This window comes from Sorex fumeus, unplaced genomic scaffold, assembly GCF_029834395.1.
Source record: "Sorex fumeus unplaced genomic scaffold, SorFum_2.1 ptg000078l, whole genome shotgun sequence".
Lineage (NCBI taxonomy): Eukaryota > Metazoa > Chordata > Mammalia > Eulipotyphla > Soricidae > Sorex > Sorex fumeus.
Window position 1 is genome coordinate 11,266,782 of NW_026606135.1, and position 288,358 is coordinate 11,555,139.

The 288,358-nt window shown below is 41.5% G+C and overlaps 4 protein-coding genes across 7 annotated transcripts in view; all 4 read left to right on the plus strand.

The window, feature by feature from the left end:
• Positions 1-9,378: 9,378 nt before the first annotated feature.
• TBC1D12 (TBC1 domain family member 12) lies at positions 9,379-102,038 on the plus strand. Of its 4 annotated transcripts, none has more exons than XM_056130449.1 (13): positions 9,380-10,572; positions 36,201-36,324; positions 61,159-61,274; positions 74,912-74,994; positions 75,898-76,015; positions 78,088-78,194; positions 82,578-82,658; positions 85,819-85,907; positions 86,774-86,845; positions 95,287-95,415; positions 95,668-95,777; positions 99,156-99,414; positions 100,130-102,038. In XM_056130449.1, the coding sequence occupies exons 1-13, from the start codon at positions 9,581-9,583 to the stop codon at positions 100,196-100,198; spliced, it is 2,349 nt and encodes a 782-aa protein (XP_055986424.1). In that variant the 5' UTR covers positions 9,380-9,580; the 3' UTR covers positions 100,199-102,038. The 4 variants fall into 4 exon arrangements, with proteins under 4 accessions (XP_055986425.1, XP_055986424.1, XP_055986426.1 ...); XM_056130451.1 differs by lacking the exon at positions 9,380-10,572 and adding an exon at positions 44,312-44,363 and having other exon boundaries at positions 36,264-36,324; XM_056130452.1 differs by lacking the exons at positions 9,380-10,572; positions 36,201-36,324 and adding exons at positions 40,794-40,808; positions 44,312-44,363.
• A 3,544-nt stretch (positions 102,039-105,582) lies between these two features.
• HELLS (helicase, lymphoid specific) lies at positions 105,583-139,455 on the plus strand. The gene is made up of 22 exons (XM_056130427.1): positions 105,583-105,687; positions 106,104-106,225; positions 111,038-111,160; positions 113,339-113,395; positions 114,453-114,489; positions 114,574-114,638; positions 120,824-120,865; positions 124,207-124,428; positions 124,724-124,906; positions 125,595-125,738; positions 126,785-126,981; positions 128,730-128,826; positions 129,373-129,534; positions 130,796-130,935; positions 131,023-131,161; positions 132,342-132,425; positions 132,501-132,620; positions 134,228-134,344; positions 134,651-134,810; positions 136,901-136,997; positions 137,078-137,154; positions 138,702-139,455. Exons 1-22 carry the CDS (start codon positions 105,657-105,659, stop codon positions 138,794-138,796), a joined length of 2,511 nt encoding a protein of 836 aa, XP_055986402.1. The 5' UTR covers positions 105,583-105,656; the 3' UTR covers positions 138,797-139,455.
• A 15,600-nt stretch (positions 139,456-155,055) lies between these two features.
• On the plus strand, positions 155,056-178,176 carry LOC130038635 (cytochrome P450 2C19-like). Its single transcript, XM_056130469.1, has 9 exons — positions 155,056-155,415; positions 159,049-159,211; positions 159,369-159,518; positions 166,430-166,590; positions 170,900-171,076; positions 172,162-172,303; positions 174,488-174,675; positions 176,665-176,806; positions 177,781-178,176. The coding sequence occupies exons 1-9, from the start codon at positions 155,248-155,250 to the stop codon at positions 177,960-177,962; spliced, it is 1,473 nt and encodes a 490-aa protein (XP_055986444.1). The 5' UTR covers positions 155,056-155,247; the 3' UTR covers positions 177,963-178,176.
• A 107,800-nt stretch (positions 178,177-285,976) lies between these two features.
• Positions 285,977-288,358, plus strand: part of LOC130038614 (WASH complex subunit 1-like) — a 6,302-nt gene continuing 3,920 nt past the window's right edge. Inside the window, 5 exon segments of the mRNA XM_056130441.1 lie at positions 285,977-286,020; positions 286,963-287,074; positions 287,283-287,429; positions 287,572-287,588; positions 287,590-287,706. Of these exon segments, the coding sequence (XP_055986416.1) occupies positions 285,977-286,020; positions 286,963-287,074; positions 287,283-287,429; positions 287,572-287,588; positions 287,590-287,706 (437 nt within the window).

Consider the following 288,358-nt stretch of genomic DNA (forward strand, 5'->3'; position numbering starts at 1 on the left):
GACAGGTAGCGAGTGAAGAGCCGAGCCAGTGTATTGATGAGTACTGATGGCAGGTTCTTCAGGTGTTCAGGTCTGACCTTGTCTGGGCCGGGTGCTGTTTGTTTCTTTACCGATGAAATGGCGTGTCGGATTTCGGAAGGGAGAACTTTGGGAACGACATATCCATCCTGTGGAATTTGGTATGTCGGCAAGTGGACATGGCTATCGAAGAGATTTGAGTAGAAGTCATGGATAATCTTCTCCATTGCCATTCTGGAGGATGTGATGGATCCATCAGGACGTTGGAGGGCAGTCATCTTGGTCTTATAGTTGGCGAAGGACAGGCGGACGTTACGAATACTTTTCCCGGCTTCTGCCGCATCTACCAGTATTTCTGCTCTTCTCTCTTTGAGGTCTTCCTTGATCACATCTCTGCACTGCTTTGCGAGCTTGGACGTTAGCTTGTGGTTGCCTGAGGCATGCGCCAAACCACGCTGGCGAATTAGCTTAAGAGTTTTTGAAGATAGGCGATTTTTTGTGGCTATCTCTCTCTTGGCGTTCCTCGCACATTCATGGAGGTGCTGAACCAGTCGATCGTATTCCTCGTCAATGTTGTCATTGACTACTTCCACTACCCAGCCGTCACCACACTCCAGGATGCTTTCCGGACCCGCGCGGCCGCGCAACACATCATAAGACACTAAATACCCATCTTCCGGAATTGTTGTACCATATTTGATAGGGTTCAAATATGGTAACACCTACAAGGGGGATTAGAGGTCGCCCCAAAAGCCTCTATCCCTCTCGGAAAGACTGGCAAGCTACCAAGAGTATTCCGCCCGCACGGAAGAGCCTGGCAAGCTATCCGCTGTGTATTCGATATGCCAAAACCAGTAACTACAACTGGTCTCATTCACCTGACCCTGAAGACTTCACCAACATGGCAGCACTGAGAAGGATGAGAAAGGAGAGGCTGACAAAATCTCAAGGCCGACGTAGGCTGCCACAACGAAGGAAGACAAAAATCATCGTCTGTACTTTCAATGCACGTACGCTAGCATCAGATGCATCCATCGAGGACCTGATGGTACAAGCACGAATGATCAACTACGACATCATTGGTCTGACCGAGACAAGAAGGCACGAATCTCACCATGCCGTTTTCGACACTGGAGAAGAATTGTTCCTCGGAACATGCGATAAAAGAGGTGTTGGAGGCGTCGGTGTCCTTGTCAACACAAACTTGGCCAAGAGCATTGATTCATTCGAATGCCTAACAACCTGAATCAGACGTTTACATTTGAATAGATGTGACTCACCCTGCAGTTTCTATCTTTGTTGTCTACGCACCAACATCTCATTATGATGAAAGAGAAATCGAGAAGTTCTACATGGAGCTAGAGAAGTTCTATAAAGAAGACCACACCTTCTACAAGATCATTGTGGGTGATTTTAATGCCAAGATAGGACCGAGAAGATCAGCTGAAGAACTTAACATCGGGACCCATGGCCTAGAATGGAACGAACAGGGTGAGAGACTGTCTGAGTTCACCATGTCGACCAAGACCATTCATGGTAACTCACAGTTCCAGAAGGCAGAATCCAAACGATGGACATGGGAGTCTCCCGGTGGACGATTCCACAATGAAATAGACCACATCATATTCAATCGACGGTTTTGCCTGACTTATGTCGCTGTTGTCCCAAAATTTCGAACGGGATCGGACCACCGTGTCCTTCGTGCAAAATTCTACTTCACAGAGCGGGGAGAAAGGGCTGCAAAGTTCAAAAAGAGAACTCCCAGAATGACCACCAACTGGGAACTCTTTGGTACTATTTGCGGCAACATGGGAAGATGCCATTGTTGACAACATTGACGAGGAATACTTATACAAGTCATCCTTTTTAAAAATTTAATTTTATTTTTTAATGAATCACCGTGACGTACAGTTACAGATTTGCAAACTTTCGTGCTTAGACTTCACTCATACAATGTTCGAGTTCCCATTCCTCCACCAGTGCCCATTCTCCACCACCAATGTTCCCAATATCCCTCCCACCACTCCCATCCCATCTCCCCAACCCCACCCCGCCTCTGTGGCAGGGCATTCCCTTTTGCGCGCTCTCTCTCTCTCTCTCTCTCTCTCTCTCTCTCTCTCTCTCTCTCACTCTATCTTTCCTTTGGGGTGTTGTGGTTTGCAATAGAGGTATTAAGTGGCAATAATTTGGTCTACAGTCTACTTTCAGCATGCATCTTCCATCCCGAGCACCCTTTACTTGGGGGTCCTTTCTCTATCTGAACTGCCTTTTCACCCAACATGTGAGGCTGGCTTCCAAGCTGTGGAGCAATCCTCCTGGTATACATCTCTACTATTCTTGGGTATAAGTTTCACATTCTGTTACTTTATGTTCCACAAATGAATACAATCTTTCTATGTCTGTCCCTCTCTTTCTGTGTACAAGTTATCTTTAGCTAGACATTCATTTATGAATAATGAAAATTGTGGGCATTAAAGGAATGTAAAAAGGAATCAGAATCAGGCAGTTTCTGAATTATGTATTTCAGATAATTGTAATCTATTCAGTTGGAAATTTCCTAGGAACTAGTCACTTTAATTATGTATATTTGGGACCATAGCCAGCAGTGCTCAGGGCTTCTTTCTAGTTCTATGCTCAGGAAACAATTCTGGAGTTACTAAAGTGACCATGTATGGTGCTAAGGGTTAAATCAGATTGGGCCATGAACAAGGCAAGTACCTCAAATCCTGTACTATCTCCCTGATCCCTAGTCACATTATGTTTATTGTATGCTTGTTCTACTTCAATGAATGTTTATTAAATAGATACTGTGTAGATGGTCCTGCACTAAGTACTGTTGCTAACATGAACAAACTAGACATATTTCTCTTCACAGAGGTTGACTATGTGTGTACTTACATATATTTGCATAAAAATAACCATAGACTTTTAGTTGTGATACAGACTACAAAGAAAGAGTAATATGTTATGCATTGGAAACATAATGACTCTAAGAAATTGGAGAAAAATTCAGAGAAAACCTTCTTAAGAAGACTTTCAGGTTCTAGAGAGATAATGCAGCCACTAAAATAGGGTTCTTGCCTTGCTTTCGACTGCACTCTATAAGGTCTCCTGACCCCCACCAAATTGAACCCTGAGAACAGAGCCAAGAGTAAGCCTTGAGCACAGTTAAGTGTGATCCCAAGACCCCACACACACACCCCCCACTTTGTCATAAAAATACAATAAGTTTTCCTATTAACATTTTATCTTATTTACTTTAATCATATGATTTGTTGCATGTGTGCATAAATTTTTCTAAATTGCTTAATGATAAATTGCATATTCATGGCCCTTTACATAATCAGTGTGCAATTTCCAAGAAAAGAAATATTTTCCTATTTCAGCAGTTGTTAATCATAAATATCAATATTTCCATTGACACCTTTGTTTAATCCACTGCATGTGTAAAACTTGTGCCAACTTATATTTCATAGAATGTTTACAATTTCTTTAGTATGAAATTCAATTTAGATTCATGTGTTCTTGATAGCACAGTGGGTAGGGCGTTCGCCTTACAAGCGGCCAACATGGCCGACCCGAGTTCGATTCCTCCACCCCTCTCGGAGAGCCCGGCAAGCTACCGAGAGTATTCGATATGCCAAACATAGTAACAACAAAGTCTCCAATGGAGACATTACTGGGCCCGCTCGAGCAAATCGACGATCAACGGGAGGGCCTTTACCTTTTACCTTTTAATCTTGATTGGAGCGATAGCACAGTGGGTAGGGCGTTCGCCTTACAAGCGGCCAACATGGCCGACCCAAGTTCGATTCCTCTGCCCCTCTTGGAGAGCCCGGCAAGCTACTGAGAGTATTCGATATGCCAAACACAGTAACAACAAAGTCTCCAATGGAGACGTTACTGGGCCCACTCGAGCAAATCGACGATCAACGGGAGGGCCTTTACTTTTACCTTTACCTTAATCTTGATTGTGTTCACTTTTTTTAAATTATCTTTTATGATGTAGGCATTTTTAAATGAATTGAGTCCCCCATTTCATTTAAAATACAGAATTTCCCTAATTTTGAGTTTAATAATTTTGTGCAATTAGATTGAGATTTAAAAATCTCATGAACGATCGGTTTGAGGCTCTTCATGTTCCCAGAGCGAACAGATGCCATTGGGCTACACTAGCACGCGACAGGGACAAATGGAGATGTTACTGGCGCCTGCTCGAGCAAATCGATGACTAACAGGAAGTTAAGTGATTAAGTGATTAAGATTGAGATTAAATGTACTTAGACACATTATATCTTTCTAAGATTTTTACTGCTGGATATATTTAATCACACAAATCACAAATCATCCTGTTAATCGTCGATTTCCTCGAGCAGGGCCCAGTAACGTCTCCTTCATCCCAGCCCTGAGATTATATTCAAGGCTCTTTAGGAGAATGAGACCCATCATTGTTACTGGTATTTGGCATATTGGGTACGACACAGGGAGTTTGCCAGACTCTGCCGTGTGGGCAGGCTACATTCGGTAGCCTGCCAGTTTGTCCAAAGTAGGAATGAGATAATAAGATGTCATAATAGGATGTTGCGCGGCCGCAAATGCGGCCACGTGGTTCCGGGAGCTGGTTTTATAGTCTCTGAGTCTTGGCCATTGATGGGATTACACGGCGCCAGGGGCCAGTTGGTTGGTGTGACCCCCGCCTACTGGAATTTGGAGGATCTGGGTGGAGTATGCTCGGCCCAAATCCGAGTAGGCTTGGAGATCTCTGCCCCGGAACCTGCGTGACTTTGTCCCTCTGCCAGTACCTTCATGTGTGTGGAGAGTGGTCTCAGCATGGTGGTGGCTGGTCTTGGAGGTCTTTGGCTGCTGGAGCCCTGGTCGGGGTGGGGAGGAAAGCTCAACCCGCTCCCCTCCAAGGGGCCCCAGCGGCGAGGACAGTCAGGCGCGGGGGCAGGAGACTGCACTGTTCTTCTTCTGGGAAGAAGGATATATTTAATGTGAAACTTTTTGTTTGTTTGTTTTTGTTTCTGCGCCAAAGGGGATCTAACCCAGGTCTGACCCGTGCAAAGCAACTACCTTACATGCTGTACTATCTCACCAGCCCCATGTACAATCATATTTTCTTTTTTTCTTCTTCTTTTTTTTTTTTTTGCTTTTTGGGTCACACCCAGCGATGCACAGGGGTTACAGGGGACCATATGGGATGCTGGGAATTGAACCCGGGTCAGCCGCGTGCAAGGCAAACGCCCTACCCACTGTGCTATCTCTCGAGCCCACTATAATCATATTTTCAAAGAAGTTTGCCTTTTTAAGGAAGCCGGAAGGTTAAGAAAAATAGCTATAAGCAGTATTTTTTTAACTTTTACTCTAAATTAAAATTACTAGAGTAGTTTTGCTTGTTTTTGTTTTTGCTTTTGGTTTTTGTGGGAAGACCACACCCAGTGGTATTCAAGACTTAGGGATCCCTGGCTCTGTGTTCAGGAATCACTCCTGACTGGGCTCAGGGGACCTGAGTGCAGAGAGAGAACCGAACTTGGGTGGGCTGCATGCAGTGGAAGCATCCTAACCCTTTACTATCTTTCTGCCCCAAGTAGTTTTTTAAAATATCATGTCACCTCATAGACTGGATAAAAATATTTGCCACCTCTAACCTGATAAAGGGTTAATGTCGAAGATATATAAATCACTTGTAAAATTTAACAAGAGAAAAAAGCAATCAACCTTATCAAAATGGGGGGAGAGAAGAGAAACTTCCTCAAAGAAGACATAAAGATGGCCAATAGATATATGAAAAATGTTCTGTACCCCTTATAATTAGGGAAATGCAAATCAAAACAACAATCAGATGTAATCCCACACCAGAGAGTCTGGCACACATAAAAAATAACAACAAAAGAACAAAAACAACTAGTGTTACTGTGCATGTTGGAAGGAAGGAACCCTCATTTGCTGCTGGTGTGAATGTCCACTGGTTCAACCTCTTTGGGAAACAATATGAACACTCCTCAAAAAACTAAGAATTGGGACTGGAGCAATAGCACAGCGGGTAGGGTGTTTGCCTTGCACGCAGCCGACCCAGGTTCAATGCCCAGCATCCCATATGGTCCCCTGAGCACCGCCAGGGGTAATTCCTGAGCGCAGAGCCAGGAGTAACCCCTGTGCATTGCCGGGTGTGACCCAAAAAGCAAAAAAAAAAAAAAACCAAAAACCCAAACCTAAGAATTGGGGGCCAGAGCGATAGTACAGCGGGTAGGGCATTTGCCTTGCAAGCGGCCGGCCTGGGTTCGATCCCCGGCATCCCATATGGTCCCCCGAGCACCTCCAGGAGTAATTCCTGAGTGCAAAGCCAGAAGTAACCCCTGAACATTACCGGGTGTGACCCAGAAAGAAAAAAACAACAACTAAGAATTGAGCGGTTCATATGATCTAGAAATTCTACTTCTTGGCACCTATTCCAAGGAACCCAAATTCTATATATAAAAGACATTTGTAGCACTGTTCACAAAAGTCACAAAAATCTGGAAACATCCCAAGTGTTCAAGAAAAGTTGATAAAAAAAAGAAACCAATGGTATATATGCACAATGGAATACTATTTAGCAATGAGAAAAGATACTATCTTGCGATTTGGTGCTATGTGGATAGATCTGGAGAGTTTTGTGTCACTGAATCCAAGTTCTAATCAGAAGACCAACTGACCAAATACTTGCTCCTTGAAGACTAATATTTGAGAGACTAGGGCAGTGAGAAAAATTGATTTATTCAGGGGCTAGCAACTTAGGAAGTTGGTGAACTTGTCCTCTCAAAAATCTTACTTTTGTGGGCTGGGGTTTGGGGATTTTAAAGGGCTGTTAGAGGAAGTGGGCAAAAGCAGAAAAGGGATATCCAGTCATACAGTGTTCTGCTGACCTCAGTGGTTAAATGAAGTCACTGGGACATGCTGACCTGTTCTTTGTAAATCTGAAGATAACAACATTGTGCATTGTCAGCCCTTGGTGGTCTATGTAACCTCATCCAGAATAAGACATCTGTTATTTGTCCTTTTCTTCTCATTTGTAGTTGTCTCCTAGTTTACAACTAATCAGCGGTTTATAGGAATGTCTCAACATTAGGGGAAAGGCAGAAGCAAGAGGTGAGAAAAAGATCAAAATTCTATGGGGAACAAGATGGAGTTCCTAGTATATGCTTAACTTTGGGTGGTCTCTCACTGTGATTTGATTTGAATTTCCCTGACTCATTTTTCTAATGATGTTCAACATCATTTCACATCTATTAATAGCTCTCAGTTAACCTTTGGGAAAATGTCTTTACAAATTTTTATTTTACAATTTTAATTAATTTTTTTTGTTTTTGGGCCACACCCAGCGGTGCTCAGGGCTTACTCCTAGCTCTGCACTCAGGGATTACAACTGGTGAGCTTGGGGAATCATATGGGGTACCAGGGATGGAACCCAGGTCGACTGAGTGCCTTGCAAGTATACCTTACCCACTATACTATCTCTCTGGTCCCATCTTTATTAATTATAATTGGATTTTTGTTGTTATTGTTGAGTAGTGTGAGATTCTTTAAATATTCTGGGTATTAGACCCTATTAGAGAAATGATTTGCAAATATTTTCTCTCTTCCAATATTAACTTTTAAACTTTATTTATTTATTAAATCTCTGTGAGATACACAGTTACAAAATTGTTCATGATTGGGTTTCAGTCATACAGTGTTGCAACATCTGTCCCTTAGCTTTTCCACTTTTGTCCTGGAAGTCATTTCCCCTTCTGAAAGACTTTGGCAGTAAATGCATTGCTTACTGTACCCCTGACTTAGTCTTTTCTTTGTATCCAGATTAATACTTGTGATAGGGCAAAAAGAGATGGCACAAAAGGGACAGAATATGTGCTTCATATTTGGAAGTACAGATTTAATCCTGGCACAGTTTGCTTCCCAGGTACCAAGCTGGGATTAGCTCTTGTCCACTACTGCTAGAAGTGACCCCCCCCCCCACAAAACATAAAGGAGACCTGTTATTCTTTAAATGGATGCCTTCTGCCCATAATGTCTTTTTTTCACTAATTTGTTTTATTATTACTCACATATGGGTTATATCCATCCTTTTGTGTATAGGTATATTTATAAAACTGTTAAAAGTCTTGACAACAATGCTTCTTTGAAGCATTACTTCAGGAGCTGGAGTGACAGTACAGTGGGTAGGGTACTTCCCTGCACGTGGCCAACCCAAATCGGATCACCAGCATTGCATATGGTCCCCCCAAGCAATGACAGGACTAATTCCTGAGTGCAGAGCCAAAAAACAAAACAAAACAAAACAAAACAAAACAAAACATTACTCCCTGTCCCACTTCTGTCCTTTTGTTGGTAAACTACCTTCACCCCCATGGAACCTAAGGGCACGAGTTCTATTGCTAAACTGCATCACCTCCCCAACTAACGCATCTTTAATTCCTTATAGTACAATTTCTTTGTCCATTCTGAAATAATGAAACCTTTGAGTCTCTCTGCCCCACCTCTATCTTCATTCTTTCTTCACTGGGTGATGTCACTCATGACTCATATACTTGCGATCATTATTCAGATAACTATTTAGTCTGCCTCTTCAACATAAATCCCATCTCAAGGGACAATGCTTACCTATATTCTAGATAATCCCAATCTTTTACTTTTGCCAGCTATATCTCCCCTGTTAATCAATGACTCCCACCCTCCCTTATCTGAACACTAGTTTCTTCAAACCATATCGGTTTCATTCCCAAGGATGTTGTACTAATTGCTAGTTCCTTCCTCTTTTATCTGATCAATTATCGTGTCTGGTGCTGTCTACTTCTAAAATAGCTATTCCCACACAGTGGTCATAACTCCATTTTAATCCATCATCGCGGGTCCCGAATGATTTTAGTAGCCTCCTGTCTACCCTGATTCCACCTCCTCTCGGTCTTTGTATGCTAATGGAAAATGGAAGAGAAATGTGAATAAACACGATGCTAAACACCAAAGATCACTTCCAATAAGACGAAGTGGATGAGAGAATGTCTTTAAAAAAAAAAACAAACTGGGGCAATCGCGGAGTTGCAGATGAATATCATAAAGTCGACAGGTGACCAGTTACAAAGGGAAAGGGTTGCCTCTAACATCCTATCGTCTACTCCCACAAATTACGTCAAGTGAATTTTTTGCTACGCTAGCCACTCCAGCGCTCAGCCGAGTAGGAACTGTCATGCTCGGAGCCAACCAGCCTCCAACATCCGGAGGGCGAATCCCAGATCGGCCGCCCGGGCGTCGCGGGAGCGGGTCCCTCTAGCTCCCGTCTCTATGGTTCGAGGAATCGCCGGATCCGAGCTTGACCGGTTCGGCTTCTGCGCGTGCGCGAGCCCCGGCGCGCTCCCTCCCTCCCGCGACTGTCCGAGCCCTCGGGTGGGAGGGGTGCGTTCTGGAACGGTGAGGCGGCGGCGGCGGCGGCGGCGGCCGCGACCCTCGCTCTCGGGGCAGTTCCCGGGCCCAGCCTGCACGGGGGAGCCTTCGCCGCCTCCTTGGGCGGCAGTCACCCCGGCCGCAAATGGTGGGTCCGGAGGATGGCGGAGCCTGCCCGGGAAGAAACCCCAAGTTGCTCCCTGTGCCGGCGCCCGAGCCGGTGGGCCAGGACGGGAAGATGATCCGGGCCGCGGGAGGGTTTGGCCGAGGCGCGGGCGCCGCGGAGCCGCCGGAGCTGGAGGAGGACGACGAGGAGGAGGACGACGAGGACGACGACTCTGAGGAGGAGGAGGAGGAGGAGGAGGAGGAGACGCCGCCTCAGCAGCTCCTTCGGCGTTACCTCGCGGCGGCCGGGGGGCAGCTGGAGCCGGGGCTGTGCTCCTGTCCGCTCCCGGGCGGCCGGAAGACCCCCGGCTCGCCGCCCCCGGCAGCCGCGCGCCCCGCTGCCAGCTCGCCGGGCTCGGGCGCCGGCGAACGTCGCGACGGGGGATCGGCGGACGCCGGCGCGCCGCGGCACGGCATGACCAACGGGGACTCGGGCTTCCTGCCGGGCCGAGACTGTCGCGACCTGGAGGGGGAGGTTCGCGCGCTGCCGGGCGACCCGGAGCCGCAGCCCCGCCGCCGCCGCCTGCCGGGGCCTGGCGAGGGGAGCCAGGGGGGCGCGGGCAGCGCGGCCGGTGACTGGGCCGCGCCGCTCGAGGACCCGCTGCGGAGCTGCTGCCTGGCGTCGGCCGACGACGCGGGCAGCGCGGGCAGCGGCTCGGCGGGCAGCCCGGGCAGCAGCGAGGACTCGGAGCGGCCGGGAGCCGGCGCCGCGGACTCCGGGGAGGGCGCGCCGTCCGCCGCCGCGGCCCCGAGGACTCCAGGGGGCGGGGGCGCCGAGCCGCGGCTCGCCCCGGCCGAGGGGCGCCTGAGCTCCCGGAACACGTTCGAGGTGAGCCGCCGGCGGAGCTCCGGCGACCACCCGGTGCCCCTGGGGGCCGAGCCGCGCGCGTCGTCGCCCGCCGCCGAGCCGGGCTCGGCGGGGACCTCGTCGCGCGCTCGACGGAGCGGGGGCCTCGCGGACTTCTTCGCCAGGTACGGCGCGGGCTGCGGGGAGGGGCCCGGGGGTGGGGTGGGGGGGACGGGGTGGTCGTCGCTTGCGTTCGCGGACTTGGATTTGTCACCGGCACCGAACAGGGTCTGCATTGTGTGGTCCGCGGGAGACGGGAGCCCGGCCGGGGCCAGCGATCCTTTCTCTTCCACCGTAGCCGGAGGCCCTTACCTGCCGTCCACACCTGGTTTCTGTGTATTTAGGTCCTACCAGCCGGCTAGTGGCCGGTCTGCACTCTTCCGGGAAAGCCGGGCACCCTTCCCAGTCGCAGGTTTTCTCATTGTGCTGCAGGGATTGGGGTGAGGGTGGGGGCGGCGGCATGTGTGTAGGGGTGTGGTTGTGAAAGAGTGATCTTTTTGCAGTGCTGTCTGCCTGGAGTCAGAAAGCCCTCGAGGACTTTGGGAATTCTTTGAAATCAGAAGTGGTTGTGTGTGTTTCCTGGTGCTTAACCGTTTCAGTGACCTTTACGAAATGCAGCTAATTTGGTGTTAAGAATTCGAGAATTCGATCCCAATCTTTTAAAGCTAAAATTACTAGCAATATAGATTTAAAACAAAACAAAAAACCAAAATAGAACCCCCTCCCCCCCCCCGCTTTTGCCAGATTGACCTCTATTTATTTCAACAACTTTTGCTTTTTTTTTGGTATTCTGCCGGTTAAGGTGTCAGCCTTTGCAGACTTCAGAAGGCCTGATAGTGACAAGTAGTGAGAAATACTCAACTAAGTGCACGTTAATGAAAAAGCAATTTCTCTTGAGTCAAATTTTGACATAAAATCTCTGGTCGAATAGGAAAGTATTCCCAACTTGCAAAACTCTGCCCTGTTTGAGGAAGTTGACCAAAGTCTGGGAAAAAAAGAAAGGAAAGAAACAAATTCCATAGCTCAAATTTCAGAGGATTGTACTCTTTATTAGTATAAATAGTTGTAGGTGTATAGGTACACTTTTCTGATTGTATTTAAATAATTTCTTTTTCTTTTTTTTTCCTGCTTGTAAAAATTATTGCTAAATTGTAAACTTTGACCTGAGAATGGGAAGTTCTAGTTCTTTGTTACTCATAGGACAAAATATATGGTAGTAAGGTCTGCCTTTGTACTTACAGTTGCAAAAAAATATACTTAAAGTTTGTAGTGACAGTATTTTTTTTTTTTTTTTTTTGGTTTTTGGGTCACACCCAGCGATGCACAGAGGTTACTCCTGGCTCATGCACTCAGGATGCACTCAGGACTTAACTCCTGGCGGTGCTCAGGGGACCATATGGGATGCTGGGAATCCAACCCAGGTTGGTCACGTGCAAGGCAAATACCCTACCCCCTGGGCTATCACTCCAGCCCCGGTAGTGACAGTATTTTAAAAGCGCTCAAGGTGAATCAAACTTATCTATTTATGATCCTTTGTGGAAGGTCAGTAGAGGTCATTGTCTATATTTTGTTTGCTTTGAAGACAGGTTTCAGGCAGTCTAGACTTTGAAGAGGCTATTACTGACCCAACCAGCATTTCAACAGTGCTTGCTCAGTGGCTCAGTGGAATAGAGATGATTTGGACACACACAGATTTGGAGATGGCATACAGGCTAGTGGGGATTAAATTAGAACATAAATACATACATGCACATTGAGATTAGTAACAGCAAGTCTATTTTAAAAGATTTTCATATTAGCAGTAGGTAAACATCTTGTTCTTTAACTTGTATGCTAAAAGGATTTTAGTTAGTATGACATTCATATGGTTGAACTAATTATATTTATTAGAGTACTGATAAACTTAGGAACCCTGAAGCTAATCTCTCCAAGACTGTTTTCTTGAGATCAGAATATTCAAAAATATAGTTGTCATTGCTTCTTCATATAGCATTCTTGGGAAATGGCAGCGAGACAGGTAATTTTTATCTTAGCATTCAGCTGAAACTTCAATTATGAAGCTATTTTTTTTTCTTTTGAATTTTTGGGTCATGCCTGAACTCCCATCTTTCATGGGTTGCTCCTGGCAGTGCTAAGGGGACCATGAGGTATGGAGTATCAAACCCAGGACTCTTGCATACAAAACATGCACTCTAGCCCTCTCATCTATCTCTCCAGCTTCTAAACTACCTCTTCAGATTTTGAATATTTTAAAAGCAAAGATTATGAGGTAGTTTCTGAATCTGCCGTACTCATTTGTTGGTTTAAAGAACCCTATTTAGGGGGTATTAAATTGGAAAATTTTGTGGACTCTTTATTGTTCTCTAGGTACTATCTGTTTGAACAAATATTCCTTCCATCCGTAGGCATAATTGTTAGATATTCCCTTGTCCTACCTACCTAAGAGGTCTTTTTCTTAATTCTTGTCATAATTCTGTAGTTCCTTTTGAGGGCTCCCACTGAGAATGGTTTGTTTTAGAACGTATTCTTCTTAGAATGCATTCTTCCAGTTCATTTTGTTGTTGCTATTTAGTTCTGGTTTTTGGTCTTACCTGGCAGTGTTTGAGGGGCATTGTGATGCAGGGAATTGAACCCCCTGACCTCCTGCATGCAAAGAATGTACTCAGCCTGTTGGAATATCTCTCTGCCCACCTTGCCCCTCTACCCACTACCTTTCTTCTCAACCTTTTTTTTCTTGTTTTTGATTTTGGGTCACATCAGGCAAAGCTCAGGGATCCCTCCTGGCTCTTTGCTCAAGAAATATTCCTATTGGGCACATGGGACCACCAAACCCAGGTGAGCCATGTGCAAAGCAAGTGCCCTACCCACTATACTATTTCTCCAGCCCCTAGTTCATTTGTTGATGAGGAAAATGAAATGAAAGACCTTAGATTGATAAGAAACTAGGAATTTAAATTTCCACTCTAGGTTTATAATTAGTCATTTGTTTACTTTCGATTCTTTTCTCTCCTACTTTTTTCCACTTTCTTCCTTTACTGGATAGAAGATACTTTTATTTTTAAATTTAATTTTTAATTTTTTAATTTAATTTTTTAAATTTTATTTTTTTAATTGAATACAGTGAGATTCATAGTTACAAAGTTGCTCATGATTGGGTTTCCATCAAAACGTGTTCCAGCAAACCTGTCACTTTACCAGTGTGTGTTTCCCACTGAATAGGGACCAGAGCTACAGAACAGCAGGTAGGGCGTTTGTTTGCCTTTATGTGGCCTACCCTGGTTTGATTCCCAGCATCCTATATGATTCCTGGAGCACTGCCAATAGTGATTCCTGAGTGCAGAGGCAGGATTAACCCCTGAGCATCTCCAGGTGTGGCCCCAAAACAAACACAAATTGAACTGAATATCAGATAAACAAAAGGCAGTATTTTATGCCAGTTTATATGTTTACTACAGAGTTGTTTTCTGTTCAGACAGATCATTAACAGGAAAACTTTGTTGAACAGAGTAGAAATCATGCAGGACAGAATGGAATTTAGTCCAGCATGGAGTTCCCTTTTCTCCCAAATTAATGATTTAAATTCTGTTTCAAGCCTTATTGGGGTCTTGTTTCAGCTCTTTGAACTCTGTGTGTTTATGATAACCTGAAGTAGGAGCTTCAGAAGTAATGTACTTTCTGATTCTTGGCCGTTACCTGTCTATAACTGTGTTGAAATGCTAGAGGGATACCATTGTACCCACTGTCAACACAGTCATGAGGTGATGAAAACTTAAAAGAAAAATTTATTGTTTCCACACTTCACTATTGTTCCTTTAAGAATTTATAATTCTTGGATTAAGAGTAATGCCATGCACATGGCCAACCTTGATTTGATCAGGGTTGTTGCGAATGGTCCCTGAGCACAAGGCCAGGAGTAAGTCCTGAGTACTGCTAGGGATTTATCTCATAGTTTCCTGCTTGTTAGGCAGGTGCATTTGCCATCCAGCCACCTCTGAGCTCATATTTACTTCCTTTGTTGTTTTTTTGGGCTACAGCTGGTGGTGCTCAGAGCATACTCTTGTGTCTGTGCTCATGAATCACTCCTGGCACATCTCAGGGAACCGACCATATGTGGTGCTAAGGATCAAATCCAGGTCAACTGTATACAAAACAAGTTTCCTATCTGCTGTACTATCTTCTGCTCCTTCCCCCACCTCTTTTTGTTTGATACTGTTTTTTGGTCACACCTGGCATTGCTCAAGGATTACTCTTTCTTGGCTTTGCAGCCAGGAGTCAATCCTGGTGATGCTCAGGGCACCCTATGGGAATTGAACTCAGGTCAGCCACTTGCAAAGCAAGTTACCTCACCTGCTATACTAACTCTCCAGCCCTTCTCTGACCCTGTTCAAATATTTTTTTCAAATAATTATTTTTACTTCCTTTCTGTTCTTTGTTGTTGATGTCCAAGGGTTGCAAAGCTCATGGTTGGTTGTGCTTGCACACTTGGTTGCAGTGCTCACACACTTGGTTGCAGTGCTCACTAGGGGCCACACTTGTTACATTGGCACAGTGCTCATCTTGGGGTGCACTCATGGTTGTGGTGCTTCTGGAGATTGATTACATTCTTAACCTGGTGCCCACACACTTGTCTGTGGTCCTTGTACACTTAGATGCCATGATAATTGGGAATTATACCCTTCAGTTACAGTGCATGCGCAAGCTTATTTTCAGTGTGCCAGAGTTTGCTTGTAGCACCAGGGATTTCAAAGGGCAGTGGCTCCTGGATTGTACTCAGAATGTAGGGTGGTGTTTGTGATTGAACTTTGCAACCTCAAATCTGCAAAGCATGCAGTCTGCCAATTGAGCTATCTTGGGGTCCTTTAAAAATGCTTTTCAGGGATCGAAGTGACAGTACATCAGGTATGTTGTTTGCCTTGCACTCAGCTGACCCAGATTCTATCCCCAGTATCCCATAAGGTCCCCTGAGTACTTGTCAGGAATAGTTCCTGAGTGCAGAACCAGGAGTGACTCCTGAGCATCTCTGGGTGTGGCCCCCAAAAGAGCAAACAAAAAAAGCTTTTCATTTTAGAATAGTGCTAGCTTTACCAAAACTTGTAAAGTTGGTACAGAGCTTTTGTACTCCCCTCATCTATTTCCTCGTCAGTTAATATCATATGACTGTGGTATAGTTCCCACATCTAAGAAACATGTACCTGTTTACCTTAGAAAGATTTATGAAAAATTATTGAATCTGTGCCTCTAGCATGTGAAGCATGCACTACAGCCCATTCAAATATCTTTGTGCTAATTTCCATGAATTGCTGAAGTTTACAAATAAGACTTTTAGTGAAGTGGAGATGCATTGACTTGAGAGATAAGATACTTGACTTTTTGTCCTGTGGGATTTCTTCTATTAATACGTGACACTGCAAATTGTGTTTAGTTTTATATATATGTATGTATATATATATATACATATATATATATATGTTTGAGCCACCAAAATCAAATTTGAAGCTAGTGTTGTCATTTGTAAAATTAGTAGAATAAGGTTTCAGGTTTACTATATTATGTTATTGTATTAAGTGATTTTTCTTGCATGCTCTGTTGAACAATTCAAGTATTTGCTGGCAAAATATTACAAATTTGGACTAAGTTAAAGTGGATGCGTTAAAATACAAGGATTTTTTTACATTTAAACTGAAGTTGCCAAGGAGAGAAAATAGCCCCTTTCTCTCTAAATTCTCTCTAAATTCTAGTTTGAATTTCTTTCAGTAAAAGTGTAACTGTCCCTCAGATTAATGATGGTAATTATCAGTGATTCTTGTTCAGTTTCTCATACTTAGATGGTACATAACAGCATCTCTTAATTTTTTTTCTTTAGCAAACTGGATGTTTTTTCATTTCTTGTCTTTGGAGTAGGGGAGGGAAATGGTATTGGGGGAAGATGTGAATGGCACTGAGGTTGAGGAGAAGAGGGGGAAGAAGAGAAAAAATATCTAGTTAATCAGTAAACTAGTTTAGGATTTTAACTTCTAGATTATGAACTACTTCAAAAAGACTGCTCATGTACTACCTTGGTAAATTTACAGTCTAGTGCAGCAATAGTCTTAGATTTACTTATACTTCAGAATTATCTATATGTACATTAAGGAAAATCAGATTCTCCAGAATTCATAACTTCTGCTTATTCAGTTTCAGGGGACTTGAAACCTTCATACTTGAGGATAATAAAATGCTAGACAGTACTTGCTTATTGACTGTGCAGTTCTGGACAAGTTATTTTGTCTTTTTGGATCTTAAGTAACTCATCCTAAAATATAATGATGTTTAGCTCATGGGATTGTCATGAGGGATAAAAGAGATAATAATCTAATTGCCTTGTATTCATTTGATAGTTAGCACTGTAGCACTGGCTGGAGCGACAGCACAGCGGGTAGGGTGTTTGCTTTGCATGCGGCCGACCTGGCCGACCTGAGTTCAAGTTCGATCCCTCCACTGAGGATTCAAATGTTATTATTCAAGCTAAGTCAAGACCATTGCAATATCCCCCAACCTCATCATCAAAATTCACTGGTTTATAGAAAGGAAGATAAATGAATTAGTTGACTTTTAAGCTACATCCAGTAGTTCTCAGGAGCTTCTCTCAACTTTGTGTTCAGCGGTCATTCTTGGTGTTGTTCAGCGAACCATGCTTTGCCTATTGATTTCTCTCTTTGGCCAAACTGTACTGATTTCTCTCTCAGACCAGACTGTACTTTTGTGTACTGCATGAAGAAGTTCTTCATACTTTATGTAGGATATTTTAATTTTGTTGTTATTTATTTTTCCCATTATCCTCCCTTTTCTTGCTGTAATGGATGATGTTGCTATGACCGGAATTGTGCACACCCGACTGTGGTACTCATACATTTACGTGCAGTGCTTTGTGAGAGGGGTGTAGCACACATCTGGTTTTGGTACTTACACATTTGGTGAGTTGCTCACTAGTGCTCTTTACCCCTTTTGTGTAGTACATTTTTAAATGTGTATTTGGTGTTAAAATGAACTCTGGTTTATTCTTGATAGTGTGTTTCTAAAAATCTTGAAGTAAATCTGAAAAGGTCCCTAAGTGAGGAGTATTAAGACTTTTAAAAAATTGTATTTTTTATTGTTTTAAGTGATTTAATAAGAGCAGTAGCCATTTTTTAAAAATTACGTTCATGAAATATTTAACTTGGTTCACTCATATATTTCATATTTAGTATATTGTGGTAGAAAGCTTTGGGGCGGGGAGTAGAAACATTTGGATATTTTGAGACTGGTTAACATCTGTTAACCATCTCTAAATGTCTACAGAAAGGGAAAAATAGTCCTGGAGGCAGCTTATTTTCTCCAAGGATCTCTGTAAGCTATGCTAAGAGTTGTCCACAGGTAGTTCAGATTGATAATAGCTTGGACCCCACTACTACAGTAAAATTAATTTGGGTGGTGGAGTCTAATAGGAAATCTGGGGTCTCAGACATAGAGTGCAATGCATACATTCTACCTCTGTCACATCTCTGGACTTTTTTGTTTGGTTTATTTTGGGGGGCACGCCAGGTGGGCAGGCCTCAGGGCACCTTAAGTGATATTGGTCATTTGAACCTGGGTTAACTGCTTGGAAGGCAAATTGTCTTCCTGCTGTTACTATCCAGTCTTAAGAGAATAATTTTTAAAAAATTTTTTTGAGAAGGTGTGTCACACACACCTGGTAGTACTCAGGCCAAGGGCTGCACCTTGTGAGATGTTCTTGGTTACTCCTGGCAGTCAACCCTTCCACATCTGCATTCCGCTGTATTTAGATCCAGTCTTTACTTAGAACCACGTCCTTGGCTCTTACCACAGTAAATATTCCTCACCCATCCAACCCTGATGCTGGAGATTGACTTTCGGATTCAGAGCATCACACATGGGGGGCAAGTGCTTTAAGCACTGAATCACATCCTGGACCAACTGTATTAATCCTTAAACTTTACTGTTTAAAATTACCTGGAGGGATTTGTGAAAATGGCATATTCCTTGAGATGTCACCTTCCCTCTACTCTTTGATGCGGTAGATCTTGGGTTGTTAGGAGCTTCACATACAATATTTAACCAGGAACTCTCAAGGAATTCTGATGCAGATGCTTCTCTGAGAGTAATTATTAAAATAATTGTTGACAGTTCTCAGATCATACTTAAAGGTATAAAATACATTTATGTTGGGGTCTGAAGGAAGGTAGGTAGGTACATTGGTGATTGGTGTGGGGTTGAAATTTCGTGCATGGGAAACCATCATTAGCAGTACTGTAAATCATAGAACCTCACTCAATAAAAAATAAATACAACGAAAAGATCCCATTTTAATAATGACAACATTTTATAGTTGTCATTGCTTTGTTAATTTAATATTGGGTGATATTTAGGTATTAATGTGTTGAACAGAAAATAGTTGAGATATAAATGTAAAATTATTTTGCTAACTTTTACTAGCTTGAGGAATCATTTCTGCATAATATAACTTTTGCTTTCTTTTTGTAAGTGAGAAGGGTTTTAAATTTAGATTTTACAGTATTTAGATAGCTGTGAGTGCCTTTTCTCGACAGACCTTTAACTTACAAAACGTCACACAAGTCTCCTTATTGTGGAGTCATAACTTTTTGCCTATTCTTATTTGTAAAATACAGAAGGTGTTAATTTTCCTTCTTTCTGCTGCTAGTTACGACTTTTTGAGTGTCTTTTAGAAATCCTGCACATAGCACATGGCTTATTCCCCTCCAGAATTTGCTATTTCAGCCTTTCTTGCACTTTTTATTTCTGTGGCTAAAAGAAAAAAAAGAGTGAAAACCATGTGACTGTCTGGGTTTTCAGCAGGCCTTTTCCTGCAATTAAGAAAAGTTTACCTTTGGAAACCAAAGCTACAAGTTACACTCTTACTTACAGTTTGAGAGTAAACTTGGTAATGTGTTTAAATAACCTTTGAATCTAACTTGACAGTTTCTTTTTAACTTGACTTTTAGGTATATTTCTAGGTTAAAAAAACATTTTCATCTGCTTTTCTCTAACCCCAAAGAGATTAAAACATTTTAATATGTTTTTGGTACCGAACATGGTAGCTTTAAAATACAATTATGTGCTATGTTCTATTTCTCCCTAGTACTGTAATGTGTTACCAGCCGTCATACATACATACACTGGAAATTACTTAGAGTTTCCAAATCCGGTTTATGTTAGTTTTTTTTTTTGGTTTGTTTGTTTGTTTTTGGGTCACCTACCCCGTGATGCTCCTGGCTCTATTCCTGAGTAATACTCAGGAATTACTCAGGGGACCATGTGGGGTGCCAGGGATTGAACCTGGGTCTGCCCCATGCAAGGTATTATTATTTTAAGTGATTTAATAAGAGCAGTAGCCATTTTTAAGTGATTTAATAAAAGCAGTAGCCACTTTAGGTTGTTTGTTATCATCTCAGGCTAACCTGGGGAAGTATTTTTTTGTTGTATCAAAAACTACAAGTAAAATTTTTTTGTTAGTAAAGCAAAAATTCTCATGTCTTCTCTTGAAAAGCCAGGTATGGATTATAAAGTAAAACTAAATACTTGTTTTCATACTATTCCAGTTAGAAATAGTAAGATAGAGGAAATATCTTATCCTTAGATCTAGGATAAGTTATTGGAGAACAACTTTAGAGAACATTTGAAATTTATATAAAGAAAAATCGTTGGAAAGAATGTTACATTGAAATGAGCTTTGTGTCCTATATTTTCAGGTGTGGGCTTCAGAGCATTGCTACAGAAAGTTTCTCTTTTTTTTACCTTGGTGCCTTTGTGGTTGTTTCTGGAAACAGTTCTTTAAAGATACCTGCTATGCCTCCCTCTTTTTAAAACATTCATTATAATTAATTTTTTGTGTGTGTCATGCTGGGAATCCGACCTAAGGGACGACTTTATCGCTGAGCCACATCTAGGACTCTGCCTCTCTTAACTTCCCTAATGTCCCTATCCCTGCACGGCCACGTAACAGGCTGTATCCTGCCACTGAATGAAGCCCCAAGGAAAGTGTAGAAAAATATTTTATTTATAAACCTAAGTGGTTAGTATTTAAGAAGTAAGTAGGAAAATGTTACTTAAGAAGTAAGTAGGAAAATGTCAGTAGCGCCAGAGAAAAAATTGGGGGAAACTTATAGTAGATGATCCTTGAATGCTTGGATTTTGTTTGAATTGTAACAAGGCTGAGAATAGTATAGGTACACAACTGCATGTGCAGTTATTCTATTTTATTTTTTGGAGGGGCAGGAACTGGGCTATACTAGAGATGCAGAGGGGTTGTTTTGGCTCTGTGCTCAGCAGTAACCCCTGATGGTGCTCGGAGCCTATAGGTGGTTCTGGGGATTTGAAGCAGGGTTGCAGTTGCTACAGCCAGGATTGTCTCTTGTCACTGGAGAACTGCTGGGCTTTTGGAAACTGCAGATAGATACTCATTAGTTTTCTAGATTGTTCTTGGTGCAGGTGAGATAAATTATTAAAAATTTATGCAAAAACGGTTGGGCTAAATTATGGAGTTTGTATTACTGGGTAAGGAAATTTGATTCCATGAGGGATAGTGGTACATAGGACCTTTGATGTTTTAAAAGAAATTGGGTAGGAGGTCTGAGCCACAACCAGCTGTGCTCACGGCTTACTCCTGGCTCTGCCTGAGGATCACACCTGGTAGTACTTGGGATCTTATATGGTGCTGGGGATTGAACCTGGCTCTGCTGTGTATGGGGCAAGTGCTTTCCCTGTGCTATCTTTCCAGGCTTTGATTTTTTTTTTTAAGTAAGGACAATTGCTTAGAATTATGTTTTAGAACATTGACTCTTACAGAATTGTAACAGATAATTTAGAATCAGAGAAACTGTATACAAGTGTATCTGGCATATATTTGTAGTTTTTATGATGTCTTTATCAAAATATATCCAGAGTATATGTAAATATCATTAAATTTTTTCCCTATCAGAAGTGATAGATAACAAGTTGAGTGAAATATGATTTTTATAATAAGCTTTTCATAAATATTTAATGAAGGCAAATCACTGAATCTGACTTCTATTTTGAGAAAAAAAGATAAGAAAATAGAACGTCACATAGAACATGTTATCTGTCATGTATTCTGAAGAATAATACAGTGAGTAGGGCACTTCCCTTGGGCATAGCTGACCTGGGTTCAATCCCTGGCACCACATATGTTCTCCTGAGTTCTGCCAGGAGAAATCCCTGAGCACAGAACTAGGAGTAAGTCCTGAGCTCTATCAGGTGTGTCCCCAAAGGAGCAACAGGAACAAAACAAAACGAAGAAGAAGAAAGAAAAGAGCACATACATTTAGAAGAGAAAAATGAAGATTTTGAGAAAAATCACTAGGGAAAGGTACTGATTACACCAACATGAAAAAGTGTTTAGAAATAAATGGGGAAATGACTTTGTTAGTGCCTGCATCTTTGGTCTCCTGACATCCACAACTGTATGGAATACATTTCTGTTTATAAGCCACCAAATCTGAGGTATTTTGTTATAACAACTTGAATAAATCAAGACCACAAACTTCGAAGGTAAAAGTCATTTTTCTCATTCTGTCGCTGCCTAAACTCAAACTTCCATTTGTGAGTATAAATAAACTATCAATATGGATACAACAGTGAAATAAGAGTCAACGGTCTGATGTAGTGGTAACATAGTAAGAGTTTGCTTATTATGCAGAAGATAACAGCTAAATATGTTTTCAGAATTGTTTTGAAAGCAAAATTTCCTTTATTTGACATTCCATATTAATTTTAGAATCAGTTTGTCTATATTTGCAAATAGCAAATATATTTGTTAATTAACTTGGGGAGACTTGATATTTTTACTATGTTAAATCTTCTGTTGAACATAGTTGGTCACACCATTTATTGTTGTCTTTATTTTTTTAACTTCATTAGAGTTTTATAGTTTTCAGCAAACATATCCTGCTCATGTTTTGTTAGAACAACTATAAATGATGAGTTATTTTTAAAAAATTTAGGTTCTAATCATTGCTAGCCTATTAAAATATTATGGTTTATTTTTGTTTGCCTATATCCTTAAGCTTACTACAGTTAGTTATTCCGGGAGTTTTGTTATGAAGCCTGTGGAATTGTTAATGTAATAATATTATTTGCAAATATTAGGGAATTTTGTATTCCCTAATTTGTAAGATTGATTTTTTTTTTTATTTTGCAGCATTGGCTATGACCTTTTGTACAATCTCAAATAGAAGTGAGGCTAGTAGACATCCTGCCTTGTTTCTGATATCTAAAACAATTGGTCTTTCACATTAAGTATGGTGTTAGCTGTAGGCGTTTTTATAGGTATACTTAATTAGAACTTTCAAAAGAATTTTTTTAAAGAGTGGATTTAATGTCAAATACATCTCGTTTTCCTTTTGAATATTGAATGAGCCTTACATTCCGGGGATAAAACCCACATAGTCTTGCTTTTCTTTTAATGGACTGTCACTTTAAAAAAAAAATTTAGAAATATGTCAGTTTTATTGATAATGATTTTTAAACCATACAACTCATTCATTGTATATAATTAAGTAGTTTTAAATAGTTTTAAAATGTATTTAGGTTTTTTATTAATAATTTTTAATTACAGTTTCAGTAACATGTTCCGGTGGTATTAACATTTGTGGTTTTGATCTATAGTTAAATGTAACTCATTACTACTGAAGTGCTCAATACCTTCTACCAATGTCCTTATGTTGCTTCTTGTGTTTTATTATTATCTCTTGTGATTTTGGGTCCATACCTGGCAATGCTGTGAACTGTTGGGACTCTGTGTGCTGAGTCTCAAACCTAGGACTCTATCTGTGTGCTGCATTCTCTTTATCATCCCTCCTGACTGTATTCAGTGAGTGTTTTATTTCATGAGATTATAAACCATCACCACAATCAATTTTTTTCTATCCCAGTTGCAACCCAAAGTTGTGCTCTGTCTTGGTAGTGTTTGCTGCCCAGCTCATCGCCACTCCCTTCTTGGCAGCATTGTGCAGTCTCTGGTGCACCCCAGCCAGGTGTGTGCAAATACCATAACTAAAGATGTATGAGCACCAAGTCTAGATGTGTATGAATATGTTTGTGAGAACTGCAGTGACCGCTGACAAGCACTATAACCAAAATGTGCCTGAGCTCCACAACTAAGAGTGCAGCTCTTGATGAGTACACTTGCAAGCACTACAGCTGAAATACTATCCTAGCAAGCTGTACTGCTGAGTGTGTGCGAGCATCACAACCAGATGTGGGACTCTGCACCACAAATGTTTGTGCAATCCCTGGTCATTGTACTACAGTCCTTTGAATCATCTTCCTGCCCTCAACAACAAAGGGAAGGGAAAGAAAGGAAGAAAGGTTTTCTTCAAGAGAGAAAAAAGAAAGAAAGCTTACTTCTTAGTGACTAGAATATTTTGCTTATATTCTGTTCCCTGTAACTGATCTTGTTCTTGTTTTAGAAGTAGTTTTATATATTCTTCTTCTTCTGATGGTTTCTGTCTTTCCCTCTGAATATCTACTATATTAACTTAAGGCCACGGACATTTCCTTTATGATGTACCTATATATGGCATCATAGGTATGCCATACAAATGCAAGAATATATTCACTGTCACTGTCACTATCCTCCCATTGTTCATTGATTTGCTTGAGCGGGTCCAGTAACATTGTGAGACTTCTTGTTACTGTGTTTGACATATCGAATTTGTCACGGGTAGCTTGCCAGGCTTTGCTGTGCAGGCGAGATACTCTCGGTAGCTTGCCAGCCTCTCCGAGTGGGGTGGAGGAATTGAACTCGGGTCGGCTGGGTTGGCCGCGTGCAAGGCAAACGCCCTACCTGCTGTGCTATCGCTCCAGCCCTAGAATATATTATAATGACTTTTAAGTTTTCCCCTTAAATATATTCTGTTTTGTTCTCTCACTACAATAGCGACAACGAAAATGGTGTCTGTCAGCCACGTACTGCCTGAAACACAATAACTGTGAGAGAAATTAGACACATGGCTAGGGATATGGTATAATATAATCCTGTGGCATAATACATCCTTCACGTTCATTACACCTACTATTTTATCTCAGGCACCAAAAAAGAAAATTAAAACTCCACATAACATGTCACCTTATGGACATGAAAAACGGGAAGAAGAAACTAATAGATACCTTTGAACTGTTTAAATGAATATCAAAACACATTTGCTTATGTATAGGATGAAAGAGATTAGGGATCATTGTGAAGCCCTTCTGTCTTAATCATTCTGTGGAGGGGAGTGAACAAGTAAGTGTAACTTGTAAGTAAAGGAAGTGTGCTGGAGGAGACCTGGCTTAAAGAAAATATCTAAAAACATTTCTGTAGACAGCTATCCAAGAAAAATGTTTATAAATACATCATTTACCAAAGACTGTGCATACAATTTGGAATGGCTTTGCACCACCCTCCACTAGCCCATTTGGTAGGTTCATTGAGTTGGTGAAGAACCTGTGACCTGATTCCTCTCTCAGGTTCCTGGCCCCTTAGCAGAATTGGATGCTGCTGACTTCGATTCAGTCCCCACCACCAAAAAGCGCTCCCGGCTCTACCAGGTGTTGTCCCAGCCCCTCATATTTTCTACCCACCAGTAGCTTTCACTTCAGTTTTGAAATGATAGTTTTTGATGAAGAGTAACTGATGTTGATTTGCGATTTTAGTTTCTGACAGTTATGATATCTGAAAATAAGTTACAGGCTAGAATGAAAGTACAGTGGGTAGGGTGACTACCTGGCATGCAGCTGACCTGGGTTCAATCCCATGTGACCCCCTGATCCCCCGGAGTCAGCCCTGAGCACTGCCAGGGGTGGCCAAAGGAAAAAAGGAAAAAGAAAGGAAAATAGATTAAACAAATGCATATTAAATTCTTGTTATTTTGTAACTTTTAGGATTTATAATAACAGACGAGACCCGAAAGTAGCTGAAAAAGAAAATTCTTAAAATTAAAAAGGCCTGTGAGCTGGCAAAAAAAAAAAGGTATTAGTAATGTTATTTTCATATGTAGTCAGCTGAAAGTTTTTTTCGAGAGAAAACTGATTGAGGTTTGGAAAGAATGTAAGTAATCTTCATGCCAGATCTTTAATCCAGAATACTCAAGAGTAGCCAAAGTATTGTGTTTTAAAGAGACAGCATTGCCACTTCCTTGAATTAATAATATAGACAATTATAGCATTCCACAATCACTAGGTAATTTCTTTTTAAACTGTCTTATACTTTGCAAAACTTTTGATGTGTCTTAGCAGTCAGTTTCTACTGAGACAGCTTGAAGATCAGGTTTTGGTTTCTAATTTTTAAAAGACTTTACTCCTTTGATTGACTTTTACTTCTTATTTGGAAAATAAACCCTTTGAATGTGCAACACTCTATAAGTGATGATTAGAATTTAGGAAATATAAAAAGACAAAATTGACATATTGATGTTAACACTGGACAAAGCTCATTTTTTTTCCCCCTCTAAAGTTCTTACTTTTGGCAGTAAAAGATTCCGCATTTGGGCTGGGGTTTTAGCTCATTAGTATAGTACTTCATTTGTGTATCTGGGCACTTGGTGTTTATTCACTGGCATTAGAGGGAAAAAGTTTCAAGATTTGACAGTTTTCTGCAGTGTGAAATTCCATAGTCTGAAACACAATGGAAGTTACATAGCTTTATCTCAACTCCATAAATGTTTTTCCAGTTCTTTTATTTATTAACTGCCCTGGCCCCTCTCTTTATTTTTTGTTGCTGCAGTACACTGGAGCTTATATGTGGGGATTCACATCTGCAGAACTGAGGATTGCATTCATTTGGAAATGTTGTGAGGTGACGGTGATTAAATTTGTGGCTCCAAAACGTAGGCATTCTGCTACTGAGTCATCACTGTCCTGGGGTTTTCCGATTACGTTTTACTTTGGGGGGAGGCAGGGAACATGCTAAGAATTGAACTTGGGACTGCACAGAAGCAAGGTAAGTGCTCTACTCTGAGCCATATCCTTGGCTCCAATTTGTCAGTTTTTAAAAATTTTTTTTTAACTTGTAAGGTAGTTCACAATATTTGGTTACATTTAATATTCAAACACCAATCCCACCACCATTATATCTTCCCACCGCCATATTTGGGGTGTTTCCATCCCAAACCCCAATTCCTGTCCCAAAGCAGAACCGAAGTAATATATTTTGTATTGTCTGTTATGAAAAACCGCTGAAAATGCTACAAAAAAAGTATCCATAGAGGAAAGAGTGTGAAGATTGTTCTATGTTGGCAGGGGTCATTAAGACCTTCTATAAGATATCACTAACATGTTGTTAAAAGGTTGAGCCTTGTGAACTTTCGTGTATTTATCTGCAAATATGTATCTATCGATCCATCCATCTCTCTATTTCCCTCTATGATTGGTTGCCTACTATTTGAACCCCATCAAATGTGGTATGGTTCTCTTAAAGTGTGGGTAGAGTATGTCTTATGACGTGTCATGCGGCCGCGAATGCAGCAGTGCAGTTCAGAAATAGATTCAATTGTGCGTGAGGCTTGGCCGAGTGTGTGGGGAGCAGCCTTGAGCATGATAGTGGTTGGGTTCTGGAGGTTTTTGGCAGCCGGGACTGGGTCCCTTGGGACGGAGGGGGGGCCTCTAACCCGTCCACCTCTGGGGCACCCCGAGTGAAACAGCCCGGCACAGGGTCTGGTGGCATGGCTATGGCGAGCGCCATGTTATGCTCCCTTCTGGGAGAGAAGGACATGTGATCTTCAGTGTGTCAGTTCTTAAAAGAGTTGGAGGTTCTGCTACCTTAGAACTCACGAGCATTGAAAAGAAAGAAAAAGAAAGAAGGTGGGGGCAGATAAGAGAAAGAGAGAGAGACAAAGTCAGAGAGAGAGAGAGAGAGAGAACTTGCTAGCTTGTATATAGTCATCGCTGGTTCTATTTCTAGGATCGGGGTTGGGACTTGAGCTCATTAGTAAGAGTACTGATGGTGCTCTACTCACATGGTGCTTCAAGCACTGCCAAGAGTGAGCCTTGAACAAAGCCAGGAATAAACTCCGCATTGAGCATTGCTGTGTGTGGCTCCAAGCTTTCTTCGCACCCCACCCCCTCAAAAGATCATGAGCACAGACTCAAATGATGTAAATAAGATTTGTCTCTTTTTAATTAAAAAGCTAACTACCATATTGTCTTTCCATTATTTTTTTCCAAGGTTTAATAAAGTGTTGATTCTCTTCTTAAGATTAACCAAGAGAAGCAGCCCATTTGCAATGGTGTTTTTAATACAGTCTGCATATATTTAAAACAGTATTTATAAATTTTTGTTATGGTTGTATGCTTTTAGCTGCATTAGAGTTCTGTGTGGATGTGTAAGAGATACAGAGTATAACCTGAAAAGCCACTCCACATTTTCTCAGTTGCATAAGAAATTAATGTGGAACTTTATTTAATGACCTTTCTTTAGCAATCATGAATATCTGTGGGTTCATATTTTTTTATTGACATTTCTTATAGTAAACAAGATCTGTTAGATCTGTAAGTTAAATGTTTTTTTTTTTTTTGCGTCACACCCAGCGATGCACAGGGTTTACTCCTGGCTCACGCACTCAGGAATTATTCCTGGCCCTGCTCGGGGTACCATATGAGATGCTGGATCGAACCCGGATAGGCCGTTTGCAAGGCAGACGCGTTCCCTGCTGTGCTATTGCTTCAGACCCATTCTTTTCTGTGATTTTAGTGAGGACTTAAACATTCTAAACTTACTATGATTGTAGCATTATACTATAATTTTGGAACTAGTGCTTTTAATATTGTGGAGGTTATTTCTCTTTCTTTTTTCCTTTTATCCCTGACAGTTACAGCAACATTATTGAGAACTATTTCCTTTGAAAATCTTTCTGTTGTTTGGCTTAAGAAGTTAATATTCCTTGATTTTATTTTAGAAGTCCAAATTAACACACACATACATACATACTTCTTGGCAGACTTTTTGTGATGCAGGATAATTTCTAGGGCTTTATCAAAAGTTTCTTATATACTTAGCATTTGCCTGTGATTTATAAGTTTCTGAATAGTAGCTAGAGATCTGATATGTACAATGATTCATAGTTTAATTTTTTTTCTAGTTTTTCATGAGAGTAAATGATTCTCATCAAGTGAATAATTGGTAGTGATTATTGTAGGTAAAGGTCATAGATCAGGGGTGGGGAGCTTTTTATTCTGTCAAAGGCCATTTGGATATTTATAACACCATTCATAGGCAATCCAGTATGGGCGTATGGGCTGTGAGTGGCCATCAGAAGCATATGTGTCTGGCCTCTCACTATGTACCACATGATTCTGCTGGTCTATATAGCCTTCAGGCTTGATCTGATGTTCTCTATTCCTGGAACAGAGACTCAACCACTGCTATAGGCTCCTTATAGAATTGGACTTGGAGAATTTGTTGTTGCTCTTTTTTCTAGTTTCTCAAACTGAGGTTAGGTTATTTGAGGTTTTTTTCATGTTTCCAGATACAAGCCTGTATTACTATGAACTTCTTTAGTACTGCTTTCGCTGTGCCCCATAGTTTCTGTTTGTGATCTTCATTCTTATTTGTCTTGAGCAATTTATTTCTTCTTTGATTTCCTCGTTGATTTAATAGTTATTTAACAGTATATTGTTCAACTTTCAAATGTTGGCGCTTTCCACAAATTTTGTTTGATGGATAATTTTTATCTTTATGGCGTCAAGGTCTGAGAAGCTATTTTACATGATTTTCTGTTAACATGACCTTATTGGATACTCAATAATTATGCCCCAGTATATGTTCTACCCTGGAGAATATGTGTGCATTGGAGAAGAATATGTATTCAACTTTGGTGGTTGAGGTCCTGTACTACATGTTGTGTTAAGTACAGTTCTCCCAGTTTCTCATTTAGGTCAGCATTATTTTTTAAGATTTTTTTTTCGTGTTAATGGGGGTACCTTTGGTTCATTTTCTATGTGGAATAATAATATATTTAGGTATTGACAAGTATACCACAGTTTGTTTCCTGCTCTTCTGTCAGTGGGATTTTTTAAAATTAAAACTTGCAGATTTATTTTTTTTACTAGAAACTTCACTGTATCACTGTCATCCCCTTGTTTATCAATTTGCTCAAGCGGTTGCCAGTAACGTCTCCATTCGTCCCAGCCTGAGATTTTAGCAGCCTCTCCCTACTCGCCCTTCCTAATGGTGCCGTTTTAGAGGCTCTTTCAGGGTCATGGGCATGTTTTTGTTACTGTTTTTGACATATAAGTATGCCATGGGGAGCTTGCCAGGCCCTGCCATGCGAGTAGGATACTCTCAGTAGCTTGCTTGGAAACTTAAGTGTTATTAATAAAGGCATTTCCAAAGAGAAATTCTTTATAAAAGTAGTGTTGATGCTCATGTCACTGTGATAAATTGCGTTTTAAAAATGTATTTTTACTGAAACACTGTGATTTACAAAGTTGTTCATAATAGCTATTTCAGTATATAGTGGTACGGTATCACCGGTGTGACTTGCCCTCCACCAATGACTCCAGTTTCCTTCCCGACCCCTACCTGCCCTTGTAGGCACATAACAAATGTACTTCGTATCACTTGCTCCAACAAAACTTAAATGGCAAATAGAATGGTCAGAAAATAAATCAGTAAAAGCCAATTTATGATTGCTATTTGGTTTTAACCTATGTCACTGACACTGTCCTCCTGTTGTTCATCGATTTGCTCGAGCGGGCCCAGCAACATTGTGAGACTTGTTACTGTGTTTGGCGTATTGAATACATCACGGGTAGCTTGCCAGGCTTTGCCATGAGGGTGAGGTACTCTTGGTAGCTTGCCAGGCTCTCCTATGTAAATAAGGAAATTAAAACCACTTAGTACAGTATGATCAAATGCCTGTTCTCATTTTTGTAAGTAAGTTTTCAACTCTGGAACATGAAATATGTTGTATTAAATTTTATTTTGTGCTTGGATCATAAGTCTCACAATTTGTTGTGAGATGTTAGTGGTGCCCAATCGAGCAAATCGATGAACAATGGGAGGACAGTGCTATAGTACTTGGATCTATTATGGTAATAATCATGTCTTAACCTGACGCACGGGTAGGGTGTTTGCCTTGCATGCCACCAACATGGCCGACCCGAATTTGATTTATCTGCCCCTCTCGGAGAGCCCGGCAAGCTACCCAGAGTATCTCGCCTGCACGGCAAAGCCTGGCAAGCTCCCCGGGACGTATTCCATATCCCAAACACAGTAACACAATGGAGACGTTACTGGGCCCGCTCGAGAAAATCGATGAACAACGGGGGGACAGTGACAGTGACAGTGAACCTGACATATTGTTTTTATCCCCACACTTCATTTTAACACTGTGGTTTACAAAGTTGTTCATGGTGACTTGTTACAGACATTCAGTATTCCAACATGAAACCCATTACCACTGTCACCTCCCCACCACCACTGTTTCCAGTTTTCCCAGCCACACCTCAAGCCTGTCCCCTGTAACAGGCCCACAATAGTTTATTTTATGTTACTTATTATGAATTGGGCTGGAGCGATAGCACAGCGGGTAAGGCATTTGCCTTGCATGCAGCTGACCCGGTCATCCCAGGTTTGATTCCTCCGCCTCTCTTGGAGAGCCTGGCAAGCTATGGAGAGTATTATGGCAAAGCCTGGCAAGCTCCCTGTGACGTATTCGATATGCCAAACACAGTAACAAGTCTCACAGTGGAGACATTACTGGGCCCACTCGAGCAAATTGATGAACAATGGGAGGACAGTGCTACAGTGTTATTATCAATTAATTGCTATTGGAATGATCAAAAATATTTCCGTAGAAGAAAATTAGTGAAAATTGTTGTATCTCACCATGGAGACATTAAATCCTTGTCTGACTTAATTTGCTAAGATGCTGTTATAAGTTAAGCCTTCTATGTTAAAGTTTTTGTTAGTCAAGATGGATTGGTTTCTACGTTAATCCCATCCAATCTTTGGTGCTATTACTGGATTGACAGTGTTGTAGAGTTCGGAGATATTGTGTGGCTGCAAATATCAGCTGCATGCTCCAGGAAATCCAGAATTTTTGATTAGGCGGCATAGCTGGAGTTAAATTTTTAACTGGGTGGTGGCTTTGGGGTGGAGGTGTGACTGCTGAAGTACAGGGTGGTGGAGATGGTGGGGGGAGAGGTAGCCCATTCCAACTCTTAAGTTTTCTCCAGCTGAGAAGATCTGGAGTTTTCAGTTACAATTACCTATGTACCTAGTTTTCAGCAGGTTAATTTCTCTATGCGACTCAGTCCTGAGTAGATGGAGTTCCACCAGAGGTATGGTGGTGACTTTGGGGTATGGGAAATAGCAGCTGCCAGGGCTTTGTTTGGGTGGGTGCTATCCCCCTTCCCCCGAGAGTACCCCGAATGTCTCAGACAAGTACGGGTGTCTGAGATGTTTTTGTGGCTAGTTGATCTCTTTCGAGATTTTTTTATGAATCTCTGGAACTAGGCTGGTGGATGAGCTTACATGGCAGTGGAGGTGGTCCATGGGCGTTAATTTTTTTTTTAATTCCTTAAAGTTTCTTTTTCTTTTGAACAATATTGCCTTGAGTGTTATACACTTGTCTAATAGTACACATACCCAGATCTTTCTGAAGAATGTCAATAAGAGTGAATTGCTAGATGGTACTATGTACAAGTATTTCTCAACTGGGATCCATATGACCTTTATGTTAGCCATGTTCCAAGTGCCAAGAGAGCCATAGGTGAAAATCTTGTAAATGGTGGGCCACTACAAGAGACTATGGGGCCAACTGGTAAGAAAGAAGGGCCAATTCATAGGATAGAGGGACCAGCTTGTAAGATTGCAAGGCACATTGGCCACAGGAAGGAAAACAAGTTTAGAGGGGTCCATGGTTATAAAAATGCTGAGAAACACTGGTACATACAACCAGTTTCTGTGTTGTGAGTACATGTAATTATACCAATATAAACTCTGAGAAAGTTCCTTAGTATTACTACTTTGTCATTAAATTAGTATTACTAGATTTCTTCCTTTGTTATCTAAACTATATAAAATGTTAATGGTACCTTTAGAACTAAAGCCCTTAATTATCATTTTTGCAGTTTAAATTAAGTTTAAAAGATGTTAATTGCTTCTAGAGTTTTAGAATCTCTATTGTGAGGTTATAAAATTACTATTTCTATATTTTGTGTAAAATTTCTAAAACTTGGGGCCTGAGAAATAGTACAGTGAGCAGGATGCAGGCCTTGCATGTGGCTACCATGGGGACAATACTTCTCACCTCATGGTCACCAAGCTCTACCAGGAGTCATCTCTGAGAACAGAAGGAATAAGCCCTGAACACCACCAAATGTGGCCCCCAAATCAAACCAAACATGCTATGTTTTATATATAAGTACTTCATTATTTGGGCACGACAATGGCATTAAATTTTGTCTCTTTATATTAGTAACAGTAGGTCTCAGCACCATTTTATAATTATTATTTCTTTACTGAGATGTAGTATTATCTCTGTTTTTCCAAAGTATCATGACCACTTTTGGGTTTTTATTATTTAATATAAATTTTAGAGTAGTTTTTTCTGGTTATTCAAAATCTTATAGGGTTCATGATGAGAATTACTTGAATTCTACACACACACACACACACACACACACATTGAGGTAATTAGAAGATGCCTTTCCCTCTCCCCCTCCTTTTTTGGGCCCATACCCGGTGATGCTCAGGGCTTATTTCTGCTCTGTGCTGAGGGATCACTGCTTGGGGGGCTTGGAACGATGATGAGGTGCTGAGGATTGAATCCAGTCAGCCCTATGCAAGGCAGTTGCCCTATCCGTTGTACCATCTCTTCAGTCCCAAGATGTGTTTTTAAAAAAATGTTGCATAATTTAAAAAGTTGTTCATAATACAGTTGTTTCAGGAATTCAATGTTCCAATACCAATCCCACCACCAGTGTGAACTTCCCTCCACCAGTGTCCCCAGTTTCCCACCCACCCCTCAAGCCTGCCCCCTTAGTAGTGACAAAATAATTTATGTTGCTTGTTACAACAAAATGGAAAATGGAACTATCAAAAATTCTTCAGTAAAAGAAAGTTTGTGAAATTTGTTAAAAAACAAACAAATTTGTTTAATCTCACTGTGGCATTACTAAAGTCATTATCTGAAGACCTCCTAAGACTGTTGATACTAGTTGAGCTTTCTGTGTTAGTGTTTTCTCTCATTGAGTTAGGGGGCTTCTACGAAACTTTCCTATCAAACTTGCTCTGCTTCTACTAGACTGTCAGTAGAGTGAAATTTGGAGGTGTCCTAGGAGTTGTGAAGCTGGGATAATTTAGTGGTGGCTTGACTCTCTTTAAGATTTCCCAAGATACTTTTTTTTCTTTTCTTTGGTTTTTGGGTCACACTCGGCGATACTCAGGGGTTACTCCTGGCTCTGCTCTCAGGAATTACTCCTGGCGGTGCTTGGGGTACCATATAGGATGCTGGGAATCGAACCCGGGTCGGCTGCGTGCAAGGCAAACGCCCTACCCGCTGTGCTATTGCTCCAGCCCCCAAAATACATTTTTTCTGCTTTTTTTTTATTAGTGAAACACCATGAGGTACAGTTGTAGACTTACAAGTTGTTGTACTTGGGTTTCAGTTATACAATGATCTAGTACCCATCCCACCACCACTTCCCATTCTCCACCCCCACCAATCCCAGTATCCCTCCACCCTCCCATCCCCCATCCCATCCAAGATACTTTTTTTTTAAAAACCAAAAAAGTTCAGAAAATATTTAACAGTGTTTTCTAAAGATTGTATTTCTGATTTTTTTTTCTTTTGAATTTTGAGTCAGACGTGACAGTGCTCATGAGCTATGTCTGGCTTTGTGCTCAGAAATGACATTTGGTATACTCGGGGAAAATATCTGTGTTGCCAGGGGTCAGACCAGGGTTTTCTATATATGCATGGCAAGTTTCCTGTAGTATCTCTCTACCCAAAGAAGTTTTTTTTTTAAATGTGTGACCTTTTATTTACTTTTGGTTTTGGGGCCACACCGGCAGTAATCAGGAGTTACTCTTGGCTCTGCACTCAGAAATTATTCCTGGTTGGCTCAGGGGATCATATAGGGTACCAGGAATTGAACCCAGGTCATCTGTGTGCAAGGCAAAGACCCTACTCACTGTACTATCGTTTCTGCCCTGGAGAATGTATTTTTTTTTTTTTTTTGCTTTTTGGGTCACACCCAGCGATGCTTAGGGGTTACTCCTGGCTCATGCACTCAGGAATTGCTCCTGGCGGTGCTCGGGGGACCATATGGGATGCTGGGAATCGAACCTTTGTCGGCCATGTTGGCTGCGTGCAAGGCAAACACCTTACTCGCTGTGCTATCGCTCCAGCCCCTGGAGAATGTATTTTTAAATACAATTTCTTACCCACTTTATACAGGTTCATTTAGCTCCCCCCCCCAACTGTTGGTTTTTGTTTTCTTTTTTGGGTGCGGGGGGCTACACCTAGTGATCACTCCTGGCTCTGCACTCAGGAATAACTTCTGTTGGTGCTCAGGGAACCATATGGGATGTTGGGTTCAGACCTAGGTTGACCATGTGCAAGGTGATTGCCTTACCCATTGTATTTTTGTGATACCCGTTCTACTAATACTCCAGGCTCTGTTTGTTTTACTTTTTCGGGGTGGTGGAGGGAAAGACACTTACAAGCAGTGCTCAGGATTTATAGCAGTCTTACTGGAGATTTGCAGTGAACTATACCAGTGGTTCAGTTGTGAGAGCCTGAGGATATGCTGCTTGGGCCTGTTCTGTGGTGCCAGGGAGGCCCGGCCTACACCCACACTTACAATGTTGGGAACCTCCAGGGCCAAATCCAGGTGCTCGACATGACCGCCATGGCTATACCTGGTGATGCTGGGGGACCATGTGATATAGGAATCTAACCTACAAATGCACATTAACTGCTGGCTCCCTTCTGGCCCCTTACTACTGCTTTGCCAAATAAATGTGTAGTCAATTCTAATATATTTTGTCGCTGATTCAAAAAAAAATTTATACTTCATTTATGGTGGTCACTTTTTTCTCAATTTGATTTGCTAGCGTCTTTTGATTTGTAATATTTCTATATAAGTTAGGTCAATTTAATAGAATCTTAACGTATGTATAAGTAGATAATATTTTAGGAGCTGGATATATGACTCAGTGGTAGAGTGTGCCTAGTAGGTATGATACCCTAGGTTTGATCCCTGGTACTACAGAACAGCAACAATTTTTTTTTTTTTGGTTGGGTCACACTTGGTGGTGCTCAGTGTTTACTTTTGCCTCCATGCTCAGGGATCACTCCTGGTGGGGTTTGTGGACCTCAGAAGGGATGCTGAGGATAAGACACAGCATGTGTAAGCACTATACCACTGTACTATTGCTCAGGCCCTAATAACAATAGCAATGAAAGTGTTTTGTATATGTCTTGGGTATAAACAGAATTTACAAATTAAACAGGGACTGGATAAATGGTTAAGTGGGTAGGATGCTTACCTTGCACACGGCCAGTCCGGGTTCCACCCCTGGCATCCCATATGGTCCCCTGAATACTGCAAGGAGTAAATCCTGAGTGCATAGCTAAGAGTAACCCTTGAGCAGCACAGGGTATGGCCCCCAAAACAAAATCAGCAAAAAATTAGTTCTCTACTTACCCAAAATATATATAATTCATGTAACTTTTCTCATGTATTTCAGAAACCTCTTCCCCAAAAGGACAAAGGAACTTAAATCAGTTGTCCATAGTGCTCCTGGTTGGAAATTATTTGGTAAAGTCCCTCCCAGAGAAAATCTTCAGAGAACTTCTAAAATCATCCAGCAGGTAAGTTCTGTTAGGTTTTTATAATACTCTTTTTGATAATTAACTGTGTTCTACTTTCATTCATGTTTTCTGAATGCACATTTTTTGATTATAGATATTTATAGTAATCTTAATTTAAAAATAATGATTTTCATTTTTTTAAGGTTGTGAAAGCTCCTTGAAGTCATAGAATATTGATTCATTGATTTATTTTTTGAGTTATTGTGTAGCTAAAAAATATACAGTCAATGACTCTTCACATACTTTGATTTCTAAAGAACTTGCTAGCATTTGCCAGTAGCATGTTATTTTATGAATATAGATAGTTGTGAACTGATGAAAAAGTAAAGAACAAAAACCGATTAGATTCTGAGGAGGTTGGACTCTTGGTCACTTTTCCTGTTTTTTTGCCTAAACCTAAGAACTTTGTGAAGTAGATGGTCGTACAGCCTATCCAATAACTTAGTAAATTCTTTTATTAACCATAGCGCTGTCATATACTTGAGTTCTTAAGAACTTCAGATCTCCTTTGATAACTAATTTATTGCTCAGTAGTTGGAGAAAAGTGAAATTTGGAAACTAGGGAAATATATCAGTTTGCAGATTTTGGGAGAAGGTGATGTTCAGGGCTGACACTGAACACTGTGTTCAGGGTTCATTCTTGGCAGTTCTTAGGGGATGATTCAAAGTTTTGGGGTTCAGTCTGTGGTCAGCAGCATGCAAGGCAAGCACTTGTTAACTTCCATACTATCTCTCTTGCCCCAGTGTGCAGCATTTTTAAGTTGAGAGGTTGTAGTTAATAATAAATTTTCTTTTCTTCCCAATTTTTATTAGATCAAGTACGACTAACATAGAAATATGCACATTGAGGATTGGAGAGAAACTCAAAGGGCTAGTATGCATGCTTTGCATTTGAGAGACACAGGTTTGATCTCGGCCACTGTGTGGTTCTCTGAGCACTGCCAGGAATCACCCTAGATAATAAACTGAAGTAGCGCCTAAGCACCAGCTGATGTGGCCACCACCTCCTACCCCAATTACATGGAGCTAATTAATATATAGAAAAAAATTTTAAATCTTTGAGACTGTTTATTATAGTTAATTCTATTTATAAGTAATTACAGTATTGTCTAGTATATAGAGCTTCTGAAATTATACAGGTTGACATACGAAACTATACAATTTTGACATACAACTTAATTTCCAAGTTGTGTGTCAAAGCACCTCCTTTACTACATACAGCTCACATACAGGAAAACCTTGGTAAACTTGGTAACATTCTACATCTGTAGAATGTAGTATGAATTGTTGGCTTAAGGTATTACATAGTTTGTTTGTTTTCAGTTTCTTTTTGTTTGTTTTGGAACCATATCATCTGTGCTCAGTGCTCATGTCTCTGCACTCATGGATTGCTCCTGGCAGGACTGGGGAGACTGTTTGTGGTATCAGGGACTGAACCTGGCTTGACCAAGGCAAGCGCCCTACTTGTGGTACTGTCTCTCTGGCATCATCTTCCAGTACATAGTTTTAATATTAAATGACAATTCTTTTTTTGTGGCATCATAATTTGGTGTGTCTGGTTTTCCTGAGGTTGTCTTGGTAAGCTGTGTGCAAGTCAGTATGGAACAGGAAATGAGGATGTTGCCATTTAATCTATTTTGAAGATTTGTAAAATTGTAAATGTACAATACTTTCGTATGTCCAATTAGTAATTAATTGTGATTATTTAGGAATGAAATAAAAGTTTTAATAAGTATGTGTTTTTTTCAAGTGGCTGTTGTTTAAGACATAAATCTTTATTAACTTATGAGATATAACTCACAATTATTTTAAACAATTATTTTTGTTTGGCTTAGGGGACATCCTAAAAAATTTACTGAGACACTAAAGGCACTATTATCCAAGAAATGGAAATATTTGCTATCTCGACATCTTAAATTCTCAGTTTTGGTAAAATCTGAAAGTAACTTCTCTTGTCTAGAGTTTTTCAGAAGGCCAAGTTCGCCCTCTAGAGGCAAAACAGTGGTCTTGCTATTGAAGATTTGTATTCTTGGCTTAAGTTTTTAAAAACGCGTGTATGTAGATTTTTATATTTATATAAACTAATATTCTGCAGTATTTTGTTACTGTGGTTATAAACAAATTTCTGGTTGATAACGATCTGTGCAGTGATATGTATATGTTTTTAACTGGCTATTTTTGGAAATCTAAGGCTTCATATTCTTTTATTTGTAGATAATGTACAAAGATTTATTAAATGGTCAAGGAAAGAACAACTTTATTTCCATCTAGGAAGAGGGATTAGAGTTGAAATTGATTGCTGTCCTCTTTGGCCTCCTTTTTAGCCTTTTACAGTTGATTTCTCTTAGGTACATCTTTTAATTTTTGAAATTTCTTACCATGTGTAGATAGTGTGTATTTTGGTGTCACCTTCATGGTAATAGTTGTTTTTTGGGAGGCTTGATGAATATTGAAGTTTTTGTTCTCGACCATTTTCTGCTGTTTTTGGTTTATATTTTTGGCCACACCCAACTATGCTCAAGGATCATTCTTGGTCTTTTTTATTCTTAACACACTATTGTATTTCTCTCACCATGTGATGGCACATATTTCTGCCTCTCTCCGTGTTTCTCCATGAATCTTCTATTCTCCTTTTAACTTTTGTGTCTTTTTCCTTTGCAATTGTTGGTTTTTAAGATGGGCTTAATTTTATAATTGTACTTATCAATAAATTTACAACTTTGTGTTTTTTCCACTTTTTTACTATTTTTTAAAATTTTATTTTAGGCACTGAGGTTTACAGTAATATTAATGATAGGTAAGGTAAAGGTAAAGGCCCTCCCGTTGATCGTCGATTTGCTCGAGCGGGCCCAGTAACGTCTCCATTGGAGACTTTGTTGTTACTGTGTCTGGCATATCGAATACTCTCGGTAGCTTGCCGGGCTCTCCGAGAGGGGTGGAGGAATCGAACTCGGGTCGGCCATGTTGGCCGCTTGTAAGGCGAACGCCCTACCCGCTGTGCTATCGCTCCAGCCCTATTAATACTACCTCTTACCACGCCCTTCCTGAGAGTGTCTACTTCTTCTACCATTGTCCAGTGTCTTCCCTTCCCTTGTCCAATCTCCCCTTTTTCTTCCCCCTTGGGAGCTTCCTACTGAAGATTTCCTTCTGTTGCCTTTGAGTATACCCCTACTATGTTTCTTTATATCCAAAGTATGAGAGATATTTTGTGTATGTTCCTTTCCTCTGGCTAACTTCACTAAGCATGATACTCTCAAGGCCTATCCATCCACTGTCCACTGTCCTCCCATTATTGATCGATTTGCTTGAGCAGGCCCAGTTACATCTCCATTGTGAGACTTCTTGTTACTGTGTTTGGCATATCGAATGTAGCAGTAAATTTTGCTTTCATCTTTTCTTATAGCTGAATAATACTTCATAACACTTTAAAATATTTGTTTAATTTTTAAGTTCTGTAAAACAGTGAGTATAATACTGTATTTTATATCTTTTAGTTATATACTCTTTCAAGTATATGTTATGTGTTTGAAATCATAAAAACTGAGGATTTCCCAGTAATACCATGAAGAATGTTAGGACATATCCATTATGTTTTAAAGTAGCATTTTAAGCTATTGTGATTTCAAATTATTACAGCTGTAGAAGATAAAGGTAGCTAGCATAGTATAAAATTGTCTGGAAAAGTAAGGGAGCCTTAGAAGTGCTAGAAAAAAATTCTTTTGAAGTTTCTAAAGACCTTTCTTTTTGAATGGCAGAACAGTAAAGTTTACAAAAAGGTTATGGAAGAATAACATTTTGTAGGATAATTTTTAAAAAGAAGATATTTAGAATTTTTTCATGTGCTTAAGTATGTTCTAGTTATGTTTTGGGGGTCAGAGTTTTTTTTTTAGTGGAAACAAGTGTAATTACATAGGAAAGAGTTGGTATACATTTTCCTCTCTAAATTACTGATAGGTAACCATTATATTCTATATAAAATATAATAGTTTAGGGGTTATGTCTTAATTCATTTTATTTCACATTTTTAGATGTTAAATTTTTTGTTTTGAGTGAGAAACACATATTTTTACATGCATAATGTTAGCATTGTTTTCCTGAAATTTATTTTAATGATAAAATGCCACAGTATATGCCCGTATATGTGTATTTTGTTATTTAGCTTACGTGTTGCACTTACAGGTTTCATATGTATCTGAAGTCCATATGTAAAATATATTTTCAGATTAAAGTTTTTTTTAATTAACTCTTGCACTAAACTTTTTAAAAGATTTCATCAATTATATATAGTGCTAATGATTCAATATTGTAGTAAAGAAATAAAAACAGGATAATTGCAAAGTCAGACTGACTCAAGTTTGGCATTTTATTGGACAGTCAGCTCCCAAATCACATTAATACTCATAATATTATTTTATGAGGGTTATCACGTGTGTTCTCTTGCAGGTGTGAAATTCCTTTTGAATTGTGGCCTTTTGAACCAGTTGGTGAGCCATGTAAAAATTCCATATATTAATTATAAAAAGTTTTTCAGGATATTATAGTTCAGTTCACATAAGGTTTTTGCTTTTCCTAAGAGATCGAAGTTAGAATGCAGTTTACATAGTTTATTTTATGACATAAACTGCAACTGAGGAAAATTACAAATGTACCATGTTATATAATTATAGCATGAATGTACATCAGATTGAATGTACCCTATTTATGTCATACTGCCCCAGTCTTTTACTACAAGTAATCTTTTTTTGCTGGGCTGGAGCGATAGCACAGCAGAAGGGCGTTTGCCTTGCACGCGGCCAACCTGACGGAATTCCTCCGCCCCTCTCGGAGAGCCCGACAATACTGAGAGTATCTTGCCCACATGGCAAAGCCTGGCAAGCTACCTGTGATGTATTCAGTATGCCAAACACACAAGAAGTCTCACAATGGAGATGTTACTGGGCCCGCTTGAGCAAATCGATGAACAACGGAAGACAGTAGAATCTTTTTTGCTAGGCACTTTTTGTGGGTGGTGGGGAGTCGTGATGTTTGGGCCATACCCTGCAGTGTTCAGTGGTTACTCCTGGCAGTGTTGGGTGACAGTTCCTGTGCTGTGGGGTCAGTTGCTTGCAAGGCAAGGACCTCAAGCCCTGTCCTATCTCTCTGCCCCCAGGCACGTTTTTTGGCATTGCCTTTCTAAATTTAAAAAGTAAGATTAGGTGATATTTCAGGTTTTTCATTACTTTTGTTTTTTCTGAGTGAATTTTTTAGTTGAGAAATTTAATCACTTCAATGTAACTTTTAATAGGCAAGAAAAAAGTTTTAAGATACTAATTTCTTAATCTAAGCACATCAAATTGTCTGACTATAGTAGAGATTGGGCCAGAGTGATAGCATAGAGGGTAGGGCCTTTGCCTTGCCGACCAGGTTGATTCCTCCACCCCTCTGGGAGAGCCCGCAAGCAAGAGTATTCTACCCTCATGGCAAAGCCTGGCAAGCTACCTGTGACTTAATAGATGTGCCAAAATCGTTAACAAGTCTCACAATGGAGAGGTTACTGGTGCCTGCTCGAGGAAATCGATGCACAATGGGAGGATAGTGCTATAGTGTAGTGTAGATTATTTTCCCCAGTTAAATCTTTGCTTTATACATTTTTTACTGTTGTAAAAATACCCTGTTGTAAAATTATGGATAGGTCTTTGAAACAGTAATTAAATAATATTGAAAGTTTTAGAGCCTAAGTTTCTGATTACTGGTGTGTATAGCATTAGAGAATTTTGAAACAGTGATTAGTTTCAGTTATGCTCAAAAATCGATGCTTTTGCTATAAAATTTCACTACTACAAAAATGAGCTGCTGTAATACTTCATTGTTAATTTATGGAGGGACTGGATTATGTTCAGTGTTGACTTTTGAACAATTCTTAACATTGTTACACCTTTACATATCATCTGTTTTGGCATTACTGCTTTGATCCAGGTCCTCACACATGCTAGGCTTGTGCTCTGCCGCTGAGCTAAACCCCCAGTCCTGCATACTTTGTTATTATTATTATTTGCTTTTTGGGTCACACCTGGCGATGCACAGGGGTTACTCCTGGCTCTGCACTCAGGAGTTACTCCTGGCAGTGCTCAGGGGACCATATGGGATGCTGGGAATCGAACCCGGGTCGGCCGCGTGCAAGGCAAACGCCCTACCCGCTGTGCTATCTCTCCAGCCCAGTCCTGCATACTTTAAATTCACTTTTATTTACTATTATTACCTGGGGCTGCAGCCATAGCACAGTGGGTAGGGCGTTTGCCTTGCACGCGGCCAACACAACCGATCCGAGTTTCATTCCTCCGCCCCTCTCAGAGAGCCCGGCAAGCTACCAAGAGTATCTCGCCCGCACAGCAAAGCCTGGCAAGCTAGCCGTGATGTATTCGATATGTCAAAAACAGTAACAACAAGTCTCACAGTTTGTTGTGAGATGTTACTGGTGCCCACTCGAGCAAATTGATGAACGCAGGGAGGACAGTGCTACAATGCATTATTATTACCTGATGAGTAAAGTGAATGTCTTTCTAGCTATTTTTATGTTTTTTTTTATTTATTTATAGTTAATGATAAATTATGTCCTACTTATATGTCAATAAATAGATTTCATAGAAGTTAAGTTGTGTGATTAGAGGTTTGAGAACAGAATTCATAATAGCTCAAGATCAGTGATTTGGGGAAGGGAAAGAGAAGCGTAAGCCACAGATAGAACCTAAATTAAACAAAAGTGAAGAGAATGTAAAACTGTATTTTCTCAAATTGGACAGGGCATGATATGGGGCAGTTAATTTTCTATTATTAAATCAGACAGAGTCTTGGAAATGTGTTACAGTGTGAAAATACCTGTTATTTGATTTCATTAGTAAGTATTATTTGGGTATCAAAGTCATAATGTTCTTTTTGTGTGTCAGATTTACATATTTGATTTCAAATTAGACTAAATAAACAAAATTAGGCTGAAAACTTTGCCAAAATGAAGCTTAGTGAGGCAATTTCTGTATGCTAGAGAATGATGAGTTGTTTTATTCCAGGATTTCAGTTAAGCTCAAATTAAGTTTTATTATTTTATTCACAGATTCTGGAAAAAATTTAGAGTAAGTAAAGGCATCAAAAGCAGTCAAACCTTCTCAACTCCAAAATGTTGGTTTCCATGGCCCTTAGCTCAGATTTTGTGAAAGAACCTTTTAGTTTGGGCTTACTTAAACTTGTGGTAGAGATGTCCATACAGTGAGTTTCTCCCATTTATGCCCATAAGTGGTTCATAGCACGAAGCTTGCTTACTGATGTGGGTTTAATGTTTATCTAACCATTTAGAAGCATTCTCATTCTCCACTAAAACTCAGGTTGAGGTAGCATAAAGTAGACCAGCTATTTTGACCTTGACATTATCTTCTGGAGAGAAATTCCTACCTTTTCTTTCCCCCAGTCTTCGTATTTTGCTACTTTCAGGAGCTATTTGCCGACTCCCCTCACCTCACTTTGAATTAATAGTCTATCTTTTCTCACACTCTTCCCTCCCACGCTCTTCACTTCGGGTGGGTCTCTTCAGCTACAGAACCCAAGGTATCCAGCTGTGATAGAGTATCTTTCTGCCACCAGCTCCCTGGCTAAATTCACATTTGGCAAACTGTAAGCAGAAGTTGGAGGACAAAGTTTTTGAAGCTAACCTTGATTCTTCCCTGATATTGACTGACTTTCATTTCAGCAAAAACATAATTTACCAGCATACATTAGATTGTGCACAAATAGCAGGCAATGTTCAGGTTCTTGGTGTATAAATAATGAGTCTGTTCTATGAGTTATTCCAGTCTACCTGTGGAAGGGGTTCCCAAAGAGTGGATTACCTAGGGAAGGCTTTAAAAGTACAGATTCATTGGCCCCATGAATTGAGTTCTTAATGACTGTTTTGTGTTTTTCTATTCTTGTGTTTCTTCTAGTTGATTCCTTTTCAAATCTGCTATATCACTTTTTACAGTTTACTGTTTCCTGCTGAAATGTCAAGTTTGGCCTTTATCTCCTTAAACATAGTAAGTATAGTAGCTTCATAGTCTGTATCCAATAATTCCATTATCTGGAAATACAAGGTCTGTTTATATTGCGTATTATTTCTGCTAGTTATGTTAGCAGATGTTACTTTATTTCTGTTTGGATAACAGATAAACTAACATTTGAAACATTTGTATTTCAAGGTTCAGGTAGTCCCATCTTTCAGAGATTTAAATTTGTGTCTTTCAGGTGCATGATTACACTAGTTTATCATTTATTTTATTTTCATGCAGAGCCGGTATGCATTCTGTTTTGGCTCTTTTTCTTCTTAAGTTGTAGATACTTAGAACTTATTTTTTTGGTTTTCAGACCATATCTGGCAGGTTCTCAGGGCTTACTCCTGGATTTGCTCTTAGGGACCACATCTGGGATGCCAGGGATTGAATCCAGGTTGGCCACATGCAAGCCAAGTGCCTTACCCACTGGTACTATTGCTCCCTGTTCATAAAATTTTATATTCTTAACTTTATTTTCCTGCTATTGGTATCATTTTATGTGAGCTGGATTAGATTTACATATGCATCTTTGCATATAAATGCATGTTTGCTTTAAATAGTTTTTAGAGCAAACTGAAAAGAAAATATGAAGAGTTTTTGTATATCCCTTAGCCCAACACATATACAACATCTCCTACTATTCATATCTTCACCACAATGTAAAGGATTTGTTCTAATCAGTGAATTTGTAATAGGATTTACTTTCATATATTCTATGGGTTTGGTAAATATATAGTGACATTTCCATCATTGTTGTACAGAGTAATTTCACTATCCAGAAAATATTCTCAGTTCTGCCTCTTTATTTACCACTATTTCCTTGGCAATCAGTTACTTTTTTTCTTACTGTCACCATAGTTTTGTCTTTTCCAATATGTCATAGAATCATGTATCAGGCCTTTTCAGATCAGCTCTTTCATTGAATAATATATGTACATTTAAGTTTATGTCTTTCTATGGTAAAATAACTCAGTTCTTTTTTAATGCTGAGTAATATTCAATTCCCTACAATTCTTTCCTTTGGTAATCAGTTCTGTCTTTTGGCAGTTCTGTGCCTCTGGACTGTGTACGTCACCAGTGCTTTTCAGTTCTCCCATAGCCCCCATCTGCAGATGGGAGAGAATGACCACTGTGGGTAGAAGTTGGGTATTTCCCTTATCCAACTTGGAAGGCTAAAGAGAGCAGGAATTGGGCATTTGCCTTCTTCCAGGTAGATCTGATTCTGATAAAACCCCAAGAAGTTAGATTCTGATAAAATAGCTTCTCCTGAGGTCTGGACTTGTTAGGATGAATAGAATGCGATTAGTAGATTTCAAAATAATTCACTTTCCCTCTATCACTGCTGAAAGTAGGAGGAATGTTTGATCTTTAATATTCACTTTGAGGAGCTGATAGAGTTCCTAGAGGTAAAACTCACAGGTATGTGGTACTGGGTCCTCTTAGAGTTCAGGCATTAGACCAAATTGTGGACCTGCTATTGAGCCTCTAGCAAGTTGTTGATTATAGTTCAGGCTTTCCTTTTCTGCTCTATAAGTTGTGATTCCCTGCCTCTACCTGTCTCTTAAGTTTTGGGGCAGCACTTTGCTCTACAACCTTACTTCTTTCTTAGATCCTAAAATGACTTGATTTTTTTTTAAATTTGTTAAGTTTTGTCTTTGCTATAATGGAGTGTCAACTTTTAAGATCCTTACACGGTGGATGAGAAAGCAGACTTTTTTTTTGGCTAATATTTTGTGAAGGGTTTTTCCTTTTCTACTCATTTGAGATATCAGTTTATAATTTTCTTTTGTTGTGGTTGTAACTCTTGTTGCAAGGGTAATACCTGGCTTTGTCCATGTAGTGCCATGGATTGAACCCAATGTAGTAATTACTTCCAATTATTTTTCTTGAGGTTACTGTATCACTTTATCCTTTATTGCCTTAAGAAATTGTGTGGAATAACTTTAGATTTACAGAAGGCTTGAATTAAAAACAAAGAGTTCCTGTACACTTTCACTCAGTCTTATGTTAACATTTTGCCAAACTAAGGCACTTGACTTGGATTTTACCAGTTTTTATTTTTTCTGTGTTTTGCTTTTTGTTTTGTTTTACTAATGATCCTTTTCTGTTTCAGAAGCTAATCCAGGGTATTTGTTATCTACTGTATCCCTGTATGTATGACCTTTTGACAGTTTTTCAATTTTTTCTGATTTTTATGATCTTGACACTTTTGAGAAGTACCAATAAGGTATTTTTCTATACTATCCTTTAAAAAATGCTTCTATTTCTTCTGTTTTGAAGGAGACAGTTTCCCCTTATACTGCCAGGAGCCACTCTTTCAATACTCATCCTATATGTAGGGGAATGATGGTTTGAGTGAGTCAGCTTGGTTGTGTGCTGTTTCTTGGGCCCTTTGGTGCTCAGACTACTGGTGATGCTGGGGATTAAGCTCTGGGCCATGTACATGCAAAGCTTGCACTCTAGCCTTTTGAACTATTTCCCCAACTGTACTATTTTTTCTCCCAATTTTTTTTTATACCAAATGAATTTTTTTCCCTAGTTCTTCTATACCAGTTGAATGTTCAACAATTCAATTTTAATAACTTTTACTGAATTAGTGTCAGATTTTACAGATTTCTTCCCCTAAATGACAACAAAAAGTCTGAACTTGTACCTCTGACCCATTGAGTATAAATCAGAAGCCCCTACTACCTTCTGCTTGGTTGATAATATAGAATGAAGTCTCACAGAACTCAGGAAAAAAGCTTATCTGCTGGATTACCATTTTATCGGAAAAGGATGCAGTTCATGAGTTGCCTGGTGGACTAGATATATAGCGCAAGGTACATGGGAAAGGGGAGTGGAGATTCTTTGCCCTCTCTAATTGTTCCATCCTTCTAACACCTCCCTGTATTCACCAATCCCAGAAACGCTCCTTCAGTTATATGTTGGGTTTTTTTTTGGCTTTTTGGGTCACACCCGACGATGCACAGGAGTTACACCTGGTTCACGCACTCAGGAATTACTCTTGGCGGTGCTCGGGGGACCATATGGGATGCTGAGAATTGAACCTAGGTCGGTTGCGTGCAAGGCAAACGCCCTACCCGCTGTGCTATTGCTCCAGTTATATGTATTTTTAATGAGGGCTTTATTATGTATGCATGATTCATTAAATCACTGGTAGTTATTGACTCAACCTCTACTCCTCACCCCTTCCTCAGAGGTCAGGGAGGATGGGCTGAAAAATTCTTGATCCCTTTACGAACTATCTCTCCTCCTGAGAATATGCCAGAGCCTTCCAGCCAACAGTCATCTCTAAGCTTACAAAAATCTCCAGAGAGCTCAAGGTTTTTAGGAACAGTGTATCAGGAAATAGTACAGACCAAATACATATTTCTTATGTCATATTCTCATTTTAAAAAATCATTTCCTCAAGAGTTGCTGAGATTATATTGAGTTGCACTTGTAGCACCATGCATGCAAAGCAGGCACATTACCACTGAGTCACATCTCTTAGCCCACAATTAAGTTTTACTTTTTATTGGAGGGGCTGGCCTCTACACTTGGCTGTGCTCAGAGCTTATTTCTGGCTCTTTGCTTGGTGATCACTTCTGGTGGTGCTCAGGGGACTATTTTGGGTACAAGGGATTGAATACAGGTAGGCTGCTTGCAAGGCAAGTTCTCTATCCACGATACTATTGCTCCAGCCCTTAATTTTTACTGTTTTATATAAAACAGTCGTAAAAAAGTATTTGCTCACCGCATTCCCTTTTTAAATTATATATGTATATCATGAGAAATTTGGTGAACATAAGATACTTTGCCATTACTTTGAAGTGTAACACAAATCAAATTTTATTCAATATTACTTTAGGGCTGGAGTGATAGCACAGCGGTAGGGCGTTCGCCTTACAAGTGGCCAACATGGCCGACCTGAGTTCGATTCCTCCGCCCCTCTCGGAGAGCCCGGCAAGCTACCGAGAGTATTCGATATGCCAGACACAGTAACAACAAAGTCTCCAATGGAGACGTTACTGGGCCCGCTCGAGCAAATCGACGATCAACGGGAGGGCCTTTTTTACTTTAGTGCCATTATTAATAGGACTAGAGCGATAGTGCAGCGGGTAGGGCATTTGCCTTGCAAGTGTCCACATGGCCGACCCCGGTTTAATTCCTCTGCCCCTCTTAGAGAGCCCAGCAAGCTACCAACGGTATCTCGCCTGCACGGCAAAGCCTGGCAAGCTACCCGTGACGTATTCGATATGCCAAACACAGTAACAATTGTAACAATGGAAACGTTACTGGGCCCCGTTACTGGGCCCGCTCAAGCAAATCAATGAACTGAAGGATAGTGACAGTGACCATTATTAATAAATGTCAGTAATTGACAAAGACAAATACTAGCACTTCTACTGTGAATATAGCATTGACTTTGCAGACCCTCTAAAGACATTTCTGAAATATGACAGAGAACTTCTGCAGTAAGGCTTATGATAAAATAATATTCTACTTGAGTGCAGTGTAATGACTTGGCATTGGTATGTGGCCTTTTGCTCAACTTCAGAAGGAAGTTGTAAACATCTGGAGCTCTTTCTCAGTAGAATGCTTTCTTTTCTGCTACTCTAGCCTCTAGCTTTTTTAAAGTATAGGTCACATTTAAGAAGCATATATAGTTGCAGAGCTTTAAAAATGTTCCTTTTAAAATAAATTTCTTTGATTTATACCAGTAAAGCTTTGATTTGTACACCTGTTTATGTAACTGTAGTACCCAGTGTTGTGTGAAATAATGTCCTGGGTGAGAGAGGTTTCTAGTGAAAAAAAGTTTAAGAAGCCCTGCTCTAGCCTACAACTTCAAAATCTCCCTGGTCATTCCAAATAAACTGCCAAACTTTCTTTTTTTTTGGGCCACATCCAGAGGTGCTCAGGGGACCATGTGCTGCTAGGGATGGAACTTAGACTTCTGCATATAAAGATGAGCATCGCCCAGTGCTTGAGCTGTCTCTCTAGTCCTACCAGGCTTTCTTTGAATTCCTTCTTCCTGCAATGATGTCCAGGATTGCCTCCAAGCACAACAGTGGTGTGATTGTATATTTACCTTGTTGTTTCCCTTTTATCAAGTATTGCAGATTGTTTTGGTAAAAAAATTGTTCTGGATTACCCAGTTCAAGTGAAACTCCACCCTGTGTTTCTTTTTATTGTTCAGTGGGGGGTGGGGGTTGGGGGCATACCTGGAAGTGCTTAGGGCTTACTACTAGCTCTTGGTTCATGAATCACTTCTGGTGGGCACTGGTGACCTTATGGGATGCTGGGGATTCAACCTTGTCAGCCACATGCAAGGCAAGCCCCTATCTGCTGTCCTCTTCTCTAGACCTTTTATGATGTCTTTCTGAAGAATGTTTTTTCCGCTCACACCTTTATATAACTTTTAGGAATGTGAATCCTTAAATGTGAATTAATACTTATTTAGATTACTAATTACATGTCCACATCTCAAATTAGAATATATTGTGAAGTAATATTTTAATTTCATTTAAAATTGTTTGCATATATCTTTGATCTCTGTCTGTTTAATATCTCTATGACTGGTTTTAGGGTTTTTTTTTTTTATCCTGACGTATATGATCTTCACTTTTTTTCAGATAGTAGTGCTTTTATTTATTCTTTATTTATTTGGCCTCCCAAATAGTTCTCAGTGGCCCTGGGGATCACTTGGGCCCAATGATATGGCACTGCTTGGGGTCAGTGATGCTGGGGACTAACAGGGCCACCCTGGTGGTGTTAGGAGGTCTTGGGGTCTCAGGGTTCTCATGACCTCTGAGGTGTCTTCCTTCCAGCTAACACAGTGCTTTTAAAGTCATGTGTATTAGCTTGTTAGTAGAAAATTTGTCTCAAGCTTCACATTTCCAAGTGCATTAGTTTTTTTTTCCATTTTCTTTGTAGATAGTGAATTATAATTTCTACAACGTAGTCTCTTACTATGTTGTAATGTTTAAAATATTTTTTATGGTAGTATGAAATTGGTTGGTTGTACATCCAATAATTCTTTACTGTGTTTATATTCTTCTTCTCCTATGCAGTTACACACCAATAAAAATGCCCACTGATCATCAAATCATCTTCCAAACTAGAACCAGCCAAGATAATTTTATAATTATCTTAGTCCAAATGGTGCTTTGCTATTCAATAGAATTAAAAATGTGTTTGTAATATGAGAAAAGTTATATTTTCTCGCTCTTCTGAGTGACTCTTTTAAGGAGGAAAATTCCTTTTCCTTTTATATGTGTACAGTATTCCTTTTGCTTTGGAATGGTAAGTCATTTCCCTTCTACTTTATTATTTTTTTCTTATTGGATCACACCCTGCGATGTTCAGGGGTCACTGGTGTTGCTTGAGGGACCATATGGGATGTCTGTTTCGAACCTGGGTCAGCTGCGTGTGAGGCAAGCGCCCTCCCTGCTGTATTATCATCGCTCTGCCCAATGCTACTTTATTCTCATGGAGTTGAAAAAAAACTTTCAACTGTGTCTTGATCAAACCTAAAATTAATTACCTGATAGACTGAAAATTTTCTTAGACTATATTCTCCTATAGATATTTGTAGACCTGCCCCTAGCACTTATTTCATCTGCTCTTTTAGTTATGTCAATTAATGTAAATTTCATAGGATAGAATATTTTGAATGAAAAATGAAGAATAGGTTAAAAAATAAAAAGACTTTATTATGACATTCCATAGAAATATGTTCCATATATTAAAAGAAAAATATCTGCCTCTGTCTTATCTTTGCCTGTTATCTCCTAACTTCTCATAAAATAAGTTAAAACTGAATTTTGGGTTGGAGCATAAGTACAGCGAGAATGTGCTTGCCTTGCACATGGCCAACCTGGGTTCTATCCCCAGCACCCCAGCTGGTCCCGAAGCCTGTTAGGAGTGATCCCTGAGTGCAGAGCCAAGAGTAAGCCTTGAACACCACTGGGTATGTCCCCCCCAAAAAAACCCCAAAAAACCAAAAAATGAAAAATTAAATTTTGTCAGCAGAAAAGGAGATAAAGTGATTTATTTATTTTATTTATTTTTATTTATCAGTACTTATTTATTTTTGGGTTTTTGGGGCTCACACCTGGAGATGCTCAGGGGTTACTCGTGGCTCTGCACTCAGGGATTACTCCTGACAGGCTTGGGGGACCATATGGGGTGCTGGGGATGGAATTATTCCTGGCGGTGCTTGGGGCATCATATAGGATGCTGAGGATCAAACTCAGATCAGCTGCATTCAAGGCAAACGCCCTACCTTTTCTTCAACAACTTGAGCACTGTATATTTAAATCTACTGATCTCCACTCAAGTATTACTGAAGTCGTGATTTTGCTTCAACTGTAGGAATATACCTTGCTTGATTTTTAACTTAGCATGTTAATGCAGTTTATTTTTCAGGTCATTATGTTTGCTTGCTGATAGAGTAGTTACTAAGAACATCCGGGAGTGTTGCTTTCTCTTTCTCTTAATAGAAGAGCAGTTGAAGGATCTTTTGAAAGTTACGCTAATTATATATGGGTGTAAAACTAGCATTGCTGCAGTCATTTCTCATCAGCAAACAAGCCTTAGATGAAGCCCAAACACTGAGGAGGTGTGGCTGAGAGGGGTGGAATAGTGGAATCTCTTGACTATCTCTATAAACCACTTGGTCAAGCAGTCTGATGTTAGCTAAAAGTATGGGATATTTATCCTGTTACCTGATATATTTGCCTAAACCTGTTTGATGTTTTTTGTTTGACACATTAAAAAATCCTAATATTGACATCACCTTGTAATCAGTCTTGATGTTTAATATTCTGTTATTTCTAATGTAGTTTACAGTTTTAATTATTTATTTGTTTTTGAACCACCTCCAGCAGTGGGCCTACTCTGTGCTTGGGGATGGCTCCTGATAGTGCTTGGAGTACCATGTGCTGCAGGGAGATCAAACCCAGTTTTCCTACATGCAAAATATGTATGCATCCTGTTGAGCTATCTCTCTGGCCTGCGAAATAGCATCTTAAATTTATTCTTTAATTTAACTTATTATATAGTTAAATGTTAGAGTCTTTAGGATGTGTAAATTTATACTGTTTTCAGTTAAGGTTGGGTATCTGGGCTGGAGAGATAGTATAGGAAGTAGGGCATTTGACATACTTGTAGTTCAAGTACCCACAATACTGGTTTGAAACCCTTGTACCACATACAGTTCCACCTGAATACTGCCAGATATTACTCTTGAGCCCAGCGTCAGAAATAATTATTGAATATTGCTGGATAGGGCTGGAGCGATAGAACAGCGGGTAGGGCGTTTGCCTTGCACGCAGCCAACATGGCTGACCCAAGTTCGATTCGTCCGCCCCTCTCGGAGATCCTGGCAAGCTACCGAGAGTATCTTGCCCGCATGGCAGAGCCTGGCAAGCTACCCGTGACATATTCGATATGCTATACACAGTAACAAGTCTCACAATGGAGACGTTACTGGGACCACTCGAGAAAATCGATGAACAACGAGAGGACAGTGACAGTGATTGCTGGACAGGGCCCAACCCTTCTCCACACAGGATAGATTTATATCAATTATTTTTTTTTGTTGCCCCATAGAAATTTATTGCACTTTTAAGGATCTTTTATGGGAAATAGTAGAGTACAACTTCTTTCTCATGTAAAAAATTCTTGAGTAAAAATTCCTTAGAAAGTTTATTTCTAAACTAGCTACAAGAAATATTTTACATCTCATACTGAGTTGGCCTTTACATTAAATATGTGTACTTTTCAGTTAATTTAATTATTGATGCCATGGACTAAAAACAAGGTTTCATATAAACGAGTCACATATTCTCTACCACTAAACTATATTCCCGAACTTTATTTTCTTTTCTGGACTGTACTTGGTGCTGTAGAGGGCTTATTCCTGACCCTGCACTCATGGGTCACTCCTAGCAAGATTCGGGATCATATGTGGTTCCAAGGATTGAACCTGGTTTGGCTGTGCAAGATAAGAACCCTACCTCTATTCTATCACTACTGTCTTTATTTCATTTCTTGAGGTCTGGGAGGGAAATCCCCAGTGATACTAGGGGGCAATAGGGTACCAGAAATTGAATTTAGGGCCATATGCACATAAGGCACGTGTTCTAGTCATTAAGCTGTCTTCTGACTCTTGAATCTGATCACGATCAGGATCATCCTGTTGTTCGTCAATTTCCTCGAGCAGGCACCAGTAACGTCTCCTTCCTAGCCCTGAGATTTTAGAAGAACGATTTCAGTGCTCTTTCAGGATTAGGAGAATGAGACCCATCATTGTTACTGGTATTTGGCATATTGAGTACAACACGGGAAGTTTGCCAGACTCTGCCATGTGGGCAGGATAGTTTTGGTAGCCTGCCAGGTTCTCCAAAGGAAAAATAAGATAATAAGATAATAAAATTAAAAACAATTTTTTTGGAAATAGTTTTATGTAGGGACTGTGAGAGGAAAGAGTCTCATGAAGTCAAAGTTTATCATGCAGTTTAAGTAGATTGGCTTAGGTCCTTTTGGAATTTCCAGGCCTCTCCTTTTACTCATCTCGTCTCTTGATGCCCAGTTCAGATTGTAGCATCCCTTGCTCTCTGCTTCCCTCCAGTATACAATGACCTGTCTTGTCCCTCTGCCATGTGTGCACTTTCCTATCCAGTGTGTGTTTTCCTAGTCTGAAATCTGTAACTGGATCCCTGTCATCTGTGTTCCGCGCTGTGGTTTGCTGCTCTGTAACTTGTTGCTTGGGTACGCTAGAGCTATACCCTGGTTCCCTTTCCTCTTAGCTTTCCTAGTTGCTGGTCAAGGCCATGTGTGAGTATGGATGAAAACCTTGGCTGTCAGCTGTCTGGGCTTAGGTGATGGGGGCAAAGAGCACCCTAATTTTTTTTCTCACTTTTTCTTTCTTTCTTTCTTTCTTTCTTTCTTTCTTTCTTTCTTTCTTTCTTTTTTTTATTCGTGAAACACCATGAGGTACAGTTGTAGACTTACAAATTTTTGTGCTTGGGTTTCAGTTATACAATGATCAAGTACCCATCCCTCCACCAGTGCCCATTTCCCACCACCATGGGTCCCAGTATCCCTCCCACCCCTCAACCCCCCCATCCCTACCTGCCTCTGTGGCAGGGCATTCCCTTTTGTTCTCTCTCTCTCCTTTTGGGTGCTGTGGTTTGCAAGAGAGGCATTGAGTGGCAATCATGTTTGCTCTATACTCTACTTTCAGCATGCTTCTCCCATCCTGGGAGGATCCTCGAGCACCCTAATTTTTAATTACTGAAGACTGCTGCTGGGCCAGGGTTGTAGCTCAGTGGTAGGGCACATGCCTGCAAATGTGTGATGCCTTGTGTTTGATTCCAGGTGTGTGTTTGTGTGTGTGTGTATAGAGGGAGAGAAAGAGATAGAAATAGAAAGGGGAAGGGGGAAGGGAAAAGGGGGAAAGGAGAGGGAGAAGAGAAAAGAGAAAGAAGAGAATCGTTTTAAAGCTGTTTTACTCATGGTGAGTTCTATTTTAGATGGTGGAAAACCCGTGTGATTTAACCGAATTTCTCCAACTTTAGTTTACAGTTTTTTCATATATATATATATATATATATATATATCACTTAATCACTTAACTTCCCGTTAGTCGTCGATTTGCTCGAGCGGGCGCCAGTAACGTCTCCATTTGTCCCTGTCGCGTGCTAGTGTAGCCCAATGGCATCTGTTCGCTCCGGGAACATGAAGAGCCTCAAACCGATCGTTCATGATCTTGACGAAGAAGTCTGACCATCTGGTAGGTGGGCGGCCACGCGGTCTTTTGACATCCCGTGGAATCCAGTCGGTAACAGCTCTAGTCCAGCGGTCGTCTTTAAATCTCATTACGTGACCAGCCCATCTGATTTTCGACACCGTGGCAAATGAGACAGCGTCCCTGATTCTTGATCGTCGACAGATGTCAGAACTCCGGATTCTCTCTCTCATTTGAGTGAAACGTGATATTCCAAGCATAGCTCTTTCTATTCTTCTTTGGGAGACCTGAATAGCGTTCTCATCTTGTTTGCGTAGGGCCCAGGTCTCTGAGGAGTATGTTAATGCAGGAAGAACAGTGGAATCAAAGAGATGTGCCCGGAGCCGGAGGTTCTTCGTCCTCTTAGCTATTTCTTCGACGTTCTTGAAGGCCTTCCAAGCCACTCTCTTCCTCCTGCGCAGTTCGGGTGCCAGGTCATTTGTCATGTTGACCTCTCGACCTAGGTACACATAGCTGTAGCATTCGGAGATGGTCGTTCCATTGAAAACGAATGGGGCATCAGGAACGAGGCTGTTTCTCATAAACATTGTCTTTGTAAGATTCAGCTGTAGTCCTACCTTTCCACACTCACGGTCAAAGTCGGCCAGCATTTGTGCCGCTTGGCTGATGTTTGGTGTTATTAAAACAATGTCATCAGCAAAGCGGAGGTGGTGTGGTTGCCGACCATCTATCTTCACTCCCATTCCTTCCCATTCCAGTCGTCGTGTGATGTTCTCGAGGGTGGCACTGAAGAGTTTTGGTGAAATGGTATCACCCTGCCGCACCCCTCTCTTGACATCAACGATCACTTCTTTGTAGAATGGTGAGATCCTGGTAGTGAATCCGCAATACAGCTCACGGAGGATCCTGATGTATTGGGCTTGAATGCCCTGATTGGCTAGGGCTTCAATGACCGCTTCCGTCTCAACAGAATCAAAGGCCTTCTTTAAATCAATGAACGTTAAACAGAGCGGCATCTTGAACTCCCGAGAAACCTCAATGAGCTTGGTTACCGTGTGGATATGGTCGATGGTGCTGAATCCTTTGCGGAACCCTGCTTGCTCACATGGTTGTCCTTCATCTAGTGTTCTGCCAATCCTATTCAGGATGACTCGAGTGAACAACTTGTAGATGACAGACAACAGGCAGATCGGGCGATAGTTGCCAATGTCATGGATGTCTCCCTTCTTGAACAGTAGTACGGTCCTGCTGGTTTTCCATTGGGACGGAACCTTGCATTCAGACAGGTAGCGAGTGAAGAGCCGAGCCAGTGTATTGATGAGTACTGACGGCAGGTTCTTCAGGTGTTCAGGTCTGACCTTGTCTGGGCCGGGTGCTGTTTGTTTCTTTACCAACGAAATGGTGTGTCGGATTTCGGAAGGGAGAACGTTGGGAACGACATATCCATCCTGTGGAATTTGGTATGTCGGCAAGTGGACATGGCTATCGAAGAGATTTGAGTAGAAGTCATGGATAATCTTCTCCATTGCCATTCTGGAGGATGTGATGGATCCATCAGCACGTCGGAGGGCAGTCATCTTAGTCTTATAGTTGGTGAAGGACAGGTGGGCGTTACGAATACTTTTCCCAGCTTCTGCCACATCTACCAGTACTTCTGCTCTTCTCTCTTTGAGGTCTTCCTTGATCGCATCTCTGCACTGCTTTGTGAGCTCGGACGTTAGCTTGCGGTTGCCTGAGGAATGCGCCAAACCACGCTGGCGAATTAGCTCAAGAGTTTTCGAAGATAGGCGATTTTTTGTGGCTATCTCTCTCTTGGCGTTCCTCGCACATTCATGGAGGGGCTGAACCAGTCGATCGTATTCCTCGTCAATGTTGTCAACAATGGCATCTTCCCATGTTGCCGCAGTAGTACCAAAGAGTTCCCAGTTGGTGGTCATTCTGGGAGTTCTCTTTTTGAACTTTGCAGCCCTTTCTCCCCGCTCTGTGAAGTAGAATTTTGCACGAAGGAGACGGTGGTCCGATCCCATTCGAAATTTTGGGACAACAGCGACATCAGTCAGGCAAAACCGTCAATTGAATATGATGTGGTCTATTTCGTTGTGGAATCGTCCACTGGGAGACTCCCATGTCCATCGTTTAGATTCTGCCTTCTGGAACTGTGAGTTACCATGAATGGTCTTGGTCGACATGATGAACTCAGACAGTTTCTCACCCTGTTCGTTCCATTCTAGGCCATGAGTCCCGATGTGAAGTTCTTCAGCTGATCTTCTCGGTCCTATCTTGGCATTAAAATCACCCACAATGATCTTGTAGAAGGTGTGGTCTTCTTTATAGAACTTCTCTAGCTCCATGTAGAACTTCTCGATTTCTCTTTCATCATAATGAGATGATATCCAAATATATATATATATTTGGATCATACCTGGCGATGCACAGGGGTTACTCCTGACTCTGCACTCAGGAGTTACTCCTGGCAGTGCTCAGGGGACTCAAACCCGGTTGGCTGCGTGCAAGGCAAACGCCCTACCCGCTGTGCTATCTCTCCAGTCCCCAGTTTTTTCATATTGAGTGAGATTAATTTGCTTGTTTTCCCTTGCTTTTTCTTTCTGATCCTTTCTGCTCAGCTAATTAACACCTATGATTTTTGCCTCAGTCTCATCCTACCTTTTCAATAAAATCTGTTATTCATCATTATTATTTCATAACAAATTGCTGTTTCTTCTAAGAACAATTGTAAAATAGATGTCCTTCATTTCTAGTCCAGTTCATCAGAGGAGGATATCTTGAGTGTTCAGATTCTTTGATTTTTTTTAGTATATTTAATTATATATTACTGACTTGGTTGTCATTTCTTTTTACTTTTCAAAACATATCTCTAGATCCTTAATCTTATTTAAATTCATTTTTCTTTTGGCAAGAATAATTCAAGTGTGGTGGTATGTATTTTACGTTGTTGCATTTTAATAGGAAACTGAATCTGGTGTTTCTTTTTTGTATAAGATGGATTTGTAATTAAGATACTGTCTACTTGTCCTATTTATTTTATTTCATTTCATTTATTTATTTATTTATTTGCTTTTTGGGTCACACCCGGGAATGCACAGGAGTTACTCCTGGTTCATGCACTCAGGAATTACTCCTGGCGGTGCTCAGGGGACCATGTGGGATACTGGGAAGGCTTTGTGCAAGGCAAACGCCTACCCCTGTGCTATTGCTGCAGCCCCTCATTGGATTTTTTATTGTTTGTTATTTGGTCACACCTGATTGTGCTTGTGGGCTACTCCTAGCTCTGACTAGGGCTCATTCTCAAATATCTTTCATTCATTCTCGAATTATGTTTTATAAATCTCATTCTTCTAAAATGTCATAAATGGTTAATTGACTGTTAAGATAGTACAGGTGATAGACTTAGCAGATCAGGTCTGGTGTTACATTGCCTGTCTTTATTATCTTTGTGACTTATTTTCCTGTATTGGGAGGAAGTTGGGCTTCTTTTAATTTGTTGCTTCATGGATTAAATGTGTTAGGTGTTTCTAAAGCAGTGCAAGTTTCATTATAAATGCTAGTCACTATGAATATATTGGTTTACAGGTCTTATTCATCATCTATCCATTTGTATTTATATGCATGGAAAGTGTTATATTGGAAAATATTCATTGTGTTATCGTATTCTGTCTGGCACAGATCACACTGATCACACAGGTCACACTGTAGAAAAACAGAGTGATTTAAAAGACAAAAACCTTCATATAGCTACATTTGTTATTTTTAATAAGAAAAACTTTAGCAGAAAAGGGGATTTTGGGGATTTTGGGTAGAGAGATAGTTCAGTGAGCTGCAATGCATGCAGGAGCCGTGGGTTCAGTTCCTAGTACTGCCTGGTCCTGAGCAGTGCTACTAGCAAAACCCTAGCGCTGAGCTGGAAGTACTTTCCTTAGCTCCATCAGATAATTATCAGATGTGGTTCCCAAACAAAAAACTAACCACCACCACCACCACCACCACCAACAACAACAACACCAACAACAAAAAAAAAGAAAGAAGGAAGGAAGGAAGGAAGGAAGGAAAGAAAGAAAGAAAAGATTTGTTGCACTATTTCAAATAAAAAAAACAATCCCATCATTTTAAGGGTATATAAAATGTTCTTAGGAGAAATAGTTGCAAAAGAGAAAAATCAGTGATTTCATATTTTTGACTCAAACCTTTGTGAAACAGTGACAAGAACCATAAAGCTGCAGTTTGTATAAAATGTTTTGGCAACTCCCCCCCCCCTTACAAAGTTATCCATAGTTGGGTGTTTTACATACAATGTTCCCATTGATTCCACCACCAGTGTCAACTTTCCTCCCATGTTCCCAGCTTCCCTCTTCTCTTCCTGAACTTGCCCAGCCCCACATGCTTTAAAATTTGGGTGTTGTGATTTCAGTGTTGTTGACTCTGTGGTTTGGGTATTTAATGCTTAAATTTTTTTAACGCCACTGATATACCCAAATCCCCTTTACTCCACACCTGCCCCATTTAGGCAACATTTTCCTTTTAAACTCGTTTCTCAAATATGTTGCAACATGATCAAGTTTTTCAAGAGGATTGAAACTATCTGCTCATATTTTGCAGTTGTTTTACACAGTAAACAATCTTTATGTTGAAAAATAAAATAATGCTAGAATGATTATAGGAGAAAGTCATAGGTGGTGTCATGAAAGAAGCAATTAGTGACCACTTTAATTATATCTAATTTTCATCATTTAAATCACTGTCTTTTCTAATGCCAGTAGAATCACAGATATGCTCATAAAATTATTTTACAGTCTTTTTTTGAGTTTTATGAAAAACTTATTTTTTCCTGGAGATGATAAAATACTAGCTTTACCTTTTAGAAAGGAAGAATATGTTGATTTTGGTAATTATAACCCAGTTTGCTTATTACTAATCTTTGGTATCTTTTTAGAAAAAAAATTCAGCAAAAGTTTGGGAACATAAAACAAATATACACAAATGTAGAAAATTTAAGTGCCCATCAAGAACATACTTTATCAGGTTCACTTCATTTCTATTTGATAGGATTGTAAATTTTAAAAATAAGTAAGAAATACTGTAGTAATAGTTTTAAATGATAGTGAAATGTTTGACAATTGTTGGCTATATTTTGGGTAAGATATGTTGGGAAATTATTTAAATTTACTTATTTAAATGTATTTATTCATTAAACTCCCACTGTGCTCAGAACTAACTTCTGGCTCTGCACTCAGGGGTCACCCCTGGGAGGCTCGGATGACCATGTGGGGTGCTGAAGATCAGTCCTGGATCGCCACATGCATGGCAATGCCTTACCCACCATACTATCTCTCCAGCCCAAATTGTTTAAATTTAGATTAGGTAGACTTACAAAGTAGGTTGAAATCTAAAACTAGCATTTGTTAGAGCTTCAGTCCCCTCCCCCCACCATTTTTTTGCTTTTTTGGGTCACACCCAGCGATGCTCAGGGGTTATACCTTACTCGTGGCTCTGCACTCAGGAATTACTCCTGGCTGGGCTTGGGGGATCATACGGGATGCCAGGGATTGAACCTGGGCTGGCTGCATGCATGGCAAATATGCTACCCACTGTACTATCATTCTGGCCCTCTCAGTTTCACCTTTAAGAAAGATTTGCAAAGCTGATATTACAAGGGAATATCTAGAATTTGTTTCAACATTTCCATCAGTGACCTGGCTAAAGATTTTGAAATTAGATTAATCTGCTTATAGATTATTGAAAATTGAATTTGATCTTAGGTAGCTGATATAGAAAAGAGTTAAAATCTTCCTATGAGCGTACCTAATAATTTGTTGTATTTTTATTTTCCTTTTTCTTAATGCAATTTAGATTACCACAGGGGGAAAAGTGATTTTTTTTTTTGGTCTGCCTAATATTTTTGCTGAATTAATGTATTTGGCAACTGTTTAGCCTTTTTTCATAATATGCAAGATATTCTTACTGATGATTTAATAATACAAATTGAAATTGGAGAAAAATCTGTGCATATATTTTTACCGATTTTAGGAATATGAAGCAAGAACAGGGAGGATCTGTAAGCCACCACCTCAGTCCTCACGACGAAAGAATTTTGAATTTGAACCACTTTCTACCACTGCCCTGATTCTTGAGGATCGGCCATCGTAAGTAGTGATCATTAGGCACATAGTTTATATTTTAAATTTAAGTTTGTTTACTGTTTTTACTTAAAGGATGCAAAGAAAGTAGAAATAGAAATGGATTTTATTTTGTTTCTGTTTTTTGGTGGGGGCCACACATTGTAGTGCTCTGGAGCTAACTCCTGTTTCTGTGCTCTGGGGTCACTCCTGGCAGTGTTGCTCGGGGGACCATGTCATACCATGGTTCAAATTTGGGCCTGGAGTGTAAAAATCATATGCTTTCAGCTATCTCTTCAGCCCTAGAAAGGCTTTTTTTTTTTTAAAGTTTTTAAATCTTAGTTGTATATAACAAAGTATTACAGAGGAATATATTGTTGATATATTGCCTTACACATATTTGCCAAATCTGTGAGACAGTACATGAAATAAGATCTTGATTTTTATATTTATTTCAGTCCTCCTCTGCCTTATTTTTCATTTCTTGACATTTAATAGGTACTTGAGATATATTTGTCTTCACTTTTTGTACCATGTACCTAATTATCAACCAGTTGTTTTACTATTGAGTATAAAATGAGGTGTCCTGAGAGATAGTTGTAGTGGTTAGGTAGGGTGCTTTCCTTGCACACAGCCAATCTGGGCTTGATCCCTGGCATCCCATAAGGTCTCACAAATACTCAGGAGTGATTCCTGAATGCAGAGCCAGGAATAAGCCCTGATCACCGCTATTTGTGGCCCTGAAACAAAAACAAAACAGGAATAGAAGTACTAGATTCTTGAACCAGGAACGTGGTTCTGGTGGTAGAACATATGTTCAGCATGTTGGAAGAGTTTGATTTCTGGGACCACATAGCCCTTCTTCCACTAGCAGTGGCCCTGGGCCTCTAATCACTGCAAGATATTGTCCCTGCAACATTTTTTTAAAATTCTAGTATTCAGTTGCTAATATTCAGTACAGTGGGCAGGACACTTGTCTTGAACACTCCTAGCCCCAGCACCCCATTTGATCCCAAACACCTCCAGGAGTGGTCCCTGAGTGCAGAGCCAGGAGCAAGCCCAGAGCACAGCTGGCTGTGACCTCCCACCCTCCCTCCCCCACGAAAAAATAAAAAGATAAACATTCTTAATATCCAGCAAGGCATCTTAAATTCTTTCCCCATTTGTTTTTTCCTATCTTAGTTTCCCATAAGGTGCTCTTCTTCAAAATATTATTTCTGGGGCTCAGCAATAGTTCAGTGAGTAGGCGTTTATTTGCCTTACACACAGCTGAGTGGGGTATGATCCCTGGCGCCCCATATGGTCCCTGGAGCCCATCAGGAGTGATACCTGAGCACAAGCCAGGAGTAAATGCTGAGCAGTGCCGGGTGTGAGCATAAAAAAATATATATATTTGTGATTTTTCCCATATGAAGTACATCCCTCAAGCAGGATTTTTTGTTTTCTAATTCATTTTCCCTCTTGGGTTCTCTAGGTATCTTTCTTCCTCCTTAAAAACCTTTTTTTTTCCAGTGTAAAAATTACTGTTTATTTGTTTATTTTTCTTTTTGTCAATTTTTTTGTGGTCTTCTGTTTATTCTGCCCCTTGTTACTTGTTTTGATTGACACCAGGTGATGCTCACTCCATGCTCTGTCTTCCTAAGTCACTCCCAGAGGTTCTCAGAAGACTTGACCATGCGGGGATCGAACCTGGGCACCCCAAATATGAAGTATACACTTAGCCCATTGAACTTCTTCTCTGTTTCACTGTTCTTTATTATTCTAATAAACATTATAAAAGAATCTTAATCCAGAAAGGAAAATGTTTCACTTTTTTTAGACATTACAAGGGAAAATGGCTAGACATAGTACACTATTTAAAAACTTTTTATTCTTCATTCTAAAGAATTGTGACCTTAATACTTTTTTTTTTTTTTTAAGGATTTGGTTGAATATTCACTTTCCATCAGTTAAAAAAAATTTGGTCGAGCGGGCCCAGTAACGTCTCCATTGGAGACTTTGTTGTTACTGTGTCTGGCATATCGAATACTCTCGGTAGCTTGCCGGGCTCTCCGAGAGGGGTGGAGGAATCGAACTCGGGTCGACCATGTTGGCCGCGTGTAAGGCGAACGCCCTACCCGCTGTGCTATCGCTCCAGCCCAAGAAATTTAGTTATAAGAATATGTCTAAGTTTTATTTCAGCCTTGAAAAGGGAGAAGAATAAACCAGGCTATTTTAATGAGTGGTTTGATGAGCAAGAAAATGCCAGGTGAGAGGGCTTTAGATTCTAGACTGATAGTCATGTGTGTCTATCAGTATAAGTAAGTTCCCAGTAGGAAAATTAAGTTCCTTCTTATGTACCACATTCAAAGGGGATTAGGCTTTATCTTTTCTGTCAAGTCTTTGACTTCAACCTTAAGTAATATCTGCTAATCTTAGTATTTCTTGTAATTTGTACCAAGTTGTTCCATGGAGTTAAAACTTAGAATAATAGGGACCAATGAGATAGTACAGTGGGTAAAACACTTGCCTTGCACCCAGCTGATTGGGTTCCATCTCTTGCACTGCTTATGTTCCCAATGAGCACTGCAAGGTATGACCTCTGAGAACCATTGAGTGAAGCCCAAAAACCAAACCAAGCTAAACAAAAAAAAAAAAAAAAACTTGGAATGATATACTGGACAGAGATATTTTATAGCTTATGATATCTACAGCTGCACTCAACTCTAAAATGCTAATTTTAAATGTTTTAAAATGCTGAGATCCTCTGATTTTAAAATCTATTGACTAGTCACAAAAAATCGCCTATCTTCGAAAACTCTTGAGCTAATTCGCCAGCGTAGTTTGGTGCATGCCTCAGGCAACCGCAAGCTAACGTCCGAGCTCGCAAAGCAGTGCAGAGATGTGATCAAGGAAGACCTCAAAAAGAGAAGAGCAGAAGTACTGGTAGATGTGGCAGAAGCTGGGAAAAGTATTCGTAACGCCCGCCTGTCCTTCGCCAACTATAAGACCAAGATGACTGCCCTCCGACGTCTTGATGGATCCATCACATCCTCCAGAATGGCAATGGAGAAGATTATCCATGACTTCTACTCAAATCTCTTCGATAGCCATGTCCACTTGCCGACATACCAAATTCCACAGGATGGATATGTCGTTCCCAACGTTCTCCCTTCCGAAATCCGACACGCCATTTCGTTGGTAAAGAAACAAACAGCACCCGGCCCAGACAAGGTCAGACCTGAACACCTGAAGAACCTGCCGTCAGTACTCATCAATACACTGGCTCGGCTCTTCACTCGCTACCTGTCTGAATGCAAGGTTCCGTCCCAATGGAAAACCAGCAGGACCGTACTACTGTTCAAGAAGGGAGACATCCATGACATTGGCAACTATCGCCCGATCTGCCTGTTGTCTGTCATCTACAAGTTGTTCACTCGAGTCATCCTGAATAGGATTGGCAGAACACTAGATGAAGGACAACCATGCGAGCAAGCAGGGTTCCGCAAAGGATTCAGCACCGTCGACCATATCCACACAATAACCAAGCTCATTGAGGTTTCTCGGGAGTTCAAGATGCCGCTCTGCTTAACGTTCATTGATTTAAAGAAGGCCTTTGATTCTGTTGAGACGGAAGCGGTCATTGAAGCCCTAGCCAATCAGGGCATTCAAGCCCAATACATCAGGATCCTCCGTGAGCTGTATTGCGGATTCACTACCAGGATCTCACCATTCTACAAAGAAGTGATCGTTGATGTCAAGAGAGGGGTGCGGCAGGGTGATACCATTTCACCAAAACTCTTCAGTGCCACCCTCGAGAACATCACACGACGACTGGAATGGGAAGGAATGGGAGTGAAGATAGATGGTCGGCAACCACATCACCTCCGCTTTGCTGATGACATTGTTTTAATAACACCAAACATCAGCCAAGCGGCACAAATGCTGGCCGACTTTGACCGTGAGTGTGGAAAGGTAGGACTATAGCTGAATCTTACAAAGACAATGTTTATGAGAAACAGCCTCGTTCCTGATGCCCCATTCGTTTTCAATGGAACGACCATCTCCGAATGCTACAGCTATGTGTACCTAGGTCGAGAGGTCAACATGACAAATGACCTGGCACCCGAACTGCGCAGGAGGAAGAGAGTGGCTTGGAAGGCCTTCAAGAACGTCGAAGAAATAGCTAAGAGGACGAAGAACCTCCGGCTCCGGGCACATCTCTTTGATTCCACTGTTCTTCCTGCATTAACATACTCCTCAGAGACCTGGGCCCTACGCAAACAAGATGAGAACGCTATTCAGGTCTCCCAAAGAAGAATAGAAAGAGCTATGCTTGGAATATCACGTTTCACTCAAATGAGAGAAAGAATCCGGAGTTCTGACATCCGTCAGCGATCAAGAATCAGGGACGCTGTCTCATTTGCCAAGGTGTCGAAAATCAGATGGGCTGGTCACGTAATGAGATTTAAAGACGACCGCTGGACTAGAGCTGTTACCGACTGGATTCCACGGGATGTCAAAAGACCGCGTGGCCGCCCACCTACCAGATGGTCAGACTTCTTCGTCAAGATCATGAACGATCGGTTTGAGGCTCTTCATGTTCCTGGAGCGAACAGATGCCATTGGGCTTCACTAGCACGCGACAGGGACAAATGGAGACGTTACTGGCGCCCGCTCGAGCAAATCGACGACTAACGGGAAGCTAAGTGATAAGTGATTGACTAGGGAGCAGAGCAATAAGACAGTAGGTAGGACACTTGCCTTGTGCACAGTCAAACCCAGTTTCAATTTTAGTACCTCATATGGTCCCCTGAGTACTAATAGCAGTGATCCCTGAGCGCAGAGCCAGGAGTATGTCCTGAGCACCACTGTGTGTGACCCCAAACCAAAATAAATAAAATTTACTATCTGAAAGTAACATTAATTACAATAAAGTTTACAGCCTTTATTTCTTTGTTTTTAATTTTTATTTTATTTTATTTTATTTTTTTGCTTTTTGGGTCACACCTGGCAATGCACAGGGGTTACTCCTGGCTCTGCACTCAGGAGTTACTCCTGGCGGTGCTCAGGGGACCACATGGGATGCTGGGAATCGAACCCGGGCTGGCCGCGTGCAAGGCAAATGCCCTACCCGCTGTGCTATCTCTCCAGCCCTCTTTATGTTTTTTAAATCTGTGATATAGAGGTCCTGTTTCATAGTTACAATTCCACTCAGCTTTGAAATTCTATGATTTAATTTAAAAGTTTGTGTACCTTTTTAAGTGTAAAGAGAATTTTTTCTTCCTTTAATATTTCTTTGGTAATTGATTAATACATTTTTGTTTATGTAACTAAAACAGACTCACAAACAGAAGCTTTCCATGGTATTGAAATAAGAGAGTGCTTAATTTTTTTTTGGTTTGTTTTTCTTTTGTTCTGGCTTTAAGGCCACATCCAGCACCTGGCTTATTGCTTGTGAGGTCACTCCCAGCAATACTTGGGTGGGGTACCTTGTGGTACTGAGGATCAAACCTAGGCCTCCTGCATGCAGAGCATGCATTCAACTTTTTGTGCTATTTGTCTGCTTCCCAACTAATCATTTATCTCTCATTCTTCTGTTGCTCTATGTTTACAGGAATCCAAACCTGCAGTGTTGCAGTCATCAGGGTTATACCTGATGGTGCTATTGATTGATTGATTGATTGATTGGCTTTTTGTGTCACACCCGGTGATGCTCAGGGCTTACTCCTGACTCTGCACTCAGTAATTAGTTAGGTTTCTCAGGATACTATATGGGATGCCAGGTATTCAACCTGGGTCGGGTATGTGCAAGGCAAATGCTCTACCCACTGTACTATGGCTCCAGCCCCTGATGGTGCTCTGAGACCAATGTAATGTTGGGAATCCAGTTTAGGGCACTGCCTTGCTCAAATTAGGCTTGTGTTCTGTAACTGAGCCATATCTCTGGCCCCTTTCATTGTCAGCAATTGAACAGATGAAAATGGAGACCTCGTTTTTATTCAGGATAAAATTAGATGAAAGGGCGTGGCTGTCACCTGAATATTAAATAGCTTTTTCCACCTTATCTTCCTCAGAATACTATTCTCGCAGATTTGGGCTAGCTAACACTTATCTTTTCAGAGGCTTAGAAGTCAGGCAGACTTATCTAATCTATAGTCATCCCTGTTTTTAGCTGAAGACAGTTTCTGGTATCATCACTATGTAAGAATAAGGTAGTATTTGACAAGTTTTTCCTCAGCATGGAGCTTATGTTGGAAATTCCTTCTTCTGTAGAAATCAATGCAGTAGTCCGAGGAAGGAGTTTTCCCTTGCAAAGTAGGTTGTGAATTAGTGCTTCTTTCCCTTGTCTTTGTAATTCTCAGAAGCATCTATAGTCATCTACTATATAGGATGTTATTTTTTGGGGAGTAGGGGGGCACATCTGGTGGTCCTCAGGGCTTACTCCTGGCTCTGTGCTCAAGAATCACTTCTACAAGGACTTGGGAGCCCATCGGGGATGCAGAGATTGAACCTGCGTCAGCTAGCTTCAAGTCAAACTCCCTAACCAATGTACTATATTTCTGTCCCTGACTATTCAGGGTTTGATATTTGGGACTTACAAGCGTTTAATTACTTCAAGTCTCTGAGACCTAATTTTCAAAATCTTTCAAATATAGGAATATGAAATGTAGGAATTTCTGTAATTGTTTTGCTTTCTATTATTCATCCTCTTTGTTCCATTCAAGATCAAGTTCACCCACATTAGAGAGAGCAGTCTGCTTTACTCATTTTACTGATTCAAATGCTAATCTCAAACAGAAGCACAATCAACAGACATGGAAAAATGTTTATTCATATATCTCGACAGCCATGTTTCAGACAATTTAACATATAAATTAACTACTATACCTCACTATATGTTTTATTGTTCTTTTCTTTAGAATTTTAAAAACTCATATTTCCATGTAATATCAAATTTTTGTGGTTTTCATCCTCTTAAAAGTTTTAAAAATCATTTTAATTGCAGTGCTAGGCTTGACATTATTGTAACTCATACTTTTCATGGGCTGGAGCGATAGCACAGCGGTAGGGCGTTTGCCTTGCACGCAGCCAACATGGCTGACCCGAGTTCAATTCCTCCGCCTCTCTCGGAGAACCCGGCAAGCTACCGAGAGTATCTCGCCCGCACGGCAGAGTCTGGCAAGCTACCCGTGATGTATTCGATATGCCAAACACAGTAACAACAAAGTTTCCAATGGAGACGTTACTGGGCCCGCTGGAGCAAATCGATGAACAACGGGAGGACAGTGACAGTGACAGTGACTTTTCATGGGTACAGGATTCCAGCACCACACTCATCACCAGAAAGCCTGCTTCCCTTCACCATGTCCCAAAGGCTCCTCCCTCTCTCCCTCCCTCAACTTTACCACCAGTATAAGTTTAGTTCTATAAACAATCTTCAATGTGTTTCTTTTTTTTATCTCATACTGGGGATAGATTATTTTTCCTATTATGGAACTGGTGACACCTATACAAACACACAAATAGATGAATAGAGCTAAACTCCTGGAATTTCACAAAGTTGTAAATCAGTAATAGATTGATGAAGCTAAAAGGTTTTTTTCTTCAAAAACTATCTTTTTTACAGGTACATAAATTTAAAAATTAATACTATGAATAATTCTGTGCTAATACATTTTAAAGATTTACATGAAATAGATGAACCTATAAATGTAAATTTTAGTAAGAGTGAAGAGAGCTAAGAAAAATTTAAGGAAAGAATCTGAATAGGGCTACAGAAGTATAAAAGTGTATTTTATCCTAAGAAAGGAAATACAGACTTTATATTAGAAAATATTATAGATGCTGGTTAAATGTGTGCATTATCAAGTAAAGGATTGTAATAAAAATCTGTGGATGCAAAAAAAATCCTGTTCATGTATATAACATTAAGTATAAATTCAGTTAATTTTTTTATTGCCAATGTATTTAATCCCTTAGCAAGATAGTAAACTTTTCTAAGTCTAGTACAGGGAAGCCATAAGTGCCATGGGTAAATGTCATACTCAGAGCTAAGGAGTTTGTCTTGCCTTCTAAAAAGATTCTTTAATGCTTCTTTCACAACTGGTTTCAAGGCTACAAATTTCTAAAAATGTTGCCTCTTCCTGAAGCTCTGGATTGTTCTTTCCAATCTGAAGAAGAATCTAGGTGGATAAAATATTCTTGGTGATATTTTTGTTCTGTATCCTTCCATTTTCTTCTGAGTTGTAGAGTCTTATTTGATCTGCTGTGAATCTTAAAGGCTTTTCTTTGTACGTAAGTTCCTTTTGGATCTTGCCACCTTCAGTATTCTGTCTCCGTGCACTGTCCTCCCGTTGTTCACCGATTTGCTCAAGCAGGCACCAGTAACCAGTAAGTCTCCGTTGTGAGACTTGTTACTGTTTTTGGCATATCAAATACGCCACGGGGAGCTTGCCAGGCTCTGCAGTGCAGGCAGTATGCTCTCGGTAGCTTTGGAGTTTGCCATTTTGAGTACAATTTGTCTTGACATTTTCCTAGGTAAGTCTATTTTCTCTGGGGCCCTTCAGGCCTCTTGGATCTCTGTGCCTCAGTCCTCAACTTTGAGAAATTCTTATGTGATTTTTTTTTTAACAGCTGTTCCCTCATGAAATTTGCCTTTCTGTTTTTTCAGTTGTGAGGCTCGTATTTGTTCTCACCAGGGATTGCACAAATGTGGCATTCGAGCATGTTCTGGTTGTAGAGCTTCCGAGGAGACTCTGGTGCTCACATCACGTGTTTGCCAGGGTTCTGACTCCTAACTGCAGTGTTCGCCTATCTTTAGGGTTGGTGTTGGTTGGGGTTTGCACACTTTAATTTATTAATTTATGTTTTTGTTTTGGGGGGCCACACCCAACGGTGCTCAGGACTTATTCCTGGCTCTGCACTTATGGATCATTCCTGGTGGGGATCATGGTATACTCTGGGATGCTAAGATTGAACCTGGGTCAGCAGCATGCAAGGCAAGTACTCTACTGACTGTACTATTGCTCCAGCCCAAATTTGCACACTTTTAGTTGCAATACTTGCACATACCTGACTGCGCACTCGAGACTGCAGACATTTTTTTTTTTCCTTTTTTTTTTTTTTTTTTATAATTTATTTATTTATTGAATCACTGTGGGAAAAGTTACAGAGCTTTCGGGTTTAGGTCTCAGTCATGTAGATACCGAACACATTTCCCTTTACCAATACTCATTTTTAACCCCGAACCCCAATAGACCCCCACCTCCCACCCCTCCCAATTCTTATGAGGCAGATGAGTTCTAGTTAATACTCTATCTACTTTGACTAGATAGGTTATTTCGATAGAAGATGCACAATTATTGTTTAGAGTTTATGACCCACCCCCCCACCCCCCAATCAGACATGCTGAAACAGCGTTGTGAAATGATTTGCTTTCTACAACTTGGTTTAAGAATAAAATGATGTCGCGCGGCCGCAATAGCGGCCGCGCGGTTTTGAATTTCTGCTATTTTACTTATTGACCCTGGAAGAATTTCTATTAAAAGTTAGCTAGTTAAGAGATTGGTTTCTGTGCCCTGGAGTCGTGGCCGTGCCGGAGAGCCGCTCGTGGGGGGCAGCTGGCGACCTCGGTGGGGCGTGGGGGACGGCCCACAAAGCCCCCCCTTCCCATGAGGTCCCCGCCGCTCCCCCGAGCCCGGCTCAAACCCGCTTTCCTCAAGGCTCCCGTGCGGCCGCCATCTTTCTTTCCAGAGAGGAGCGGGTGGGCCGGTCAACGCCCTTCCCCCTCCGGGCAGGCTTGGTGGCGCAGATCAACACAAGTCCATTTGCTTTTCTGCTCCAAGCGGCTGGTTCTCTGTGCTAAGTCCTTGTGCCTCCGGGGCCGTGGCCGTGCCGGAGAGCCGCTCGTGGGGGGCAGCTGGCGACCTCGGTGGGGCGTGGGGGAGACTGCAGACATTTTTATGGGGCCTGGGTCCCAGTAAATGGAGTTGCCAGGACTTTTAGGTAGTACCGAAAATCAACACATGACCTCATGTTTTTAAGGCAGGTGCTTTTAGCCACTGAGTCATTCCCATGGCCCCTAAATAACCTTTTATATATGGATGACTTGGGTCTTGAATTTGTCTTTTGTTGTGGTGGGGATCCCAAGCATTAATCAGGAGTCCTGAAGATTCTCCATGATTTTCTGCCAAGCAGGCTGGTGATTCAATATGAGAGTCTGACAATGTGGTGCTGCTTGAGTCCTAATGTTGCCATTATTACTCAGACTTCTCTAGCAATGATTAATGGCCTTCTGGCTTTTGAAGGAGCCTCTAGAACTGCACCAGGCTATTCTTTGGAGCAGCGTATGATGTCAGGGATCAAACTAGGTCTCATGCAAGGCCTGCACTGCTGCTGTATCTGACTGGCCTTTAGTTTTTCTTACTGTGTTTCTGCTTTTGTTTTTCTTTTTTCTATTTAGATTTTTATTAGTGAAACACCATGAAGTACAGTTATAGATTTACAGATTTTTGTGCTTGGGTTTCAGTTATACAGTGATCAAATACCCATCCCTCCACCAGTGCCCATTCTCTACTACCACTAATCCCAGTATCCTTCCCACCCCACCTCCCCGGTTCCCCCCAGCCCACCCTGCCTCTGTGTCAGGGCATTCCCCCTTGTTCTCTCTCTCCTTTTGGGTGCTGTGGTTTGCAAAAGAGGCATTGAGTGGCAATCATGTTCTTGATTATATTAATAATAGCAGTTATGTCATTCTTGAGTTAAAATTTTGTTAACTGACATGTTCATTGATTTTTGTCTCATGGATTTTCTTTTTTCTTTTTTAAAGAGGAGAATTCAGGGAGGTTGGAGAAGATAGTACAGTATATAAGTTGCTTGCCTTGAACACAATGTTGGCCCATTTAAAACCTGGCACTGTGTATGCTCCTCTGAGTATCACCAGGAGTGTTCAAGAGAGTAAGTTTTGAGCATATCTCAGTGTAGCCCCCAAAATCGCCCCCCACCTCCCCCCCAAAAAAACCAAAGCCACAATAGCAACAACAACAGCAAAAAGTGAGAAAAATAAGTCTGTTACATTTTTAGTTTAAATAGTATTCGTATAGGGCTGGAGCGATAACACATCGGTAGGGCATTTGCCTTGTGCGCAGCCAGCCAGGCTGAGCCGGGTTCGATTTCTCTACCCCTCTTGGAGCGCACTGCAAGCTACCGAGAGCATCACCCGCACAGCAAAGTCTGGCAAGCTACCCGCGATGTATTCGATATATTTGATATGTATATATTTGATCTGCCAAACACAGAAGTCTCAAAATGGAGACGTTACTGGGCCTGCTCAAGCAAAATCGATGAACAACGGGAGGACAGTGTTTGTTTTGACAGGACGGTATCTGTATGTTGCTATGTATTGCATTTTTGCTTCCAGATGTACTTTTTATATAAAAGGGGTTATATTTTCACACTCCGTGAAAGTTTTCAGATTAGAAGAAACTTTCTGCTTCTTTGTGTCACTGGTAATTTTTATTGAATATTGTGAATTTTCATTGTTGGGTCTTTTTTTGTGTGTGCTTTTATATAGAGTTTTGATTTCAGTCTTGTGTGCAGTTCCCTTATTTGAAATTGGTTTGATCTTTTGACTTAATTATTGTTTGAGTGGTTCCAGAATGGCCTTAGCTTATGACTAATTTATTCTTACTAAGGACTCCAGCTTATAGTCTTTACTGGGAAATCTTTCATACATTCTTACTATTGCAGTGTGATTGTTGAGAATGTCACACCCATTCTCTTCTGGCCTCTATAGTTTCATTACACACATATACAGAACAGTATTCGGCTAGACTTGAAGGTTGCCTCTGTAGCTACTGGCTCTTTAATACTCTGATTTTATACTCTCTTGTACTTTGAAACTTTAGTTATCTCAATCTCCTCAACTCCAAATGCTTGTTTTCTCAATTTAGCAAGATTTGGTCCTCTTTTCTGAAGAGGAGCTGTGGGAACTGGGACTTTGAAAGTCCTGGGTATAAGCTCTGGTTCTTGTTAAGTTAGTCCTCTGTTTCATTTTAGAGAAGGATTACTGTCTTGTGCTATTTTTTAATCCAGTGTCAAAACACAGCTGTTTAATATATTTTGCTCATTAAAATAAAATTAAGGTGAGTGGATAATCCGTGTGGCCTGATTTCATTATGGCCTGAAGCAGAAACTTTAATCATATTTCTTCCTTGCAGACTTCACTGAGGAATGTGACTTAGGAAACGGAAGAAACTGTAATTTGAAAATTTATCATATACCTTTTCCCATCCTTGCCCAGTGAAAATTATTTTAAAAACGGATTCCAGGTGCCAGAGAGATAACATAGTGGGCTGGAGTACATGCTTTGCTTGCAGGAAGCCCTGGTTTTGTAACTGGTACCACATGCTCTCCTGAGCACTGCCAGGAATGTCCCCTGAATATTATAGAGCTTTGGATTGTCTCTGAACACTCTAAAAATAGTCTTTACTGGGAAGTCTTCCCAAAAAGCCACCAGTATTTTGAAAGCAAGACTTTTTTTTTTTTTTTGAGGAGTGGTGGGTTCCTCCCAAGTGTTGTTACTCAGAAACTCTGGGGCTACTCCTGACAATACTCATCCTGACTTGTGGTTAGGTGCAGGAATTCAAGAATGCAGTGTTGCTCAGATCCTGCAGTGTTGAATATGAGGAACAACCTGTTGGTCCTCTGGGGGCCTCCAGGCCACACAATATGATGCTTGGAGACCTCCATCTGAGCTATACCTGGCTGTGCTTGAGAACTGAACCCAGGTCTGGCACATGCAAAGCATGCTTTCTGAGTTCTATGGTATCTTCCCAGCTCCTCAAATTTGGACATTTTACTGATCTACTTGGATATGTGATAATACAGCTCTAATCAGTGGAAAAGTGGTTTATTATAAAAGTTTACTTGCACTAACTGTATATGACCCAGGAATTCTACACATACCCAAAAGAAATGGAAATGAATATTTATACTAGTTTTGCTTATAGGAGTCCTAAAGTAAGACACAAGTGCCTAATTAGGACTTTTAAGTATCAAGTGCAAAGTAGTCACAAAGAAACTTTGTGAAACAATGGGAATGTTCTGTATCTTGATTGGTTTATTAACTGCAGTTTTATTAACTGTACATTTGTCAAAATCTTTCAAACTTTGCCCTTAAAATATGTTTATTTTATTGTACGTAAATCATATGTACAAAGTCACTGGAAAAACTAGTTCAATATGAAAGTTTTGAGTGAAACCTGACATGTTTAAATAATATATAAGTATATATACATATGACAAAGATTTTTGTATAACACAAATATTAATAACCTGAATTTAGATTATTTTCTAAAACTTAAGAGTTCTAATCTTTTACTTACTTTTTTCTTTTTTTTTTCTTTTGGGACACACCCAGAGATGCTCAGGGGTTATCCCAGGCTCTGCAGTTAGGAATTACTCCTGGTGGCATAATGGGATGCCAGAGATTGAACCTGGGTCAGCTGTATCCAAGGCAAATGCCCTACTCTCTGTACTGTCACTCCAGCCTGATTCTTTTTACTTTTTAATGTATGAAATGGCCTTAGGTTAAGAATTCTTAGTAACTGGTATAACAAAAAAGTAGTTAATAAATTTAAAGCATATGTTTAAAACTGACTTACAGAAATTTTTTATCCCAGAAACCTTCCCGCCAAATCTGTGGAAGAAGCTTTACGTCATCGACAGGAATATGATGAAATGGTGGCTGAGGCTAAAAAGCGAGGTACACAATTTAATTTCAAGTTGTATTTACTGATTTAACCGGGAGTTAATTTGGTTAATCTCAGTAGGAAAGTAGGTAGTGAAATTGATCCAGTCTTTAAGATGATGCTATTTTTTTCTAATTAAATTTGTTCTTAGAAATAAAACGTCACAGTAGGATTATAATTTTCCTGCATGTTATTTTTGTTGTTGTTTTTGTTTTTTGGGCCACACCCAGTGGTATTCAGGGGTTACTTTTGGCTCTGCACTCAGGAATTATTCCTCGCGAGGCTCACCGTTTGGATTGGCAAGGATCATGTTCTTCTGAAATTGTGATTTCAGATTTTCTGTGGAGTTTTGTGTGTGAGTGGTACATTTGGATGCTTTTTCATTTCAATCTAATAATGTGAAATATATTTTAAAAGTCTTCTGGGGATGGTCAGGTAGTATAGACGGTAACTTTGATGCAGCTTTGATTCCTATCAACCCATATGATCCCCCCAACCTTTGCCAGGAGTAATCTCTGAGCACAGAGTCAGGGATAAGCCCAGAGCCAGAGGTAAACCCTTTGTATGAAAAAAAGTTAGTTGATCATGACAAATTTCAATTCATTGCTTAAATAAAAGAAGAATAATATAGTAACCGATTTAAATTATCTTTCTAGTCTTTGGACTTTTTTCCACTGTAGTAAAATAGATGTTTTTTTTTTTTAAATTCCTTTTTCCTTTTTTTTTCTTTCTTTTTTCTTGCTCACTTTCCAGCATTTTCTTTTCTCTCTCCCTTCCTTCTGCTCTTGCTCCCTTTTTCTTTCCTATCTGTTCCAGATTATTTTTTATTTAATAAGCCTTTCTTGTAGACTTAGTAAAAGGAGAAGAGGGTCTGAGCTAGCTATTTGTATTGAAATAATTATTATTGTTTAAAACAGAAATTAAAGAAGCACATAAAAGGAAAAAAATAATGAAAGAACGATTTAAACAGGAAGAAAATATTGCAAGTGCAATGGTAATTTGGATCAATGAAATACTACCCAATTGGGAAGTGATGTAAGTAAGCAAACTTCCTGAATTCTAGTCTATCTCTAAAGATCGTATGTTTTATCATTTTATTCCTTCAAGCTTGTGTTTCATGTATTGGCTAAGTTATGTAGTTAACAAATGTCTGAAAATTTTCATATTTATCACTCTATGCTCTGCTTTAATAAATCCTTCAGTCTCTGATACCTTCTTCTTTGAAACTGTTTATTTTCCCAATTTTCTTAATTTTAAGATATTATTTACTGGAGCATGAGCTATAGATAGTACTGCAGGTAGGGCATTTGCCTTGCACACGGCTGGCCCTGGGTTCAATCCCTGGCATCCCATATGGCTCCCCAAGATTTGCTAGAAGCAATTCCTGAGTGCAAAGCCAGGAGTAACCCCTAGACATTGCTGGGTATGACCCAAAACTCAAAAAAATATATATATATATATCATTGGATGTAATGGCAAGTGTTTTGCAATGGGAACATTAAATGTGTATTTTGTAAGGTGCATTTATTAAATATTAAAGTGATTTTAACATGCTTTCTTGATAATATTGTATATATGATTCTACCCGCTTGTCATGTCCAGTTAAACTTTTGACACTAATATATCACTTGCTTTACTTTGCCTTCCATGTTTTTATGTTTTTGTGTATTTATCTTTTTTCTAGAGAAAGTGTAGGAGATGTCTTCTGCAATAACTTGTTAGTAAAGGGTATACTCTAAGAATTCGTTAAATATTGGCACATATGGCAGTTTTAATATGAGTCTTTACATGAATAATTGCATTTGATTTTTACAACCTTCTTTATAGCAAAATTCAAGAGAGTTTAAGCAATTTGCCCAAGGTTACTTGATAAATGGCTCAATCAGATTTTAACTCAGATATATCTGGTTCTGGAGCCCATCTCTCAGTAGACTACACTAATTCTTAAAGACAGCCTTACCTATAGTAAAAACTGATTTTTGTTTTGGTATTGACAACAAATTTTTGTGTTCTTTATCCCATTTTTCCTAATGGTTTACATATCCCTGATTCTCTTGCATTCTCTTACCTTAAGCAACTAGAAAATTCAGTTTAAGTCAGTATTGCCCTTTAGCATACTATATATTTTTCCCATTGGGTCCCATAAAGTGAGGAACGAAAATGTTTATTATGCAAGCTTTTTTTTTGTTTTGTTTTGTAAGAAACCTTATTTACACACTGGAATTTACAAAGTTGTTCACAATTAAGTCTTTGTTTCGGTTATTTAATATTCCAACACCAGTCCCACCTCCAATGTGCCCAGATTCCCACCCACCCCCTAAGTCTGCTTCCTTAGCAGGCACAAAGTAATTTACTTTACATTGCTTGTTACAAAATGTATCTCATAGTGATGTTGCTATAGTCATAGTGTGAGGATGCACTGAGCTGTTAGGAGGGAGAGGAGCCTTCTGTGTTATTTTTACTCATTGAGCTTAGTAGGCTTCTATTCAATTTTCCCGTCAGATTTTCTCTACTACTTCTGGGTGGGCTGTTAGCTCTGTGAAGTCTGTGCTGCTGCGCGCTTCATGAACTTGAAGCTGGGATGAGCAGCTGCCAGTGTCTCTCCGGGGTCTCTGAAATCAGTTGTGAAGCTGGACAGTTTCTCTGGTAGTGGTGGAAGCCAAACATGGGTGGGTGGCGCGCTGGGCCTTTGGCAGGTAGGGAACTCTGCCCCTATCCTTGCTAATGCTCTGGAGATCTGGGCCTGGTAACTCCAATGCAGGTATCTTTTCAAGATCAAATATTATTTTAGGTTTCTTTTCTAAAAACAAAAAAGAATACATCATATTTGTAACAGTTCTCTCTCTCTCTCTCTCTCTCTCTCTCTCTCTCTCTCTCTCTCTCTCATAAATGGGTAACTCATTTGTATTGATTATCCCTCTAGGTGAAACCAAAGATTCTAATATCTATCTCTTAATATGGTGTATTGGTAGTATTTAATCTGAATTCTGTGACTATGTTTTTAAGAGTCATTTGATCACTTGGCCATAGAATTCGCCAATCATCATGCAACTAATATCTTGGTATAAAAATAATGTCCTTTTTTTAATCTCTCCCTTTAATTCTAGGCATAGTACAAGAAGAGTTCGAGAACTGTGGTGGCAGGGATTGCCCCCTAGTGTTCGTGGGAAAGTTTGGAGTCTAGCTGTAGGAAATGAACTAAATATCACTCCTGGTTTGTATTCTGTATTCAGTTACTCCCACATAAATAATCATCTGCAAAATTATAAAGCTATTAGTAGATTATTCATTTAAAATGCACTAACATTTACAATGTCATTTTAAGAGCATGCTTTATTCTCTCTAAAACCTGTTATGATTCAATAAGTATATTTCATATAACCTGTGGGTTTTCTATTAGTTTACATCCACCAATAATTTCTTTACATCTAAATATTGTAACTGTAGTCTAGATAACTTCAGAAAATTCTAGTATTCTAGAGAGCAATGGATGAATAAATAAGTACAGAGAAAAATAAAATAGACTCATTGTGGAAACATTCATCTTTCAAGTTTTTTTTTTTTAAAGATTTATTTTTCACCTTCTCTTCACATTTGTTGTTCTTTAAATTAATGGAGGCTGCATGTACTTGACTGTGGGTCTCTCACACTTGGTTGCAGTTCTTTCCAGGTGTCACACTCTCTAGTTGAGGTACTTGCATAGTACCCAATGTAGTGCATCGGAGATTTCACAACTGTGGGATGGATGTGGTGCCAGGAATTCAGCATGGCAGATAGTGGCATTCAGCATGTTAGGCAGTGCTAGGGATTGAAATTATGGCCTCATGCTTGCAAGGTTGATATTCTAGTACTGAGCTATTCACAAATCCCAAGAACTATCTTTTATTCTTTTCTAAGAAATGTGTGCATGTGTGTGTGTGTGTGCGCGCGCGCTCCTGCACGGAAAGGAAGAGGGTAAGAGAGAATAAGAATATTCAGTAGTACTCAAGGGACCAAGTATTGCCAATCTGGATCTCCCTGGCCATATGATTAGAAATTCCTTCATTTCTACCCAAAACAGTTTTTTTTAAAATTTTTATTCAAATATTTTAAAGTTTGAAAAAAATAGAAAAAAAGACTCAGGAGACTGAGAATTTCTTAAAACTTTTAAGGATAGGACCTATGTAATATAGAGTAAATTTGTGAATTAAAAAACAAAACTGGTAAAACTGGGAAAATAGAAAATGAGAAAAGTGAATAAAAGAGCTAATAAAGATTTTGTTAAGGATCTTTGCATTGGTGTTCACTGGAGATATTGGTGTGTAATTTTATTATTTTTTAACAATTAAAAAATTTGTTTAGGGGCCACAAATTCATGGTTTCACTCCTGGCTTTACACTTAGGAATTATTTCTAGTGGTGCTCGGGGGACCATATGAGATGTCAGGGATCAGGTAGATTTTCTTAGGTATTCTAAGAGACTGAGAAGGATTTGCAAGTAGACCGACCCTCTTTGAAGAGTTGGAAAAACTCACTAGTGAATTCGTGTGGGTGTGGGCTTTTATTTTTGTAGCAACTTTTTTTTTTCTTTTTGGTCACAGCCAGCAGTGCTCCGGGGTTACTCCTGGCTCTGCACTCAGGAATTACTCCTGGAGGTGCCTGGGGGACCATATAGGATGCTGGGTCGATGCTGGACCATATGGAACCTGGGTCGGCTGCAGTGCTCTAGCTCTAGCCCCTCTGTAGCAACTTTTGATTTTTGTACTAGTAATTGGTACATTCGGGTGTTCTATCTCCGAACTAATTCTTGGGAGGTTATAGGATTTTAAACATTTATCTGTTTCTTCTGTACTTTTGTGGTTTCCACTCTTAAGTTTTATTATTTCCTTCCTTATGCTTACTTTGGCTCAGTTTTTCTTTGTCTAATACATTAAGATACATAGTTAACACTTGCATAGCTCTGAACTTTTATGACATTTTTTGCTGTGTCTCATATGTTCTGGTAATTTGGGTCTTCGACTTAATTTGTTTTTAGGTTTACTCTCAGGTTTTTCAGTAGTAAAATGCTTAGTTTCCAAATATTTGCATTTTTCTTGGCTTTTTATGTTTTTTTTTTTTGTTGTTGTTGTTGTTGTTTAGGCAGAGGTCAGACCACACCCAGTAGTGTGACTACTTAGTAGCGGGGGGAATTGATCCTGGTGGTGCTCAGGGAATCATAAGATGTCATGAATTCAGGGCTACTGCATGCAAAATATTTGCCCTAACCTATGGAACTATCTCCTTGGCCCTCTGTTACATTCCTGTTGAAGCACATTTGCTTTTGGTAACCTTTACTTTCAGTGGTTTTGATAGCTTGACTATTTATTGTGCTTTTTTTTTTGTTTTTTTGTTTTTTTGTTTTTGGGGTAACACCTGGTGATGCACAGGGGTTACTTCTGGCTCATGCACTCAGGAATTACTCCTGGTGGTGCTCAGAGGACCATATGGGATACTGGGAATTGAACCTGGGTCAGCTACATGCGAGGCAAATGCCCTACCTGCTGTGCTATCGCTCTAGCCCCTATTTATTGTACTTTTTAAAAATCACATATATAACCATTAGAGAATAGTAAGAAAGAATAATCCTTCTAAAGTTAATGTAGTTCGATTGCACTGTATCAAGTTTATAAACTTGGGATTAACATTACTTAATCCTTAGTTCTAGAATTCTTAGTTTTGTTCATCTGTAAAATACAGTTAAGATTATTATCTTAAAGGAGTATATAAGTTTTTTTGATAATGTTTATAAAATTCTCATGAAAATAAAATATGCTGAGAGTATGCAGTATTGTATTCAGAAAATCAGACAGTGAAACATGCTTATCTGGATGTGTTCTCAGATCAAGTCCAAGATACATCTTTGATCAAGTCCAAGATACATCTATACGCAAGCCTGATATATCTTTAAATCTGCTTCAAGCTCTGCATTTGTAGACTCAGAATAAATGTTTGACCTGAGATGTTAAACATGGAACTGTACTGCAATAAAAGTCTGTTCTTACAGTTAAACTCTGTTAATCTTCCCTGGAGAGATGTTCATTGATGTTTTGAAATGCCTTACTACATTTTTTACTTGTAGATCTATTTTCTGGCTTTCGATTGTGATAGATTCGTTTCATAAGCCTTTCTGCCTTCAAGATTGTTTTAAAATTTGGGGAGATTAGCGAAGCTGGACCAGGTTGAGAATCCATTTGAAATAAAAAAGCGTGATCATAATTTGATACCTGATAACTGCAAACTAATTTTTAAAAATTTTAAATTATATCCACCTCTTCTACCAAGTTATTGATAGAGGTAGGCACAAATAATAGATTTTTTAAACTTTATTTCAGGGGACCTCCCAACAATGCCCAGTGACCTAAGGGCGACCCTGATTAAGACTTGGCTAACTGAACTGGGTGGTTCACTGCTACGGCCTGACAATACAGCATCTGAGGAAAGGAAATTTATTTTTCACTATATTCTGTTTGAATTAAACATGATAATGTGAAAGCAAAATTCAGACAAAAGTTATTTGAAACAAAGAATGTTCTCAGTTTTTTTTAGCAGTATATAAATGTTGGTGTTTAGATAGGAAATATTTTTGTTCTGGCTTTTGTCAATGAAACTGTTTTTGCACAATTCAAAAAGTAAAGAATCATAATTAGAGAATTAAAAAGATTTTAATGGTTATGGTTTAATGAGCTTTTTTTTTTCTTTTCTTTTTGTTTTTGGGTCACACCCAGTGATGCACAGGGGCTACTCCTGGTTTTGCACTCAGGAATTACTCCTGCTCAGGGGACCATATGGAATGCTGGGAGTCGAACCTGGGTCGGTCGCATGCAAGGCAAATGCCCTGCCCACTGTGCTGTCCCTCCAGCCCTGGGTTAATGAGCTCTTGCATGTAGAAACATGGAGTGATAGTTTCAAGAAACACTTGAACTCTTAATAAATTCAGGATAGAGGTTTCGGTTTGTAAAACCTCTGACTATATCTATGTGAAGTTAAAATAGCTTTGACTAGTTTAGGTAGCTTTACATAGCACTGTCAGGATAGAAAAAGCACTTTTCAAAAGAGAATAAAGCAAGAACTAGCATTTATTGATGGCATAAAGTATCAGGATATAAACTCTGTTGTTAAATCATCAGTAACCCCAAGAACAGGTATTATTTTCTCCACTTTACACATTAGGAAAACCATGTTTCAAAGCGCTCTTTCTTGAAGTGTTGCTAATACTTAAGCAGCAGGGCTGGACTTTGCATTGCTAATTCAAATTTGTCTGCCAAAAATGAATGTTTCTACTATTTCTCCCTTAACTGAAGTATTTCTTTCTGCCTCAAATATATATACTGTATTTATTTAGTTGACAACTCAGCAGTATTTTAATTTAGTAACTTACTGGTTGTATAAAGAATAGTTTTAGTAAAATCAAGGACCTCAATTTATCACATTTTGGATGTCTGCTTTGTAAGGGTGACCTGATCTATAATAGGATTTTCTTTTAATTTTTTTAGAGTAAAAGCTAAAATTTGTCAGTAGATTTCTTTACTATTATTTATTTATATTTTTTCTCCTTTCTTCCTCCTCTTTCCCCATCACAGAACTTTATGAAATCTTCCTCTCCAGAGCAAAAGAACGATGGAAAAGCTTCAGCGAAACAAGTTCTGAGACTGATACGGAAGGTATGATTTTTTTAAATAAAATTTTCATAATGAATTTCTCATTAGTTGAATATATGAGCAGGGCAAGCTCCCCGTGACGTATTCGATATGCCAAACACAGTAACAACAAAGTCTCCAATGGAGACGTTACTGGGCCCGCTCGAGCAAATCGACGAACAACGGGAGGGCCTTTACCTTTACCTTTAATAGTATGGTTGTTACCATGTGCAAGGAACTACAGTAATTGCTTTTATGTACATTAACTCCTTTAATGTTGATAACTTTTAAGGAGTTGCTATTGTCCTGGATCACATAAGAGGAATCTGACACTCAGAGTCATTGATTTATGAAGAGTGAAACTGTGATACAAATTTAGATTATTTGCCTCCAGAGTCCAGAATTTGATTACAACAGTAAGACTAATGGGGTTAGGTATTTTTAGGCCATCCCTTAAAATTAGATTCTCTTTACACCTCATTTGTGATCTCTCTCTCTGCTCTGTTCACTCACGAACACTTATGATTCTTATCATTCCTATGCGCTGTTAATTTTATTTACTCAGACACACCATTTTCTCTGCTACTCTCATCTTTTTTTTAAGCTAATTTTGGAGAAAACAGGAAAACATTTTTTCCTTTTATCATAGTTTATTAAATTTAGGTAAATTTATTCATCCATCTCTTGTCTTTGAATTTTGATAAGCTTTTTGTCAGTCTTAGAAAGCAAACTGTCATCTTACCCAGAATTAAAACTATAAAAAATGGACATTTCCAATAGAGAAATTTTATATACTTTATTGGGGGGTCACACCCAGTGGTGTTCAGGGTTTACTCCTGGCTCTGTGATCAGGGATCACTCCTGGCAGGGTTTTGGGTGACCACACAGAGTGCCAAGGAACCTGGGTTTTCTGTGTGCAAGGCATTCTCCCCACCCACTGTGCTGTTGCTCTGCCCTGAGAAATTGTGCTTATCTTAGTCTTTCAAAATTCTATTAAATCCCTTGCATACTCATTTTTTTCTGCCTTAGAAAAGTGAACCTAGTGTTCATTGGGAAAATGGACTAAACAGAGTTAGAAGAACTTGATTTTCTGAGGAGTTCATGTAATACCATTTTGAGGCCCTTTAGCTATGTCTCCTACTTGTGGGAACCAAAAGTACAAGGGAAATGAAGATGTGAGAAGTATTTTACTGGTAGGGTATCACCCTTTTCATCATTCTTTTAAAACTTTTATATAAAATATTGGAAGTTTAAGAATTAAAATGATAAGCATTTACTTCTGTGAGATCTTGTGACAAAACATCTCAGAAGTAAATCATTTAGGTAGTAAAAAAGTTGCATATTAGTACAATTAATTGAATTGCCTGAATATTTGTTATAATCAGTAGTATTCTCTTCAAATTTCTGATTTCTTATTTTCCAGATGGTTATAACTTGCTATTGTCATTTAACTATTTTTTTGCTATTATTTTTTCAAATATTAATTCTGCTCTATATCTCCTCATCTTATGGGAGTCCAATTACATGTATGCTTTTAGATAATTTAAGAGTGTCCTACAAGACTTATTTTTCAGATTGTTTCATTTCGTATTTCAATATTTATATTGATCTATAATAGTCAAGTTCACTAATTCCTTTCAATATCCAGCTATTAAGTCTTTCCAATTAGTCTTTCCTAACAAATATTTTACTTCGGAATTCTAAGATGACCACTGGTTCCTTTTATAGATTTTAATTCTCTGAGGAAATTCTTCACGTTTTCATCCCATAAATTTCCACCATCTATTCTTCTGATTTTTTTTTTTCAAACATCTAGCACTTAACAATCTTGTTTGATAATTCCAATACCTGGATCATTAGTAGGTCTGCTTTTGTTGACTGCTTTCCCCTTGATTATAAATCAGAATTTCCTACATCATTGCATGCCTAATATTTAAATCATTGTACATAAAAAGCTGATAAATTGAAGCGGATGTTTTATTGCAAAGGAAACATGTTTGGCAAATGTGTTATTCAATTAAGTTGGTAGTAGCTAGGTTGGGGCAAGGTTTAGAAAGACTTTAGGTGTTTATGTGGACTTTAGATATCTTGAATTTTATATAAACTTAATTTCATCTTGGGTTTTGAATTTCTTGATTGGAACACCTGTCCTATTTTGATTATAAGTTCCTTCAATGAACCACTCTCTCAGTGCCTATATGATTTAGGGTGAGTTTTGACTTGTATTCTAGCCTTGTGCATTACACTAGAGTTCAGCATGAGTCCCACTGAGGGGAAAACCCTATCTACTTTTTCTATTTTTATATTCCTATCACAATCTTATTTAGCATAGAAATCTGGTTTCTTTTCACCAAGCACAGAACTTTTGTCCATAGCAACATCAGTTCTGAGCCCTTACTCAGACTTGACAGATGTCACCCAAAAGAAATGGTCATTGGGTAACCAAGAATGGCCAGTGATATCTGTCATCTAGGATATAGAATAGGTTCTTTCCTTTCTGGGATTTAAAATTTCTAGACTTCTGTCAGTTTGCAACTCTGATGCTCTTTATTTTATTTATTTTATGAACATTAAGAGGTGCTCCAGGGACTGTGTAATTGCCGGTGATTGAGCTCTACCTGTTCTCTAATTCTTGAGCCTTCTTCCTGACTCTACCCCAGTGAATGTGTTTTTTGTTTTTTTTTTCTTTGTTTTTATTTTTAAACTATTTTTTGGGAGATTGTACACACCCAGTGGTGCTTGGATCCACTCCTGGTTGTGCTTAAGGGACCAAGCAGTGTCTGGGGATCAATTGATACCCAATGCTCTTACAAGCAAAACATTCACTCTATCCCTTTGAATTCTGTCCCCTGGCCTTCTCACGCCTTTTATAGAAATATGATATTTAATATATTTGTTTCTTCATTGAAACTGTGAAAGTGGTAATCTGCTCCTATCTTATATAAAACATTGAAGCAGAAGTCCTTCAACATGTAACACTGATAGATGTATAGATTTTTCTTCATAACATAGACCTTAAGATCCAAAAACAAACCCAAAAAAACAAGTTTCATTTCTCTTAAGATTTTTGGTTTTTTACCTTTTGACTTTATTTGAATAATTTATATGCTATGTGATCATACTATGCTTAAAAGATTGAACTTAGTATAGCAAAGTAATGATTTTATCTACCTGGTAAATGCAGGTGTGTCTGTTGCTGATCGAGAGGCCAGTCTGGAATTGATTAAATTGGACATATCTCGTACATTTCCATCTCTCTACATTTTTCAGAAGGTGAGGGTTTCTAACCAGTTTGTACCTACATTTTTTACTCTAAAGTCCAAAGGGACACTGTCAAAATAAATGGCTACTTTTTTTTTTTTTTGTGAAAGCTATAGTAATTGGGGGCTATACTAAAAGATGGATTACAGGAGAATTTTAAAGAAGTTTTTATTATTTTATTGATTAAATGCTTTTTGTTAATAGCATAGCATGTATTATATATTACCTCTAAGTGTAGTAGATAATGACTTTACGTTCTTTGTTTTATTTTTGTAAGATTACTGAATTTTAGCATTTTTATGTTATCAGCTGTTAAAATGTAAAGAACATTGTCTCAAATTAAAATTTTTTTTAGAATTACTATAGGAAGAAACTTGTGTAGAGGCTTTTATGATGTTGCTTATACGTTATAAGAGAAATTATGACATTCTATACACATTTTACATTTAACTAGTCTTTATATGTAGAATTTTTCTATTTAGATAAAATGTGAAAATTTTTTTACTGTTAAGATGAAAATTACTAAGAAATTTAATGTAGCTTTCTGAGGGTTTTTTAAAGCTGAAATTAGGTTCTATAAAATATAACAGTTGTATTTATTATTCAGAAGGCTTTAAAATTATTTCCAAACTCTTACATCCATCAAGAGAATAGTTTTTTGGGATTTTTAATTTTTTGAAGCAGATTTAAATATTTTTTATTACCACTTCAGAATATAAGTCTTAAAAATGTATCTTAAAAATACTTGAGTATTGTGACAATTACTGAATATTTTAAACTTAATATTTAGAAAAGTGTATAGCTTATTAATAGGTCACTGAGAAGTAACTTAGAGAAAATTATTTATGTAGTTTGATTTTTCATTTTTCTCTCCAAAGGGTGGTCCATATCATGATGTCTTACATAGTATCTTAGGGGCATATACATGTTACAGACCTGATGTTGGTTATGTAAGTATTTGGTTCAATCATTTTCTTTTTATATAAATATTTATCTATGTTCTTGTTTTCTTTCTTAATTCCTCCCCTCGTCCTATTCCCCTTGTTGCTATCACTGGCGCTGCACATACACCTGAATGTGGGGCTTGCAGATTTAGCTGAGGTACTTGCAAGAGTGATACAACAGGTTGAAGTGCTCATACACTGACTGCAGTGCTCACTGAAATTTGTACTCCCTTAGTTATGTTGTTTACACATGTGCTCATAAAGATAGTGTTCTTTAGTTTGGACATACACATTGCAATGTCTGGTTGTAGACTCACTAGGGGTCACTGTACACTCATGCACATGCTTGCCAGGAGTTGTACTACTTTGACTTTGATGCTCACACATCTTTTTAGTTGTGTTTTCACACTTGGTGCTTGTACATACTTGGCTGTGGTTGAAGCACTGGAAATTACAGACAGAAGAGTTGTAATGATTGCTTTCAGCGTATATGACCATAACAGACATTAAACTCATGATCATATTCTTGCAGCACATTCATTCTAAATCACTGAGTTATTCTTCTGGGCTCCTTTATCAGTATTCTTAACAAAGTAGTCTATGTTGTGTTAGCTCTCAAATATCTGTATCACTGTATCTTTTTTTCTCAGGCCTATTAGTTTAGCAGTCTTTCCATCTCTTTCAAGAAGCTTCCTAGACAGAGTGCCATCTTTCTGGAAGAGCCATGTATTATTGTAAACGTCTTCATTGCTCATGCTGTCAGCTCAGAAACTTGTAAACTTTCATTATTGCTTATGCCCCATTGTCCAGCTTCTTTCTTTCTCACCCTTTTCTTTATTTTTTTCACCCTTTTCTTGACTGTGTCTCTACGGACTAAATCTTTTATATTCAGGTAATCAAGGGAATGATAGGCAACTGTACAATTGTCCACAGTAAGGGAAAGATTTTTTCCCATTTACAGACTTTAAACCAATCAAATTTTAACCTTACCTCACAATATTAGAGATACCTGATAACTTTAGTTCCTGAGCTTTCCAGGTTTTGTGGCTGAGTTGTCTTGTAGCTCACTGACTTTCCTCTTTTAGTTTCCATATTCTTCATTATTGAGATTAACATTTCTAAAATTCTTTTTGTTTTGTTTCGTTTGGCCACATTTGGTAGTACTCGGGGCTTACTCCTTGCTCTGAGCTCAGGGATCACTCCTTGCAGGCTGGGGATCCACATTGGGATGCTGAGGATCGAACCTGGGTGAGCCATGTGCAAGGCAAATGCCCTACCTGCTGTGCTTTGGCCCCCAAATTTCTAAAATTCTATAAATGTTTTTTATCTACAACATTTATATCATTTTTCATTCTCTTTATTGTCCTAAGACAATTTTTTTTTGTTACTGCCATTTATTTGGGTTTTGGAGAGATCAGGAAAACACTGTTCATTTTGCCTTATTTAACTGGATATCATAAAGCCTTCATCTTCTCATCTTTGTCTTAAAATAGAAAGATTTGATAGAAACCTCACATTAAGTTTGCTTTCTGGTTCATCTTAGTCTGTTTTGTTACATTTTCTTCTGTACACTTGTTCTTTGGTTCAACAAATAATTATTGTGTGAATATTATATATGCTAGACATGTTTTTAGGCATTAGTAGTACCTCAATGAGCCTTAGAAAGATATCTCTTCTTCTGACACTTATAGTTTAAAAGAAGACACACAGTAAATAATAATAAGTAAATTATATGTTACATTATTAAAGTTATAAGTGAAATGGATGATTTATGTCATGGTAATGGAGGACAAGCCAAGTTTGCTGACAGGGAAGATATAGTATAAAAAAATATGAGCAAGTAATTCTTATGGAGAGAGTAAAATTTAAAGAATCTAAACTGTATTGCTCATGTATTCAATAAGTGAATCATAAAAATATTACATAACCCTTTTACATTTTGAGTTGACATCAATATTATTTTATCATATGACTAATAATAAATATTTAATCTTTTTTGGAGGAGTACTGCTATTTATTCAGCCACTGATTAGCTGATTGAATTGTGCATGAACTCCACCTTACTTTTTTTTTCACTTTTTATAATTTTGTTTAATGAATCACCGTGAGAACAGTTACAAAACTTTTGGGTCTAAGTCTCGGTCATACAATGAAACACCCATACCTTCACCAGTGCCCATTCTCCACCACCAAAAACCCTAGTATACCCCCATCCTACACCCTCCCCCTACCTGTGGGGCAGATGATTTCCACATTACTCTCTCTCTACTTTGATCACATTCAATATTTCGACATCAGACCCACCATTATTATTTGAGATTTTACCCCAACACTCAGATATGCTGAAAAGGTAACAATAGACAATTTGTGTTCTATTGCTGGTTATGAATAACATATAATGTCGCGTGGCTGCAGTAGGGCCATGTGATTTTGAAATTCCGAAATTTTAACACTTGAATTTGGAAGGATTACTGCCAAAAGCCACTGGGTTTTGAGATTTACTCCTGAGTCTCTGGGATCATGGCTGTTGAGCTGCTTGATCAGGAGCCAGAGAGGCTGTTCGTGGGCGATGACTTGTGGTCTCGTTGGGCTGGGGAGGACAGGCCTGGCTCCACCCCATCCCGTGAAGCCCAACAAGTTTCATCACTGTGGGCCCAAGCTTGACTGTCCAATGGTCTCTGGAGGATGGCGGCCACTGAGCCGCCAGGGAGAAACAGGCGGAGGGACAGCACCCTTTCCCCCCTGGGGTGGCCCAGCGACAGTAACCTACTGCAGGGTCCGGACATATTTCTGCCAAAAGCCGCTGGGTTTCGAGATTTATTTCTAAGTCTCTGGGATCAAGGCCTTTAAGCAGCTTGATCAGGAGCCAGAGAGGCCATTCATGGGCGATGACTTGGGGTCTCGTTGGGGAGGGGAGGACATAATTTTAGTACTTACTAAATACGATAGCACAGCGGTAGGTAGGGCATTTGCCTTGCGCGCAGCTAGCCCGGCCGAGCCGTGTTCAATTCCTCCGCCCCTCTCGGAGAGCCCCACAAGATACCAAGAGTATCTTGCCCACTCGGCAAAGCCTGGCAAGCTACCCATGACCCTGTGAAGTATTCAATATGCCAAACACAGTAACAAGTCTCACAATGGAGACGTTACTGGGTCGGCTCAAGCAAATCGATGAACAATGGGAAGACAGTGTTTGTTTGTTTTTTGCTTTTTGGGTCACACCCAGCAATGCACGGGGGTTACTCCTTGTTCATGCACTCAGGAATTACTCCTGGCTGTGCTCCGGGGACCATATGAGATGCTGGGAATCGAACCCAGGTCGGGCCACGTGCAAGGCAAATACCCTACTCTCTGTGGTATCACTCCAGCCCCAGTGTTTGTTTGTTTGTTTGACTAAATACTGACTCTGAAAAAAACAGTTCTAGGAGCTGGCGATGTAGCTCAACAGTAGAGCACAGGCCTTGATTGTTTAAGGGACTAGTATTTTCTACCCAAAACTGCAAACAAAAACCAAAAATCAAAACTTATGAAGTATGTCAAGAGAATTTAAAAACAATACTGTTTTATGTATGTTATTCATTTAATGAAGACTGAATAAGCTCATTAGTATTTTATACAATTTGCATATTTATTAACGCATTGACTTTATATTCTCATTGGCAAACCAGTCAGCCAAATAAGACTTACTTTATAATATTATATAAACTATTAAAATACATATTTTCTGATACTATTTGAAATAGGTTTTTTAACTGCTTTAATAAATAACATGTTTGAGTGGCGGAGGGAAGTTGACAATGGTGCAGGGATTGGTGTTGAATTATTGTATGCCTAAAACTCAACTATTACTAACTTTGTAAATCATGGTTCTTGAATAAAAAGGTTTTTAAAAATACATAAATAACATGTTTGAGCTATTGTAAATCAAAGAGACTTGTGGAGTTCATTATGTCTTGGAACATTTGATTAATGGTTCATGTTCAAGTTATATTTGAAAGAGCCAAAGTCATCATTCTATACTGCTATTTTATTCTTTTCCTCTTTTTCTTATTAGCAGAACTGGTAATTGAGTCAATTTACTGCTATATTTATTTATGTGACTCTTTTCATGGGTTCTGTATGTATTCTAGTGTGTCATGGGGACTGACCTAGGAGGTTGCTCAGTGGTTAGGGGGTGCATATTTCCCATTCTCTTGGACATAAGTTCAATTCTTGGCATCATATTGCTCCCCTTTAGCATTGGTGGGTATAGGACTGGCAAGTGTGGGCCTGGCGGCTTCTGAGTTTTGTCAGGTTGGCCCTAGTGGTTCCAGGCACTGCAGGGTCTAAGCTGCTCTGTGTCCTCATCCTTGGACCCTAATACTGAACTGCCTATTCTGCTGTCCAGATATTGCTAGGAGTGGCCTGTAAGCCCAGGGTCCCCTGAACACTCTTTGGGAGTCCCCTCAAAAGTGTTTTATTAAATTGAAAATTGTTAATACTCATCTCTGTTCTCCCACGTAATGAAATTCAGTCTTTTTTTTTTCCTTTTTTGCTTTTTGGGTCACACCTGGCGATGCACAGGGGTTACTCCTGGCTCTTCACTCAGGAGTTACTCCTGGTGGTGCTCAGGGGACCACATGGGATGCTGGGAATCGAACCTGGGTCAGGTGTGTGCAAGGCAAATGCCCTACCCTCTGTGCTATCTCTCCAGTCCCTTCAGTCAGTCATATTTTTAATTTCCATATATGACAGGAAGCAGAGGCTTTCCAGATTATTTAGAATTATTCCTTTGTTTCATGCTTAATGCTTCTGAGCATGGGCAGTTGATCATTTTAAGTTTTGTAATAGCTGAGACCAGTGATTATCATCTATTAAGAATATAATGTCAGTCTCAGGTTGATCTTGATATGGAAAGTAAATATGAAACTTGAGTATGGGATATAGGCATGTTTAAAAGAACGCATGAATATGCACAGTATTTACTCTTTGAAAGGTACATTGATTTCTAAGTTGTGCTTATTCTAGTTTAAAACTCATATAAATTGTTAGGTTATATTGATTTTTCACTATGAGGAAATGGTTATTGACTTGAATAAAACTCTTGAATCTTGAGTGTTACCTATTTGCAATGTAAAAGCTATAGTGCAAGTTTTTTCCTTTGAATAAAGAGGTAACTAGCATTTATTTTTGTTTTTACTGCATGAAAAGTGAACTAGGTCTTCACTATGATGAGGCCCTATGATAGGGCACTAAGGTAAGCAGATTATAAAACTGGAAGTGAAAAGACAAATTGAATTTCTCACTATTTCATGAGGAATCGGGCTTGAGTGATAGCACAGCGGTAGGGCATTTGCCTTGTGCACAGCCTGGCCTGGCCGAGCCAGGTTCGATTCCTCTGCCCCTCTCGGAGAGCCCGGCAAACTACTGAGAGTATCTCTCCCACATGGCAAAGCCTGGCAAGCTACCCGTGACATATTCGATGCCAAACACAGTAACAGCAAGTCTCACAATGGAGACGTTACTGGGCCCACTTGAGCAAATTGATGAACAATGGGAGGACAGTGCTACAGTACATGAGGAATCAGAAACTATAGATGAGAATTCCAGAAACTATAGATGAGAATTCTTTCATTATCTACAGTAAGAACTTGGTTAGCTATTTTAAAAAAATGTTTTTTAAATTGAATCATGAGATACATAATCACAAATTTATTCATGATTCGGTTTCAGTCATACAGTATTCCAACTTCCTTTCACCAATGTACATTGCCGCCATCTAGTATCCCCAGTTTCTCTCCCAACCTACATTTATTTTTCATCACAGCTCTTTTTCTCTATAGTGATCACACTAAAACCCTAAAATAAAGTTGCATATCTGCACAGGATAATTAAGAATGGGAAATTAGAGTAGATGATCCCCTTACATGTTCTTGCCACACCACAGAGACTTTAAGTGACAGAAAGTGGATGATTTACTCAGGCACTTTTACTAGGTAAATTTCATTTTGGCACACCTGGTGGTGCTTGAGGGCTACTCCAGCTCTCTGCCCAGGGCTGGTTCCCAGTGGTGCCTGACAAAACCACATGATGCTGGGGATAGAACCGAACCTCCTGGATGCATAAAGTTCTAAATCTTAAATTGAGTGGTCTCTATTGATTTTTAATTGTTTATGGCTTTTTTCACTTTTAACAACTTTAGACTTAGAGAAGTTGCAGTAGAGCTTATTTCCAAGATCATGTCAAGGTTATGTGCTATGTATTTGACATCATTATCTGTTTCAACAGTGACACTTCAAAAATCAACCATAATTGCTTACCAAAATGACCTTTTGGGTAGGGATGTCATTTTTCTCCCAGTATTTGTATGATCATTTTTCTTAAAATTAGATTTAGGTTTATATTTTTCATAGACATACTACATAAATGATGGGCTTGTTTCAGTGTCTCCTACTACAAATTGGTAATACAGAATATTCAGAAATATTATACTCTGAAGATACTTTAGAAATCACTTTTTTGGGGTTTGTTCCTGTTTGGGGACTTATAGCTGGCTATATTTAAGGCTTACTCCTAACAATTTTTGGAAGACATGCAGTTTCAAAGATCAAATGGGTCTGCTTCTAGCACCAAAACCCCTATACTATCTCTCTGACCTTTATTTTTTTTTAAATGAGGGTGTGAGGGCGGGGCTTGAAAGTACTCCTGGTTGTGCTGTTAGGGGTTTCTCCTAGCACTGTGTGTTGGAGTTGTTCCTGGTAGACTTAGGTGACCATTCTGTACTGGGGATTAAACCCAGGCCTCCTCTGTGCAAAGCATGTGCTTATCTTACTGACCTATCAGGTCCCTACAAAGATCCTCCTAGGATTACATTGGACCTAACCATGTAATCCAAAATAATCTCCCCACTGCTGTATCTTTTATCAAATCCAAAAAATCCCTTTTGGTGCATGTGGCAATATTCAAAGGTTCTGAAAATTATAATATTGGCAGCTTTGTGGGCAAATTATTCTGCCGTCACAGTCTCTGTCCCCATGGAATTCACACTTCTTAAAACCAAATTATAGAAAGTACTAAAAAGTTTTCTAAAAATGGATCTCAAAAGTACTCAATGGAAGCCTGAGTAGAAAGAGAATAAAGAACTAGTGAATTGTAATTTGCATCTTTAGTTATCCTGGTAAGACCAGTTTCAAGAGATTAAGTATTGAAGAGGGAATCCAGACTGAAGTATTATAAGAGTTTAAATCTAGTAGAGAAAGTAGAAATTCGTGATAATATGCAGCCCTTTTTGAAACATTTGGATGGGAAAAAGAGATAAAAGGTATTATTGTAAATATTCTTGGTGGTCTCTCAGTAAATGTTTCTACTAGAAGTAAGTTTTTGACAAACTCTTATCACAAGCAGATGCCTACATAGCAGATGCCTTATACTCATAGTCTTTGAATACTTTATAAATACTTTTTCAAAATTTTCTGATTATTTCTATTATAAATCATGTACTACAACTGGGCTCTTCCTCTATATGATTTTGCACGTATATATTTTCCATTTTGGAATGGTTTTTTCTTATTTTTTCCTTCTGCTTTTCCAGGAACCAAGTCTCATTATCTCAACTCATACGTCCTCTTCTTTCTTGGAATTTTAGCGGCACTTTTTATACTTTTTTTTTTTATACTTAGTTCCTTGCTTTCTGCATCAAAGAGATATGTTGTAACAATAAAAAGAAACAACTGATTTTTTTTGTTTGTTTGTTTTTTGGGTCACACCCGGGGATGCTCAGGGGTTACTCCTGGCTCATGCACTCAGGAATCACTCCTGGAGGTGCCTGGGGGACCATATGGGGTGCTGGGAATCGAACCTGTGTTGGCCTTGTTGGCTGCGTGCAAGGCAAACGCCCTACCCGCTGTGCTATCGCTCCAGCCCCACAACTGATTTTTTTAAAAGCTTACTGAATCATTTTGAATTACTAAGCTATTCATTTTGGGCATACAGTGTTCTGGCACCAATCCTTCACCAGTGTTCAGTTCTGTCTACCCCACTTCCTGCCTTGTGGAGTTGCTTTATCCCCCAACCCTCCTTTAGGCTCTGTGAGACAAACACCTGACTTTGAAGAAATTTTTTGCTTTTTTACTCTGAGAGACTTCAGATAGAGAAAATGCAAACTAGGTTGAACACCAAACTGGGTTTCCTTAGTAAAAAGCAATCCTTTTTCATTTTTCTAAAATTTTCCCTATTATTTTTTGCTATTTGGTATCTTTGGTCCTCCTTCCAAGGATGAACCGTGTTAACATCGCACCACTTGAAATGTAAAATTAAGGAGACTTCATAATTACCTTTGCTTGGAAATACAAAGAAATCTTGGTTAATTTTACCTTGAAATATCACTTGGTAATTTTTCAGAAACATAACTAAAATATAACTATAGAATTATTATTGTAAACTCATTACGATGAATTTTTTTCCCTTTGTAGGTACAAGGGATGTCTTTCATTGCAGCAGTACTCATTCTAAATTTAGAAGAGGCAGATGCCTTCATTGCATTTGCAAATCTCCTGAATAAGCCATGCCAGTTGGCCTTTTTTCGTGTGGATCACAGCATGGTATGGACATTTGGATTGTATCATGTTTTCCTTTGCTATTGGTCTCTGCAGTCTGATTGCCCTTTTAGAGTGGAAAGCAAAATTAGTCTAAACTAATCTGATGTAAAGTAAATTTGGGAGTGTATTATAGTTTTATGTTTGCTTGATTAAAAGACTCAGATAATGAAATAAAATTTTGTTAATTTATGATTTAATAGTTTAACTGTCTTAGTGTATACACTCTACTAATTTTGTTGTTTTTTCTGTCTTTAGATGTTGAAATACTTTGCAACATTTGAAATATTTTTTGAAGAAAACCTCTCCAAACTATTTCTTCATTTCAAATCTTACAGTCTTACACCAGATATATACCTAATAGATTGGTAAGTCATAACTTAGGTAAAATATATTAAAAGGAAGCAAAGTATAATTATGTTTTAGGACATCATAAAAGCTTGGCATTATACAAAAGGAAAACCTTCATTTCAAATAGAAAAATTTCTGCAGTGATGCATTTAAATGAATTTGGGATTGAAATCAGAATCCCTCAGTTTTTGCTTTAGGAGTTTTTGTTCTTAAGTAGGCTGGGTAGTGTACTGAACAGTGCTCAGGGGGGCCAGTGGCCATTCTTGGTGATACTGAACCATGGCTAGGGGCCGTGATACAGTGCTGCTTGAGTCCAGCTCTGCGTTCTTCCAGGTCACACCCAGAAGTCCTCAGGCTGCAATGTGGTACTGGAGGTTAAATTCCTTCCCTCCTACCCCCCCACCCCTGAACTATATCTCCCTAGTTCCTGTATTTTATTTTCTTTAAAATGTGGACTAGTAATATCTGTATCTTGAGCTGTAATGAGGGTGTCTTAATGTTTATCATCTCAATGTCTAGCGCATATTTTAGCTCTCATTTCTGAAAGATTCGCTTTTCCTTTTTTCTTCCGTGTGTGTGTGTGTGTGTGTGTGTGTGTATGTGTGTGTGTGTGTTGGAGTGTTTGGTGGTGGTGATTGGGCCACACCTAGTAGTACTCTGGATGATTTCTGCCTTGCTCAGGAGTCATTCCCTACAGTGCTCTGGGGACCACGTTGTTCTGGAATCTAACTGAGGTCAGTTGCATGAAAGGCAAGACCTTAACCCTGCACTATTTCGCCTGTTTCCCTTTGTTACTCTTAATTTATGATAGTTATGATAACTTCTTTACCAAGGACTTCCTGCATTCCCACCCCCCCAAGACTTAATCTAGTTTTCTGACAAAGGAATGATGCTTATTTGTTTTTGGTTTGGAGGCCACATATGACAGTGCCCAGGCTTATTCCTGACTCTCCTGGCAGTACTTGGAGGACTATATGAGGATCAAACCCAGGTTTACTGTGTGCAAGGAAAGTTCCCTGTCTGCTGTACTATCTCTTTGGCCCCAGGAATGATGCTTTTTTTTTTAATTTATTTTTGGTTTGGGGACACCACCTGGCAGTACTCAGAGCTTACTTCTGGCTCTGCACTCAGTTATCACTCCTGGAGGGCTTGGGGCCAGAACTATCCTATCACTCCAGCCCCAACGACACCTTAAGTGCTTATATATGAGTAATTGCTAGCTGGTTATAGATTGAGGGTATGTGAATTTTCCAGAGAGATGTTGCAGCTGAATTGTTAAGAATACATATGAATTATTTAAACCTGACATCCTGATCATTTAAAATCAGTGGGTTTCATGTAAATGATTTGAATTTCAATAAGGAAAAATAAATTATGACGGTCACAGAGCTAACAGAATGGGCAGGGGGCTTGCTTTGCACAGTTTACCAAGGTTCAATCCCTGGCACCCCATATGGGCCCTTGAGTACTCCAGGAGTAAACCCTGACTACTGTTAGGTATCGTTCAAACACCAAAAAAATTTAAAAATTAAAAAAATATGGCATTGGTCATATAGAAGATCTTTCTGGTTGTTTGGACTTTCTTCTTTAGACTTCTGACATAACATAACACAGTTATTTTAGAATTTATTTTCTTTATTTCCTCTAGGAACATTAAAGGCAAGACCACAGGGGAGAAGAAGGGTTTTGTATCATGAAACTCAGAGAATTAAAATCAAAACTAATTCTATAAAGAAGGGGCAGAAGTAAACTTCAGCTGTCAGTATTGATGAATGTAAACATTAGATAAATCAGGATCACAACTGACAGAGGTAGCAAGATGGAACTAATAATGAGAACAGTATTAGAAACTGCCAAAGTACATGGCTCATTTGGAGTGCTGAGTTAGTTTTCTCTGTATTATCCTCAGATTTCATCATCAAGCATAGTCTGTAGAAAAAGAACGTGTACTTTCTTTGCAAAGGTAACTTCAAGAGAAGTTTGCCAGCACAGTCACCTTACTTTCCTAGCCAGAATGTCACTGTATAGCTCTAGTAGGTAAAGAGTTACAGGGTCAGATATAATCAGAAAAACATTTGTCAGTCTTTTTTTTTTTAATGAAAAAAGTTGGAGTTAGGGCTTGTTTAGGGAACCTTACAGTGTCCTGGATCAAATCATGGTTGACCACATGCAAAGCAAGTACTTTTACCCCGGTACTATTTCTCTTGACCCTTTGTGATTCTTTTGGAGTATACATGTGCCGTTCACTAAACAGTAAAGTAGAAAAAAGGAGTACATGATTATGGAGAGAAAGTGTGAACCTAGACTTAAAGATTTGTATTTATGTTACCAACAAATGATGCTTAGATTCTTTATTATATTCTTTATTGAGCTTTCCATATACATCGGACACTATACAGCTTTGCATTTATTAACTTCATTTTCAAAGCTATCATAAGGGTTTGGTTATAGTTTTACCTTTCATTTACTAATAAAAGGCCACTGCAGTGATAAAGATCTTGTTTAATGTACAATTAAAATTTAATTTTTGCTCGATTTGCTCGAGCGGGCCCAGTAACGTCTCCATTGGAGACTTTGTTGTTACTGTGTTTGGCATATCGAATACTCTCGGTAGCTTGCCGGGCTCTCCGAGAGGGGCGGAGGAATCGAACTCGGGTCGGCCATGTTGGCCGCTTGTAAGGCGAATGCCCTACCGCTGTGCTAAAATTTAATGTAAATATAAAATTCAAACTCAGGTATTCAGGTTTCAGATCCTTAATTTTAGCCAGTATGTTAGTCTGCTACTGTAGTTTGTATTGGATCGTATCTCTAAGGAAGATGGTAGATTAACTTAATTTTTTTACTTAATACTTTTGTTTCCTATCAGTCAGTTTCTTTCAGGGAAGAAACCATATCTTTTTTAAAAATTTGTTTTGAGAGGGGCTGGAGCGATAGCACAGCGGGTAGGGCGTTTGCCTTGCATGCAGCCAACATAGCCGACCCAGGTTCGATTCCCAGCATCCCATATGGTCCCCTGAGCACCGCCAGGAGTGATTCCTGAGTGCATGAGCCAGGAGTAACCCCTGAGCATCGCCGGGTGTGACCCCCCCAAAAAAAATTTGTTTTGAGGCCACAGCTGGCAACACTCAGGCTTACATTACATTACTCCAGGCTTACATTCAGGAATCACTCCTAGTGGTGCATGGAAGACCATATGGATGCTGGGGATTAAACCCGGATCAGCTGTGTGTGTAAGGCAAACTACCCTACCCTTAGAACTATCACTCTGGCACCCAAAAGCCATACCTTACCTTGTCTTTTTATCTCTTGTTAAGCAGTGTTCCTTTTATATAAAAGTGCTTAATGAGTGAATACATTAATAAAAATTTTCAATACCCTTCCCCCTTGTCTTTTAGGATCTTTACACTCTATAGCAAATCACTACCATTGGATCTGGCCTGTCGTGTTTGGGATGTATTTTGCAGAGATGGGGAGGAATTTTTATTTAGGACTGGATTAGGAATCCTTCGGTTATATGAAGATATTCTCCTACAGATGGACTTTATTCATATAGCACAGTTTTTAACTAAATTGCCAGAAGATATTACATCAGAAAAGTTGTTCAACTGTATTGCAGCCATTCAGATGCAGAATAGCACCAAAAAATGGACTCAGGTATAATGACATCTTTATGCCTTTAATTTTAATTTGACTTAAAACATTTCCAAATGTTAATAACTAAATTAATTTTAATAATTAAATTTTCAAAACTTAATTCATTTTGACTTTGAAACAGCAATAGTTTCAAAGCCTATTACTTCTCTTTTACCTTTTGAAACCTTGAAGTCTAATAATTCTGAATTTAGTGAAGTATGGCCTACGATAGTCATAGATAGTTCGAGCAATTAAATAATTACTTCGGTGTTTTAAATGCAATTGTATTAATTACCTATGTTGTACTAGGATTTGCATGTATAAGCATAGCTTTTTATATGTTTACTCTTGATATGTTTACTCTTCTTCACTAAGCAAATACGTTAGCAGTGTAAGTGATACAGAAATAAAGCATTATCATTGGCTCCTTGAGTAATAGACAGTAAATAGTCTGGTATTAAATGCTTGTGGAAATGGATGTAAATATTGATCTAGAAAGTGTTCTCTTACCAAGTGGTAATGGCGTTTGTAATAAAATATTAGGCAAGTGATAAAAACTGAAATTTATCTATATGCTATAAATTTGAATTTAAATAAATAGAATTTGGGAATGGCATTTTCTAGAGTACAGTTAAAATACTAAAGATTTTCCATGCTGATAAGTGATAGATATTTAACTCTTTAATCTGCTTGTTATTCTTGAAGTATTAATTTGTACTTTATATTGACTTTCCAGGTCTTTGCATCTGTAATGAAGGATATTAAAGAAGGTGATAAGAATAATAGTCCTGCTCTGAAAAGCTAATCTTCACTTGAAATAGAAAAAAAAATACAATTTTTTTATTTCCTATGTGAAAAAGCATGGAAGAAAATGTTGGAGAAATCTAAAAGAATCAAGACATGGAAAACTGCTGAGTTTGAATTCCATGACCAAAGTAAATGAAATGAAAACCTATTGACAGTATTAAGAAAAATAGTATTTTGTGGGGAAGCCAATTTACCAAGTAAAAGGTTTAAATGGCTAGTTGATACTCCATAATTTGGAGTGAACTATTTAATGCAATAATTTTTTAAACAGCTTTGGAGACACTTAAAATTTTTATAACATCTTTTCTTTTTTTAGTTACCACAAAAGCACTTTGGATGTCAGAACAGAATAGTTAAATTACCACTTTACTTCTGAAACATTTATTTGAAATAAACACTATAATACAGATTGTATCTCCATTTCCAACCTTTTGAAGGTTTATAGAATAATAATAGTGACTTTGATGGCAAATTAAGTCACTGAAGTTGTTTATCCTCATTCACAGATTGGGAATATTTGTGTTTTTTGGGAACTGGAAATACTGGTGATTTTTTAGCATTTGCTTAGGTTTTTTTCCTACAGTATCATGTCTATTTGTTTTTGAAGGAAAATTGTTTGTTTTTCATAATGATCCCTGTCACTCAAAGAAATTTAACATTTCTGTTTCTGGTCTAAGAAATTATTCATTTAGTAATTTAAGAAAACTAACTGGCAGAAGGGAAGTTCTTTGCACTTTAGTGAACTGAAGACTTGATTTTTGGGAGTTAAACCCATAAATACAAATGAGTTTTTTTCACTGGTAAAGAGTAATATGTAATACATTCTAAGAATTCAAATAGCATGCTACTTGGCAAGACTAAAATTTTTTGTTAAAATCCTGTCATTGTCTGTCTTTAGAAAAAAAATGTTAATTCCATTTTGAAATTTGAAATTTTAGTATGTAGTCAAGTCCATGACTTGTAAAACACTGTGTATAATTTTTTAATCAATGGAAATAAAGTAAAAGATTAAAACTAATTTTTTTTCTAATGAGCCTAACTTTGATGATATAGTGGATAAAGAAAAGTATTGGTAAATTGACATTGATATTATGTTTAATTTTTGAACCTTAAATCACTTAAGTATTATGAGTGATACCTGTTTAACATGTTATTTGGTAAAGAATTAAATTTACAGTGTGCTTTTATGTTGCAGTTTGGTTTGAAACACTTAAGCACACTATATTTGTTAGTGGTATGTAGTCTTCAAACTAACAAGCCTGATATCCTTGTTAGTGTAGTGACTGCCTTCAGGAATATGGGAGCCTATGATGCCCATATATTTTTACCCACAGGTCTTTTTAGGCTAGGGACTACTGGTTCCACAAGTAACTCCTTTCAGAGGAGTTTACTCTGTGGAAACTGGTAGTATAATAAAATATTGAAGGAGTGTCCAGGGTCTTTATAGGTTTTAGAACATGTTTTTAACTCTGGCAACGTGCTCCTTGGTACTGGTGGTCCTGATTTAGAGAGAATATGATCCTTGGCAGTAATCTCATTGAGGTTATGTTATCTGCCTAAAGTTAATCTTACTTTTGTTTATCTATTTCTTGGGTTGACCTAAATTACTATACTTCTTTTTCTCAATTTTATTATTGTACAGTTTCTTTACCTTTCAAGTATAAATGTGTATATAAAATGTAAATACAGAAATTCACTAAAAACCACTATTAACAAATATTGTGTAAATAAAACTTGTAAGCAGAGCAGTTACTTGAAAAGTGTTTTCGTTACTTTGGGGATATTTGGTTTACTTACTTATATTTGGTGAAAAAAAGGAATAAACTTTATGACATGTACCAGTACTGTCAGTGTCTTGAGACTAGTTAGCTGATAGGTTGGTATCTTTTCTTGAACCTCCTCTACAGTTATGGTCAACATAAAGTACACTTTCTATTTACAATAACTTTTCAGTACTAGAGAAATAGTACAGGGTAAGGCTGTTGCCCTATATAGCCAACCCCAGTTCTATCCTCTGCATTGTTGCGGAAATTCCCACTGAAGGACAAAGGAAAGTCAAGCATTACACATTGGAAAGTGGGAGAAGACTACTTTTTTTTTTTTGCCCACGGACCCAGTCGAGTTGCGCTCCGAAGACTCCCTGAATAAAGGTGAGAGCTTAGTTTTACAGAAAAATCTGGTGGGGCTAGGGCATTTGCAGGCAGCTGGAGAGAAGCACAGATGCAGAAATTCCCTAATGTAACTTGCAAAACTGAGTCAGCACCATTTCAAGGACACTTGCAGTCTATTCTGCATCACAAGGCAAAAGGATTTTCTCAAGGTGCATCTCATATAGTTGCAGCAACATGTTTCAGGCAGTTTTTCATTTCTGACGGTTCATGATGGGACAGGGTGGGGCTGGATTCAAGGGCCTATTTTCCTCATCCTCAGGGGAAAGAGATCTGTTTTCCTCATCAGCCTCACATATGGTACCTGAAGATTCCCAGGTGTGGCCCCTCAAAACAAAACCAAAAAAACCCTTTAAATTCTTAATGTGAAATTTAGTATGGTATCTCATGTGTCAACTAATACTAAAAGAATCCAGTAACTTGCATAGTATAAAGTAATTTTATTCTAATTCTTTTTCATTGATATCTTCAGTAATGTTCCTGGTTTTGGGAACGCTGATGCTGGGAAATGTACACAGGTGGAAGGTTGGGCGTTACAACACTGTATAACTGAAACCTAATCATGAACAGCTTTGTAAAGGTTTATCTCACAGTGATTCAGTAAAAAAAAATTCTTTTTAAAGTTCTTGGTATGGGTATACTTGATTTTATAACAGGCAATATTTGAGAAAGGATGAAAACATTAAAATTTTTAACTTATTTAGAATAATTTTTTTTTTCCTTTTGGGTTTTGGGCCACACCCAGCAGTGCTCAGGGCTTACAAGTTCTGTGCTCAGGAATCACTCCTGGCAGGGTTTGGGGGAACATATGGGTTGCCAAGGATCAAACTGGGGTCAAGCGCTGCAAGGCAAGCGTCCTACCCTCTGTACTGTCTCCAGCCCCCAAACAATTGTTTTCTAACACAGGAACTTCAGAGCATTTTACCTAAAATGGTCCCATTTTTTAGAATCCACACTCTGATTTTTTTTTTTGCTTTTTGGGTCACACCCAGCGATGCACAGGGGTTCCTCCTGGTTCATGCACTCAGGAATTACTCCTGGCCGTGCTTGGGGGACCATATGGGATGCTGGGAATGGAACCCAGGTCAGCTGTGTGCAAGGCAAACGCCCTACCTGCTGTGCTATCACTCCAGCCCCTCTGATGTTTTTTATAACATCAAAAAGTTTGATATTTTTAATTTCCTATTTTTTTGGATAAGAAATTGTATTTCAGGAAGATACTGATACAAAGATACTAATATAAAAGAGGCAAAAATGTGAGGTAGCAATTGAAAAATTACACTTTAATTTGCCATGATTGGTTGACATAGACTGTCAGGGGGAAAAGTCTAAAAAAAATTAAGGTACTTGTCAGACAAAGGGTGAATTTTGTATTCAGTGCATATTTCACTTTTCAACTCAGTGTCAAAACCGGAATTCTCAAATGTAATAAAACTTTGTTTCATTATGTATTTTTAAAATAAAGGTTTTAAAACAAATTACAGGGAAACTTTAGAGAAGCGTTGTCCTTCAAAAATATCTGCTACCATAATTGTATTATCAGTGAGCTACTTGCTACCCTGAATGCAATATTCTTTGTTACTCCCTTGTCAGGCTATATAGTTACAGTTCGAAGGGCTGAGGGACTTTATTTCCTTTGTGGAGCTTATACATATCAGGAAGGAAACTGAACTTCAAAAATCACTGAATTATGGGAGAAGCATGCTGAAAGTAGACTATAGATCACACATGATTGCTACTCAATGCCTCTTTTGCAAACCACAACACCCAAAAGGAGAGAGAGAACAAAAGGGAATGCCCTGCCACAGAGGCAGGGTGGGATGGAGGGATGGGGAGTGGGAGGGATACTGGGACCTGTGGTAATGGAAAATGGGCACTGGTGGAGGGATGGGTATTTGATCACTGTATAATCAAAACCCAAGCACAAAATTTTCTACAACTATACCTAATGGTGTTTCACTAATAAAAATTTAAAAAAAAATACTGAATTGCATGGCAAGGGGAGGAGCAGTCTGGGGGTGGAGCGCTTGCCTGGACTGTGAGAGACCCTGAATTAGATTTATAGCAGGGCCAGAAGTAAAATAAAACCTGACCCCAAGGTAACTGACAAGTTTAGACAAACTACATGGCAAAGAATATTAATCTGTGGAACATTTAAATGAACAAGTCGTCCACAATTTTTAAAAATTGAGTTACCATATGTTAGTTTTTCTGATTGGGTTTCAGGTTTACAATGTTCGGATACCAATCCCTTCACCAGTGTCCACTTCCCTCCACATGACCCCGGTTTCCCTCCCCCCTCCCGCCCCGCGTCTCTATAACAGGCACTACCAGCTCCCCTTCATTTTTAGACTCTGGTTGACACGATAATTACTGATGGGGTTTCTTGCAGAACGCTTTACCACCTTCCAGAGTGACCACTTCCTTCGGTTCTAACCTAACGTTCTCTTCCCGGTCTTACACCCGCCGCCGCACACGGTTCTGCTCACTACTTTAACTGGGCATTGATTGTTCCCTTACCGTGCGTGTGTGTGTGTGTGTGTGTACCTACACACACACACACACACGTCCCGTCTGAGATCATTCTTTCTGTCCCTTTCCCTCCAACCACCTTCACTCTGCAAGGCACGTCCACGATTTTATTTAAGGTGAAATCACTTATTGCCGGCGCCCAGCGTCCATTTCCACACTCCCTTAGCCGAAAACAAAAACGCATCTTCTCCCTGTTTCCGTCTCGCTTCTCACCCTTACAAAACAAGCCCTTTGGGGCTGAGGCTAGGGGATTTTCCCACGCCGGCGCGGGGCGCGGCGGCGAGCCTGCCGTTTCCCTCCCTCAGCCAGGGGCAGCCCTTCCGGAGAGCCTTGGGCTGAGGCGAAGGGCAGCGCTTCGGCCGCGAGAGTCAGAACGTGAAAGTCGGCCTCGCCACGAAGATTATTGCGTAACCGGGGCCGCCGTTCCAACCGGTGAGGAGAGCGGCCCCTTCACAGAGGGCCGAGCACCCCCGGAACACACTCACGTGGACGGCTGTGACTCACCCTCAGACAGGTGCAACGCCGCCGCCGCAGGCAGCGCCAGCCCAGACTAAACAGCGCCAAAATCTCGCGCGGACCGGCTTGGGGGCGGGGCGCGGGGCACGAAGTATCGCGAGACGACAGGTTTTCCCGCGAAGGAAAAGAGCGCCTTTTTCCCCGTGGCCCGCGGCCTCAGCGAGAAGTTTGGGAGAGGCCGCGGCCGTGCGTTGTCTCCGACGCTGAGGGAACGGGGCCTGTTACGGAGCGCGTCTAGCCATGCCGGCCGAGCAGCCCGGGAGCAGCGGCGGTGAGCGGGGGCAGCCGGGAGGCTTTCGGCAGCGGGCGGCGGCGGCGGCGCCCGGGGCTCGGTGAGGGTGGGGGCGGCGAGACCTGGGGACGCAGCCGGGCTGTGGAGAAAAGCCGACCTCGGGCGGAGAGGGGGGCGAAGCGGGATGAGGAGGTCGTGGGGAAGCCCCGAGGTGCCCCCTCCTGACGCTGTCGACTCGGGCGAGCGGCGTTTTGGCGCGCCGCGTGCATTTGTTCGCGGGGTTGGGGGCGGGGGCGCTGCGGGCTGCTTGTCGCCGCTGAAGGACGAGGTTTCCTGAGGTGAAGTCTCCGGCGGGGCTTCCTTGGCGGTTTCGCCTCGGCCCCTTGGCGGAGCTGAGCGGCGGAGGGGGGCTCGCCACCGCCGTTTCAAAGCCGCGTCAAGGTCTCCCCTCGCAGGCTCCCCGGCCCCAGAGACGGTGGCGGCGGCCGAGAGCGGGGTGATCACGGCCGCGATGCTGCAGGAGGAAGAGCAGCTCGAGGCGGCCGGACTGGAGCGGGAGCGCAAAATGCTGGAGAAGGTAAGCAGGGGAGGGGTCGGCGGGGCCGAGGACTCTGTGGCCGAGCCCGGGCGCCGCACGCCTGGGTGCGTGAGTGTTGACGGCTCGCGTCCGGGAGAAACTGCACGTGCCGCGGAGTCGGCTTCTCAGGGGAGAATCGCCTCGGTCTAGCGCCGTGCTTGGGAGGCGGCTTTTCGGTGCCGATGCTCCTCAGCGCGCTCCCTTGCTCGCTCAGTCTCTCTGTCTCTGTCTCCCTCTCTCTTTCTCTCCCCCCACACCTCTCTCACTCTCACTCCCTCACTTCCTCTCCCTCTCCCTCTCGCTCTCACTCCCTCTCATTCCTCTCCCCAGGTTTTTAGTGCTGATGCTCCTCAGCACTTCATTCCCTCCCTCCCTCCCCTCCTCCCTCCCTCCCTTCCCTCCTCCCCTCCCTCCCTCTTGGTCTGTTTCCTCCCTCAAACTGCTTAGGTGAAAGCGGGGTACCTCTTCAGTGCTGCTCTTGCACTGCTTGTCTTTCTTGTACGGTTTTGTTGGCTACGAACCTAAAAGCAACTTGTAGCCTTTGGACAATCAGATTTGTTTGATTGCCGTAGAAAGGCTCACATCCTGCTGCATATTTTTTGCCATATGCCGGAAAAGGAGTGATGTCGCAGTGACTTAGCCGTCCCTTCCAATATAATAATGTTGATGTGGGATTTTTTTGTTACATCCAATTACTTATGAAGTAAGCGGCGAGGGCGGGGATCACACGCTGCTTAGCCCGGTTCTAGTTTTCAAACGTCTTAGAAAATGCACTTTGATACTGACTGAGCACCACGTAATTACAGAACTGTTTGGATACCAATGCACTACAAAGACATGTAATGTGTCTGTTACGGTCCCATGCTTTGTATCAAGGATATTTCGGTTAGCATTAACATCTCATGAGCATCCAGCACTGTTCTGAGTGCTGAAAACATTTGTGTATTGGACCCTTCACTCTAAGGTAGATACTGTTGCTAAATTAGTAATCAGAATTACTAATTTAATTATTAGTATGACTAATTCTTGAGATTTTATATGTTCACTTCATTTTATAGATGAAGACACTGATTAAGAGGTTGGAGGTTGACCTCGAACCACCTTGATCCTAAGTTCTCATACGACTTTGCTTTTCCCTACAGTATTATCAAATAGTTGATTCTTTTATAGTGTCTTTTTTTTTTTTGAGAAGCTGGAGGCAAGCCTACCAGTGCTCAAGGGTTACTTCTGGCTCTGCTTCAGGAATCATTCCTGACATAGCTCCAGGGACTGAATGGGTGCCAAAGATGGACCGGGGTGGCCTGGGCAAGACAGCGCTCTCTTTCTGCCTTCTATACTGTTTCTTTATTCATCATTTACAGTTCTGTTTTTGTTGACTATCCTAGAAAACTATAGTAGTAAATGTATTGAATTAAATATGGAAAAAGGTATTTTAATATGTTGCGCAACTTAAGATTCTAAAAATAAAGTCAGTTGCAACGGATGAATTCTGAGACCGTGTCTGGAGAAGAGTCGACTTCAGAGATTGTATGATGAAAGACAGTATTATAAAGCCATCATTTTGATAGTGAGTTTTTAGGTGTTTTCACTCATCTAGATTGTTGAATTGAGTAATAGAATTCTAGGAAAAATTTGTATGAAAATACATTTCCCTGAATGCCTTAGTTAAGGGAGGAAACATTTTTACATTTGAAAGCACCAAATCCTAACCACTTAGACCACCAGGGAGCACCGTTTTTCCATTTGAAAAAGTCGATCAGAATTTCTAGTACTTATGTATTTGCTGTGGAAAGTAGGAGTCAAAACTAAGATTTTGCAATCAGTCCTAAATTCTTGGGATTACTCTTGGAGGGATTATAATTAAAACTAAATTTTTAGGAGTTATTATGTCCTAGAATCTAAAATAGCAATTTTAAATCTTTTTAATCTTCCACTTGAAAAACTTAGCTCTTTTCAGTGCTATCAATACAAAGCTAAAATAAATGAAACATAGTGGTACTGTGGTCCACTGTTATTACATTACATTAGGTTTTCTATGTACAGAGTAAACGAATTTGATTTTTTTTTTTTCCTTTTTGGGTCACACCCGGCGATACTAAGGGGTTACTTCTGGCTTTGCGCTCAGGAATCACTCCTGGCAGTGCTGGGGGACCATATGGGATGCTGGAAATCAAACCCGGGTCTGCCACGTGCAAAATAAATGGCCTACCTGCTGTACTGTTGCTCCTGCCCCCCCCCCGCCTCCCCCCACGAATTTGATTTTTTTTTAATTGATAAAGATTCCTGCGATTTGAGAAGATTCTAAGAATGAGACTTTTCTATTTGAGATTTTTTTTTAAAAACAGCCTTGTCTTTAGAAGCTGAAAGCTTCACTAAACAGAAGTAAAGGTTTCTTTCCTTTTGGAAGAGTACTTATTTATTAACATTAATTAGAACTACGTAGAGAGGAAGACCAAGTTTTAAGTTTCTTAATGAGAAGCGTTTTACTTGACTTTAAATTTTAAGGTTCCTGTAAAGCTGGAGAATGATTCTGAAATTCATTTGCCTGTTATTTTCTTTTACTTCTCACCTCTATTTCCTTTTGAAAAAAGTCATTGTTAGTCAAAATTTATAAGTAGCATCACCTTTTACATAAGTAGTGGAAGGGGAAAGGTAGGAGTTGTGAGATTTCTTGGTGAATTAAAAAAAAATAAAGTTCAATAGTATTTATATGTAGATGCATTTATATAAGGTACTATCACAATATGTTACTAGTAAAAGATAGACTGCTTTAGTAGATTTGTTATGTCATATGTTTGGGTATCAGGATTATGGGTGATAAAGATTTTCTTTAAATCTAATAAATATTTTCTTTAAATCTTGGATGTCACTCAGTAGATAGTGTGCTTGCCTTGCATATATGATGCCCTGGATTTAATCCCTAGCCTGCTCCCTCCCCCCTCAGAATTCTGTAATAGATGTGTAGTACTTTTATAATTACCGATTTATTTTTCTGTATCTTACTGTCATCTTTTTTTTTGCAACAAAATTTTGAGAGAAAAACTAGAGGCTGCAGAGATTGTATAGCTTATCTTTTGTCTTGCACATGGCTTACCCAGGTTTTATCCCAAGCCCTCAATATGGTTCTGGAGCCCCACCAGTAGTGATCCCTGATTTCAAAGCCAGGAGTAAACCCAGGTGTAGACAACCAAAGGAAAAAAAGAAAAACACTAGAGATTGCATCATTTAGGAAATAAAAGTCAGTATAGAATGGTGTAAATTGTTTATTATGTTATCCACTCCTTATCTTTACCTCCCTCCCCCCTGCCCCACTCACCTCCCTCCCAAATGAAACTCCTGGATGGTAATGGTAAGTTGTATGATTTTGCCTTATAGAGAATTTAGGCAGTGCTCAGGGCTTACTGCTGGCTTTATGCTTAGGGATCACTCCTGGCAGGGCTCCAGGGACCCTATGTGGAGCTAGGATTCAAATCTAGGAGAGTTGTGAGCAAGGCAAGTGCTTCAGCCTCTGCAGTATCTCTTTAGCCCTCCATTTATTTGTTCCTTGAATTTAAGTTATGCTCTTTTGGCAAATTATAATCTAGATTTTACTGACCTTATTTATGTAAATAATGTTATTAAAGAATAACCATCCCTGTATTTTTATGTATAGTCTATGACTGTTCTTACTCAGAAAAGTAGAATTGAATCTTTGCAGTATAGATCTTTGGGTACTTAAATATTTGTATCTTTTCTTTGCCCTGAGAGTAGAGTGTATAGACGACTGAATAATTCTATTTGTTTCTTTATGTTTTCTTTCGTTTCTCTGCTATTCTTTTAATGTAATTCTATCACAGTGGATTGAGAAATCCTCCTCAACCACTAAATTTATTATAGACTCTTAAAAGTCATTCTGTAAATCGATGGCATATAAACATAAAACGGAAAGCAGAGATTTGTAATTGGAAGATGTTTAGAATGAAACATAAGCTAAGAGTATGTTAAAGAAGGCTCTTAAACACACAATGAAAGAGACACAGGCTATCAGTTTTAGCATATGAGTTATTTTTTAGTGTCAGACTCAGACCTTTGAAGCACAAGTCTTGTACTAAACCATATCCTGGCCCTAGCATATGAAATATTTTGATGGTAGTTTTGAATTCTAAAAATGGTGTTCTAGTTCCTAACCTGTGAGACAAAACTTATTAAAAACTTTAAAAGTTGAACTGGAGGATAACTTAAAAAGCTGGAGTGCATATTTTGTATGTGGGCAGGCCAGGATTTCATCCCCAGTACCATATTGGTCCACCAATTGTGCAGGAAGACTTAAGACGTGAATCAGGAGTGGTTCCCGAGCTGCCTCTAAGTGTTACTTTCCTTCCACGCTCCCATCAAACATAGTTTTAGAGGTCATTGCCACTGGCCTCCCATTGTTCATCAATTCGCTCAATTGCTCGAGCGGGCCCAGTAACATTGTGAGACTTGTTGTTACTGTGTTTGGCATATCGAATACGTCACTGGTAGCTTACCAGGCTTTGCCATGTTAGAGAGATACTCTGGGTATCTGAGAGGACCGGAATAATCGAACTCAGATCCACCAGGCTGGCTGCGTGCAAGGCAAACACCCTACCTGCTTGCTATCGTCAAGCATTAATTTTTTTTTAATAGAACCTGAATTCAAGTACTTTTAAGTGAATTTCTTGTAAAGCTTTTTCCCATTTCCGGAAATAAATTTAATGTAAACCATTTGTTTCGCTATTTTCAATACAGCTTATGGAAAACATCATTATGTTAGAAAACTTGTCAGTAATTATGGGAATCTTCTCTGGATAGGCTCGCTTATCATGGGATAGAGAGTCCACGGATATTAGATACCGCAGACTTCAACATTTGCTTGAAAAAAGCAACATTTACTCCAAATTTTTGTTGACTAAGATGGAACAGCAGCAGTTAGAGGTATGTATGTTTAACTGTTTGACTATAGCTGATACATTAATTAAAAATAAAAAGTTTTGAGGTTTAAATTCCATGCAATAAAAGTACATATTCTAAGTTTTCAGTTTGATGAGATAGAGATCAGCATAATCAAGAAGACATTTCCATTACCTCCCAAACGACTGGTCTTTTAACTCAGTTATCCCTATACCTGCTAATCTGCTTTTTGTCTGTACTATGTTTTAGTAATTGAGTATTGTGTAAATGAGGTCTAATTCACTATATATGTATTTTAATTGAATCACCACCAGATACAGTTGGTTACAAAGCTGTTCATGATCAGGTTTCAGTCATACAATGTTCTGGCAACCATCCTTCCACCAATGTACATTATCTATTAACTGATTTTTATCCTGTTTAGTGGTTTTCTTTTTAAAAAGTGTTTTTTGTTGTTGTTGTTGCTCAGTCCTGTTATTTAATAAGATATGATTGTAAAACTGACATAGAAAACTGCACATTTTAAAGTATATAATTTTTATGAGTTTGACATCCCCCTGAAGCCAACATTGAACTGCCAGCCTGGTGGGCAGACTGTTGCCATGAATGGCCCCTGGGCTCACTAAGGACCTGTAAAAAGAGTCCAAGCATTCTGACTAATTCTATTCTTTTTCTACTTTCAGACCTGGCCTGTGCACTGACTTGTGATGCCGTCTTCTCACGCATTTCTGGCTTCATTATCTCTAACCTTGGCTTAAATATTTTCTTAGTTAGGGCTGCTCTGCCCATTTAAAGTAAATTTACTGCTTTACATCATTGACCCTCACCTTCATCTTTCCCTTTATTTTGTAGTCTTGTAGTACTTAATTATCATATGATAAAATTAGTATGTCGACTAGAATATATGTAAAATTTTAAACTTGTACAATTCAAAGCAAAATTTTCTCCATTCATATTTAACAATTACTAATCAAGATTTTTTAATATTTGCTAAATTCTTTTCCTTTACTCAAGCCCTTTTTATTTTTGGTTTTGGGGCTACACCCAGCTGTATTCAGTGCTTATCCTGACTCAGCACGCAGAGATCACTTCTGTTGGGCTCAGGGGACCATATAGAGTGCTGGGAATCAAACCTCGGTCAGCCACTTTGAGGGCAAGAACCCTATCCACTAAGCTGTGGCTCCAGCTTCAGCTTCAGTTTAAGGCAATTACATTTTTAACTAATCTTGAAAATTTTTCATTACCTCTTGAAAATGGTTTGAATCCTTTGTGTCTTATCCTTTAAAGCTTTGTTAGGTTGCATATAGAACAACTTTTAATCTAGGAATAATTTGACTCCTCTTTTGAGGATTGTCCTTGATGCTCTGAATGTTGAGAGGCTTTTTCACTTTGGTTGACAGGAAATATGAGTTATTCCTGAACCCTTGTGAGTATAGAGAATTGTTCTACCCACTTTTTTCCAATGGCTGTTTCCCTTGCTTTGACCTTGACTTTGTTACACTCACACAACAAAGACTGTCAGAGCAGACTTCCTTCCAAATCTTTCAAGACTTCTTGTGCAATTTTTTTCCTTTCTGCTACTTGAGGTTTGACTATACTGTTTTGAAATCTCAATTCAAGTGACACAGCTGAGTTCTTTTGGTTATTTGCTGTATTATTTGTACTAGGAAATTGCCTTCAAACGGTTAACTGGGTGATCAGAACATTCCCTTCATTTTTTTTTTTTTATCCTCTGTCAACTTCACTATTTGCTGCATCTGATCTGAAAGTTATTAATAGATTTTGTCTGGATTTTAGTTGCTTAATGCAAGAGGGATCTCTTAAGGCTTAATTTTCAAGTTTCCCCTTGTTTTATAATTTTTAATGTGTTTCTATTTTGGTGGGGGAGTGTAGTATTCGTGAGGATTTTTTCTGTTTGGTGTTTCTTCCCTTTTTTATTCCTTTATTTTTTCGAGCCATGTCTCACAGCAGTCTAGTACTCAGGTCTACTCCTTGCTTAGCGTTTGATTGCTCTTTTGTGATACTGGAAAATGAAGTTATGGGGATTGAACCCAGGCCTCTGGCATGCAAAATATGCACACTAGCTCTTTAAGCTATCACCCTAGCCTGTTTTCTTATTTTTATGCTTTTTCCATTTTTGAACGTAAGTAATTTGAAAAGTGCATTTTTCTATGACAGTAAGAAAAAATTATTATCTTACAGGAACAGAAGAAAAAAGAGAAATTGGAGAAAAAGAAGGAATTGTTAAAAGTTACTAAGGTATAACCTGGGATAGTTTGTAAACTTTAATTTTGGGGGGAGTTTGTGCCACACCCTGGGGTGCTCAGAACTTCTGGCCTGTCTGTGCCCAGGGATTACTCCTGGTGGTGATCAGGGACCATGTGGATTACCGAGGATCAAATCTGGGTCGGCTATGTCCAGAATAAGTGCCTTACTCACTGTACTATTCCTCTTTAGGTTTTATTGATCACCTATGTAAGTTAACCTTTGTTCTGTACCCTTGTTTTTGTCTTCTTGTTTGTTTTGTTTTTGTAGGGGCTACAACCAGTATTGGTGGCTTGTGTAGCTTAATGTTAAATAATTGAACTCAGGGCTTCATGCATGCTAGGGCATGTGCTCTGCCATTTTAAGAATATCCCTGGCACTGATAACCTATCTTTATAAGACATGTTAAATGGAAACATGGAAATGTTTTCTCATCATTTTATATATGGACAGATAACAGAGAAGCTTTAAATACCGTTGTCCTAGAGGAAGTGACTCATTGTTCACTAATTCAGTGATTTATGGAACATAATTTTGTGAATCAAAATTAAGGCAATGTGAAAAAAAAATAAGGCAATGTATTCCTACTAAAATATCAGTATTTGAACTCGGTTCATTTCAGGGTCCATTTGTAAACTTATTCTGCATTTTTCCTTGAGGAATTAGGGATTTTACCTTGATCTCAAGCATGCAGGACCACTGAGTACATACCCAGCCCTGCCTACTCCAACCAGTCTCTTTGGGGATTTTCTCTTTTAGTCCTCTGGGGTTTTTTGCTTCATTTAAAAATTTACCATATTATTTGATATAATGATTTCTCATTTGTGTTTCTGCCTCTTTTCCAAATCTGAGTTTATTACTCTTTTGGAACCTCTTGTTCCCCTTGCTCCCCTCACTGTTTTTTAAAACTAGTATTTGTTTTCTACTTTTATTTGTATCTAATATTAAATTTTACAGAAAATTGAATTTGTCTCCCATATATACTGAATATCATGAGATTAAAGGTGATATATGATAATTTAAAAATAAATTCTAAATCCTTATTTTGTAGGATAAAAATTCCAATGATAGAAGTGAAGAGAATCCAGGTAAAACATTCTTGTTCTGTTTTTGAAAAATATGTGTGTACATATTGTTACCTTATTATAAAATGTGATTTTTTTTTTTTGTAGTTGTGAGAAAGAAAAGAGGAAGGGAAGAAGAGTCATACAGTATTTCAGATGTCATGTCAAAAGAGGTAAAAATAGTGGGGTTGTCACATAAGATTTTATCTTGAGTTAAAATTGAATTTAGTGGGTTTCCTGGGATGACCAAGAATGTAAACTGTGTTACAGCTAGAGCAATTCAAAGTAGTTGGCTACATGATATTTTCAGTGTGCTTGATATTTTAGAGAAAATAACAGCTTTATAGCCTGAACTTAGTGTAATTAGAAATTATTGTGCCTCTTTATTTTTTTGTACGTCTTTCTTACCTCAAAGCCTTATCTTGAGAACTTTGTTTCTTGTTGACTATGTAGGGGACAGTATCCTTTTATTTCCTTCTCATTTGCTACATCAAAATAGGAATAAAGAATTAAGGGCCGTTTTTTTAAGACATACCCTAGGCATTATTTAGCTGTTTTTATTTTATCTAAAATTCAAACTCCTTAGATCCTCAAAATATAAAGTAAAAAAAATCTCAGGGCTGGGGAAATATCTCAGAGTTCTGGAGTGTATGCTTTGCATGCTCAAGTCACGTGGATCAAATCCAAGTATTTCTGGAAACTAGCCTTGAGTACCTAGCTCAGAGTGGTCCCCGAAAACTAGATATGACTAAAAGGTAGGGAGAAAAATCACATGATACTTGTTTTTAATCTAGGCACTCTGATATTTTTCTTTCTTATTTTCTTTAAAAAAAAATCAGATCCTTGGACTAGAGAGATAGTACAGTGGCTAGGGCCTTGCATGCAGCTGACTTGGGGTCAATACTGGGTACCTGATAAAATCCCTGAACACCAGGAGTGATTCCTGAAAGCAAAACCTGGTGTGGCCCACAAATCAATAATAATAATAATAATAATGATAGAACCATCTTAATTGTGGAATGCACTTAGCCTGTTATTTAACAACAGTATCAATATGTTTTTTTGAGGTCTAGCTAGTCACCCTACCCTGCCCTGTCTGCTTCCACCAACCACCCAGGGATCGGATTTCACACAGAAAACCCACCCTACCCAGATAAATACCCCACTGGCAGACTTCCACTATCGACACTACCTCCACTACCCAGCCGCCGCCACACTCCAGGACGCTTTCCGGATAAGACACTAAATACCCATCTTCCGGAATTGTCGTACCATATTTGATAGGGTTCAAATATGGTAACACCTACAGGGGCGATTAGAGGTCGCTCCAAAAGCCTCTATCCCTCTTGGAAAGACTGGCAAGCTACCGAGAGTATTCCGCCTGCATGGAAGAGCCTAGGCAAGCTATCCGTTGTGTATTCGATATGCCAAAACCAGTAACTACAACTGGTCTCATTCACCTGACCCTGAAGGCTTCACTGACATGGCAGCACTGAGAAGGATGAGAAAGGAGAGGCCGATAAAATCTCAAGGCCAAACTAGGCTGCCACAACGAAGGAAGACAAAAATGATCATCTGTACTTTCAATGCACGTACGCTAGCATCAGATGCATCCATCGAGGACCTGATGATACAAGCGCGAATGATCAAGTACGACATCATTGGTCTCACGAGACAAGAAGGCACGAATCTCAACATGCCGTTTTCGACACTGGAGAAGAATTGTTCCTTGGAACATGCGATAAAAGAGGTGTCGGAGGCATCGGTGTCCTTGTCAACACAAACTTGGCCAAGAGCATTGATTCATTCGAATGCCTAACAACCCGAATCGGACGTTTACATTTGAATATGTGGCTCACTGCCCGCAGTTTCTATCTTCATTGTCTACGCACCAACAACTCATTATGATGAAAGAGAAATCGAGAAGTTCTACATGGAGCTGGAGAAGTTCTATAAAGAAGACCACACCTTCTACAAAATCATTGTGGGTGATTTTAATGCCGAGATGGGACCGAGAAGATCAGCTGAAGAACTTCACATCGGGACCCATGGCCTAGAATGGAACGAAGAGGGTGAGAGGCTGTCTGAGTTCATCATGTCGACCAAGACCATCCATGGTAACTCACAGTTCCAGAAGGCAGAATCTAAACGTTGGACATGGGAGTCTCCTGGTGGACGATTCCACAACGAAATAGATCACATCATATTCAATCGACGATTTTGCCTGACCGATGTTGCTGTTGTCCCAAAATTTCGAATGGGATCAGACCACCGTCTCCTTCGTGCAAAATTCTACTTCACAGAGCGGGGAGAAAGGGCTGCAAAGTTCAAAAAGAGAACTCCCAGAATGACCACCAACTGGGAACTCTTTGGCACTATTGTGGCAACATGGGAAGATGCCATTGTTGACAACATTGACGAGGAATACGATCGACTGGTTCAGCACCTCCATGAATGTGCGAGGAACGCCAAGAGAGAGATAGCCACAAAAAATCGCCTATCTTCGAAAACTCTTGAGCTAATTCGCCAGCGTGGTTTGGCGCATGCCTCAGGCAACCGCAAGCTAACGTCCGAGCTCACAAAGCAGTGCAGAGATGCGATCAAGGAAGACCTCAAAGAGAGAAGAGCAGAAGTACTGGTAGATGCGGCAGAAGCCGGGAAAAGTATTCGTAACGCCCGCCTGTCCTTCGCCAACTACAAGACCAAGATGACTGCCCTCCGACGTCCTGATGGATCCATCACATCCTCCAGAACAACAATGGAGAAGATTATCCATGACTTCTACTCAAATCTCTTCGATAGCCATGTCCACTTGCCAACATACCAAATTCCACAGCATGGGTATGTCGTTCCCAACATTCTCCCTTTGAAATCCGACACGCCATTTCGTTGGTAAAGAAACAAAGAGCACCCGGCCCAGACAAGGTCAGACCTGAACACCTGAAGAACCTGCCGTCAGTACTCATCAATACACTGGCTCGGCTCTTCACTCGCTACCTGTCTGAATGCAAGGTTCCGTCCCAATGGAAAACCAGCAGGATCGTACTACTGTTCAAGAAGGGAGACATCCATGACATTGGCAACTATCGCCCGATCTGCCTATTGTCTGTCATCTACAAGTTGAGTCATCCTAAATAGGATTGGCAGAACACTAGATGAAGGACAACCATGCGAGCAAGCCGGGTTCCGCAAAGGATTCAGCACTATCGACCATATCCACACGATAACCAAGCTCATTGAGGTATCTCGGGAGTTCAAGATGCCGCTCTGTTTAATGTTCATTGATTTAAAGAAGGCCTTTGATTCTGTTGAGACGGAAGCGGTCATTGAAGCCCTAGCCAATCAGGGCATTCAAGCCCAATACATCAGGATCCTCCGTGAGCTGTATTGCGGATTCACTACCAGGATCTCATCATTCTACAAAGAAGTGATCGTTGATGTCAAGAGAGGGGTGCGGCAGGGTGATACCATTTCACCGAAACTCTTCAGTGCCACCCTCGAGAACATCATGCGACGACTGGAATGGGAAGGAATGGGAGTGAAGATAGATGGTCGGCAACTACACCACCTCCGCTTTGCTAATGACATTGTTTTAATAACACCAAACATCAGCCAAGCGGCACAAATGCTGGCCGACTTTGACCGTGTGTGTGGAATGGTAGGACTACAGCTGAATCTTACGAAGACAATGTTTATGAGAAACAGCCTCGTTCCTTATGCCCCATTCGTTCTCAACGGAACGACCATCTCCTAATGCAACAGCTATGTGTACCTAGGTCGAGAGGTCAACATGACAAATGACCTGGCACCCGAGCTGCGCAGGAGGAAGAGAGCGGCTTGGAATGCCTTCAAGAACGTGGAAGAAATAGCTAAGGGGACGAAGAACCTCCGGCTCCGGGCACATCTCTTTGATTCCACTGTTCTTCCTGCATTAACAAATGCCTCAGAGACCTGGGCCCTATGCAAACAAGATGAGAACGCTATTCAGGTCTCCCAAAGAAGAATAGAAAGAGCTATGCTTGGAATATCACGTTTCACTCAAATGAGAGAAAGAATCCGGAGTTCTGACATCCGTCGGCGATCAAGAATCGGGGACGCTGTCTCATTTGCCAAGGTGTCGAAAATCAGATGGGCTGGTCACGTAATGAGATTTAAAGACGACCGCTGGACTAGAGCTGTTACTGACTGGATTCCACGGGATGGCAAAAGACCGCGTGGCTGCCCACCTACCAGATGGTCAGACTTCTTCATCAAGATCATGAATGATCGCTTTGAGGCTCTTCATGTTCCCAGAGCAAACAGATGGGCTACACTAGCACACGACAGGGACAAATGGAGACGTTACTGGCGCCTGCTCAAGCAAATCGACAACTAACGGGAAGTTAAGTGATTAAGTGAAGTGAAGCTAGTCATTTATCAAATATTTGTGGAGAATTTCTGGAGTATTTGCTCTGGTCAGTCTTTGTACTAGTTGGGTGAGTTAGTAAAGAAAAGTAAGCTTATCTTTTTTTTAGCTTACATCCAGTGAGAAATATATAGAAGTGAGTATTCAGTTGCATTGGAATATTGGATGCAATTGAGAGCATGTAGAGCACCTCTTAACCTGAGGCTTAAAGTTCATAAAGTTTTCATCTAAGAATTGGTATCTAAGTTAATACCTGAGGGATAAATGTTAAATCCTTTAAAGATAGGGCAAAGAGTTTTGTAATGATAAAAAAGCAAGACAAGGAAGAAGGAAGATATTGAGAAATTGTTCCAGAAGAGATAATGGAACTTTGACAGTCACCTGAAGACGAGACATCCCTGATAATTTGGCAAATTAAAAAAGACTTTATACTTGGTTCTAGTTTGTGTGTACACAGAAGAATGGCAAAGGATGAAGCTGAGGAGGTGAGCAGGATCAGGAATTTGTGAAATTTGGAAAAAAATTTTTCCTAAACTTTTTGTTGTTTGAGTCTTGAACCCAGGGTGTTATATATTGCAAAAATGTGTTTATAATGAGCTGTGTCCACAACGTCTATTTTGATCTTTTTCTTATCTGGCAGTGCTCACGGTTATTCCTGGTTCTGCACTCAGGAATTGCTCCTAGCAGTGCTCTGAGAACAATAATGGGATACTGGGGATTGAACCTGGGTCATCCATGCCCTGCTAGTGGTTTTGCCCCCCTGATTTTTTTTTTAAGGAAGAAATCACAAAATGTTTTTATTGAGTCACAGATTATTGTCCAGAATGGTTCAGAGTTCCGTGTATAAATTTCTTTCAACTTTAGAATATGTATAGCTATATTTACATGATTCATCAAGAACACATGGCAGATAATATGTTAACCTCTCACTAACATGTTCGATCATTTTTCTCTCAAATTTGAGATGTTTCTTGAATATATCATACTCCTTCACTCCATTTGTTACCTGAATATTGCTCACTGTTTAAATATGCCTGAGTTTAATTATACCCCGATCACTAAGACATCGCGTAATGCTCTCCCTAAGACTGTTATTATTTTTCTTCATTACCTTTCAAAATCAGAACTGTAAACATTCCCAACTACTTCAGACTTAATTTGGCTTGTAAACAAAAAAGCATACCTTTTTCTTATTAGTAAAATCTTACGTTAACTAGCAAAAGCATATTGCTGGCTAGAGTAGGCTTGCAGGCTGGAGTTTCCCAGCCCTTGTACTAGAGGATTACTGCCATTTATGAATTTGATATACTGATTTTCTTTTTCTTAATTGGAAAATTCATGGTGCCCAGAAGATGGCTCAGCTGAGCAAGCAATGGACTGAGTTCAAGCCCCACGTACTGAAGTCTTCATGACAGTTCTGCTGTTTATGATTCTCTCTGAAGAGAAGAGGGCTTAGGGGAAGCATGGGGTTAATTCCTGATGGCACCCTGACAATCCTGTGTCTGAGATCCCTGGCAAAGGGGGAAGAAGGAAAATTAGGAAGTAAATATTTGTTGTTTTCGGGATGGCCTTCCCCTTTTCCCCCAGCCCCCTCACGGTTTTGGGGGTCATACCCAGTTGTTCTCAGGGCTTACTGCTGGCTCTGTGCTTGGGGATCAGTCCTGGTGAGCTCAGTGAAGTCATGAGTACCATGGATCAAACCCTGGTCAGCTGTTTGCATGGAAGCGATCTACTCACTATGCTATCTCTTTAGACAATTTTTATATTGTGTCCAGTAATGTAGACATTTATGAGGCTCTACAGGTTTATTTGCCTAAGGACCACCAGCTTGAGTTGTCTAGTATCATAAACTATGTATCTTGACCCTAGAATCAGAACAGAATAATTGTTAAATGAATGGAAAAAAAAGATGAATCTTAACATTATTTTGATTTTGTATTTTCAATGTTCTAGGAAATCTTGTCTGTTGCTAAAAAAAACAAAAACGAGAATGAGGTAAGAGACTTACAATAATTAGATTTTCTTTCGTGACCGCTAGTTCTTATCTTAATAGCCAATGTACATTTTATTTGTTCTGTGAGAAAAGACTTAACTCAAACTGACCTCCATTTTGTGTAAAGAGTTTACCTTATTGAATATTCACCACACAAGATCCGTTTACCTAGGGAACAAAATCAGTTATAAAATGAAATGTTCATGGTGGGATATGAAGTAATTACCTGTCCAGGGTTAATTGGCCTTTAGAAAAAATTGATGATATAATCATAAAAAGATAGAAAATACTGTCTGGGTACAACCATAAAATACAGTTTTGTTCTTGGCTCAGTTTAGGATTGTTTTTGGGTTATAATTTATTATTTATTTTTTTTGGGGGGACCACACCTGGTGATGCTCAAGGCTTACCCCTGGCTCTCTGCTCAGGGGTCACTCCTGGCAGTGCTTAAGGGACCATATGTGGTGTTAAGGGATCAAAACTGGGTCAGCCACATGCAGGGCAAATGCTCTAGTTCTTTACTATCTCTCTCGCCCAACTGGTTGTAATTTTAATCCAACCATGCTAACTAGAAATAAAAATAAGCATTTTAAATGTTTGGTTGCCCTTTTTCTTTGTTTTGTTTGTTTTAGAGCCACACCTAGAGGTGCTCAGGGCTTACGCTAGCATTGCACTCAGGGTTTATGCAAGACTAGCAACCTACTCCCAGTGTATTCACTCCAACCTTTTTAAATAAAAAGTAGCATTTTTAAGTAAAAAGTCTCAGTCTAATCTACCATAATTTACTGTAGAAAATTTGGTCTCATATGATCAATAAATATCATGGTGTTGTATTTGTTTTTGGTGGATTTGACAGATGTATCCTCCAAATCAAGATATTACCATTTTTTTAATGTGCAAAGAGTTCTTTGTATTAGTTGCCAGTGATTTCCCATTCCTAAAGCTAAATTAATTTTTTTTATTACAAACGTGTGTAGCCTGAATTTTTAAAAACTTGTCACAGCTAATTACATGTAAATGAGGTGTAAATTTAAAACTGTCCTGCCAACTTTAATTCAGCATAACTGATAGCTGTTTATGTTGAGTTAACTGTTATGTTGAACAATATACCATTAAAAATGTTATAAATCATGTAACCTCTTATAATGGTTGTATTTCATTGCAGTTGTTTCCATTATACAACTATTATATGTATGACTAATACAATTTATGTGTAATTCTTTGGTGTGAACCATGTTTTGCTATTAGGAATGAAGTTTGTTGGGTTTTATGGTAATGCGTGTCTTAACTTTTTTAACAAAGTGCAATTTTGTGGCCAGAGAGATAGTATAGCAGGTAGGGTGCTTACCTTGCGTACCACAGTCCTGGGTCCAATCCCCAGCATCCCATATGGTCTCCTGAGCACTGCTGGATGTAGCCCAAAACCAAACAGAAGAGTACAGGTCTAAGATGCAGGAAACTATGGAACAAGTGTGTGGCCGCAGTCTTGTGCCTTAATGATAAAGAGAAGAGGGGAAAGTAGGTTTTTGCACCTCCCCCCAAGATGAACACACTATGTTACTCTTAACAGAATAAAAATTTTCCATTTCATATTATTGCCAAAACTGTATATTGTCAATCTTTGATAGGAGTTCTGAGTTTGAGGTACCTTGTGTAGTTTTATTTAGTATTCTTTAGTATTTTCATGATCTTGATAGCTAGCTGTTTAGGGGCTGGAGTGATAGACGAGCAATGAGGACATTTATTTGCTTTGCGTGTGGCTTACTAGGGTTCGATCCCCAGCATCCCATATGGTCCCCTGAGTACCCCCAGGAGTAACCTTTGAGCATCATCGGTGTGACCCTCCCCCCCCCCACACACCCCCAAATAGCTGCTAATATTTTCTCTTGTTGTGTTTCTGTTCGTATATTTTTTCTTTTTTTTTTTTTCAATTTAGAGAAATACTAGAGTAAGAATGAAAGTGCACATTGCAGACTAGTGTAGGGAGCAGAGAATATACTCTGTTTTCTTAATAGTATCTTTCAGTAATCAGACTATAATTTTGTAATAGCTCAGTTTATAATTTTTTATTATCCTTTGATTCGTACTTTTTTGTTTCCTGAGATAAGTCTTTGCCTCTCACAAGGTTGTCACGGTAATTGTCATTTCTTCTGAAAGCTTTGTGGCTAGGGATTTGAATCTTAATATTTGATTTTATCATCAGTATTAAGAATACAGTAGTAAAACTGAAGGTTTATATTTTTCAAGTTGAGTATCTAGTTGTGCTAGATTTATTACTTTCCTCTTTTAATTAGTTTACACTCATTTTTTAATGATTTGTTCTGCTTTTGCAATACAGATGACACTGCTAATCAGTAAAATCTGTCATTGATGCAGTGTCACAAAACAGATGTCTTTATTTTTATTAGTGAAAATAAAACTGTACCATGAGGTACAGTTGTAGACTTACAAACTTTCATGCATGGATTTCAGTGATCGAGGACCCCATCCCTCCACCAGTGCCCATTCTCCACCAATGATCCTAGTAGCCCTCCCACCCCCACATCTCACCACGCCTCTGTGGCAGGGCTTTCCCTTTTGTTCACTCTTTCCTTCAGGGTCTTGTAGTTTGCAATAGAGGTGCTGAGTGGCCATCGTGTTTCGTCTATAGTCTACTTTCAGCAGGCGAGATGTGAGTGAGTCTCCACCAAACATTCTTTACTTGGTGTTCCTTTCTCTATCTGAGCTGCCCCCTCCCCCAGCATGTGCTACCGGCTTCCAAGCCCTGGAGCAGACCTCCTGGTACTTATCTCAACTATTCTTGGGTGGTCAACTCCCATTCTACAAACTTAAACTTTTGAAGTGCTTTTAAATTTTTATTTATTTGAACTCTTTCCCTGCAGTAGAGTGAATTCTTAGACAGACATACTGTTTTTATGTTTCTTGAAAGGAATTAATTTTTTTCTTTCAGACATTTTAGCAGTGGGTGACAGATCCTAAGAAAAAAGTGTCCTAAATATTTTGACAGCATATCCTTGAGGTTTCTAAGACGGGTTACAGTTTATGTCATCTAAAAAAATGTTGTAGGGGCATTGGTGGACAGAAGTGGGGTAGGTGTTGAAACATTGAAACCCAATCATGACCAACTTTGTAATTTCTAAAAATTTAGAAATTAAAAAAATTCCTAAATTTAAAAAAAAAAATGTATTCTGTTCATAAGCGGTCTTTTCAGAAGTGTTTCCCCAGTGATTTTTGATTTGTGGGGTAATAAAGGTAACTGTGTCAAAGGTTTTCTTTAACATGTTTTGTTTCTCTTTGCTCTAAGACTTTGTTGTCTGACTTCTTACAAAAATTTTGTCTTTAGGATCAGAGTTCTTCTAATCTCTGTGTAGAAGATCTTCAGAAGAACAACGATTCAAATAGTATGATTAAAGATAGATTGTCTCAAACTATGAGACAGAATACTAAATTCTTTTTTGATCCAGTCCGGAAATGTAATGGACAACCAGTACCTTTTCAGCAACCAAAACACTTCACGGGAGGCGTGATGCGATGGTACCAGGTGGAAGGCATGGAATGGCTGAGGGTAATGAATTAACATTTTCAATATAAGATGAATGGCTTATTTACATGTAAGCCTTTCACATAATTCAATGTGAGATATCATAACTGTGTAAATACTAAAAATATCCACCTTAAATATTTGAAAGTAAAATAATTTTTCTAAAAGACTGCCAACACGATAATGACTTTCTGTAAATGAAATTCTACCTACCAATGTCTTGTCTCATATTTGCTGTCTATGTAAAATGATCAAATTATGCCTCATTCAAAAGATACTTATATCCTAATACAAATATAGTGCATATTATTTTTGCCAGATGCTTTGGGAAAACGGAATTAATGGCATTTTAGCAGATGAAATGGGACTTGGGAAGACAGTTCAGTGCATTGCTACAATTTCATTGATGATTCAGAGAGGAGTACCTGGACCTTTTCTTGTGTGTGGCCCATTGTCTACACTTCCTAACTGGATGGCTGAATTCCAAAGATTTACACCAGAAGTAAGATGTACTTGCATTTTTAAAAATTGTTTTGATATGTTGCCTGAATTAAATGGAAGGTCTGTTAATATATATTGGTTTTAGGTAAAAATGCTTTATTTGACTTGCCTTTCACTCTGAGTTATACCTACTTTTAACTTTATACAGTGGGTGTTATCTCAAATGTCTTACTATAAAATGTAAACTGTTCTGGATGAATTTGATTAAACTGTGACAGACTTAGGTCGATGGTTTTATTCTTAGTGTTTTTCTTCCGTAAAAGTCTTGTCTCAGTCACTGTTTACCTTATGAGAAAAATATATTCCAGACTTAGCTGTATCATCTCCCTCATTTTCATTTTAGACTTGATATGTTCTTGTGACATTTTTAAAAAATGGCATCATCTAGCAATGTTGATAGGGCCTGAGTCCACTTTGACTCTGTTTGGTTCAACAGTGGGGGACTAACATTGGTCCTGGGAAGGCGATATGTGTGAACATCAGGCACATATTCTGCCACTTAAACTATCTTTCTGACCTGTTTGTGACTTTTTAAAATTCTTCCAGTATAGATCAGGTTATTAGAATTTATTAATTTTCTCACAAGAAAGTACAATTAAGGTTAAATTAAATGACTTTTTCTTTGGGGTGCTTTTATATTTTCTAAATTGATGGTGTTTCTATTTTAAAATTTATCTTAAACCTTTCAGATTCCTACTATGTTGTATCATGGAACCCAGCAGGAACGACAAAAATTGGTAAAAAATATTCACAAACGAATAGGAACATTGCAGATTCATCCTGTGGTAATCACTTCATTTGAAATAGCCATGAGAGACCGAAATGCATTGCAGGTACAAATAGTTCTCATTGAATTCTTTATAATCTGCCTGTCATAACTTTTATAATTCATAATATTTTATCCATGCAGTAGCACTTAAATTATTCATTTAGAAACTAGTGGTTTATATTATCAGTAAAATTTAAGTGATATCTGTATTCTGTAACAAAATTTAAAAACAAAGGTGTACAGATATATTTGAAGATCTTTTGCTCTGTATACCTAGCTCATACAGAAATAATTGTCCTTGTCGATTTCATTTGCTTGTGGCTACTAGAATTTTTATTTTTCCCTCTGAAATTATTCAAGATTCCTGACTTCAGTAATTGAAAGGAATGAAATATGCTGCAATGTGAATGGATCTTTAAAAACATATTGGCATAAGAGTCACAAATGATCATATGTTGTATCAGTACATTCATATGAAATGTCCAGACTGGCAAAACTCTGAAGATAGAAAGTAAATAGTTGTCTGGGGCTACAGTCAGGAAAGGAGGGAGAAATGAATAATGATACTGATATGACATTTATTTTGATTGTGGGAAAAATTTTCTGAAATTCTGTGATGAAGATTGCTAAAATTGTCATGTTAAAAGGGTAAAAGTTATTGTATGTAAATTGTGTCTTAAGCTAAAAACTGAACAGCTACTGAATTAGAATAGTTAATATTAGATATAGGTTTTAAGGGAAATTCTAATGCTATTCAATATTTCATAGGATAAGGAATAAGTAAGGATTTTATTCTTTAAAAATCTGGTATAAATTGTCATATTTTATTTTCTAAAGAATGTGTTTGGAGACATTATAAGTATTAATAGCAGGTTGACTTTAATTTTTAATTCTGACCTGGTGAGATCTCTATTTAAAACATAAGTATTTTGTCAGTTTTAGGAAGTAAATTTACCCCATTAGTAGATCAAGGGAAAACATCATCCTTACGCAGAAATAGCATTTAATAAAATTAAATATGTCTTAATAAAGAGAATTTTTATTTTCAGAAATTTTTTGGGGGGGAGCTATACAATCATGTTAATTTTTTTTTCTCAATTTATTTTCTAGCATTGCTACTGGAAATACTTAATAGTAGATGAAGGACACAGGATTAAGAATATGAAGTGCCGTCTAATCAGGGAACTAAAACGGTTTAATGCAGACAACAAACTACTTTTGACTGGTACTCCCTTGCAAAACAATTTATCAGAGCTTTGGTCACTGCTTAACTTTTTATTACCAGATGTTTTTGATGACTTGAAAAGGTAGGTAAACCAACCAGTTTTTAGAACAATTTTCTTTATTTTTTTCTTGTTTTTCTGGCTTTTGGCCCACACTCAGCTGTGCTGTGCTCGAGACTTAAACCTGATGTTAAGGGATCACTCCTCACAGGGCTTGGGGAACCACCTACGGTGCTGAGGAGCAAACCCTATTCAATTGCATTAAAGGCAAGCCATTTTTCCTGCTACACTATCTCCCTGGCCCCAGTAAAACTAATTTAAATAGGGAAATTAGCTTTTCTTAATTTTATTTTTATAACATTTCCAAATTCTTCCCCAAGGCCAGAATTCGGTCATTTTTTTCTCTCTAGGAAACATTATCACTGTATCACTGTCCTCCCATTGTTCATCGATTTGCTCGAGCGGGCCCAGTAACGTCTCCATTGGAGACTTTGTTGTTACTGTGTTTGGCGTATCGAATACATCACGGGTAGCTTCCCAGGCTCTGCCATGCGGGCGAGATACTCTCGGTAGCTTGCTGTACTCTCCGAGAGGGGCAGAGGAATGGAACTCAGGTCAGCCATGTTGGCTGCGTGCAAGGCAAACGCCCTACTGCTGTGCTATCGCTCCAGCCCAGGAAACATTAGTAGACAGGAAGTTTTATATTCATTGTGGACCTAGTAAGGTAGAACATTGAGGATAACACTCATCTGAATTTATTTACAAATAGGCTTAGTTATCTTTTTTCCAAATTGAATGTATTAATATAGTGTTACTTAGTGTAGTCATGATTATGGTTAATTTTTTACTTTCAAGTTTTTATTACACGTTGGAAAGAAACAAAATTGTAGTAATCATTACAAAATATTTGTGTTGACATTGTATTATGGCCTTGATTTTCAAGAATCGGTTTCCTTTCTGTAGCTTAATAAAAATGTTTCACAGATTAAGCTTTTTTTTTCTTTTTGGGTGATACCCGGCGATGCACAGGTGTTATTCCTGGCTCTGCTCTGCACTCAGGAGTTACTCCTGGCGGTGCTCAGGACCATATGGAATGCTGGGAATCAAAACCGGGTCAGCCGCATGCAAGGCAAACGCCTTACCCTCTATGCTATCTCCCCGGCCCGCACAGATAAGCTTTTAATGTTATTTTGTTTTTTTATAATCTTCCTGTACTGTGGCACTGCCCTCCCGTTGTTCATCAGTTTGTTCGAGTGGGCACCAGTAACGTCTCACAACAAATTGTGAGACTTGTTGTTACTGTTTTTGGCATATCGAATATGTCACGGGTAGTTTGCCAGACTTTGCCATGCTACTCTTGGTAGCTTGCTGAGCTCTCCAAGAGAGGCAGAGTAATCGAACTCGGATCTGCCATGTGCAAGGCAAAATGCCTTACCCGCTGTGCTATCACTCCATCCCATAATCTTACTGTAAAACTAAATTTATAAATCAAGAAATTCTTTTATTTATTTATTAGTGAGACACCATGAGGTACAGTGGTAGATTTACATATTTTTGTGCTTGGGTTTCGATCATACAATGATCAAATTCCCATCCTTCCACCAGTGCCCATTTCCCACCACCATGGATCCCAGTATCCCTCCCACCCCCATCCCCCCCATCCCACCTTGCCTCTGTGGCAGGGCATTCCCTTTTGTTCTCTCTCTCCTAAATCAAGAAATCCTTAAGGTACTGTCTATACTTCATGTTACACAGGTCAATGATATGTAAAATTAAAAATATGTTTGCCTGATTTATGTGATAGGTTATTTGTAATCAATTTTCTCTTTCAGTTTTGAATCTTGGTTTGATATCACGAGTTTATCTGAAACTGCCGAAGATATTATTGCAAAAGAAAGAGAACAAAATGTACTACATATGTTGCACCAGGTTTTGACTTTTTTCATTTGCTTTATTATATAAAAAGGACCTTAGAGATAACCCATTCGATTCTTTCTAGTTGATGTTGAAGAATTATCTAGTCCTCTCTCTCTTCCACTCCCCCACCATTTTATCTTTCTTTTCCCTATTTGCAGAGGTTGCATGGCTTTTTGCAGAAATCAAGTGCTTTTTAAACTTTTTTTCTCTTTTTATTTTTTTGGTTGAGATTCTGTAGTTTACAATACCATTAACAACACTTTCTCATCAAATAATGCTAACACCTGGAAGTTTTGTCCACTCTGGCCCATTGGTATATTTTTTAAATATACTTTTTGCGTCTGATGGTTACTTACGGCTTTGGTAGTTCCCCCCAAGTGAAGAACTTTTTTATAGGTTGTTTTATTTTTTTTCCCCATTTTGTGGTACTTGGTATTGAAACCAGAATTTCACAGTACTTAACATAGGATGAAAAGAGTAAGAAGAAATGAATAAAAGTAAGTGGGAAAATGTTCCCTATAACAGAACGTTTTAATCTTTATTAATGTTTGATTTTAGATTCTAACACCTTTCTTACTGAGAAGACTAAAATCTGATGTTGCTCTTGAAGTTCCTCCTAAACGAGAAGTAGTTGTTTACGCACCTCTCTCAAAGAAACAAGAAATCTTTTATACTGCCATTGTAAACCGTACAATTGCAAACATGTTTGGATCCAGTGAGGTAGGTTGTGGATTTGTAATTACACTGTAAATTATAGTTTGCAATTCATGATTGATTTTAGTCTTCTGACTCATCTGGTTTTAGGATTGAGTCACTGAACTTTTTTTTTTTGAGTCACTGAATTTTTAAAAGCTTGTTTTCTCATTGTTGTAACTGCAGAGATGAGTGTTGTACCATTGATTATGAGATTGATGTTCTTTGGATCTCTGGTAGTGTTGAGAATCTAACTGACCTTGTGCTTTAAGGTTCTTTACCATTGATCCACAAACCTTAGGTCCATGGTAGATGCATAAGGTTAGTAGCAGAATTTTAGTAGTTTGATGGTGAGTCAAAACTTAAATGACAGGTGATACATTATTTGTATAGTTATCTGGAAGCTTACTGTAACTTTTGATTCCTATTTCCTATTATCTTTTAGTTGTGTTTTTTGTGGTTGAATTTGGAAATAGCATTTGGACAAATGTTTCAATAGTGGTTTGGTGTGGGTTTTGTGGGTTTGTTTGTTTTTGTTTCGTTTTTGTGGTTCCAGAAAATCAATCTGGAAATCAATAGTTGTGAGAGTTGTGCTCTGTCAACTAGCAATCTACCAATTCACTATAATACTCACACACTGTACTATTAGAGGTGGAAGTAGAATATAATGATCATATATCCAGCAATTAGGAGACCCTTAGATTTTTTTTTGAATTTTCAGATATTTAATTTGGTGCCTTCACCCTAACTTTTTCTTTATAAGTGCCCATGATACATTTCTTTTTTTGTGCAACTATTAGGCTCTGTTCTCTCATTTTTGTTACAATTGAAAGGAGGATCTGGTGACGAGGAGACAACTCAAAGGACTGGAATGTGGGCTCCAGTGAGGCCCTACGTTTGATCCCCAAACACCAGAGTGTAGCCCTGATGGCCCCCAGCACTGATTGTATGGAGCTTCCTTTTTATAAAAGAGATTCTTGGCATTTGTAGCTCTTGAGAAATTAAAATAATTGTGTATTACGTCATTGTAAAGAAATAGTTCCTGCAATACAGATTTGTGGAGCCCTATTTTGACTCTTCAGCTATTAAGATATGTAATAAAACATTTTTGCCCATCCTTAGATTTTTCTTTGAGATAGGAAGGCATTTTACTCAGAAGAAAATACTACCAATATTATGCTCATAAAAATACACCTCTGTGTGTGTGTGTGTGTGTGTGTGTGTGTGTGTGTGTGTTGGAATTTAAGGGTATAAATTAAGATTATTCCTTTAATTTGCTCTGTTTTAGGTAGAAAGAGTTGAGCTAAGTTCCACTGGACGACCAAAACGACGAACTAGGAAGTCAGTAGATTATAGCAAAATAGGTGATTTTCCGAGTGAATTGGAAAAATTGATAAATCAGATACAGCCAGAGGTGGAACGAGAAAGGTGTGAGTTTAAAAATAAATTTAAATATCCTTTTAATTAGTGGGATTTTTATATATTTATTTATATCGTGAATTGTGTTCATGATAGGACTGTTGTGGAAGGAAATACCCCTCTAGAATCTGAAGTTAATCTGAAGCTGCAAAATATAATGATGCTGTTACGTAAATGCTGTAATCATCCCTACTTGATTGAGTACCCTATAGACCCTGTAACACAAGAGTTTAAGGTAAATACTATATTTTAATTTCTGTAACTTTTTTTAGTTGGTAGCGCAGTGTTATTGTTTTTCATTATTCAAAATACTATGCAGTTTGTCATATGAAAATTTTATTCCATCTAGTAAGTAAAAGTTTTCTCCAGAAATTCTGAACTTTTAATATTAGAATGAATTTTATGTTCTATTTGTGACCTAATCTTTTTTATATTTATTCTTTATGTGATCAGAATCTTAAATTTAGGGGTGCAGTGGGGATTTTTTAGTAATGGTTGATTCTCATCTTTTTTCATTTTAGAGATACATATAAACTTTTCAATATTACTTTTAATTGTTAGTGAAGTAGTCATCTTATCAAATCAGTTTGGCTGCTCATTAATTCTCAACAAATAGCCCCAAAAAACAACCCAAAAAGTTGTTATTGAGTTGTGGATTTAAAGAATAGAATTGATTTCTTGGGTAGTTGGAAGGAAAATAGTATAATTTTAAAAGAAATTATTTTTGACCAAGTCCGTGTCATAATAGTGTTTAGCAGGTAGTTTTTGTTTTAGTTTTAGTCTTTGTTAATATTCAGGCCATAATATTTTTGTCCCAAAATGCCTTTTTTTTTTTTTTAAGAAGGTGCTTTCCTGTCTTCTCTAAGTCTGTCCACCAAAAGCCAATACTGTATTATTTATTCCACTTGTGACAACTGTATTATCTCTAGAGACTACCAGGTTTACTTTGGGGATGGAGGACAGAGTTGTTGCAATTAGAACCACTGCTTTACCAATTTATTGAGTAAGAAAGTGTATAATCTGTGAGATGAAAGGTAAAAACATTCTTTATCTTTAGTACTTAGTTTGATTATTAGATTCTTTGTTTTCTTTAATTTCTATTGATAATTCTGGCAGGAATAAATAAGCTTCATATGTAAAAAGCTTGAAGGGGGAAACTCTTTGGGAAAAAGATTGAGGTAGAAAGGAATAATTGGTTAAGGGTATATAGTCAGACTTTGTTTTTATAAAATGATTGGTTTTAAATTTAGGGTATGTCTTCTTAAAATCTAATCTTTAATAAAAAAGATAAGATCACTTAAGTTTTGTGGTGTCTTCATTAAAAATTGTTCACATGGTTTTTATTATAATAGAAATTGAACTATTAATAACCACCATGACTATTTTATGTTCTTTTCTTCATTCCCGCTTTTAAGATTGATGAAGAATTGGTGACTAATTCTGGAAAGTTCTTAATTTTGGATCGAATGCTGCCAGAACTAAAAAAAAGAGGCCACAAGGTGATAGTTTTAATTGTTTTTAGTTACTTAGTTATTTTTTAGCAGTATAAATACTGAGATATATTTAAATTTTAGGTGCTGCTTTTTTCACAAATGACAAGAATGTTGGATATTTTGATGGATTACTGCTACTTTAGGAATTTCAACTTTAGTAGACTTGATGGATCCATGTCTTATTCAGAGCGAGAAAAAAATGTAAGACTTATTTATACCTACTTGTTTTTTGTAATCCCTGTGTTGATTTTGGGGGGTTCAAAGTAGAGCCACAAATTTATGTAAAAGATATTAAAGACCAAAATTCCTACAATAAAATTAAAGCATAAGACTTTATTTGGTGTAAATAAATTTTAATGTATAGAAAACATGTTTTGCCAGAAACTTGTATTAAAATGTGTTGATCTATTATTATTATAAGAATATTGAGGTAGTAGAATGGTTTTCCCCGATACTTTTCTCTTTCACTGCACCCCAGTATTCTAATATGATGATTTTTTTTTCTTTTTTTGGGGGGGGTCACACCTGGCGATGCACAAGGGTCACTCCTGGCTCTGTACTCAGGAGTTACTCCTGGCGGTGCTCAGGGGACCATATGGGATGCTGGGAATCGAACCTGGGTCGGCTGCGTGCAAGGCAAACACCCTACCTGCTGTGCTATCTCTCCAGCCCCCTCTAATATGATAATTTTTAAAAATTATGTAGCAATCACCTATAAATCCACCCAGAACCAGTCATCAGGTGTTTCCTATTTCTCTTTTGTCACATACCTGTGAAATAGCATTTGTACTTTACTGTATCTAATTTAGTGTGACATTTTGTTGCTTTTCACAATAAATAACAGATTTAATTCAGTGTCCTGCTGGGAGATAGTAGTCAAGGATGCATGCTTTTTTGAGCAGGAGCCCTTAACACTTATGATCTGATCAGTGCTGAATCGTTGATATTAAACTGTCTATTAAACTGTCTAGCCTGGTTGTCAAATATAATTAGGCTGAACCTCCACTAATAAGTACATGTAAATAAAGTTTAATTCGGTGTATTGTCTTTGTGTGTTTACATGGTTTGAAGGGAATCAATCTACATTTGCTTAGTATTCATAAATGTATATGTAAGTGTGACTCTAAATTCTTTTAAGAAATTTTACCATTAGTCCAGAAAGCTCTCTTATGCTTATACTAATCAACTAATCTTTTCTGCCTACCCTAATTCTGAGCAACCATTTGATTTTTGTTTCTTGAATGTATATCGCCTCAGTTTTTCTACTTTAATATTATTATTTTTTTCTTAATCTTACTTTGTGATGAATTGTTTTGTTTTTGAACTCTGAATTTAGATTACCTTAAATAAAATTGCTGAAGTTAATATATGCAGTAGTTGATTTAAGTGTTTTATAGAACTGAATGCTTCATTTGGCCCTTCCCCTCTGTTTCTTTAGTTTTTTTCTCCTCAATCTTTTCCCATTTCTTTTCTTCTTTTGACTTTTGTTTTGTGTTTACAGGGTTCTCACGTGCTTGGTTTTTTGCTTGCTGGGTTTTCACTTATTCTCACCAGGATTTGCCCTCTTAGGGGATTGCATATCTTAAGTTGCATTGCTTATTCATATGTCAGCAACAGCTCAACATTCATATGGGCTCATGACTTTAGCAGGAACTTTTAGCCACTGAGCCATTAACTATAAGCCTATTGTTTGCTTTTTCCCTTTCTGTGGATTAATCCTGAGGAGGCATGTGCTCTACTGCTGAGCTCCATCCACAGCCTACTTTGTTTCTCAAGTTTTTGTGTTTGTATCTTTTTTTTGCTTTTAGATGCACAACTTCAACACAGATCCAGATGTTTTTATCTTCTTAGTGAGTACACGAGCTGGTGGCCTGGGCATTAATTTGACTGCAGCTGATACAGTTATCATTTATGATAGTGATTGGGTAAGTTGAAAGTATTAGCATTGTGTTGATAATATTTCTGTTCTGAAATTTTATGCTTGTATACTTGATAATTAAGTTGTACTGTTTTGAGAAGGTACTTCCAAGTAAGAATGGTTTCTTTATTTCTTGTTCTGCATGTAAATAATGGACTTTAAGCCATTCTAGAATTCTCCATTGGTTTAAGGCACTATTTAAAAGTTTTTAATTGGGTCATGCATGCTAATTTTGCCTGCATAATAAGAAAAAAAAGTTATTTTAATTACATCATTTTGAATGTGGTTTGCTTTTTTTCTTTTAAACTTTAAGAATCCCCAGTCTGATCTTCAGGCCCAGGATAGATGTCATCGAATTGGTCAGACAAAGCCTGTTGTTGTATATCGTCTTGTCACAGCAAATACTATTGATCAGAAAATTGTGGAAAGAGCAGCTGCTAAAAGAAAACTGGAAAAATTGATTATTCATAAAAGTAAATAACACTTTAATATAGTACTTTTTTTTCCTCATTTGTTTATTGAGTTGTGAATTTTGTTGCTTTTTGCAGAAAAGAAATCACTGCAGCTTGGTTAGTGCAAAATTTCAGTATGTTAGGGGAAATCTGGAACTGTACTGATATAAGTTAAATTGGTTTCCATAGGCAGAATAAATATTAATAATTACCTTGTGAAACAGAAGGGCAGAGGATCAAAGAGTTTTAAGGTGCCATAAAGTAAACCTTGTCATAGGGATTCAATATGTTAATGCCAGTTCTCGAGATCTTTCTGCCCAAAAGCTCTAAGAAAATCTTCAAAGGCTGTAGAGACAACTCAGTTGTTTGAGCACATGCTTTGAATGCTTGTTCTCTGTTCCTGCAACCTAGTCTATGCCCTGTTGTGTGTGTCGCCAAAAAAGGGAAACAGAATGTCAAGGGTATATTGAAATACACTATAAAAATCTTTACTGAGCCCACTTTTTCCAAAGTACATGAATGGTGCTTTGTAGTATTTATCATAGTGTGCAAGTAAAATATATTTCTATTTAGAAAAACGTGAGGGGTAAAAAGTAGATGAATTGTTTTCATTGTGTTTCCAAAGATTTCTTGGGGTTGTTTTACCCTTATTCAGCATAAACTTGTAATTGAATGCTGGCTGTTTCTTAAGAAAGTTCAGTCATCTGTGTTACATAAATTGTTATATGCCTAGAGAAATGAGGGCATTATGCTAATTTAGGCTTATTTCATGCTACTTGTATGTTTGATATTTTCTCTGGGGTATTTGACTTTGAGGAAAATATGGATTAGGTTTTAGACACCATTAACACAACTTTATGTAACATTCAGATTGGAATTGAATGGAAGGAAAAGGTCTCTAGTGAAATGGTTTTGGAAATTAAATTTTTTTTACCCACTTTTTGCCTTAGGAATTAGCATCATGAAATAAATTGTGTTTATTCAATATAGTTTAAATTTACCTAAGTTTATAATTTATGTCAGTGAGGATTTTTTAAATTATTTTGAGAAAATAATTTCAAAAAACAATTTGAAAGGAAAATAAAGATACAGTTTTCATGAAGTATAGTACAAGCTTAATATAGCCCCAGATTTTAAGTGTACTGGTTAATGAATTTTGAGAAATGCTAACCCAATAAAAGTTTCATTTTGGGGATTTTTTATTTTGTACTCTTTGTAGTCATTTACCATGTTTCCTTGCCCCTCACTAGAAATCAAACATTGTTTGCCCAATATTTTTTCATTTTTCTGTTGATGAATATTGGTGTTGTTTATAGATTTTTGTATGCTGCATTTCTCAATTGTTTGTGGGCATGAGCAGTTCTTCTTTTTTGTTTTGTTTCACCTTGTTTTGTTTTGGTTTTTGTGCCACAGCTAACATTGCTCAGGGCTTACTCCCTGCTCTGTGTTTAGAGATCGTTCCTGGCAGGTTCATGGGACTATATGGAGTGCAGGGGATTGAACCTGGGTTGGCCGCATGCCAGGCAAGCACCCAACCTACTATTCTCTTGCTGACTCCATGAGCATTTGTTCTTGATCTTAGGAGAAACTCAAATTGTTCTTCCAGAGCACATACCTTTTTTTTTTTTTTTTTTTTTTTTTTTGTTTTGCTTTTTGGGCCACACCCAGCGATGCTCAGGGGTTACTCCTGGCTCATGCACTCAGGAATTGCTCGTGGCGGTGCTCGGGGGACCATATGGGATGCTGGGAATCGAACCTGTGTTGGCCATGTTGTCTGCGTGCAAGGCAAACGCCCTACCCGCTGTGCTATTGCTCCAGCCCCAAGCACATAACTTTTTAGATTACTTACCACAGTAAATTTTCTGGACATAACCATTTACTTTTATCTTGATCTTAGGGGGAATGTCTGTGTACATGTAGGAAACCACTGAATGTTTTCTCCAGAGCACATAAGGGTTTTACTTTCCCACAGTAGTGTATGAGAGCTTTCTTTCCATTAATTAGTCCTATTCCATATATTCCCTATTATGATTGATTTTATAAATACTGTCGTTTGGTTTTAAAAGTAATTTTTATCTTTTTTAACTGCTTTTTTTTTAAATGTTTTCCAGATCATTTCAAAGGTGGTCAGTCTGGATTAAACCAATCTAAGAAATTCCTAGACCCTAAAGAATTAATGGAATTACTAAAATCTAGAGATTATGAAAGGTAAGATTTTTCAATTTTGAGAAACATAGAGTTCATAGTTTTGATTTATCATACAAATTTGCATGTTTTATATTCTTTAGAGAAGTCAAAGGATCACGAGAGAAGGTCATTAGTGATGAAGATTTAGAATTGTTACTGGATCGTAGTGATCTCTTAGGTAAGTAGCACATATATTTTAAAGTTTTTCACAATAATTTATTACATTCAGCCTTCCAACACCAATCCCGACACTATTACACCATTTCACCATCATTATTTCGAATTTTCCCACCACCACCCAAACCTGCCCGAAAAGCATGCATGTATTCTGAATGAGTTATTTTGTATTGCTTGTTATGTGAATAATCTGCAAAAAAGTTTCCTTAGAGGAAAGTGTGTGAAGACTGTTGTATCTAACCATCCAGCCATTAAGCCTTTGTATAAGAGATTACTAACATGTTGTTACAGGTTGAGCTTTGTTTGCTAGTATATATACTTTTTTAGTAGAGATCAGTTGCCTTCTACTTTACACCCCAGCATATGTGGTGTGCTAGTCTTGATACATCACTGGGGCAGAATATTAGATGTCATTCCAGGAGTTCTAAAATACTGGAAAGGGTGATACAGCTAGAGTTAAATTGTTTGTTGGTTGGTTGGTTTTGTTTTTGTTTTTACTTTATAGGTTACACCTGGCAATGCTCTGGGCTACTCCTGGCTCCACACTCAGGAATAATTCCTGGCAGTGCTCGGGGGACCATGTGGGATGCTGGGGATCAAACCTGGGTTGGCACATGTACTAATGCTCTCACTACTAGAGTTAAATTTTTAACTGAATGGTGACTTTGGAGTGTAGAGGCATCTCTGCAGCCTGTTGCTTTTCTTTCTCTTCCGAGAATTATTTGTGAGTGTCAGGATCATGTCAGTTAATGAGGTCATATGGCTCCACAAGCAGTTCGTGGGCATGACCACCAGTCTTCAGGAAGCACAGGGAGATGGGAGGAAGTTGCTCGTCCTGACTCCATGAGAGCCTGGAGACTTTGGTCGCAAAGCCCGCATGCTTGAGGTTTTTCAGCAGATTCATTTTCATGAATGAGGTCAGTCGCAGTTCCGTAGAGAATGGCTATGAACATGGCGGCGATTGAGTTCTGGAAGTTTTCGGCTACCAGGGCTCTGTTGGGGCAGGTGGAGGGACTCACCTGCCCCCATACAGGGTGCCCTATTTTCCTGCGTTTTATATTGCTTTTTTTGAGTTTTTTGTTTTGTTTTTGCTTTTTGGGTCACACCCAGAGATGCACAGGGGTTACTTCTGTCTTTGCACTTAGGAATTAGTCCTGCGGTGCTTGGGGGAACCAGCTGGGGTGCCTGGAATCGAACCTGGGTCACCCACTTGCAAGGCAAACACCCTACCTGTTGTACTATTGCTCCAGCCCTATTTTCCTATTTTGATAAATTCTCAAATTATGACACTTTGGTTTTGTTGCGCTGCTTTTATTGAGAACATGCTTTTACTAAGTAGTATTATGTTTTTCAAACTTTGGACTAAATGCCATAATATCTAATACACAGCTTAGAGCCACATTTTAAAATAGTTCTTAAAAATTTGGACAGAACGCTCACTTCCCATAACCTATTAGATATTGTATAAGTTTTTTGTGTGTGTTTTCATACATAAAAAATAAATACAGTCTCAGTGTCTCAATGGTCTTTTGTTTTTTTCTCTCTTAGATAAAATGAATTCATCAGACCATGTTAAAGAGAAGATGGGGATTTTCAGGATAGTAGAAAATTCTGAAGATTCCAGTTCTGAATGTCTGTTTTAAGTTGGAGCTAAAGAATATCTTGAAAAATTACTTGTTTGCATCTAGTATTTTACCTTTATTGGTGTCAAAGTCCAGATTGTCCACTATTTTGATTATATTGGTTTGCATACAAGTAACATACCATTGTATAATAAATAGATGGTAATTTTCTGAGCCTTGGTAAGAGCAAAGAAGTATTTCATATAAAGTTTAGATTTTTGACTGAATGTATACTTGACCACTGCCAGAATTATACAATCTTCCTGTGGAAGTTGAATAAACGCTTTTTATTCCCTTTTAGTAGTACACTTATGGGTTTTCTTGGTACTTCGTTTATGGAGTAAAATTTTGATGGAGCAGTTTGAGAATCTATTTTCTGTTTAAATACAAAATTATCTGATTTTTAAGGTCTATTTCTACACATAATTAACCTTATGTTCTACAGTGATCTTATTATCAACTAACTTTTTCTGAAAATTACTGATGTGTAAAATTGTAGCAAAAGTTTAGATTGTGATTCAACATTACGCTGACTTGGTTTCATTTACTAGTATTATATACAGACGTTGTGTAATGAATTCAGCTAGTCATTGAATTAATTTCTTCAGTTAGAACTTGCTCTGTCTATTTTGAGCACAAAAATTTTTTTATTTGCTTTTTTCAGTCAACCAATCCAGGTTTGCCACTCTAGTAGTTTTTCATGTTTCAGTAAATGGCGGTTGTTTTTCAGTTATTTGGGGCAGAAATCTTGGTGTCATTTTTGACTCTCTTCACTTACCCTTTCTTCAACTTTTGTATTTCATTCTATAATAAATCCTCATATGTATACATATATATAGTATGTATGTCCAAAATCCTTCCATATCTTAGTACTGTATTTCATTGCCACTCTTAGACTGGAATATACTCAGATGTTTTTGCTTTCTGCATTTACTTTTTTTTAGTCAAGCAGAATTGACTTTCAATGCAACCAGATTCTCAATGCAAAGTTGAAGGCAACTGAAATAGTCTTTCTTTAGACTTAGTGAAGGTAAAGGTAAAGGTAAAGGCCCTCCCGTTGATCGTCGATTTGCTCAAGTGGGCCCAGTATACACAGTAATTTTTTGTTGAGTCAGTCATTATTAGTTTGGGTTTGGTTTGGGGGCCACACCTGGCAATGCTCAGGACTTAAGTCCTCGTCCTGCACTAAGGTATCTCTCCTGGCAGGGTTCAGGACCGTATGGAGTGCAGGGGATTGAACCCAGGCCAGCTGTGTGAAAGGCAAGTGTCCCTGTCTGCTGTACTGTCTCTCCAGCCCCAGTCATTAAGGAAATTATGACTCTAAATACTGCCTATATAAAATTAGTTACGCAGACTTATTTTCATTCTTGTGTAAGGTGCCTGACCAGTTTGATAGTTCTCCAGTTATTTAAGTTCTCTAGAATTGTAAATCTCAGCATGCTTTGGGTTTTTGTTTTTTTAACCACAACTGGCGATGTTTTGGAGTTAGTTATTCCTGCCTCTGCACTCCTGGTAGGCTTCGGGGACCGTAGGGGATACTGGGTCTTGAACCCAGGTCAGCCATGTGCAAGGCAAGCATGCTACTTCCTGCACTGTCTCTCCAGCCCTCAACTATATTTGTTTATTCAACTATAGCTTACTTTCCATCCTCTTTACCCCTGGAGCAATTATTGAATTTGTTTCTTCTGCAGTCTTATTACTGGAGATTCTTGTTTTGGCGTCACTGCTTAGAAGATATCAGGTCTTTCTCTTGATTTAGTCCCTCATTTGGATGCAGTATGTCTTTTGGTATCTTCTGAGAAGGATTAAGGAAGTGGAAAAAAATTTTTTTTTGATACTTTATGTCTGTCCAAAAATGTTTACATTGGTGAATTGTTAGGGGTTTTAGATTACGAAAGCAAATTTTAGTGTTGTAGAGGGTGTTAATGTCATTTTGATTTAGCCCTTTGAGTTGAGAAGACAAATGTCAAATATGTCTGTCTCAGAAGAGTTATGGAATACGATATATATCTTGCTTTGTGTTTATGTTCTGTTTACCCAGTTACAAAAGCTTCAGTTTTAAAAATCTTTCAATTCTTGGGGAAGGTTTTGGGAATTTCGTCTTCTGATTTTTCGGTCTTTTATTTCAAGAACATTTTCTTTACTCTTAATTTAGTTTTAAAAAAATCACTTTTTTAAAAAAAAATCACTTTTAGTTAACACGTGGTTAGAGCCCAACTTAATAGTTTTTTTCCCCTCTTTAGAATAATTTCTTTAAAATTCTCCTTGTTTGAATTCTTTCTTTTTTTTTTCTTTTTTTATTTTTTGGGTTTTGGGACCAAGCCTGGCAATACACAGAGCTTACTTACTCCTGACTCTACTCAGAGATCACTCCTTAGAGTGCATGGGGCCCTAAGGTGTTCCATGGATCAAAACTGGGTCAGCCATGTGCAAGGCAAGCATTCTACATGCTGTTCTATCGCTCTAGACCCTACTTGATATGCTTCTAATACCTATTTCCTTTGGAATGAATTCTACTGCATTATGATTCGACTAGGCCACTTATTTGTGATTTCCTTGGTTGTCTGTTTCTATAGATCTTTTCCAGAGAGAAATAAGCCATCGTCTTGTTCTGTGGATATAGACTTAGTTTTCTTTATAGTTGCGAAAACGTAAGTAGAATAAAAGATCTTGCTCTTCAGTAAGTAGGCCTCCCCAGTTTTGAGTGGGAAGCTACAAGATAAATACATAGATATTTCCCAGACCAAGATAATCTGTGATATGTCCTTTTCATGGTGTTTTCTCCAAGAATGGAGAAGTGGTGCTCTTTTACAAGCAGATGGGACCTTGGCATTTAACTGCTTTTTCAACCAATTCTGATTTGGTTGGGGGGTGGGGGGTGGGGGTGGTGGTTGTTGTTTGTTTTTCTATCTATATCCCAAACTGAAATTTAACAGTTGTCCAGAGTGTTAAAAGACAGTTAACAATCTGAACATTTGCCTTTCAGTTTCCAAAAAGCTTTTGTTGTCATTTCCTTTTGGGGGGTTTAATGCCCCTTTTATCCTCTCAATGCTACTTTCTTTCCCTGTTCTGTGCCAGTCCATGATTCCATGTTTCATTCCATGATACTGAAGAAAATGCCCTTTGTCTTGTAGAAGGTTGTTCTTGTCAATGCTGCTTTTTTATAACCTGATTAAGTTATAATTAAAAATACTGTATTGGCTTTTACTTGCCAATTTATCATTCTTCCTTATTCTTAAACGGTTCCTGAATGTTCAGAGGCATAGTGAGACTGTTACTTGAACATTTCTAATAAAGCCTATTTTGTGCAGTGTTTTACTGTTGTCTTAGTATTTTATACTGTATGAGACACCTGAAGAGCCCTAAGTTTATATTCAAAATATTAAATGTTTCTGATGGTTTTAGATATCATACCTTTTTCCTTTATTTCTGTCTGTGTGGGGGTTGGGGCACACCTGTGATGCTCAGGGGTTGCAACTGGCTTTGCACTAAGAATTGCTTCTCACTAGTGGTCAGGGGACCATATGGGATGCCACTGCTTTGTAGTGTGCAAGTTATATGCCCTACCTACTGTGCTATCTTTCCTGCCCCTTTTTACCTTTTTTTTTTTTCAAAGAATTTGGTTTTGAGCTTTTAATTTTGTGATTCTATTTCATTAGCTAGTACATCTTTATAATTTATTTTTTGTTTCAGCATTATAGTCAGAAATTAAGCCTTTGGAATTGTAGTTAAGAGTCAGATTTACAAGATCTTTGGTATTCATTTCTTTACAGTTATTTTCATAATATAATTTACAATTGTTGACAGACTTAAAAGAAGTAACCTTTCAAAACCCCAGGGAAGCATTTCTTTTCATTACATACATTTGAAATCCATGTTAAACTTCTAAACAGGTTTGATTGAAAATTAAAAATGAGAGTCTAGAGAGTATAAAGATTACTAAAGATGCATGCAGCTGAGCCCTGTTGGATCCCTGACATCCCATGGTTCCTGATGAGTGCCAGCGTAGTCTAGAACTGCATCCTTGTGTCCTGGCACTGTATAGAACTTAGGTCCTAGCCTAGTTACATAAAATAGAATTACATTCTTGAGTCCTCATGTTGAACTACTAGCCTAGTTGGCTGAAGCCCCTTTGACCTAAGCATACCGATTGACAGGCTCACCCACTCCCAAAAATAAAAAATGATTTTCAGAGTCGATAATTGGATACATGTTTTTTCTAGTCTGAAGTACTTTTTGCTTATAGTTTCTAAGCCAAGCTTAAAATACCACATGTGGTTCCATTTTACATGACTACACAGTGCCAGACAATACACGCACCAAGCCAGACAACAAAAAACACTTGGGTCTTAACACCGTACTGATTTCCCTTTCACAGTCTGTCTCCTCTAGTCAGATGAGTGTATAAGTTGAATCCTAAATTATGTGCTAGGCTTTTTGTTCTTTCTGAATTGTATTATCTTTTAGATTATTCTACATACTATGTCTTATGTAAAATTCAGCACCTGAAGAGTATTTTTATTAAAATGTCTTTTAAGTTATTTGGAATATCCTGGTTATTTTGGTTTTTGGGACCCTTAGAGGTCTTAAGGGCCTTTTGGATCTGAATTCCTGAACTCACCTTGTAAATTTTTAATTAATGATTTCTTCAGTGGTTCATTAAATTTTCTTCCTGTTCCTCAAAAAATCCAATTATTGTTCCCTTGTTTCTCGTGAACTTAGTTCATAGTGCTCTGGTGTGCTCTTCATTTCTTTTCAGAATTTTTTCTAGATCCCTTATATCTTCTGTCACTTCATTTCTGCTCTTTTACCTGTGTGCCATTATTTCTTTTAGCTCAGTCCTTGACATGGTGTCACTATAATCATTCTCTTGGAGTTTACAGAGCTGCTTGGTACTGATAGTCTTCTGTATTATTTTCAAACTCAGTGAGCTTGGTGGGCTTTCCCATTGTGTTTGTGCTAATGCACTGGGTGGGAAGTTTTGTAGTTAGCCCCACTGGGAGTCGCTCATGGATTAGAATGGGTATTACTCTTTATTTTCTTTGCTGGGCTTTTACCAGTTACGTGAGGTGTGTTTGCAGTGAGGTGTAATAAGTAGAGCTTTCCTGGGCGATTCAGATCACAAGGAGCAGCAGATGGAGGGAGTTATGGGCTGGAAAACAATTTTACAGGTAAACAATTGCCTTAGAAAGGTCGGGATGGCCATACTTAGACACCACAGACTTAATATTTTAAAAGGTTGAAAGTGAAAGGAATGGTCTAATTTTTTTTTCCACCAAAGGCATGTCTTGGCTTTATTAAAGAGCCTGCACTGCGATCAGTATAAAAACACAAAAATCCCATTTTAAATAACAACAGCAACAAATACCAAATGTGGGAAAGGGGGCAGAGAAAAGGCACCCTTGGTGGGAACCCCCTTGTAGTGGAGCAATCACTTCTGGGGTGTGCTCAGCTTCAGCATGCTCCAGATCTTGTCCAGTAAGCCAGAGGTAAAGGCCCTTGTAGGTTTGTAACAGCCAGCAAGAATGGTCTATGATGATGGTGTCTATACATTAAAGAGCTTACATATATGCACTGTCAAAATATGGACTATCACTATTTAAAAAGGCAACTAAAATATCTGAGGAAATATAAAGACAGGGACACAGTAATAGATTGTAACACTCATTGCTGGATAGATCAGCTAGGTAAAAAAAATGAGGAAATGATGACTTTAAAGGAAGAAACAAGTTGAGAATACATTCTTAATGGGAGACTCCACAATTGACCTCATGCTGAGACACAGAACATGGCCCCATAAAATCAAGAAGTTAGGAATAGTGTCAGCTATCTTGTTGAACCACTGCACTTTGAAAGTAAATTAATTGCAAACATATGGGGAGAAATTAAGCACTGGGAAACTAAAATGATTACTATTGATTGAGCAACTGGGAAAATAAAGTGATTACTACTGAGCAACTGATGGGCCAAGGAAGAAATAAGTGTTGCTGAAAGTAAATGAGAATGAAGACATAAATTAGCAGAACATGTGGAAGATGGCAAAAACTAAGGGAAGTTCATAGCAATGCAATTGTACGTTATGAAGAAAAGAAGCAAATAACTGCACAGCTTTATTTCCCTATTTTGCTTATCTGGGAATTATAAAAAATAAGAACAGAAATCAATAATATGGAAACCACCAAAGCGATTTAGAAGATTAACAAAACCCAAAGGTGATTTTTTAAAGAATAAGCAAAGTTGACAAACCATTAGCTATACTAAGAAAAATATGTAATAAATCAGAAATGAAAGGCAAGAGATTACAATAGACACCAAACAAATTCAAAGAATCACCAGAGATTATTACATAAAACTTCCACAAAGCTAGCATATAGAAAAATTTTGGAATTCCTGTATTCTTTAATGGCTGAATCGAGGAAGCAGCAGCTGAACAAATTACTGGCAAGAAAATTAATATGACAATAAAAAGTTCCCCCAAAACAAGAGCCCAGGCTCAGATGATTTTACCAAAAGTTCTTCCATGCTCCGTCAGAAAATTCATGAAGAGAATACCCCCAGTTTCTACAGGACACATTACTCTGATACCAAAAGCAGACAAAGACATCACTGCAAGAAAATATATATTATTTATATATATATATATATATATATATATATAATAAGAGCAAAAATCCATGGCAGGTACTATTGCCCTCCCACATTGCCCTAGTGTTCCCTTCCCTAACTTTGCCCCTCACCCCAGCCCCAGTGTTAAGCAAGATTTCTACAGACCAGTTCTGGTCTTTGTTTCTGTTGCCACTGGGCATTTGATGTTCCCCTCATCAGAGAGATTATTCTGAGTTTATTCCTTCCCTCCCTCTGACTCATTCAACATGTTATTTTCAGATGCACCCATATTGCAGCAAATTGGATGAATCGATCTTTTACATTTGCATAATATTCCTTTGTGTATATGTACTACAGTTTATTCAGTCGTCTGTTCATGGAGTTCCTAATTCTTACCCCCAGTGCCTAACCCTAACCCCTAAATCCAAACCCTTTAACCATAATATCCTAACAACAAAAATAATGGTATATTAAGTTTATCTTTGAAATAAATTATGATTCAAAGTAAATACTAGTTTAATGTGGAGATTTGAACTATTTTTAAGTTGTCTTTGTCACTCATTAAGTAAAAGTAATGACCAGTTAGGAACCTCAGGAAAGTAGAGGACAGATATTTTTCAGAAATAAAATAGTTACTCTAAGAAAGTGGCTAAGAGCAATAGTACAGTGGGGAGGGCATTTGCCTTGCATGTGGATGACCTGGATTCAATCCCTGCATCCCAAACAGTCCCCCAAGCCCACATGGAGTAATTCCTGAGTGCTGAGTCAGGAGTAACACCTGAACATGCCAGGTGTGTCCAAAAGCCAACAAAACCAAAAAAAATGACTGAATTGATCCCAAGTAAGCAGGTGGTTTCTTTTAGAGTTTATATAGAATAACAATGCTGCTCATTTTCCTTGTACACTGGGGCTGAGTATTGGTTTTAATTAAAAGATTACAAAATCAAACTATCCTGACCCCTGTTTTAATCAACCGTAATATAATCATTAGAAAATATAGAAAATATGTATCTGGAAATTGATAGCTCAGGATTAATCACAAAATGAATCATAGTTGAACTGCATGTTTGCTTGAGGGAAGCATGCAGAAGATGTGCATCTGTCATCTCTTCCTTGTGCAGTTAGTTTTTGTTGGGAACACATCTGACAGTTGGGGCTACAATTGACTCAGAGCTTGAGGGTCACTACTGATATGACCATGCAGCGCCCACATACCAAACATGTACTCAGCCTCTTGAGCTCTTTTTTTGATCCCTCTTCCACATTCTGATACCATGTACTTTGTCTAAGTATTCAACATTGAGTTCAAATTTCCTGGGTGGTAATTTTGCCTTTGGCAAGGTAAATAAAGTGAAAGGAGTTACAATGGGTATGAAAATTATTAATTATCAGAATACACATAAATGATTTGTTTGGGGGTGAGGGGGTTATACCCAGTGGTGCTTAGGGATAACTCATGGTGGTCTTTAGGAGGTGAAGTGGGGTACAAGGGATCTAATATAGGTCAACTGCATTCAAGACAAATACTCTACCCACTGTACTATTGTTCAGGCCCCAGAATCCACAGAAAAGAGCAATAAAACATATCGTAATGTCTTGACAAAGCAACTTTTATTTTGTAAATGAGTGTATGAATACCAACTATTTAATTTAGAACAAATTGGATGGTATTTTGTAACTAGATCACTCACTGATATAAAAACATATGTACATATAGGTATATATTCTATCTTGGGCCATATTGGGCAGTGCTCAGGGTTTAGTCCTGTCTTCATGCTTAGGAATCAAAACTGGTGATATGCTGAGGACAACATGCAGTACCAGGGATTAAACCCAGGTTGGCTGTGTGCAAGGCTAGCTCCTTACCAACAGTACTATGTATCTGGCCACCCAATGACATTATAGTATTGTGACCACTAAATGTCATCTGTTGATCAATATAAATGTGGTGATGGTTCTAAGCCATGGGTCTTTTTAGTGAAGTCCCTACCTCCCATGTTCCACTGAATGAATACTTTTTTTTTGCTAATTTCCCTTCATTACTGTGCATAATTCATTACACTATTGATGACAGCAGATTTGAAAAAGGCGCTAGAAGCAGTTATGTCTGGAGTAACGAAAGTGAGGGAAGCCAGTTTCTCAAACTCTGTCCCTGATGTTTTGAGATTGGGTTAAGAAAATTTCATCTCTTATGGGATGGAGAGGAGAAGGATATATATATATATATATTTTTTTTAAATTAGTGAAACACCATGAGGTACAGTTGTAGACTTAACAAATTTTTGTGCTTGGGTTTCGATTATACAATGATCAAATACTCATCCCTCCACCAGTGCCCATTTTCCACCACCATGGATCCCAATATCCCTCCCACCCCCATCCTCCCCATCCCACCCTGCCTCTGTGGCAGGGCATTCCCTTTTGTTCTCTCTCTCCTTTTGGGTGTTGTGGTCTGCAAAAGAGGCATTGAATGGCAAACATGTTCAGTCCATAGTCTACTTTTGACATGCATCTCCCCTCCTGGGAGGATCCTCCAAACACCCTTTATTTGGTGCTCCCTTCTCTATCTGAGCTGCCCTTTCCCCTAGCATGCCCAGCTGGCCTCTAAGCCATGGAGTAATCCTCCTGGTACTTATCTCGGCTATTCTTGGGTATTAATCTCCTATTTCGTTACTTTATGTCCCCCAGATGAATGCAATCTTTATATGTCTATCCTTCTCTTTCTGACTCATTTCACTTAGCATGATACTTTCCATGAGAAAGATATCTTAATTTTATTCTTTTCCTGAGAATCTATAGCATCTTTATCCTTGGAATCAAGCAAAAAACATCTGTATAAAAGGAAGCTGTCATTTTGTGAATAATCACAGGGTATATAATCATAATATCTTGTTTGGGGTTTTAGGTAGTCTGGGGGGAAAATTGTTCTCATGCAACTTTTCTCTGTTTAGGTAATAATTACAGCAAGTCCTGCACTTGTTGAGTTGAAATCTTACAAAGGTAAACTTCAGTGCTAGCAAGTTTAGATAAGTCACTCAGTAACCATTAACCAATTTAGATATTTGCAAAGTCACATCATAACAAATCATAAAACCTCAGTATTATTGTACACACAGTAAATATGGTGACTCTCATGAGTTCACACAGAGGTATCAATAATTTAAATGTTATTTTTATTACTATACTTACATTGATGTTTAGTTTGGGTTTTTTTTTTGCAGGGGAATGGACAGCAACCCTCAGTATTCAGGTACTGTTTCTAGCTTGGTGCTCAGGAGGGACCCTGGCAGTGAATAGAGGAACATACATGTGTAGGGACTCCAACTGGGTTGGCTTCATTGCAAAGCAAGTGCCTTAACCTCTGGACTCTCCCTCCAGCCTGCTGTTACTGTTTTTCTAAGAAGTTAAATTTTTGTTTTGTTTTTAGTTTGTTTGGGGACCACAAGTGGCAGTGTTCAGAATTTGCTCTTAGCTCTGCACTCAGAAATTACTCCTGGCAGTGCTCAGGGGATCATATGGAATGGTCAACTGAGAGATCAAACCTCAGTTGACCATGTGTAAGGCAAGTACCTTATCTGGAGTTATATTATCTCCAATCAAAAATTTTCATTTTTTTAAAAATGCTATTTGTGAAAAAATTTTCATTTTCAAGTGTATCTTATGTTAGATATAGCAATACCTTTATTTTTCATTGTAAACAAACACTGTTCAACAAACAAACACTGTCCTCCCGTTGTTCATTGATTTGCTCGAGCGGGCCCAGTAACATCTCCAGTTTTGAGACTTGTTGTTACTGTGTTTGGCATATTGAATACATCACAGGTAACTTGTCAGGCTTTGCCGTGCAGGCGAGATACTCTCTGTAGCTTGTGGGGCTCTCTAAGAGGGGCGGAGGAATTGAACCCGACTCTGCCGGGCTGGCTGCATGCAAGGCAAATGCCCTACCGCTGTGCTATCGCTCCACAAGTTTATTGTAAAAGGCACAGAAAACACTGATTACTCTAAAAACAATAAATTTCCAATTATTAGTTTGAATACAGAGATTTGAGTCATTTTTGCATCAAAAGATTTATATCAGTGTTTCTGAATCCTACATGCACTTTGGAGCACTTAAAAAAAATCAAAATACCTTTACCCTCCCTCCCCAGCACACTGATAAAGCACAATCATGACTGGTTTTTAGAAGGATAACAGACAACAGACTGTCTTTATTACTAGTGGACCAAAGTTCACTAAGAAAAACATATAAATAGAATATAATTGATTTGCCATACCCTGCAGTGCTCAGGAGTTACTCCTGGTTCTGCACTCAGGAATCATTTCTGGTGGACTCCAGGGAACATAGGATATACCAGGGGTTGAAACAAGGTCAGCTGCATGCAAGGCAAGCACTTTACCTGCTGTTCTCTTTCCAGCCTGAATTATCTCCTCTTAACATGGCCGACCCGAGTTCGAACTCCGCCCCTCTCGGAGAGCCCGGCAAGCTACCGAGAGTATTCGATATGCCAGACACAGTAACAACAAAGTCTCCAATGGAGACGTTACTGGGCCCGCTCGAGCAAATCGACGATCAACAGGAGGGCCTTTACCTTACCTTACCTTACCTAAACATTTATTTAGGTACTATGATTAACAACTTTGTGACCTTGAACTCTGAAATGGACGGGAGCCAGGAGCAGAGATCCTCTGCCTGCTTCCCCCAGTCTCAGGTGACTTAGGGATCACACCCATAAACCACAGCCTGCCTAGACCAGATAATCTCATCAGCCATCCTCCAGAACTCACAGCTGCTCCTCCCAGACGGGAGTATAAAAGGACGCCCCCATAACCATGCCACTGGACTCTGCGCTAGGCTGTTTTCACTCGAAGCACCCCAGAATGGAATGGGTGAGAGCCCTCCCCGCCCCAAGGGACCCAGCCCCAGCAACTGACCTCCACTACCCAACTGCCACCACGCTTCAGGCCGCTTTTCGGCCGCACGACACCTTATAAAACACTTTCTACCCATTTTCCATAATCACCACACCGTATTTGATGAGGTTCAGATAGGAGGCAACAAATAATAGAGAAAAATATGTAAACATATGCCTCTTGGAGAGCCCAAAAAGCTACCAAGAGTATCCCGCCCACACGGGCAGAGCCTGGCAAGCTACCCGTGGTGTATTTGATATGCCAAAACCAGGAATGACTATAGGTCTCATTCCCCTGACCCTGAAAGAGCCTCCAATCATTGGGAAAAGTAAGAAGAGGCTGCTAAAAATCTCAGGGCTGGGAGAAATAGAGATGATGTTGGCACCCGCTCCAGTAAATCGAGGAACAATGGGATGACAGTGATACAGTGATTAACAACACTATTAATTACAAAGTTTTAGGCAGACAGTGTTCCAGTGCCACACCCACTTCCAAGGTCTTAACATCCCTCTACTTCTATCACGTACCCTTTGCCCCACTGTCTTGGTAAACTCACTTGCCCCACTGAGTTGGTAAACTCACTTCTTTTGACCAGTCTCAGGGGTTGAAGCCACCGGTCATTTGTTATTCTCTTGTCATTTTTCTTTATGTTTCATACATGAGAGAGATCATTCTGTGTTTGTCCCTACTCCTCTGACTGACTTCACTAGTGTGATTCCCTCTAGTTTCACTCCATTAACTGGCAAATTTCATGATTTCACCTTTTCTTTTTTCTTTTTTGATTTTAGGCCACACCCTGAAATGCTCAGGGATTAATGGCTCCATGGTGAGATACAATAATCTTCACTCACTTTTTTCTAAGGAAACTTTATTGGATGTTTTTTAATGCATTATTCATAACAAGCAACACAAAATGAACTATTTAGGTCCTGCTTTCAGAGCAGGCTTTGTTTGGGGGGGGGCGGTGTTGGAAAAATTCGAAATAATGGTGGTGGAAAGGTGTAATGGTGGTGGGATTGGTGTTGGAATATTGAATGTAATAAATTCACTTATCACTTAATCACTTAAGTTCCTGTTAATCGTCGATTTGCTCGAGCGGGCGCCAGTAATGTCTCCATTTGTCCCTGTCGCGTGCTAGTGTAGCCCAATGGCATCTGTTCACTCCGGGAACATGAAGGGCCTCAAACCGATCGTTCATGATCTTGACGAAGAAGTCTGACCATCTGGTAGGTGGGCGGCCACGCGGTCTTTTGACATCCCGTGGAATCCAGTCGGTAACAGCTCTAGTCCAGCGGTCGTCTTTAAATCTCATTACGTGACCAGCCCATCTGATTTTCGACACCTTGGCAAATGAGACAGCGTCCCTGATTCTTGATCGCTGACGGATGTCAGAACTCCGGATTCTTTCTCTCATTTGAGTGAAACGTGATATTCCAAGCATAGCTCTTTCTATTCTTCTTTGGGAGACCTGAATAGCGTTCTCATCTTGTTTGCGTAGGGCCCAGGTCTCTGAGGCATATGTTAATGCAGGAAGAACAGTGGAATCAAAGAGATGTGCCCGGAGCCGGAGGTTCTTCGTCCTCTTAGCTATTTCTTCGACGTTCTTGAAGGCGTTCCAAGCCGCTCTCTTCCTCCTGCGCAGCTCGGGTGCCAGGTCATTTGTCATGTTGACCTCTCGACCTAGGTACACATAGCTGTTGCATTCGGAGATGGTCGTTCCGTTGAGAGCGAATGGGGCGTCAGGAATGAGGCTGTTTCTCATAAACATTGTCTTTGTAAGATTCAGCTGTAGTCCTACCTTTCCACACTCACGGTCAAAGTCGGCCAGCATTTGTGCCGCTTGGCTGATGTTTGGTGTTATTAAAACAATGTCATCAGCAAAGCCCAAAATAAAACAAACAGGAATTATCTATTAGCATAGGAAAAGAACATGAACTCAACTTTCAGGCAATGAAGAGCTCTATAGATCTATTATACCCATCTCTTCCTTTAAGGGTCCTACTTCCTTATTGATTCTCTTTCTAATTGATCTTTCCAATGATGAGAGTGTGGTAATAAAACATCTTACTCTACTGTATTGCTGTCAATAGTTTCTTTATGCCTGCTAGTAATTGCTTATGTATTCTGATGATCCTTTGTTTAATGCATATATGTTAGAGTTTTTTCTTAGTGTATACATTCTTTGGTTGATGTGTAATGTCCATCTCCTTTTATTACCTTTTTAGATGGAAGTCTGTTTAATCTGATATGACTATCCCTACCTTATCTTAGTCTTTTCTTGTCTGTATGATAGATAGTTAGTCAGTCTCTTTTAAGAAGTAGAAAGTTGGATTATGTTTTCTGATCCATTCAGTCATTCTGTTAGGGCTGTAGCATAACCCTTCAGGCAGGGTGAGGGCATTAGGTGATGCTAAAATTGTTACTTATGGGGGTCAGGGAAATAGATCAATGGGCTGGAGTACATGATTCACATATGATAACCCTGGGTTCAAACACTGTTTAGAGAGACCCCCTCAACACAAAGCTGAGAGTAGATTCTAAGTAGCATTGGGCAAATCTCCTCCCATCAAATAAATAAATAAACGTATTCCTATTGGTACAAAATCTGGCTCAGCCTCTATAGAAAGCAGTATGGAGACTTTCCATATAAGCAAGACTAGAACTTCCATATAACCCAGTGATTCCACTTTTTTTTGCATATATGCTTCAAATACAAAAGCATTAATTTGAAAAGATATTTCACACTGAAGTCCATTTTGGATCTTATTGCTATAGCCAAGACCTGGAAGCTACCCAAATGTACAATGAAAGATGAATGGAAGAAGTTGTGGCATATATATGTAATGGAATACTATGCAACTGTAAGAAAAAATGGAATCATACACTTTGCTGCAAGGTAGATATAACTGGAGTATATTATGTATAGTAAAATAAGCCATACATTGAATCATAAATATGAGATAATTTTACTCATCTGTGATATATACACAAATAGATGGTATTAAATGACAGCAAAACTTTGACTTTGGATTACAGAACTAAGAATACCAGATAAAGTGGGGAGGGGAACAATGAGGTATATTGATATAACGAGAAAATTTGTCTATGGTCTTGGACACTTCGGTGGTAGTGAGGTGAGGTAACTATGTACATCAAAACTATAAGCATTAATATTTATAAATATGTGAAGCAACCAATACCAAATTTTAAAATGAGTTTCCCAAGGGAATTGGTGATGGGAGGAGACACTGAGGCATTGGTGAAGGGATGCTGGCATTGGTGGTTGGCACAGAGTTGGAATATTGTATGCTTGGAGCTATTATTTATATTATTTACTATAAATCACAGTCTCTAAATTTTTTTAAAGAATAAAAACACTTTACCTTTGTCCTATTATGGACATCCTATTATGACATCTTATTATCTCATTCCTACTTTGGACAAACTGGCAGGCTACTGAATGTAGCCTGCCCACACGGCAGAGTCTGGCAAACTCCCCGTGGCGTACCCAATATGCCAAATACCAGTAACAATGATGGGTCTCATTCTCCTAAAGAGCCTTGAATATAATCTCAGGGCTAGGATGAAGGAGACGTTACTGGGGCCTGCTCGAGGCAATCGACGATTAACAGGATGATTTGTGATTGATTGTGACATTTGTCCTATTAAAAGTTATACCAAATCAAATTGTACTCACTCTAGTTTAAAGGTTACATGAAGAAACTTTTCTGACCCTGATTTTAATCAAATTATGTAATTATTAACTAGATACATTTGAAACAATCTCAACTTGTCTTGAAACACTGAATCATAGTGCAAATTTAGTTAAAATGGTGGTCTTTGTAACTATTTTTGTGGGAAGCAGAACTTAGTTTAATCCCTACTTCAGAAATATTAGGTATGGAGCTGGAGTGACAGCACAGGGGGTACACGTTTGCCTACCATGCAGCCGACTCGGGTTCGATTCCCAGCATCCCATATAGTCCCCTGAGCACCACCAGGGGTAATTCCTGAGTGCAAAGCCAGGAGTGACAAACAAACAAACAAAAGAGTTATACCAAATCAAATTACTCTAGTTAAAGGTTACGTGAAGAAACTTTTCTGACCCTGATTTTAATCAAATTACGTAATTATTAACTAGACACATTGGAAACAATCTCAACTTGTCTTGAAACACTGAATCATAGTGCAAGTCTAGTTAATTTGGTGATCTTTGTAACTGTATTTTAATGGAAAGCAGATCTTATATTAATTCCTAGGTAAGAAATATTAGATATTCAACAAGGACAGGAAAGGCGACTAATCCTTTCTGTTTTCCTCTTGTTTATTTAAAAAATACAAACTACAATCTCTTATTTTTCAGTCTTTTCAGGAGTATGTGTAAAGAAGGTAATAGTTCATGGAAAACTCATATAAATTTACTTAGGTAATTACTTTATATGTGTTTGCTCATTCAAGGTGTTTAGTTATGAAATATTTTATGTATAACTTTTAATGTTTTCACAGTATTTTAAAATATAAAAATCTCCATTTTACAGAAAAGCATTCTATTGTGTAAATAATTTACATAATAAAATATTTTTATACACTCATATTCAAAGTCATAATTTCCAAATCAACATGAATATAGAGATGAGACATTTCTGATATTAAATTATTTACTTCAGTGTAATATAAATTATGGCTACATATTGGAACAATTTTATTAAGAATTATGTAACCTCTTCCTCAGGCAGTCCAAGGAGACCAGAAACTCTAGTGAACTCATTGGCTTGAAGAAAATCTGGACTAAAGGACATTTTCATTTTATCAGTATTAGTAGATCAGAGTTCACACAGGAGAGAACATAAAGCAGATGTAATAAATTGGTTTCCTCATAGCTTGAGAGACGCAAGTTGAATTAGTGAGGAGTGTTCAGTTTTACTTTTACAGTTACCTAAGTAGAGAAAGCTTCCATGGATCCACTTGTGTTCCTGGTGCTCTGTATCTCCTGTTGCCTCCTCCTTTCATTCTGGAAACAGAGTTCTCAGAAAAGACATCTGCCTCCTGGCCCTACTCCTCTCCCAGTTATTGGAAATATCTTACAGTTAGATGTTAAGGATGTCAGCAAGTGCCTGAGCAATGTAAGTATGTTTTATGTTTCTCTAGTGACTTGTAATGGGTAAATAAACTAGCTTCAAATTTGAAAATGATATCTAGTCTTGGCACATTATTAAAATCAATAGCTGCAAATAAAAATACTCCCTGAAATGTTAATCATTTTCAATGTATTATCACAAACAGTATAATGAAATTGTGTGTTTGTAGGTAAAGAAAAATTTAGAGTTTCGTATGACAGAATCAATATACTACTATAGCAAAAATTTTGTTTCAGTCATTTGCTGTAATTTTTGGTTCAGGATAAGTGGAAAAGAAAGTGTTTTGTGAGTACATTGTATGCCATATTCTTATACTATAGAAAGTGTATTTTTCTAAGGATAACAATGAACATTGATTTACTCTGAAGTGACAAATTGGGACTGATTTCAATAAGTAGCTCTGGGAGTAGCTTCAATGAGTAAAAGAAGTCATCAGAAGGACTCAATGTTGGTAAAGGTAAAAGATAAAGGTAAAGGCCCTCCCGTTGATCGTTGATTTGCTCGAGCGGGCCCAGTAACGTCTCCATTGGAGACTTTGTTGTTACTGTGTCTGGCATATCGAATACGTCACGGGGAGCTTGCCAGGCTCTGCCATGCGGGCGAGATACTCTCAGTAGCTTGCCAGGCTCTCCGAGAGGGGCAGAGGAATCGAACTCGGGTCGGCCATGTTGGCTGCGTGCAAGGCAAACGCCCTACCCGCTGTGCTATGTGAATGCTAACAAGAACTTCTTTCTGTATCCTATGAAGACTCAGGCTGGAAAAATTGTGCTTCCATATGCTAAACTACCTCTGTGATACAATTATTCTCTATATTTGGAGGGGGCAGCTTATCAGCGTAGGCATTAGAACATCTTCAACCTTCTCATCTCTGCAAACCAGCACCCACCGATGGACTGGTAGTTGAAGCACACTGCATTAGAGCACCTGAATTTATTTATTTATTTATGAAATGTACGTTTTATTGAGTAGCATTGGATAAAGGAGGGGAAATCTTACTTTTAGGACAACATTGATTTTTTAAAAAATTTTTAATTTTATAAAGTGGTTCCAAATATTTGATTACATTTAACATTAGCACACTAATCCCAACACAATTATACCTTCCCACCACTATATTTCAGATGTTTCCATCCCAAATCCCAACACCTGCCCCAAAGCAGAACCAAAATAATTTGTTTTGTATTGTTTGTTATGAAAAACCACTGAAAATGCTCCAAAAAAGTTTCTTTAGAGGAAGAGTGTGAAGATTGTTGTATTTCACCGAGGGGCCATTAAGCTCTCCTATAAGAGATCACTGGCATGTTGCTGAAGGTTGAGCCTTGTGTGCATATATATATAATATATATGTATATACATATTTGTTAAAAAATATTTCCCTCTAAGATTGGTTGCCTCCTACTTTAAATCCCATCAAATGTGGTGTGGCACTCTTGGTATTAGTTGTCAAGCAGCCACAAATGCAACGACACGGTCCAGAAACACATTCATTTCTGGATGAGGCTCGGCTGGAGCGTGTGGAGGGTGGCCGAGACCGTGGTGGCGGTTGAGTTCTGGAGGTTTTCAGCTGTCAGGGCTGGGTCCTCTGGGGCAGGGAGGGGTCTCATTCACCACCCTCCCAGGACACCCCCAGTAAAACAGCCTGGCATGTGGTTTGGGGGGCATAGTTATGGTGTGTGTTGTATTATGCTCCCTTCTGGGAGAGAAGCACATGCAACTCTGGATTATGGCCTATGATGAAATTATCTGGAACTAGCCAGAGATGGCTTATGGGTGTGAATGCTGAGTTTCAAGATAGGATTTCTTTTTCTTTTTTCTTCTTGTAGCTGAGTGGTATTGCATTGTGGATGAATAACAAGTATTTTATATATGTATATGCAGATATATATATTTATCTTCCAACTTGAATTTTGTACTTAATACCGAAGAATGAAATTGCTGGATGATACAGCTCTGTTTCTCTTGTAGTTGAGGTAACATAGTTAGAATAGTGTTAACATTTATGCTTATGGTCTACAAAATTACTGTCCCTCTACCATCTCTGAAGTGCCCAAAACCCTCAATCTTACGTTACTTCTATTCCACTTTTTCCTGCCTCACTCTTCCTCTCATTGCCCGATAACCTCAGTTCTATAGTTTTATCATTGATAGTGTTCATATTTTAAATAGTGCTATAATGAATACAGATTTGGAGATATCTTTTGCATTTATGTTTTTGTGTTCTGTGGATGGAAACCAAGGAATGGAATCACTAAGTCATAAGGGAGCCCTACTTTTAATTTTTTGAGTCATCTCTGTACTTTTTTTCATAGAAGTTGACCCAGACAACAATTTCAACAAATAGTGAATAAGATCTCCTTTTCTACCATATTCCTGCTAACACTGTTTCCACTCTCTTTGATATGGACCATTCTCACTAGTATGAGGTGGTAACTTATTGTCAATTGATTTGAATTTTCTTATTAATAAGTAACAATGAATAATTTTTGGTTGTGGCACCACACCAGTGATGCACAGGGATTTCTCCTAGTTCTGTACTCAGAAATTACTCCTGGCTGTGCTTGAGGTACTCTATGGGATACCAGAGATTGAACCTTCCAACAACCATTGTTATAGTGGTCCCTTCTTTATCACAACTGTCCTCTCCCCCCAGCACTTGAGGCAGACTTCCAATAGTGGAACAATCCTCCCAGCTCTTATTTCTCCTCTCCTTGGGCTGGATACTCCTGCACCTCAAGTTTGAGGAAGACTGAGTAATGACAAGGGTCCACAATCACAAGAGACTGTGTTGGCTCCATACCAAGTTCAAGCTTCCTGGAATATGACATGAATACAAATTTCCCAGAATCCCTGAGAAGCAAAGATCAAGAGTTGAAACTTAAAAATTGACAGGGGAAGTTGTAATAGACCTAGTGTGGACGAAGGGGATTTGGGGTCAAGATTGTGAGTGCCCAGAGGCTCAAGAGCACCAAGATGAAGAGGCCTAAGTGACAACCAGGAGTTCAATATCTAATGTTGACAACCCTTAGTCTGTTCTGCTGCAGTCAAAAAGGCCTGTGTGGCTTGAGAACTTGTGGAGGAGAGTGCTTTAGGAGGAAGCTATGCTTCAGTCACAGAGTACAAGCTGGATGGAATACAGGAGACAATGGAGATGCTTTGCTAGCTGGCTGGGCTTTGGGAGTGCCACAGAGTGATTTCTGGCTATAGGCATGTTGCTAGCAGTCAGGGGTAGACTGGAGTGGACTAGTCATGTTTGGTTAGGCTTAGGCAACTAGGATCTCTCAGTTCCCAGTCAGCTCAACTACAATACTGGGATGGATAGAGTACACCCCGGGATCTGATACTAAGGAGAGAATTTTCTGAGTTGTTTCCTTATTTGTGGGGCAAATAAACCTTATTAGTTGAGGCAGATAAAACTGTTGCAGGTTTATTTGATAGTTAATTTATGTGATTATTAATTATAACCCATGTACTGTTACTTCAGCCATTGCTTGACATGTCCTCGGTCATCCATAATTGGCAGCTACTATAATAACTCATATTTATGTTTTAAATTCAGAAATTTTTTTCAGAGTATGTGGGAGCGTCTTCTTTTACAATCATATGTATCTTCTTTCCCAGCTTTCAAAAGTCTATGGCCCTGTGTTCACTGTGTATTTGGGCATGAAACCCACTGTGGTTCTGCACGGATATGAAGCAATAAAGGAAGCCCTGATTAATTTTGGAGAAGAATTTTCTGCAAGAGGCAGTTTCCCAGTAGCTGAAAGAGCTACTAATGGAAATGGTAGGTGTGAATGAGTTCATGTGTAGCATTACTAATGAGGATGAAAAAGATGAAAAGCAGCAAGGTATTAATAGTGTATGTCCGTTGAAGTAGCTGCAACCTCTCCATTTCTTCCTTCTTGCTTAGGACTTACACTTTTTATTTCTTCTTCTGGTAGGAATCATTTCCAGCAATGGAAAGAAATGGAAAGATATAAGGCGCTTCTCTCTCATGACCCTGAGGAATTTTGGGATGGGAAAGAGAAGCATTGAGGATCGTGTTCAAGAAGAAGCCCGCTGCCTTGTGGAGGAGTTGAGAAAAACCAATGGTATAGATACAATGCCCAACTGTTACCCTCTCTAATTGACTGTCCCTGAAATGGAAGCATGGACAGTCAATTTTCATTCAGGTAGTAGCTGTCAGCCATTATGCAGAGTAAGGAGGATTTGAGGCAGAGAACTAAGAGATTTTGTATGTCTGTTTGCTGTGTTTATGTACACCTCATGTTTGTACATTTAGTATGACTATAAAAGATTGCTTCATATGTTTCTCTCTTAAGTCTGTTAATTTTTTTAAATAAGAAATGGTGAAGAATAATACATGAATATTTTGACATTAATTCTTTAATATTTGAAACTACTTTGAGCACATTATTCATTATTGATTTGTCATATAGTCTATTTCTTCATGATCCAGTATTGTTAATTTTACACATCTAGGACTTCATTTCTTCCATGTTATTTTTCTTAGTATAATGAAAGAAATTTCCCTTTTTATTATTAGATAATGATTTTATTAATATTTCTCTGTGTTATGTATATTGTTTTATTGTTTTCTCTTTTATTTATTTTTATTTTTTGAGTAATTTTTCTTTTTATTTACTCTAGCTAGAGTCTGTCAATTTTTTTTAGTTTTCCGAAAACTTCTTTTTATTTTTTCCTTTTCTTTCCTCCTCCTCCTCTTCCTTTTTTTTTTAAATTGAATCACTGTGAGATAGAGTTATAAGCCTTTCATGTTTCTGATTCAGTCATACAATGATCCAACACCCATCCCTCCACCAGTGCACATTTTCCACCACCAATATTCCCAGTATCCCACTCTCCCTCATCCCAGTCCTCACCCTGCCTCTATGAGAGACAATTTCCCCAATACTCTCTACTTTGGGGAATTATTTTTTAGGCATTGTGCTTCTGTGATTCTAGATTATAAATGGTTGAGTTCCAGAGACATCTCTGTATGGCACAAATCCATTTTGAGGTCAATTGGGAGTCTCTTGACCAGGACTGTTGGTACATTAAGATGGTGCCCTAAGGGAAACAGAAAAGTCTTCTGAACAGTGCAGGGATCTGAGGAGGAACAGCCTGGGTCCCCTGCCACCATGTGGCATAGAGATTCAGTCTTGGCACCTGCACACCTGGACCTTGCTTGTGGAAGCTCTGGTTCCCGGGATTCCATCTGGAGTAGGCAGGGAGAGTGCACCTGCCCCATCTGGGGTGCCCTGGTGAAATTGGTTCAATATGGGTACCAGAAAGATTTACAGTGCTGTGGTAAGAGTCTTCTGAGACTCGATGCTGTGTCTCTAGGCCATCGCTGTTGGTGCACCTGTCAATATTTATTAAGTTTTTCAAACTAGCTCTAGTTTCATTTCTGTTTTCTATAGTTATTCTTTTTTTTTTCAGAAAATACAGTATTTTTTTTTTGTAAATTTTTATTAGAGAAACACCATGAGGTACAGTCTTAGACTTACAAATTTTTGTGCTTGGGTTTCAGTTATACAATGATAAAGTACCCATCACTCCACCAGTGCCCATTTTCCACTACCACGGGTCCCAGTATCTCTCCCACCCTCCATCCCCTCCACCCCCCATTCCCCCTACCTCACCCTGCCTCTGTGGCAGGGCATTTCCTTTTGTTCTCTCTCTCCTTTTGGGTGTTGTGGTTTGCAAAAGTGTTGAGTGTTGGTGTTGAGTGGCAATCATGTTCGGTCTATAGTCTGCTTTCAGCATGCTTCTTCCATCCTGGGAGGATCCTCCCAATACTCTTTATTTGGTGCTCCCATCTCTATCTGAGCTCTCTTTTCCCCTAGCATGTACGGCTGGCCTCCAAGCCATGGAGCAAAATTCCTGTTACTAATCTCGGCCACTCCTGGGTGTTAGTCTCCTATTTTGTTAATGTTCCCCAGATGAATGCAATCTTTCTATGTCTATCCCTCTCTCTCTGACTCATTTCACTTAGCATGATACTTTCCATGTAGTACCACTTGTATGTAAATTTCATGACTTCATCTTTTCTAACAGCTACATAGTACTCCATTGTGTAAATGTACCAAAGTTTCTTTAACCAGTTGTCTGTTCTCGGGCACTCAGATTTTTTTCCAGATTCTGGCTATTGTAAAAAGTGCTGCAATGAACAAACAAGTATACAGATGTCACTTCGACTATACTTTTTTTGCCTCTCTGGGATATATTCCCAGGAGTGGTATTGCTGGGTCAAATGGGAGGTCAAATGGGAACTCAATTTCTAATTTTTTGAGAATCATCCATACTGTTTTCCAAAAGTGCTGAACCATTCGGCATTCCCACCAGCAGTGAAGGAGGGTCCCTTTCTCACCACATCCGCGCCAGCCCTGGTTGCTTTTGTTCTTGTGGATGTGGGCCAGTCTCTGTGGTGTGAAATGATATCTCATTGTTGTTTTGATCTGCATCTCCCTGATGATTAATGATGTAGAGCATTTTCTCATGTGCCTTTTAACCATTTGGATTTCTTCTTTGAGAAAGTTTCTTTTCATTTCGTCACCCCATTTTTTGATGGGGTTGGATGTTTTCTTCTTGTGGAGTTCAACCAGTACTTTGTATATCCTTGATATCAACCCCTTGTCAGATGTGTATTCGGCAAATATCCTTTCCCATTCTGTAGACTCTCTTTGTATTTTGGTCACTGTTTCTTTTGAGGTGCAGAAGCTTCTTAGTTTAAGATAGTCCCATTTGTCTATCTCTGCTTTCACTTGCTTGGTCAGTGGCGTGACATCTTTGAAGATACCATTAGCTTCAATGTCATGGAGGGTTTTGCCAACTTTGTCTTCAATGAACCTTATGGATTCCGGTCTGATGTTGAGGTCTTTAATCCATTTTGATCTTACTTTTGTACATGGTGTTAGGCAGAGATCTGAGCCCATTTTTGCATGTAGCTGTCCAGTTTTGCCAGCACAATTTGTTAAAGAGGCGTTCCTTGCTCCACTTCACTTTTCTTGCCCCCTTATCGAAGATTAGATCATCATATGCTTGGGGGGAGATGTCAGTATATTCAACTCTGTTCCATTGGTCTACAGCTCTGTCTTTGTTCCAGTACCATGCTGTTTTAATTATTACTGCTTTGTAATAGAGTTTGACATTACGGAGGTTGATTCCTCGCGTTTTCTTTTTCCCAAGAATTGCTTTAGCTATTCATGGGGGCTTATTGTTCCATATGAATTTCAGGAGTGTTTGATCCATTCCTTTGAAGAATGTCATGAGTATCCTAATAGGGATTGCATTGAATTTGTACAGTGCTTTGGGAAGTATTGCCATTTTGACAATGTTAGTTCTCCCGATCCATGAACAGGGGATATTTTTCCATTTTCTCGTGTCCTCTTTTATTTCCTGAAGTAGCGTTTTGTAGTTTTCTTTGTACAGGTCCTTTACTTCCTTAGTTAAGCTGACTCCTAAGTACTTGATTTTCTGGGGCACAATTGTGAACGGGATTGTTTTCTTCATGTCACTTTCTTCTCTTTCACTATTTGCATATAGGAAAGCCATGGACTTTTGGGTATTGATTTTATAGCCTGCAACATTACTATACAAGCCTATTGTTTCTAGGAGTTTCTTGGTAGAGGTTTTAGGGTTCTCTAAGTATAGTATCATATCGTCTGCGAATAGGGAGAGCTTGATTTCTTCCTTTCCTACCTGGATTCCCTTAATATCTTTTTCTTGCCTAATCGCTATTGCAAGTACTTCCAGTACTATATTGAACAGCAGTGGAGAGAGTGGACATCCTTGTCTTGTCCCTGATCTTAGGGGGAAGGCTCCCAGTTTTTCCCCATTGAGGATGATGCTTGCTGTAGGCTTGTGGTAAATGGCTTTAACTATATTGAGGAAAGTCCCCTCTATCCCCATTTTGGCGAGGGTTTTCATCATAAACGGGTGCTGGATCTTGTCAAATGCTTTCTCTGCATCTATTGATATGATCATATGATTTTTATCTTTTTTTGTTGATATTTTGGATTATGTTGATTGATTACCGAGTGTTAAACCATCCTTGCATCCCCAGGATGAATCCCACTTGGTCATGGTGTATGATCTTTTTGATGAGTAGTTGAATTCTATTTGCTAGTATTTTGTTGAGAATCTTCACATCCGTGTTCATCAGGTATATCAGCCTGTAGTTTTCTTTTCTCGTGTTATCTTTGTTTCCTTTTGGTATTAGAGAGAAATGGGCTTCATAGAAACTGTTTGGGAGAGTTTCTGTTTTTTCAATTTCCTGGAAAAGCTTGATAAGTACTGGCAATAGGTCCTTTTTAAATGTTTGGAAAGATTCTCTAGTGAATTCATCTGGACCTAGGATTTTTTCACGTGTTTGATTTGGTTCTTCAGGTCTGTATGTATTCAGATCTATTCTCAGTGCATCATGGTCTGAAAAGATAGTTTATACTATTTCTATCTTCCTAATTCTATTGAGGTATGTTTTGTGGCCTAGAACATGATCTATTTTGGAAAATGTTTCATGCGCACTGGAGAAGAATGTGTATTCTTTCTTTTTGGAGTGTAAAGCCCTGTATAGGTCTATAAGCCCTTTGTCTTTTATTTCTCCTTTCAAAGCCAATGTTTCCTTGCTGAGTTTTGTTCTTGTTGATCTATCCAGGGGTGATAGGCGATGTTGAAGTCTCCAGCTATTATTGTGTTGCTAGCAATGTCCTCCTTAAAATCTGTTAGCAGTTGTTTTAAATATTTAGTTGTTCCCTCATTAAGTGCGTATACAGTTAAGAGTGTGATTTCTTCCTGTTATGCGTATCCCTTGATGAAGAGAAAATATCCTTCCCTGTCCCTTCTAATCTTTTTCAACCTAAAGTTAATGTTGTCAGATACTAGTATGGCCACCCCAGCTTTTTTGAAGGAGCTGTTTGCTTGCAGGATTGTTTTCCATCCTTTAACTTTGAGTCTGTGTTTGCTCTGACTGTTGAGATGAGTTTCTTGTAGGCAGCAGAATGTTGGATTCTGTCTCTGAATCCATTTTACCACTCTGTGTCTCTTAATTGGTGAATTGAGACCGTTGATGTTGAGAGATATTATTGTTATGGGGTTTTGTGTCATCTTTCTGTAAGGGTCTGTTGTGCTTGTAGGGTTTGTCTTGTCTTATAGTAGCCCCTTTAGTCCTTCTTTTAGGTTTGTTTTTGGTTATGAAGTTCCTGAGCTGCTCTTTATCTAGAAAATAGTGTACAATTCCTTCGAGTTTGAGTGAGAGTTTAGCTGGATAGAGTATTCTTGGTGAAACATTCATTTCAGTGAGTTTTTTCACTATATCCCGCCATTGCCTTCGGGCTTGAAGGGTTTCCTCTGATACGTCTGCTGTGAATCGACGGGGTGCTCCTTTGTATGTGATTTCCTTCTTTGACCTTGCTGCTTGCAGTATTGTATCTCTATTGGCAGCATCGATCATTCTAACTTGATATGTCTTGGAGTGTTTTTGTTAGGGTCTCTTTTAGCTGGCGTCCTTAAGGCTCCTTGAACCTGAATGGCTGCGTTGTGGAGCTCTGGGAATTTTTCAGCAATGATTTGTTTAACCGTGTTTTTTTCATTGGGATTGTTTCCCTGAGCTTCTGGTACTCCAGTGATTCTAATGTTGTTCCTCTTGGAATCATCTCCTAGGACTCTGATTCTCTCTTGAGCTATTTTGAGGTGCCTTGCCACTGTTTGTTGTTGCCTGTTGGCTTGGTGCAGCTTCTCTTCCAGCTCACCGATTCTCTCTTCAGCTGAGGTCATTCTACTGTTGAGGTCACAGACTGAGTTTTTATTTTATCTATGAAATCTTTTATTTGTGACATTTCTGCTCTCCTTTCTTCTCGTAATTTGTCGATTTTTTCTGTCACATTAATGTATATCTGTCTGACTGTTTCATTGAGTTGACCGAGCATCTTCATGACTTCATATCTGACTTCTTCATCAGAGTTCCCTTAGGTGAGCAGTATCTACAGAGGCTTCTGGATTGTTTTCCACGTCCTCCCCACGTGGTGGGGATTTGCGTTGTTTCTTCATGTTGGTGTGTAGGTATGAGGACTAGGTTCCTTGGTATGGCTAAACTATCTGCAGCCATGAGGGTTGGCCTGCTTAAAATTAGCCCACGCCCACTTCTACAGAAGCCACGCCCACTTCTGAAAAGGCCACGCCCCCAAGGTACCTGGTGTGTGTGAGGGGAGTAAAGACTGGGTAGGGGAGAAGACCAGCACAGCTAGGGGGACAAAGAGGAAGATGCAGAGGCTCAGGGCTGCTTTTCTCCCAGCGTCCAAGAGGACACCTGGGGGGCTTGCAGGGAGAAATCCAAGTCCCGGGTTCGAGTACTGGTGGATGAACTAACCTGGGTCTGGGAAAAGACCAGCACAGCTTGGGGGACCTCTATTGTTATTCTTATCTATTTTATTTATTTCTTGGAAACTAAAGTTACATTGTTTATTTGTTATCTTTATTTTTCCTTTTTTGAATATAGGAAGGTCCTCCAAAAATGGAGCTTGGAGGTGGGAGCACTTATAATGATTCTAAACCAACTATGTTGAATGATTCAGAGTGAGAACCTGAGGATATGGTGGTGTTCATACCCTTAGGTGCCAGGAACCATCAGGTCAACTCTGGAAGTGGTTTGGGGCTTCAGGGATATATCTGATGATGCCAGGGGATTGGAGATATACAGTGCCAGGAATTAGACCTACTGGACTAGGTCCCATGCCTACTATTTCTCTTGCCCCATCTTTCTTTTATTATTGATGTAGCTTCATTTTAATCACTTACAAATTTTACTCTAGGAATTGCTTTTGCTGCAAGCCATTACTGATTTCTTGGTTTATTATTATCTAATATTTTACTGTTAATGGAATTTGTATGTATATAAGATGTTGCTCTTAAGCTTCTAGCATTAATTTTTTCTTGCTACAACAAACATATCTGTGTATTTTCATTTTTTAATTTTCTTTAAAATACTTTTGTTGTTCTATAGCATCACCATGTGACCCAACTTTTATCCTGTGTTGTGCTCCCTGCAATGTGATCTGCTCCATTGTATTTCAGCATCGTTTTGATTATAGAGATCCACATTTTCTAAACATAATGGAAAAACTTAATGAAAATTTCAGTATTCTGAGTTCCCCATGGTTGCAAGTGAGTGTAAATTCATTTCCTTTTTTGTTTTGAGTTTTAATGGATTCCCATACTTTATAATACTGTTTATGATGCTTTGTTCATTTGAAGACATTGTTCTTATGTATACATTGTTCCAAAATATAAATACTTTTCCATGCACTGCATACTTTTGTCCATGCACACACTGTTCTAGTACCATACCTTTCATTAGAATGTCCTCTTCCCCTCCTCCCATCCCCAGACTCTCCCAGAGTACCCTTCTATCCACCCTTACTTCTCATCCCTTGGTGGGATCAGTTCTGTAGACCAACTTTCTGGTTCTGTTGCTTTTGATCATTTGCTATTCCCTTCTATGTTTTTATATAAACCACATGTGAAAAAAGAGAATTCTGTAGGGGTGTATGTGTGTGTGTGTGTGTGTGTGTGTGTGTGTGTGTGTATGTGTGTGAAGCAAGGTAGTTTTCATTGAAACTTATTTAGAGATATGTCAGGGGAGAGAGGGAGAACTACATGTTCAATAGAAAACATAGACTTTTCCAGAATGGGTATAAGCGAGCAAAGGAGTGTAGAGACAAGCAAGCAAGATACATATTCAAGGGATAACATAGGCTTGAATAGCTGAATATTTCTTCTATTTAATCATAACGTTTGTTGTTTTCTCCAAGTCCAAATGTCTAGTGAAAGCTATAAAGTAAATGTGTGAACCACAATTTCTACTCAGTGCTTAGATTCATAGAACGCACTTTAAAAATTGAGAGGAAATTCCTGTTCAGAATGTGGAACAGAAATTAAATCTTATTAGCCCTGTTAAGTGTTCCTTTTTTTCTACAAAACCCCAAAGTCCAGTTTTCATCAAGTAGTTTTATATTTTACTAAAAATGTGCACACCACTAAAGGACTTCCAGACTTCCTTTAACCACATATATCATAATATAACCAAAATTTATCAACACCATTATATTAGTTGCTAGAAATAAATTATAAAAAGAATATCTCATTCAAGAAGAGAGAATTTGGGGTTTCACAGATGATGTCAGGAAATGATGCTTTTTAAAATTTTCTGCTTTCGGATCACATCCAGTGATGCTCCAGGGTTACTCCTGATTCTACAGATTCAGGAATCACTTCTGGCAGTGTTCTGGGGACCATATGGGTTGGGTATCAAACCCAAGTCGGCCACACGCAAAGCAAATACCCTACCTGGTGTACTATTGCTCCAGCCCCATTTGATGCTCTTTTTTTATATCCTAATGATCAAGGCAATTATTTTATGGTGGCAAAGTTATTGAGTTTATGATTTCCCAACCACAAAGAGGTATCAAGTCTTACACTGACTAGATAAGGTGTTCTGCCTTCTGTTTAAGACATGTGACATGGCCACTGAGATTAATTTAACTACTCTACTCAGTTACTGTGAATATAAAGTTGAGATGTGCTGCATAGTATCTCAGAATTTTCCCACTTTTAAATTATTTATTCTGTTTGAGGCTATGAGACAGACTTAAGACAAGCAGTACTAAACTATAACTATATCAGGATGCTCAGCCTTCCTTCACCTCTATTACACACAAGATGGAAATCCTAGTGTTTGTGTCATCCAGTATCTTAATACTGTAGAGAACTGAAGTAAACAATAAAATAATTAATATAAGATGCATCATATTATAAACATGATGTATGAGTATAGAAAACAATTATAATCTGGATTTGCTGGTCAGAATTTTCTCCATCAAACACATCTATCACTTGATCACTTGATACCCCGTTAGTCATCGATTTGCTCAAGCGGGTGCCAGTAACATCTCTATTCATCCCTGTTGCGTGCTAAGATAGCCCAGTGGCATCTGTTCATTTGAGGAACATGAAGAGCCTCAAACCAGTCATTCAGGGTCTTGATGAAGAAGTCTGAACATCCCGTAGGTGGGCATCCACGCGATCTTTTGACATTCCAAGGAGTCCAGTCAGTAATGGATCTAGTCCAGCGGTCATCTCTAAATCTCATTACGTGTCCAGTCCATCTGATTTTCGATGCCTTGGCAAACGAGACCGCGTCCCTGATTCTTGAGCATTAACGGAGGTCGGAACTCCAGATTCTATCTCTCATCTGAGTGAAGCCTGATACTCCAAGCATAGCTCTTTTGATTCCTCTTTGAGAGACCTGAATAGCGTTCTCATCCTGTTTTTGTAGGGCCCGGGTCTCTGAGGTGTATGTTAATGCAGGAAGAACAGTGGAATTGAAGAGATGTGCTCGGAGCTGGAGGTTCTTTGTCCTCTTAGTTATTTCTTCGATGCTCTTGAAGGCATTCCAGCCGCTCTCTTCCTCCTGCGTAACTCAGGTGCCAGGTCAAGTTGACTTCTCGACCTAGGTATATATAACTGTTGCATTCGGAGATGGTTGTTCCATTGAGAGTGAATGGAACGTAAGGAACAAGACTGTTTCTCATGAACATTGTCTTTGTGAGATTCAGTTGTAATCCGACCTTTCCACATTTATGGTCGAAGTCAGTCAGCATTTGTGCTGCTTGGCTGATGTTTGGTGTTATTAGAATGATGACATCAGCAAAGTGGAGGTGGTGTAGTTGCCTACCATCTATCTTCACTCTCATTCCTTCCAATTCCAGTCATCACATGATGTTCTCGAGGGTGGCACTGAAGAGTTTCGGTGAAATAGTATCACCCTGCCGAACCCCTCTCTTGACATGGATGATCACTTCTTTGTAGAATGGTGAGATCCTGGTAGTGAATCCATAATAGAGCTCACGGAGGATCCTGATGTATTGAGTTTGTATGCCCTGATTGGCTAGAGCTTCAATGACCACTTCAGTCTCAACAGAATCAAAGGCCTTCTTTAAATCAATCAATGTTAGACAGAGCGGCATCTTGAACTCCTGAGAAACCTCAGTGAGCTTGGTTATCATGTGGATATGGTCGATGGTGCTGAATCCTTTTCGGAACCCGGCTTGCTCGCGTGGTTGTCCTTCATCTAGTTGCCAATCCTATTCATGGTGACTTGAGTGAACAGCTTGTAGATGACAGACAATAGGCAGATTGGGCGATAGTTGCCAATGTCGTAGATGTCTCCCTTCTTGTATAGTAGTACAGTCCTGCTGGTTTTCCACTGGGATGGAACCTTGCATTCAGACAGGTAGCATGTGAAGAGCCGAGCCAGTGTATTGATGAGTATTGATGGTAGGTTCTTTAGGTGTTCAGGTCTGACCTTGTCTGGGCCAGATGCTCTTTGTTTCTTTACCAACGTGTCGGATTTCAGAAGGGAGAACGTTGGGAACGACATATCCATCCTGCGGAATTTGGTATATGGGCAAGTGGATATGGCTATTAAAGAGATATGAGTAGAAGTCATGGATAATCTTCTCCATTGCCCTTCTGGAAGATGTGATAGATCCATCAGGACGTCGGAGAGCAGTCATCTTGGTCTTGTAGTTGGTGAAGGACAGGTGGGCATTACGAATGCTTTTCCAGGCTTCTGCTGCATCTACCAGCACTGCTGCTCTTCTGTCTTTGAGGTCATCCTTGATCGCTTCTCTGCACTGTTTTGCGAGCTTGGACATTCGTTTGTGGTTTCCTGAGGCATGTGCCAAGCCACATTGATGAATAAGTTCAAAAGTGTTCAAAGAAAGGCGTGTTTTTTTTTTTTTGTGTGGTTATCTCTCTCGGCATTCCTCGCACAATCATGGAGGTGCTGAACCATTCAATCGTATTCCTCGTCAATGTTGTCAATGACAGCATCTTCCCATGTTGCCGCAACAGAGCCAAAGAGCTCCCAGTTGGTGTTCGTTCTGGAAGTTCTCTTCTTAAACTTTGCATTCCTATCTCCCCACTCTGTGAAGTAGAATTTTGCATGAAGGAAACGGTCCGATCCCGTTTGGAATTTTGGGACAACAGCAACATCAGTCAGGCAAAACCATCGATTGAATATGATGTGTTCTATTTCATTGTGGAACCATCCACTGGGAGACTCCCATGTCCAACTTTTTAAAAAAAAAGTTACATCTATCAGTGTATAAATTATGAATGAGTGAAACAAAATTTTTCTTCAAGGCGGAGATCACATTTAAAATTTTTCTGGCCAAGGTTTGTCGTATGGTTTATGTCTTGATTATAATTTTAATTTTTATTGGAGTGGAAAGACAGCTCATGGATTAAAGCACTTGCTTTGCACACAACTGGCCCTATTTGATTCACAGTTTTGACAGGAGTGATTCCTGAGCATAGAACCTGGAATAAGCACTGATGAGCACCAGGGGAGTGCACCCTCCTGAGATACTAAAGTTTTAAAAATTTAATAAAACATTGTTTTCTCTTTTAGCTTTGTAATGCTTTCCCTTTTATCCTCGACTATTTTCCTGGAAGTCATAACAAATTATTCAAAAATATTGATTTCATTAAAAATTATGTTTTTGAGAAAACAAAAGAACATCAAGCATCTCTGGATATTAGTAATCCTCGGGACTTTATTGACTGTTTCCTGATCAAAATGGAGCAGGTAAAATGTCACTGGCAGTTTAGTTATTTGGTTTATAAGAGTTAAGTGTTCTGTATTTACCAGAGAGGATTGTCTGGTAAGACAAATAATGTTTACAAGGTTTTTTGCTACTTATTACATAAATTAATATAAATAAATATTATGGAAGGAGTAAAATTAAATTGTTAAGATAATTGGAATACACTGATCCTGTTCTTTAGGTACTTGTAGTGGGGGAGGTGTTGGGAGGGGAGAATTACACTTTAGATAAACTAGAATCAACTTGTTAGAAACAAGTTACAATGTGCAAAATACCATTCCAAAATTAAAGGTGGATTCTGATTATGGCATTTTATATTGAAGACTAGAACAAAAATTCAATTTTCTGACTTTGCTATATATCTGGTAGTTAGAAATAAAATTTAATATGTTGCTGGTGTGAACAGTTGAGGGAGTTTCAAATAACCAAATTGTATGGATGGAGAAATAGACGTGAGGCTTGGGAGTGAATAGGTGGATAAAAGAGAGAAACCCATACTGATATAAAATGGTATGAAATGGTATAGATGCAAAATTGGAGATTGATATCTTTAAGTATGAGCTTTGCATCTTCAACTGAAAAGGACAATTCTTCTAGCATGAAATTTCATTGCATCAGGTTAAAAATCAATTGACAGAAAATGTAGCCATAGTTACCTGTTTGTAGAAAGCTTTTAAATTGAGAAGCATGAGTATTCCAACTTTCTCATTTTTTTGGCTGCGGTAACAGGGTGGGCTTTGGCTATAACAGGCTGTGCTCAGGGCTTATCCTTGGCTCTGCACTCAGGAGTGCGTGGTGGGACTCAGGGAACCATGTGCAGTGTTGGGTCAGCTTCATAAAAGGCAAACGACCTACCTGTTGCTTTGACCCAGCTTTATTATTATAAAGTTTGTTTTGACTTTTTTGGGTCCCTTGACTTTCAATATAATTTTAGGATAACCGTTTCAATTTATGTAGAGAAGCCCTCAAAATTTTGATATGCTGACAACTTTATAACAAAATGAGTTATTTAGGATTTACTAGTTCTGGAAAAATTATAAATTAAATAATCATATATTATTCCTAGGAAAAGCACAATAAAGACTCGGATTTTACTTTTGAAAATCTGACTATCACAGCAGCAGATCTGTTTGGAGCTGGGACAGAGACAACAAGCACTACACTGAGATATGCTCTTCTCCTCCTGCTGAAGTACCCTGAGGTCATGGGTATGAGCTATATCATAGATACATGGATTGCAGAAATATCTTGCAAGATTTAGATGTGCATTATATCTTGCTTCTTAGGCATCAGTAAATAAATATCTGTATGATCAAATTAGGGCTAGAGCAATAGCACAGTCGATAGGGCATTTGCCTTGCACGCGGCCGACCTGGATTCTATTCCTTCGTCTCTCTTGGAGAGCCCAGCAAGCTAGCGAGAGTATTCTGCTCGCACAGCAGAGCCTGGCAAGCTCCTCATGATGTATTTGATATGACAAAAATAATAACAAGTCTCACAATGGAGACGTTACTGGCGTCCGCTCGAGCAAATTGATGAACAACAGGAGGATAGTGCTACAGTGTTATGATCAAATTAACGAAAGTATCATGATGGGAAATCTTTACATAATAGAAGAAGATGTAGTGCTAAGAAAGATGAAGATACTACTGACTACTGGCAATATCAAAAATGACAAAGCATGATTTGGATTTCAAGGGAGGTATTTGTGTCAGCCGCAACCAGCATCAATTAACTGGGGCGGCATACTAGATTTCTATGAAAAAGTCCCTTGAATAGAAGTAGTGTATTTACAGATCTAAAGATCTGTAAATAATATATACTATTCTGAAAGTATATTGTTCTGAGTCATAGTAGGAAAGTGGGTAGTTTTCTTATCAAAACTAAGTGGAAATTTTAGAAATCTAGTGTTGTTGGCGAAAAATGTACACAGTAAGGGATATGTTTTTAAAAGTTCAATCCAAGGACTAAAAGATAATCCAGCAGGTACGGAGCATAATTAGTATGTTCTAGACCTGGGTTTGCTGGGTTTGATTCCAGGAACTACATGGTACCCTTAGCATCATTGAGTGTAACTATGAAAGCCCCAGAGCACCACCAGATGTGGCACTAAATTTCCCCAGCACCACCTGGTGACTTTGCTTTCTATAGGATCTGAATAGTGTTGATGAAATTGCCCCTTGGCCTCCTGAACACAGTGTGGTGGAGGAAATTGAGCCCAGTTGGGGCCTGCTGACATCCTAACTGCTGTACTCTTGCCAAGCCACGCCACAACTCCTTTTATCAGATAATTGATTCCCTCAGATGATGAGAGAGGATTTCTCCCCAGGGGCAGAGTCTATATGGACCAACTCTCAGCCACACTCACAAAGAAAAGGAAAGCATTACTTACATAGCGGATAAGAATCAATCTCCCAAATTTAGAAAATCTTCTCTAAAATTGGAAATTTAGTTGTTTATCAATTAAAAGGGATGTATTTTCAAATAAATGTGTGTGCTTTATAATTTTTTTCTATTATCTCTTTCTCACTTGAAAGTTATAAATCACATCAGAGGAAGTCAGGGGATCAGAGAACTATTGAAGGGGAATTTAAGTGTCAGTAAGTCAGACTTAGAAAAGAACATATCAAAATTAGGGTATAAACTGAGGGAAGATGGTCGGAACAACAGAGACCTGAGAAATCACCTGAAATTTTTCTCATGTTAGGAAAATTATTGTTGTGGGTTTGAAACTTATAAGTTCCTATTTGTAAATGATTAAAAATGAGGTTGTATAAAATTATAATTGAATTGGGGAGAAATGGTTAGGTCAAGAAAGTACTCACAGCGATCATGGTTATATTGCTGGGGCACATTGTTAATGTAATCAGAATGACATTGAAATAAAGATTCTGATAGTACTTCTGGTGTAAACATAGTGGAGAAGTAGAATCTGGGAATATGAAGTGAGGATGGAGGTGACCTCCAGACAAGCCAATTGGTAGATAAGAGATATAGTCAGTAAAAGAAAAATAAAAACACAACACCTACAGATAGTTACATTATAATTTAATTTTCTACCATTTTTACTTTTGATTAAAACAATGTTTGATTTCTCTTTATGTGATTAAAGTCTTTCATTTTCTGATTGAATTTTCTAAATTTCTAGTTAAAAACATCCCAGTATTTCTCTTTATATTGTCTTGTGTGCTAACAATAGGTATAGACTATCTTGTTTGGCCTAAATGGAATTATATTTATCTATATAATGGAATTAACTATGTCGAAGTGCATTTCTTGACACAAAAATGATGTTGTGATGTCTTCACAAGCCTATTTCATGCATCCTTGAAGTGATATTCAAATGTGGCTTGAATTTTTCTTTTTCTCTGAGTATGACTTGTGTTTTACAGCTAAAGCCCAGGAAGAGATTGAGCATGTGATTGGTGGACACCGGAGCCCCTGCATGCAGGACAGGAGCAACATGCCCTACATGGATGCCTTGGTGCACGAGATCCAGAGATTCATTGACCTCATCCCTCTCAACCTGCCCCATGCCGTGACCCGGGATATTAAATTCAGAAATTACATCATCCCCAAGGTAAGATTTGTTTTTCTTATACTGACCTCTGCTTACCAATTTCCCTTTTCCCATTATATCTATCTAATTCTTTATGAACACAGAAAGAGAGATGTTCAAAACTAAAAAACATACCTGGTGTCTACCTGTATGTCTTCTTTAGAATGACATCTATTCAAATCTTCTGTTCATTTAAATTTCTACCTTTTTTAAGGTAGTTTTTATTGAATGAAACTTCTTACAAAGATGTAAGAGAGGAGAAAGAGGGAAGTGTGTTCTAGAGAGAACACAGGCGTCTCCAGAGTAGAAATAAACAAGCAAAGAAACATAGAGACAATCAAGAGAGAAATGTGTTCAGGGGGAAACACAGGCTTGAAGATCAAGTCTTGTACTCATTTTTTTTTAATAAAAATTTTTTTAATAGTGAGACATCATGAGGTACAGCAGACTTACACATTTTTGTGCTTGGGTTTCAATTATACAATGATCAAATACCCATCCCTCCACCGGTGCCCATTTCCCACCACATGGATCCCTGTATCCCTCCAACCCCCCATCCCTCCATCCCACCCTTCCTCTGTGGCAGGGCATTCCCTTTTGTTCTCTTTCTCTTATTGGGTGTTGTGGTTTGCAAAAGAGGCAATGGGTGACAATCATGTTTAGTCTATAGTCTACCTTCCGCATGCTTCTCCCATCCTGGGAGGATCCTCTCAACACCTTTATTTGGTGTTTCCTTCCTTTTAAATTGAGTTGTTTTTGGGATTTTGTTGTTATTTGTTTTGTTTTTTTTTTTGAGTCACATGTAGCTGTGCTCAGGGTTACTCTTGGTTCTGTGGTCAGGGATCACGCCTGAAAAGACTTGGGGATCCATTATGAAGTGTGGGGGAGGTCTAACCCAGGTGGGATGCATTCATGGCAAGAGCCTTCCCCACCGTACTATCTCTTTGGCCCCTGTTTGTGTTTTTTTGGTTGATGAGTTGTAAACTTTTCATATCTTTTGAATATTTTCCCCTTGTCCTATATATGGTGTTCAAATATCTTCTTCCAGTCAGTAAGCTGCCTTTTATTGTGTGTGTGTGGTTTCCTTGACTGTGCTAAGGGTTTCGGTTTAACTAATGTATTTTGTATTTTGTTTCTTATGTCATTGGAATTGAGTCCCAAAGACATCTCTGATGTGATGTGTACTGTCTCTCTGATCTTGGAGTGTATTGTTTATGCTGTCCTCAATATAATTTGTGGTTTTAAGTCTTACGACCAAGACTTCAATTCATATTGAGTTATTTTTTATACATTGCATACATATTTAGTTTCTTTTTTTCCCCCCTTTTTTTGTCACACCCAGCAATGCACAGGGGTTACTCCTGGCTCTTCACTCAGGAATTACTCCTGGCGGTGCTCAGGGGTCCATATGGGATGCTGGGAATCAAACCCTGATCAGCCGCTTGTGAGGCAAATGCCCTACCGAATGTGCTATTGCTTTAGGCCCTTAGTTTCATTTTTTATAAATAATTTTGATAAGAAAAAAGGGGTTATTGAATTTTTTGTTGTTGGTTTTCTGAATTCTTTATTTATCTTGGGTATCAGCTCTTTACCAGATGTATGGTGTGCAATTATATTCTCCCATTCATTAGGGTGCCTCATCATTTTAACATTGTTCCTTTCACTTAGGAAAAGGTTTGTAGTTTGATTTCATCACATTTCTTAGTTTTACTTTTGTTTTTCTGCCTTTTGTAATTGAGTAAACAAAGATACCTAAGGCCAATATTCCCACTCCTATTTTTCTTCTTTGTATTTTACTGTTTCTAGTCTTATATACAATACCACAATCTATTTTGAATTAATTTTTATTTATGGTGCTAGGCAGTGGGCTACTTTGATACTTTTGCATCTCAGAGTCCACTTTTCCTAAAATTTATGGAAGAGAAATTGCTTGCTGCTTAATATTATCTCGCACATTTCTTCCAGCTCCAAAAATGCTTTATGACTCAGATTAGATATGTTTTATTCCAGGGCACAACTATAATTACATCACTGACTTCTGTGTTGCATGATGAAAGAGAATTTCCTAAAGCAAAGGTGTTTGACCCAGGCCACTTTCTGGATGAGAATGGAAAATTTAAGAAAAGTGACTACTTCTTGGCTTTTTCAGCAGGTACTAAAATTTATTTCCTTGGCACAACAGCAGTAAAGTTACAATGGATTTGCTGACAGTACACAGTGCTACTTTAGGGCTAATTAAATATTTCATTGTTCATGATCAAGAACACAATCTTAGTGCCCAAGCATTTTTCTCTCTTTCTGACACACCTTCATTATTGGACCTGATCACTGATGTGATCTGGTGATTCTGGTGATATTTTGCAGAATTCATTCATTTCTTCCAAAATCAGAAAGAATTTTTTTAAAAAGATGAAATATAAGAAAATTGCAGTTCATAAAATGAAACAGTGTGAGATAAAACATTAAATTGCATGATATATTGGGGATTATTTAGCATGGGTATAATTAAAGTAGGGAAAAGAGTCAGAGAAATTGGACAGATCATCTAATATCAAACTAGAAACAGAAAGCACAACTAATGTATTTGTTTTAAGAAAAATATTAATGGAAGTAGAAGTTATAATATAGCACTGTCCTCCCGTTGTTCATTGATTTGCTCGAGCAGATACCAGTAACATCTCACAACAAATTGTGAGACTTGTTGTTACTGTTTTTGGCATATCAGTTATGTCACAGGTAGCTTGCCAGGCTTTGCCTTGTGTGCAAGATACTCTCAGTAGCTAGCTGGGCTCTCTGAGAGGGGCGGAGGAATCAAACCCAGGTCAGCTGTGTGCAAGGCAAACGCCCTATCTGTTGTGCTATCGCTCCAGCCCAGGAGTTATAATGTAAAACTGCATATTAAAGTTTTTTCCTTGTGTTCATCTCAATAACAGTTTAAAGGACACCTTTAAAAGAAGATGTTAAGCAAAGTGTGTGTGTGTATGTACACTTTTCATCCATTTGTCAAACCATCATGTTTTTTATTCACTCATTTAACCTTTCTTTAAAAAGTTATTGCATATTCTCCTTCTGACAGCCAGAAACAGAGTTCAAGGACTAGCTTTTCTTTGTATTTGTTTTTTTCAGGAAAACGCTCATGTGCAGGAGAAAGCCTGGCCCGCATGGAACTCTTCTTATTCCTGACCACCATTTTACAGAAATTTAACTTGAAATCTGTGGTTGATCCCAAGGATCTTGATACTACCCCTGTTGCGAACGGATTGACTTCTGTGCCCCCTTCTTACAAAATCTGCTTTGTTCCTGTGTGAGAAGAATTGATCTCCTACTCTGCTATGATTTTGCCTAAAAATCCCTCCATAAGGGGTTTTGTTTACCTCCTTCCCTCTTTATCCATTTCCTGAGATGCTATTTCTGATCTCTCCTCCCCTCATCTCCCCATTGTCTCCAGATCCAAAAACATCCAGTGTTCATTAAAGATGGATTTTCAGAGTTTCACTTCAAAACTATGTTATTTCTTCATAGTCTGTAACATTTATATGCTCATATTTTCTAAAATTGAATCATAGCATCAATATAATCATACTTTCTAAAATTGAAAGAATCACTATAAAATTGAGCAAGGGATTAGCATATGCCAATGCAGAGTCATTTTTCTTTATCATGTTCTAAATTTTAAAAACAAAATTTATGAGCCAGTTTTCAAACTTCCTTTCTTTTCTCGCAATGCAGGTAAGAAACACAGGAATAAATCCAAAGGGTTTGGGATTATGCTTGTTCTCATAGAGATCGTCACAGAGAAGGACAAAGAGGATTAGAATAGAAGAGCTCTCTTGACTACATGTCTCCTACAATTTCTGGTAGACAAGAGAACCAGTTTCCATAATATAGAACATCACTGGCCTCATACTAAGCCGACTCAAATTGTATCAGTAATTTATCTGACCCAGAAGCAATACTAAGGACGAGGCAGGGTCAGCAGATCCTTAACGTGAAAGACCAGAGCTACAAACTGACACCTTACCATGGACCTACTTGCTATTAATTTATGTGGGCAAGGTCTGCAGTGGAGAGCATCCTTAAACATCCCTGATATGTCTCCATCAAAACTTGCCAAAGAAAACAAATACCCTTTAAAGCAAGACCCTAAATTTTAAAACCTTTACATTAACTGGGGTCACTGTTGCTATGTGCCCTAAATCATACACTTGGTATAGAAATCTACTTAGCCCATCTGGGTGGGACACTGGTTCCTGAATAACAAGAAACTGGATGCATTAAGAGTTTCCCTTAGTCCATGGAACTCTTTAGTTTTTGTGACATGTAAGAAGACAGGGATATGGAGAATGTTTATTTAAAAGAGATGAATGCAGCAATTTAATAACCCCAGGGATATTTTTGCCCTGGGAACTGCCCCTTCCTTTCTCAGCCCACATCAGTTTCCTCCCTGCTACTCTTGAAGGATTGAATAATAAGTGGAGCAGGTCAATCTGTAGGATGACATTATTTTGCCCTTCCTTCCTGGCCACTGGGAGCTTGTGTTTGTTGATTGTTCCCCAACCTGTTAGTTACCTTTGTCTCTTGATTAGACTTTGACTCATAAATATTGTCTTTCTCTTCTCCTTAATGTCCTTTGTATGATTAGTTATTTCAGAACAATTGCTTTCTGAATGGATACAGGAAGACAGTTGCCTGTGGCTTTGACTCCAGATAATATTACCTCCTGGACATCAGTTCTCTTGACTTAAGCCTCAGTTGCTCTTACTTCTTGATCACCAAAAGCAGGGTCCTGATGAGGGACTTTATGGACTCAGAGCAAGCTGTGAGCTATGTATTACCCTGGTCTTGAAATGGGCCTGGTCAAAGTGCCATAATGCTTAACTTAAGAGCTAATGCTTAAGTTAAGAGCTTGGTTATGGACATATTCTGTCATGATCCAAAAAATAATAACTAGATTTGGACCCTGCTGGGGTTAGGAATGATTAATCGGCCTGAGCACTGTGGTCTCTTGTCCCCAGGAGAGTCACCCTACAAGCCTAAAAGTGTCTATTACTGTGTCCTTACAGAATAGTAAATATTAGGAAGTAGAATTAAAGATGTTAATTAAGTTTCTGATCTAAGGAGAGAAGAAACACACCTTAAGGGCTGTTTTGTCCCTGTGGGCTGCAGGTGGTCGGGAAGACTAGAAAAATTTTTTTGATTGTGCATCCCGTGAGGAAGCGTGTTTGGGGAGGTGTGAGAGAAGAGAAAACGGAGCTGCTCGGGAGAGAGAGGTGACAGTTACGGAGATAGACAGAGACAGAAGAAGAAGTAGCTTGTGTGAGACAGGGAGATTGAAGAAGATTGAGGAAGAGACAGAGATGGAGAGGAGAGACACAAAGATAGAGAACATTTTGACTTAGAAAGAAGGCTGAGAGCTGAGAGTAAGAGTGGCTGGGGAGATTGGAGAGGAGTCATGGAGAGAGTTAGAGAGCGAGTTAGAGAGAGGGTTGGAGAAAGCTGGTAGAAACGAGAGGTTGAATAAACGGCAACTAATCAGCAACCAGCTTGGGCCTTGTTCTTCCTTGTCAATCCAAGGCAACAGCCATCCCAGTGGAGTAGCGGCTGGAGAGCACTGAACCAAGCATACATGATATTGTGTTTAAACTGTACATCCTGTGTTTGACCTCTTTAAGTCGTTATAAAACTCTTCTTTATAATTAGCCCTAAAATCATTAGGCCCTAAAATGATTTAGGGCTTACAGTCAGGTCTCAAGAAATGTTAAACAGCCTCACATTTAGTCTTGGCCTACAGGTTTGTATTTGTGTTATTCATTATATAAATGATATCTTAATAGTCACCCAAACTGATGATCATCTTTAAACTGGTATTCCCGTATTAGAAGATCAATTGGCTTAGACAGGGCTTTGGCTAGTTCCCGATAAAATCCAGAAGGAATGTCCAATTCTATATCTTGGTCATTTAATAAATAGGAATATTATTGTGCCACAAACAGGTACAGCTTAGAATTGATAACTTAAACACCCTAAATGACTTTCAGAAATAGAGATATAAACTGGATCTGACCTATTTTAGGAATCCCCACTTACGGAACTAGAATTAATTTAATTAGAATTCAAGATAGAATTTATGAAACCAAATTAGAGCATATCTCTTTAGATGCAGAAATAAGCTTGTTAGTTTTCCTTTTAAAATTCCCCTACAAGAGGAATTTTATTTTTATTTATTTATTAATTTATTTTTTTATTAGTGAAATGCCATGAGGTACAGTTATAGACTTATAAATTTTTGTGCTTGGGTTTCAGTTATACAGTGATCAAGTACCCATCCCTCCACCAGTGCCCATCCTCTTCTCAGGGCCTGTCTTCTCAGGGCCCTCAGCTTCCACCGGCTCCTCCTAGGGAGAGAACATTTTTGTCCTTAGGGAGTGTCCCTGCATCCCCTGAGCCCCAGGTGGGACACTAGTGGACAGCAGCTGCCTGTGCAGTGTCCTGGACTCCCTCAGCAAGAGCTCAAGGCCAGTAGGGGGCGACTGAGCCCCCCCCCCCCCCCCCAATCCCACTGTACAGAGCTTGGTTTCGGCAGTGAGTGCTGAGACCTGGACACGGGGGGCCGTGACCAGGAACAAACTGAACGTCTGTGATTGAGATTGAGCTAGTGGGATGGACATGCCCTGCGTGCCTGAGTCTAGTCTGAGACCATGCACCAAGATCCACCCCCGCACCCAGAGTCACTCACTGTCCCCGGGACCAGCATCACTGGAGCGGAGCACCCGGACCTTGGCACCCAAGCAGGCCCAGTACCCTGCGGGGGGCGGGGGGTTCACAGAAAGTTTGGCAATGTGGACCCCAAGTCCACATATTCTGTTTCTGGCTCTCCCCGTCCCCAACACTTAAGGAACTGGAAACAGAACAAGAGCTCAGGTGAAAACCCTACGTCCCACTCCCTGCCCAGATCCTGGGCCCCCAGGCTGCTTCCACGGGGGTCCCAGCACACTGAGGGGCACTGCAGACAGAGCACAGAGGCCGCAGCCTTGGGTGCACCCACCAGGATAGTTCTGCAGAACCCAGCAGGACGCAGCCTCTCTGCATCTACCAAGTATGGCCAGGAGACACCACCAAGTCTTCTGAGCACGACGCGACTCCCCTCTAGGGTTCCTGGAAAAGCCAGAGACACAAGACGTGTCAGCGGAGCAGCCCCCACTACCGAGCAGAGAGATCTCAGTCCTGCACCAGCTCCCCACAGCGAGGAGCACGGGGAAGGAGCCTCATTCTTCCACTCGGCTTCTCCACTGTCCTCTAGTGACCACAACTGACATTACACAACAGGTCAGGAGAACTATTTCAAGAACCCAGATGCATTTTGACCCAGCAGGCAAGGAAGAGTTTCTGGGGAGGGGACTGGAGCAATAGCACAGCTAGTCGGCCAGCTGCCTTGCAAGCCCAGCCTCAGTTCCCACCACCAGTGTTGGTCTCCCAAGGTGTGGCCCAAAAGAATATCTTGGGAATTGAGAGTTGACTTGTGAGGCAATTCCTGGTGAAGATTGCAGGGTTGTGTGTGTGTGTGTGTGTGTGTGTGTGTGTGTGTGTCTGTGTCTGTCTCTGTGGTTTTAAGGTGTGCATATGTGTGGTGTGTGTTGCTCTTAGGTATGCACATACCTGGTATTTGTGTGTTGGTTGTGAGTACATATCTGTGTATGTGCATGTTTGTGTGTGTGTGACTGCATGGTATACATATACCTGGCAAGTGTTTGTGTTTAGCTGTTGAGATAAGCACATAGCTTGTCTGTGTTTGTGTGTGTGGCTGTGAGGTATGCACATACCTGTGTACCAGTTTGAGAGAGGTGGAGACAGTCTTTGTGAGGATGTGAGGCTGGCAAGCTATGGGGGTTCATGGCAGTGCCCCCGAGGGGGGAGACCAGTTCAGGACAGCTCAGGAGCTGGTCTCGGGGGAACTAAGCACAGGTCTGAGCATCCCCTCCTGCACAGCATCGACCTGAGAGCCACACACAAGGCAGCTCTGAGCTTGGCCCCGCTCCTTTCCCTCTGACCCTAAGGGGCTCGGTGTTGGCCTTGGGCAGCCTGCTCAGCCTCTCGAGGGAAGTGCCCTCTCAACACCCGCATGGGAGAGGCAAGGCTCCTGCTTCCTGAACAGAAGCCCCAGACCATTCTGGGTCCCAGCAGCTTTCTTTCTGTCTCCAGCTGCTGGGGCAGGAGCTGGGCAATTTGATGAAGGCAGGTTGAGTGGCAGGTGGGCTGTGTGTGTGTGTGTGTGTGTGTGTGTGTGTGTGTGTGTGTGTGTGCCTGTCAGCTGTGTGTGGAATGCACAAAGGTGATATGAGGCTGCATCACCCTCCTCTGACCTCACATTTGTCCCCACAGTTGTGTCCCAGCCAAGAGCACAGGGTACTAGCCCCACCTTGGACGGTGGCTGCCCTATTTCCTCTCCCGCCACTCTTCCGAGTCTAGAAGCTGGGTCTTCCTGGGCTCTGCTCTTCTCAAACAAGTCATTTTTTTTACTTATTTTTATTTATTTATTTAAATTTTTATTAGTGAAACACCATGAGATATAGTTATAAACTTACAAATTTTTGTGCTTGGGTTTCAGTTATACAATGATCGAGTACCCACCAATGATCCCAGTATCCCTCCCACCCCCCACTCCCCCATCCCACCCTTCCTCTGTGGCAGGGCATTCCCTTTTATTCTCTCTCTCCTTTTGGGTGCTGTGGTTTGCAAAAGAGTCTTTGAGTGGCAATCATGTTCTGTCTATAGTGTACTTTCAGCATGCATCTCCCATCCTGGGAGGATCCTCCCAACACCCTTTACTTGGTGGTCCCTTCTCTATCTGAGCTACCTTTTCCCCTAGCAAGTGCGCCTGGCCTCCAAGCCATGGAGTAAACCTCCTGATACTTATCTCAGCTATTTTTGGGTGTTAGTCTCCTATTTTGGAATTACTCCTGGCAGTGCTTGGGGGACCATATGGGATGCCGGGGATCAAACCCAGGTCTGCCGCGTGCAAGGCAAACGTCCTACCCGCTGTCTTATCGCTCTGGCCCCCAACTAGTCCTTTTTTTTGAAAAAAAAAAAAAATCAATCCTTCAGCCTCGCTGCCTGAGGATACCAGTAGGAGAGGCAGCGCTTCTTAGGAAGGTACAGCCAACCCCAACTTTTTCTGCCTCCCTTGGCTAGTGAAGCAAGGTGGGTGGCCACCCTGTACCAGCTTTCAACTTAGTAAATTTGCTACCAAAGGGTCCCCACTCCATGCTGTGCCCGGGTTCAGGCGTGGCAGCTGCCAGGCCCACATGGGCAAGACTGGCCCTGCTTGCCCAGCAGAGGGCCCTCCAGGCACCAGACGTTCCCACCCTAAGCATCTCCCTTGATTCCCTTTCGAGAACCGTTGCACACAAACAGGGTTGAGCAAACACAGGCAGAGGCTCTGCAGAGGAGCAAGAAGTCCAAAGTTCCCGCTTTTGTCCCATATCTCACCACCAGAGGAGGGTGCTCTGCTGAATCCCCTGGACATAGCATCTTCAGGCTTGTCCCTGCCAGGAGACCGAGCAGGACCAGTGAAGGACCCAGGCCCACGCGCACTCCTGGTGCAGGCGGGTCGCTTCAGGGCGCCGCCACTGCAAGGCTGGTCCCCTTCCTGGCAGCTGCATGCGCTCCCTCGCCCCCAACTTCCCAATCTGCTGCCCCGTCCTGCCACGCAGCCGCCTTCAGAATTCTGCAAAGCTCTAAAAGTCCAGATCCAAGGAGCACCCCTCTGGCGGGGACCCCTGCACCTCCCGAGCTCCGCCCTCCCCCCCCCCCGCCTTCCTCCCCCCCCCCCCCGCCGGGCCCCCACCTCCCGCCGCCCTTGCCAGTCCCAGAAACTTCCCCAGTCACAGGCCCGGGCGTCCTTTCAGACCCGTGGCAAGGGGGTGTCCCTCAGGCTCTCCCGGGAGCAGCGGCCACCGCTGAGCCAGAGGGCTCCGGGGATGGGCCCCTGGCACGGGCCAGTGGTCATCCCGACTGCCCGCCACCGCCTCCCTCCCCCTCCCCTCCCCCAGGCTCGCTGATGTCCAGCAGGGCTCAAAGGCCGGGCAGGAGGCGGGGGCGAGCGGCCGGCCTCGGGGGCGCTCAGGGCCGGGCGGGGCAGGGCAGCGCGGCCAGGCTCGGGTTCGAGGTGGCCAGAGCAGGGGCCAGCGCTTGGCGGTCTGGTGGCTCCTGTACAGCTCCTGTTCCGCGCTTGGGTCTGGAGGGTGGGGTGCGGTGCCCCCCTGGATACCGGGTGTGGCCTTACTTTCCTGTTGCTTGGGATTGTGACCTTGGCCTATGTAATACCTAGGGGTGTGGCCCCAACTGAGCCCTGTCCTCTGAGGGTGTGGCCAAGCTTCCCTGTCTCCTGGTGTTGTGGCCTCCCTTGCCTGTGGCCTAGGGGTGTGGCCTTGCCTGTGTATCACCTGGGGTGTGGCCTCCCTTGCCTGTCCCCTGGAAGTGTGGCCTCACTTGTGTAACCCCTGGGGGTGTGGCCTTGCCTGTGTAACGCCTGGGGTGTGTCCTGGCTTGTTTGACCCCTGGGTGTGGCCTCCACTGTGTAACTCCTGGGAGGTGGACTGGCCTGTGTGATGCCTGGGGTGTCGCCTGACCTGTGGAACACCTGGGTATGTGGCCTCTCCTGTGGAACACCTGGGGGTGTGGCCTGGACTGTATATCACCTGGGGTCTGTATATCACTTCCAGCAGAGCCTGAGAATTTGGGTTGCTTCTGGGGTGTCCTCTTGGGGTCTAGCCTGGCTTGTCTCTCACCTGGGGGTGTGGCCTTGCCTGTGTAATGCCTGGGGTGTGGCCTCGCTTCCAGCAGAGCCTCACCCTGTGACCTGCTTCTGGGGCACTTTCATGCCTTTCCAGGGTGGGGGTTCCTCCCCCCCACCCCCCTCACAGGTGTGTGCCGGGGATGGGCATGGAGCGGCTGTGATGGGGGACTGCTGTCTTGGGCCTTCCTCCTCCTGGGGTTGGTCCTCCTGTTCTTGCTGGGAGGGCTCCAGACAGGTCAGCCCTGCCTGCTTCTCTTGGGGTCAGAGCAGCCCTTCCCCTCAGCCTCACAGGCCGAGGTCCCGCCCAGAGCCCACCCCACCCCACCGACTCCTCTGGAGTCTCCCATGCCACTGGCACCAAAGGCCTCCCCGGGACCCACTTTCCCTACAGTGAAGCCCCCAGAGCAATAGCCCTTCCCACACGTGGTTCCAGCCAGGCCCAGTGTGTAGTTGATGTCATGTAATCACATGGTTTTGGATTTCTGATATTTTACTATTTAAGTCTGGAGGGATTTCTGCCACAAGCCATTGTGGTCCGATATTGCTTTGTGTGCCTCTGGGATCATGGCCGTTCTGGAGCTGGAGAGCCGCTTGTGGGGGGCAACTCGTGTACTTGTTGGGGCTAAAAGGACAGGCTGGTTCCATCCCCACATCCCAAGAGGCTGCAGGTACACCATCAACACTGTCTTATTCCCGGCTGTCTAATAGTCTCTGAGGCAGTGGCCACCATGCCATGGAGGGGGAAAAAGGCGGAAGGGACAAACACCCTTTCCCACCTGGGGCAAGGGGTGGGAGCATGGCACCATAGCTTAATGCATAGTCCAGATACATTTCTGCCAAAAGCCGCTAAGTTCCCAGATTGATTTGTCTGCCTCTGGGATCCAGGCCATTCTGGAGCTAGAGAGCTGCTCTGGAGGGCAATACATGCTCTTGGTGGGGTGGGCCCTCGTGCCTCTTATTCCCGGAACCATATGTTGTTTGTTGGGTTCCTGAGCATTGCTGGGTGTGGCACCCAATGTCGCCTTTAACATTATTTTTGATGGGTGGTATCTCACCTGGTAATCGCAGGACTCGCTGATCAGTCCTAGTTATTCACGTGCCTGAGGAGATCAGTGGTTGGCTTGGTGCTCCATGTCATGCTCCTTAGGTCAGCTGGTATAGGGGCATACCCATCTGCTTTACTGAGGTGAGGTTTGATTTATACTCGTGGGTAAATTATATTCTGATGCTTGCACCAGGCAGATGTCATGTTGTGGTTCGTTTGCTTCCTGTCCAGGTCTTAATATTCAGAAAGAGCCTTTCCTTTCTTCTCATTTGGTGTTGATATGCAATGCACATAGGAGGGACTTGTCTTATACTCCCAATTATGATCACTGTCAGAGTTTTTTTTTATTTCTTTGTTTTTTTCTGGATTTGTTTTGAGTGACCTTTGGGGACATGGGGGCTGCTGCACGTGATGTTTGTCTGAATGGTTGGACAGTGTGGTGCTTGGTTGGGACAGTGGCCTGAATGCTGCTCAGGTCCTGTGATACTGGGAGACAGCGAGATTGCATCGGTTTGTGCTGGGAAGGGCACTGAACTGCAGGGACTGAATATAGATTTTGATATGTGTCAAATATCTGTTCCCATTCGAGTGCGGGACAGTGATGCTTGCCTAGCAGTGTTCAGATGCTTTCAGTGCCAGACACCCTTGTGTTCACCAGAAATGTGCCTTCCTTACTCTTTCTGTCACTAAGTTCTTTTGGGAGTGGTGGATGGGCACCAGAAGACATGATCAGAGCACCTGAGTTCTAATTAGAGGTACACCCCTACCCTGCTAAGACTACACCTAGGGAAGTAACGAATGTTATTATAAGGATATCATTACTGCCCTCTTTTAGGGAGTGTCTCAAGGGAGCAGTTCTGAAAGATCATGGAGTGTTCAGTGGAAACCTACTTCTAATACTGCTTTCATTTTGTAGTGTGAGTGAGCTAAGAATTCACTGTTGTTTACGTGCAGGGGAGGGCTATAAGCTGAACATGTGTGAGGCCCTGTGTGACAGCGTAGGGGGTTGTAGTTTTACAGGTTCGCTTCCCACTGTATAAATAATGACTAGTGCTCATCGTCAGATGAAGGGTGTGGTGTCCTCACGTATCTCTATGCCTCTGCACAGCGGTTGATGAAGTAGTATGAGCATAGAGACCTTAGAGCACTGGTGAAAACCACCCACAGAAAGATCGAAAGGAGAAATCCACTGAACTGGACTCTGCTGGGCAACATGCCAGTGACCATTTCCAGCCAACCCTCGAGCTCTTTAACTCATGTCATGTCCCTGACCATGTCCGTGGGGTTTTGGTAACCATAACAGGCACTATATTATTGTTTTCTAGGTTTTTCTGTCAACCTCCAGAAGCCTGACAAGCACGCCTGGTTTGGTGCTCACCATGGTCCCAAGGAGAACACCGAGGTTGCTCCTACTCCTGCCACAACATGGTTCATTTCCAGCTGAGATGTTGGGGCCTGAGATGGAGGTGCTGTGCAGAGGTGAGTCATGGCTGATCACACAACGGAGCCTAGGGAGGGGAGTATATGCTGTTTGTACTTAGGAGGAAGTGTGCATATACATTGGGATTCAGAAGTGTGTCATGTCATATTCACTTTTATTCGCAATGTGGGGAAAAGTTTTCCTAGCATTCAACTGTGTTTAATCTTTTCAGTTGCTACAAAGGGTAACTGCATGATTCATAAATTAAGTCACAGATTTTATATGATGGAACACATATAACATACTAGATTCAGAAGCCCATTTGTTCTTCAAGGACCCCTTAGTTGTGGTGCAGGATGCTTTGGGGGGGGGGTAGGAGTGGGATGGGAGTATGTGGTGTTAGTAGTTAGTAGGAATTGTGCATGTGCATTGGTATTCAGCTGGGACTTTTTGGTTCCTGCTCTAGAAAGGTCTGCACATCTTTAATCATTCCCTGCAGATTTCTTTGTATCTCCTAACTGGCCAGGTGCTACACTCACTTCACTTGCTTGAAATTAGAAGCCACTTAAACAATGCCCATGTTTTTAGAATCTGTTTTGTAGTCCCACTTAGTGTCACACACCTCACTTGAATTAGCATGATCTGACCTTGCCCTTGGCCATTTTCATTAATTTGCACACCTGTTGCTTTATGTATCCTTTTGGTTTTTTTTTTGCCTGCCAGGTTTCTCTACAGAGTCCAGCGCAATATTAATTTCATTTACTATTACTTCTGTAAATAGTAATATTTGATCAAGGCCTGGAGCAAGGTTATAGCAGCTAATAAAGACACTTTCCTTTCACAAGTCCATAATAAGTTTCATCCCTGGCTCTCCATATGGTCGCATAAGCCATTCAATAGTGGTTCCTTGAACCCTGAGCCAGGAGAAATCCCTGAGTACTGCCTGGTGTGTCACAAATAAATGAAACAAAACAGTCCCTGTTACCAATATTTTTCATTAATTGACTTATTTTGAAATTGTATGATGGTCAAGTAGAGGTAGAGATAAGATTAAGGTAAGGTTAGGGTTAGGGTTGGGTTGGGTTAAGGTGAGGGATTAGAGTCAGGGTGAAGGTCAGGGTCAGGGTAAGGTGGTAGGGTAAGAGAATGGCGTAGGGCTCAGTGTCAGGGTCAAGAGCAGGGTGAAGGTTAGAGTTGCTACTCACAAAGAAAGGGAGACAGATAACCCTAATAAACCGAATGAGAAATGAAAAGGGGGACATCACAGCAGAAATGACAGAAATTCAAAGGATCCTCAGAGAGTACTTTGAGAAGCTTTATGCCAGGAAACACAAAAACCTTGAGGAAATGAATAAATTCCTGGATTCCTATAGCCTCCCAAGGCTGAACCAAGAAGCCATGGAGGACCTGAACAGACCTATCACCATCAAGGAAATGGAAACGTTAAGAAAGTCTCCCCAAGCACAGAAGTCCTGGCCCAGATGGATTCATTAGTGAATTCTTTCAAATCTTGAAAGAGGACTTACTCCCAATCCTCTTTAAGTTTTTCCAGGAAATTGAAGATCAAACACACTTCTGAACAGTTTCTAAGAAGCAAATATCACCCTGATAACAAAAGCAGACAGATACCACAACGAAAGAGAATTATAGGCCAATATCCCTGAGGAACACAGACACAAAGATAGTCAACAAACTCTTAGAAAATAGAATCCAACAACTCATCAAAAAGGTCCTACACCATGACCAAGTAGGATCCACCCCAGGGATTAATGGATGGGTTAACATTTGGAACTTTCCCCAGTATCATCAAAGCCATCGACCACAATCCCATGGCAAGTATCAATCTCAATGGGGAAAAACGAAAAGCCTTCCCAGTAAGATTGGGCACAATACAAGGTTGCACACTTTCACCACTCGTATTCAATATAGTACTGGAATTCCTGGCCATTGTAGTTAGACAAGAGAAAGATATCAAGGGCAGGAGAGATGAAGACATGAAATTTGCTTATAAATGAATAGACATGGAGAGAATCATGCTAAGTGAAAAGAGAGGGACAGACATAGAAGCATTGCACTCATTTGTGGAGCACAAAGGAACATAACATGAGGCTGACACTTAAGGATAGTAGATACAGGGGACAGATATATTGCTCCATAGCTGGAAGCCCGCCTTATGAGAGAAGGGGAGAAGGCAGCTGAAATAGAGAAGGGATCACTAAGAAAATGATGAATTGAGGAACCGCTCGGGATGGGGGAAGTGTGCTGAAAGTAGAAAAAGGACCAAACATGATAACCTCTCAGGGTCTATATTGTAAACCGTAACATCAAAATGGAGAGAGAGAGAGAGAGAGAGAGAGAGAGAGAGAGAGAGAAAGAGAGAGAGAGAGAGAGAGAGAGAGAGAAAGAGAGAGAGAGAGAGTGAGTTTGGGGAATATTGTCTGCCATGGAGGCAGGGGGAGGTTTGGAAAGGGGGCGTAAGATGGTATACTGGGGATATTGGTGGTGGGGAATGTGTACTGGTGGAGGGACAGGTGTTTGATAATTGTGTGATTGTAACCCAAACAAACAAAGAAACAAACAAACAAAACCCAAACCATCTCACGGTGATTCAATAAAAAATTTAAAAAAGGTGAGAGTTGGTTAGGGTTAGGGTTAGTGCTTAGGGTTAGGCTTAGTTTAGGGCTGGGGCTAGGGTTGTTCAGGGTTAGGATAAGAGTTGGGCTGTGGTTGGGTTGTGTTATGGTTGATTAGGATTAGATTTCGTTTAGTTTAAGGTGATAGAGTTAGGGGAACAGAAGGCATAGGGGTAGGGCTAGGATTGGCTGGGGTTAGAATTAGTTTGTGGTGGTTAGGGTTGGTTCAGGCGTATTAGTAGGGATGTAGTCAGTGTCAGAGTAGGGGTAGGGCTTAGTATAAGGTTAGGCCTAAGGGAGAAGAGGAGGGTTACAATTAGGTGTACGTTTAGGGCTAGGTTTAGGTTTCAGTTTAAGGTTAGGGTTGGGTTAGAGTTGGGCTTGGTTAGGGTTATGGCTTGGTTAGGTTAGGGTTGTAAATGCGATTAGGGTTAGGGGTTAAGGTTAGGATAGTTGTTGTGGTTTTGGTTAGAGTTTGGGGTTAGTGTTGAGGTTGGGGTTGGAGTTAGGTTAGGGTTAGGGCATTAGGGATAAGTTGAGGAATTGCATTCTGGTAGGGATAGTCTAGGTTTAGGTTTTGGGTAGGGTTCAGATAGGATTATACATAGGGTAAGGTAGGGGAGGGGGTGTGACTAGTGTTTTAGTTAGATAGGTAGATAGTCTCTTTATGAGCTGACAGATATGACTTTGTATGTACCTCAGCTTCACATTGACTTGGGCACTAGCCAATGGTTACTTCCAGATCATGACTCTTGTCACATTCGTCATTACAATGGCTCCCATTTTGTATTTATTTAGCAAGCGAGATTCGGGGTCTCCCATTGGGCACCCAACCCTCAACCATGACTCCACAGCAGCTTCCCAGCAGGCAGCCTCATGGGGTCTGCTCTGTTTGCTCAGGGAGTCTCAGCCTAAGAAGAAGCTCCTGATAAAGCAAGATGCAGGGATGGAGGGTGCTTGAGGGTAGGAGAGGTTGGTGTCCCTGAAGGAGGCAATGGTCGAGTCATATCCCAATAGTGGACATCCAGACCTCAGATTCCACCCTCTGTGGGCACATCTGGAGACCATTGTGCCTGTAGCCCATCTGGGAATACAATTCCCCAAGTGATTCCCAGCCATAGTTACAAATTGGGCCTAGTTCCTCGGGTATCATGGTCTTATTTTGGGGGAAGGGCAGTTCTCATGTACTATGGAAATTAGTGAAATACATCTAGAGCAGAATGAGGAGAGATGAGGAGGACACTGGGGTCCTGTACACTGATGCACAGTTGCCTCCTCTGCAGGCTGAAGAGACGGAGGAAGTCTTGACCTGACAGGAGGCTGAGGTTTGGGGGCTATGGGGGATACCAGTAGCCCTTGGTTCATGCACAGACTCTGCCTCCCTGAGACTGACATCCGGTCCCAAAACTCAGTAACATTTGCTTTTACAGAGGAGAGGGAGCCAGAGAGGGGAGCGGTTTCCCAGGCCTGTGGGCGGGAAGACGCTTCTCTGGACTTAGGGCCCTGGGGTCTGTTCGGCCCAGACAGGGGAGACATAGAAAGTCTAGTTCAATTGAATCCTCAGAGTTGGGATCCACGTTCTGTTTCCAGATAGTCAGGAAAAGCTCTTAACTCCCTGGTTCAGACAGTGGTTGTCATAACAGGGGAGGACATTTGGTTGGATGGAAGGAATTCATGAGCTCATAGAACCCTGAAAAATGACCTCACTTCCCTAGTGACCATCCCCAGTTGCCTTAGAACCCTGGTTCCCTGTTGGGTTCATTCTTGAGAAAGTGACCGTCTACTTCACTTGAACTGAGAAGCAATAGACATGTTTTCACGTCGTCTACCTGTATTCAGGGGCGCTGGGCTGAGGCGAGCCGAGAGTGAGGGTCATCGCTGTCCCTGCAGATTGTGGAGGAGGACTCCTTCCCACCCACAATCCCTCTCCCAGGTAAGGAGAAGCTCAAGGGTAATCCTGGGCAAACAGGTTCAATAGTTCACAGTTGTGATGCATCTCAGTGGACTCACACCCATGTTTCTATGTGTGTGTGTGTGTGTGTGTGCACGTGTGTGTGTGTGTACATCTGTCTATGTGCATATATTTTACTTGAGTTAAATGTAATTGTGTGAGTATTTGGACTGTGGGCTATGGGTCAAGGGAGTCTGAGAAGAGTGAAGTGGTGTTCTTATGGGAAGGAGCAGCTGCCTCATGATGGAAGACTAGTTTGTGTCATGAACTCTTCTTAAGAGAACAGTTTTTATAGTATGGAATCCCGGTGATATACTCAGTTTCAAAGTTGTTCTTGATTGACTTTCAGTCATGCACATTCCACACCTGTTCCTTCACCAGTGTATGTTTCCCACAACCAATGTTCTTAACTTCCTAGCCACCCTCACCTTTATGGCACACAATATTATTCTCGCTTTCTCTCTCTCTGTCTCTCTGTCTCTCTGTCTCTGTCTCTCTCTCTCTCTCTGCCCTCTGTCTGTCTCTGTCTATCTGTTTGTCTGTCTCCCTTTCTCTGTCCTATCTCCTGTCTCCTTTCGACTATTATAGTTTGCAATACAGTTTATCATGTTAATTCTGTTCCCTACTTTCTTATTCACAGTTCTTATTCACAATCATCATTTCCAAATACTTTGTCATAGTGGTCCTTTATCGATCCTAATTGCCCTCACCTTCTACCACCAATCTTGTGAACCAATCATCCTGGTCCATGTTTCTACTGCACTTGGAAACTAATTTCATATTATTTATATATATATTTATATATGTATATGCCAAAATGAGTGCAGTCATTGAATGCCAGTCCCTCTGCCGCTAACAAAATTCATTTAGTGTCATACTCTTCATGTTCATCTATGTCTGAGCAGATTTCATGACCTTTTTCTCTGGATGCTGTGTAGTGTTCTGTTGTATAGATGTACCGTAATGTTCTTATTCAGTCCTCTGTTCTCAACACTCAGACTGTTTCCAGATTAAGGCTATTATGAATAGTGCTGCAATGCACATAGAAGTGTCGTTGATATTTCAGCTGTGTGGTTTGAAGTCTGGGGTTATTTCCCCAAAGTGACATTGATGGGTCACATGGAAACTCAATTTCTAGTTTTGGGGGGAATGGCCATATTGTTTTCCAAAAAGGCTGGGCCCAACAATGACTGAGAGCCCCTTTCTCCTGCATCTGTGCCAGCACTGGTTGATCTTATTCATTTTGAGGTGTGCAGTCTCTGTGGTGAGAGATGATATTTCACTGTTAGACCAAACAGAAACTTCAAGGGGCCCCTCATGTGATATCCCTCCCTGGGGCGACAGCAACTGTGTTGCAGAGCTCAGCTCAGGACATCCCTGTGTAGCCACAGGTGGGAAGCAGCTGTTCTACCTCCCAGGCCACGGGTCCTGGGTCAAGCACCTGCAATGACACCCAGTGCTTGGAACAGGTGAGCAGGCGACAGTTGCTCCCACACTCAGGTTCTGAGATGGGGAGGTGGGTGCAGAGCCGAGATCCTAAACCAAGACACCTGTGACTCTTCCATGGTGTCCACTTGGGGTGTCCCACGAGGTGTCCACGGCCCATCTCAGAGTGATCCAATCCCCAATGCTCTCCAGCACAGGGTCAGCTAATGTCCATCAGCCTGATTCCTTGCAGATGTGGGGACTCCTGTTTCAGCCCTGAGAAGCTGGTTTCTCACAGTTCTGGGTTCCAGCCCCTCAGCATCTGGCCCCTTGGGAAGTCACTGACCTTCTTGCTCACCCTGCCCACCCAGCAGGAGAAGCCTGTATGCCCACAGTCTCTGGATGAGGCCTGCACTATGCTAACCCTCAGTGCGGCAACTTTGGACCTTCTGGTCTCCCAGGTGCCAGCATCCTGAGTAGAAGTTCTCCACTGTCACCACCGTCCTTCCTACCGGCCTGGAGTTCCCCATTCCACCACGGATCCTGCAGCAGATGCTGTGCTGGTGAGAGCCGCCCCGCCAGTCCTGGGCCATGTCTACCTCCAGCCTGGGAGCTAGGAAGGAGCCAGGCTGCTCTGAGAGTAGCTGGTTCTGAACACAGGTGGTGGAGGGAGAATCACGCGAGGTCCTGGAGGGGGACATGGGGTGGGCCAGGACAGGTGCTGGGCTGCTGCCTGGTCTCCTGACCATGAGCTTCTTGTTCATTCTTGTTCCCACCCCTCTGAAATTAGCAGCTCAGCACTAAAAGCCTGTGGCTTGGGACCCCGAAAGTACATGGATAGGAGCCCCACCCTTCACTCCAAAGCATATTTGTTCCTCCATGCCCTGGTCTTCCTGTCGGTGTTGCTGTGGGCGATTAGACGTTCCTAGGGGACACATGTGTCCCAGCACCCGGGAACAACAGAAGAATTTGGTGGTTTGGTCTTTCCATATGTCAAAGCAGCACCTAGTTGTGCAGCATTTCTCCACACAACATTGTCACAGGAGAGCAGAGCGACTCCCTGGGACTCAGTCCTGGTCTGAGCTCAGAATCCTGCCATGTGTCTAGACACTCCATGGGCCACTGTCCTGCTTCTAGGTCTGGATGCCTCCTCCCGTACTTGGAGCAAGTTATCAACTATGAAGATATACTGAAGCAGTGAGTGGTCCAGGGCCCAGACTGGGCCCGCCTGTTAACATCCAGAGTGGACACATGGGGCTGTGTTGGGAGCCATGTGTGGGCAGAAGCTGGAGCTCAGGCATCATTTCCCCACCACGGGAACCTCCCAGAGAGGGTCGTTGAGTCATGTGGGGCTTTAGAGAGGTCCCAGGGCTCAGAAAGCAGAGCAGATTGGGCTGGGTCTCCCTGAGTGACCCACACTCCCTGCCCCACTGTCTGGCTTCCTGTCAACCCTCCTGCTCAGCATCCTGGGCTTCAGCAGCAGATGTGCCTAGCAGGTGTTCTAGAATTCACAGCAGCCCAGGAGATGCCCAGGTGGGAGGGTCATTCTCATGACCTTGGGGGCAGGTGGCTGGGGACCCACTCACAGATTCCTTGTGGATCTTCTCAGTGACATGATGGCTCAGTGGGGCTCCAGGTGAGGGGACCTTTTGTGGGAGGAGGGAAGGCTCATTCCAGGGTCCTGAGAGCTCCCTGCATTCTCCCCAGAGCCCTGAGTCCCATATACAGGGCTTGGCCTGAGTGTTGTGCTGAGTTGCTGTGCTGTGTCTCCTTGCCATCCATGGTGGGCTGCATCCAGGTGCATCTGTCTGGCTCTGGCTTCCAAGTACACGTGAAGAAGGAGCTTCTCCTGACCACTCTGACTGGGGCCGAGGGTAAAGGCCTTGCTCTCTGGGGTGGCCGGGCTCCTGCATGTCGTGCTCTGGGGGACCGGGCTCCTCTGTTTCTGGCTGTTTCTTGGTGGGACCCTGAGGCCAGCTCCTTCTCCTTAGAAGTTGCTCCAGCCCCAGCAGTTGTCCCAGACCCACCTAAAGAGCTGGGCCTGCCTCCGCGGGCTGCCCCTGAACCGGAGCCTGTTGAAGCATCAGTGGCAGCTGCAGAAGCACGGGCAGAGCTGGAGTACAGCGGGTCTGGAGACCCTCATGGTGCCAGCTCGTGTGCAGAGGCCAGCAGGGCCAGCGAGGCAGCTGAGGGCTCCCGCGAGGAGCTTGGGAGCGAGCAGGTCTCCATCAGCACGTTTCCTGCCCGGCTGGTGGCTGAGCAGCTGACCTTCATGGATGCAGTGAGAGGCAGCACCCGCCCATCCCTGCCTTCCCAGGCACCTCTTTGGCAGTGGCCTTCACTGCTCAAACTCACCCCTGTGCTGGTTCCCTGATCTGCACTGTCCCAGAAGGCTGAGATGGTCCATGTCAGGGGGACATGAGATGGGGTGTTTGTCCGTGAGTTTGCCAGAGAGCAGTGAGGAATCCCAGTCCTTGTGGTGCAAAGACTGATGTTGGGGGTCCAAATGTCTGCTGCGATCTGAGTACCTGGGACTTTCCCATGAGGCCTCTCAGGGCAGTTCCCTTCATGGGGGATGCAGGAACCAGCCGCCTGGCAGCTGCTACAGGGAAATGTGCCTCTGAGGGGCGCAGAGAAGGGAGCAGGCAGGGCCCTGACCCTGCAGGGCCTCAAAGCAGTCACAGGGGCCCTGTGCCTGCACCCCACAGTCAGTCTGGGCTCTGGGGTCCTGAGCCCTCAGTGCCCAGCACAGCCCACAGGCCAATGTGAGACTGGCCGTGTCCTGTGTCCTGTCTCCCTGGGGGTAGCCATGGATAAGCCTGTTCCTCTCCCCAGGAGCTGTTTCTGGAGCTGCTGCCCTCCCACTTCCCGGGGGCCCTCTGGTCTAAGAAGAAGAGGCCAGACCACGAGTGTGTGTGTCCCACTGTTCTGGCAACCAAGAACCAGTTTCTCTCTTTGGCCACCTGTATCCTTACCACCTGCCTTGGGGACCTGAGCCTGTCCGCGCGGGCACGGATGCTGGAGTACTGGATCCTGGTGGCCCAGGTATGTTGGGGGAGGGAGCCCCTGTGGAGTTGGGGCCACTGGGTTCGGGGCCCGTCCCAGTGGGGGCCCATCGTCCTGCCTCTCCTTCCTCGAGTCATGCACAATATCTCCCGGAGTATCCTTGGGGATCCCTGTGTCCCTCGTAGACCCCAGACTCTCAGTGTCCCCAGTGTTCGGGCTCTGCACTGTGGCCTGCGGGTGCTCAGACTCCAGCTGCCTTGTTCCCTGCTCTCGCCTCCCAGGAGTCCCAGCACCTCCACAACTGGGCATCCACCATTACCATCCTCTGTGCCCTGCAGAGCCCCGCCATCCGCAGACTCCGGCAGACCTGGTGCCACATATCCTGGTGGGTGTCCCCAAGGCTGTGGCCACTGCGATCTGTCTGTAGTGCCCCTCAGTAAACTGAGACCCCTGGGGACAGCAGCTTGGGGGTCAGGTCACTGGGCAGGGGACTCAGGGAGTCAGGGTTTTCACATGAGCTCTAGTTCCGTTTCCAGTTTCCTTAAGCGTCGGGGATGGAGAGAGCCAGACACAGGATATGTAGAGTTGGGGCTCCCAGTGCTGAACTGTCTGTGAACCCCCACCCCCAGGCTACTGGGCCTGCATGGGTGCCAAGGTGTGGGTGCTCTGCCCCAGTGATGCTGGTCCTGGGGACAGTGAGTGGGAGATGGGGTGGGTTATGCTGCGTGGTCTCAGGCTAGACTCCCACTAGCTCCATGTGAATCATAGGTGTTCAGTGTGTTCCTGGTCATGGACACTCGTGTCTAGGCCTCAGCACTGCCCAAACTGAGCTTTGCACAGTGGGATGGGGTGGGGGGCTAAGTCTCCCCCTACTGGCCCTGAGCTCATGCTGCGAGAGCCCAGGACACTGCACAGGCAGCTGCTGCCCACCAGTGTCCCACCCGGGGGCTCGGGGATGAAGATTCACCCCCCAAGGACAAAAATGTTCCCTCCCTAGGTGGAGCCGGTGGAAGCTGAGGGCCCTGAGAAGACAGGCCCAGCGACATAGCCACTGCAAGCCCCCAAAGGTAGTGTGCAGGCTGGAGGCTTGCATGGAGGAGGCCGGAGGGAGGGGCGTGTCCTGGGCTCCCATGTGTTTCTGTGACTTTCCATCATCTCTGCATGGGCAGGGCAGGCTTGTGGGTGGGGTCAGGGCCTGTTGAGGGATGTGGGGCTGGAGGCCTTGGGGTCATCTGCATGGAGCTGCTGCTCTGGGTGGAGACTGCTGGTTCCACTGATGCTGTTCTCCTCAGTTTGGCCTGAGGGAGGAGAGAGGGGTTGGGCATGTGGGCCCAAAGCTCAGAGACAGGTGCTCGTCCCCAGGAGGGGGTGGGCTGAAGCTTTGCGTCCTGGCTGAAGAACCTCGGGAGAGGCCAGCAGTGACCGCTGGGGCAGGTGAGGGGCGTGTGCGGGACCCCCACCAGAGTCTTCCCTGAGAAAGGAGGCCCGTCCCTTACCTGCCTCCTGCTGACCTCGTCCTACCCCCAGGACGGAGCAGGCGGCTGCAGAGCTGGTGCGTGGAGGGCGTGGGGGAACCCCAGAGAGAATGCGGGAACCCTGGAACCAAGGGAGACTCTCAGCCGTGCAGGGATGAGGATCTTGGGGGGGTCACAGAGGTGCTCCTGCTCACCTGGAGCCAGGCGTGGGAGGCTGAGGCCTGGGGGTGTACTGGGGACCCCAGGCTCAGGGCGCCTTTCTAACGGCCCCTTCAGCACAGGGCATGATCCCCTTACTGGGGCCCTACCTCCAGGAGCTGGAGCAACTTGACAGAGAGATTTTGGATTTTTTGGTGAGTGGGCTGAGGTGAGGTGGGCTGGAGTCCTCCACCCTCTGCATCTCATCCCTGGGCAGCCCTCCTGAGGGAGACTCCGGGGGCTCCCTGTGTGTGAGGTCGCACACCCAAGGCAGGAGCAGCATGTGGCGCCCAGGTCTGGTCTCCAGTTCCCGGGGATCAGCAGAACCACCTGAGATCAGGGGCATCCCCAAGCCCCTTCCCCAGAGGAGGCGTGGGGCAGAGTGACCTCAGGATCCACCTCAGGGACAAGGTCCTGGTCCCCAAGTGACACCCACAGTGTGTCACAGGGCGGTAGGCCTGAGTCCCTGACACCCAGGTCCTGTCCTTTGAGCTCAGAGCCTGACCCAGGGTACCCGGGGCCCTTTCTCATGTACTTGGATGTTTTTTCCAAGGGGAGGAGATCAAAAAGAAGAATTTTGAGAAGGTGAGCAGCTGGGACTGCAGGGGAATGGAGGAGTGGACCTGACTTCCCTGTCCCCTGGTGCCCTGTCGAGACCTGCTTGTTTCTGCCCCTCAGGTCTGACACTGGTAGTAGGAGAATGGACTGGAGCAATAGCACAGCCGGTAGGGCGTTTGCCTTGCACGCAGCCAACATGGCCGACCTGAGTTTGATTACTCCGCCCCTTTCGGAGAGCCTGGTAAGCTACCGAGAGTATCTCGCCCCTAATGCGAAGCCTAGCAAGCTACCCGTGATGTATTCAAATGCCAAACACAGTAACCAGTCTCAGAATTTTACGGGGCCCGCTTGAGCAAATCAATGAACAACTGGAGGACAGTGACAGTGACAATGACAGTCACTTAATCACTTAGTCACTTAACTTCACGTTAGTCGTCGATTTGCTCGAGCGGGCGCCAGTAACATCTCCATTTGTCCCTGTTGCGTGCTAGTGTAGTCCAACGGCATCTGTTCGCTCCGGGAACATGAAGGGCCTCAAACCGATCGTTCATGATCTTGACGAAGAAGTCTGACCATCTGGTAGGTGGACGACCACGCGGTCTTTAGACATCCCGTGGAATCCAGTCGGTAACAGCTCTAGTCCAGCGGTCGTCTTTAAATCTCATTACATGACCAGCCCATCTGATTTTCGACACCTTGGAAAATGAGACAGCGTCCCTGATTCTTGATCGTCGATGGATGTCAGAACTCCGGATTCTTTCTCTCATTTGAGTGAAACGTGATATTCCAAGCATAGCTCTTTCTATTCTTCTTTGGGAGACCTGAATAGCATTCTCATCTTGTTTGCGTAAGGCCCAGGTCTCTGAGGCATATGTTAATGCAGGAAGAACAGTGGAATCAAAGAGATGTGCCTGGAGCTGGAGGTTCTTCGTCCTCTTAGCTATTTCTTCGACGTTCTTGAAGGCGTTCCAAGCCGCTCTCTTCCTCCTGCGCAGCTCGGGTGCCAGGTCATTTGTCATGTTGACCTCTCGACCTAGGTACACATAGCTGTTGCATTCGGAGATGGTCGTTCCGTTGAGAGCGAATGGGGCGTCAGGAATGAGGCTGTTTCTCATAAACATTGTCTTCGTAAGATTCAGCTGTAGTCCTACCTTTCCACACTCACGGTCAAAGTCGGCCAGCATTTGTGCCGCTTGGCTGATGTTTGGTGTTATTAAAACAATGTCATCAGCAAAGCGGAGGTGGTGTAGTTGCCGACCATCTATCTTCACTCCCATTCCTTCCCATTCCAGTCGTCGCATGATGTTCTCGAGGGTGGCACTGAAGAATTTCGGTGAAATGGTATCACCCTGCCACACCCCTCTCTTGACATCAACGATCACTTCTTTGTAGAATGGTGAGATCCTGGTAGTGAATCCGCAATACAGCTCATGGAGGATCCTGATGTATTGGGCTTGAATGCCCTGATTGGCTAGGGCTTCAATGACTGCTTCTGTCTCAACAGAATCAAAGGCCTTCTTTAAATCAATGAACGTTAAACAGAGTGGCATCTTGAACTCCCGAGAAACCTCAATGAGCTTGGTTACCGTGTGGATATGGTCGATGAGAAAGGAGAGGCCGACAAAATCTCAAGGCCGACCTAGGCTGCCACAACGAAGGAAGACAAAAATGATCGTCTGTACTTTCAATGCACGTATGCTAGCATCAGATGCATCCATCGAGGACCTGATGGTACAAGCGTGAATGATCAAGTACGACATCATTGGTCTGACCGAGACAAGAAGGCACGAATCTCACCATGCCGTTTTCGACACTGGAGAAGAATTGTTCCTCGGAACATGCGATAAAAGAGGTGTTGGAGGCGTCGGTGTCCTTGTCAACACAAACTTGGCCAAGAGCATTGATTCATTCGAATGCCTAACAACCCGAATCGGACGTTTACATTTGAATAGATGTGGCTCACTGCCTGCAGTTTCTATCTTCGTTGTCTACGCACCAACATCTCATTATGATGAGAGAGAAATTGAGAAGTTCTACATGGAGCTGGAGAAGTTCTATAAAGAAGACCACACCTTCTACAAGATCATTGTGGGTGATTTTAATGCCAAGATAGGACCGAGAAGATCAGCTGAAGAACTTCACATCGGAACCCATGGCCTAGAATGGAACGAACAGGGTGAGAGACTGTCTGAGTTCATCATGTTGACCAAGACCATTCATGGTAACTCACAGTTCCAGAAGGCAGAATCTAAACGATGGACATGGGAGTCTCCCGGTGGACGATTCCACAACGAAATAGACCACATCATATTCAATCGACGGTTTTGCCTGACTGATGTCGCTGTTGTCCCAAAATTTCGAACGGGATCGGACCACCGTCTCCTTTGTGCCAAATTCTACTTCACAGAGCGGGGAGAAAGGGCTGCAAAGTTCAAAAAGAGAACTCCCAGAATGACCACCAACTGGGAACTCTTTGGTACTATTGCGGCAACATGGGAAGATGCCATTGTTGACAACATTGACGAGGAATACGATCGACTGGTTCAGCACCTCCATGAATGTGCGAGGAACGCCAAGAGAGAGATAGCCACAAAAAATCGCCTATCTTCGAAAACTCTTGAGCTAATTCGCCAGCGTCGTTTGGCGCATGCCTCAGGCAACCGCAAGCTAACGTCCGAGCTCGAAAAGCAGTGCAGAGATGCGATCAAGGAAGACCTCAAAGAGAGAAGAGCAGAAGTACTGGTAGATGTGGCAGAAGCCGGGAAAAGTATTCGTAATGCCCGCCTGTCCTTCGCCAACTACAAGACCAAGATGACTGCCCTCCGACGTCCGATGGATCCATCACATCCTCCAAAACGGCAATGGAGAAGATTATCCATGACTTCTACTCAAATCTCTTCGATAGCCATGTCCACTTGCCGACATACCAAATTCCACAGGATGGATATGTCGTTCCCAACGTTCTCCCTTCCGAAATCCGACACGCCATTTCGTCGGTAAAGAAACGAACAGCACCTGGCCCAGACAAGATCAGACCTGAACACCTGAAGAACTTGCCATCAGTACTCATCAATACACTGGCTCGGCTCTTCACTCGCTACCTGTCTGAATGCAAGGTTCCGTCCCAATGGAAAACCAACAGGACTGTACTACTGTTCAAGAAGGGAGACATCCATGACATTGGCAACTATCGCCCGATCTGCCTATTGTCTGTCATCTACAAGTTGTTCACTCAAGTCATCCTAAATAGGATTGGCAGAACACTAGATGAAGGACAACCATGCAAGCAAGCCGTGTTCCGCAAAGGATTCAGCACCATCGACCATATCCACACGGTGACAGTGACAGTAGGAGAATGAAACAATGGGAAGCTTGTATGTGGTTGTGGGGTCAGAGATCCATCAAGGAGAACTTCCTGGTGGACGGATGTTATCTGATCTCAGACAAGTGGAGATGCTGATGATGGACAGAGTAAAAGGAGGATCCCTGTGGAAATTTCCTTCTAGTTGGTCTTTGGGCAGCCATGGATGGTGCCGCACCCCACTCAGGACTTTCCCTTCCTTCCTTTGCCATGGCCCTGGACAATGAGATCCTCCTGAAGGTTTTTCTGCTCCAGGAGGCCGTGGAGAACTACAGACTATAGCCCAACGAGCAGTTTCTCACCTGGTTTGAGGCCCTGGAGCTGGTCACAGAGGAGGAGAGGTGGGAGGGACAGGTTTGATTGGGGAGGGCCCAGGTTCCAGTACCTCGGACAGTCTGCAAAGTGTCCATAGACCCACTGATTTGCAGCCTGGACCTTTTGGTCTCCTGAGCCTGGCAGGGACCGTGCTAGTGTGGCTTTGGTCGCCAAGCGCTGCCTCTCTGTCCCCAGATTCGTCCTGTACTTTCAGCGGGAGTCCCCGACACAGCTGTCCAACCCACGCCACCGCCAGTAATGAGCTTCAGAAGAAGACACTGTCCACACTGGCTGTGACATCTCCTTCACTTCTTTTTGTTTTTAAACAATCTCAGCTATGTTATATTTGTTACTAAATTAACTCAGCTTATTAGTAAAGCAGTCGACCAAAAGAATTTTTGTATTACAATTTCCTAGCAACATAATATCCCTCCCTGGCCTTCCCCAGACACTGGAAACCCACATCTACACCTCCCCGATGAGTTGTGAGGAAGAGCATTTTTTTCATGAGCCTTTTGGCCATTCACATTTGTCCTCTGAGAATGTTTCTGTTTATTTCATTGCCACACTTTCTGATGGGATGGATGTTTTCTTATTGTAGAGTTCAACCAGTGCTTTGTATAGCCTTGATATTCACCCCTTATTGGACGGGTATTGGGTGAATATCCTTTTCATTCTGTAAACTGTCTTCGTATTCTACTCACTGATTCTTTTGAGGCACAGAGGCTTCTTGGTTTAAGCTAGTCCATTAGTGTATCTCTGTTTTCACTTGCTTGTTCAGTCGCATGTCACCTTTAAAGATACCTTTAGTTTCAATGTTGTTGAGGACTTTGCTGACCTTCCCTTCAATGTACTTCATGGATTCAGATCTGAGACTGAGGTTCTTTAATCCATTTTGATCTGACATTTGTGCATGGTCGTAGGTAGAGGTCTGAGCCCTTTTTTTTTTGGCATGTAGCTGTCCAGTTTTGCAGGTTCCAAGCTGTGTAGCAGACCTCCTCGTAATTATCTCGCTATTCTTGTGTGTTTTCTCCCATTATGTTATTTAATATTCCCCAGATGAGTGCAGTATTTCTATGTCTGTCCCTCTCTTTCTGGCTCATTTCACATGGCATGATACTGACTTTGTTGAAATTTAAACACAATTTACTGAAATTTAAATGCAAATTTACTTGTATTTAAATTTCATGACTTCATCCTTTCTAACAGCTGCAGTGTATTCCATTGACAGAGTATTCTTGTTAAAGCAATCGTTTCATTGAGTATTTCACTATATCCCCCCATTGTCTATGGACTAGGACGTTTTCCTTTGTTAAGTCTGCGGCAAATCTAAGGGATGTCCTTTGTATGTGATTTCCTTCTTTGACCTTTCTGCTTGCAGTATTATGTCTCTATCGGTGGTACCTGTCATTCTGAATATGACGTCTTGAGTCTCTTTATTAGGGTCTCTTTTAGCTGGTACCTTTCAAGCTCCTTGAATCTGGATGTCTGCATTCTCCAGCTTTGAAAAATTCTCAGCAATGATGTTCTTAACTGTAGCTACTTCATTGGGGTTGCCTCCCCGTTCTTCTGAAACTTTGATGATTCTTATGTTGTTCCTCTAAAGTTCATCCCCTGGGCCTCTGGTTCACACGACCTATTTTCAGGTCCTTTCCCATTTTATGCCGTTGCCTCTATGCTTTATTCAGCTCATCTTGAAGCTTATTGTTTCTGTCGTCAGTGGTGGTCATTCTACTGTTAAGCACGCACACTCTGTTTTTAATTTCATCTACTGAATCCTTTATTAATGGCACATGTTTGTCGCTTTCTTATTTCTGGTTTCATTGCTTCCTGATTTTATTGGCTGTCCATTCCACTGGCTTTCCTTTTTCTTTCATGGTTTCCTTTAATGTACTGGCTGCCTGTTCCATCATTTCTTTGAGTTCAATAAGCATCCTCAACATTTCATCTCTGAGTTCTTTATTGGAGAGATTGTATTTGTTGGTATTCCCTATTGAGGCTTCTGAGCTCTTTTCTTTATCCACTCCTCATGGCGGGGATTTGCAACTTTTCTTCATGCTGCTTTGGTATTTTCAAGGTGGTAGCCTCCCGTTCACTCTCAGTGTTCCCCTCTTGCTGTCAGAAAGGATTCTGGATGAGCTCTTCGATGGTGATCACCTTTTCCCCCTTCTAGAATACTAGCTTCCTCTTTGCTTCTGTTTGTGACTTCTGTGAGTCCTCTAGTGCAGTTTCAAATATGTGTTCTTTAATGTTAGACTTGTCAGTTTCTCGTGTTCACATTTATTTTGCTGAGATCGAAATAGGCTAGTGGACTATTGGCATAATGTGTGTGTGACAGCCAGGCTGTCCTCCTCAAAATTAGGAAATGAAGATTGATATGTGTGTCCAAAGTGTAGAGAAAGGGAAAAATTAGAGCAGCCGCATGAGGCTCTGCTGCCTTGGAAGCCATGCCCACCACCGCTGCTCTACTTTTGGGGGAGTAAGCCCCAATGGTACCTGATCAGGAATAAAGTCCCACATCTGATGCAGTCCTAAAACATGCTGGGCAACACCTCTGTCCTGAGTGCCTGGGTGGGGGAGGGCGGGGCATGGCCAACTGTGAGGAGTCTTGCAGTTCCCTGAGCTGGATTTCTGGGCACACTGCCCTGGAGTGCACGCCCACCAACCAGTTGCCTTCTATTTTAAACGTCAACAAATTTGGTTTTCCACTCTTGATCTATCAGTGGTATAAAGTATAAGAGGTTGGAAGAGATTCATTCATGATTGAGGCTTGTCTGAGCCTGTGGATAGTGGCTGTGATAACAGAGGTGGTTGAGTTATGGACAATATGGCTTAAAAGGGGATAGAACTTTCAAAATCTGATCTATTTATTTATTTATTTATGTCAGTTTGGGGGCCACACCTGATTATGCTCAGGGATTGCTCCTGGTTCTGTACTCAGGAATCATTCCTGGAGAAGTCACTCTAATAAAAATCAAATCACGATCACGATCATCCTGTTGTTCATCAATTTCCTCGAGCAGGCACCAGTAACGTCTCCTTCTTCCTAGCCCTGAGATTTTAAAGGCGCCATTTCAATGCTCTTTCAGGATTAGGAGAATGAGACCCATTATTGTTACTGGTATTTGGCATATTGAATAAGACACGGGAAGTTTGCCAGACTCTGCCATGCGGCAGGATACTTTCAGTAGCCTGCCAGGTTCTCCAAGGTAAGAACGAGATAATAAGATATCTTCTGGGAGCTGGGTTTTATAGTCTCTGCATCTGGCCATTGATGAGACCAATCTGGCGCTGGTGGCAGCTGGTGGGTTTGAAGCCTATCTACTGGAAGATGGAGGGTCTAGGAGGAGAAGGCCCAGTCCCAGTCCGAGTAGGCTTGGAGACCTCAGCCCTGGGACCCGCAAAAAAAAAAAAATCAAAATAATTTGAAAATTAATGCGGAACAGGGAACCACAATGGTCATTTTAATTTAAGTCCCAGATTCAAGATGTTGCTACTTACACTATCTACCAGATACTAGCTACTCATGTTCCATGAAGAAGTACTGTGTTTTTTTAAGAGTGAAATAGAAAAAGATTTTTAAGTTTTATATGTACTGGTTTCAAATATTTGTTGCTGGAGCACTGTATTGTTTTACAGTCTATTGTGTTATTGATGTGCTGTTTTGTTTACGTTTTCTGTGACTGCTGGAAGCAATCACCTGTTAGCTTAAACATCAGAAGAAAAAATCCGCACTCCTGGAAGCCAGAAATTTCATATACAGATCACTGGGAAAAAGATGTCAGCCCAGATATATGCCTTCTTTAGAAGGTCTTTAGCCTGTATTTTCTGTTAAATTCTGATAACTTCCACGAGGCTTGTCTGGTAGTTAATACACTCATATCCTGGCCTCGAAGGTCACATGACCTGCTCCTCTGTTTTCATCATCTACTTCCTCCATTGTGTCAGAACAAGTGTTATTCCATTGACTCACCTGAAAATACACCAGATCTCTCCATTACCAGCCATAGCATCTATTGAATCCAGTTATAGTAAACAAAAGAATATTTGCAGGGTTGATGGTTTCTTTGAATGGTCATTATCTGTTCCACACCATGATGTTGTTAGCATCTACAATTACGTGAACAGGACTGGATCTTGTGTGTGTGAATTCTTTTATTTTTTGTGTGTTGTAGCCACACCTGATGGTGCTCAAAGGTTCCTCTTGGCTCTGTGCTCAGGAGTCACTAGGGCAGGGCTCAGGGGACATATGGAGTTCCAGGGAGCCAAGCAGGCCTCCTGTGTTGAGGACAAGTACCCTACCCTCTGTACTATGTGTACAACCACTATCAATATTTCTTTCAGCCAATTTATGAGACTTCCGGGGCTCTGTGCATTTAGAAAGTGTGGAAACCTCTCCAATATGATAGATGAATACAACAGAATATCAGTGAGAGGAAGTAATGACATACTGTAGCACAGATGAACTTTGAAAGCACCAGGGTTTAAAAACGGCTGCCAAAAAGGTCGCATATATTATGATCCATGCATCTGAAAAGTTTAGAGAAAGAAGATTCATAAAGACAAAAGAAGAGTGTTGCCAAGAACCAGAGGAGAGAGAGAATGGAGAGGTCAGTGTGTAGTGAAGAGGCGGTTTTTGGAAATGATGAAACTGTTATAGATAAAATAATGGTCACTGTCACTGTCACTGTCCTCCCATAGTTCATTGATTTGCTCGAGCAGACCCAGTAATGTCTCCATTGTGACAACTGTTACTGTGTTTAGCATATTGACTACTTCATGGGTAACGTGCCAGGCTTTGTCCTGAGGGGGAGATATTCTCGGAAACTTGCTGGGCTCTCCGAGAGGGGCAGAGGAATCGAACTCTGGTTGGCCATGTTGGCCACTGGTAAGGCAAATGCCCTACCCACTGTGCTATCTCTCTAGCCCATGGATAAAATAATTGTAGGAGTTGCAAAACTAGCAAGTATAGCAAATACCAGGGAAATTTGTCTTAAATGATGGATCCCATAAAAAAATTGCATTTGCAGGTGTGTTTTTTAAGAGTACAAGTTCTCTCTCCTTTACTCATTGCCTAGAAGCACCTAGGAAAATCGGGAATAACTGTTGGTCTGTGTCAGATTTTTTTCTTCTTTTCGAACTCTAAATTATGTAAATCCAGTACACCTTACCTTTTTCATGTTAGAGATAGAGGCCGTCAGACACTCCCCTTTGGACCCCTTATCCCTGTGCTGGCCAAGGTGTTCTTACTATTTTCTCCTTATGAATTACTTAAAACTCCTCACTTCAAAGTCTCTCCCACCGCCCCTCAAAAGAAAAACGAGTCACCACTGTCAATGTTTGCAGCTTGATTTATGTTTCTTTTGTCTTTGCATGTTTAACACTTCTTTGTTGTTTTGTGGTCACACCATGTGGTGCTGGGAGAACCAGGCTCTTGCCCAATATCCAGCAGGAGCTCTAGTACGAACTTCAGCTCTCTCTGACCCGTATGTGACCTGTTCTTTTTAATCTATTTTATTTTCCTACTTTTGTTGTTCCTTTGATGAATGGAATATAGTTTTTCACTAAAAAACATTTTAATGTAACCCACCAACTTTCCCATCATGCCCATCTGGTGTCCAGGTCCCAGTCCTTCCCCATTTCCTTCCCTTTCATTCATCTCCCCATATCTCTCCTAGCACCATGTCTTTCCACCACCGCCTTACTAGCCTCAAAAGAGCTGGTCCCAAACGCTCTGGGAGTGGAGAACTAGTGCGCATGTCCCAGCAAGGATTCTCCCACGACCCAGCCTCCAACGCCATTGATACCTTTGGTTTTTGTGTGAGTCTCCGTTAACATCGATGTTTGTAGCAGGATGCAGGCTGCAGGCACCAGGCACCACGGAAAACCCTCGAGAGGTCCCCTGCAGGTAATATATTTTGAACCTCCAAGTCAGAAATGTCAGGATGCTGTGCTTTAAAAGACACATTGGCCACCTTGGGGAGTTTGCAAATCAAAGAACTTAGTCATAGAGACCTCATTGTTGAACCGCACTGGCTAAGTGCCCCGGAAATACTGGCTCTGAGTATTATTAGGAAGATGAAGTGAAATGGTGCATCTAGGGTGCCTGAACCACGGGCCTGAGTACATGGCGATTGATTTTTGCATGTGTTCAGGGCTTTCTCCTGGCTCTGTGCTCAAAGATAACATCTAGTGAAATTTGTGGGACCACATAGGATTCCAGGGATGAAAGTTGGGTCAACCTCTCAAAAGTGGCCTATCAGGTAGACTATTTTTCTGCCTGCCTCCCCACCCAACTCTGCATCAGACGGATAAAATTTCTCGTCTTAAGGGCTTTACAACCCTGAGCCGAGTATCACTTTCTTAGATTCTTGTCTGTTTCCCCTTTTATCCCCCCTCTAACTTCTATTTCTTTCTCATGAATCATTCAACCCTCACCCCCTCTAAATAACCACCACAGTGGAAAGCCTCTAAATTTTCAGAACATTTATTACTAATTTATTAACTTATATGCCTCTATTTATTTTTTAAAAAATATATGAGAATAAATGAAATGTGTATGGCTTTCAAGTGTTTGTCTAAGTCAAACATCTGGTACTTAAAGTGGCACCAACCATTCCAGCTACTTATAGCCATAGAATCGAGAGATGGATATATCCTTTTCTCTCTGAATAACAAACTGCACTTTCCCCAAAGAGGTGCATTTGGCAGCATTCTCTCGCTCCTGCTGAGCCTTCCTCTTCATAGCCTCACGCTCTGGTCTCTGCTCTTTTGTGATGGGTTTTAACATGACTGGCTCGGGAATATTGGGCTTTCACCATGGAATTGGTTGGAAACGGAAGTCTTGGAGTCCAGTCAAAACTGACTCTGACATTTGGGTGGAGCCTGGCGCTCAGTCCCAGAGACAAGAAGAGGGCCCCGCTGGAGAGAAGTGCTAGCTGATGTCTTGGAGGGAGCAGGTCTAGAAGTTGCAGGCTGAGAAATAGGCCGGCTAGTAGACCTCTACAAAGCTGGTTGAAATGGGTTGGTCGAAATGGACTGAGCTGGTCTAGCAGGATGTGACAAAGATGCATTTGCTGGCCGGGATGAATTGGTGGCAGTTGGCCGAGCTGAGTTGGTCGAGCCAGGCCTGGCAGGGTAAGCTGCAGCAGAACGATGTGAAGCCAGAGATTGTGGTTTCTGAGGAACATTTTGAGATTGCGGCTTCTCCATGGTAAGAAAAGGCAAAGGGACAAATTTGACCTTCCCAGGAGGTGGCAGCTCAGACTGGGAAGGAGCCGAGCGTTCTTCGGCACTGCTGCTTGGTTTCTGAGCAACCAAAACCTGAGTTTTCTCAAGAACTTTTCCATCCCTTAGAGCACCTGCCAATGGTTTCACAGTTGAGGAGGGCTGAACATCTTTTGGCTTCTTTGAACTACCCAGAACCCGGGAGGAAGAGGATCCAGGCTTTGGATCCCTCTCCTTCCCCAGTGCATCAAACTCTTGCAGAGACTCCTGCATGTGCATGCCCTGGCAGCTGCGGGACTTTTTAAGGGCCTCTTGGCAAAGCGCAGGTTGACTTAACTTACGTTTCATCCTGGCAGTGGTGGGATTCTCTTCTGCCTTCACCTTGTTCCCTGTCTGTTTATTATCATCAGCTTTCTTGGAGTTTTCTCTGGCCTTTTTGGTCTTCTCCTGCCCATGGCTCTGGTCTTGGTGATCTTGCTGGACGCAGCTTTCTAAGGTTTGCTGTTGGGTTTGGCCATGATCACAGGACACCTATCACTGACTGCAGCATTACAAACAATCCCTGATCCCCCTAGCAAGTTTTCTGGGTCTTTGGAATGGATTTTGGCCTTGGGTTCTCCCTCCAGAGGCTCAGAGGCCTGGTTTTTGTTTTTCCGTGTGGGGTGGGAGGTCCCTTTAGTGCCACCTGAGTTTTCTTTCCCCTGATTCAGAGTGATGGTATCTTTGGTGTTCATTCCCTGTGAATCTATGCATTTATCTAGGTCTTCTAAGCAATCAAAGGGCTGGGGAAGTTGTTTATCTTCCACCCATGTTATGATATCCTCCCCAGAAAGGAGAGGTGCTGGAGTGCCCTGATGATAGTAAACCTCATGGCTTCCTTCCTGGTAGGGAAGCTACAGGCTATAATTTTGATTTGGAACCTGAAATGGTGTCTTTTGAACAAGACTGGCAGAAAGTGATGGGTACAGAGACACCATGTGGTTGGTATCTAAGGTTTTCTCATAGCGAGCTGCCATAGACGTGGAAGAGACAGTGGTGTTTTGGTCAATGATAGTCACAGTAAAGTCTCCCCTGTAAGACTTGTTTTCAGTACTTCCTGCAATATCCCACTTCAAAACACTTGGGTTGGAAGCAGACGAAGTGGATAGTTGGGTCTGGCCAGACACTCCAGGCAGCATAGTTGTGCTAGAATGTTGGTCGAGATAGGCACTACCCATGAGTGGTTGGAAAGAGATGCCAGAATCTGATGGCAGGAGCCAAGCAGATCGATCAGCTGGAGTGGGTATGCTGGAGTAGTTGCAGACACTTCCTGTTAGGGAAGCTGCATTGTTGAGCATGGGAAGGGGATGCTGCAGAGAATGTACAGTTCCCAATACAGATAGAGTTTGATTATTTTCTGTAAGGAACAAGAGGGTGATGAAAAAAATCTGTGAGACTGATAATCTCTGACAACTTTTTGTTTTATTTTTGGGTCACACCCAGGGATGCACAGGGTTTACACCTGTTCATGCACTCAGGTATTACTCCTGGCGGTGCTCAGGGGACCATATGGGATGCTGGGAATGGAACCCGGGTTGACCGCGTCCAAGGCAAACACCATACCTGCTGTGCTATCACTCCAACCCCCACGGACAACGTATGAGAGGAGCAAAATTCACTTAAAGTTTCAGGTATAGACAAGCTTCTAATACCAACAGTCAAGTAAGTTACCAAAAGTCCATACAACTTTGGTTGTCTGAAAGGAAGGAACATTTTGCTCTTGGTGTATTTGGCACCACGCTCCCCAAGTGAACACATAGCTATAGAGGACTCTGGTGATCTTGGTGCATGGAATTTTTGCTCACAGCTATTTTGTCCTTGTCCTAGCTCTACCTGTAGCTTGCTCTCCCTTTGAACTTTACCTTATTGCCTAGAATGGAAGCATTTTAAAACTAGGAAGTCCTAAGAGAATGACTAACATTTTGTTGGAGAAGAAAGAAACCCGAGGCCCAGAGGTGGCCTAGAGACCTTTTCTAGCATTCTCATTATTTTTATTGGGATTGGGGTGGGGTGGAGTTTAGACGAATACCCAGCAGTGATCTTGGTTTATTCCTGGTTCCATACTCTGGAGTGACCCCTTCTAGTGCTCAGGAGACTGGATGCAGTGACAGAAAGCCAACTGGATTGGTTGTCTACAAGACAAATGTCTTATCCCCTCCTGTACTATCTTGCTGTCCCTTATGTATTACCAGGTTAAGGAACCTAAGCATGTGGACTTTCTTGCTAGGGCTCTGCCTTGATCACTACAATTTCAGAAACTACAAGGAAGATACTTTCCATTCATATAGGCATGTGGGGTTGTTACAACTATTACACTTGTAATCTTCAGATTTGTCTTTTGCTTGTGCAGTTCCTATCTATTGCCTATGGCTCACATATAACTCAATATACTTGATGATTTGAAGGTTAGAACCGTACCCAGGTTTTTGATCACCCCTCAAAAATGAGTACTTTAGTTTTTCTCAAGACGTGCTTTTGGAAGGAAGACTCTTGTTTAAATTGTCAGTCTCAAGTTGGTTTCCTGCAAAGGAGTTACTTAGAACTCTAATTAAGAATAACGTGAACACAGAAATAATTTTTGTCTGTTTCACGTGAATTACATGGGAAAAAGTATAGAGAACAAGAAAAAATCATGAAAAATATGTATCACAGAACTGAAAAAGAGGTATGTAGATATTAATGAAATCTGGGCTACGTGGCAAGCAGCATATTACAGTAATTGATTGAGAGCAGCCACAAGAGTAAGCCCTGACCAACAGTCAATGTCGTCCCCAGACACAACAAAGAAAACAGTAGAATAAATTTATTAAGAAATTATGTCATGTATCTGAGCCCACTTTTTTGCATGTAGCCGTCCAGTTTTGCCAGCAGAGTTTATTAAAGAGGCTTTCCCTGCTCCATTTCACTTTTCTTGTCCCCTTATCAAAGACTAGATGATTATATGTTTGGGAGGAAATGTCAGTATATTCAACTCTGTTCCATTGGTCTGCAGCTCTTCCTTTGTTCCAGTACCATGCTGTTTTAATTATTACTGCCTTGTAGTAGAGTTTGAAGTTAGGGAGGTTGATTCCTCCCATTTTCTTTTTCCCAAGAATTGCTTTAGCTATTCGTGGGGGCTTATTGTTCCATATAAATTTCAGGAGTGTTTGCTCCGTTTCTTTGAAGAATGTCATGGGTATCCTTCTAGGGATTGCATTGAATTTGTACAGTGCATTTTGATGATGTTGATTCTCCCCATTCATGAACAGGGGATATTTTTCCATTTCCTCATGTCCTCTTTTATTTCCTGAAGTAGCGTTTTTTTTTTTTTAAATAATTTATTTATTTATTGAATCACTGTGGGAAAAGTTACAGAGCTTTCGGGTTTAGGTCTCAGTCATGTAAATATCAAACACATTTCCCTTTACCAATACTTATTTTTAACCCCGAACCCCAATAGACCCCCACCTCCCACCCCTCCCAATTCTTGTGAGGCAGATGAGTTCTAGTTAATACTCTATCTACTTTGACTAGATAGATTGTTTCGATAGAAGATGCACAATTATTGTTTAGAGTTTACGACCCACCCCCCACAATCAGATATGCTGAAACAGCGTTGTGAAATGATTTGCTTTCTACAACTTGGTTTAAGAATAAAATGATGTCGCGCGGCCGCAATAGCGGCCATGCGGTTTTGAATTTCTGCTATTTTACTTATTGACCCTGGAAGAATTTCTATTAAAAGTTAGATAGTTAAGAGATTGGTTTCTGGGCCCTGGAGTCGTGGCCGTGCCAGAGAGCCGCTTGTGGGGGGCAGCCGGCGACCTCGGTGGGGCGTGGGGGACGGCCCACAAAGCCCCCCTTCCCATGAGGTCCCTGCCGCTCCCGCCGAGCCCGGCTCAAACCTGCTGTCCACAAGGCTCCCGTGCGGCCGCCATCTTTCTTTCCAGAGAGGAGCGGGCGGGCCGGTCCTGAAGTAGCGTTTTGTAGTTTTCTTTGTACAGGTCCTTTACTTCCTTAGTTAAGTAAGATCGAAATGGATTTATGACCTCAACATCAGACCAGAATCCATAATGTTTATGGAAGGCAAAGTTGGCAAAACTCTCCATGATATTGAAGCTAATGGTATCTTCAAAGATGTCACGCCATTGGCCGAGCAAGTGAAAACAGAGATAGACAAATGGGACTATCTTAAACTAAGAAGCTTCTGCACCTCAAAAGAAACAGTGACCAAAATACAAAGACAGCCTACAGAATGGGAAAGGATATTCACCAAATACACATCCGACAAGGGGTTGATATCAAGTATATATAAGGTACTGGTTGAACTCCACAAGAAGAAATCACCCAACCCCATAAAAAATGGGGTGAGGAAATGAACAGAAACTTTCGCAAAGAAGAAATCCGAATGGCAAAAAGGCATGAGAAAATGCTCTACATCACTAATCATCAGAGAGATGCAGATCAAAACAACAATGAGATATCATTTCACACCACAGAGACTGGCCCACATCCACAAGAACAAAAGCAACCAATGATGGCGCGGATGTGGCGAGAAAGGGATCCTCCTCCATTGCTGGTGTGAATGTCGGCTGGTCCAACCCTTTTGGAAAACAGTACGGACGATTCTCACTTAATCACTTAATCACTTAACTTTCCGTTAGTCGGCGATTTGCTCGAGCGGGCGCCAGTAACATCTCCATTTGTCCCTGTTGCGTGCTAGTGTAGCCCAATGGCATCTGTTCGCTCCGGGAACATGAAGGGCCTCAAACCGATCGTTCATGATCTTGACGAAGAAGTCTGACCATCTGGTAGGTGGACGACCACGCGGTCTTTAGACATCCCGTGGAATCCAGTCGGTAACAGCTCTAGTCCAGCGGTCGTCTTTAAATCTCATTACGTGACCAGTCCATCTGATTTTCGACACCTTGGCAAATGAGACAGTGTCCCTGATTCTTGATTGTCAGCGGATGTCAGAACTCCGGAGTCTTTCTCTCATTTGAGTGAAACGTGATATTCCAAGCATAGCTCTTTCTGTTCTTCTTTGGGAGACCTGAATAGCATTCTCATCTTGTTTGCGTAGGGCCCAGGTCTCTGAGGCATATGTTAATGCAGGAAGAACAGTGGAATCAAAGAGATGTGCCCGGAGCTGGAGGTTCTTCGTCCTCTTAGCTATTTCTTCGACGTTCTTGAAGGCGTTCCAAGCCGCTCTCTTCCTCCTGCGCAGCTCGGGTGCCAGGTCATTTGTCATGTTGACCTCTCGACCTAGGTACACATAGCTGTTGCATTCGGAGATGGTCGTTCCGTTGAGAGCGAATGGGGCGTCAGGAACGAGGCTGTTTCTCATAAACATTGTCTTCGTAAGATTCAGCTGTAGTCCTACCTTTCCACACTCACGGTCAAAGTCGGCCAGCATTTGTGCCGCTTGGCTGATGTTTGGTGTTATTAAAACAATGTCATCAGCAAAGCGGAGGTGGTGTAGTTGCCGACCATCTATCTTCACTCCCATTCCTTCCCATTCCAGTCGTCGCATGATGTTCTCGAGGGTGGCACTGAAGAGTTTCGGTGAAATGGTATCACCCTGCCGCACCCCTCTCTTGACATCAACGATCACTTCTTTGTAGAATGATGAGATCCTGCTAGTGAATCCGCAATACAGCTCATGGAGGATCCTGATGTATTGGGCTTGAATGCCCTGATTGGCTAGGGCTTCAATGACCGCTTCCGTCTCAACAGAATCAAAGGCCTTCTTTAAATCAATGAACGTTAAACAGAGCGGCATCTTGAACTCCCTAGAAACCTCAATGAGCTTGGTTATCATGTGGATATGGTTGATGGTGCTGAATCCTTTGCGGAACCCGGCTTGCTCGCATGGTTGTCCTTCATCTAGTGTTCTGCCAGTCCTACTTAGGATGACTCGAGTGAACAACTTGTAGATGACAGACAATAGGCAGATCGGGCAATAGTTGCCAATGCCATGGGTGTCTCCCTTCTTGAACAGTAGTATGGTCCTGCTGGTTTTCCATTGGGATGGAACCTTGCATTGACAGGTAGCGAGTGAAGAGCCGAGCCAGTGTATTGATGAGTACTGATGGCAGGTTCTTCAGGTGTTCAGGTTTGACCTTGTCTGGGCCGGGTGCTGTTTGTTTCTTTACCAATGAAATGGCGTGTCAGATTTCGGAAGGGAGAACGTTGGGAACGACATATCCATCCTGTGGAATTTGGTATGTCGGCAAGTGGACATGGCTATCGAAGAGATTTGAGTAGAAGTCCTGGATAATCTTCTCCATTGCCGTTCTGGAGGATGTGATGGATCCATCAGGACGTCGGAGGGCAAAAAATTAGAATTCTCAAAAAATTAGAATTTGATCTGCCATTTGACTCAGCTATTGCACTCCTGGGAATATATCCCAGAGGGGCAAAAAGGTATAGTTGAAGTGACATCTGCAATTGTTTGTTCATTGCAGCACTCTTTACAATAGCCAGAATCTGGAAAAAACCTGAGTGCCCGAGAACAGATTACTGGTTAAAGAAACTTTGGTACATATACACAATGGAGTACTATGTAGCTGTTAGAAAAGATGAAGTCATGAAATTTACATACAAGTGGTACTACATGGAAAGTATCATGTTAATCGAAATGAGTCAGAAAGAATGGGATAGACACAGAAGGATTGCATTCATCTGGGGAACATAAAGCAACAAAAAGGGAGACTAACACCCAGGAATGGCTGAGATTAGTACCAGGAATTTTGCTCCATATCTTGAAGGCCAGCTACACGTGCTAGGGGAAAAGGAAGCTCAGATAGAGAAGAGAGCGCCATATAAAGGGTGTTATGAGGAACCCTCCCAGGGTGGGAGAAGCATGCTAAAAGTAGTCTATAGACCAAACATGATTGCCACTCAATGCCTCTCTTGCAAAACACAGTACCCAAAAGAAGAGAGAGAGAACAAGGGGGAATACCCTGCCACAGAGGCAGGGTGGTACGGGGGGGATGGGGGGTGGGGGGGGATGCTGGGACCCGTGGTGGTGGAGGATGGGCACTGGTGGAGGGATGGGTACTTGATCATTGTATAACTGAAACCCAAGAACAAAAATTTATAAGTCTATAACTGTACCTCATGGTGTTTCACTAATAAAAAAAGAAAAAAATAATAAAAAAATTAAAAATAAAATAAAATAAAATTTTTGAGTGACAACTCAAAAAAAGAAATTGTGTCATGTATACAATATGAAGATGAAATTGTGTAAATGAAATGTGAAATGAAATGTGTAAATGAAATTGTGAAAATGAAAGTGGTGTAAAATATAAGAGTTTGGAAGAGATTCATTCATGAGTTACACATGTCTGAGCATGTGGATAGTGGCTGTGATAACAGAGGTGGTTGAGTTATGGACAATATGGCTAAAAAGAGGATAGAAAACTTTCAAAATCTGATCTATTTATTCATTTATTTATTTATTTCAAATTGGGGGCCACCCCTGGTTATGCTCAGGGATTGCTCCTGGCTCTGCACTCAGGAATCATTCCTGGTTGAGTCACTAAAATATAAAGTCAAAATAGTTTGAACTTTAATGTGGAGCAGGAATCCACACTGTTCATTTTAATTTCAGTCCCAGCTTCATGATGTTCCTACTTACCCAATCTACTAGCTACTAGCTACTCATGTTCCACGAAGAAGTATGGAGTTTATTTAAGAGTGAAATAGAAAAGGACCAGCCAGGACCAGCCACCACCATGCTGAGACCACTCTCCGCACAAATGAAGGTACTGGCAGAGGGACAAAGCCACGCGGGTTCCGGGGCCGAGATCTCCAAGCCTACTGGGATTGGAGTTGAGCATCCTCCACCCAGATCCTCCAAATTCCAGTAGGCGGGGGTCACATCCACCACCTGGCCCCCTGGCGCTGTGTAATCCCATCAACGGCCAAGACCCAGAGACTATAAAATCCAGCTCCCGGACGAGAACAGTGCAGTCTCCTGCCCCCGCGCCTGGCTGTTCCTCAATGGGGCCCCTTGGAGGGGAGCGGGTTGAGCTTTCCTCCCCGCCCCGACCAGGGGTACAGCAGCCGAAGACCTCCAGGACCAGCCACCACCATGCTGAGACCACTCTCCGCACACATGAAGGTACTGGCAGAGGGACAAATCCACGCGGGTTTCGAGGCCGAGATCTCCAAGCCTACTCGGATTGGAGTTGAGCATCCTCCACCCAGATCCTCCAAATTCCAGTAGGCGGGGGTCACACCCACCACCTGGCCCCCTGGCACCGTGTAATCCCATCAATGGCCAAGACTCAGAGACTATAAAATCCAGCTCCTGGAACCGCACGGCCGCATTCGCGGCCGAGTGACAGCTTGTTAGGACATCTTTTTATGACATCTTATTATCTCATTCCTACTTTGGACAAACTTGCAGGCTATCGAATGTAGCCTGCCCACAGGGCAGAGTCTGGCAAACTCCCCGTGGCGTACCAAATATGCCAAATACCAGTAACAATGATGGGTCTCATTCTCCTAAAGAGCCTTGAATATAATCTCAGGGCTAGGATGAAAGAGACGTTACTGGGGCCTGCTCGAGGCAATCGATGAGTAACAGGATTATGAAATGAAATGAAAATGAAATGAAATAGAAAAAGATTTTTAAGTTTTATATGTAGTTTTTTCAAATATTTTTTGCTGGAGCACTGTCTTGTTTTACAGTGTTATTGATGTGCTGTTTTGTTTAGGTTTTCTGTGACTGCTGGATCCAATTACCTGTTAGCTTAAACATCGAAAGAAAATAATACGCACTCCTACAAGCCAGAAATTTCATATACATATAACTGGGAAAAAGAAGTCAGCCAGGATATATGCCTTCTTTAGAAGGTCTTTAGCCTGAATTTTCTGTTAACCTATGATAACATCCACTAGGCTTGTCTGGTAGTTGATACACTCATAACCTGGCCTCGAAGGTCACATGACCTTCTCCTCTATCTTCATCATCTCCTTCCTCCATTGTGTCAGAACAAGCGTTATTCCATTGACTCACCTAAAAATACACCAGATCTCTCCACTGCCAGCCATAGCATCTATTCAATCAAGGTTTACTAAACAAAGGAATATTTGCAGGGTTGATGGCTTCTTTGAATGGCCATTATCTAGTCCACACCATGATGTTGTTAGCATCTAAAATTACATGAACAGGACTGGATCTTGTGTTTGTGTGAATGCTTTTATTTTTGTGTGTTGTAGTCACACCTGATGGTGCTCAGAGGTTCCTCTTGATTCTGGGCTCAGGAGTCACTATGGCAGGGCTCAGGGGACATATGGAGTTCCAGGTAGCCAAGCAGGCCAACTGTGTTGAAGACAAGCACCCTACCCTCTGTACTATGTGTACAACCACTATCAATATTTCTTTTATCCAATTTATGAGATCTCCAGGGCTCTGTGCATTTAGAAATTGTGGAAACCTCCCCAATATGATAGATCCGTACAAGAGAATATCAGTCAGAGGAAGTAATGACATACTGTAGTGCAGATGAAATTTGAAGTCATCAGGGTTTAAAAGAGGCTGCCAAAAAGATCACATATCTTAAGATCCAGGTATGTGAAAGTTTTAGAGAAAGAAAATTCATAAAGACAAATAAGAATGTTGCCAAGAACCAGAGGAGAGAGAATGGAGAGGTCAGTGGGTAGTGAAGAGGCTGTTTTTGGAAATGATGAAAATGTTATAGTTAAAATAATGGTCACTGTCACTGTCACTGTCCTCCCGTAGTTCGGGCCGAGTAACGTCTCCATTGTGACAATTGTTACTGTGTTTGACACATTGAATACGTCATGGCTAACGTGCCAGGCTTTGCCATGAGTGGAAGATACTCTCGGTAGCTTGCTGGGCTCTTGGCCAGGGGAGGAGGAATTGAACTCAGGTCGGCCATGTTGGCCGCTTGTAAGGCAAATGCCCCACCCGCTGTGCTATTGTTCCAGTCCATGGATAAAACAATGGTAAGTAAAGGCCCTCCCATTGATCATCGATTTGCTTGAGCGGGCCCAGTAATGTCTCCATCGGAGACTTTGTTGTTACTGTGTTTGGCATATCGAATACGTCACGGGGAGCTTGCCAGGCTCTGCCATGCGGGCGAGATACTCTCAGTAGCTTGCCAGGCTCTCCGAGAGGGGCGGAGGAATCGAACTCGGGTCAGCCATGTTGGCTGTGTGCAAGGCAAACGCCCTACCGCTGTGCTAGTTGCAAAAGTAGCAAGTATAGCAAATGCCACTAAAATTTGTCTTAAATGATGGATTCAATAAACAAAATTACTTATGCAGGTGTGTATTTTAAAAGGGTACAACTTGTCTCTCCTTTACTCATTGCCTAGAAGCACCTGGGAAAATTAGGAATAACTGTTGGGATGAGACAGATTTTTTTTCTTCTTTTCAAACTCTAAATTATGTAAATGAAGTACACCTTACCTTTCTCACTGTAGCAATAGAAGGCCATCAGACACTCCCCTTTGGGCCCCTAGTCCATGTGCTGGCCAAGGTGTTCTTACTATTATCCCCTTAGGGATTACTTAAAACTCTTCACTTCAAAGACTCTCGCACCACCCCGCAAAAGAAAAACGAGTCACCACTCTCAATGTTTGCAGCTTGCTTTTTGTTTCTTTTGTCTTTGCATGTTTAAGACATGGTGGTTGTTCTGTGGTCACACCATGTGATGCTGGGAGAACCAGGCTATCTGCCCAAGATCCAGCAGGAGCTCCAGAATTAACTTCAGCTCCTTGAGCTCTCTCTGACCTTGTATGTGACCTGTTCTTTTTCACCTACATTATTTTCCCACTTTTGTTGTTCGTTTGATGAATGGTACACAGTTTTTCACTAAGAAACATTTTAATGTAACCCACCAACTTTCCCATCATGCCCATCTGCTGTCCTGGTCCCAGTCCTTCCCGGTTTCCTTCCCTGTCATTCATCAACCCATATCTCTCCTAGGAACATCTCTTCCCACCACCGTGTTCCCAGGCTCAAGAAGAGCCGGTCCCAACCGCTCTGGGAGTGGTGACCTAGTGCCCATGTCCCAGTCTGGATTCTCCCACGGCCCAGCCTCCACCGTCAGTTACAGCGTCAGTTACAGCTATGGTATTTGTGTGAGCTTCCGTTAACTTTGATGTTTGGAGCAGGCTGCAGGCAACAGGCACAGCAGAAAACCCCGGAGAGGCCCCCTGAAGCTAATATAGTTTGAGCTCTCAAGTCAATAATGTCAGGATGCTGTAGTCTGAAACACACATTGGCCACTTTGGTGAGTTTACAAATCAAAAGCACTTAGTCAGATAGACCTCATTGTTGAACCCCACTGACCTTGTGCCCCAGGTAATTCTGGCTGGTATTGTTGGGAAGATGAAGAGAAATGGTGGATTTAGGGTGGCTGAACCACGGGCCTGAGTACATGGCAATTGATCTTTACAAGTTCCAAGATCTGATATTCGGGCTTCTTGCTACAACTGTTCTCTTTGCTTGGTCCCTGTTTACAGTCACCCCTGGCTAACTCTGAGGGCTGTTGACTATTCATATGTAGGTTCTGTCCCCAGTCTTTGTGTTAGGATCGCACAGCCTGATCATTTATGGATAGACCACCCACAACTTTTGGAGATATGTCTCAAATCTCTATTTAACAACGAAGGTCATGAAGTATAAGACAGCCTCTGTGAAACTATTATTACTTTTTATCAGGTCATCTTATATTAATCATCCTTGTTCAGCCTATTCCCCCTTTTTTTAAATATTAAAGCAAACTCCCTCACTGTGCCATTTCTCCCATTCTTTTTTAGAGGAGACTGGCGATGGAGACATACTTGTCTGTGCTCAGGGCTTACTCCTGGCTCTGTGCTCAAGGATATCATCTAGTGAAACTCGTTCTACCACATAGGATTCCAGGGATGGATCTTGGTTCAGCCTCCTGCAAATGCCCTATCAGACTATTTCACTGCCTGCCACCGCCCCCCCTCCCCCCCACGCCAACTCTTCATCAGGCCCATAAAATTTCTCTTCTTAAGGGATTTACAACCCTGAGCCAAGTTTCTCTTTCTTAGATTCTTATCTGTTTCCCCTTTTATCCCCCCCTCTAACTTCTATTTCTTTCTCATGAATCCTTCAACCCTCATCCCCTCCAAATAATCACCATAGTGGAAAGCTTCTCAACATTCCGAACTTTTATATGCATCTATTTATTTTTTAAAAAATATATCAGAATGAATGAAATGTGTATGGCATTTCAAGTGTTTGTCTAAGGCAACCATCTGGTACCTAAAGTGGCACCAACCATTCCAGCTACTTATAACTATAGAATCAAGAGATGTCCATATCTTTTTTCTCTCTGGATAAAAAACTGCACTTTCCCCAAAGAAGTGCATTGGGCAGCGTTCTCACGCTTCTGCTGAGTCTTCCTCCTCATAGCCTCACCCTCTGGTCTCTGCTCTTTTGTGATGGGCTTTGACATGACTGACTCGGAAACATTGGGCTTTCTCCATGGAATTGGTTGGAAATGGAAGTCTTGGAGTTGAAACTGACTTTGATGTTTGGGAGAAACCTGGAGCTGGGTCCCAGAGACAGGAAGAGGGCCCCGCTGGAGAGAAGTGCTAGCTGTTGTCTTGGAGGGAGCAGGTCTAGAAGTTGCAGGATGAGAAATAGGCCGGCTAGTACAAATAAAAATAGGCTCAGCAAAGCTGGTCGAGATGGTTTGGTTGAAATGGGCTGAGCTGGTCTGGCAGGACGTGACAAAGATGCAGTCGCTGGCCGGGATGAATTGGTGGCAGTTGGCTGAGCTGAGTTGGTCGAGCCAGGCCTGGCAGGGTAAGCTGCAGCAGGTCGATGTGAAGCCAGAGACTGTGGTTTCTGAGGAACATGTTGAGTTTGCAGCCTCTCCATGGTAAGAAAAGGCAAAGGTACCAATCTGACCTTCCCAGGAGGTGGCAACTTCAGACTGGGGTGGAGACGAGCGTTCTTCAGTACTGCTGCTTGGTTTTTGAGATTTCACCTGAGTTTTTTCAAGACCTTTTCCATCCCATGTAGCAGCTGGCCATGGTTTGACACCTGAGGGGGGCTGGATGTGGTTGGGCTTCTTTGAACTACCCAGGACCCGGGAGGAAGAGGATCCAGGCTTTGGATCCTTCTTCTCCCCCAGTGCATCAAACTCTTGCACAGACTGTGCATGCCTAGGCTGCTTCGGGGTTTTTTAAGGGTCTCTTGGCAAAGCTCAGGTTGACTTAACTTGCCTTTCATCCTGGCAATGGTGGGCTTCTCTTCTGACTTCACCTTGTTCCTTCTCTGCTTATTGTCATCAGCATTCTTAGAGTTTTCTCTGGCCTTTTTTGTTTTCTCCTGCCCATGGTCCTTGGTCTTGATGATCCTGCTGGACTGGTCACAGGACACCTATCACTGGCTGCAGCATTACAAACAATCCCTGCTGCCCCTAGCAAGCGTTCTGGGTCTTTGGAATAGATTTTGGCCTTGGGTTCTCCCTCCAGAGGCTCAGAGGCCTGGGTTTTGTTCTCGCGTGTTGGGTGGGAGGTCCCCCTACTGCCACCTGAGTATTCTTGCCCCTGATTCAGTCAGTGTGATGGTATCTGTGGTGTTCATTCCTTGCGAATGTATGCATTGATCTAGGTCTTTTAAGCAGTCAAAGAGCTGGGGAAGTTGTTTATCTTCCTCCCATGTCGTGATATGCAAAAATACCACCAGATCCACTTCCACGTTCAAGTGTTCCTGTGTCCTCCAAATATTGACCATTCTTTTCCTGACCAGTAGTTTCAGTACCAGGCTGTTGCTTCTGGCTGAGAGGATCAATGCAGGAGAGGAGGTGGTGGATAACAGGGATTTTTAAAGGGTACAGTGGAAGATCTTGGTTTTCTATTGGGATCTGTTAGGTATCCAGAGACTTTGAAAGCCCAATGTTCATCTCATCCCCATTCTTATCTGTTTGTTCCTGCGTTGGAAAAGGGGGTAGTGCCAGGTTACTTTATTCTGAATCTATCATGGAAATATCTGGGAGCTCTGCTGGTGCGTTATTCTCAAGTATTTGAATCGTGATACTGCAAGACATGGGTAATTCTGACATTTGTGTCAGACAAAATATCTGATCGGAAAGTTGCAATGCCAGGGAAGTTTCCTACCCCAGGGAATTCATCACTACAAAGGAACCACGGAAGAAATCAGTCTCCTGTAAACCATATACTCCCTCCACACAACTCATGGTGCCACAATAGGGCACCTTTCGGCAATGGGCAACACATTGTTACTGGCTGTTCTAAGGATCATGGACAAGGCCCTGAGCTAGAAGATTGGAGGTAACTGTTGTCATTCTTACTGTTCATCATGTGATACCGTTGTTTCCCTTGTACTTGAAAGATTTTCTGTGTAAACTGTACTTAAAAATAAGAGACTTAACAGCCCGCCCCCAAGGGCCTGGGTCCCTCTCTGGGCACGCGCAGCTAGAAACAGCCCCTAGAAAGCCGGTTTTCAACCCCTGATCTGCGTGGGACGGGCACAGAGGCCCAGCTCTGGACAACAAAGCTGAACGGCTCCAATTCCAACAGGTACAGCCCGCCCCCAAGGGCCTGGGTCCCTCTCTGGGCATGCGCAGCTAGATCAAGCTCCTAGAAAGCCGTTTTTCTCCCCTGATCTGCGCGGGATGGGCACGGAGGCCCAGCTCTGGGCAACAAAGCTGAACGGCTCCAATTCCAAACAGGTATAGCCCGCCACCAAGGGCCTGGGACCCTCTCTGGGCATACGCAGCTAGATACAGCTCCTAGAAAGCCGTTTTTCTCCCCTGATCTGCGCGAGACAGGCACGGAGGCCCAGCTCTGGGCAACAAAGCTGAACGGCTCCAATTTCAAACAGGAGACGTTCCCAACTCCTCGCCCAGTGCCAGGGACTCCTTCCGCAGCCACGGCCGCTAAGCAGCCGCAAAGTATTTTCCCACTACACATGCCATAGGAACCATAAGCTACCTTCTTAGATGGAAACTTCTCTAGTTTACCTCTGCCACTAGAAACACAGTAGCCATTAACTCTTAAATCTATCTTAACTCACACTGCATATTCAGCAGAATAGTAACAGTGAACGTGAAGGACTAAACCACACCTCTCACAATGGTAAAGCAATGCAAAAACCCACCCAACTTTCATATTGAAGAGTCTAGCCCAGATGACACCAACAGTACTGTAGTGTTAGACAACCTCTCTGACAAGGATTTCAGAAGGGAGCTACTTAGGATGCTTAGGGAATTAAAAGAAACAATGGAAACCAATGCCAATAGAAGACAAGAGGATCTGAAGGCAGAAATGAGGAAAATGCAATCAGAAATGTCAGAACTGATAAATCTCGTAGGCGAATTGAAAAGCTCAGTGGAAGGCCTCAGCAGCAGAGTAAGAGCAGCTGAGAACAGAATCAGTGAGCTCGAAGATGAAGTTCAGAGACTCTCCAGAAAAGAGCAGAAAATGGAAAAGAGACTCACAATTCGGGAACAGATGGCAAGAGAAGATCGTGATGAAGCCAAGAGGGGTAACATAAGAATTATTGGAGTCCCAGAGGTACAGGAAGAAAACCTTGATGAAGAAGAAACTGTCAAAGACATCATTGCTACAACATTTCCAGAGCTGAAGAAAACTTGTGACCACATTCAGGAGGCCCGAAGGGTACCAGCTAGAAGAAATCCGAATAAAAATACCCCAAGACACATTCTGATCAAAATGACCAAAACCTTAGACCGAGACAAAATTCTGAAAGCAGCAAGATCGAAGAAAGAAATCTCTTACAAAGGAGCATCCTTAAAATTCACAGCTGATTTTTCTGATGAAACCCTCATGGCCCAAAAACAGTGGTGGGACATAATGAAAAAACTCAATGAAATAAATGCCTCCCCAAAAATACTTTTCCCAGCCAGACTCTCATTCATAATAGAAGGAATAACACACAGTTTCACAGACAAACAACAGCTCAGGAACTTCATAGACTCAAAACCATGGTTACAAGAACAACTAAATGGGCTATTTTAAGGCAAGAAAGGCCCCTCAAATACACAAAATTTTAACAGAACAATGGAACAAAATCCCATAACAATAATCTCTCTCAATGTTAATGGGCTAAACGCACCAATTAAAAGACATAGAGTGGCAGGATGGATGGATTAGAAAATTGAACCCAACATTCTGCTGCCTGCAAGAAACGCATCTCAATAGTCAAAGCAAACACAGACTCAGAGTCAAAGGCTGGAAAACAATCCTACAGGCAAACAGCTCCGATAAAATAGCTGGGGTAGCCATCCTTATATCAGACCACATCGATTTCAGAGTGAGGAAGGTCATAAGAGACAGTGAAGGCCATTTCTTATTGATCAAAGGATCTGTACAACAGGAAGAACTTACAATAATAAATGTATATGCACCTAATGAGAGACCAGCAAAGTACTTAAAACAACTACTCATAGATTTGGAAAAAGACATCAATAGCAACACAATACTAGTGGGAAACTTCAACACTGCTTTGTCACCTCTTGATAGATCAACCAGACTCAAGCTTAGCAAGGACATACTTCATTTGAGGGAAACAATGGAAGAAAGGTACTTAGTAGATATATACAGGACACTTCATCCACAAAAAGCTGAATACACATTCTTCTCAAGCGTACATGGAACATTCTCCAAGATGGACCACATGCTGAGCCACAAAACATGCCTCCATAAAATTAAGAAGGTAGAGATTGTATCAACAATCTTCTCAGACCATAATGCGCTGAAATTAGAAGTAAATCACACACAAAAACAGAAAACTAAATCAAACACCTGGAAATTAAACAGTGCACTATTGAACAACGAGTGGATTAGACAGGAAATCAAAGAGGAAATCAAAAGATTCCTAGAAACGAATGAAAATGAGAACACGAGTTACCAAAACTTATGGGACACAGCAAAGGCTGTGTTAAGAGGAAAGTTTATAGCTCTACAAGCATTCCTCAGGAAGGAGGAGGGAGCACACATAAGTAACCTAACCTCACAGCTTAAGAGCTTGGAGAAAGACCAAAAAAAGGAGCACAACCCGAACAGGAGAAAGGAAATAATAAAACTCAGAGCAGAGATTAACGAGATGGAAACCCAAAAAACAATCCGAAAGATCAATGAAACCAAAAGCTGGTTCTTTGAGAAAATTAACAACATCGATAAGCCTCTAGCAAAACTCACAAAGAAAGGGAGAGAGAAAACCCTAATAAACCGAATCAGAAATGAAAAGGGGGTCATTACAACAGAAACCACAGAAATTCAGAGGATCCTCAGGGAGTACTTTGAGAAGCTTTATGCCACGGAACATCAAAACCTCGAGGAAATGGATAAATTCCTAGACTCCTACAGACTCCCAAGGCTGAACCAAGAAGACCTGGAATACCTGAACAGACCTATCACCATCAAGGAAATTGAAATGGTAATAAAAAGTCTCCCCAAGCACAAAAGTCCTGGCCCGGATGGATTCACTAGTGAATTCTTCCAAATCTTTAAAGAGGACTTACTCCCGATGCTCTTTAAGCTTTTCCACGAAATTGAAATATCAAAAACACTTCCGAGCAGTTTCTTCGAAGCAAATATCACACTGATACCAAAAGCAGACAGAGATACCACAAAGAAAGAGAATTACAGGCCGATATCCCTGATGAACACAGATGCAAAGATCCTCAACAAACTACTAGCAAATAGAATCATCAAAAAGATCATACACCATGACCAAGTAGGATTCATCCCAGGGATGCAACGATGGTTTAACATTCGAAAATCAATCAACATAATCCATCATATCAACAAAAGAAAAGATAAAAAGCATATGATCATATCAATATATGCAGAGAAAGCATTTGACAAGATCCAGTACCACTTTATGATGAAAACCCTAGCCAAAATGGGTATAGAAGGGACCTTCCTCAACATAATTAAAGCCATCTACCACAAGCCTACAGCAAGCATCATCCTCAATGGGGAAAAACTGAGAGCCTTCCCTCTAAGATCAGGGACGAGACAGGGATGCCCACTCTCTCCACTGCTGTTCAATATAGTACTGGAAGTACTTGCAATAGCGATTAGGCAAGAAAAAAATATTAAGGGCATTCAGGTAGGAAAGGAAGAAATCAAGCTCTCACTATTCGCAGATGATATGATACTCTACATAGAGAACCCAATAACCTCCACCAAAAAACTCCTAGAAACTATAGACTCGTATAGTAAAGTTGCAGGTTGTAAAATCAATACCCAAAAGTCCATGGCTTTCCTATACGCAAACAGTGAGAGAGAAGAAAGCAACATGAAAAAAACAATCCCGTTCACAATTGTGCCCCAGAAAATCAAGTACCTAGGAATCAGCTTAACTAAGGAAGTAAAGGACCTGTACAAAGAAAACTACAAAACGCTACTTCAGGAAATAAAAGAGGACATGAGGAAATGGAAAGATATCCCCTGCTCATGGGTTGGGAGACTTAACATTGTCAAAATGGCAATACTACCGAAAGCATTGTATAAATTCAATGCAATCCCTATAAGGATACCCATGACATTCTTCAAAGAAATGGAGCAAACACTCTTGAAATTTATATGGAACAATAAGCCCCCACGAATAGCTAAAGCAATTCTTGGGAAAAAGAAAATGGGAGGAATCAACCTCCCGAACTTCAAACTGTACTACAAAGCAGTAATAATTAAAACAGCATGGTACTGGAACAAAGGCAGAACTGCAGACCAATGGAACAGGGTTGAATACACTGACATCTCTCCTCAATCATATGCTCATCTAATCTTTGATAAAGGTGCAAGTAATGTGAAGTGGAGTAAGGAAAGCCTCTTTAATAAATTGTGCTGGCATCACTGGATGGCTACATGCAAAAAAATAGGCTCAGAACTCTGCCTAACACCATGTACAAAAGTAAGATCAAAATGGATTAAAGACCTCAACATCAGACCAGAAACCATAAGATACATTGAAGATAAAGTTGGCAAAACCCTCCATGACATTGAAGCTAATGGTATCTTCAAAGATGCCACGCCACTGGCCGAGCAAATGAAAACAGAGATAGATAAATGGGACTATCTTAAACTAAGAAACTTCTGCACCTCCAAAGAAACAGTGACCAAAATACAAAGACAGTCTACAGAATGGGAAAGGATATTCGCCGAATACACATCTGACAAGGGGTTGATATCCAGGATATACAAAATACTGGTTAAACTCCACAAGAAGAAAACATCCAACCCCATCCAAAAATGGGGCAAGGAAATGAACAGAAACTTTCTCAAAGAAGAAATCCGAATGGCAAAAAAGCACATGAGAAAATGCTCTACATCATTAATCATCAGGGAGATGCAGATCAAAACCACAATGAGATACCATCTCACACCTCAGAGACTGGCCCACATTCAAAAGAACAAAAGCAACCGATGCTGGCGTGGATGTGGCGAGAAAGGGACACTCCTTCACTGTTGGTGGGAATGTCGACTGGTTCAGCCCTTCTGGAAAACAGTATGGACGATTCTCAAAAAATTAGAAATTGAGCTCCCATTTGACCCAGCAATACCACTCCTGGGAATATATCCCAGAGAGGCAAAAATGTATAGTCGAAGTGACATCTGCACTTGTTTGTTCATTGCAGCACTCTTTACAATAGCCAGAAACTGGAAGAAACCTGAATGCCCAAGAACAGATGACTGGTTAAAGAAACTTTGGTACATCTACACAATGGAGTACTATGTAGCTCTTAGAAAAGATGAAGTCATGAAATTTACATACAAGTGGTACAATATGGAAAGTATCATGCTAAGCGAAGTGAGTCAGAAAGAGAGGGATAGACATAGAAAGATTGCATTCATCTGGGGGATATAAAGTAACAAAGTATGAGATTAATACCCAAGAATAGCTGAGATCAGCACCAGGAGGATTACTCCGTAACTTAGAGGCCAGCCGGGTATCCTAGAGGAAAGGGCAGTTCAGATAGAGAAGGGAGCACCAAATAAAGGATGTTTGGAGGATCCTCCCAAGAGGGGAGATGCATGTCGAAAGTAGACTATGGAATGTACATGTTTGCCACTCAATGTCTCTTTTGCAGACCACAACACCCAAAAGGAGAGAGAAAACACAGGGGATTGCCCTGCCACAGAGACAGGGGGGATGGGGGGATGGGGGGGAGGGATATTATCCATGGTGGTGGAAAATGGGCACTGGTGAAGGGATGGGTGTCTGATCATTGTATAATTGAAACCAAAGCACAAAAAATTGTAAATCTACAACTGTAAAAAAAAATAAAATAAAGGGAAAAAAAAAAGTAGTACAGTGGGTAGGGTATCTGTCTTGCATGCGGCTGACCTGGGTTCAATCCCTGGTGGTTCAATCCTCATCATCCTATATGGTCCCCTGAGCAACTCCAGGAGTAATTCCTGCGTGCAAAGCCAGGAGTAACCTCTGAGCACTGTCAGGTATGACCCAAAAAGAAAACAAACAAAAACCACTATGTCTTAAAAAAACAACCAAAGCAACCCAATCGATCTACATAACTCTTACATAAGGTGGTGTTGGTAGTTGAGGAGGTCATTCCTGGCAGTGTCTGGGAGGCCAGGGAGGTTCAGGGATTAAACTCAGGGCATTCTTGGTCCTTTTCCCACTTTTTGTTGTTTTATTTTTTATTTATTTAGTTTTTGGGTCACACCCGGCGATGCTCAGGGGTTACTCTTGACTCTGCACTTAGGAATCACCCTTGGCAATGCTCAGGGAACCATTCACAGTCTTGGGGATTGAACCCAGGTCAACAGCATGCAAGGCAAATGCCCTAGCCACTGTACTATCACTCTGGGGCTCCTCCATGTTTTAAAACTTTTTTTGCCAGACTCTGCAGTGCTGAGGGGTTGATCCTGGCTCTGCACTCAGGAATTATACCTGGAGGTGTTAGGGGTGACCATATGATATGTTGGGGATCAAACCTAGGTTTGGCTATATGCAAAGCAAACACCCTACCCACTGTACTATTGCTCTGGCGCTGTTTTAAAACTTCTAAAATCACTGTTTTAGTTAAACTATGGCAGTTCATTCCAGGATTATGAAATATACTTCTAAGATCTGTGATTTCATCATTTTAGAATAATGCTAAGCAGGAATGGAGGGGCTAGATCTATAGTACAGAGGGTAGGGTGTTTGCCTTGCACGTGGAAGACCCGGATTCGGTTCCCAGCATCCCATGTGATCCCCTGAGCACCGCCAGGGGTGATTCCTGAGTGCAGAGGCAGGAGTAACCCCAGTGCATCGCCGGGTGTGACCCAAAAAAGAAAAAAACAGAAAAAAGAAAAAACAAAGTAGGAATGGAGCGACAGTACAGCAGATATGGCATTTGCTCTGCATAAGGTTGACCAGGGTTTGATCCCAAGTATCCCATATGGTCCCCCAAGCTCCACCAGGAGTAATTTCTGAGTGCAGAGCCAGGAGTAACCCCTGATTATTGCTGGATATGGCCTCCCAAGATTCCCCCACCAAAAAAGGAATAAGGAAAGGTATACTAATACTCCTTGTATGAACTCTCACAATTAGTATGTTTTCCCTGTACTAGTGATGTTCTAGCAGCTTTTGAGTTTTTCACAATAAAAAAGTAAATAAGCACATTACAAAAGAAAGTAGTTCTTTGTTTTTTTCTTAATTTCTGACTCTAGAGACTGAATGTAGATTAAATCCCCAATCTTTAAAAAAACATTTTAAATGTTAATTAATGTTAATTAAAAACATTAATGTTTTAACTCAAAATTAGTTAGAATCTACTTTTAACAAAATGTATAAAAACTTATGTAGTATTTTGTAAATCCCATGAAAAAAAGCGAACCCCATGTTATATTCTATACAGTACGATGGAGCAGAACATGAAAAAGACAAAGATAGTCTTCTTTATAGTTTCGAATATATTATTGTATTTTCATATGTTATATTCTTTTCTTGCTTAAAATTTGAAAAATTTATAATAGCCAAGATGATTTCCTAATGCTCATCTTCTCCATAGCAGTGTTTGATGAGGAAGCAGTAAAAAATAGATATACATTCCTGGGCATCTGCTTGAAGAAAATGGAAACTCTAATTTGAAAAGATATATCCGTTCTTCTATGTACAGCAGCATTATTCACTGTAGTTACCAACATGGAATCAACTGAGATGCCTAATGTCAGGTGGCTGGACAAAGAATCTAAAGTACATACATTAAGAATTCCACTGTCATTAGAAAAGATGAAATTGTGCCATTTGGAATAAAATAGCCAGATACTAAGTACAATCAATGAAATAGGAAGTGATAAACAATTATTACATGGTTACACCTGTATGTGAAAAATGAATAAATAAAACAAAGAAGTTGGCAAACAACACCAGACGCACAGAACCCAATCTCGTAATTATCTGGCTCTTGGCAGAAATCCCTCCAGACTTACCTAGTAAAATATCAGAAATCCAAAATCTCAATAGTGGCCGTGCAACATCATATGGTTCTCATAACCAGCTATAGAAAACAAAGTATTTCACAATGCCTTTTCAGCAGTTCTGATTGTTGGGGGGAAATTCTAAACAATAATGGTGCATCTTTCGTTGAAATAATGAATGTAATCAAAGTAGAGAGTTAAGTAGAAATCATCTGCCTCACAGGCATTGGGAGGGCTGGGAGGGGGTTATACTGGGGTTCTTGGTGGCGAAAAATGAGTACTGGTGAAGGGAAAGGTGTTTGATCATTGTATGACCGAGACTTAATCTTGGAAGCTTTGTAACTTTTCTTACAGTGATTCAATAAAGGCCCTCCCGTTGATCATCGATTTGCTCGAGCGGGCCCAGTAACGTCTCCACTGGAGACTTTGTTGTTACTGTGTTTGGCATATCGAATAGGTCACGTGGAGCTTGCCAGGCTCTGCCGCGCAGGCGAGATACTCTCGCTAGCTTGCCGGGCTCTCCAAGAGGGGCAGAGGAATCGAACTCGGGTCGGCCATGTTGGCTGCGTGCAAGGCAAATGCCCTACCGCTGTGCTATCGCTCAGCCCTGATTCAATAAATAAATATAACAAAAATAAATGAATAAATAATTTTAAAAAAACAAGGGAAATGGGGGGAAAACTCAGAGGTCTCTTTTTTGATTGTGTGACAGCACTATGGTGAAATGGATGAGGGAAATACTTGTGTGGAGTGTCAATAAAAAAAGAAATGATAATGAAGAACAGGCAATAAGACAAAAAAGGTAATTAAAGGATTAATCCTGAAATTATGGAAAAAAAAGACCCAATCATTATGTTTACATTGCCATTTTGTCACTGTGTCTTGAAAATTTCCTCTCCATATTATTTCAATATATATATTACTAACAATTTCTGGCTTTTAACTCACCCATATGTAATTTAATAATAAAACATACACTGAATTTTCCTCTAATGGAAATACAATCGTCAGATACAGATAAATTTCATACCTGTAACTCATCTTGAAGCTTACTGATCTTTTTCCTAAGTGAATCTTCATTATCCTTAAGTTCTTTATTTGACCTTTGATCTATTTTGGTTTCCAGATCTTTGTACCTTTCTTTCAATTTCTCCAATTCTGATTTAAAAACAAAATTGTTTTAAAATACACGTGGGATACAGACAAGAAATCACCAAAGCCCAGAAGAAGAGACCAAGGAGAACTGATACAACTGATACAACTCCCAGAGCTACACGTTAAGTTTTTAGGGAAGAACACCTACTACAAGGAACTTTCAGGTACCCACTACATAGTGTTCAGGTATATTATATTTTAAAAGATGCCAATCTTAAAAAAAGTATTACTTTTTTGTCTTTGGGCACTACTTGGTAGTGCTGAGGGATGATTTCTGACTGTGTCCAGGGATCACTGCTGGTGGGGCTTGGGGGTACCATATGGGATGCTGGGGATCAAACCCAGGTCAGCTGTGTGCATGGCAAGAGCCCTACACACTATAGACATATTGCTCCAGCTCCCAATATACATGCCAATATTATTAAAAACAGCCTGTAATTCTCAAAAAAAAAAGTGATGCATTGAGTGATATGATCATACTATTGATTGATCTAAACATTTAAGATGATATAAAGAATGGGACAGAGGTGAGACTTAGTTGAAAACTAATTCTTATTGACAGAAACACTGCAACTTAACATTGTATCTTGAAAATTTCCTCTCCAGGGGCTGGAGCGATAGCACAGCGGGCAGGGCGTTTGCCTTGCATGCGGCCAACCCGGGTTCGATTCCCAGCATCCCAATGGTCCCCTGAGCACCGCCAGGAGTAATTCCTGAGTGCAGAGCCAAGAGTAATCACCTGTGCATTGCCGGGTGGGACCCCCCCCAAAAAAGCAAATACATAAATTAATTAAATTGAATTTTAAAAAAGCCAAACTTAAAAAAAAGTCCAAATCTTGATTGAGGAACCCACTTCGGGGAAACCTCCCTGAGAAATTAACCCAAGATGTATAGAGAGCCCTAATGAGAGATGTTTGGTTGGCCCTGTGATATTTAAGCCAGTGAAAAATAAATAAATTAAAAAAATTTTCTCTTCATATTATTTCAATATATATTAAATATTTGTAACTATATACTAACAATTTCTAGCCCTTAAATCACCCACATCTAAGTTAATAATAAAACATTCACTGAATTTTTCTCTAATAGTCAAATACAGATAAAAAAAAATCATACCTATAGCTCATTTTGAAGCTTACTGAGCTTTTGACACTTACTGTGTCTGTGTCCTCATCTTTTTTTTTAATATACAATTTTACTTAGATAAAACTAGTTTAGGGGCAAAAGTGATACTACAGCAAGTAGGGTGCTTGCCTTGCATGTGGCTGACCTAGGTTCAAAAAAATTAGGGGAGAATATTTTTTAGAAACAGTACTAATACATACTATCCAGATAATTGACTTTTTGAGTTCTAAAGTTAAAATGTAATTTGATTAACTATAAAAAAATGTGAATTCCATAAAGGTAGAAACTTTGAGTTGTTCATTACTGAATCCTCAATACTGATAAATGCCGAAAATAATAGATCAAATAAATATCAGCTGTACAGATAGATACAAGAATGATGGCAAAAATAAAAAGGAAAACAAATTTTTAAAGAAAAAAAAACTGAGCATAAATCATGAAACTTAGAAAAATCCTGTCAAAAGTAACAGTTATTTTGACAAAGCTATTATTTTTAATACTAACATTAAAAAACTAAGACTTTTTCCTCCTAAAAACACTTTTAGCCCCAATCTTAAAAAATAAATCACAGGAATATTTTTCCTTTAAATTTGTTCAATTTTTGGTATTTTTTGCCAGACCTGTTGGTGCTATTTCTGGCTCTATGAATGGGGAACCATGTGTTGCCAGACTGAACTGGGGCAAGCCCCTTTAGCCATTTCCCGGACATGTAATTATTTCTTCTTGAAAACTGTCATTGCTGAATACTTATTACTTTTAGAGTTGCTACTTCTGCTCTTCTAGAATGACAGTGCCACAGTCTTACTAAAGTTGTTTCTGGGGACAGGAGTGATAGTACAGGTAGGGTACTATCTGTACTACCGCCGTACTAGAGGGTAGGGTGTTTGCCTGCACGCGCTGACCTGGGTTTGCTTCTCAGCATCCCCTATGGTTCCCTGAGCACCGCCTGTAGTAATCCTTAAGTCCAGAGCCAGGAGTAACCCCTGTGCATCACTGACTGTGACCCAAACAGCCAAAAAAAAGTTGTTTCTGGGTGCCAGAGTGGATAGGGTGCTTTCCAGGTTGACCCAGGTTCAATACCCGGCACCCCATTTAGTTTCCTCAGCTCTATCAGGAATAATTCCTGAGTGTAAAGCCAGGAGTAATCCCTAAGCATCACCAGTGTAGCTGAACTCCTACCCCCTGAAAAAAAAAGTGACATTAAAAATGACACAAATCTTCCAATATGATTCCCTTAATTAAGGGCACATAAAGAAGTTAAAACAAAAGAATTACAACAAATCGTATACATGATTTGCTGTGCCTCATTCCATTGACACCAGACTGCGAGGAGTGCTAATAAAACAGAATTCCTTTAAGGATTATTAAAGAAGTCTTAATTTTATGTAATTCATTTCCTTCATAAGCATGATTTACAAACAGATTCATACTATGTTACTAATCATAAATTTATTCAAAGACACTCCTTTATTTTTTAAATTATTTTTTTGGTACCGGGTCCACACACCAAAATTGGGATTTACTCCTGACTCTGTGATCAGAAATCACTACTTGCGAAGTTTGGGGAACATATAGAATGCTGAGGATTGAACCGGAGTCAGCTGCATGCAAAACAAATGCCCTCCCCACTCTGGCCCCCGAACCCTTTCTTTATCTTTACATTTCATACTCAATTAGAAGCACAGACTTTATATTTCACTTCAAATTAATAAAGTGGCAATACTAACTAATGACCATCACCTAAAATTTTATTCATTTATTTATTTAGCTTTTTGGGTCACGCCCGGCGATGCTCAGGGGTTACTCCTGGCTCTGCACTCAGGAATTACTCCTGGCAGTGCTCAGGGGACCATATGGGATGCTGGGAATCGAACCCGAGTCAGTGGTGCATGACAAACGCCCTGCCTGCTGTGCTATAGCTCCAGCCCCACCTATAATTTTAAATGTAGGGTCAGTAAAGGGAAAAAAAAAGATAATGTTATTGCCTCCAAATAACATATCACAAAACAATTCAGAAATATGCAACAAATCAAACAACTTCAATACATTTAAGAGGTAGATATCTTGGACTGGAGACACAGTATAGAAGGTAAGGTGCTCTGCCTTGTAAGAAGCTGACAAGGATTTGATCTCCAGCATGGAAGATAGTCTTCTAGTGTCACCAGGAGTGAGTCAGGAGCACACCAGGGTGTGGCCCAAAAACAAAAACAAAAACAAAAGTGAAAAAGAAAAAGAGATAGCTATCCCTATGTGTTATCACAGTAGAATAAATGACTGTCAAATGGACAATCAATTATTTACCATCAGAAAGAGAATCACTTAGAACAATAATGTTCTGGAATACTTTCAAGGAGGAAAGGGTTAGAGAATAAATGTTCTTGAGAGAACATATGAGAATAAGTGGTAAGTGGAAAGAAGAACATCACACACTAGAGACAAAAATGACACATAAACGTCAGGCAAAACAATGGATGAGAAATATTTCGTGATAGTTTGCACTTATTTCCTATCTGTATACCAGTTACATTTAAGACAGTACAGGACAGGAAAGACAGAACAGGGGTTAATGTGCTTGCTTCGCATGTGGCTAATTCTGATTTGGTCCCTGGTACCTCATATAGTCCCGGAAGTCCCTCCAGGAGGGATTCCTGAGCATAGTCAGATGTAAGTCCTGAGCACAGCCACGAATGGCTCTCAAGTTTGTTTTTTTTTTCTTTAAAAACAAAACAAAACTATAACGGATTAGGGAGGACCATAATCCAACAAACAATGTCCTTTTAAGAAGGGGTAGGGGCCATGGCCCAGTGGTGCCCAGGGCTATTGCTGGCTATGCGCACAGGAGCTCACCTGGGGGTGTTCAGGGGATCATTGTGGTGCTGGGGATTGGACCAGGATTAGCCAGATGCTATGCAAATGCCTTAACCCCTATACTCTCTCTCTCTCTGCCTCCTTAAAAGAAGAAAATTTGGGAATAAATATATATTTTTAGTAAAGCAAGATAGTTTTTATTTTTTTGGCTTTTTGGGTCACACCAGCAATGCTCAGGGGATCGATAATGGGACCATATGGGATCAAACCCAGGTTGGCTGCGTGCAAGGCAAATGTACCCTTCACTGTGCTATCCCTCTGGCCCTACAAGGTGAATTTTACTGAACAAAACTTACTTAGAACAAAGGAGAAATATTTCCTCTCCAGAGTGGGGGGGAAAAAAAAACTAAGACGCACTGACACAAGCAAGCAAGATGTGTACATATTCAAGGGAGAATATGGGCTTGAAGGAGAAAGGATAAATGCATTTTATTATTGGAATCAGGGATTTGTTTCTGACCTCTGCATACTTTCTCGTACTGTTGAATAGCTTCTTCTGCTTTTTGGTTATTTAACTGCTCCTGAAAAATGAAGCAACATGAATTAAATTAAAATATAACTTAAAACACACAGAAATACTTAACAATGGGACTTTCACTTTGGTGAAAAGGGAGAATGGGAAGTGTAATGGGAAGAAACCCGTTATACTTTATGGATAGGATAGAACTCAGGGCTGAGCATATGCTTTGCATGCAGGAGGTCCACACCACCCTGATACCATATAGGGGATTGCCAGTGATCAAACCAGGTTTGTCCGCATTCAAGCCAAGTGCCCTAATGCTATACTACTATTGCAGCCCACAAGACAGTTTTTATTGAAACTTATTTAGAAAGATGTGAGGGGAGGAAAAGCAGTGTGTTTTTAGAATACAGCTTCCCCAGATGGGAAACAAGGAAGCAAAGAGGCAGAGATGTGTTTCAGGGCGAACACGGGATTGAAGAGCAAGCCAACAGAATCTATTCAAGCCATTCTTAAAAGCAAAATTTACCGTAAGTTGCTGAATGGTTCGCTGTTTCATATCTATTTCCTGGGAACACTGGTTTTTCTTTTTCTCCAGTTCATTAATTTTAACCCTCATTAATTTCTCTTCATCACTCATTACAGATACCTAGAAAGTAAGATTTATAAGAGATTAAATATTTTTATTATGAACAAAAATATTCATTATAAAAATTAATAAACGCAACAAATAGAACTTTTGCGGTAGGTTTTTTTCCTCTTGGGGTATACCCTGCTCAGGGCTTACTCCTGGCTCTGTGCTGAGCAATCAATCCTGGCAGGCTCTGGAGGCCCTATGGGATGCCAGAGATCAAATCCAGACTGGCCTCATACAAAGCAAATGCCCTTCCCACTGTACTCTCTGTACAGCCCTGGCAACAAGTACTTTTATTTTTATATTGGCTTCCTCTACTGTTTTATCTAGATCGTCATCAGTTAGTTCAGTTTCCATACTTGGCTTTTCTTCATTTTTTTTCTAGATCTTCAACCAAATCTTCATCTTCCAAGTATTAAATGTAAAACGATCCACTATTGCATGGGAAAGTAACCTAGAAGATCCCATGCAATAGTGGATCTTTTTACATTTAATACTTTATTTTCTGAATTATTAACGTCTAGTGATACATCTTGAGAAGATCTGATAGATCCAAATGATTTCTCTTGAGAGGAATTTAAAGACTCTGGAACACAAACCTGTCAAAAATTCAAAGGTGATTTTTAATAAATGGAAAGAATTGTCCACTAATAATTAAAAATTTTAAGTAAAATGACAAGTTGATTGCCTTAAAAAAAAACCCCACAGAACACATAAAGATCAACCCTTGAGAAGGGCAACTTAAAAAAAAGTGAACTTCCCGATGATCTCGGCTCTTTTTGGAACCTGTTTTTTTTTTCCTTCGGGATCTGTGGATCCCGCCCTCCATGTTGTCCTTCTCTTCGGCTGAATGCGGTAAATATGGCGCTGGGGGGCGGGCTGTGGACGTGACTTCCGGAATCTGAGGTTACCTGGGAGTTGTAGTCCCGGCAGATTTGAGGAAAAGTCCAAGTTCCCGCATACTCGAGCTGTGGTTGTAGAGGCTTCTGGTCACCGGGGTTCCATCTGGGGGAGGCGGGATGCGGTACCTACCCCATCTGGGACTTCCCGATGATCTCAGCTCTTTTTGGAACCTGTTTTTTTTTTTTCCCCCTTCGGGATCTGTGGATCCCGCCCTCCATGTTGTCCTTCTCTTCGGCTGAATGCTGTAAATGTCAGACCAGAGTTTAACCCAATTTTCCTGCATGCAAACGATGCATTCAGTCTGCTGAGCTACCTCTCTGACCCAAAATCCAGCCAGAAAAGCTCTATTCTAGATCTACCATATTTCCATGCAGACACACATTTCCACTCAACTAAGATACTCAAAACAGTGCTTTTCTTGTACTCACCTCATTGTTCGAAGCAACTAAGGAAAATTTATGTGAGAGATCAAGCTTAATGGCATCAAAATTTATTTCTGAAGGTCTTACCTCTGGGTCAGCACTAATAACATCAGATAGTCCAGGCAATTCATCTTGATTTAAATTGGACGCCATCCTGCAAGAGTAACAACCGTGTTAGTCAACTTTATTTATTTTTTGGTCACACCTGGCGATGCTCAGGGGTTACTCTTGGCTCTGCACTTAGGAATTACTCCTGAGTGCAGAGCCAGGAGTGCTTGGGGAACCATATGGGATGCTAGGAAATGAACCCGGGTCCGGCTGTGTGCAAAGCAAACGCCCTACCCACTGTACTATCACTCCAGTCCCTTGTTGGACAACTTTAAACCAACATGTATGCCACAATAATTTTGAAAGTCTGACTTGAGCAACCACTGCAAATGATATTCTAATGACATGCTGAACATTGGTGTGTTTTCGGAAGGCCAGCGGCACTCTATCTCTCCCGCCGCCCATGTTCGGTAGCTCGAGCCATTTCCCCTACCCCAGGGAGGTCGATGGCGATGGGCAGGCGAGGGAACGAACGAGGGCCACGCTGGCCGGTCGTATTAATTGTCGTTTTTTCCAATCTTCACCCACCCCCTTGCTTCTCTCTCTCAAGCCTAAGCCCCTCTCACCTCTGACTCTTTCCTCTGGGGCCCAGCCTTCTCCTCAGCCTGAGCTTTCTCCCGCCTGCCTGCACCTTCTAACCCCCTCCGAGCTTACAATCTTAGTTTATATAGCAATCATATGGGGTGGTGACACAAAGGTGGGTTGAACATTAACAAATCAGCAAAGGGAGGTAAGACCACTCCTCGAGGAGATTAACTCACGGATAAAATCTCATCTAAAGAGATTATTCCAGGTTACTAGGAGATCTGCTCATAGGTGGGATCCCAACAAGGGTGTGTTCTTTCCTCAGCTAGTACTTTCAATATTTCTAGCAATGTCATTCTGTATGAACACAGTAAGAGATATAAACTTACAGTTTGGTTCTTCCTGAGGACATCTCACCATATATTCCGCAGTCCTCAGGCCAGGTTAGTCTTCCTAGCCCCAGCAGGGTCCTAGTCTCGTCGTTACTTAGTTTTGGATCATGGCAGCATTTGTCCATAATCATGCCCTCAACTTATCTCACAACTTGCCCTGGGTCCCTCATCAGGACCCTGCTTTAGGGGTGCTAGGAACTAAGGGAAACTGAGTATTATTCGGAGTCAATTAACTCCCAAGTTACAAAGCATAATATTAAATGTCTTCCTGTGTCCAAACAGAAAGGACATTGCTTTAAGGTAAATTATAGGAAAGACATAATTTACAATACGAGTTCAGTGTCCTTAGAAGGATCTGATCTTACAAGCTAACATAATCTGATTAGGGAGAAAAGGTGATCAACTGGCTAGGGAGGAGAGCACAGAGAAGAGTTTACAGATAAACAGAGGAAAGGGAGTGACTCGGGAGCACTGGGATGGGTGCTACTTGTGGCAATGGAGAAAGGACAAGCCAAAGTTATCTTACAAACATTGTTTATAATTTTGATAGAAAAAAGCAATCTCCATGTGTCATGCTGAACAAAGGATGTTTTTGAAGATCTGCTTTTTTAATGTCATTTTCCATAAGTCAAAGTCTTTAAGAGCCTCCTGGCAACTTTGAGTGAAGAAGTACTGTTACTAGATCTTCAAAGGAAAACACAAGACGACTGATCTATAATGACCCATGGAAAAAGCAAAAGGTTAACTAATTTACAGATTTTAAGTCATACAATAACACCTACTAGTATTATTTATATAATCTAATCTCTATATGTAAATTCATCTAGAGATTTAATGAATAATCTGTCAACAGAGGAAAACTCTGAATCCCTGCATGCATGTCTCAAACATGGAGGTGGAAAATTCTCTCTAAATGAAATAGAAAGAAGATGTTTAAGAAAATTACAACACTGGTCCTTCACGTCCTACCGAGGTTACGAGTTGCCCCCCACAAGCGGCTCTCTGGCACGGCCATGGCTCCAGAGGCAAAAGGACTTAATCCAGAGCCTGGAAGCTTGCGGCAGAAAAGTGAATGGAACATGCGTTAAATTACAGGCTCCATGCTCCCCCAGGAGGGAAAGGGTGTTGCTCCCTTCCACCTCCCCCCCCCCCCCCCCCCCCCCCCCGGCAGCAAGGTGGCCGCTATCTCAGAGTGTATTGGAAAGCCAGGTATGAGCTGGCAGTGATGGGGCAACTGCAGTCTCATGGGAAGGGGGACAGTACCGGCACGTCCTTCACGCCCTACCGAGCTCATGAGTTACCTCCCACGAGCGGTTCTCTGGCATGGCCATAACACTGGACACACAGAAACCAATCTCATAATTATCTGGCTCCTTAAAGAAATCCAAAATTGTGGCCGCGTGACATTATATGATTCTCATAACCAGCTATAGAAAACAGAGTATTTCACAATGCCTTTTCAGCAATTCTGATTGGGTGGAAATTTTAAACAATAATGGTGCATCTTTTGTCAAAATAATGAATGTAATCAATGTAGAGAAGAGTTAAGTAGAAATCATCTGCCTCACAGGCATTTGGAGGGTTGGGAGGGGGGGTATACTGGGGTTCTTGGTGGTGAAAAATGAGTACTGGTGAAGGGAAAGGTGTTTGATCATTGTATGACTGAAACTTAAGCCTGAAAGCTTAGTAACTTTTCCCATAGTGATTCAATAAATAAATATAAAGAAAAAAATAAATAAAATAATTAAGGTGGAGTCCATGCCCAATTCAATCAGCTAATCAGTGGCTGAATAAATATCAGTACTCCTACAAAAAAAAAAAACCATTGTGGTTGAATTTGAAATCTTAAAAAAAAAAAGAAAAGAAAATTACGACAATTGTGTGGTTATACTTATTTTGTGTCTTCTGAAGGATATTACAGATTTTGTGTGAAATTTGTTAGCACTTAACAGTTAAACTGTTTTTTTTTCTTTTTTCTTTCTTTTTGCTTTTTGGGTCATACCTGGCAATGCACAGGGGTTACTCTTGGCTCTGCACTCAGAAATTACTCCTGGTGGTGCTTGGGGGACCATATAAGATGCTGGGAATTGAACCGAGTTGGTAGCATGCAAGGCAAATGCCCTACCTGGTGTGCTATCGCTCCAGCTCCTTGGTTAACCTGGGTTTAAAGAGGTTAAGTGTTTAGACAGTTAAAAGTCTAGACAATTACTTACAAGTAAATTCTTCTAAAAAAGACATGCAAAATGTCAAACTATATCAGTGTATTCAAAACAGGCCTAGAGGGGCCAGATAGAAAAGGGAGTACGGTCTTATGAAGGTCTTGCTTTCTGCAGCCAATTCCATCCCTGGCCCCTTTTGGTTCCCAGAGCTTTGCAGAGAGTGACGAGAGCTCAGGAGCTTAACAGGACCCTCCACCTTCCAGGTCTTAAATCAAGGTGAATACATAACAGTGCATCAGTAAATTATTACAACCTAATTAACTACCAAGTCACAAAACCTAAAGATAAACTTAGGGGTAAGCTTTAGTTTAAAAAAAAAGATAAGTACCAGGCGGATTACTCCATGGCTTTGAGGACAACTGCACACGCTAGGGGAAAAGGCAGCTCAGACAGAGAGGGGAGCACCAAATAACGAGTGTTGGGAGGTTCCTCTCAGGATGGGAAATGCGTGATGAGAGTAGACTCTAGTCTGAACAAGACTGCCACTCAATATCTCTTTCGCAAACCACAGCACTCAAAAGGAGAGAGAGAACAAAAGGGAATGCCCTGCCACAGTGGTAGAGTGGGATGGGGGAAGGGGGGTGGGAGGGACACTGGGACCGGTGGTGGTGGAGAATGGGCACTGGTGGAGGGATGGGTATTTGATCATTGTATAACTGAAACCCAAGCACAAACATTTGTAAGTCTACAACTGTACCTCATGGTGTTTCACTAATAAAAATATAGGGGAAAAAAAACCACAACACAGGCCCTCCCCTACCCCCCACCCCACCCTCCGCAAAAATCAAAAACACGTGATGGGGCTGGAGGGATAGTACAGCAGGTGAAGCAGTTAATTGCCTTGCATGTTAGAGAGCCCTTGGTATTCCATAAAGTCCATCGAGTACTGCCAGGAGTAACCCCTGAGTATCGCTGGGTGAGGACCACCCCCACCCCCCAGCCTAAACATTCAAATATTGACTGAGAACCTACTTGTGGGCAAAGCCAAGGAGAAAGGGAGGGAACTCGCTGCAGTCTTTGACGTGATTTTAAAATATCCAGAACAGCGAGTTCTAAACTAAGGTTCCTGGTTCAGAAAGGTGGAAATGATGATACAAAGATGTTACTATGTAAAAGAGTCAAAGAGGGTACCTGAGACGGACCCGCGGTGCTGGGACTCCAACCTGGACCTCCCGGGAGCAGAGCAGGTGGAGCGCTTTGTCCTGCCCACGCTGCCTTGTTTGAAACACAGAAACGAGCCCGTGGTTTTATCACCTTAAGCAAGGATTAAAACCGAGGCTAGTTCATGAACTGCGTCAATTAATCTTTCAAGCAGTCAATATTGGAATCACTGAATCAGGAAGCCAGAAGACAGGGGAATCCTGTTAAAGGGGGAGGTGGCAGCAATCACTGCCTTCCCACACCGTGTCTCCACCCCGCTGCATTCGGCGTGGCCAAGAACAAGGACAAGCCCCAGGCACCGTGACAGCCCGGTATGAAGTGCCCGGAGGGGTGGCAAACAGGGTCTCCCAACGAGAGAGCACGTCGCCTTTCAAGGGAACCTCATCTCAAGAATGCGGGCACAGGGGCTGGAGCGATCGCTCGGCGGGGAGGGCGTTTGCCTTGCATGTGGCCTAACCCGGGTTCAATTCCCAGCATCCCATAGGGTCCCCCGAGCAGGGCCAGGAGTAATTCCTGAGTGCATGAACCAGGAGGAAATCCTGTGCATCGCGGGGTGTGACCCCCCAAAAAAGCAAACATAAATAAAGAATGCGGGCAGCTGGGCTGGGGCGACAGCGCCTCACCAACAGAGCAATTAACAAGAAAAACATTCAAGACTGCGAAGAGTGACTGCCGTACGCCCACTTTATGACAGCCTCCTAGAGTTTTTTATTATTATTATTATCCTCGATTAACGTATCAACAAAGTGAGACCCTCGAGGGATTTGTTATTTTTGGGGGGGGGCATACCCGGCGGGAGCTCAGAGCTTCCACCGGTGCGCTGGATCGTTCCTAGCGGGGTGCGGGGGACCCGGGGGAGGGCCACAGCGGTGCCGAGGCTGACCCGGGGTCGGCGGGACGCAACGGGAGACATTCAACACCGGACTGCGTCATTCCGCTCGTGTGTGTCCAGGGAGACACTCAAACCTCAGGCCGAGTCTCGGTCCAAGCGCCCGAGCGCACACGAACCCCAGCGCCCCCAACGCGCCTCCGACAAGCCGCCTAAGCGCGCAGCCAGCACCTCCTCACCTCCGAATGCCCGCCTGCCCGGCCCGAGTAGCGGGTAGCCCCGCGCTGTTTTGTTTTCAAATTCAAACAACGCCAGCCAGGGCGCGCACGGAACGCTGAGAGGGAGCGGGGCTTCGCGAGCACGGCCAGGAGGTGTCCGCGGACGCGCCCAAGACACTTTCAAACCTGGGGGCGGAGCTCAGAGCACCGACTGGCCAATGGGCGTGGGCGGGTGGAGGGCGGTGGGCCCGTGCTCTACCTGAGTTTCCAGCTGGGCGCGCAGCGTCGGGTAGGCTCTGGCTCTTTGGACGTGGTGGGAGCCACTCCCGGTCTCAGGATTCAAAAAAACCAACTTGGGTTATGCCGTTGTGCACTGCCGCCACACTTTGCTCCGTGCGACCCTAGAGACGGGCGGAGCTCTTGCGGGCTGGCAAGGGCCTGTCCCCTGGGCTGGCTAGGCACTGCGTCCCAGAGTCTCTGTGGCCCGCACAGATAAGATATTTAAAAAATTGCATTCATGAAATGAAAATTCTTTAAAAATGTTTGGATACAAATGAAATGGGTATGAGAATGCCGATTCATCACGAATATGAAAATGTATAAAAATCAGGAGAGATTGGGATGGAGCTACAGCATTGTGGGTATGTAGCAAAACTTGCCTTGTGCGATTCTCAGCACCCCAGATGGGGTCCTTTGAGCGCAGAGCCAGGAGTAGGCCCAGAGCACCGCCTGGTGTGCCCCTCACCCCCACCCCAAATCAAAACCAAAACAGGTGTTTTTTTTAAGTCCAGGTTTTGGACTTAGGGATCACTCCTGGCATCCTGGGAATGGTGCTTGGGGAACCGTAGTGTGTTGCTGGGATTCCAGCAGTGGTCAGCCACTATTGAAATAAGCACCTTATCCCTGTCTAAGCCACTGTTGAAATAAACACCTTATCCCTCCTCCAAACCACCAATCTGTTTTCTGTGATTTTTCGTCTTTGGTCACACCTGTTTGTGATCATTGTTACTTCAGCGCTTCTATTTTTCATTTATTTATTTTGCCTTTTGAGTCACACCCAGAAATGCTCAGGGCTTACTCCTGGCTTTGCACTCAGGAATTACTCCTGGCGGTGCCTTGGGGACCATATGGGATATGAGGGATGGAACCCCAGTAGGCCATGTGCAAGGCAAATGCGTACCTGCTGAACTAACGATCTGGCTCTATTTTTTTAAATTTAATTTTTTTTTGGCTTTTTGGGGTCACACCCGGCTATGTACTTCAGTACTTCTGGCATGACTCTGGGACCACATGTGGTGTGTGGGGGGGGGAATCTAAGCCCCCCCACTGCGAGCAAGGCAAGCAAGTGCCTGACTCTCAGTTCTCATGTCTGCTTTTAAAAAATGATCCTGGGGAGGTGGTGGTGCTGAAGATAGCACAGTGGGTAGAGCGTTTGCTTGTACGCAGCCAACCTGGATTCAATTCCCAGCATCCCATTTGGTCGCCCGAGCACCACCAGGTGCAGAGCCAGGAGTATCCCCTGTATGTTGCCAGGTGTGACCCAAAAAGAAAAAAAAATGATCCTCTTCCGTGTATTGTTACTGTTACATTCATGTGATTGGTCTTTGTTTTTGTTTGAACAGCAATATCTAGTCTCAGAAGAATAGGAATTTGTCAGAGTTATGAAAGTTCAGAAACCCAAAATCAAGGTGATAGCAATTCAGTTTGCATAGGTTTGTTTTTGGTTTGTCTGTTATCCTTTAATAGCAAATAAAAGAGTGACTATTTTGTTTGTTTGTTTGCTTTGGCTTTTTTTGGGTCACACCTAGTGATGCTCAAGGGTTACTCCTTGGCTCTGCACTCAGGAATTGCTCCTGGAAGTGCTCAGGGGATATTATGGGATGCTGGAGATCAAACCTGGGTCTACCATGTGCAAGGCAAACACCCTATCTCCTCTACTCTCTCTTCAGCCACCCCCCATACTTGTTAATAAGTAGTGAACGGGCCAAAGTGAGAGTACAGTGGGTAGGGCACTTGCTTTGCATGTATCCGACTCAGGTTCAATCCCTGGAACCCCATGTGGTCTCCTGAGTCCTGCCAGGAGTGAACCCTGAGTGCAGAGCCAGGAGTAAGTCCTGGCACTGATGGGGTGTGATCTCCAAACCAACCAAACAAATGAAAAACAATACACGATATAAAGTTTAACTACTGGGGTCAAGGGAAGGGGAAGGATGGCCAAGAATGAGACTGAAAGAATGGACTAAGGCCATATCCTATAAGTGTTATCTGTTATGGATTTTGGGTAATTATCTAAGAACAATGAGAAACTGTTGGACTATTTTAAGTGAGAGCACAATACAATCCAAGTTGACTCTATCTTGAAAAGGTTATTTATTTATTTGTTTATTTATTTATTTTTTGCTTTTTGGGTCACACCTGGCGATGCACAAGAGTTACTCCTGGCTCTCTGCACTTAGGAATTACTCCTGGTGGTGCTCAGGGGACCATATGGGATTCTGGGAATCGGACTCAGGTCGGCCACGTGCAAGGCAAACGCCCTACCCACTGTGCTATCACTCCAGCCCGAAAGGGCGTTTGCCTTGCATGCAGCTAACATGGCCAACCCGAGTTCCATTCCTCTGCCCCTCTCAGAGAGCCCGGCAAGCTGCCAAGAGTATCTCGCCCGCACGGCAGAGCCTGGCAAGCCACCCGTGATGTATTCGATATGCCAAACACAGTAACAACAAAATCTTCAATGGAGACGTTACTGGACCCGCTCGAGCAAATCGATGAACAACGGGAGGGCCTTTACCTTTTTGCCTTTAAAGAGAAGAGACTTGCATCAGCCAGCAAGTAAGCTGTTGAAACAATTAGGAGATAATTGCAGCTGTCCCAGCAAGAGATGGTGATAATATGCATCTAGGAGATGGCAGGGCCGACACAGAAAATGGACAAATTTCCAGAGGTATTTTTCCTGGCACTGCACTGGGTTCCCTGAGCCCACCAGGAGTGATTCCTGAGTGCAGAGCCAGAAGTAAGTCCTGAGCACCCATGTGTCCCAAAGAAACGGAAAAGGGGGAAAAAAGGTAATAAGGCTATCTACTAAATAGAGGTGTTAAGATTAATTCAAGTAACATTTGTAAAATATTAAAAGACCCAGCCAAAGGGTTGGAGAGATAGCAAGATGGGTAGGGTGCTTGTCTTGTATATGACTGACTCTGATTTGATCCCTGGAATCCCATTGGGTCCCTGGAGCCAGGACCAATTTCTAAGTGCAGAGTCAAGAGTAAGTCCTGAGCATCACCGGGTATGACCCCCATAAGAAAACAAAACAAAAGCCAAACCAAAGCAAAACAAAAAAGCCCAACATGGGACAGAAAGATAGTTATGGGGTTAAGCTGCTTATGTTGTGTCCTGAACTTGCTTCCAATCCCTCTGTACATAATAATCGCTAAGTTGTGTATAACAAACAGTGGGGACTGGAGCAATAGCACAGGGGGTGGGGCATTTGCCTTAAACCCGGGTTCTGATTCCCTGCATCTCATATGGTCCCCTGACCACTGCCAGGAGTAATTCCTGAGTGCATTGAGCCAGGAGTAACTCCTGTGCATCGCTGGGTGTGACCCAAAAAGCAAAAATAAATAAATAAAATAAATAAAAATAAAAAATAAACAATGGAAATGGAATCCGGGTAATAATAGACTCCAGCATCTTCATACTCAACCTCTGCATTCCAAATGTCTCTGGCACTTTGGACCTAGTAAGTTATATTGGGGTTTTATTAAAAGAGAACTGTCTTAGCTCCTGCTAAGCCACCTCCAAAAGCAGGACTTATCTAGTTCATTTTCATTCCAAAATCTGAACATGTATTGATTACGAGGCTTGGATAACATTTTCATCAGAAACTTATCAAGCTCTCTACAAAGCAGATGTCCTTGCCCTTTAAAAGTCTTCAGTCACAGGCCAGAGTGAGAGTATAGTGCGTAGGGCTGATGTAGGCAGGTAGACAGGAAAAGGCCCTCGGCAATGGCAGTGAAAATTAGGTCAACAAAACTTCTGAGAAGGAAACTTTTAAGACTGATCCACTCTGTGGTTACGGAAAACAAAAAACCTGTAAGACCTTCAGCAGACCCTGAGGAGATTGGACCCCTCCCCCTTTAATCTAATTAACTTTAGTGATTCAACCTGGAGAAGACTCCAGAACTTCTGGATCAAGACAACCCCGCAAAGAGTCTATAAAAGCCACCTTGAACAGGCCCGGTACATGCGGTGCCTGAGCACATGCGTCGCTCGCATCTCCCCTCTTGAGATGTGTACATTAGATGCTTTCCTATCTAATGCTGGAAGTGTGTAGGGGCTCTCTCTCCACCCTTGGAGAAGCCTGCATTCTCTCTTGAGCACGTCTCTCTCCGCCTTGTTCTCTCTCCCTCCACACTTTCAAAAAACCCTCCAAATAAAACCCGTTTTGCTTCACTGCTTGTCTACTCCTGAAATTCTTTTCTGCGAGCCAGACAAGAACCCAGTATCCCTAGGTCCCGGGTGGCAGAGGCAGATCGGGAGAGAGTTATCGTCTTTATCCTCCTGACTCATATGAGCCACCCATGGGGTCCACCTACATCGGGGCACTTGTCTTGCATGCAGCCAACCTGAGTTTGATCCTGGCATCCCAGATAGTCCTCTGATCACTGCCAGGAATAATCCTTGAGTGCAGATCCAGGACTTACCCCTGAACATTATTGGGTGTTTCCCAAAAACCTAAATTAAAAAATAAAAGTCTTCAGTCTCAGGTTGAAGAGATAGCACAGCATTTGCCTTGCATGCCAACAACTCGGGTTCAATGCCCAGAACCCATTGTGGTCCCCTGACTCCTGCCAGGTGTAATTCCTGAACACAGAGCCAGGAGTAAGTTCTGATTACTCTACCAAGTTTGACCCAAAAAAGAAACAGATTGAAGTCTTTAGACCAGAAAGATATACAGGGGTTAAAGTGCTTGCCTTACACACAGCTGTCCCTGGTTCAATCCCCAGCATCACAAATGGTCTTCCAAGTGACTCCAGATTACAGAGCCAGGAGTAGCCCCTGAATGCTCGTTCTGTTCACTTCTCCCCCTGCCCCCCGCCCCCAAAAAAACAACAAAACAAAAAGTTGTTAGTCCAAAGCTTGAAAAAGCCTTTCTCAGTCTTGGGATTTCAAGTGAAAATTAACCCCTCAAGACAACAGTTGTTAATCATATTCATTTTTCAGCTCTGACTCCAGAATGATGCTGCTCCTGCCCAATCCTGAGAAGATGAAGAAAAAGTTATACAAATAATATTTTTTGCCCCTGTACCTGTGGTTTTATTTATTTACTTATTGGCTTTTGGACCATATTTGGAGATACTCATGGGTTATTCCTGGCTCTTCACTCAGGAATTACTCCTGTCGGTGCTCTGAGCACCAAATGGGAAGCCAAGGATCAAATCCGGGCTGGCCTCATGCAAGGCAAGCTTACCACCTTCTGTACTGTCTCTCTGGACCCACTGTCCTGTGTTTTTATTTGGGACATTCCTCAACACACCTCTTTCTTCCTTGGAATTTTGAGCCACACCTCGAGTGCCTGGGGGCTACTCTTACATCACTGCTGAGGATCATGCCTGGCAGAGAGGAGGGTCTCCTGTGGTGCCAGGGATAGGACTGTGCTTAGCTTGCTTTCCAGTCTTTTGAGCTATTCCCAGGCTATTGTCCATTGAGCACACATAATTTCAAATCAATATGACAACAATTATAATAGAAATGTGCTGGGAGGAACAAGAATAAGAATAGTGTAAGAGCGACAGCTCTGAAGTCACTCGTTTGTATATAAGCCCAGCCAATGCAGGAAGTAACCTCAGGAAGAATATGTAGCCTTTTTTTGTGGGGGTTGGGAGGGGAGTGGGAGAGGCACACCCAACTGTGTTTGGAACTCACTTCAAGCATCACTCCTGGCAGGGTTCAAGGGACCATATATGGTACCAGGAATTGAATCCATATCAGACAATTACAAAGTAAATTTCTTATCCCCTGTACTATCTCTATGGCCCATATGTGAAATCTAAATCTCAAAGTTATAAGGAATAAGAGATTATATATGGATTATTTGACTACAGTTCTGACACATAGTAGATGTGTGTGTGTGTGTGTGTTTGGGGGGCGGGGGGCGGTGGTCAGGCCTCATTTGGCAAAGCTCAGGGCTTACTCCTGGCTCTGTGTTCAGGAATCACTCCTGACAGAGCTCAGGGAACCATATAGGATGTCAAGGATCCAACATATACATATATGTATATTTAATTGTAGAACATAAATAATAGAAGAAGAAACAACACTAAGAACCTGTTCAAATACAGCAAATTTTACTGAATAATAATTGGTGTAAAAACCAAAAGTAAATTAAAAGAGTGGTCATCTCTGGGGAGGGAATGAAGGTATAGAAGAATTAGGCTTTTTCTTTTCTTTTTTTTCTTTTTTGGGTTACTCTTGGTAATGCTCATGGGTTACTCCTGGCTCTGCACTCAGGAATTAACTCCTGCTTGGGGGACCATATGGGATGCTAGAGATTAAACTTGGGTAGGGTGCGTGCAAGGCAAAGGCCTTACCCACTGTACTATCATTCCAGCCTCAAAGAATGTGGCTTTTTATACTAAATTCTTTTTAAAATTTGTAACTTAGAAAATGTGAAGTATCAGAGAAAGGAAATATTTTAAAGTTCATACTGCATGTGTTGGGCTGGAGCGATAGCATAGCGGGTAGGGCATTTGCCTTGCACGCGGCCTACCTGGGTTGGATTCTTCCGCCCCTCTCGGAGAGCCTGGCAAGCTACCCGTGATGTATTCAATATGCCAAAAACAGTAACAAGTCTCACCATGGAGACGTTACTGGTGCCTGCTCAAGAAAATCTATGAACAAGGGGAGGACAGTGACAGTAACAGTGACTGAATGTCTTGGTAAAGAGATGACTCACTACTCAGTTTGCAGGGACTGCATCATTGGTGATTTTCCTGAGCACTGACATGAAACATACTTTTCTGAGAGGTTGTATATTTCCTTTTTTTTCAGGTGGGGGGCGTCTATACCCACAGAGCCTAGGGCTTACCCTGGTTCTATACTCAGGGATCACTCCTGGTGGTGCTCAGGGAACCATATGGGGTGCTGGGGTTTGAACCTGGGTTAGACGCGTGCAAGGCAAGCACACTACCCACTGTACTATTGCACTATCCCCAGATTGCCCATTTATGTTCCTTCTACCTATTCTTTCCAAATGGCTTTGCATAGCTAACTCCTTATTATTCGTGGTTCATCTGAAACATTGCTCTCCCTAAAGAGGCTGTCTTTATCCAGTGACTGAAGTTTGCTCTCTTTTTTTGTCCCCAACCCGTGTTTCTATTTTTGCTTTTTTTGTAATACTTAACACTAAAATTACCTTGTTTATTTGTTTATGCTATCTTCTCCACCATCATGTAAGCTTATTAGACAGGGACCTCATCTGTTATTCACCATTAGAAATTGCTCTGATTCATGGTAGGCATTCAGTAAATATTGTCCAGTGAATTAAGTCTTGTAGGTTTGTTAATCACCTTAGCATCTAATGGCCTCCTTCAGGGCAGTGATGGTAACTCATTTTCTGATCAGTACCCAGCACAGATCTTATTTCAAAATGTGAGTTAAATATAACTGTATTTTATTAGATATTCATTATAAGTTTGTTACTTGAGTAAATGAGCAATAGAAGAGATTTTTTTCCACACCTGGTTGTGCTCAGGCCTTACTCCTGGGTCTGGCTCAGGGATCACTCCTGGAGGTGGGGACAATATGTGTCACTAGGAGCTGAATCTGGGTCGGTCACATTCAAGGCAAGCACCTTACTCATTGTACTCTCATTGTACTCTTTCTGGCCACGTTTAAACAAATTGAGTGCATTATTACTGTTCACTTTTTTATATGCAATCTCATTTAATCTTTTAATTTATTTATTTATTTATTTATTTTTGCTTTTGGGGCTGGAGCGATAGCACAGTGGGTAGGACGTTTGCCTTGCATGTGGCCGACCTGGGTTCAATTCCTCCATCTCTCTTGGAGAGCCCGGCAAGCTACCGAGCGAATCCCGCCCGCACAGCAGAGCCTGGCAAGCTCCCCGGAGCATATTCGATATGCCAAAAACAGTAACAACAAATCTCACAATGGAGATGTTACTAGTGCCCGCTCAAGCAAATCGATGAACAATAGGAGGACAGTGCTACAGTGCTTTTTGGGTCACACCCAGTGATGCACAGGGGTTACTCCTGACTCTGCACTCAGGAATTACTCCTGGCGGTGCGTGAAGGGACCATATGGAATGCTGCGAGTCAAACCCGGGTCGGCTGGGTGCAAGGCAAATGCTCTACCCGCTATACTATAGCTCCAGCCCCTTAAATATTTTCTGAATAAATATTTAGTAGAAATTCTGTGGCGTGGGGCAGGGAGATAGTACAGAGGTAGGGCACTTGTCCCGCCCGTGAATTGGGTTCTGACATGGGTTCTATCAGGGATAGAACACAGGTTCCATCCCTGACATCACATATAGACCCTGAAGCTTGACAGGAGTGATCCCTGAGCACAAGGCAGGAGTAAGTACTGAGCACTGCTTGTTGTGGTCCCCAAACAAAAAACAAACAAAAAAGAAGCCCCGAGACTGAGGACAGCCTGATGTGCCCCCCAAAACACAACAAAATTATAAAGAAGTGCCTAGTATTTCATGTGTGTGTGTGTATGTGTGTGTCTGTGTGTGTCTGTGTGTGTGTCTTTTTCTTTGGGTGTGGGGTGGGATCAAGTGCTGCTGTGTTTGGGGGATATTCCTGGTTCTGTGCTTAGGAGTGACTCCTGGTGACTCAAAGATTCAGATGTTGTGTAGGGACCTGTACCAGGGCCAACAGGTTGCAAGACAAGCTACCTATGTCCTGTACTATCTTTCTGATATATATTTACTCACTCTAGGAATGTGTTTTCTACATTCCAGACCTTTCCAGTGCCATGGCCACTACTTCATCATTGCTTCTACTTCATATTTGATCTTCTCTGGTGGTGAAGGAACTTCAGTTTTTTTTGAAGGTGTTTTGAAGGTCCTGTTGATAATGGTTAAATTCTCAGAGAGCGTGGGCTGGAGTGTTAGACAGAACAGCGCATAGGGCACTTTCCTTGTACGTGGCCGACCGGGCTTCCATCCCTAGCACCCCATATTGTGCCCTGTGCCCTCCAGGGGTAATTCCTGAGCACTGAGCCAAGAGTAAGACCTGAGAACCACTGGGTGTGCCCCCCCAAATAATTCAGAGAGAGGGGTTGGACCTGTAGCATGACATGTAGGATGTTTGCCTTGCACACGGCCAATCTGGATTCGATCCCAGGCGTCCTGTATGGTCTCCTGAGCACCGCCAGGAGCTATTTCATGCGTGGGGAGCCAGGAGTAACCCCTGAGCATTGCCAGGTGTGGTCCTCCCCCAACATAAATTTACAGAGAGCAGTTCAAGCTCAAGTGGCAAAATCTCAAGACACTTATAGCTGTCCTTCACCTGGGCGATCCCTGCGGCTGAGTACATGTGCTGCCATGGTCTAACAGCAGTGAGAGAGGACCCGGGTTCCTTTACACAAGTCTGTTTCCTCAATGGTGGCAGTGGTCTGCAGGCACTAACCTTTCTTCCAAATAACCCTCTGGTGCTGGCCACCAACCATCTCTTCACCCGGGTTTTCTCACCACCTCTGCCTTTTTGGTTTTTATTTTTTATTTATTTATTTATTTATTTATTTTGCTTTTTGGCTCACACCTGGCGATGCACAGGGGTTACTCCTGGCTCTGCACTCTAGAGTTACTCCTGGCGGTGCTCAGGGGACCATATGGGATACTGGGAATCAAACCCGGGTCGGCCGAGTGCAAGGCAAATGCCCGAACTACTGTGCTATCTCTCCAGCCCCTTTTTGTTTTGTTTTTAGTAGTAATTAGAGGTTAGTAATTAGCGGTCCCCATGCTTATTTAGCCCATTACTCACTCCCAGAAAAAAAAATCACCCAGATTGTCCCTTGGAAATTTTTCTTCCTCAAATGAAGAAGCATAAAATGCCCCTCTGTTTGAAGGTGTGTGTGTGTGTGTCTGTGTGTGTCTGTGTGTGTCTGTGTGTGTCTGTGTGTGTCTGTGTGTGTCTGTGTGTGTGTCTTTTTCTTTGGGTGTGAGGTGGGATCATGCGCTGCTGTGTTTGGGGGATATTCCAACAGAGGCTACATCGGCTCCCCTGCACCTTTCCAGGGTGCTCTCCCACTAGGGGGCAGTATCGCCAGTTTTGGGAAACCGATGAGCCAATGTAGGAAACTGTTTCTTTTTGTATTCCTGCTTTACCAACCTCTATTCTGTAGAAATCAGTATCTTACTTCACCAAAGTTTAGGACAAGGAAGAAGAGCACAGCACTAACATTCCAATACATTTTATGGTTCATTGCATAGCAAATGTGAAAAACCACAACATTCCATTGTCAAAATAAAATGATTTCAAACCAAAAAGGCACTCTGAGTAGACTCTGCCCTGCACTGTTAGGAAACTACACAAGGTGGCGCTCGCGGACCTCATCTAGTTACGCCTCAAGGACAATCTCAGGCTTTCTTGGTGACTATCCAAAAGGTTTTTATTAATTTTAATCGACTTGCTTGAGCGGACCCAGTAACGTCTCCATCGTGAGACTTGTTGTTACTGTGTTTGGCATATCGAATATGTCATGGGTAGCTTGCCAGGCTTTGCCCTGCGGGCGAGACACTCTCTGTAGCTTGCTGGGTTCTCCGAGAGGGGCAGAAGAATCGAACCCAGCTCGGCCGGGCAGGCTGTGTGTAAGGCAAACGCCCTACCGCTGTGCTATCGCTCCAGCCCATTAATTTTAATATTTTTGTTAAATTTATATTTAGGTCATATGTTTACAATAGTATCAATAGAGGGTCTTTATCATTTTGATATACTATTTCAAGATTTTTGGCTTCCTCCAAAAGAAGTCAGATCACGTTAATGGCACTTTTTTTTCTTTCTGGACCACACTCAGGTGTTCAGGATTTATTGCTGGCTCTGCGCTCAGGGATCGCTTCTGGCAGGGCTGGGGGACCATATGGGGTGCCCGGGATTGAGGAGATTGAATCTAGGTCAGCCCGTGTGCAAGGCAAATGTACTATTTCTCCGGCCCTTAATATGCTCTTTCAATTTTTGAAAATATTCCTTATTTTGTGCTTCCAGGTCTTAATTACTAGGCGGAATGATGATGTCATGGATAATTTAATTATTTTTAGTCAAGACAAGCCATTTAATGACTACACTTAATTGGTAGAGATCTAAATTTAGTGAATCCCTCAAAAATTACCATCTTTGCTGTATGCTATTAGAGCATTACTGATATTTAATAAAGAAAAGAAAAAAACAAATTAAGTAATTGGAAATTGGAAGGAAAATGAAATCAATTTTTTGGAGGGAGTTCACAGCTGGCAGTGCTCAAGAGCTACTCAAGGACAACACCTGGCCTTGCTTCCGCTCAGACCATACGTGGGGCCAGGATTGTCATAGCTGCGGCCTATGCAAGCCTGGTGTCTTAACCACTGGACTATCTTTAGTCCCCAGAAGTATAGTTTAGATTAATTTTTATTTATTTTACTTTATTTTTTGGTTTGTATTTGGGACACGTCTGGTTGTGCTCAGGGCTTATTTCTGGTTCTGTACTCAGGGATCACTCTGGCAGGCTCATATAGGGTGCCAGCGATCGAACTCAGGTTGGCTTGTGCAAGGCAAGTGACTTACCTGCTGTACTTCGTGCTTTGGCCCCAGTCTAGGTTATTCTTTAATCTCAGAGGTATAGGATATTAGGAATATTAGGAGGTCGACAGCTGGTTCAAAGTTCTCCTTTTATAAGGGAAAAAACTAAGGCCCTGGAAAAGTAAGTTAGAATTAAGTAAGCTAGAATTAAGCTGTCGTTATCAGTAAGTGATAATAGGAAGCCAGAAAAGAAACACAGAGAGGCAGACTACAGTCCATTTTTTTTTTTTTTTGCTTTGTGGTCACACCTGGTGATGCTCAGGGGTCACTCCTGGCTCTGTGCTCAGGAATCATTCCTGGCGGTGCTCAGAGAACCATATGGGAAGCTGGGAATTGAACCCGGGTCGGCCGCGTGCAAGGCAAACGCTCTACCTGCTATGCTATCGCTCGAGCCCCAACAGTCAATTTTTTAAAGAGATAAAAGAGTAAAGATGGGCCGGAGAGAGTGAAATAAGCCGGTAGTGTTTTTTTTTGTTTTTTTTTATTTTTGCTTTTTTTCTGGGTCACACCCGGCAATGCACAGGAGTTACACCTGGCTCTGCACTCAGGAGTTAACTCCTGGCGGTGCTCAGAGGACCATATGGGATGCTGGGAATCGAACCCGGGTTGGCCGCGTGCAAGGCAAATGCCCTACCCGCTGTGCTATCTCTCCAGCCCAAGCCGGTAGTGTTGCTTTGCATGTGGCTAATTCTGGTTCAATTCTCAGCACCCATATGGTCCCCTAAGCCTTTCAGGAATGATCCCTGAGCACAGAGTCAGGACTAAGCCCTAAGCAACTCTGGGTGTGACCCTCCCTCCCCAAAGAAAACCAGATTAAATATATCAAATTATGCATAAATTAGATAATTAGTATAGTGTTTTTATTTTAGAAATTTTGAGAAAGCACACTTTAGTTACTTCATGTTTTGGCAGGGACAAAGGAGGATGCTTCCTCCTTGCTCACGGGGCCTGGGTGTCACTCCCTGCAATTCTTCGAGAACTAGGTGGGTGGCTCATTGTGAGGGCCTGGGGTCATGATGCTGCTCAGTGCTTGTCATGTCAGGAACCACAAGGCTCACCCCAGTGGTTCTGGGGCCTTCAGGGCTGCACTGGACAATGCTCAGGGGAACATGTGGTGCCAGGGAACTACCCTTGGGTGCCTGCCTGACACATGTCCTAACCTTCGCACCATATCTTCAGCCTTGAGAATAGCACACATTAAAAATATTTTAAAAATTAAAAAAAAAACCCTTGAGATTCGGTGATTTACAATGCTATAAATAATGGCTTCTCAGGGCTGGAATGATGCTATAGCAGGTAGGGCATTTGCCTTGCACATGGCTGACCTGGGTTCGATCCCTGGCATCCCATATGGTTCCCCCAAGCACAGCCAGAAGTCATTCCTGAGTGCAGAGCCAGGAGTAACCACTGAGCATAGGTGTGACCCAAAAAAAAGCAAAAAAAAAATGGTTTCTAACACCAAACCCATCACCAATATATCCCCTCTCTCACCCAAGGACCCCGAAACACCCTGCTCCCAATCTCCCCAACCCAACTCAAAGTGTGGATCAATTCTTTCATTACATTGCCTTTGTTTCTATCTTGCTGTGTCTCTTTAAGTCCCACTGTCACTGTCACTGTCCTCCCGTTCTTCATCGATTTGCTCGAGTGGGCCCAGTAACGTCTCCATTTTGAGACTTGTTGTTACTGTGTTTGGCATATCGAATACGTCACGGGTAGCTTGCCAGGCTTTGCCGTGCGGGTGAGATACTCTTGGTAGCTTGCCAGGCTCTCCGAGAGGGGCGGAGGAATCGAACCTGGGCTGACCAGGTCGGCTGCGTCCAAGGCAAATGCCCTACTGCTGTGCTATCACTCCAGCCCTTTAAGTCCCACATATGAGAGAAACCATTTTATATCTATCCCTTTCCTTAAGACTGACTTCACTCAGCATAGTATTTTCTAGTCCCACCCTTGTTGCTGAAAATTGTATGACTTTGGGCCTCCAAGTTGTTATGTGTTTTTAAGTAGACTCAATCTAGTAAAGGGTAACCATATGCACCATTAAGAGTGCCATACTCGGGGCTGGAGAGATAGTACACTTGCCTTGGGTTTGATCCCTGGCATCCCATAGACCCCCCCCACCCCCGAGCATCAGCAGGGGTGATTCCTGATGCAGAGCCAGGAGTAAACTCTGAGCATCTCTGAGCAACTTTGAGTGTAGCCCCAAAACTAAAGCCAAACAAAAACCAAAATTAAAAAAAAAGAGAGTTCCATACACAAAGCCACATGTTGAGAAATTTGCCCTTCCTTTAAAGGAGTTCTTTTAATGCTTTTTTTGCAGAATTGGTTTCAAGGTTATGAATTCCCTGAGCTGTTTCCTGTTCATGAAGTTCTGTATTTTAAGCTATTCTGGTCCCCAGTCTGGAGTAGGTGCAGTGAGGCAAGCCTCACCTAGGCTGTTGGAGCAGCAAGATGGTTCTCTTGATTTATTTTATAGCTGGAAGTTTTTGTCTTTTTACTTACATCCTCTTGACTTGTTGAAATCCACGAATTTGAAGTTATCTGACTTACAAAGGATTCTATTACAGAGACATTAGATTCTCAGTCTTAGGAACTATAGCAAATAATGTCTGTGTCAAGCAATTATATCTTTTATTTTCTACCCAGTCAATTTATTTTAACCAATATCTTCAGTAAAAGTTTGGAATAATGATTTTAATATTTAGTTAATTAAATATTTTTATAAAAATATGTACATTTTTAGAAAAAGTCGAATGTTATTTTTCATCACAAACATGTTAAAGTTCATTTTAAGGAATAATACTGAAAACACAGAGAAATAAGCTATAGAATATATTCTACAATGTATTTCTAAGAGCAGTCAAGATTAAATTGCTATACCTATAGTATAATTAATTTTATATTAGTTAACTAACACAAAGTAATAAATTTTTATGACTTAATTTTCAGTAATGTAATGTAGTACCCAGCTAAAAGTAGCAGTTATTTATAAAGTTAGACCTGTGAAAGTAAGTATGACATTCCTTAGAAAACGTAGCACGGTAGCACTGTCCTCCCATTGTTCATAGATTTGCTCGAGCGGGCACCAGTAAAGTCCCAACAAATTGTGAGATTTGTTGTTACTGTTTTTAGCATATTGAATACGTCACGGGAAGCTTGCTAGGCTTTGCCATGCAGGCAAGATACTCTCGGTAGCTTGCCAGGCTCTCCGAGAGGGGCGGAGGAATTGAACCTGGGTCTGCTGCATGCAAGGCAAATGCCTTACTCGCTATGCTATTGCTCCAGCCCAAGTATAATTTAATTATACAAGTACACAAGTAAACAGTACACAAGTATAATTTAAATTCTGATGCTAACTTTTTTTTGATGCTAACTTTTTAAATATAATGAAAAAATATTTTTATAAATCAGGGATAGTCATCAATTTCATTAGACACCATAGCCTAACTTTTCTTTTGTGTTTAATAATAGACAGACATATATATGTATGTGTGTGATATATACACATACACGTATGTATATATAATATTAAGCAGGGTCTTAAAGGTAACTGATATTAAAAAAAAAAAAAGACTACGATTATCTTTCTCCATTTTATAGCCCCACTGTGACTTGGGTGATGGCAGTGGCTTAATCCCTTCAGCGGATGATCTGCAGTATTGGGCATTAACATCTACAAACCTAGTAGACTGTAAAGAGCTTCAGCAATGGTTCCAGAAGAGTCACAGTTAGACCTGAAAGTGATGTTCATCAGTTCTGCTGTATTTCTTAAGCAGTAGCTCAGGTTTGTGGTCCCAAACTGTTAGGAGGAGGAAACCCAGCAGATGATTGTATACTCAATCTCTATCACATAGCTAATAACTCTTTGGTTCACTTGATCACTTGAAATCCCGTTACTCATCGACCTGCTTGAGCAGTCGCCAGTAATGTCTCCATTCGGCCCTGTCACGCTCCAGTGTAGCCCAATGGCCTCTGCTCGTTCTAGGAACATGAATAGCATCAAACCAATCGTTCAGGATCTTGACGAAGAAGTCTGACCATCTCATAGGTGGGCGGCCACGCAATCTTTTGTTGTCCCATGGAATCCAGTCGGTAACAGCTCTAGTCCAGTGGTCGTCTCCAAATCTCATTACGTGTCCAGCCCATCTGATTTTCGACGCCTTGGCAAACGAGACAGTGTCCCTGATTCTTGATCGTCGATGAAGGTTGGAACTCCTGATTCTTTCTTTCATTTGAGTGAAGCATGATACTCCAAGCATAGCTTTTTTAATTCCTCTTTGGGAGACCCGAATAGCGTTCTCATCCTGTTTTCATAGGAACCAGGTCTCTGAGGTGTATGTTAATGCAGAAAGAACAGTGGAATCGAAGAGACGTGCCCGGAGCCGGAGGATCTTCTCTTAGCTATTTCTTTAGCGTTCTTGAAGGTGTTCCAAGCCACTCTCTTCCTCCTGTGCAACTCAGGTGCCAGGTCATTCGTCACATTGACTTCTCGACCTAGGTACACATAACTGTTGATTTGGAGATGTTCATCCCATTGAGAGTGAATGGAACGTCAGGGATGAGACCATTTCTCATAAACATTGTCTTTGTGAGATTCAGCTGTAGTCCGACCTTTCCACACTCATGGTCAAAGTCTGCCAGCATTTGTGCCACTTGGCTGATGTTTGGTGTTATTAGAACGATGACATCAGCAAAGCAAAGGTGGTGTAGTTGCCGACCGTCTATCTTCACTCCCATTCCTTCCCATTCCAGGCACTGCATGACGTTCTTGAGGGTGGCACTGAAGAGTTTCGGTGAAATGGTATTACCCTGCCGAACCCCTCTCTTGAAGTCCCTGTAGAATGGTGAGATCCTGGTAGTGAATCTGCAATACAGCTCACGGAGGGTCCTGATGTATTGAGTTTCAATGCCCTGATTGGCTAGGGCTTTGATGACCGCTTCAGTCTCAACAGAATCAAAGGCCTTCTTTAAATCAATGAACGTTAGAGCGGAATCTTGAACTCCCGAGAAAACTCAATGAGCTTGGTTATCATGAAGATATGGTCGATTGCGCTGAATCCTTTTCAGAAACCGGCTTGCTCGCCTGGTTGTCCTTCATCTAGTGTTCTGCGAATCCTATTCAGGATGACTCAAGTGAACAGCTTGTAGATGACAGACAACAGGCAGATCGGGTGATAGTTGCCAATGTCGTGGATGTCTCCCTTGTACGGTAGTACAGTCCTGCTGGTTTTCCATTGAGATGGAAAATTGCATTCTGACAGATGCCATGTGAAGAGCCAAGCCAGTGTATTGATGAGTACTGACGACAAGTTCTTCAGGTGTTCGGGTCTGACCTTGTCTGGGCTTGGTGCTGTTTGCTTCTTTACTGATGAAGTGGCATGTCGGATTTTGGAAGGGAGAACGTTGGGAACGACATATCCATCCTGTGGAATTTGGTATGTGGACAGGTGGACATGGATATCAAAGAGATCTGTGTAGAAGTCATGGATAATCTCCATTCCCCTTCTGGAAGATGTGATAGATCCATCAGGACGTCGGAGGCCAGTCATCTTGGTCTTGTAGTTGGCGAAGGACAGGCGGGTGTTATAAATAATTTTCCCAACTTCTGCTGCATCTGCCAGCACTGCTGCTCTTCTCTCTTTGAGGTAATCCTTTATCGCTTCTCTGCACTGCTCTTCAAGCTTGGATTTTCGCATGTTGTTGCCTGAGTCTTGGCCAAGCCATGTTGGTGAATGAGCTCAAGAGTTTTAGAAGACAAGTGTCTTTTTGTGGCTATCTCTCTCTCGGTGTTCTTCGCACTATCATGGAGGTTCTGAACCAGTCAATCATATTCCTCGTCAATGTTGTCGATGATGGCATCTTCCCATGTTGCCACAATAGTGCCAAAGAGCTCCCAGTTGGTGGTCGTTCTGAGAGTTCTCTTCTTAAACTTTGCAGCCCTTTCTCCTTGCTCCGTGAAGTAGAATTTTGCACGAAGGAGACGGTGGTCCGATCCCGTTTGGAATTTTGGAACAACAGTGACATCGGTCAGGCAAGACTGTCGATTAAATATGATGTGGTCAATTTTGTTGTGGAACTGTCCACCGGAAAACTCCCATGTCCAACGTTTAGATTCGGCCTTCTGGAATTGTGAGTTACCATAAATGGTCTTTCAATGACGAACTCAGACAGTCTCTCACCCTGTTCATTCCATTTTAGGCCATGAGTCCCAATGTGAAGTTTTTAGGCTGTTCTTCTTGGTCCTATCTTGGCAAAAAAATCACCGACAATGATCTTGTAGAAGGTGTGGTCTTCTTTATAGAACTTCTCCAGCTCCATGTAGAACTTCTCAATTTCTCCTTCATCGTAATTGGATGTTGGTGCATAGACAACAAAATAGAAACTGCTGGCAGTGAGCCACATCTATTCAAGTGTAATCGTCCGATTTGGGTTATTAGGCTTTCAAATGAATCAATGTTTATGGCCAAGTTTGTGTTTACAAGGACACTGACAACACCGATGCCTCTTTTGTCGCATTTTCCGAGGAACAGTTCTTCCCCAGTGTCGAAAATGGTGTGATGTGATTGATGCCTTCTTGTCTCGGTCAGATCAATGATGTCATACTTGATCTTTCACGATTGCACCATCAGGTCCTTGATGGATGCATCTGATGCCAGCGTACGTACATTGAAAGTACAGACAGTCATTTTTGTCCTTCTTTAGTTTGCTCCTGACATTTCATCAGCCTCTCCTTCCTCATCCTTCTTAATGCTGCCGTATTGGTGGCTCTTTCAGGGTCAGGGGAATGAGACCCATTGTATTTACTGGTTTTGGCATATCAAATACACCATGGATAGCTTGTCAGGCTCTGCTGTGCGGGCGGGACACTCTTGTCAGGCTTCCAGAGAGGGAGGATGACAAGCTACCAAGGCTTTTAGGGCGGCCTCTAATCATCCTTGCAGGTGTTCCCATGGCTCAAACCATATTTGAACTCCATCAAATATGGTGCGGTAATCTTGTACTAAGTGTTTTATGATGTATCCAGAAAGCATCCTGGAGCGTGGCGGTGGCTGGGTAGTGGAGGTCTGCTGGGCTGTTGGGAGCAGGCAGAGGATCTCTGTCACTCTTTGGTTAGTAGCTAGAAAATTTATGTGCTGTTATTAGGAAAATGAGAAATTAAATTCATATGATGGATTTATTTTTATATGATGAAATAAAATGGAAATTGGTTATAATATGCATTCTAATGATCTGGTAAAATGTTTTATTTACCTTACTGTATGATGTATGACTACTCTCAGAGAATTCTTGTGGGAATTTTACTTGTGGGTGTGAAGCAGTATCTCTTTCAAAATTTTGGTATTCTTTCAATCCTCAATACTGAAAAAAATGTCTAAAACAGCATTCCAGTTAACTAAAAAATAATAACGGTTGTTCCTACTCTGTTGAAATTGTTTAGTGGTGCTTTTTTCTCAACCAATGACATCTATTTTTATTTTTTATTTTAGTTTTGGGTCATACCTGGCTGTTCTTAGTTTTACTTCTGTGTTACTTCTGCTCAGGGATCTTTCCTGGTGGGGCTCAGAATACTATACAAGGTATAGGGATCAAACTCTGATTGACTTCATGTCAAACAAATGCCCTGTCTGTTGTACTGTTTCTCTGGTCCTAATATATATTTTTCAAAAGCTAAAAACAAATCATTTTCATTGAAATTTTTTTAAAGTTCTTTACTCTGCTATGATAAATTGAGCTATGATAAATGGAGCGATAGCACAGCAGGTATGGCGTTTGCCTTGCATGCAGCCAACATGGCCGACCCGAGTTTGATTCCTCCGCCCCTCTCGGAGAGCCCGGCAAGCTACCGAGAGTATTCGATATGCCAGACACAGTAACAACAAAGTCTCCAATGGAGATGTTACTGGGCCCGCTCGAGCAAACGGGAGGGCTATGATAAATTATTTTTGAGAAAGATTTTCTTTTAAAAAATTAAAGAATTGTGGCTTAAAAGTTATTGATAGTTGAGTTTGAGGCATATAATATTTCAACACCAATATTCCACTACCAGTGTCAACCTCCCTCTACCAGTGTTACCATATTCCATCCCCACTGCCAACTCCTGCCCCATCCTCCACCTGTCAACTTGACAGGCAGGTTACAAAATTCCATTCCTTGCATCTTAGAGTTCATATTTTCAGTGTTGTTGAGTGACTATACCACTCTCCCATATCACCAGTAGAACTGAAGCCCGGATGCCTATTCACCCATTCCAAAGATCAACAGAAACAACAAAAATTCAAAAACCCTATCAAAAAATGTGGAGAGGAAATGAATAGACACTTCTCAAAGGAAGAATTCCTTCTGAAGAACATTCCATAGGGGGCTGGAATAATAGTACAGTAGGTAGTAAGGCCTTTGCCTTGCATGTGGCTGACCAAGGTTCGATCCTTGGCATCTTAAATGGTCCTCTGAGCACTTCCAGGAGTAATTTCTGAGTGCAGAGACAGGAGGGCACCCTGAGCATCACCAGGTGTGACACAAAAAGAAAAAAAACTCAGGAAAAAAACCAACATTCCATAGGTAGAAACTATCTTGGTAGCATCCCTGAGAGGCCAATGTCCACAAAAGATTCTACAGGAGTACAAAGTGTATGGGCATCGGGCTGGAGCAATAGCACAGAGGGTAGTAGGGTGTTTACCTTGCACGTGGCTGACCCAGGTTCGATTCCCAGCATCCCATATCCCCTGAGCACTGCTAGGAGTAATTCCTGAGCGCAAAGCCAGGAGTAACCCCTGTACATCGCCGAGTGTGACCCAAAGTGCAAAAAAAAAAAAAAAAAAAAAAAAGAACCAACCAAACAAACAAATAAACCCAAAATGTATTGGCGGGTGGAGGATTTGAATTTCATTCCTTCATTCATAGTTTTCACAGTTCTGCATGCAATTTTAGAAAGATTCATCTTTGATGGCTGACAGTTCCTTTGGGTGTGGAGGAGCTGGAGAAGTCTGGATTCTGGAGTTTCTCTGCTTCTGCTTTCCTGAGCCTGTGGAGAGGTCAGTCTTAATTCCTGAAGCAGTGTCATCTATGACAAAGCCTCAGTAATACAGCCAGTTACCAAGTTATCTATTACAGGTGGAAAGCCTGTCTTCCTAGATATATGTAAACATATATATTGTCCCTGAAGCAAAAAAACACCTAAGGTGTGAGGAAGAGGAAAAAGCAAATGTTTCTGTTCTGTTCACCATTAGATGCTGCAGACAGAGCTAAAAAATGAGAGCATTTAAAATTTTTCAAAAAGTAAAAGCATATAGGTTTTTTTTATTGCTTCGGCCTCAGCATATAGTTTCAAACAAGCAAAAAAAATCCTTAAAAATTAAATTCCTTTGGGGGCTGGAGCAATAGCACAGCGTGTAGGGTGTTTACCTTGCACGCAGCCGACCTAGGTTCGATTCCCAGCATCCCATATGTTCCCCTGAGCACTACCAGGAGTAATTCCTGAGTGTATGAACCAGGAGTAACTCCTGTGCATCGGCGGGTATGACCCAAGAAAGAAAAAAAAAATCATTCTCAACAGTTTATTCAGTTTCATTGTGAAAATCTCAATATCCTGAAAAAAATTTTTTTTCTTTTTGGGTCACACACAGCAATGCTCAAGGGTTACTCCTGACTCTGCGCTCAAGAACTACCCCTGGTGGTTTTGGGGGACTATATGGGATGCTGGGGAATGAACATGGGTTGGCCACGTGCAAGGCAAACACCCTACCCACTGTACTATCACTCTGGCCCCTCAATATCCTGAACTTTTTTTGTTTTGTTTGTGGCCAGGTGTTTTGGGCCTCACTCACCTGAATGAGTGGCAGGTCACACTCTTGGTGCTATGCTCAGGCCTACTCCTGGTAGTGCTAAGCAGACCATATATGGCTCCAGGGCTTGAACTGGGGTCACCTAGAAGCTAGGCAAGAGTCTTAACTCATGTTCGTCTTTCTGGCCCAATACGCTGTAATATTTGAGATAGTTAATTTTTTTCATAAACTGAAATTTTTATCTTCAGCTTCATGACAAATCTGCACTCTGAAGTATTTGTCAAAATCTTTTCCTGTAGCTTCTCTGAACACAAGCATTAGAATAATTCTGAGTGGGAAATGGCTTTAGAATGCTCAAAATAAAAGATTTCTTTTTTTTTTTGCTTTTTGGGTCACACCCGGCGATGCACAGGGGTTACTTCTGGCTCACGCACTCAGGAATTACTCCTGGTAGTACACAGGGGACCATATGGGATGCTGGGAATCGAACCTCGGTCAGCCACGTGCAAGGCAAATGCTACTCGCTGTGCTATCACTCCAGCCGCAATAAAAGATCTTATAATTTGCAAAGAGGTTTGCTCAATTTGAGACAATTTCTTCCTTCCTTCCTTCCTTCCTTCCTTTCTTTCTTTCTTTCTTTCTTTCTTTCTTTCTTTCTTTCTTTTTTGGCTTTTTGGGTCACACCTGGCAATGCTCAGGGGTTACTCCTGGTTCTGCACTCAGGAATCACTTCTGGCAGTGCTTGGGGGACCAAATGGAATGCTGGGAACTGAAACTTGGTCGGCTCCGGCCCAAGCAATTTCTTAAGAATACCCAGAATTGCTTAGATCATAATAGTCCTTCAAAAATTCTATACAATTTCAGAAAACTTTTATTATTATCCATCTACATGTTAAAAAAAGGTTAAAGTTGTTTCTCTATGGGCTGGAGCGATAGTACAGTGGGTAGGGCATTTGCCTTACACACAGCTGACTCAGGTTCAATCCCTGACATCCCATAACATCCCCGAGAGTGATCCCTGAGTGCAGAACCAGGTGTAACCCCTGAGCATCACCAGGTTTAACCCAAAATCCAAAAAGGAAAAAAAAACCCTCTAGAATTGATCTGGAGTGATGGTACAGTAGGTAAATCATTTGACTTGCACATGGATGACCTGGGTTTGATCCCCAGCTCCCAAAATGGTCCCCAGACCCTGCAAGAAGTGATCCATGAGTGCAAAAGCTTGAGCACCACCAGGTGTCATCTAAAAAACAAAGCCAAAACAAAACAAAAAGAAAGAAACAAAAAACATAATTAATAGTTCTAAAAATACAAGACTTTCCTAATGAATTTATTCTTCAGGATGCTATCTGTGGCATTGATCATGATTAGAATGAAGTTGATAAATCAACATTATTGCTTGACACAGAGTTTGGGTCACAGTGATTTAAGAAATTATCATGAATTGGGTATTTAGAACCTCTAATGAAAAGATGATATCAAAGCACCTTACTTAACCCAAAAGTTTATTAGCTGAAAGTATAAGCAAGTTGTAAAAAGCTCACATGGAAATAAAACATGGAACGTTGATCATGGTACATAGCCTGAGCATTCTATGAAGGACAGGGAAATTGTTAAAGTGCTATTAGATGCAGATCATCAGGAAAATTAAAGTAGTCCTAATGATGACATCATAAGCACAGGTGGAAAACATTCCCATAAGCCAGATAGTCATAATGTGTGATGTATTAGTTGCTGTCTTTGAAGAATAAATTTATCAATGAGCAAGAGATCATAGCAATTTGCTCAATTATCTTTCTCTCTCTTTTATTCATTTAGCCATATCCAGCGGTGCTTAGGACTTACTCCTGGCTCTACGCTCAGGGATCACTCCTGGCGGGGCTCAGGGGACAATATGGGATGCTGAGATCAAACCCTGGTCAGCCGCAAGCAAGGTAAGTGCCCTACCCACTGTAGTATCATGCTGGGCCTTCACATTTTTTTGGCTTTTTAGGTCACATCCAGTGATGTTCAGGGGTTACTCCTGGCTCAGCACTCAGAAATTACTCTTGGCAGTGCTCAGGGGACCATATGGAATGCCAGGATTGAACCCGGATCGGCTGCATAAAAGGCAAATACCCTACCCACTGTACTATCACTCCAGCTACCTTGACTATTTTTAAAGTTCAAAATGAAAGTTAATTATAGAGTGATGTTTAAATTAAAGCTAATTGAAAAGTTTATTCCAAGCCTAGATAAAGTTGGTTATCTCTAGATAACCCTAGAGAGTGGGTTGGGGTTAGTGTTAGGGTTGGGGTTAGGGTTAGGGTCAGAGTGTGTGTGAGTTAGTTTATGGGGAGAGATAGTACAGCAGGTAGGGCACTTGGCTTGCTCATGGCCAATCTGGGTTCAACCTCTGATATCCCAATCTTTGACTCCTCTATAAGTAATTCCTGAGTGTAAAGTCAGAAGAAAGGCCTGAGCATCACCAGGTGTGGGCCAAAAACCAATCCCCACCCCCACCAAAAAAAAGATCCCCCCAAAAAAAACCAACAACAGCAACAACAAAAACAACTAATTTGAGCTACAAAATAAATAATGATCTCATTGAATTATAACTCATGTGAAAAACATCCATGAAATAATATAGTTGAAAAAAAACGATTAAGTAACTAAGTAGGTAGGAAGGGACATCTTGGGGTTGAAGTTCTGTCAAGTTGTGAGAAAACTTAATTTTAAGGCTATTCAACAAAATAACTAATCTCTAGTCTTCAGAAGTTTTAAGGTAATTTCTATTGGCAAGAAAAGACAGAAACTGTTATGCATCATAAATGACTGACGAGAAATAACAACTAAATGCAACTGAAATTCCATACGGGATCCTGAAACTGAAGAGAGACATCAGTGGAAAAACTCATTTTTTAAATAAGGCCTTTGTCATAGGAAATAGTATTATACCAATGTTGATTTCCTGGTTCCAATTATAGTATTATGATTTATCTAATGTGAGTATTTGGAGAGGGACGTATCGGCACTCTATATTTTGCATCTTTTTCACAAGTTATACTTTGTTCAAAATAAAAAGCTGAAAAATAAATTTTAGGGGTTCAGAGAGTTACTACAAGGGTTAAGGTACTTGTCTAGCATGTGGTAAACCCCATTTCAATCCTGGGCACCATATATGGTCCTCTGAGCACCGCCAGGAGTGATCCCTGAGTGCAGAACCAGGAGTAAGCCCTGAGCACTGCTGGTGTGGCCTCAAAGCAAAACAAACAGTAAGAATAAAAATGTGTAGAGTTTCCTGGTAAGAAAAGAGGTGGTGAGTACAAGCAGTGGAGAATATGAGAACTGAGTCCTTAAAAAATTTTCCTGCTACAAAGATTAAGTTCCTGGCTGATGCCTACCCACAAGAGTGAGAGGCAGAGCCAGGATTCACATACTCTTCCAGCAAGCATCCCATGGAAATAGAACACACACACGGAAAGCAAGGCCCAGCTGCTGCAGGACAGGTGGTCTGGGCAGGGAAGAGGGCAGCTGGGGCTTTCAGTAAGAGTTGCCTTGTCCTTTTTCTGAGGATGCCACGCATGGGTAATATCTACAATGCTCAGTGTTAACAGAGGTCATCATCCATACTTAAATCTCTCTCCCACATTTTATAGAGGACAACACTCAGTAAGTTATAAGGAGTCAAAAAAGAAAAAGAAATCTAACCTCAAAATTTCCACATGCTTTATGTGTATGTTAACCCATGCTTACTGGAACAAGAATGACAATACTATTTGCTGTTTTTTTTTTTTAGTGAAACACCATGAGGTACAGTTGTAGATTTACAATTTTTTGTGCTTGGGTTTCAATTATACAATGATCAAATACCCACCCCTCCACCAGTGCCCATTTTCCACCACCATGGATAATATCCCTCCCACCCCCATCCCCCCATCCCACCCTGCCTATGTGGCAGGGCATTCCCTTTTGTTCTCTCTCTGCTTTTGGGTGTTGTGGTCTGCAAAAGAGGCATTGAGGCAAACAGCTTTTCAAATCACGATTAAACATTATGTCAGGGAGAAGAAAATGAAATAACTTTTTACAAATAGCTGTGTTTTAAGATTTTTAATTATATCCCTTTGAGCTATAATTTTATATTTCTAGGTGAAGACTTATTTTAGTACCATTTCAAATAAAAGCTTCATTTTGTTCCAAATTAACTTCTCCCTTTCAGCGCTAATATGAACTTACTATTACTCAGAAATAAAATTTCAAACAGTTACGTTACTGAGAAAATCGAGTCAGACCATGTTTTGTTTGTTCCTTTTGCAGATGGGTCTGGAGAGACAGTACAGTGGGTAAGGCACTTGCCTTGCAGGCTGCTGATCTGGGTTCCATCTCTGGCGCCACACATGATCCTGTCCCCTGAGGACCTCTAGGGATCACAGAGCCAAAAATAGCTCCTGAGTACCACTGGGAAAAAAATAAAAACACAACAAAACAAAAACAAGCAGTGATGGAGATGAAGTGAGTCCTCTGAATAACCAGAATAGGGGCTTTAATGTTTAGGATTTCATAACTGATACATGTGAACCCACACTGTCACTGTCACTGTCCTCCCATTGTTCATCGATTTGCTCGAGCGGGCCCAGTAACATCTCCATTGTGAGACTTGTTGTTACTGTGTTTGGCATATCGAATACGTCACGGGTAGCTTGCCAGGCTTTGCCGTGCGGGTGAGATACTCTTGGTAGCTTGCCGGGCTCTCCTAGAGGGGCAGAGGAATCGAACTCGGGTTGGCCATGTTGGCTGCTTGCAAGGCAAATGCCCTCCCTGCTGTGCTATCACTCCAATCTTTGCATCTTCCCTGATTAAAGGAAGCAATGTGGAAGAAACATGCTAGGACGGCATTGAAACATCCAGAACCAACATCCTTTTTTTATTTTTCTGAATTGGGAGAGGAATACTCAGGAGCTATTTCTGGCTCCTTGCTCAAAAGTGAGTCCTGGCAGTGCTCAGGGGAGCAGATGTGGTCAAACCAGCAGTCAGTGAAATACAAGGCAAGTAAATACCTTACATCTTGTACTCTCTCTCTGACTCAGAACCAACATACCTCTGACTCTTGCAGTTACCATCTTCTGACAAGAAGGGAACTCAAAAGAAGTAGCTCTAACTGGTTACCAGTGTCTATCTAACAGGGATTCCTGACCCTGATTCCTGATGTCACCTTTCTCCTTCATTAGAGCTTCACAACATATTAACTCAAATACCGCTAGCTCTAGAGAGAGAGGCTTGTGTCCTAGAGTGTGTCTAGCCTACTGCCCTAGCCAAACCTTCATGCATTAGTTAACTCACCCTATGAGGCCTTTATCCCTAAACCATTCAGTGTGACTCTCCCCTGAGTGCCTGCACCCACTACTGGGTATGCATTAATAAGTTCTTTATGTCTTTCAATATATGCGCTGTCTTATCCTTGACTTCTGCTTATTTTTGTTTGCTTGGCACCCATTCAGGGGACCATGTGGTGCCAGGGATCAAACCCAGGGCTCCCACATGCTAATTGTGCACTCCTGCCCTTTGAGGCATCTCCTGGGCCCACCTCTTTTGGGAGGATCTTCTAATAAATGCTCTTTGTATCTTATCCCGGAGATACCAGCAGGACGGGATGGTTCAAAGCTGAGGCGTGGCAATGCAGTGCTGCTCGGATCCAGTGGTACTAGGGCCACCAGTGTCACCCTGATGGTGCTCAGGGGACCTCTGAGGCTATACCGTTGAGTGCCTTGGAGGTCATGCAGAGCCGTGGGTAAAACCCACACTCTTATTTTCAAAACATGAGTTCTGCTCTTTGAGCCCTTTTCTGGATCCCTTCAGCCTTATATTCCCTTTCTAACAAAGCAGCTGGTATCCAGGTTGAGGCCACTCACCTTCCTTTTGTCCAACCCAGAAGAGTAAAGTCTCATCCAGATTCATGCTTATGAACCGCTGTGTCCTAGATCCAGGGTGGCAGGGTCAAACTCCCAGGCAATGCAGTTCCAGTAGGCTTGAGTGTATCTGAGTAGCTGTCTTCGCAACACTGGCAGGGCAGTTGCACTCAAGCTTCTCTCTGATTCTTGCAGCCTCCACAAGACCTTATGGTAACAGCCCGGTCCATTTTCCTTTTTTTAAACATCTTAGATGTGTCGTATAAATTACGAGGAGGAAAAAATCCAAGAAAAGTCTTTTTGAGCCATGGACCATCTATTAATAAGTTTTATTGTTAATTTTTTTGTCGTTAGCTGGCTCAGCTAATTCAAACTGCACTTCTGTTACTTATAACCTGAAGCATCCTACCTCCTGTAGGTTTCTGTTCAGAAGACTTCAGGGAAAATTTTGAAAATCATTTATTTGTTCACTCTGAGGTCTTGAGCTGGAGCGATAGCACAGCGGGTAGGGCGTTCGCCTTACAAGCGGCCAACATGGCCGACCCGAGTTCGATTCCTCCGCCCCTCTCGGAGAGCCCGGCAAGCTACCGAGAGTATTCGATATGCCAGACACAGTAACAACAAAGTCTCCAATGGAGACGTTACTGGGCCCGCTCGAGCAAATCGACGATCAACGGGAGGGCCTTTACCTTTTACCTTACCTTTACCTCTGAGGTCTAACAACTATTCCTGTTGTCCTACTGTATTTTCTCTCTTTCTTTCTTCCACCCTCCCTCTCTTTCCCTTTCTCTCTCTCTCCCTTTCTCTCCCTCTTTCCCTTTGTTGCTCCTCCTTCCTCCCTCCCTTCTGTCCCCCCTCCCTCCCTTCCTTCCTTCCTCCCTCCCCTTTCTTTCTCTTTCTTTCTTTCTTTCTTTCTCTCTTTCTTTCTCTCCCTCCCTAATCCACCCTCCCTCTTTCTTTTTCTTTCTTTCTTTCTTTCTTTCTTTCTTTCCCTCCCTCCCTCCTTCCTTCCCTCCCTCCCTCCCTCATTCCCTCTCTTTCTTTCTTTCTTTCTTTCTTTCTTTCTTTCTTTCTTTCTTTCTCTCCCTAACCCTCCCTCCCGATCTCTTTCTTTCTTTCTTTCTTTCTTTCTTCCTTTCTTTCTTTCTTTCTTTCCTTCTTTCTTGGCACATCTTGCAGGGCTCAGTGCTTCTGTCTCCTGTGCTCAGGGATCATTCCTGACTGGGCACGAGGGACTATATATATATATATATATATATAGTGCTGGGGATCAAACCCAGGTGAGTTGCATACAAGGCAAGCACTCTACTCACTGTGCTCTATCTCTGGCTCCATATTTCCTCTTTTACAACTGTTCCTTTACTGTATTGGTTGGTCAATGTAGCCTTTCCACAGTCAAACTGGGAATCTTGCTCCTCAGAACATTTTATTATTTTTTAAAAATTTTATTTATTTATTTATTTTTGCTTTTTAAAGAAAACACTTTATTTCCATTTAAACAACTTGGTCACAGTACACTTTTTACATAAATGGCAGTAATTTTTTAAGTCTCTATTTTTTTTTATTAGTGAAACACCATGAGGTACAGTTATAGGCTTACAAATTTTGTGCTTGGGTTTCAGTTATACAATGATCAAGTGCCCATCCATCCACCAGTGCCCGTCATCCATCACCACGGGTCCCAGCATCCCCCCCACCCCCCATCCCCCCCGTCCCATCCTGCCTCTGTGGCAGGGTATTCCCCCTTGTTCTCTCTCTCTTCTTTTGGGTACTGTGTTTTGCAAGAGAGGCATTGAGTGGCAATCATGTTTGGTCTATAGACTACTTTTAACATGCTTCTCCCACCATGGGAGGGTCCTCACAACACCCTTCATTTGGTGCTCTCTTCTCTATCTGAGCTTCCTTTTCACCTAGAACGTGTGGCTGGCCTTCCATTCATGGAGCAAAATTCCTGGTACTAATCTCAGCCATTCCTGTGTGTTAGTCTCCCTTTTTGTTGCTTTATGTTCCCCAGATGAATGCAATCTTTCTGTGTCTATCCCGCTCTTTCTGCCTCATTTCGCTTAACATGATACTTTCCATGTAGTACCACTTGTATGTAAATTTCATAACTTCATCTTTTCTAACAGCTACATAGTACTCCATTGTGTAAATGTACCAAAGTTTCTTTAACCAGTCATCTGTTCTTGGGCACTCAGGTTTTTTCCAGATTCTGGCTATTGTAAAGAGTGCTGCAATGAACAACAATTGCAGATGCCACTTCGACTATACCTTTTTGCCTCTCTGGGATATATTCCCAGGAGTGCTATAGTTGGGTCAAATGGCAGATCAAATTTTAATTTTTTGAGAGTCGTCCAAACTGTTTTCCAAAAGGGTTGGACCAGCCGGCATTCCCACCAGCAGTGAAGGAGGGTCCCTTTCTCGCCACATCCGCGCCAGCATTGGTTGCTTTTGTTCTTGTGGATGTGGGCCAGTCTCTGTGGTGTGAAATGATATCTCATTGTGGTTTTGATCTGCATCTCTCTGATTAGTGATGTAGAGCATTTTCTCATGTGTCTTTTTGCCATTCGAATTTCTTCTTTGCAAAAGTTTCTGTTCATTTCCTCACCCCATTTTTTATGGGGTTGGGTGACTTCTTCTTGTGGAGTTTAACCAGTACCTTGTATATCCTTGATATCAACCCCTTGTCGGATGTGTATTTGGTGAATATCCTTTCCCATTCTGTAGGCTGTCTTTGTATTTGGTCACTGTTTCTTTTGAGGTGCAGAAGCTTCTTAGTTTAAGATAGTCCCATTTGTCTATCTCTGTTTTCACTTGCTTGGCCAGTGGCGTGACATCTTTGAAGATACCATTAGCTTCAATATCATGGAGAGTTTTGCCGACTTTGTCTTCAATAAACATTATGGATTCTGGTCTGATGTTGAGGTCACAAATCCATTTTGATCTTACTTTTGTGCATGGTGTTAGGGAGAGATCTGAGCCCACTTTTTTGCATGTAGCCGTCCAATTTTGCCAGCACAGTTTATTGAAGAGGCTTTCCCTACTCCATTTCAATTTTCTTGCCCCCTTATCAAAGATTAGATGATTATATGCTTGGGAGGAAATGTCAGTATATTCAACTCTGTTCCATTGGTCTGCAGCTCTGCTTTTGTTCCAGTACCACTTAATCACTTAATCACTTAACTTCCCGTTAGTCGTCGATTTGCTCGAGCGGGCGCCAGTAACGTCTCCATTTGTCCCTGTCGCGTGCTAGTGTAGCCCAATGGCATCTCTTCGCTCCGGGAACATGGAGGGCCTCAAACCGATCGTTCATGATCTTGACAAAGAAGTCTGACCATCTGGTAGGTGGGTGGCCACGCGGTCTCTTGACATCCCGTGGAATCCAATCAGTAACAGCTCTAGTCCAACGGTCGTCTTTAAATCTCATTACGTGACCAGCCCATCTGATTTTCGACACCTTGGCATATGAGACAGCGTCCCTGATCCTTGATCGTCGACGGATGTCAGAACTCCGGATTCGTTCTCTCATTTGAGTGAAACGTGTTATTCCAAGCATAGCTCTTTCTATTCTTCTTTGGGAGACCTGAATGGCGTTCTCATCTTGTTTGCGTAGGGCCCAGGTCTCTGAGGCATATGTTAATGCAGGAAGAACAGTGGAATCAAAGAGATGTGCCCGGAGCCGGAGGTTCTTCGTCCTCTTAGCTATTTCTTCGACGTTCTTGAAGGCGTTCCAAGCTGCTCTCTTCCTCCTGCGCAGCTCGGGTGCCAGGTCATTTCTCATGTTGACCTCTCGACCTAGGTACACATAGCTGTTGCATTCGGAGATGGTCGTTCCATTGAGAGCGAATGGGGCGTCAGGAACAAGGCTGTTTCTCATAAACATTGTCTTTGTAAGATTCAGCTGTAGTCCTACCTTTCCACACTCACGGTCAAAGTCGGCCAGCATTTGTGCCGCTTGGCTGATGTTTGGTGTTATTAAAACAATGTCATCAGCAAAGCGGAGGTGGTGTAGTTGCCGACCATCTATCTTCACTCCCATTCCTTCCCATTCCAGTCGTCGCATGATGTTCTCGAGGGTGGCACTGAAGAGTTTCGGTGAAATGGTATCACCCTGCCGCACCCCTCTCTTGACATCAACGATCACCTCTTTGTAGAATGGTGAGATCCTGGTAGTGAATCCGCAATACAGCTCACGGAGGATCCTGATGTATTGGGCTTGAATGCCCTGATTGGCTAGGGCTTCAATGACCGCTTCCGTCTCAACAGAATCAAAGGCCTTCTTTAAATCAATGAACGTTAAGCAGAGCGGCATCTTGAACTCCCGAGAAACCTCAATGAGCTTGGTTACCGTGTGGATATGGTCGATGGTGCTGAATCCTTTGGGGAACCCTGCTTGCTCGCATGGTTGTCCTTCATCTAGTGTTCTGCCAATCCTATTCAGGATGACTCGAGTGAACAGCTTGTAGATGACAGACAATAGGCAGATCGGGCGATAGTTGCCAATGTCATGGATGTCTCCCTTCTTGAACAGTAGTACGGTCCTGCTGGTTTTCCATTGGGACGGAACCTTGCATTCAGACAGGTAGCGAGTGAAGAGCCGAACCAGTGTATTGATGAGTACTGATGGCAGGTTCTTCAGGTGTTCAGGTCTGACCTTGTCTGGGCCGGGTGCTGTTTGCTTCTTTACCAACGAAATGGCTTGTCGGATTTCGGAAGGGAGAACGTTAGGAACGACATACCCATCCTGTGGTATTTGGTATGTCGGCAAGTGGACATGGCTATCGAAGAGATTTGAGTAGAAGTCATGGATAATCTTCTCCATTGCCGTTCTGGAGGATGTGATGGATCCATCAGGACATCGGAGGGCAGTCATCTTGGTCTTATAGTTGGCGAAGGACAGGCGGGCGTTACGAATACTTTTCCCGGCTTCTGCCGCATCTATCAGTACTTCTGCTCTTCTCTCTTTGAGGTCTTCCTTGATCGCATCTCTGCACTGCTTTGCAAGCTCGGACGTTAGCTTGCGGTTGCCTGAGGCATGCGCCAAACCACGCTGGCGAATTAGCTCAAGAGTTTTCGAAGATAGGCGACTTTTTGTGGTTATCTCTCTCTTGGCGTTCCTCGCACATTCATGGAGGTGCTGAACCAGTCAATCGTATTCCTCGTCAATGTTGTCAACAATGGCATCTTCCCATGTTGCCGCAATAGTACCAAAGAGTTCCCAGTTGGTGGTCATTCTGGGAGTTCTCTTTTTGAACTTTGCAGCCCTTTCTCTCCGTTCTGTGAAGTAGAATTTTGCACGAAGGAGACGGTGGTCCGATCCCGTTCGAAATTTTGGGACAACAGCGACATCAGTCAGGCAAAACCGTCGATTGAATATGATGTGGTCTATTTCGTTGTGGAATCGTCCACCGGGAGACTCCCATGTCCATCGTTTAGATTCTGCCTTCTGGAACTGTGAGTTACCATGAATGGTCTTGGTTGACATGATGAACTCAGACAGTCTCTCACCCTGTTCGTTCCATTCTAGGCCATGGGTCCCGATGTGAAGTTCTTCAGCTGATCTTCTCGGTCCTATCTTGGCATTAAAATCACCCACAATGATCTTGTAGAAGGTGTGGTCTTCTTTATAGAACTTCTCTAGCTCCATGTAGAACTTCTCGATTTCTCTTTCATCATAATGAGATGTTGGTGCGTAGACAACGAAGATAGAAACTGCAGGCAGTGAGCCACATCTATTCAAATGTAAGCGTCCGATTCGGGTTGTTAGGCATTCGAATGAATCAATGCTCTTGGCCAAGTTTGTGTTGACAAGGACACCGACGCCTCCAACACCTCTTTTATCGCATGTTCCGAGGAACAATTCTTCTCCGGTGTCGAAAACAGCATGGTGAGATTCGTGCCTTCTTGTCTCGGTCAGACCAATGATGTCGTACTTGATCATTCGCGCTTGTACCATCAGGTCCTCGATGGATGCATCTGATGCTAGCGTACGTGCATTGAAAGTACAGACGATCATTTTTGTCTTCCTTCGTTGTGGCAGCCTAGGTCGGCCTTGAGATTTTGTCGGCCTCTCCTTTCTCATCCTTCTCAGTGCTGCCATGTCGGTGAAGCCTTCAGGGTCAGGTGAATGAGACCAGTTGTAGTTACTGGTTTTGGCATATCGAATACACAGCGGATAGCTTGCCAGGCTCTTCCGTGCAGGCGGAATACTTTCGGTAGCTTGCCAGTCTTTCTGAGAGGTATAGAGGCTTTTGGGGTGGCCTCTAATCCCCCTTGTAGGTGTTACCATATTTGAACCCTATCAAATATGGTACGACAATTCCAGAAGATGGGTATTTAGTGTCTTATGATGTGTCCAAGCGGCCGCGCGGGTCCGGAAAGCGTCCTGGAGTGTGGCGACGGCTGGGTAGTGGAAGTAGTGTCTTGTAGTAGAGTTGTAGTAGAGTTTGAAGTTAGGGAGGTCGATTCCTCCCATTTTCTTTTTCCCGAGAATTGCTTTAGCTATTCGTGGGGGCTTATTGTTCCATATAAATTTCAGGAGTGTTTGCTCCATTTCTTTGAAGAATGTCATGGGTATCCTTATAGGGATTGCATTGAATTTGTACAGTGCTTTGGGCAGTATTGCCATTTTGATGATGTTGATTCTCCCCATCCATGAACAGGGGATATTTTTTCCATTTTCTCGTGTCCTCTTTTATTTCCTGAAGGAGCGTTTTGTAGTGTTCTTTGTACAGGTCCTTTACTTCCTTAGTTAAGCTGATTCCTAGATACTTGATTTTCTGGGGCACAATTGTGAATGGGATTGTTTTCTTGATGTCACTTTCTTCTCTTTCACTATTTGCATATAGGAATTCCATGGATTTTTGGGTATTGATTTTATAGCCTGCCACTTTACTATACAAGCCTATTGTTTCTAGGAGTTTCTTGGTAGAAGTTTTAGGGTTCTCTAAGTATAGTATCATGTCATCTGCGAATAGTGAGAGCTTAATTTCTTCTTTCCCTATCTGGATGCCCTTAATATCTTTTTCTTGCCTAATCGCTATTGCAAGTACTTCCAGTACTATATTGAACAGTAGTGGAGAGATTGGGCATCCTTGTCTCGTCCCTGACCTTAGGGGGAAGGGTCTCAGTTTTTCCCCATTGAGGATGATGTTTGCTGTAGGTTTGTGGTAGATGGCTTTAACTATATTGAGGAAAGTCCCCTCTATCACCATTTTGGCAAGGGTTTTCATCATGAATGGGTGCTGGATCTTTTCAAAAGCTTCCTCTGCGTCTATTGATATGACCATATGATTTTTATCTTTTCTTTTGTTGATATGATGGATTATGTTGATTGATTTCCGAATGTTGAACCATCCTTGCATCCCTGGGATGAATCCCACTTGGTCATGATGTATGATCTTTTTGATGAGTTGTTGTATTCTATTGGCTAGTATTTTGTTGAGAATCTTCGCATCCGTGTTCATCAGGGATATTGGCCTGTAGTTTTCTTTTCTTGCGGTGTCTTTGTTTCCTTTTGGTATTAGACAGATATGGGCTTCATAGAAGCTGTTTGGGAGAGTTTCTGTTTTTTCAATTTCCTGGAAAAGCTTGAGAAGAATTGGCAATAGGTCCTCTTTAAATGTTTGGAAAAATTCGCTAGTAAATCCGTCTGGGCCTGGGCTTTTGTTTTGGGGAAGACTTTTGATTACAGTTTCAATTTCCTTGATGTGAATAGGTCTATTCAGGTACTCTATATCTTCTTCATTCAGCTTTGGGAGATGGTAGGAATCCAGGAATTTATCCATTTCTTCCAGGTTCTCGTGTTTCGTGGCATAGAGACTTTCAAAGTAGTCTCTGATGATCTCTTGAATTTCTTTAGTTTCTGTTGTAATATCCCCGTCCTTATTTCTGATTCGATTTATTAGTGTTCTCTCTCTCTGTTTCTTTGTGAGTGTTGCTAGTGGTTTATCTATCTTATTTATTTTCTCGAAGAACCAGCTCTTGGTTTCATTGATCTTTCGGATTGTTTCTTTGTTTTCCATGTCGTTGATTTCTGCTCTAAGTTTTATGATCTCTTTCCTTCTGCCTGATTTAGGCTCTTTCTGTTGATCCTTTTCTAAGGTCTTGAGCTGTGAGGTCAAATTGTTTATGTGCATCGTTTCTATCGACTTAAGATAGGCTTGCAGAGCTATAAATTTTCCCCTTAATACAGCTTTCGCTGCATCCCATAAGTTCTGGTAGTTTGTGTCTTCATTCTCATTTGTTTCCAGGTATCTTTTGATTTCATCCTTGACTTCGTTCCTGACCCACTCATTGTTCAGCATCGAGTTGTTTAATTTCCAGGTGTTTGATTTGGTTCTCCGTGTCTTTGTGTGATTCACTTCTATCCTCAGTGCATCATGGTCTGAAAAGATGGCTGAAACTATTTCTATCTTCTTGATTCTGTTGAGGCATGTTTTGTGTCCTCGCACATGGTCTATTTTGGAAAATGTTCCGTGCGCGCTGGAGAAGAATGTGTATTCTTTCTTTTTGGGGTGTAAAGCCCTGTATAAGTCCATAAGCCCTTTCTCTTCTATTACTTCTTTCAAAGCCAATAATTCCTTGCTGGGTTTTGTTCTTGTTGATCTATCCAGAGGTGATAAGGCGATGTTGAAGTCTCCAAGTACTATTGTGTTGGTAGTGATGTCCTCCTTAAAATCTGTTAGCAGTTGTTTTAAATATTTAGCTGTTCCCTCTTTAGGTGCCTATACACTTAAGAGTGTGATTTCTTCCTGTTGTATGTATCCCTTGATGAAGAGAAAATAGCCTTCACTGTTCCTTCTAATCTTTTTCAAGGTGAAATTAATGTTGTCGGATACTAGTATGGCCACCCCAGCTTTTTTGAGGGAGTTGTGTGCTTGCAGGATTGTTTTCCATCCTTTGACTTTGAGTCTGTGTTTGCTCTGGCTGTTGAGGTGAGTTTCTTGTAGGCAGCAGAATGTTGGGTTCTGTCTCTGTATCCATTTTGCCACTCTGTGTCTCTTAATTGGTGAATTTAGACCGTTGACATTGAGAGAGAGAATGGTTATGGGGTTTTGTGTCATCTTTCTGTGCGGGGGTGTTGTGGTTGTAGGGTTTGTCTTTTCTTATAGTAGCCCCATCAGGCCTTGCTTTAGGTTTGGTTTTGAGTCTATGAAGTTCCTGAGCTGCTGTTTATCTATAAAATAGTGTACCGTTCCTTCGATTTTGAGGGAGAGTTTAGCCAGATCGAGTATTCTTGGTGAATCATTCATTTCTGTGAGTTTTTTTACTATATCTCGCCACTGCCTTCGGGCTTGTAGGGTTTCCTCTGATAGGTCTGCTGTGTATCTAAGGGATGCTCCTTTGTATGTGATTTCCTTCTTTGCTCTTGCTGCTTGCAGTATTGTGTCTCTATTGGTAGTATCGATCATTCTAACTATGATATGTCTTGGAGTGCTTTTGTTGGGGTCTCTTTTAGCTGGCACCCTTCGGGCTCCTTGAACCTGAATGGCTGCATTGTGCAGCTCTGGGAAGTTTTCAGCAATGATTTGTTTGACGGTGTTTTTTTCGTTGGGATTGTTTCCTTGAGCTTCAGGTAGTCCCATGATTCTAATATTGTTCCTCTTGGAATCATCTGCTAGGACTCTGATTCTCTGTAGAGCCATTTTGAGGTCCCTTGCCACTGTTTGTTGTTGCGTGTTGGCTTGTTGCAGCTGATCTTCCAGCTCACTAATTCTCTCTTCAGCTGTGGTCATTCTATTTTTAAGAGAAGAAACTGAGTTTCTCATTTCATCTATGGAATCTTTTAATCGTGACATTTCTGCTCTCATTTCTTCTTGTAATTTGTCGATTTTTTCTGTGGTGTTACTGGCTGTCTGTCTGACTGTTTCATTGAGTTGATTGAACATCTTCATGACTTCGTATCTGAATTCTATGTCAGAGAGGTCCTTTAGGTGAGCTGTATTGATGGAATGTTCTAGATTGTTTTCGTTGTTCTCCCCTTGTGGTGGGAATTTTCTTTGTTTCTTCATATTGCTGAGTAGGTTGGGAACTAGATTCCTTGGGGAGTAGGTTCCTTAGTATGGGAAAACAACCTGCATCCGCGTAAGCGGCCACCTGCTGGAAATTAAGCCATACCCACTTTTGAGGCCACGCCCACTTTTGAGGAGGCCACGCCTCTACAGAACCCTGGGTTTGGGATGAGATGGGCGCCGCGGTCAGGAGTGAAGAGGGCAGGGCATACGCTCAAAACTGCTTCTCTTCAGGCATCTCGGGGGACACCTGGGGTCCTGCAGGGAAAGATGGAGGTCCCCGGGTTGGGAGCCGGCAGTTGTGCTGACCTGGATTTAAGATGAAATGGGCGCCGCGATCCTTAAGTCTCTATTTAAAAGGCCTTGGTCAAAATCTCCTCAGGACATTTTAAAATCTAAAGATTTCTATTCTGTTGCTGATGGAAAGAAGAGAAAGATCTCATCTGGAGGAGAGATCTAATCTAGAGAAATAGGGATTGCACCTTGGTAATGGCTTTGGAGGGCAAGAAATGCTACTAGAGGGAAAACTGGATTTATGTGAACTAGAAAATTTTGCTCTTCCCAAGACACTCCCCCTTCATGATACTACACTGTCATAATACATTGATTCTAACACAAAATATTTTGCTTTCATTTGAAGAAAATCGTGATAATGAGCAAACAAATGTATGCTATTTAAAGGCTAAAAGCTCCTCTTACTTCTGGCATCACTGAACATGGCACCTGCTAGACCAAGGAATGTGGCGGCCTGATTAGAGTACCCGGGTTCGATTCCCAGCATCCTATATGGTCCCCCGAGCACCGCCAGGAGTGATTCCTGAGTGCAAAGACAGGAGCCAGGAGTAACACCTGAGCATTGACGGGTGTGACGCAAAAAGAAAAAAAAGACAGAAAATATGCATATATTCTGTTTCTCATCAAAGTTTGTCTCAATAATTTTACCATTCACTGATGATTTCTTATCTATGATAATTATCACTCAACAAAACAAAACAAAATCACATGGACTAAAGCCCAGGTCAAGGAGCCCTCCCTAAAGAGATGGGAGATGTGCTCTGATTGGTGGCATAGATATTTAATAAACTGTTTAAACTAGTAACTAGCACGTTATAGTTGAGAGTGCTCACTGCTCATATAAAACTCTGAATACTTGGGTGACAATGATTCACTGAATCTGTTCCCTTTAGAACACTATTATGCATGAGACAGAAGAATGGCTACTGTAAATGTGGACACAACTGACTCAGATAAGGAAGGAATCAGAAAGTTTTGAATTTTATGGAAAAAATTCCCGGCAAAGTTTCATAACTACAATATGTTATATCCTTATATCCATCTGTTTGTTTCTACAAAAACTGGTATCTACTCTACCCTATACTTGAACATGTCAATATTAATCTTAGCCCTTTCCATCTTTGATCATTTCCCATAATTGACCAGGTTTTTCTGGCAAGCATGCACACAAATCCCAGAAGACGAACATGATTCTGTCAATAGAGGCAATGAGCTACAAGTGCCCATCATCAAAGTGTGAACACATTTACAATATGAAGGTCACACTCATGTCATGACCTGGTGAGTTGCCTTTAATGAGAATGGTGCTTTGAAGGCAAGAAATCAATACCCCATAAATCTCCGTATTTTCTGAAATTCCACGTATTCTTCACTGTTTATGAATTTACTGCAATTCTGTAGGTATATAAAACCTAAAGTTGGTGAAGAAATAGTGCTAATCTCTCTAGAATATGTCCATATTCTGAATCTTTCTGAATATACTATTTTTCCCCCATAACATACAACTTTAAACTTATTTACTTAGGCTTTTGAACCACATCTTGCAATGATCAGGGGTGCCCAGCTCAGTGCTTGGGGCTTGCTTCTGGAGGTACACAGGAGACAATAGGATAGACTGAACCTGAAAGCGAGTACTTCAGTCCTGCAGGGGGCCCCGGTAACCACTCTCTGGCCCGCAGAGGTGGCCCGAGGATTGATCCGATGGTGCAAGGAGGGACCAACTGAATGAACACGAGACACAAGAGACAGAGTACAGTTTAGAAACAGAGAGAAAAAGGGACAGGCTTTATTGAGGGATACAGGCTGTTTATATAGGGTCCGGGCAGCTCAGTCAGGAGCAGAAGCAATATAACCATATATGGTAAGGTCAGCAACAAGAGCTTTACCTAACATTCAAGGTAGACATTTGTACATCAAAGGGTCTGGTTGCACTCACACCCCCCACCCCCCCCCATACACACATGGCGGTTTACGACCACCTTTTCTTGCTGAAAAGGTGGTGTTTCTCATGTGGGGGCTGTATTCTCGCAGAGGTGAGAAACAGTTCCTTCTGTGCATTGGCCCCACCCAGGCCCATGTGTCCAGGAGATTCCAGCTGCTTTGCAGGCCAACCCCACCTCATGGAGCCCCCTGCCTTGTGTGGAAGCAGGAAGTGATTGGGAGTGAAACCCCAGGGCTGGGAGATTGACTGGTTGGGAATGTCTGGGGAGTGCGGGTAGTTTGGGGAGGTTGCGCCAAGGTGTTGACTGACCATTCCAACCTTGGTTGTTCTTGTGAGTTGTCACACAGGCAGCACCCAGGGGCTGCTCCTCATGCTGCACTCAGAGGTCTCTCCCAGCCATACTTTGGGCATGGGGGTGGCGTCATGCAGTGCTAGGGACCAAACCCGGGCCTCCTGTATACGAAGCATGCACATTAGCACTTTAAGCTCTCTCCCCCTCGTTTTGCCCTTTAAGGAAACCCTAGTCCCAGACCCTGTATTCTCCAGCCCCCTAAATATCATGGCCCCTTTGACCGAAATTCCCCCATCCCGTCCCTTTCCCCTTGAACTTGACATTCCATTTGGCTTCCCTTGTGCACAGGTGTACGCCACAGGAACACAGAGCTGAAAGGCCCTGGGCATGGGGCCGTTGGCGCTGGGGTTGGAGTGGCTGGGAGAATGCGCTCAGATGCGCTGATGCGGGGACGAGTCACTGTCATCCCGTAAGCGCAGCCCCCCCCCCTCCAGAAGCACCAGGCTCTGCAGCACACCCTGGCAGTACAGGTGGGAGCAGAACCAAGCTAGAGAAAGAGCCCAGCGGGCAGGACGCTGGGCCTGGGGTCCGTCCCCAGCATTCCATGTGGTCCCCCGAGTGCCACCAAGCATAATTCCTGAGTGCAGTGCATCACTGGGTGTGGCCTCCAATCCCCGAAATAAGAAACAAATCCCACGAAAACCACACTGGAGCTGCTGGGCCCGAGAGACGTGTGGTCATGTGATCATGTGACCCACAGGACGAAAGGGGACAGGGCGGGAAGTGCAGGTGCATGTTCTTCCCACAGAGAGGAGGGGCTCAGCGAAGAAGGGTCCTGCAGACAGATGTCTGGGGGGCTTGCATGTCTTTGACTCTCAGGCCACAAGACAAGAACGCAGATGTTGCCTTCTGGGGACGGTGGGGGGTGGCCTAGATCCCAGCGACCAGGGGGGTGGGCAAGGAAGCTGGTGAGGCATCTAGCCATGGAGGGCCCCAGGGACGACTTCAGCTTTCCCCACACGAGCCTTTCCCGTGCACTGGGGCAGTACTCACAGGATTTGGCTTTGGGCCCGGCATTGCAGGTCACCTGGCCCGGCCCAGCTCCGGTTTTCCCACTGGCAAACAGGCGAATCTGTCTGGGGAAGTACTGGCAATTCTCTCTCTGCTTGAGGGTGAGCTCGGGGTCATAGGAACCCTGTCCCTGTGGATGGGCACGTCCAGTGACACTTGGGACTAGAGTGGCTGGCCATGTTTCTAGCTCACAGGAGTTGACTAAATATCATTCCTGCACCGTGCCATGGATCAACCCGGTCAAGGCTACTATGCGGTTCTGGAGTCCGCTGGGCAGCCCCCTGTTAGCAGCAAGGGGGGGGGGAATAGTCCCCAGCCTGTGGCCTTTTTCTCTATGCAGGATCTCCCAGCGTGTGGAGCAGAGCCAGAGCCAACTTCAGGCCATTGAGGAAAGGGTCTCCTTGGCCCAGGCCAAGATAGAGAAGATCAAAGGCAGTAAGAAGGCCATTAAGGTAGGCGTTTGGCCCGGTGGCCTCCACTCTGGCTCAGAGTCTGCCCTGCCCACATTCCTGTGCTATGGAACTTGCCTGCCCCCTGCCCTTGCTTACCGACCCCTCCCCAGGGCTCCCTCCTGCCCAGACTTCTCTGCAGCCAGTCCTTGGCCCACTGGGCTGTCTCAGGCTCCTGGACCACGGGACTCAGGTTCCCCTGTGCCTGCAGGTGTTCTCCAGTGCCAATTACCCAGCTCCCGAGCACCTGCGGGAGTATGGCTCCATCTTCACGGGGGCCCAGGACCCCGGCCTGCAGAGATGCCCCCGCCACAGGATCCTGAGCAAGCACCAGCCCCTGGACAAGCGGGCCCTGCAGGTCTGTGGGCACTCAGCTCCTGTGGGCTACTGTGCCCAGTGGCCCGCACGTTAGGATTCCAGTCCCCCAGAGCATGGACTGGGACGGGATGGAGGTTGCTGGGCCTAATGCAGAATGCAGCATCCCTCTGTCCCTCCTCCAGGAGAAGCTGAAATACTTCCTCGTGTGTGACCACCAGGCTGGAACCCAAGGATGAGACCGAGGAGGACCTGGGGGGTCTTCCCAACAACATCAGCTCAGTCAGCTCCCTGCTGCTGTTCAACACCACCGAAAACCTGTACATCTGGTGGGGGGGGGGACTGGGGCTCCCCTGCAGGGTCCCCATCGGTGGCTTAGCCCTGTGGGTGGCTTCGGAAGTCTGTGCTTTGGGAATCCATACACTAACTCGAGGGTGCTCCTGGAACAGCACAGGGGGATCAGGGCCACAGACCTCCGCAGGTTGAGCCTGGCACCCACCTCCACAGGTACAAAAAGTACGTCTTCCTGGGCCCCCTGGCTGGCGCGGCCACCAGGACCCACGTGTCGCTGGGCACCGAGCCGGAGGAGAAGCCAGTGGACGCGCTGCTCTCCATCAGCAAGAGGGAGCAGCTGGAGCGGCAGGTGGGCAGCGAGCTGTGGGCGGCGGGCAGGGGGTGGGCCCAGGGCACCGCTCAGAGCTGGCCCTCCCCCCGGAGGCCCACGAGAGCTACTTCTACGTGCCCGACCTGGGCCAGGTGCCTGAGATAGATGTGCCGTCCTGCCTGCCCGACCTGCCGGGCATGGCCGACGACTTTGATGATATGCACAGTAATACAGCATCCACAATCAATTTTATTATCTCCCAAGTGGCCAGTGGTGACATCAACACAAACATCCAAGCTCTGACTCAGATTGATGAAGTCCTGAGACAAGAAGACAAAGTTGAAGCTATGTCCGCCCATATTGATCAG

Bases quoted from the DNA above. Each gene is read 5' to 3' on its own strand.
- TBC1D12 (XM_056130449.1), top strand. From the start codon at position 9,581: ATGGTGGGTCCGGAGGATGGCGGAGCCTGCCCGGGAAGAAACCCCAAG. The intron at 78,195-82,577 runs GTTTGTATTCTG...TCCCCATCACAG, and splicing joins TGAACTAAATATCACTCCTG to AACTTTATGAAATCTTCCTC. The intron at 99,415-100,129 runs GTATAATGACAT...TTGACTTTCCAG, and splicing joins GCACCAAAAAATGGACTCAG to GTCTTTGCATCTGTAATGAA.
- HELLS (XM_056130427.1), top strand. From the start codon at position 105,657: ATGCCGGCCGAGCAGCCCGGGAGCAGCGGCG. The intron at 114,639-120,823 runs GTAAAAATAGTG...TCAATGTTCTAG, and splicing joins CAGATGTCATGTCAAAAGAG to GAAATCTTGTCTGTTGCTAA. The intron at 134,345-134,650 runs GTAAGTTGAAAG...TTAAACTTTAAG, and splicing joins TCATTTATGATAGTGATTGG to AATCCCCAGTCTGATCTTCA.
- LOC130038635 (XM_056130469.1), top strand. From the start codon at position 155,248: ATGGATCCACTTGTGTTCCTGGTGCTCTGTATCTCCTGTTGCCTCCTC. The intron at 159,519-166,429 runs GTATAGATACAA...GTTGTTCTATAG, and splicing joins GGAGTTGAGAAAAACCAATG to CATCACCATGTGACCCAACT. The intron at 176,807-177,780 runs GTACTAAAATTT...TGTTTTTTTCAG, and splicing joins CTTCTTGGCTTTTTCAGCAG to GAAAACGCTCATGTGCAGGA.